We start from the raw sequence: 288,358 nt of genomic DNA, 5'->3' as shown, positions 1-288,358 counted from the left end.
GCCAGTTCCTTCCAGGAATCTCACCGCCATTCCGGAGTTCACAATGGAGATGTCGTCCTCCTTCCGATGAGATTGCTTGAAGCCTCTGAAATACTCGTTCTGAAGAGATACATTTTGACTTAATTACAAATACAAATTCCACTGCAATATCTATGATTCTGATTGGTTAAGCTAAAATCTTCTGAAGAACTCTAAAATAAATTGATATTACCTCACGGGTGTATGGTATCGTTACAGATAGCAGAACATCTCCCTCTTGGATTGCAGTCTTCCGGTAGCCCTTGAAGAAGTCTCCATCCATGACGACCTCTCGTGCGTTGCTGTCTGCAAAACAGGGACACTACTGTTCAAAGTAAACGCACCACTAACCCGACCTGGATGAGACAGATTCTTCTCGTGTTAATCTAAAGGCGGTTAAAGTAGTTTCTTTAAAACAAACGTCAGGACCACCGCATACATGGCAAGACATTCCTCATCCTTGGAACAGTAGTGTAAATGTAAACTACCGGGCAAAATAAAGTTATCACCGACGTCCACTTGACCCCAAAATGGAAACAAAGACGTACGTGAGATTTGTGATAATCAGTTTACAAACAGGAATCATTTTCCAACAATTTTTACAGAACATTCATTGTAATGCTGGTCTTGCAGTTGCCGCAATTCATTAAGAAAGAGTCAAGGGGTCAAAATTAAAAATGACACAAATCAGAGTTCAGTCCAAAAGGGCATAAAGAGTCATATCATGAGACATGAGTCGGGGGACACGTCATCAACAGCGAGTGTGACCACCCTGGGCATCCATACACGCCAACACACGTCTCCTCATTGACGTCGTCATTCGGCGGATGACATCAGCAGGAATCCTGTTCCATCAGTCAAAGAGAGTCTGTTCAAGTTCCTGTCCGTTCGCTGGAGGTGGTACACACTGTCAAGTTGCGTTTTGGCGAATGTGTTCTGCTTGGGTTCAAACCTGTACTAGCGTTTGCTTTTTTATACAATTACATTAAAAGTGATAACTTTCTTTTGCCAGGTAGTGTATTGCCAATAGATCAACCTTTCGAAAACGGCTCTTTTCAAATATGCTCTCTCGTTACCTAATTTTTACTATTTTTCTTCTGATACTGATTATACGAAATTCACACGGGTTACTGTAAATCATGAAATTAATGCGTCACGAATTTAATGCGAGTGCGAGGGTCTAGTCAAGTATATTTACAACGATTTTTAGTGTATTCTATATTTATCTTAATATGAATGGCGAAGTTACAGGTAATGTGTCTCCAATATGTACACACTCATACTTTATGTACATGAAAGAATACAAAACACTTGCAGTAAATAAACAGTTCTTACTTTTCCTTCCAACAATGAGGGTTGCTCTGGCTGCGACAAGCAAGGGATTCAGGTCAGATATGGGACTGGCTGTTGTGATGTTTCCACCGATGCTCTGGTGACAAACATATGTGACAAATGCACGCCTCGGCATCTGAGAGGGATGTTCCTATTTCTTACTGATTTGTGTCACGTAAATTGTATGAACTTTGTATTTGCATTCTCTTCAAAACGTGAGAACTTACACAGAAGTGAGTCAATAAGGTTTATCGCCGCAGATAGGAATCTTGCAGCAGCACCTTGACAGAAGATATCAAAAGAGTGTACCACACATTTTACTGATACAGGAAATTGAACCAGGTACGTCGGAGTCAAGAGGGTTCCCATCCAACGGTTTTCAAATAATGCCACATGACAAATACATAGAACGTAATATATTCATCAACTCGAGTCTGTATTGAAAGTCGAAGTTGTTTTAATATGAAGAACTGAGTATTTATAGGGAAATATTACGCATAAAAACTAATACATCTGCTGTCACACAATGTGTAACAGTTAATGTCCTCACCGCCACATTTCTAATCTGATGACCACCAAACCACTGCAGCATCTCTGTAAAGGCTCTGAAGCTTCTTGTCTTGTATTCTAAAACAGACAACAATATTTTAGAAGACCTAGTCCAACATCGGGCGTATGTTTGGAGCTTGCAAATGCATCTCTGTAAAGGCTCTGAAGCTTCTTGTCTTGTATTCTAAAACAGACAACAATATGTTAGAAGACCTAGTCCAACATGGGGCATATGTTTGGAGCTTGCAAATGCATCTCTGTAAAGGCTCTGAAGCTTCTTGTCTTGTATTCTAAAACAGACAACAATATTGTAGAAGATGTGAATCAGCATTGGATTTGGAGCTTGCAGAGTAACTGTACAGGATGTACAAATACTTACCTGGCATATCCGTAACGGCTTTCCTCAGCACCTCGTCCATGGTTGCTAGGGAAACTGATGATCCAAACGTGATGCCATTGGTTGAAATCTCAACTTGATGTAACTTTGGAATGTGAGTGGCAGCTATCACTATGGGGTAATCCATGTTTTTAACCCTGGTTTCTATTCCTATGGACATAAAGAACAAACGAATTACATGAGACAGTGTTCAATCATCACGATATCACACATGAACTGAACTCGGCACAGGGGGACTGACGTAGGATTTTAGTATCGATGAGAAGGTCCCGCTATAACATTGCTAGTTGTTTAAATATCTAACATCAATTGTTACTAACCTATTTCGGTGTTGCCTACCACTATCTTAGCAGTGGGAAAGTTGTTCTTCAAGTCAAATAGTTCATCGAGAGTAACAGGGCGATACCATGTGACGTCTTCAGAAGAGAACCTCAGTGAAGTGTCGTACATCTGATACTTGGTCTGAAATCAGTACAAAGCAAATTATTTGATATCAGATAAATGTATTTGAAAATGGTTGTTGTTTAAAGTAACTTTGGGGAAATGTGGCAAATATGTCGCAATATGACAATTAACACAAAGCCATACACTATGATGCTGCAGGACAAGTGGAGAGGGGACATATTTGTGTAAGGGGAGCTTTTATGGAGGTCTTTGCCTTTTGTGTGCCACTTGTAAACTTCATTTAAAAATTTTCTGGTTAATTTCACCTTTAGTTCCGGGGGAAAGATCGGCTCCTGTGAGGGGTCATACTTTATGGCACTATCAGACCCACTGTTTGAGACATCATTGGAACCACAGTCGACTTGCCCTTTGGTGGCTCCACTTGATGAATCCTGGAATAAAGATGGTTTTTATTAGCAAATGTGCTGTTATAAGACACGTATCTATAAACGTGATATTCAAAGAACGCATCAGAGTGATTGAGTGAGCCTTCCAAATATTTCATTTTCATGACAACATGCCAGATTCGTGAGTGAGTTTGGTTTTTGTATATTCATTCATTCATTCATTCATTCATTCATTCATTCATTCATTCATTCATTCATTCATTCATTCATTCATTCATTCATTCATTCATTCATTCATTCATTCATTCATTCATTCATTCATTCATTGTTTAACAAAGCAATCAGCAATATTCCATCTATATCAAGGCAATCTGTAAATAATCGAGTCTGGACCAGAAAATCTAGTGAATGACACCATGATCTAAGCAACTGAGATCGGTGACATGTGTCAACCAAGTCAGCGAGCCTGACCACCACATCCCGTAAGTCGCCTCCTACGACAAATATGGGTTGCTGAAGATCAATATTCTAACCCGGATCTTCACGGACTCGCGTAGGAGGAAAGCTCAAAGGGATATAGACGTTTGCCACTTTGGGAAAGCCTTCGCTAGCGTGGCAAACAGTGCATCGTATGGATCAGTACCGAACATTTATTCGATACCATGAAGATTATTTATTCCACGAAGATAATTATTATTGACACAGGAAATCTCATGTGACATCTGTTGTTATGATTTTTGGAAGAAAACTGCTCACTGGGGTGCTTACACGGCAACACTGGTTTCCCATACTGCAAGCGCCCTGCAAAAAGACATATCACGATTCTTGACTGTTAAGACTGATGAATAATAAATTCGTTTCAGCAACATGTATGAATTCTTTATTTTTTTGTCCGACGCAAGTCATTTCATGAACACTTTACAAAAGTATTTGGTCATTCTCAATAAAGAAAAGAAAAACAAACTAACACCAAAATGCAGCGGCATTCTTTATCGCTTTAGTCATATTTATATATTGGGTACTTACATGCAGAAACACTAAGATGGGCAAAATATATTTCATGCAGAAACATGTGAAATTTAAATACAGATGTCCACAAAGACATTCAGCGTAGTGCCCCCGAATATCAGAGAAATAACAGTTCAGATCTTGTTAAACAACTGCTGACCTGAAGAGCTACCTTTGCAAATGATGACATCCCCTGGAGTATGGGTCTGTAGCCGGTACAGCGACAAAGGTTACCTGTCAAATGAATATGATTACTTGCTCCGTTGTGACTAAAATAAATACAATATATATATAATATTGCGATGTAAACTAATGAAACATCATAACGTTCCCCTCTCTGCGCTGGTAGCCATGGTTACTCTGAGGGTTTAATTCATTCAGAGACATACCTATCTACCCAACATGTACCCATCTTATACCGTTCTTATGAACCTCCACTGCAATATGGAATTCCATTGGCACAGAATCCCTTCAAGTCCAATTGTTCCAAACGCAACAAAGCGCTGAACTGTGTTCTTCAACTGACAGTGAGTGAGTTTGGTTTTACGCCGCTTTTAGCAATATTCCAGCAACATCACGGCGGGGGACACCAGAAATTGGCTTCACACATTGTACCCATGTGGGGATTCGAACCGAGTCTTCGGCGTGACGAGCCAACACTTTAACCATAAGGCTACCCCACCGCCCCGTAAAAACGGTAAGAGAAAGCGGCATCTTCGATGAGTCTTAAGAGAATATGTTCCGATATAATTATGACTGCCGTATATTTCGGGCAGCCATATAGCTGGAATATTGCTTAGAGCAGCGTTAAACAACAAACAAACTAACAAAATGTATCATTGGTCAGACTAGCTGATTGTATGTCATCGTAGCCCAGTTGTGTGTATTTGTGTTCGTAATATCAGTCACTGAACTGTCTGGCTGGATTAAGTACGGACCAATAGCCCACGGATCTCTGAAGCGCTAAACAACAAACAAGCAAAGAAACAGATAGCAGCCAGTTAAATGAGACCAACGGATGCCACAAGAGTACTACAGCGACGATGTGGTCATTTGTCATGATACCAATCACTGGATTGTCTGGTCCAGAGTCACGTCCAATGGAATCTGATAATTGATTCGTTCTCTATTTAGAATTGCTGTGATGCATAGTTATAATTTATATTTAATAAGTTGTTCACATTGCAGACATATTAAAACAATTTAATGAAACAGTTGTTCTGTTAATCTGTGTATTTATTACGTTTATGGCCATGTTCTCCTCACATGTTAGTTATTGGTTTAAAAACGGTAAAACACTTGTACCGAATGTTATTGAAGAAACAAACTACATCGTCTAGAATGCTACTTGAATTATTGGACATATTCAGAGTGAATGAGCATGGATCTTATGCCATTTTAGCAATATCTCGACAGGGAACACCAAAAACGTTTTTAAACATTTTACACGTGTACATGTTGGGAATTCAATTCGATTTGATGAGCGAGAGCTTTCCCTCAATTTAAATACATTAAAAACGTACCACTGAAGTTTTCTTCCATCTGTTGTTGTGTGGGTTGTGGGTTGTTTCTGAGCAGAGTGTACATGGACATGACGATGCCTGGTGTGCAGAACCCACATTGAGAGCCATGGGCTTTAGCTAGGCGTTCCTGGAAACAAATGGCACTCATTGGTATGTCATGGGAACTTGGTAATATGTGAAAGTAGCAATACCACTGTGACCTCCAGTAATAAACAACCGGGCAAAGTTATCACCGACTTCACTTGACCAGAAAATAGAAACAGTGAGATTTATGAACATGATTTTACAACAGAAATCATTTTCCAATAATTGGACCGATCTTGCATGTGGCGATACACGCCAATACACGTCTCCTCATTGACGTCGTCAGTCGGAGGATGGAGTCGGCAGGAATCCTGTTTCATAAGTTCAAGAGAGTCTGTTCAAGTTCCTTTCGGTTCGCTAGAGGTGGTACATGCTCTCTGACCTGCCGATCAAGATGATCATAATCCTAGTAGTAATCCTACCACAAATAACTACTTCGTGTTACCTTACTGGGTGTAGCCTGGTCTTGGTGCTGCCTATACCCTCTACTGTTGTGACAGCAAGACCATGGAGAGAACAGACTTACCTGTACTGGGTGTAGCCTGGTCTTGGTGCTGCCTATACCATCTATTGTAGTGACAGCCAGACCATGGAGAGAACAGACTTACCTGTACTGGGTGTAGCCTGGTCTTGATGCTGCCTATACCCTCTACTGTAGTGACAGCCACACCATGGAGAGAACAGACTTACCTGTACTGGGTGTAGCCTGGTCTTGGTGCTGCCTCTACCCTCTACTGTAGTGACAGCCAAACCATGGAGAGAACAGCCTTACCTGTACTGGGTGTAGCCTGGTCTTGGTGCTACCTATACCCTCTACTGTAGTGACAGCCAAACCATGGAGAGAACAGACTTACCTGTACTGGGTGTAGCCTGGTCTTGGTGCTGCCTCTACCCTCTACTGTAGTTACAGCCACACCATGGAGAGAACAGCCTTACCTGTACTGGGTGTAGCCTGGTCTTGGTGCTGCCTCTACCCTCTACTGTAGTGACAGCCAAACCATGGAGAGAATAGACTTACCTGTACTGGGTGTAGCCTGGTCTTGGTGCTGCCTATACCCTCTACTGTAGTGACAGCCAAACCATGGAGAGAACAGCCTTACCTGTACTGGGTGTAGCCTGCTCTTGGTGCTGCCTATACCCTCTACTGTAGTGACAGCTAAACCAAGGAGAGAACAGACGTACCTGTACTGGGTGTAGCCTGGTCTTGGTGCTGCCTATACCCTCTACTGTTGTGACAGCAAGACCATGGAGAGAACAGACGTACCTGTACTGGGTGTAGCCTGGTCTTGGTGCTGCCTATACCCTCTACTGTAGTGACAGCCAGGCCATGGAGAGAACAGACGGGAGCCAGGCACGCATTCACTGAGTAGTGGCCAAGTTGTTAAAGCAAAAATATCAACGTGTATGTTTACCTACCAGTTACAAACGCCTAATTGTAGCTTTTTCAATAATTTTAACCGAATATTCTCCGTTATCACAATAATTAGTTTAAATTTTTCAATAACTCGATTAACGTTTCATAATTTCGATATTTATAGTTGCTTCGATTATTTTCTCGTTATTTCAATCTTTTCTCGAGTGCTCAAGTATTTCCTCGTTTTTCCAAATATTTTCTCGAAATTTCGAGCGTTTTCTTGTTGCTTCGACTACTTACTCCTTAATTTATGTTTCTTTCGGAAACTTGAAATTTCGATTATTTTATGGTTTCGTATTATTCTGTTATTATTTTCGCGTAATTTCAAGATTTTGTAGACATCTACAAGAATGGACAGTGAAGAAGCACACTAAGGATACGATATAGTGTCGGTGTGACTGTTGTATCGGGACACCATGACAGTACATGCCCCACATCCGCCCTCGCCACATCCTAGTTTGCTGCCCGTCAGACGTACTGAAAAGGAAAGTTGTCATCAACCAGTCATGTTGGCTAATTTCTTCAAGTGATGCAAGACATATGTCCATCTATCGATATATTTTCGAGTGAGACAAATTTACTCCGCTTTTAGCAATATTCCAGCAATATCACGGCTAGGGCACCAGATATGGGCTTTACACATTGTACCCATGTGGGGAATCGAACCCGGGCCTTCGGCGTGACGAGCGAACGCTTTAACCATTAGGCTACCCCACCCCCCGGATAAATATTTTAGTGCAATATCCAGCTTTTTGCCAGACATGACATGACCATGGGCATATAATGATTAGTTTGCTGTTGGTTTGTTGTTTAATTGTAGCAATATTCCAGCTATATTGCAGCGGTCTGTAAATAATCGAGTCTGGACCAGACAATTCAGTGATCAACAGCAGACCTACACGGATAGCATATCATGAAGGCAAACTAGTTACTGATAGCATGAACAATGCAACTACCACCAACGTCACATACTTTGATGATTTGTTCGGCCGATGTTCAGTCAAGGGTCGGTTTATTTCACAGAATCCCAAAACGGTGCACATATTTGGAACTACAAATAACATCTTGTAACATCAATAGTATCTTGTACAAATCTCAATAATTACAGGTCTACTTACTAAAACAGAGAATTGATTAAGTCACTTCTAAAAAACTTTTACCGGTGAGATGTTTCATATTGAGATGTAAATGTTGGGAGTTAAGAGTCTTACACTTAGTCCTCAGGTAGCGAAGTAGCGTCACTGCTGGATCCGGGTTCGACTCCACGACCTGGTACAGTTAACATCAATAGCTTTATAGTTGGATGCTATTATTCCGGTTTATGATACAAATTATATTTGCGCAAATATCATATTTAAGCAGCTCTTAAATTTGATTACCCATTTTTTTTAGATGTTGGTCATAAACATAACAAATTTAAAGCTCTAGATGTCTTCAGAAAAAAATGAAATATGCGAAACCCGAGAAAAATAATGATGTTCAGATCCAAAAGTGTTTCAAATATATTCTCTGAATCATATTTCCGTCATAAACCAAGTATTGACCTGATATTTATGATAACTATGTACGACCATTACATCAATTCTTGTCGTATTAAAGTAATATGATTTATACCTCAGGGCCACCCAGGTAGCGATAATGGTTGTTGCTAAATACGCAGTTCAAGCTCTCTTCTTTATTGCATATATAATTTAAGAAAAGCTATGCATGCCAAGATACACAGAGAAACCCAGTTGTAAGAAATTATGGCTGAGATTTGTTCCAATTATGGATGAGGTTTGCCAGTCACCAGTTGTGGGCGTGGGTTCGAATCTGAGTATAATTCTAGGTATGTCAGCATCCGGAGTATTTGTAAAACATATTGCTTCACCGTGTACTATTTCGGGCTTTTGTCCAGGTTAGGCTGACATGCCGAGTTACAACAGAATTACTGTCCAAAACGACGTTAAACTCAAGGAACTCACTCCTACGTTTCTACGAGTCGTTGGCATCAGTACTTGTCACTGTTAGAGCAGAGTGGAGATTGTAATTTTTTCCAAAATGGTCATTAATCTTCTTAAAAACTTTTCAAACCACCCTTTAGCACATCCTCGATAATCTCCAGGATATATGTTCCGATAAATCTGCACTATACCCTGGATGCATCTACGGCTCGGTCCGATAATTTTATTCCCTCCCTTGGCTGGATCTGCATTCTCACAGTAATCAGGCAAATAAGCCGTTACAACTGAACGTGTCAGTGTCAACAAAGATATCGGTCGCAGCCGCGGAAGTTTGCTCGCTGTGCGATTCAGATGTAGTAGGGAAATCATACAGACAAATTGACAAGTCTGAAACCTTAAAAAATATACACAGGAACTCCTTCTACATCTTTCAGAGTACCTCTGCAATAATTGTGTTGCCAGGTTTAATCGGTTAGATAAAACAAGCGAAAGGGAGTTATGATAGAAACCTTGTGATTGGTACCCTCAACTTCCCGGCGTAAACACCTGATTGGATAAAAAGCCAGCCAAGGGAGGTAATAAAATCATCGGGCCGAGCCGTAGATGCATCCAGGGTATAGTGGAGGTTTATCAGAACAGTCAGTATTAACTAGTTGAACTTTTGATTGTATAGACATATCTTCCAAACCACACAATCAGCTTCTTCAGAATTGAAGACCTAAGTCTTACCTTGTTTCCATTGACAAAGAACACCAGCTTGTCGTCCATAGTCTTATCGGTAACAAGCAGCTCACCACAGACCTTCGTTGTGCCACAGCTAGACAGAACTAAATTGTTCAAAAATAAAACATTTACACAAACTTTATATAGTGTTACAATATCAATAGGTGACATCATGAAAAGAGAGAGGGTGCTTTGTTTAGAGGCAATTGAAATGTAGGTATTAGCATTAGTAATCCAGCATTTCTCAGAACAAAAACATTGGGATTAGTCGTAATTAATTTGCCCTGCATTCGTTCAGCTGATGCCTGGTTGTTTAGTTGACTTAATAAATCTAACCATTGACTTGCTATTTCAATTAAAAATATGATCCGTTTGATTAATGGAAGAGCTTAAGCTGAATTCAAATTCCATGAACCTTAACCGAAAATCATAATCAACATGATTAAATGATTTTTATTCAATTATCAACAAGCATCATATTACAAGCATAATACGAGATGGCATTTGCATGCTAGTTGTTCCTAACAAAGAGCTGTTAAAGTGTGAGGTCAGGTCAAAATGTTGATGTCCAATCTGGGATAGTTTGTTTGTTTGTTTGTTGGTTGTTTACCGCCGCACTCAGCAATATTTGAATCTGGACCAGACAATCCAGTGATCAAACTGTAATACGCAATTGTAATACGATGACATTTGTCATGAGCCTGACCACCCGATCCCGTTAGTCGCCTCTTACGACCAATCTTGGTTAGGCAAACAATAGTCGATATCATTGTTCGCTTTGTCAAAGACCAAACTCAGTCAGTCAGTCAGTCATTGTTCGCTTTGTCAGAGACGGAGGGCTGCTTTTATCAGTCATTGTCAGTTATAGTCGGTGTTTAACGTCTACATCTAAATCAACTACATCTTCATCAACGACTCCCTCTGTTCGAAATTCGGTGAAAAACTGTTTATTGTTTGTCAAGTTTTGTACAATGTAAATAATTGTTTCATATCTGTAAGAATTACAGAACTTAAAAGGTTTGCAGACTTATGTGTATGTTTGAGCCCTGAACATTGGAAGTGTGAGCGTTTTGCTCCAGAATGCCTTGCAAAGACGTTTCAGAATGCGGGGCTGTGGGGTAGCCTAGTGGTTAAAGCGTTGGCTCGTCACGCCGAAGGCCCGGGTTCGATTCCCCACATGGGTACAATGTGTGAAGCCCATATCTGATGTCCTCCGCCGTGATATTGCTGGAATATTGCTAACAGCAGTGTAACACTAAACTCCCTCACTTTTAAAAATTGGAGACGACTTATTCTTCAGTGATTATACCAAAGGCCAGTCACGTGTCAAAACCTACCCGTGAATATCTGGGTTAGGACGGGTCCTCAGAAACCCGTGCTTTTTTCGTAAGAGGCGACTAATAGGATCGTGTGGTGACACTGGCTGATTGGTTGATGCATGTCCTCGTATCCAAAGGTGTAGAGCAATGCTCATGATATTGATCACTGGTTATGATGTCAGACAATAGCCCGTGACACCTCATGCACTCTCAAGTAACATCAACTACAACAGAGTCACCCTTTGCAAGTCGTTTGTTACATGCGTTCAGCCAATCTACAAATTCACCTCGGCACTCTCTCTACTATGGAATCCTAGAAGGGACATTGTCGCTATGTCGCATTGTCGCGTTGTCAAGAACAAGTAAAGTGAGGCAAAATAAACCAAAACGCGACACGCGACATCGCGACAACGCGACATTTCGCCCATTTGTCGCATTGTCGAGATGTCGCGTGTCGCGTTTTGACTAATATTTTTCTATTCCTCCAAAGGGCGACACGCGACATAGCGACAATTTTCAAGGTCAAAATATGTTGCGTTGTCGCGCGTCGCCTTTTAGTCATATGTTATAATACATACTATACTCAATATTTTAACAAAGCGCGACGCGCGACAATGCGACAACGCGACATTTCATCAAAATGTCGCGTTGTCGCATTGTCGCATGTCGCGTTTTTAGTAAATTTTAGGCTGTTTTACATCTTACATAGGGCGACGCGCGACAACGCGACACATTTTGACCTTGAAAATTGTCGCTATGTTGCATGTCGCCCTTTGGAGGAATGAAAAAATATATTATTCAAAACGCGACACGCGACAATGCGACAAATGGGCGAAATGTCGCGTTGTCGCGATGTCGCGTGTCGCGTTTTGTTTAATTTTGCTTGTATTTGAGAGGGCGACAACGCGACAACGCGACAATGCGACAACGCGACAATGTCCCTTCCAGGATTCCATACTCTACACAGATAAATATGTAGGCCACTGGTCCATGTGGACATTATCGAACAGAATTTACAAACGCAGCATTAAAAAATGAAAAAGGAACATACCTGTGTGTAGTTGCTTGACAGCAATACTGCACTGTTTGCAGGGGCGGATACAGTTTTGGAAAGGGGGGGTGCACACTATTGAGAAATGGAGGAGTGTACACTTCATTTTTACTCGAGTTTCAATGGTCATTTAACAAACTTTCAGCACAAGGGGTATATGCGCACCCAACCCCCCAACCCCAACCAACCCCAACCCCAACCCCCCAACCCCTCTGGATCCGCCTATGGTTTGTCAGCTTGTTTACTATTGCAACCCTGATACGCGCAGTTATTGAGTTCAGTTAAACGACCCTTGGACAGTATTGCAGGGCCTATCAGATGATACGGGACGACAGTGATGCAAGTGTTATAAGTAATAATGAATAGTGGTACACAGGGATATCTGAGAATTATACCCCATAAACTGAAGGTATTGCCAACCTTAACAAGCATATGGTTAAGATTCAACAAAGTAGAGGATATTAAAGTGTCTTACCTGCGTAAGTAAATGACGAGTGTAGAGCCCCGGAGTGATTTGTGACTGACTGTTGCCCGTATACATACTCTAGATTACCCTACTATGTAACTACAATGACGATGGTTGCTACAGTGAACTTTAGTCGCCCTGTCTCGACCCTGTTATGTGCTTAGAATGGCGATGAGGCTGTTAACACGAACTTTAGTTACTTTGGACAGAAACAGGTAAGAGTTTTGAACGAAGGAATTGATGACAACGGTGTTCAAGGCGAAATTCACAATGAATTAGATTAGCTGTTCAGCCTGTATGCTACCGTTTGTTATCATGGTACATTATGGTAATCATGATAATTTGATTCGATGATAAGCATGGCTGTAAATACAGATAAATGCTTTGAGCCTTAATGATACGTGTTAAGTTTGGAGTTTAACTCATCTGTTCAGCACGATAAGAGATACAGGTCCTGCAATATCTGGATTATGTCTGATTCTCGTTATCATTGTGACCCAGGAGAGGATTAAGATTGTGGGACGTGGTGATCCTGTATTATCTCTGATGCGCGTTATCTTGTGACCCAGGAGAGGATTAAGATTGTGGGACGTGGTGGTCCTGATTATGTCTGATGCGCGTTATCTTGTGACCCAGGAGAGGATTAAGATTGTGGGACGTGGTGATCCTGTATTATCTCTGATGCTCGTTATCTTGTGACCCAGGAGAGGATTAAGATTGTGGGACGTGTTGGTCCTGGATTATGTCTGATGCGCGTTATCTTGTGACCCAGGAGAGGATTAAGATTGTGGGACGTGTTGGTCCTGGATTATGTCTGATGCGCGTTATCTTGTGACCCAGGAGAGGATTAAGATTGTGGGACGTGGTGGTCCTGGATTATGGTCTGATTATGCGCGTTATCTTGTGACCCAGGAGAGGATTAAGATTGTGGGACGTGATTGGTCCTGGATTATGTCTGATGCTCGTTATCATTGTGACCCAGGAGAGGATTAAGATGGTGTGATTATGTCTGATGGACATGATTAAGATTGTGATCCTGGATTCTCTCTGATGCGCGTTATCTTGTGACCCAGGAGAGGATTAAGATTGTGGGACGTGTTGGTCCTGGATTATGTCTGATGCGCGTTATCATTGTGACCCAGGAGAGGATTAAGATTGTGGGACATGGTGATCCTGTATTATCTCTGATGCTCGTTATCATTGTGAACCAGGAGATGATGAAGATTGTGGGACGTGGTGATCCTGTATTATCTCTGATGCTCGTTATCATTGTGAACCAGGAGATGATGAAGATTGTGGGACGAGGTGGTCCTGAATTATGTCTGATGCTCGTTATCATTGTGACCCAGGGAAAGATTAAGATTGTGGAACATGGTGATCCTGGATTATGTCTGATGCTCGTTATCATTGTGACCCAGGGCAGGATTAAGATTGTGGAACATGGTGATCCTGGATTATATATGATGCTCGTTATCATTGCGACCCAGGGAAGGATTACGATTGTGGGACACGGTGATCCTTGATTATGTCTGATGCTCGTTATCTTTTTGACCAAGGGAAGGATTACGATTAAGGAACATGGTGGTCCTGTTTTATTTCTGATGCTCGTTATCATTGTGACCCAGGGAAGGATTAAGATTGTGGGACATGGTGGTCCTGGATTATGTCTGATGCTCGTTATCATTGTGACCCAGGGAAGGATAAAGACTGTGAGACATGGTTATTTTTCCTGTATTATTCGCTATTTCCAATCGCACATAACGTGATAGAATTTATGTAAAACTTTGTCCAGCCTCTTCACGTCAATGCGTACGTTGTCAACACTTGTATAGGTTGAACAGTCGTCGAAACTGCAAACATAATGCCCAGAACACAACCATGATTCCGTATGAAATAGATCACCATTGGTACTTTTTTTTTCTTGTTTTTCATTTATACAACCATCAGACATCTGTGTACAGTTTCTTTAGGACTGAATTTATTTTATGAATGATAGTGTTACCAATATCCTAAACATATTGACTCAGTTGTACGCAGTACATGTTTTCACACTTCGGAACCCTAAATCTGTTGTTTAGTTTGCTTGTTGTTTAACGTCACACTCCGCAATATTCCAGCTTTATGGCGGAAGCCTGTAAACAATCCGGTCTGGACCAGACAATCCAGTGATCAACATCATGAGCATTGACTCAACCAAGTCAGCGAGCCTGAACGCCCGATCCCGTTTTTCGCCTCTTGCGACAAACATAGGTCACTGAAGATGATTTCTTACCGGGAGGCTTCACGGGTTTGGACACATTGTGAAAAAAACGCACATGTGTGTTTGAATGCCTCACCGTTCATGGCACTATTCTTATTAAAACGTCGAACCAGACTACACAGTTCTGTTAGCTATGTTCTTTGTAATGTAACATGACGGTATATATTGTTCATGATGTTTTAAACATTCACCTAATGCCATAACCGACTAAAGTATTCGTGATTATTTTTATTATCTGTTTTATTAATTGTTCAACACAACACTGCCACGAACACGGCGCTATCACTACACAGCACAGGTTGATGTCCCTATATTGTCAATAAAGTATCCCCATCACGTATACATTTACATTTTTATATTGCCATGAAATCATTAACTTCATCACTGACCATACACATATTTCACCCAAATCAGTCACTACTTACTGTAAGGCGACACACCTTGAAATACTACATATACACAGGGGCGGTGGGGTAGTCTAGTGGTTAAAGCGTTCGCTCGTCACGCCGAAGACCCAGGTTCGATTCCCAACATGGGTACAATGTGTGAAGCCCATTTCTTGTGTCCCCGCTACGATATTGCTTTAATATTGCTAAAAGCAGCGTAAAACTAAACTCTCTCACTCAATCCTACATATAAAGACTTCAATGCCATAAGTAACGTAAAAATTATCTCTCAGAACATTTTCATATTTCATGTTTCACTTAAAGTACCAACAAATGGTAGCTCCTGGTAGGTAACTGTATTCTCTATCTCTATCCTCACACCAGCATACTATATTTTTGTTTCAGTCACGTACATGACGTATGCCGAGGATCGTGACCAGCATTCGTGACAGAAATCTGTCAACTCAAAAATAACTTCGTCAACGCTTTTGTGTACGGCATTTTTACTGTATCTTCAAAACATACACTAATTATATTTCAAATACTGTTACTTAGCTTCACTCACAGCAATTTTACTCTATCTTCAAAGCTTACACTAATTATATTTCAACTGCTGTTTGCTTCACTCACAGCAATTTTACTTTATCTTCAAAACATACACTTAATATATTTCAACGGTGCCCCCTCAATCTTCGGTATGTAAAGCAAACAATACATTTCAACTTATAAGTTTATTCCTTGACAAAATAATTTTATAAATAAATCGCATCTGTTAAAAGGTATTTTTTGTCATTTACAGTGTATATATTTTTCTAATTGTAACAATATCTATAAAAATGTGTATAAATATTAAAATTGATTGTTGATTTGCTAAAAATATAAAATTATTAAATATTATAGCAATAGCTTAGCAATACAAATGCTAAACATAACATGTGAAAATGCTAAAATGCCTAAATTACAACATACAAACTCAAATCAGAAATCAAAGCTAAATATGCTCATTGTCTATATAAAGCCCCTATATTTTTAGAAATGAGTCAAGCCCGTTTGTTAATTGGATGAGTCCACTTGTGAGTAAGGTAAAACCAAAGCAAAATGTAGGGGTACTGAGATAACATGCATTGAGTAAGTGTAGGTGAACTGGGGTGTAGGTGAAATAAGAGTGTAGGGGTTATGGGTGTGAACCATTTCAACTGCTGTTAACTTCACTCGTAGTAATTTTACTCTATCTTCAAAACATACACTAATTATATTTCAACTGCTGTTAGCTTCACTCACGGCAATTTTACTCTATCTTCAAAACATACACTAATTATATTTCAACTGCTGTTAGCTTCACTCACGGCAATTTTACTCTATCTTCAAAACATACCACTAATTATGTTTCAACTGCTGTTAGTTAGCTCGTTAACTTAGTTGACATATGTCATCGTATCCCAATTGCGTAAATCAACGCTCATGCTGAAAATAGCTGTAATCTTGTATTCTTGTTATAATTTTGCCGTGATGTTGCTGTGATATTGCTGATAACGATACGAACTGATTGGTAACGGCGTTAGTACCTGCGCCGAAACGTCGCATTCGTTTCAATAAAGAAGTTGGTTATCCATAGAATTTGGTTTTCCTTGACACGAACTAAGGTTCAAATACTCGCTAGCTTTGACTTTCTGCTTTCATTCATATTAACCTTGGCTGGAAACTGGAAAGAAAATAATATCGTCAGTTCTGGAGATCGGGTTAGTTCTGTTCAAATCACTGCTCACACATTAAACTGCAATCACATCACGTATGCGACCATGAGCTGTTCAGTCAGCCATCGTGACGGTAGTACACAATCTAGTATTGTGGCAACACTTTGACAGTCGGTCAGTACAAAGGCAGCTCTGTGATGGGAGATACCGACGCTTTGGTGTTCTTCGTGAACGGTATAAAGGTGAATTTTCTTACTGTTTTATATCATTATGATGATATATGATACATATGATACATAAATGATACAGTTAAACGATGCACTTATATGGTTCACTCCGTTGAACCGGAAGCTGTCAGGAGTAATGGAGGCAAAGAACTATTTCATATACCACGAGTCGCGCTTAAAATGTTGAATGTAATATATATTGAGTGAGTAATTATTAAATATGAGGTTGGAAATCTGAGAGCACAACCTTTGATGGTGGCGATATTTTATTTTGACATTAAAAATATTTTTCGAACCGAAACGAGGGAAGTACGTTGCCAGCCTTTGCTCGTTTGGCTTGCATATAGAAAGACTGATCATTTTCTCTTTGTTGCGCAACCCTTTTTGCGCTACAGTTTGCCTGTGCTTGGCCATGGCGGTGCTTACGTCCAGATTAATGAGGTTTTGCTGTTTGTGGGCCATGCACTATGGTTGATACGCTGTACAAGTTCACGATGGCTTCAGAGTTTGAATATTTAATCACAATCACAAATATAGACACAAAATGTGTATGTTATGAAATATGTACGAATACAATATTTTCACTTGTATTGTAAACATTATCAAAGAAAACATGCACAAAACACTCAATTTGGATTTTATGCAAAGGAAATAGGTGTTTGTTGAATGAATACTTGCCTTCGTTTCAAATATTGAAAAACTAAATAGAACCATTAACTATTGTTTTCGAAGGTATAGGAATAAATGAATGACAATAATGTTTGTCGCTGTACGTGAATACCATTTCAATGCAGTTTGTTTATTCAGCATGTTCGGCCTCCGGCCCATATACAGATGACACCAGCAGCAGGTTGAAACTTGCAATTTACAAAATTTGACGTCTCAGACTTAGTGCATGATGACGATAAAGTTGTAGCTTAATAATAACGTTTGTATCGTTAGATGCCATTAAGTTGATGAAACTATGTGTTTATTATAGCATGTTCAGACAAACAGTAGGTATTTAGATCTTAGGATTTCATGAGCTGGACATATCATAACAAAACGAAATTCATCCTCAATCATGTCTAACTTACACCCTTTACACTGTCGCAGTGTTCTTATTACGTTTTAATGTCGCCCGGGTTCAACTTGTAATCTGGCCACGCCAATATGCAGTTTCGTCAAGTCGCGACGATATAAGGAACAGTCACCATGCGTTAAATACAATTCCGGTTGTAAATTCAATGTAAATGAAGAATAAGAGTCCTATTTCATACTACATTACAAGCTAGTTTTCCATTCCTAAATTAACGGAAATACTGCAACACTGCCAACACCTTAACGTAACCAAACCCGTAGCTAAATAGAACTTGCTTAATTCCTTTGATCCTCTATGTTTTATGTGGACCAGACAACATACAGCAGCTCTGACCTTCTGTGTTTCATACACCTGTTGATCCTATACCTTCAGAAAGAACGAAGCTGTAACCGGTCAATTGTTTGATCCAACTGTACATGTTATAGTTTGTGACTTCCTGTCTGTTACACATCTGTCTGATCCTACTTTACATGCTATAGTTTGTGTCCTCCTGTCTGTTACACATCTGTCTGATCCTACTTTACATGCTATAGTGTGTGACTTCCTGTCTGTTATACATCTGTCTGATCCTACTTTACATGCTATAGTTTGTGATCTCCTGTCTGTTACACATCTGTCTGATCCTACTTTACATGCTGTAGTTCGTGACCTACTGTCTGTTACATATCTGTCTGATCCTACTTTGAATGCTAAAGTGTGTGACTTCCTGTCTGTTATACATCTGTCTGATCCTACTTTACATGCTATAGTTAGTGACCTACTGTCTGTTACATACATGCTTTAGTTTGTGATCTCATGTCTGTTACACATCTGTTTGATCCTACTTTATATGCTGTAGTTCGTGACCTACTGTCTGTTACACATCTGTCTGATCCTACTTTACATGCTATAGTGTGTGACTTCCTGTCTGTTATACATCTGTCTGATCCTACTTTACATGCTATAGTTAGTGACCTACTGTCTGTTACATACATGCTTTAGTTTGTGATCTCATGTCTGTTACACATCTGTTTGATCCTACTTTATATGCTGTAGTTCGTGACCTACTGTCTGTTACACATCTGTCTGATCCTACTTTACATGCTATAGTGTGTGACCTCCTGTCTGTTATACATCTGTCTGATCCTACTTTACATGCTATAGTTTGTGACCTCCTGTCTGTTACATACATGCTATAGTTTGTGATCTCCTGTCTGTTACATATCTGTTTGATCCTATTTTATATGCTGTAGTTCCTGAACTACTGTCTGTTACACATATGTCTGATCCTACTTTGCATGCTATAGTGTAAGACTTCCTGTCTGTTATACATCTGTTTGATCCTACTTTACATGCTATAGTTAGTGACCTACTGTCTGTTACACATATGTCTGATCCTACTTTACATGCTATGGTTTGTGATCATCCTGTCTGTTACACATCTGTCTGATCCTACTTTACATGCTATAGTGTGTGACTTCCTGTCTGTTATAAATCTGTCTGATCCTACTTTACATGCTATAGTTCGTGACCTACTGTCTGTTATACATCTGTCTGATCCTACTTTACATGCTATAGTTTGTGATCACCCTGTCTGTTACACATCTGTCTGATCCTACTTTACATGCTATAGTTAGTGACCTACTCTCTGTTACACATATGTCTGATCCTACTTTACATGCTATAGTTTGTGATCTCCTGTCTGATACACATCTGTTTGACCCTACTTTACATGCTATAGTGTGTGACCTCCTGTCTGTTACACATATGTTTGATCCTACTTTATATGCTATAGTGTATGACCTCCTGTCTGTTCAACGTGTGGTTGATCCTTCTTTACATCGTTTAGTTTGTGACCTCCTGTCTATTTCACATATGTTTGATCCTACTTTGCAAACTATAGTGTATGACCTCCTGTCTGTTCAACGTGTGGTTGATCCTTCTTTACATCGTATAGTTTGTGACCTTCTGTCTTTAACACATATGTTTGATCCTACTTTGCATGCTATAGTTTGTGACCTACTGTCTGTTACACATCTGTTTGATCCTACTTTACATGCTATAGGGTGTGACCTACTGTCTGTTACACATATGTCTGATCCTACTTTACATGCTATGGTTTGTGATCATCCTGTCTGTTATGCATCTGTCTGATCCTACTTTACATGCTGTAGTTCGTGACCTACTGTCTGTTACACATCTGTTAGATCCTACTTTACATGCTGTAGTTCGTGACCTACTGTCTGTTACACACATGTCTGATCCTACTTTTACATGCTATAGTGTGTGACTTCCTGTCTGTTACACATCTGTCTCATCCTACTTTATATGCTATAGTGTGTGACCTCCTGTCTGTTACACATCTGGTTCATCCTACTTTGCATGCTATAGTGTGTGACCTACTCTCTGTTACGCCTCTGTTTGATCCTACTTTTGCATGCTATAAAGTGCGACCTCCTGTCTGTTACACATCTGTTTGATCCTACTTTACACGCTATAGAGTGTGACCTTCTGTCTGTTACACATATGTTTGATCCTACTTTTTACATGCTATAGTGTGTGACCTCCTGTCTGTTACTACACATATGTTTGATCCTTCTTTTTGCATGCCATAGTTTGTGACCTCCTGATCTATGACACATATGTTTGATCCTGTCTTTTCACATGTTCAGATCCTATGGAGCTGTAGCGACCTCCTGTCTATTACACATATGTTTGATCCTAGTTTGCATGCTATAGTGTGTGACCTCCTGTCTATTACACATATGTCTGATCCTACTTTACATGCTATAGTTTGTGACCTCCTGTCTGTTACACATATGTCTGATCCTACTTTACATGCTATAGTGTGTGACTTCCTGTCTGTTATACATCTGTCTGATCCTACCTTACATGCTGTAGTTCGTGACCTACTGTCTGTTACACATATGTCTGATCCTACTTTACATGCTATAGTGTGTGACTTCCTGTCTGTTATACATCTGTCTGATCCTACTTTACATGCTATAGTTTGTGATCTCCTGTCTGTTACACATCTGTCTGATCCTACTTTACATGCTGTAGTTCGTGACCTACTGTCTGTTACATATCTGTCTGATCCTACTTTGAATGCTATAGTGTGTGACTTCCTGTCTGTTATACATCTGTCTGATCCTACTTTACATGCTATAGTGTGTGACTTCCTGTCTGTTATACATCTGTCTGATCCTACTTTACATGCTATAGTTAGTGACCTTCTGTCTGTTCATATGTTACATACATGCTTTAGTTTACACATATGTGATCCTTCTTTTCTCATGTCTGTTACACATCTGTTTGATCCTATTTTACATGCTATAGTGTGTGACTTCCTGTCTGTTATACATATGTCTGATCCTACTTTACATGCTATAGTTTACACATCTGTCTGACTTTTATATGCCGTCCTGTCTGTTACATACATGCTATAGTTTGTGATCTCCTGTCTGTTACATATCTGTTTGATCCTATTTTATATGCTGTAGTTCGTGAACTACTGTCTGTTACACATATGTCTGATCCTACTTTGCATGCTATAGTGTAAGACTTCCTGTCTGTTATACATCTGTTTGATCCTACTTTACATGCTATAGTTAGTGACCTACTGTCTGTTACACATATGTTTGATCCTACTTTACATGCTATGGTTTGTGATCATCCTGTCTGTTACACAACTGTCTGATCCTACTTTACATGCTATAGTGTGTGACTTCCTGTCTGTTATAAATCTGTCTGATCCTACTTTACATGTTATAGTTCGTGACCTACTGTCTGTTACACATCTGTCTGATCCTACTTTACATGCTATAGTTTGTGATCTCCTGTCTGTTACACATCTGTTTGATCCTACTTTACATGCTGTAGTTCGTGACCTACTGTCTGTTACACATATGTCCGCTCCTACGTTACATGCTATAGTGTGTGACTTCCTGTCTGTTATACATCTGTCTGATCCTACTTTACATGCTATAGTTAGTGACCTACTCTCTGTTACACATATGTCTGATCCTACTTTACATGCTATAGTGTGTGACTTCCTGTCTGTTATGCATCTGTCTGATCCTACTTTACATGCTATAGTTAGTGACCTACTCTCTGTTACACATATGTCTGATCCTACTTTACATGCTATAGTTTGTGATCTCCTGTCTGTTACACATCTGTTTGACCCTACTTTACATGCTATAGTGTGTGACCTCCTGTCTGTTACACATATGTTTGATCCTACTTTATATGCTATAGTGTATGACCTCCTGTCTGTTCAACGTGTGGTTGATCCTTCTTTACATCGTTATAGTTTGTGACCTCCTGTCTATTTCACATATGTTTGATCCTACTTTGCATGCTATAGTGTATGACCTCCTGTCTGTTCAACGTGTGGTTGATCCTTCTTTACATCGTATAGTTTGTGACCTTCTGTCTTTTACACATATGTTTGATCCTACTTTGCATGCTATAGTTTGTGACCTACTGTCTGTTACACATCTGTTTGATCCTACTTTACATGCTATAGGGTGTGACCTACTGTCTGTTACACATATGTCTGATCCTACTTTACATGCTATGGTTTGTGATCATCCTGTCTGTTATGCATCTGTCTGATCCTACTTTACATGCTGTAGTTCGTGACCTACTGTCTGTTACACATCTGTTTGATCCTACTTTACATGCTGTAGTTCGTGACCTACTGTCTGTTACACATGTCTGATCCTACTTTACATGCTATAGTGTGTGACTTCCTGTCTGTTACACATCTGTCTCATCCTACTTTATATGCTATAGTGTGTGACCTCCTGTCTGTTACACATCTGGTTCATCCTACTTTGCATGCTATAGTGTGTGACCTACTCTCTGTTACACCTCTGTTTGATCCTACTTTGCATGCTATAAAGTGCGACCTCCTGTCTGTTACACATCTGTTTGATCCTACTTTACATGCTATAGAGTGCGACCTTCTGTCTGTTACACATATGTTTGATCCTACTTTGCATGCTATAGTGTGTGACCTCCTGTCTATGACACATATGTTTGATCCTACTTTGCATGCTATGGAGTGTGACCTCCCTGTCTATTACACATATGTTTGATCCTACTTTGCATGCTATAGTGTGTGACCTCCTGTCTATTACACATATGTCTGATCCTACTTTATATGCTGTAGTTCGTGACCTACTGTCTGTTACACATATGTCTGATCCTACTTTACATGCTATAGTGTAGTGACCTCCCCTGTCTGTTATCCATCTGTCTGATCCTACCTTACATGCTGTAGTTCGTGACCTCCTGTCTGTTACACATCTGTTTGATCCTACTGTTGTTCGTGACCTACTGTCTGTTACACATGTCTGATCCTACTTTACATGCTATAGTGTGTGACTTCCTGTCTGTTTACACATCTGTCTGATCCTACTTTATATGCTATAGTGTGTGACCTCCTGTCTGTTACACATCTGGTTCATCCTACTTTGCATGCTATAGCAGGTGTGACCTACTCTCTGTTACACCTCTGTTTCGATCCTACTTTGCATGCTATAAAGTGCGACCTCCTGTCTGTTACACATCTGTTTGATCCTACTTTACATGCTATAGAGTGCGACCTTCTGTCTGTTACACATATGTTTGATCCTACTTTACATGCTATAGTGTGTGACCTCCTGTCTGTTACACATATGTTTGATCCTTCTTTGCATGCCATAGTTTGTGACCTCCTGTCTATGACACATATGTTTGATCCTACTTTGCATGCTATGGAGTGCGACCTCCTGTCTATTACACATATGTTTGATCCTACTTTACATGCTATAGTTGTGACCTCCTGTCTATTACACATCTGTCTGATCCTACTTTATATGCTGTAGTTCGTTACCTACTGTCTGTTACACATATGTCTGATCCTACTTTACATGCTATAGTGTGTGACCTCCTGTCTGTTATACATCTGTTTGATCCTACTTTACATGCTGTAGTTCGTGACCTACTGTCTGTTACACATATGTCTGATCCTACTTTCCATGCTATAGTGTGTGACTTCCTGTCTGTTATACATCTGTCTGATCCTACCTTACATGCTGTAGTTCGTGACCTACTCTCTGTTACAGATATGTCTGATCCTACTTTACATGCTATAGTTTGTTATCTCCTGTCTGTTACACATTTGGTTGATTCTTGTTTATATGCTATAGTGTGTGACCTCCTGTCTGTTACTCATCTGTTTGATCCTACTTTGCATGCTATAGTGTGTGACCTCCTGTCTGTTACACATCTGTTTGATCCTACTTTACATGCTATGGTTTGTGATCATCCTGTCTGTTACACATCTGTCTGATCCTACTTTACATGCTATAGTGTGTGACTTCCTGTCTGTTATAAATCTGTCTGATCCTACTTTACATGCTATAGTTCGTGACCTACTCTCTGTTACACATATGTCTGATCCTACTTTACATGCTATAGTTTGTGATCTCCTGTCTGTTACACATCTGTTTGATCCTACTTTACATGCTATAGTGTGTGACCTCCTGTCTGTTACACATATGTTTGATCCTACTTTATATGCTATAGTGTATGACCTCCTGTCTGTTCCACATGTGGTTGATCCTACTTTACATCGCTATAGTTTGTGACCTCCTGTCTATTTCACATATGTTTGATCCTACTTTGCATGCTATAGTGTATGACCTCCTGTCTGTTCAACGTGTGGTTGATCCTTCTTTACATCGTATAGTTTGTGACCTTCTGTCTGTTACACATATGTTTGATCCTACTTTGCATGCTATAGTTTGTGACCTACTGTCTGTTACACATCTGTTTGATCCTACTTTTACATGCTATAGGGTGTGACCTACTGTCTGTTACACATATGTCTGATCCTACTTTACATGCTATGGTTTGTGATCATCCTGTCTGTTATGCATCTGTCTGATCCTACTTTACATGCTGTAGTTCGTGACCTACTGTCTGTTACACATCTGTTTGATCCTACTTTACATGCTGTAGTTCGTGACCTACTGTCTGTTACACATGTCTGATCTTACTTTACATGCTATAGTGTGTGACTTCCTGTCTGTTACACATCTGTCTCATCCTACTTTATATGCTATAGTGTGTGACCTCCTGTCTGTTACACATCTGGTTCATCCTACTTTGCATGCTATAGTGTGTGACCTACTCTCTGTTACACCTCTGTTTGATCCTACTTTGCATGCTATAAAGTGCGACCTCCTGTCTGTTACACATCTGTTTGATCCTACTTTACATGCTATAGAGTGCGACCTTCTGTCTGTTACACATATGTTTGATCCTACTTTACATGCTATAGTGTGTGACCTCCTGTCTGTTACACATATGTTTGATCCTACTTTGCATGCTATAGTTTGTGACCTCCTGTCTATGACACATATGTTTGATCCTACTTTGCATGCTATGGAGTGCGACCTCCTGTCTATTACACATATGTTTGATCCTACTTTGCATGCTATAGTGTGTGACCTCCTGTCTATTACACATATGTCTGATCCTACTTTATATGCTGTAGTTCGTGACCTACTGTCTGTTACACATATGTCTGATCCTACTTTACATGCTATAGTGTGTGACCTCCTGTCTGTTATACATCTGTCTGATCCTACTTTACATGCTGTAGTTCGTGACCTACTGTCTGTTACACATATGTCTGATCCTACTTTATATGCTATAGTGTGTGACTTCCTGTCTGTTACACATCTGTTTGATCCTACTTTACATGCTATAGTGTGTGACCTCCTGTCTGTTACACATACTGATCTACTTTACATGCTATTTGACTTCCTGTCTGTTATACATCTGTCTGATCCTACTTTGCATGCTGTAGTTGTGACCTACTGTCTGTTACACATCTGTTTGATCCTACACATGCTGTGTTCGTGACCTCCTGTCTGTTACACATTTCTGATCCTACTTTACATGCTATAGTGTGTGACCTCCTGTCTATTACACATATGTCTGATCCTACTTTACATGCTATAGTTTGTGACCTCCTGTCTATTACACATCTGTCTGATCCTACTTTATATGCTGTAGTTCGTGACCTACTGTCTGTTACACATATGTCTGATCCTACTTTACATGCTATAGTGTGTGACCTCCTGTCTGTTATACATCTGTTTGATCCTACTTTACATGCTATAGTGTGTGACCTCATGTCTGTTTCACATCTGTCTGATCCTACTTTACATGCTATAGTTTGTGACCTCCTGTCTGTTACACATCTGTCTGATCCTACTTTACATGCTATAGTGTGTGACCTCCTGCCTGTTACACATCTGTCTGATCCTACTTTACATGCTATAGTGTGTGACCTCCTGTCTGTTACATGTTTGGTTGATCCTTCCTTACATGCTATAGTTTGTGACCTCCTGTCTGTTACACATCTGTTTACATGCTATAGTTTGTGACCTCCTGTCTGTTACACATCTGTTTACATGCTATAGTTTGTGACCTCCTGTCTGCTACACATCTGGTTGATCCTTCTTTGGATGTTATAGTTTGTGAGCAGTATTTCAGTTCTTTCACAGCCTGTCAGTTTCATGTGGGAGCAAAACCCGAAGTAATGCATGTTTCAGACGTTTACCACTTCGAGCAGCAAACCAGTTAAATCACAGTGTTGCATTTTCATGTGGGAGCAAAACCCGAAGCAATGCACTTTCACACGTTTACCACTTTAATGGAAGCAACCATGGTTCTGACAAACCTAGAAACATAATCAGAGCGAACGGGGATTCAAACCCACAATCTTAGGTTTCCGACGTCTCCAAGGGTCTTAACTAAGTCAACTGTGGTGCCTCAGACGTCTTGGCCACCCTTGCCCAGGCGTGAAGGGTAATGTAGTGAAACAAATTATACGAACTCCTACTCTTACCCGTGGTGTTTGACCTCTGTGTAATGTGTTACATTCCAGATAGAGGAGAGGAATCCTGATCCATGTCTGTCATTGCTGGACTACCTGCGTCACAAACGTATCCTTGAAACTGGTCGCCAGTCCACTCGCCAGTCCACTGTAATGTCAGATAAACATGACCTTACTATGCCCAAAGCAAGATGTCGACAATTATAGAATCCAAAGAGGCACAATGTCGCCTTTTGCTTTGTCGTCCCTAAATAAACAAGCATAAACGTGTCAAAATTAAACCAACACGACAATGCGACAATGTTCCTTTCCAGGATTCCATAGAAAATCGTCATTCTACAGTGATTTACGTAGTTAGTGATATACTCAGATAGTAGAAGAACATAACTTCTGCTAAATGCGGCGTAAAACCAAACTCAGTCAGTCAGTCTACTCAGATAAATCATTATGCCGGTCCTCAAAGCAGGGCGTGAAGTCTAGATGGGATCCTGATCCCACAAGTGACCATATGGCATGTGTGTTTGGTCCCATTTTGCCTACATTCCATGTTGCCTACATCGCAGTTTGCCTATGAGTACAGTGAAAGTTTAGGGAATGTGGAACATAAATGAGTATGCCCCAAGTCTAATCACCTGTGCCGATACACTGCTCTGCTCCAAGTTCTACGTGACTGACAAAGTGACTGTTTGATCTTGATCTTACCATACTCACGTACTTTGATCATGAGAGAACAGGCTTCTCCATAAGTGAAATAAATTAGCCATGGAACCTTACCATACATACTGTTTCTGTACATTGTTGTTAATAGTAAAAGGATTACGTGAGTACACACAAGAAGATTATCTCCCAAAACACTTTGACCATGAGAGAACAGGCTTCTCCAAGGTTTAATGAGTAGAGGTTTGTTGTTCCAACATTTGTTGTTCAAGGATGTAAGGGCCGCTGTAGTACCACTGGCGATCATGTCACTTCCACCAGAGATCACACTCATCGCCCTGTTGAAAACGCAGAGCATGTTCGTCTCCTTAGTCGACTCCGCCAACGTGTTCAAGAAGTCATCTCCCCAGTCCAAAAGGTGTACAACGAAGAGCTCGGGCATCAAGATGACAATGATGCTGCCTGCTACCATGGCATCATTTCCAAGTGTGAAATCAGCCCTCTACCGACATTGCATCAAGTCACTTCCTCCCCTACCACAAAGCCGTTCAGTTGCAGACCTGCAGGAATCATGGACGAGGACACAAGATGGAAGAGACTTTTGTCTGTGTGGATGATTGTGATGATGACAAGCTGCCTGTGTTTGCAAGCACTGAGATGGTTATGAACCAAGGCCCCAAAAGCGAGAGATCGCAACCTTCAATGACTATGCCCGCTTCTCTCTTCAGTTGTGGGACCAGGGCCCCGTTTTACAAAGCTCTCGTAGCGCTACGATTATCGTAAGTCAATGGTACATTATAGAAAGTGCGAATGCTATGAGAAAAGTTACGAGATCCGTGGCTTACGAGAGCTTTGTGAAACGGGGCCCTGGATGATAACCTAGGACCAAGATCCAACAATCACCTGAAGGTATGCCATAGTGGACTGAAGAATTGAAGAAGCAGACCAAGAAGGCCCACCCTAGCCTGTATGAATCCATAAAAGCAATTAAGAGGAAAGCAACGACAGACGGAAGACACCGTCTACAGCTGAACCATGGTGCAACTTCCCGACCAAGACCACGTGTATATAGAGACTGACTAGGACTAGTCCATTGTATATAGTAGGTAGTTAAATGTTTAACCTTGCATGAAGCATAGCCACAGGAGTGTAAATTTGTTTTGATAAGAGTGTAGGCAAAATGGGATGTAGGCAAAATGGGAACATGCGGGCAGGTGTCCTCCCATTACACAGACAGCCAGTTCGCAGACACTTTAAAACAACAAGATTATCTACTACCTGTTACCTACACGTTATAATGGAATACTAGTAGTCCAAATAAAAACACAGGAACAAACTGAGCTATATTATTTATTTTGAAAGATAGGCGAAAAGACAGTAACTTGAATTTTTATTGCTGCAATAAAAAAGAACAGTTTATTTTCATAAACATTTCGGTTTAACCTTCTAGTCTAACGTAAGTCGGCATCATCATATTGAAAACATTAGCTTAGCTTTTAGAAATTGCAACACTGTTGTATCATATAAATCAAATAAAGACAAATGTAAACCTAAATATTATTCATGTGGAATAAAGAAGTTATATGTCTTGCACACAATATTAAGATATATGACGACTGCACTTAATTACGATTTATTTAGAATAAATATTTAAAATATTACCCATCATGTCAATTTGGCCATGGATGTGAGAATGTTTTTTATTAATTCCTCAAATGTCCATTGTATACTACTCAAAGACATAAACTGTTACAATCTTTAGAAAGTATTGTTAAAATTAGAACACTGATTGGTATTAATCGTATCTTACATGGCAATGCAGGTGTCTCATTTACCTCAAATCAGAATGTTTTCAAATATGTACATATCTATATATCTCCAACAAAACGTTTTCTCAGTTAACTTCTGCTGTACATATGCTATTATTGGGAGGGGTCTTTTATATCGATTAACACAATCAATTTTATATTCTATAGTAATTAATAGTAAATCAATTTTGAGAAGAGAAATCATTTATCATTTAATCGCAACAAAGTTCTATTTACGCACAATCAAACTTCTCAGTAACGAACCTGTTTCAGGCTCACCCTGCCCCACTCGCTAGACAGTGGACTGTTCCATTATACCCGTAGGTGTTACCCTAGTTAACCTTTTAGTTCAGTGTCTGTCAAGTGGGTGTCTGTCAATTGGGAGATAACCTGCAGGCATGTGGATTTTATTAGGTGTGTTTGTATCGTTCAAGAAATGATAACTTAACTTTACTCGAAGTGCGCCAGACCGGAAGTAAGGCTGCCTGTGCAGAAGGAGGATGTGGTGCCTGTACCGTCATGCTGTCAGAGTATGACGAAAAAACAGAGAAGGTCAGGTGTGTCGGTTTATCTTTCCTACTGAGACCTGGTATATACATATGAGCATTAATTGAGCACCTCCCACCTTTTACATAAAGGTGTTGTACAATTGTTGAATACCCAATTCCGCTTGAAACTGTAACTGTAACACATTTTACTCAGATGAAAACAAAAACTGAAATTAAAACAATTTAATTGTAATCTGACAGGAATAAAGAAAAAAACGTGAATATCAACAATGTTGGAAGGTATGGCAACCATGACTACACCACCCATTTGATTGTCACACCGCTCTCAAACAATGATTAATGTCATAAACCATCATTGGCGACTATAAGTATCTGGTGTAACCACTCCTCCTCCTCCTCCTCCTCCTCCTCCTCTCATCATCATCATCATCATCATCATCATCATCATCATCATCATCATCATCCTAACAACTGCTAGTCTCCCTTTCATACTGACAATGAAGAGTCGGAGTCTCAACATGGAACCTACGCCAATCCTCATGGCGTGCCTGCGTCAATTCCTGCAGATCTGGTTCATGAAGGTGCTCCTTGCGGGCCATAGTAATGCAAACACAAATGGGCGATGAGCACTCTGAGGTCTAGTGTTTTCATCCATGAATATTGGACGACAGGCAAGGGTATGGTTATCAAAATGTGGCATGATGGTGGTGTCTTGTACTTTCTGTTGATGACGCTGACTATTGAGTGTCCCAGGTGCTTCAAAGAGATCCGACTTGCAGTGACTGAGACACCACCAATGTGTTCCGCTGCATGGATCCTGGTAACATGCCTCGTTGTAAAGCCTCCATACGCGATAATGTCCACCAGTAAGGTGTAGAAGAGAGACACTTTCATCAGATCAATGAACCCTACCCAGTGTCCTCAAGTTTCTCGGAGACTGCACCAGGCCAGACGTTCCTGCCTGTGCCTATCTGTGAGGAAGAGACGGACGACGTTTTTTTCAGACTAGCATCCCACAGGCTTCTTCTGATGGCACTAGTTGAGAGGCAGACTTCAAATCTCAAGTGACGGAACCGTTCTTCGGCATGGTTCTTCCGCGGACTTCCAGGTCTTGGGCGATCTTTTACTTTAATGGTGGCCAGGGGCTTTTCCACAAGTCGACTAATAACTGTGTAGTTAATGTTAATGTTATGTTGCGACAGGACATCTGCATCATACGTGGATTGAGGTGGTGCTTTTTAATGCTCATGTGTATATGTTCTCAAATAGAATGTTGATATATGCTTAATATTTCCTGATATTTTTGTAATATTAATTTGTGCCACCATTCCAAGATAAATAAATAAATAACTCAGTAGATCGTTCTTATAGCCATTTTGCAGTTTTGGCTTGCATCCTGCCTGTGTGCTGCGTACATGGTTTGGCTGTCACTACAGTAGAGGGTATAGGCAGCACCAAGACCAGGCTACACCCAGTACAGGTAAGTCTGTTCTCTCCATGGTCTGGCTGTCACTACAGTAGAGGGTATAGGCAGCACCAAGACCAGGCTACACCCAGTACAGGTAAGTAACTGTTCTCTCATGGTCTGGCTTAAACATTCTCGTTGAAGATGTTTTTATTATGAGTGATTCATTTACTCTTCTGAAAGTATATTCTTAATAATTCAGAAACGGTTAGCTGAGGCCTCCGGCACCCAGTGTGGATTCTGTGCTCCTGGGATGGTCATGTCTATGTATGCACTTCTTCGGAACAACCCTGAACCATCTGAAGACCAAATTCGTAGATTTCTGGATGGTAGGTTCTTACATAGTATCGCCTACTTTAAGATAAAGCCTGTCATTGTTAGCATGTTCATTTTGATCTTAGTATCATCTCGTTACCCTCTTTGCAGGAAACGTGTGTCGCTGTACTGGTTACAGAACTATACTCGATGGATTTCGGACATTCGCAAAGGTATTGCAATATTGTCTGATACTGACATTTTCAACGATATTCTTGATAATCTTTGTAGTCATTAAACTGTCAGTGTAGCACTTTCCTCTTACCTAAATATACTGTAGCTTAAATATTGCATAGTTTGAAATAATTACCAAAAATAGAATATTGTTAAAATGGAACTCTCTGTTCAATTACAGGGTAATTGTGGTCTGGGAGTGGATTGTTGCCGAAGCAACGGACGTCTCAAGGATGAGGTACAGTCACAGATTGACTAACAACTAGTCTCTGAAATGAACATATTTTACAGCAGAAACATTTCATAATAAATAAATAAAATATAATGAAAAGGAGCCCTGAGACTTTCTTCATTTTCAGAGACTAAACAAATCTGTAGAGGGATTATTTCTTGGAATGTGAAAACAAAGATTCTTATCACCCCTTACTACTTGAAGTGTGAGTGACAGGAATATTTATTGCCCCCAACACCTCTCCCTCCTACTGTCAGTGGTATGGGCAGATTTGGGGGCAATGAGTATCGAATGTCTCCAAATTTATTTTGAAACTGTGGAAATCTAGACTTGCCACATATTCTAGACTTGCATGGGCCTTCTTGGATACATTTACTCCAGGGTCTGTGTGACAGACTAAGTCGCATACATTGTCCTTGGCATAAACACATGCTAAAACATTAAAGTATGTGCGACTTGATAAGATAAGTGCATCTGAGATTCCTTTTTTTTGTACGTAATACCGTGATAATGATTATGTATTTTATATAGACGTTGTGATAACATTTCAGCCAAATGTCACCGGCACGAAGCATCATTCGTCCTACGACCCGACACAAGAATCCATCTTTCCTCCGGAACTTAAGGTGAGGAAATCGACCAAAAATGAGTTTCTGTTCAATTTCTTCTGATCGTGTTTGTTGTATCCAAGGGTTGAGAGAGAGAGTACCAGTATGTACTCTTAAGTGTGTTTTTCCAATCTTGGCACACATTGGGTACTGTCAGAGCGAAGGACATAGGTAATGGGCTACATCGAGCACAGCTTCAACTCACCATCACCATGTTTTAAAATGTAAAATTTATATCAAAGCCTTTGCTTTTTGTACCAGAACAAGTGGAATTTCTACCAGGGCAAATCACTCGTGTTCAAAAGTGACAGCTCTACGTGGTACAGACCAACAACATTGACAGAGTTACTTGACCTGAAGTCCCGTCATCCCGATGCCAAGATTGCTGCAGGGAATACAGAGATATGTAAGTGGAGTTCACCTTCGTGCAAATACTTTACATGCATAAATACATGTACAAATAGAAGCGACAAAACCCTTTCCACATTCATAAGAAATCTCTGCTAAAAGCAGACTCGATTGTACAATTGTGACTATATCATGAGCAGATATTTGTTTAAGCTATATTACAGCTATATGATGTTATTTGTAAACAAATCGGGTCTGAACCAGACAATCCAGTGATTGGCACTATGCGATAAGATGACAGAGCATGTTTTTATGAATCACTATGAAATAGTGATGATAACAGGTGTTCTCGAAAAGCTGAGTGTATCCTGCCCCACCGGTGGCACCCGTTATAAAAATATGCTACATCTAGTCAGTTGTTCACCTGAAATAATTCGGGAACGTATGGTGTAAGTCAAAATAGGGAATTGCATCGGGCATCATTTTTGTCACTGATGCATCAAATTTGGAACTCTCCTCCACATGTCTACCATAAAATACAATATCAACAGGAACCATGACTGTACTGATCTTGCTTGAGCTTCATTACAAATATTTAACTTTCATCAAAAACTGATACTGACAAAATCAACCCTCTAGTTTTCAATGTCACCATAGTTACATTTTGGCCTTTCAAGGGGCCAAACACACAGAGGTCGGCATAAGCATCCAAGCCAAAAATATATAGATTTGGATTCAAAACAAACACAAAACTAATAACACGATCACAGCATCGTGAATATTCTAACCACATAGTCGAATGTAATCATCTCGCACGTTTATTGCGAATCGCGCGCCGTTTTGCCTACGTTAACAAAATACTTCGCCATACGTGCATTGAATCCATGTCAGCTGCCAAACATAATTCAAATACTGCTTTATATTAAGTTTGCTATAAAAGCCCCTGTGGTTGTTATACATGTATGTCTATAAAATGTTATATATATGAGCTTAGCAAAGGTGTATGCAAGATCCAGCATGCTATTATCTTGGGATCATACTTGTAAATCTTGAAAACTGAAAATTTAAGCTATGTATCCCATTTCCGAGGATATTTTTGTTTCTAAAAGCTCGTGTCCACTAGCGTCATTTAACTCAAGTGTACTTATTGGTGGCGTGTGGTCCTGAACATAGCGCTTTTAGGTCACAATCAGTTGAAGTTAAGCAACGTTGGGCGTGGAGAGTCCTTGGATGTATGACCGTGTTTGGCAGCTTGACTCCTGAGAGTTTTAGGACTTCAGACCTGCCCCACAACGAAGCACATGCGATACATTTGGTCTCTCCTTAGGCAAGTGAGTTTCTTCAAAATTGCCTCTGTTCGCCCAGCAGAAAATTGGTACACGGTGAAATATGTCGTGAGACTATTAACCTTCTAGCACCTAACAGGCAGCTTGGGTTATCCGGGGTAATAAAACTCAGATTGTGCGCTTTGAGCAGGATATCTAGCTTGGAAAAGGCGCGTTATATTCTCATTATTATTATTATTATTTTATTGAGTTTATATGAAAGGAACTGGTCGTAATAAACACAATGGACTCTATTACAGCGGTTGAGACTCATTGCAAGGGTTTAAATTACCATGTGTTCATCGAGGTCTGCAATGTCCCGGAACTGAGGCAGGTTTCAAGGTCACCGTCAGGAATCACGTTCGGCTCTGCCGTCACTATCAGCAACGTTATAGAAGCTCTACAGACCGTTGTCAGTGATATGCCAGGTGAGCAGTTAAGGTAACGTGAATTATAAACTGAAAGTGTTCTACGACATGATAGTGATTCGTTGCAGTGGGGTAGCCTAGTGGTTAAAGTGTTCGTTCGTTAAGCCGAATACCCGGTTTCGATCCCCCACATGGGTACAATGTGTGAAGTCAATTTCTGGTATCCCCGATGTGATAGTGCTGGAATATTTGCTAAAAGAGCTAAACTCAACTCATTCTCTCATTATGGTGATTCTACAGCTGGAATATTGCTGAGTGTGCCGTAAAACTATACTCACTTATTATGGTGATTCGTTATTGATACCGATTTTTCTTCAGAGGATAAGACACGAGTGTTCCGAGGTTTTCTGGACGTTCTCAAGTGGTTCGGCAACACACAGATCAGGAATGTTTCAGTAAGTAGGAAGAAACACACCAGCATTCACAATACGATAGTAGTTATACAGAAGACCCGGGTTCGAATCACCACATGGGTTATACAGGAGATTGCTGGAATATTGCTGCGTAAAACCAAACTCAGTCAGTCAGTTATACAGGAGACGGTTGGAACACAGATGGCAAAGTTGTAAAAGGTGACACAATTGTGCAGAGTTGTGTCCTATAGATGAGACAGGATCCGCTTATCGTGAGCTGAAAATCTAGAATACCGTCATCAGCTTATACATCAGCAAATATAAATACATACAACCAATAGTATTGTGCTTTACCCTACTTTAATCCAATATACCGCGGTATAATTACGAATTAAATTAAATTAAACAAAGACTTTCGATTATATAGAACGCATTGATATTTAAAGGTTGAATAAAAATTCTAACAAATCAATGATTGAATATCAGATATTTCAACCGGAAAATATTTCACTATAAAACGCGGCATGCATTGATCTCTGCAAGATTATTAATCCAATTAGCATATTAATGCATGTAGTATTACCTCGCAGAGTATCGGTGGCAACATCGTAACAGCCAGTCCTTTGTCTGACCTCGTACCGATGTTGATGTCAGCCGGAGCCACCGTCCACGTCGCGAGGAAAGGTAGTGTGTGCGTAGGATAAACATGTGTTTATGAGTACAGATGTATTATGTTCGGAAATATTAGGCAACGTATATGAAGTGTCTGTGTTGGGTAATGTACGAAAAGTACGAAAATGTAAAATATATTGAAAGATGGTCGTTGTTTCTTGCCATCATTTGAAATAAGACCCCTTGATCTCTTGCGCCTAGACAGTCAATAAGAAATGAATGACAAATAACAACAAAATTATAATAAGAAATATAAGTGAAAATAATAGTTCAAACTCGTAATTTGAATATGTTATGACGATGTTTACTCTCTCTCTCTCTCTCTCTCTCTCTCTCTCTCTCTCTCTCTCTCTCTCTCTCTCTCTCTCTCTCTCTCTCTCTCTCTCTCTCTCTCTCTCTCTCTCTCTCTCTCTCTCTCTCTCTCTCTCTCTCTCTCTCTCTCTCTCTCTCTCTCTCTCTCTCGGGTACGCGGGTGTGTTGCCAATACATGTGACTGGGTACTTCAATTTGTCTGCCCTACAACGTTCCATGCCTGTCCTAAACAGACCGTGTGTTTATTGTATGATGCAGATGTTCTTCAATCGGTTAACCTCAACAATTGTAGGATCCGCTATTAGGGAGATGGCGATTGACCCCAGCTTCTACGTCAAGTACAGGACAACATGTCTGGACCCTGATGATGTCCTGCTGTCTCTAACCATACCAACATCAGGCAAGGTTGGTGAGATCTAGTTTCACGAAACATTCGCCTATATGTTCACAACATAATGGGATCGTTCTTATAGTTGCGTTAATAAAATTATGCACTATTCATGCCAACAAACGCAAACAGGGCTACCTATTACTAGTCTGTCATAGAGGCCCAGAAACAAATATATCCAAGAAAGCCCATGCAAGTCTAGATTATGCGGCAAGTCTAGATTTCCGCAGTTTCAGGAAATGAAGAAAGCCTCTGGATTCATTTTTATAATATTTTAAGATCATAATTTAGGAACTGTTCTTTTCTGTCAAATATGTTCATTTCAGAGACTAGATGTTATTCTAACCTATTACAACAGACTGACAGTTCAGAACAGTTATTGTGAGGGCTTATTATTAGGCATTTTGTCATAATTGCACATCTTTGACCAAACGTTTTTTCCCCAAGAAAGCACAAAAACAGCACAGAAATGTGTACAATATCATCGTGGGTCACGGCTCTTGAAATTGGTATACGCAGCCCTTTGGCACTCAACTTAACAATGTTGGTGTACTTGAAACTGTGCCAGAAAGTATGGAACATAAATTCCATCATTAATTCAAGGTTTATATTACGGTTATTGTTAAGTAAGCAGCATGGACCGGTATCCAGCTTTGTCCTTGGGTCAGCTATGGAGGCAACATGGACTAACGGAGTGTCGAAATATGACCTTGATGTCCACAGTTTCTGCCATTTCCGTAAGATCATACCCGTAGTTACCTGAGTTGGACTTCACGAGATGCAGTTTACCCTGAATGATTGTCACCTTGGTTCAGCGGTAACCAATCAACATAAAAAGAAAAGAAAGATTACACTTTAAAACTTTATTTGACCATAACATTAACGAAGGTTATCAATAGCCCTACAAGACAGAAATCTGTCTCGGGATCATTGCAAAGTGAAGGCCAAAAAGACAGCAAAGATACCTGAATCAAATAAATCGACGTCGAATAACCATTTCTTCATTTGTTCATTTTTTCCCTGCATTACACAGGGGTGTACTCTTTCCTTTTCCTGATAGTGTATATTGTCTCAACTGGTACCTTCCTGGCATTCCTAAAGACTCACAGAATGCAATGCCTTCATACGTGTACGACACATGGTTAATCCTTTTCAGAACGAGTTCTTCCATGGCTACAAACAGGCAAGCAGGAAGGAAAGCTGCGTTGCAACATGCAATGCAGGAATGAGGGTTGTATTTGAGGACAACTCCGACGTCGTAAAAGACATTTATCTTGCCTTCGGGTCTATGGCACCGACCACCATCATGGCCACTCACACAATGAACGGGCTTATTGGCAGGTAAACGTTCAAACTGCAATTGTTACATGTACAGTAACCCGTGAAGATCCGGGTTAGAATTGGTCTTCAGTAACTCATGCTTGTCGTAAGAGGCGACTAACAGGATCGGGTGGTCAGGCTATCTGACTTGGTTGACACATGTCATCGTATCCCAGTTGAGTAGATTGATGCCCATGCTGTTGATCACTGGATTATCTGGTCCAATCAGGGGTGAGATTGTCTGGTCCAGACTCCATCATTTACAGACCGCCGCCATATAGCTGAAATATTCCCGAGTGCGGCGAAGAACAAAACTCATCCACTCATTCACTCACAGTGTCACTCACATATACAGTAAATCATTGATTACTCTTCATAACCAAAGGACTTTGGAATGTTTAAACCAACATAAATTGTTAATATTAATGTTCGTAATGTTGTTTGTTTTTTTCCAGTCGTTGGCAAAACGATCTGGTAACCAAGGCAACCTCCCTGCTGGCCGAGGAACTGCAATTGGCTCCGGGGCACCCGTGGGGATGTGTGAATACAGACAATCTCTCACCACCAGCTTCTTCTATAAGTTCTATCTGTCTGTTCAACACGCTTTATGTCATCAGGTATATAACACGGAATACCATGTGCATGTAATTCAATCTATAACTGATATATAAGTTTAGGACGGAGGATTAAAATACTATAATACTAAATAATGTTGTTGTTAATTATCTATTGCAGTTAAAGGCTACATTTGTCAAGGTTATTGAATAGTTTGTAGATTTAACACTAAACAAAATCCATTTCACATAATTTCAGTTGAATTAGAACTAAACTTTGCCATACCTTTGCAGACAATCTTCCAGCAAACTGTAATTATTTGTATATTTTTCTATAGGGCACAAGTCACCTAGTCGTCTTAAACGACGTGTTACATTGTGCAGAGTTGCGACCCTTTGATGTGCAAAAACACAATCATCGAGTCGAAACTGAGATGAACTGAACTGCTTTTATAATCTTGACTGTGCAGATGGGTTTCATTAAAGTAATAAACATACTGGTAAAATGTGCATCACATCAGGCTAATTTCCATTTAAGTTAAGACTGTATGATATAACTGATGATGAACTAATTCCAATTGGTTCATAAAGGTGTTTACATCTTTCCAGAATGGGATTGCATCAGATATACCCAGACATTTGCGAAGTGCTCTACTGGACATTGACTACACATTGCCAAGTCCCAGTCACGTTTATGATGACGTCACTTCCTGTCATCCAGCAGACGACACTGGGAAAATGTACGGGATACAGCACGCTACAGGCGAGACAATGTTTCTGGACGACATGGCGCCAAGTGAAGGTGAGATTCTCCATGTGGACGACATGGCACCAAGTGAGGGTTAGGTCATGTATGTTGTGGTGTTCCGAATAATTGAAATAATCGAAGACGGGTCGCAGTGACCAAACGACCAAGCAATCGATCACATTTTCCACAATCGAACACAAACAATTTTGGAACAACTGTTTTAGTGTTTGAAACACTTGACAATGAAACGTATCTTAGAAGTCGTCAAAGATTGAAAACGCGTTTAATTCTTAGAAAACCCACTTCACTCACTGAAAAGTCATTACTGAATATTTCTTAAAGACTCAAGGAAGTTTATGTTCATGATATAATTGTCATCACTTTAAAGTAGCAAGTGCATCATTTTACACTGGATGTGAAATTTGCAAATGCAATTTGTGCAGTTTCTAAATAAAACAAAAAAACAACAGAGAACCACGTTAAATTATCTGCAACAACAACCTGAATAGGGAAATCTGAAAAATGACGCTAACCAATTTTTTCGATGGTTGCTCGCTGGTAATGAACCAATTACCATTGTTATTGTGAAATTCCAACCAATTCCCAACACTACCTGTATGTGGAGCACCTAGGGTCAAGGGAACGTGAGATTCTTCATGTGGACGACATGGCAACAAGTGAAGATGAGACCCTCCATGAGTACGAGTCATGTGAAGGTGAGATTCTCCTTATGGGCGACGTGACGGCAAGTGTAGGTGAGATTCTCCTTATGGACGACGTGACGGCAAGTGTAGGTGAGGTTCTACATGTGGAGACAAATATAAATGTCACATAGCCTAGTAGGTGTTTCAAATGAATGAATGAAGGTTTGTCCAGTTATGTTTCATTACTGCTCTATTGGCTGGAAAGACTTGACCACAGTGGGCCCAACACCGCAGCACTAAAAGTGAAATTTTGGATACACGAACACACAGTCGTCCAAACCGTAGCAATGTGGTCATACGTTATATCTTGCAGGAGAACTATTCATGGCCCTGGTGCTCAGTAAGAGACCACACGGTCGTCTTGTTAGTGTTGACGCAACAGAGGCGCTCACTCTGCCGGGAGTGGTGGACTTCATCACACACAAGGACATCCCAGGGGCGAAAACCTGGGGACAACCAGGACCAGGAGAAGAGGTTTTCGCCTCGGATGTGGTACATACTATGTTATGTTATTAATAGTATCATTCATAGTTTCAAGGGATCGGGTGGTCAGGCTCGCTGAGTTGGTTGACACATGTCATTGTATCCCAATTGAATATATACCAAAAAAAGCTTTCTGTCTGTCTGTCTGTCTGTATCCCAAATGCGTAGATTGATGCTCATGCTGCTGATCACTGGATTGTCTGGTTTGACTCGATTATTTGCAGACCACCGCCATATAGCTGGAATATTGCTGATTGCGGCGTAAAACTTAACTCATTCACTCACTATTAAAAGTATTACTTTTTAAGTTGACTAAAGGTGCGTTGATAAATTCCGTATTTTTATGAAAAAATACAGTGGAAACCTGATATTACTAATTTAGTTATACGATCTCTTTTGTTAAGTAATTTACTTCCAGGGACCGTGAGAAGACGTTTAGTTAAGCGGTATTGTTTACTTATCCGAGTTTAGTTAACCGGACTCTAATAGTGATAATTAATGAAGAAATTTGCCGAGACCAAAGAATAGTGTTTACTTATCCGGTCTATTTAGTTCAGCGGTCTTTACTTAGGCGGTTTCCACTGTATATGCATTTGGAAAAATAGCAAACGTTGATCCCATAACTGTATATAAGTCTGAAATCAAATCGTCACGCACATATATATATATATACTAAGCAGCGAAAGAAACGTCAGTTTGGAATTTTCCTTCGCAGAAACGGATAACTGTAAACTCATTTTATGTTTTGATTGTATATTTTTGACGAGATCTCCAACTTTACCTGAGCAAAGACATCCCTTCCCAAACTCAGAATTTGAACCCAGGAAATGGTGTAAAAACCGGAACCTGATCTCGGAGATGGTACGGTGTTCTCCGTGTTTTTCATGCAACTCATGCTGCACGTGCTGTTCACAAAGACCCCCTAGCCCTATGAAACATTCACCCCCAACGTCACCTGGATTGCAAACATTCACATTAGGAACGTCAGCAGGATGCCGCAACTCACGACAGCCTCAGAGGTCAACGACTGGCTGCAGCAACGCTGGGCCACCAACAAGACTTGAAGCTGGCCACACTGCACAACCCGTTGTGCCACACTTCCAGGTCAACGTTCAGACCATCTACAGGCTGCAGCAACATTTCCGGAGCACCAACACCACCGTGGGAACCTCCATTGCCGTAGAAACCCCTCGATCGCGTGAACCCCGTACAACACCAAAACTGGCAGACCAAGGAGAACTGTTCTGTTCACAGATGAGAGTCGGAACTGCGTATCAACTACAGATGGCAGAACGAGAATATGGCGACGACGTGGCCAGCGTTACTCAGACCAATGTGTTATGGAAAGAGACTCATGTGGAGGTGCAAGCATCATGGTATGGGGTGGAATAGGCCTGAACCAGAGAGTGGGTCCTGTGGTGTTCCAGAACCTTGGTCCAGGGAGAGGAGGCGGCATTACAGCAGTGCGCTACATCGACCAAGCTCTCAGACCCCACGTCATACCACATTTCGCACATCACCGGAACAACATTTTCCAGCTTGATAACGCCCGGGCCCATACTGCCAGAGCTTCACGGGACTTCCTACAGCAGAACGGTGTCAACATTATACAGTGGTCAGCCCTTAGTCCTGATTTAAACCCAATTGAACTTCTTTGGGATGGAATTCAGAGGAGACTGAATAATGTCATACAAAGGCCGAACACAGCCGATTTATTGCGCCAGGCCTTTCTCAGAGTGTGGTTCCAGGTGCCAATGGCCTTCATCAATCGATTGGAGCACTCCATGCATAGACGCTGTGCTGCAGTTATTGCCGCTAGTGGTGGTCACACTAGATACTGAAGTCAAGAGTCTGAATGGACTGCAAACGTTAACGTAATGTCTTGAAATTGAGATGAGTTATTCATTGATGTGTCAAGATATTGTACACAAAAATGTTTATGATCCGCTGATTTTGTCCATTTCTGTAATGATTTGATTACAGTGCCTATCTCATTTTGAATTCGTACTAACGTTTTTTTGGCTGCTGAGTATATATACATATGAAGTACCGGCTGACATTTTGGGGATAAATCTAGTCATTTTCGCTTTGGTTTCTTTGAATGAAATCCTCGATATTATACGACTAATACACTGGCCAAAAAGAGAAACGCATTACCAAAATATCAGTTTACCTTTACGTGTTTTATAAAATCGGATTAAACAATAAATAAAGAATGTACAACAACCAAATTTTACACAGGGTTAGGCACATTTTCCTCCACTACATACAGTCATTAACTGCTGTTAGGGACATCTGTGTCTGTGACGGCACTGTGACAAAGTCAGTACCTGGTGTGACCACCACGAGCATCGATCACTGCTCTGCACCGCCTGGGCATGGACTGAATGAGTCGTCGAATCTGGCGTTGTGGAATCCTTCTCCACTCATCCTGCAATGCATGGCTCAGCTGTTGTAGGGTCTGTGGTTGAGGCTGTCGGCGTCGTACACGTCTGTCTAGCAGATCCCACAAATGTTCAATGGGGTTGAGATCCGACGATTTGGATGGCCATGGCAGCACATTAACATTGTTGTTGGCAAGATAATCCATGGTAACACGTGCAGTATGCGCTCTGGCGTTGTCTTGCTGGAAAATCTCTCTTCTGACGTCAATGGCGGGAATAAGGTGACGTTGGAGGATTTCATCACGGTAGCGTACAGCAGTTAAATTTCCTGCACGTGCACCAGATCTGTCCTACCATTCAAGGCTATGTCTGCCCACATCATGACACTTCCACCGCCGTATCTATCGACTTCACGAATACAGTGTCGAGTGTAGCGTTCATTTCTCCGTCGGTAGACACGCATCCTACCATCATGGCGATACAGCAAGAACCGCGACTCATCACTAAACCAGATCCTCCTCCAGTGCTCTAGGGTCCATGGTCGAACGTTTTGCTCCATTGCAGACGTGCACGACGATGATGATGCCGCAGAACAGGTGCTGTATATGGTCGCATTGGTCGTATCCCATGCTGTCGTAGGCGATTTCTGATGGTTTGCGCTGATACTCTACGAAATCCAGGAACATTGTTGGCTGTGTATGCTCCACTGATTGTCCGGTTGCGCAGATGCAACACCCGGATGAAGCGTCGGAGTTGTGACCCTTGGTCTACCAGATCTTGGTCGATCTTTTGTAGAGTTGTGGAGTCTGTAGCGCTGCCACAGACGGGAGATGGTACTCTGCCTCACGTTGAAGTGCCTGGCTACTGATGACTGACTTTCTCCAGCTTCCAGACGTCCAATGGCTCTGTTTCTACAGTCTTCATTCAGTCTTGGCATCTTGAGGGTCGCTTATACGGAACAGCTTAGAGTGATTCGCAACGGGACTGTCACATTTTTATACCCATCGGTATGAAGCTATAGTACCCGTATTTGCACGTGCAACATGCTTAAAGCTTTTCCTCCATGCGATTTCTCGCAGTTTTAATTCAAGGTGCTGTATTTTGGCGACAGTTCACCAAATGTTGCGTTCGTGTGCAATGAATTAGTGTAAGGGCTGTATTCACAGTTAGCAATGACATTTATATTGATTTCAAGTATTCATATTAAAACACATTCTACTTTGAAAAACAGATTTTAGCTATGCGTTTCTTTTTTTGCCCAGTATATTAATACATGGCTACATTTACATAAATTCATTGAAAACACTTGAAACTGGTCGATGTTTGACGATACTGCAAGGTTAACGCATGAAGTTTCATTTACAAGGTGTCGTGTCGCGGTCAGACTATAGGCGCCATTGTTGCGGAGAGCGCACACGCCGCCGACCATGCTGCGTCAATGGTGAACATCGTCTACGAAGACCTTCAGTACTTCCTTACAATTAAGGTAACCCATTGACAATGATTCAGTGAGTAAGGGAATGTCAAAACTATATATCCTGAAACAGGCAAGCCTTGGGTAAAAGTAAGACCAAAAACCCATGTCTTTGAGGCTGAAGAACTATTATAAGAATTCAGAGGCGGTGGGGTAGCTTAGTGGTTTAAAGCGTTCGTTCGTCACGCCGAAGACCCGGGTTCGATCCTCCACATGGGTAGAGTGAGTGAAGCCCATTTCTGGTGTCCCCTGCCGTGATATTGCTGGAATATTGCTAAAAGCGTCGTAAACTCACACACATACACATTTTAAGAATACTATGACTGTCGCTTTAAGCTTCATTTTCCAATGATGTGTTAGCCTTGACTGGATTCATTCCTTCACAGGAAGCTATAGAGTACGAATCCTTCCACGGAGCACCCCAGACTCTGACCAATGGCGACCCCGATTCTGCTTTCAAGACCTGCGATCACGTCTTGGAGGGAGAGGCTCGGACAGCACCCCAGGAGCACTTCTACCTGGAGACAATGGGCACCCTGGTCATTCCGGGAGGCGGGGATGGGAAGATGGAAGTTTATACCAACACAGAGTCTTCATCGTCAATACAGGTACAAGTAGGAGTTGCAATGACTTTCAAAAAATAAAATTTTCAAGGAGCACTTCAAACTGAGGTTATTATAGAATGAATTCAAGATGTATTTAATGTTTGTTCCAGGAAACTATCTGCAAAGTTTTGGGGGTAACTTCCAGCAAGGTCGAGGTCAAAGTCAAGAACCCAGGTAAGTTAATAGAAGTTGAACTTCTGATTACCATTCAATACGTATTGTGAATATAGCATGTAAGGGAACTCCATGAATTATCGGGAACGAAATACACCCTGGGCATTACTGAAGAATGATGAAGGGATTTCTTTTTGTTAGGAGGAACTTTCTGCGGCAAACAAACCCGGATCCTGCTCACTTGCCTACCGGCAGCTGTGGCAGCTCAGAAGTAAGTAATAATAACTTGTATAAAATATACAGAATTATTACGCCCGGTTAGGGTGCACTTAGCACTTCCTTCTTAGATCCAGGAAAATATACAATCCCAACCTGCTTGTTAGATGTAAACGGTTGACAGTCAAATTTCATTCTCGTCCTCCCGGGTACCCATTCACTGCTCGGTCAGCCGAGGCATTTTACGAACAAAGTCACTTGTCTAAAGTGACATATGCTACGTGTGTTTCAGGACATGAACACTGACGTATTTAGTTCATTGAACATAATTCCTGTATGCACTGTTTGAAACGGAAATGAAGATGACACTTAGTACAGTTAAATGCCTGATTCCAGCTATATACGTCTTGAACCTTGAAACGGTATGGTATCACCGAAGGTGCAAATCCTCTATGAACCCTCAGTCCTTAAGGCCATCACTTGACATGTAGTAAGCAGTCCTTTGTTTGGTTGCGAGACGTGTGGAAGTGCTTGAAGCTATTGAACAATTATGAACAAAAGTAACGGTTGTTTTTCACTTTATATTGAATTAATCTTCGCTGAGATCAAAGTGTTAATGTCATAGGTGCATGCAAACTCGTATCCATCTCTGCCATCTGAAACAAATATCCAAGCAGCATCTGAATCCATATAATGGGATGCAGGCTTCCTTCACCAGGTTTCCCGATGCCAGATAGTCAAAAAGACATTTCTCTTGTGATTTGATGGTGCAAGGGTCCGGATCGACAATCAAAATTTGTTGAGGCTGTTATGATATAGGAACAGGTATTTACGTATTTCTCAAATACTTTGTCCTATGTCAACTGCAAATGTACTTGTCCCCACAGACTGGGGAGACCTGTACGATGTGTTCTGGACAGACATGTGGACATGACAGTCACTGGAACTCGCTGCCCCACCTGGGCACATTACAAGGTACAGTTACCTTCTGTACAAGTAAAAGATCCCGTAAACGGATGCTCAATTAAAACAAATTACATTTAATGAATTCAATAAAATAAATATTTAAAAAATTTAAAAAAATTATTTTAAAAACCCACCAAATTACATTTAATTATATAATTCTTTCGGCTGTCACACAAAGAACCTTGAATCTTCAAGAGGCTGTAGGGTAGCCTTGTGGTTAAAGCGTTGGCTCGTCACGCCGAAGACCCGGATTCGTTTCCCCACATGGGTACAACGTGTGAAGCCCATTTCTGGTGTCCCCCGCCGTGATGTTGCTGGAATATTGCTAAAAGCGGCGTAAATCCAAACTCAGTCAGTCAGTCGTCACGCCGAAGACCCGGGTTCGTTTCCCCACATGGGTACAATGTGTGGAGCCCATTTCTAGTGTCCCGGAAAACCATACTTGCTCACTTACTCACTCACTCAACTGAATTTTTTGGACTCGATCCCACCTTCATAGGATCATAGTAGTACAAGGAGCCCGATTGAAATACGTGTTTGCTCAAATAAAAATACTATTTACTTTTCACAGGTTGGATTCGACAGTGACGGCAATATCATCGCCTACAGTGTCAACGTCTATGTAAATGCTGGGATGTCGGTGGATCAGTCACGAGCGGTGTGTAATGTGTCATATCACTGTGCATTATTCATGGCGTTATACGTTGATAACTACGTCTTATATACAGATAGAACATGTTTTTCAATGAGGTGGCAAGTTTGTTTATTATGATTGTTTCTTGTCTAACGCCTCAGTCAGCAATATTCCAGCTATATGGCGGCGATCTGTAAAAGATCGAGTCTGGACCAGACAATTCAGTGATGAACGTTATCAGCATCGATCAACCTCACTGGGATGGGATACGATAACATGTGTCAGCGAGTCTGACCACCCGATCCACGCCTCTGACGACAAGCATGGGTTGCTGATTATCCTGGCACGCCCAAGGAATGCAACACTGCATAGCCTATGACGACAGGGCCATAAGTTACAATGCATTTTAAAGAGGTCTAATCCGAATTGACGAATGTAATAACTTTCCTTACATTGGTTTCCGCACTTGAGCAGCTTCATTCCAGATTTGATCTACTGTGTGATGACTTTGTTTAACCATTCTCAACATTGACCTGAAGGTGGTACATCAGATGATGATGAACGTCGACGCCAGCTACAACATTCCCAACTTGGCATTCAGAGGACACTCTTGCAAAACGAACCTTCCCTGTAATACAAGGCTTCAAGGTTTTGGCGTTCCACAAGTTACCATGGTTACAGAGCAGATGATTCAACAAGTAGCTGACAAAGTTCGGAAAACCCCAGAACAGGTACTATGTACATAGTTTTAATGTATGTCCACACTGATCACACACTAGTGATAACCCCATATGCGATATTTACCAAAGTGCACCCCCACCCCAAGCACTAGGTTATCTAACCGCCCATAAATACCAGGCGTTAAGAGTGTATAGTATTTAAAGGAACAGAGACTAAACAAATGAAGACACAATATAATAAACAACAGTTATGGAATCATTACGGTTATGCGACCGGGTGTTTACAAAGTGCGTGGGTAAGCCATTACCTGTCGTGCAATTGCATGATCAGGTGGTAAAATTGTATATTCTGTATACTACATAATCACGATGAATGTGATATTTCATTTCTTACGATGTTTTCACACTAAAGCTGAGTGTGTTACCTAAAATATCGAGGTTAGCGGTTTCTTGATGTTTATTCCAGATTCGCCTTACCAACATGTACAAGACTGGTGACGTTGCACATTGTTTGGAGTTGTCTCTCTTCAATGCCAGGCGTTGCTGGGAGGAATGTATGATAGATTCCCAGTTTGAAAGACGTCGAAAGGAGGTTGATAAATTCAACAGGTAAAACTGAGACAGAACATAATGTACTGACGCCCTAATTCTTTATAACGTGTGAGATATAACCAGCATTCAATTACCTCAATCAAAATACTTGAAAGATATTTACGGCATGCTTCCAATGTTCATCTCAATCGTCTAGGACCCTGTAATGCCACAAGCCCATGATTATGGGTTCGAATCCCAGTTTGCCCTGCCTATGTTTCTCGGTTTGCCATCCCCAAGCTCTGCAATTTTCCCAAGAGGGTAAAATATACGATCGGAATCAAATGTTGTTTAAAGTTGGCTTAACACCCATTTCACTCACTCACAGACGAAGACGAAACTGTGTATTATTATTATTAGGGTATATATGGTAATCTAGTTCTAGATTATCTCACACTGTCTTCGAGTCCGGTGTCTGTCATGGTGTTTCTCTGTTCCATCTGTAGTGAGAACAGATGGAGGAAGCGTGGACTATCTATGGTACCAGTCAGACTCGCCATCTCGTCTCCAGAAGACAGTAATCAGGTCAGTACATCACCATACGAATCTTCGTTAGGTTGCAACAGCGTTCCGTTCACTTTACCCATTTTAATATACACTTAGATTATAGAAAATATACTAGTGAACCGCCAAAGGTATACCTCTCCTTCAATTTAATGTGTTGTAATGTGTTGTTATATGTTACTGGATAATTGTGGCACGTTATTAGGTATTGCTAGTATAATATTTTCTAACTTGAGATGATTTTGATTTCCCCATCAGTTTAATCTTCCGATTTGTAGCAAACATTTACACCTAACGTTGACACCTGATTTTTACACTTTTACACACCTACCATTTGAACTTATACTCTTCTATTAACATTCACATCTGACGTTCATAAGTGACATTTACACCTAACGTGAAAAACCCCTAACATTCAAGCCTTTTACACTTGATATATACACCTGACAATCACACCTGTATATTCTATATGTCCAGGTGGGTGTCATTGTGCAGATCTACCTTGATGGATCCGTCGTCATCTCACCTGTCGGCGGTATACCTGGGCATGATGCCAACGTCAAGATGGTGCAGGTAAGTGTAACTATTGACGTGTCGACGAAGATGGTTCTGGTGTCTTCGAAAATCAATACATTTCTCCGGAACATCTAAACCTCTAAGGCGGTGTCTAAATCTTAATGAATCACTTTTCTGTCCAAAACGAATCATCCAATCGGCATCCATGACAAGGGGTGGTACTGACTACTGTCAGAGTATTGTAACAGTATCATGTGATGCCCATTTACGAGCCTACACAAACGTCTGGTTCCCCACAGATCGTCAGTGAGAAGCTGAATGTGCCCACATCCTTCATCCGAACTGATGAGGCCAGGGAAACTGGCACCCGGTCATTTGATGCAGGGATGACCACGGCTGACCAATGGGGCCTCGCGGTGCTGGTCAGTTGTTGTTGTCTTTTATTTGGCTGCTTGTGATCTTTGGTGTTTTTTTAAGTTTTGTTCCATCTTTTTTTTTTTTTTTTTGTTGTTGTTGTTGTTGTTGTTGTGCATTTGTTATGGTTGTGTTGGGGTTAATGTGGTCGTTTTGTGGGGTTGTTGAGGGATGTTTGCTTTTGGGATTTTGTGGTTTGTTTGTGGTTTGTTTTTGTAAGTTTTGTTTTGGGTTTGCTTTTGCAATTTCGTCTCGCTTTTGATTTTGTTATTTTTCAATAGGTCGGAACGTTCGGTTTCATTTTGTTCAAATAAACTGTTCTATTACATATTAGGCACCTCGTTAAAATCTTTGTTTCTGTTCTCATATATTTTATCAAGGAAAATTCTTATTATTTGCGATCAGCAGATTCAAAGCAACTCCATCATAGATTGACATTTAGCCCCAGAAAAATATCTTATCTTAAAATATATATAACCAAAATAAAAGTGGATCTCAGAACAATGCTAAAGTTTCACAAACCAAGTTTGTAGACTTGCCTGCTTATTCTGTACTTGGGTTGGACACCCTCTTTAATTGATTCTCTGGGGCCTTGGAGACAACGACAGGTTCTGTTTGGGTCAGGCAATTTAGCACAAATCTTTGTTCACCATATTGTCATCACCAGGATGCTTGTGATATACTCCACCGACGCTTGCAGCCTTACATCAGTGTCGACTCTAGTGGAACGTGGGAGGATCTGGTAGGTCATCACCATCCCTTCCTGAGCAATGCAATCAAATACCAAAATAGTACCACTGCCTTGTTGCTTCAAGGGACGGTGTGGTAGCCTAGTGGTTAAAGCGTTCGCTCGTCACGCCGAAGGCCCGGGTTCGATTCGCCACATGGATGCAATGTCTAAAGCCCATTTCTGGTGTACCCCGCCGTGTTATTGCTGGAATATTGCTGAAAGCGGTATTTAACTAAATTCACACACTCACTTGTTGCTTCAATGATTTAAGCTGTGTAATGACCGTGAAGAAGTATTGAAGTATGGCACAGGTTAACGAATGGTTGTTACCATCGTCGTAATACTTTTCTTACTTAACCCAGTGGACAGATGTCTGCTTTTAGCGGATATAACCAACCATTAGTACAAGCGTGAATGGTTGTCTCAGACTCTGTTCACAGGTTCTTGTTGCAGTCAACAACAGAGTTGACCTGACGGCCTCTGGTGTCTGCAGGTAATGTAAAATAACATATTTTCAATAAAAACGTATGTAGGATTTTTGTAACGACAAAAATATGCATTTTAAGCAGTACTTTGTGTCACTGATTTAATATAAAACTACATTGACCTTAAGGAGATGCTCTATTAACGATTAAGTGATTAAACTATTTTCAAATAAAACTATCAACATGGAGAAAATAGTAACGTTTTAACATATATTTTGTCATGTTATATGCGATTGGAAAGAGTGAAAGTTACAAACTAACCCACTGTGTTCCAATGTCGTAAACCTTAAGCATAGGCGGATCCAGAGGGGGGTGCAGGGGTGCGCACCCCCCCCCCCCCCTTTTGTCCTGAAACTTTATTAAATGACCTTTGAAACACGGGTGAAAATGAAGTGTGCACCCTCTTTTCCTCAATTTTGCACCCCACCCCCACCCCTTTCTCAAAAGCTGTATCCGCCCCTGTTAAGGGACCCGTTCCTGAAAGCGATCGTAGCTACAATCAGTTGTAAGCCCTACGATCAACTTTACAATTGTCGTAACTAACAATTTATTGTCGTTCTTCAAAGCTACCGTAAGGAATTGTAAGTCTCGCGATTGTAAATCTTTCGATCGTAAATTACAATCGTGATCTTCTGCGCTAAAGCTAGAAATTATGCGCTTATATCACTTCCGGTTTGTGTGAGTTGCTTCCCCTTTCAAGCAGACGACGTAATTAAGGGTGCGATCATGTCCGAGGAAAAGAAGAGTAGGGGGTCTAACTTTCAAGCAACTGAGCATCGGATATTACTCGGGACCAGTACCTGTTATGACGCTGGTCAGCCTCAGTTAAAGATAACACATCAAATGTGCAAACCATTTATCTGCATTAACGGTTGTGTTTAGTTTCCACGTTGATCAGATAGCACGTACCGCGTGAACACTCTTGTGTAATAGCCCACTTATTAAAACGAACATGGGTGCTCAGCATTTTTGGCTTGGGTACAAACCATTTATAGACAATCACTCTGTCATGTTTATAATCAGACAACGCTAGTTTCAATGATATATTCATAATTTACATTATCTTACTTCACACATGAATATCGTTTTCTGGTTGGCCGATAATCTTCTATTATTGCCAGTGTACTCCGCTTACAAGCGAGTAACATTTTCTATATTACCCACTGGGAATGCCGAACTGTGGGAATTCATTTGGTACTTCGTGTTAGTAATTCTTTATCTCGAATAATTGAGTTACTTATGATGTCCGGAAATTTTCGATGTTAACCGAATGCAAATTCAATCGAAGGTAAATAGCTCTAAACTTGTTTTCTTATTGTCTGATGGGCACAAATAGGCCTTTTATTGGCCCACGTCGCTCTAAAACTCTAAAACCAACCAACCAACCATCTTATTGTCTGCTACATTTTATGTCATCTGAAAATCTAGTATTGGCTAATTGCCTAACTCCGGCACTTCTTATTATGATCCGATACCCGTGTTTCAAACAGTTCATTGAGGTGTTCGGTGAGATAAATACGTTGTTCACTGGCCCCTCGGGGTCCATGGGTTGATGTACCCTCTATGTTTGTTTATGTTCCCTGAGCATGTACCCCTCGTGACCAGTGAATAGCAGATAGTGAAATGAAATATTTGTAAAACTTTGTTCATTTTCTCCGTGTAAATGTAACCAGTCTTTTATAGTGATTTCAAATACAGATCGTGATATTTAGCATTTTCTAACATGATTGCTATCCATTGCGACGTCACTAACGACAGCACCTCAGACCGGAAGTACTTCGTGTGTGGTGCCAGCTGTTCTGAGGTCGAGGTCGACTGTTTGAGCGGGGAGTGTCACGTGACCAGGACTGATCTTGTCATAGACGTCGGTCGCAATCCAAATCAGGCAGTGGACATTGGTCACATCGAAGGTGCTTTTATGCTGGTAGGTTGTTAGTTGACAGCTGGGATATCCGCTGCCGTGAATGACAGTGAGTGACTGAAAACTGACCATGATCAATGACCCTCGCTTTCGGAATACAGTCAGCCTAGCCTCGCGATCGTAGCGATAAGATGATCGTAACCTTCATACTTTAACATAAACTTACGACAGTCGTAATAATAGTAATTGATTTATAGAGCACCTATTTCCAAACGATATTGCTCAAAGGCACTATAAAGAGAAAGATGGTAGACAATGTCTATAGAAAAGAAAGTTTGAAAAGATGAGTTTTGAGGGCAGTTTTGAAAGCGTCATCAGATTCTATTTCTTTTAGGGTGGGTGGTAGAATGTTCCATACTTTAACATAGACTTACGACTGTCGTAGCGCTATGAACGCTTTGAGGAATGGGACCCATATCTCCAGTATTGTGATTTAATTGGGAACCCACTCTATCCAGGAATTCTACATTGATGTTATGCAGTCTTAGGGGGGACAACGTACGAACTAGTAATGAAGTACGTATTAACATTCTGTATATTGAATAGCATTATCAGTAACGATTTGCAACTGTATCTCATGATAACCCTGTGAAAAGACCAGGTCCCTGTTCCACAAAGCGATCGTAGCGCTCTACGACTATGTTAAAGTATGGGACTAACGACTGTCATAGCGGTACGATCGCGCTGAGGAGCGGGACCCAGAAACATTGGTTTTGTTTCATTTTTTTTTTACAAAGCACTTCCGTGTCTTTAAAGGTCAATTGTGGCTGTAACACCGTTTACCTCCTGTGTTTATTGCAGACTGGCTCCCTTTGCAAGGACCTGATTTTTCCATTAGATCTTCTGCAGTGTACACTTAGCAGGCTTCCCTGCTCTATTGTAAAAATCTCGCACTTCACTTGCTAGATAACGGTGTTTGAATCGATAATTAAACGTCACTTTTCATTGTAAAAAAGGAGTTGTTCACCCATACATCATATCCTTATTTAATGTCCAATACAATTACCTACATTTGTAACGAACACGTTTATAATGAACTGACGAATGTAACGAATTGTTTTTGGTCACGACCAGTGGCTGTATTCGTTAGTCGGAGTGAATATAATGAACTACTGTTGTGAGTTCATTTGCGATGTTGTCAACGGTTTAATACAACGAAACTCCTTTCACTTGCCACGTTCATATACAATACCATTACCCAGTGTATTGATTCCGTACACGTAATTTTATAACACCATTGGGTGTTCCATATAGAAACACATGACCCTTGCTTGCCACCTTTGTGGCGGTGTGTGGTCCTCTGCGTAGAGCTCAGGTCACAATCAGTTGAAGTTAAGCAACGTTGGTCGCGGACAGTCCTCGGATGGGTGACCGTGTTTGGCAGCTTGACTCCTGAAAACCCCACAACGAAGCACATGTGACGCATGTGGTCTCACCTTAAGCAAGTGAGTTTGTTCAAAATTGCCTCTGTCCACCCAGCAGTAAAATTGGGTACCTAGTATGATACGATGGTAGTCTGAATTTGAACCTTGAGCGCCTGAAAGGCGACCGGTTGTATTCTCCACATGGAGTGTTCTGTACTCGTTGCTTTGAGCATGCAATGTGCATGGATAAACGCGCAATATAAATGGACTATTATTATTACCTTCTAACGGTTCTCCCTCTGTACAGGGCTATGGTCTATACGTTTTGGAAGACTACCAGGTCCGCCCGGATGGGGTGCTGCTCACCCTGGGGCCAGGCACATACAAGATACCTTCCATCGGGAACATACCCCTCCAAGATGAACGTACACCTGCTGAATGATATCAACAAAGAAGGAACAACCAACGAGTCGGAGGTTGGTAGAACATTTTGGATTTTTAGAAAGGTGTTTAAAACTGCCAGGGCAGGTCATTCACTTTTTAAGGTATTTTGCTGCTAACAGTTTTAATCATCACATGAGACCAACGTTTTCCAAATACACGCCATAGTGAAATATAACTAAGTCACGACGGATACCTTGCGTAGATTGTCTAACATTTTGGGGACACAGGTGACCCAGATGACTGAGGCAACACAATAGCCAATGTTGAGTCGCGTTTATATTTCTAGGTTTGTCGGTCCCATATTCGTGGATTTTATCACAGGGGTAAACGTCAGCGGCCTGTATCTTGTCAAATCACCCCCTCTCCCCCACCCCACTCCCAACACATACACACACACACACATACACACACACACACACACACAGACACACACAGAGACAGAGACAGACACACACACACACACACACACACACACACATCAAGCTGACACGCAGATACCACGAATGGCATTGATGTATATATAGAAGTATTTGTCATCTGTTTTGTTACAACGAACGACAACAAACTCAGAATGGTAATTTCAAAGCTCGTCTATCACATTGCAGGGTGTTGCCGACCTGTCGGTGGTCCTGTCCCTCTCCGTGTTTTTCGCCATCACTGACGCCGTCAAATCAGCCAGGGCAGATGCAGGCAGCACAGGCCGGTTCCAGCTGGATTGTCCCGCTACTCCAGAAACAGTCCGAATGGCTTGTCAGGACCAGTTTACGAAACAGGTTATACTTGTCATAAGATTCAAAACTACATATGAAATATATAATTATTATGTCCTTTATCACGTATCATCTTACCCTGACCCTTTGTACTTGTACCTCGTGTACCTCGGACTGAAGGAGGTCTTCAGCCATCTATGATTGTCGTAAGAGGCAATTAGGAAGTGATTTGATGGATCGGTTGGTCATACTCTGTGAATTGCTTGATAGCGTAGGTCGTTGCACATGATATCAACCGTGGTTTGACTTGTCCAATATTTACAGCCGCAGTCATACATGTAGTTGGAATATAGCTGTGTATGCATTAAACAACAAACAAGTCATATACGCAATTCTATGACATGCGACACTTTCTGCATATAATGCAAATCTGTCTTTACTTTTTGTTTTATATTTAGTTTTTCAATTCGAATATAACAAGCTACCACGGCCAGAGGGTATCATGTTATGATTTATATGGCTGTAATCTTTCCGTAAGTGCCTAATGACATCACTAATTTCTTCTTTTTTTTTCTTTTTCTTTTTTTTATTAATCTTTTTTTAGGTACAAAACCATGACATCAAGTAGCAGTCAAATATAACCATGCGTGTGTATACAGAGTTTGGCAAGCATATTATAACAAATGACATTGTAGGGAAATGGGTCGGTTGTACGTTAGTATTAATCAAACAATTGGTGACAATCAGACCAAAATCCAACAAATTTGGTAAAATTACAAGAAGAGATGGCATCTGTTCTCTCGATATTGTAAACTTTACTTATTTCATTTCTGATCGTATCGAAACTTGGTGTACAAGTATATATTCGTATTTTAAAAAGAGTAAATTTGACAACTGTTATCAGGAGATTAAGGACATCGTTCCTTTTATCAGAGAATTCAAATATAATTTTCTTCTTATCGATATTCAATTATCCATTCTTATAATTCCTGTCGTTAGTTTGTCGTGTACGTCTATTTAAATATTGTTACGATGGGTAATTGGGACTGGTTATTTAGCGTTGACATTTTATAGGTTATAAATGTGTCATTAGCACATCTCGATTTTACTACCCGAAGAATACACATATTATGAATCTCGCATTAGGCTGCATGTTAATTTATCAATTTCAGTGAAATATTTGTGTGGAAAAACGTAAATGCTGTTTTCAGACTCGCAGTATGATCAACTGTGACGTTGAAAAATATTTAAGTATTGTACATGAAAGTATTATACATGAAATTACATGTCGTAATATTCTTATGAAATTCCGAGCAGGCATATTATGATTAAAGATAAATGAAGGAAGATGGTTAAATATTGATGTATCTCTACGCACATGTCCTGTTTGTAAATGTGGTATAGAGGATGAATTCCATTTTCTTTTAGTATGCAAATGTTATTCCTGAGAAAAATTACGTTATTTTCTACATGTTTACAACCAAATTCCAAATATATTTATATTCAGCCTGTTAACTTCCGCTTCAAATGAAGCATTATTAAAATTATGCAAATTCATATATACTGCTTATAAAAAGAATCAGACTTTTTTAAACTCTTAATTGTTTTACTTCATAGTTTCAATATATTCTGATTGTATATATGCTATATGTATATGGGCCGGTGGCCTTCATGCATAATAAAGATCTTTGTATTGTATTGTAAGCAAGTGACATCACCTCAAACATTATGACGTAATTACATCCTTACAGACCGAACATTGACTTCAGTCCTTGGCTTTATAAATACAAGGGACAAAACCTTTTTCTGATATCAGAAAGAATAGTTGGTAGCTTGAGTTATTTGAGAATTCAGTCATTGTATATACATGCTTTTATGAATCAAGAAAAAAAGTGATGATACTAAGTGTAAGGGAAAGGATGAGCGCACACTGCCACACTTGTGCAACCAGCACAAACACGTGCAACTGTAAATGTGTTGACACTGTCCGACCGCCATTTGTCAATCAGACGCCAATGTTCTTAAGCAAGTAATAATAAAGTTTTATTCCACAGATCCACCCTTCATCAGAAGACTCGTGTACCGCTTGGGTGATACATCTCTCTTAGTGCATCCCATTTGATTCGGCGTGATGAGTGACTGCGATATCTCACGGGGAGATTTCAACTGTCATGCATCCAGATTAAAATTTGCGTGGTGTACTGCAAGGATATTGAACCGAGGGAACATTATTTACTGAAAGCTGCTGAGATAGTTTATTCCAAATTGAAACCTCTACGTCGGATTATCGAATGGATGATGTACGGCGATGCGGTGAATGAATGGTGTTCGGCGATACGGTGAATGAAAGGTATACAGCGATACGGTGAATGCAAGGTATTCAGCGATGCGGTGAATTTATTATATAGAGTGATAGGGTGAAGAAAATATGTTTAGTGATACGGCAAATGAATGATGTACAATGACACGGCGAAAGAATTATATACAGTGACATGATGAATGAATGACGATACAGTGAAACGGTGAATGAATGACGTACATAGATGCGGTGAATGAATGAAATAAATAGATGCGGTGAATGAATGACGTACATAGATGCGGTGAATGAATGACGTACATAGATGCGGTGAATGAATGACGTACATAGATGCGGTGAATGAATGACGTACATAGATGCGGTGAATGAATGACGTACATAGATGCGGTGAATGAATGACGTACATAGATGCGGTGAATGAATGACGTACATAGATGCGGTGAATGAATGACGTACATAGATGCGGTGAATGAATGACGTACATAGATGCGGTGAATGAATGACGATACAGTGAAACGGTGAATGAATGACGTACATAGATGCGGTGAATGAATGACGATACAGTGAAACGGTGAATGAATGACGTACATAGATGCGGTGAATGAATGACGTACATAGATGCGGTGAATGAATGAAGTCGAGAATGATACCATGAAAGAATTAAAAGTAGCGATGCGGTGAATGAATGACGTAAATAGATGCGTTGAATGAATGACGTAAATAGATGCGGTGAATGAATGACGTACATAGATGCGGTGAATGAATGACGTACAATGATACTGTAAACGAATGATGTACAGTTGATGTCAGTGAATGACGGTGAATGAATGACGATACAGTGAAACGGTGAATGAATGACAGTTGATGTCAGTGAATGTCGGTGAATGAATGACGATACAGTGAAACGGTGAATGAATGACGTACATAGATGCGGTGAATGAATGACGTCGAGTGATACCGTGAAAGAATTAAAAGTAGCGATGCGGTGAATGAATGACGTAAATAGATGCGTTGAATGAATGACGTAAATAGATGCGGTGAATGAATGACGTACATAGATGCGGTGAATGAATGACGTACAATGATACTGTAAACGAATGATGTACAGTTGATGTCAGTGAATGACGGTGAATGAATGACGATACAGTGAAACGGTGAATGAATGACAGTTGATGTCAGTGAATGTCGGTGAATGAATGACGATACAGTGAAACGGTGAATGAATGACGTACATAGATGCGGTGAATGAATGACGTCGAGTGATACCGTGAAAGAATTAAAAGTAGCGATGCGGTGAATGAATGACGTAAATAGATGCGGTGAATGAATGACGTACAATGATACTGTAAACGAATTATATCCGCTGCCGTGAATGACAGTGAGTGACTGAAAACTGACCATGATCAATGGCCCTCGCTTTCGGAATACAGTCAGCCTAGTCTTACATTGTGTACAGTTGATGTCTGTGAATGACGTACATAGATACGGTGAATGAATGAAATTCAGCAATACAGTGAATAAATGACGTACAATGATACTGTAAATGAATGACGTACAATGATATTGTAAATGAATGACATACAGTAATGATGTCAGTGAATGACGTACATAGATACGGTGAATGAATGGAATTCAGCAATACGGTGAATGAATGACATACAGTGATACTGTAAACGAATGATGTACAGTGATACTGTAAACGAATGATGTACAGTGATACTGTAAACGAATGATGTGCAGTGATACTGTAAACGAATGATGTACAGTGATACTGTAAACGAATGACATACAGTGATACTGTAAACGAATGATGTACAGTGATACTGTAAACGAATGACATACAGCGATACTGTAAATGAATGATGTACAGCGATATTGTAAATGAATGATGAACAGCGATACAGAAAATAAATGACGTACAATGATATTGTAAATGAATGACGTACAGTGATATTGTAAATGAATGACGTGCAGTGATATTGTAAATGAATGAAGTACAATGTTATTGTAAATGAATGACGTACAGTGATACTGTAATTATGCAAACTTTCACTCTTGAGTAACATGCTATTCCAAGTTACATGGAGGTTATTCTATACTAGGCGTCATTAATAAAGGCCCAAATGATATATAGCACATGTAAAGAAAAGTTTCTCAGAAATAAAAGAACTAAGAGTGTCATAATGTTTAATGTGTTGACAAACGTGACACATCGTGACATACAGACAAAAGTACACACAGCACTAGCAAACATCAGTTTTATAGACCAACCCCCCAAAATGAAAATGATAAACATGAACATTCGGTCATTCAATATCTTGTGTACCCTCCTTGCGCGTCCAAGACACAGGTGCACCTTGTTCTCATGCCCCTTATCAAGTTCATAAAGAAAGCTAGAGTAATCGCATTCCATTCCTCTACTAGAGCTCTGCGGAGTTCTGGGAGATTCACTGGTGCTGGGTGACGTGTGTACACATGTCGACCGAGTTCATCCCAGGCATGGGTTGAGGTCTGGCGAGCATGCTGTCCATTCCATCCGCTCTACATCCTGCTGACTAAGGAATTCTGTGACAACCCTGGCCCTATGAGGGCTAGCGTTGTCGTCTTGCAGTAAAGAGGGTCGACCATAAAAGCCATGCATAGCTTGCAGGAATGGTACTGCTATAGGCGCCAGAATCTGAGCCCGCTATCGCTGTGCGGTAAGATTACCGTCGACCACGTCCATCAGGAGTTATCCCTACCCAAACCATGACCGACCCCCAGCCAAAAAGGTTATGCGTGGCCACAGTTGCATCTGTGGTTCACTCTCCATTGCGAGTCTGCTTTCATCTGTGAAGAGCACACGAGACCATTGACGTTGACTCCTGCGGCCATAATGTCTACTCCATCTCAAACGCGCCTGCCTGTGACGTGGTGTTAGTTGTGGACGAACTGCAGGTCGCCTACACGGAGTCCGGCTGCCCTTAAACGTCGACGACCGGTGCTCCTGGATATTCTTACATTGTTAACATTGAAGAGTTCTGTCTGAAGATCTGCTGCGTTATGGAATATGTTACGTAACGCAGTGTTAATCATGTGCCTCTCACCTCAATATGTTGTGACTCTGGGGCGACCTGGTCGACGTGCATATTCCACGGACCCATTGGCTTGAAATCTCTGCCACAGTCTACCAATAGCACTTACAATAAAGTGGACAGCAATCTGCCGCTGTGTTTGACCAGATTCCCAAAACCTATAGCCTGACCCCATTCAACAAGTGTCAAATACGTCTTAATTTAAGCTGCGATTTCAAACAGGTACCTGAACAGTGAACGACAGTGAAAAAGCATCAATGAATGTTTATTGTCCTCCACTTCCCATGGATTAAGTGGCATGGGGATTTCCATATTGACAATTTGAATAAAAAATATGTCATTTGTAACAGAATGTATCGGACGTCAAAGAACGTAATATTGGCATTTCAACGGCTTGATGTGTTTTTCCATACTGATAAGAAAGTTTGTAAAACATTCAGTTGAATATATTTCAAACAAAAACGAAGATTTTACAACGTTTAAGAAATACTGTTCATTAATGACGCCGAGTATATAAAAGAATTTTAAGAAAGAAAACGAAAAACACCTGAACACATGAAATATACACCTACAAAATACCTTCACAAATGTAATGTCTTTAATAATGGATGATGTCGTTTTCACAACAATGAAGTTTCGTGACAAAATAAGCATTATCACACCCTACAATACCCATGTGAATTCTACCCTTATGGGTAATATGCAATTTTATTCACCTGCTCCACATTAACGGCATATCTTCTTTTAGAATCCACAATATGGATAAGGGTGATATGTCCATGTTCATACTCAAATCTTCTTCCTCTTTTATATTTAACTTATTGTGACTGGCACATTTCAAGCACGCAGTAAACAATGTGTCTGGGTACGCTAATTATATGTATTTTTAATACTTACAGTAGATAGCTATAATTATAGTTAGAAATCGCGTTATTAAATCTGATATGAATTTGAAAAGGCAATAAACTGTATTACTCTATCATTGAATGACTGCGGTGTTTGTGTTGTTTTGTATATATATATTATACTGCTCTACTTGATAATGTCCAAGTGTTCGTTCTTGTTTTCGTGAAAGAAACATGTGCTGTAGGTCAAACATGGCCTCCATCGTGCCTTGCCCTTGCATCTTATTTCTGGAAGCCGGAACACACTATCGCCGGTTACCTTCCAGCCACATCGGTTTCAGAAGATATAAGCATCGATTGTAACTGCTGCCAGTTTTATTAGTGCAGATCAACATGCAAGAAAATTTAACTCTGTGAAAATGTACCATTGTCAGTAAGCAAATTAACTCTTTGCAGCATGAGAGAACATGTGTTTCAAGATTCAACACATTCAACATGACACAACTCGCCAGAAGACTACACCTTGAAGAACCCGTGAAGATCTGGGTTTGAATTGATTTTCAGTAACCCATGCTTGTCGTAAGAGGCGACTAGCGGGATCGGGTGGTCAGGCTGGCTGACTTGGTTGACACGAGTCATCGTATCCCAACTGCGTAGATCGATGCCCATGCTGTTGATCACTGGATTGTCTGGTCCAGACTCGATTATTTACAGACAGATGGAATATTGCTGAGTTCGGCGTTAAACAACAAACAAACAAACATAAAATACCGTGTTATCTCCTGCTGAAAATGACCTCCTTTATACCTCGCGTCAATGGGTTACAAATGTAGTTTACATATTAGCAATTGCGTCACGTGTGTATATGTTGTACGAAAATAACTAGGACACACTGACTTTGTGCAAGGTTAGATAACACACCTTGAACGTTGTTTCTCATGATTGAAAAAATATATCTTTTCACTGCATTGACCGCCCAAACTGAGCAAGGTTACAACGACGCATAGGCTGTTATTGTAAGGCGGTTCAGTGCAGCACGGACCATGGCGGGGACGGACACCTTGACGTTCTTTGTTAATGGTAGAAAGGTAAGGTTTAAATAACATTTTCAATAATATTTCCACGGTACTGAGTTGGTTTTACGTCATATTGCTGACTTGCTTGCAGTGCCAGGCATTAAACACTTAGTTCTTATGGTACTTGCCTGAGTGAAAGGTGCTACAGCGAGGTCATACTGTATAAGACCTTTTTCGCATTTCGGTATACTTATTTTGCTTCATATTATTATTTATTTGTTTATATTTGTATAGCTTTACATGAAATGTGACTTCATTCACTTTCAATCACTTTCGTTAACTTTCATTCGCTTTCATTACAAGTGTAATGGTTCGTTACCTACAGAAGCATCGCGATATGGGTGCAATATTCCCGATGCGATGTAAAATTTAAACTCATTCACTCAAATATAGAAGCTCGAAGTGAGCATATTCTGACTGGCTATTATAAAGGATTCCACGTCAATAACATGTTGAACATATCCATTCTAAGTCTGTTTTACTTTTTACTGTGTGTTGGGTGATTGGGTAGCCTAGTGGTCAATGCATTTTCTCATCACGCTGAAGACCTGGTTCGATTCGACACATGAGCACTACATGTGATGCCCTTCTTCATAGCGATGGGATATTGCTCAAGGCGGCGTAAAGAAATACCCTTTCCCTTAAATGAGTTTTCGAATGGCAAAAACAAAGAGACTGAATGGTGTTACGCCCAAACAGTGATATTTTGTATCACGTATATTTGCTTGCAAAATAGAATCTGGGATAGATTAACAAATGATTGATAGCATGAGCAATGAACCAAGAAGGCGGAGTTTGACATACCAGTGAGCCTAGTCACACTCTGTGACCACCCGCGGGTACAATGCGCACATAGACAATATATGTGTGTAGGACAGTGTCATATATCATCTCGCTTATAACCGATAGTGTTAACCTAAGTGCAAATATTGTGTGAATCATATTACACTTAGTTTATGCACATGGGGTAAGTAACAGGCGACTAACGGGATCGGGTGATCAGCCTCGCTGACTTGGTTGACACATGTCATCGGTTCCCAATAGCGCATCGATGCTCATGCTGTTGGTCACTGGATTGTCTGGTCCAGACTCGATTATTTACAGACCGCCGCCATATAGCTGGAATATTACTGAGTGCAGCGTAAAACTAAAGCCACTCACTCAAAAGGGATAATAAGGGAAAACAAAAACATGCCATATTACAATCATTAAAATGCATGATTTACAACATACAGAAAATACGCAAACAAGGGACAAATAAAAACAAACACGTTAACTTAGACAATTAAAATTTTATCTGTTTCAAATGTTCGTACAGTTACAGCAGTATTTCATTAACTCACTGTCAGCTCAATCAGGGGGTAGATACCGTTATGGAAAAAGGGCCAGGCTTGCACATGATTGTTGCTAAAAAGGTTGGACAAGCCCCCGATACTATCTAAATATAAAGCCAAGCAACCTATCTGGCTCACACGAAAAAATGACTTGCTTCGCGCCTGTCAGTGTGGTCACGTGACACATAGCATTTGCACAATCACGATGACTTCAGATCTTAGCATAGCTTCGTTTCTGAGTACTTTTGGTCGTCTATGCATTGCTGGTCACGTCCCAGTAAGTGCACTGTAGTTACGTCACGTTGCAACAGGACATGTGATTGTTGCATGGAAAGTTTCGTTCCTGCGATCAAAATATATTTGCCATTCATTTCTAATATTTGAATTTTTTCATCAAGTATTTTGGTTTGGGGGTTTTTTGTCATACAAATGCAACTCAACGAGCCCCTCTCCAACCATGCAACCCGTGAAGGTCCGGGTTAGAGTATTGATCTTCAGCAACCCATGCTTGTCGTAAGAGGCGACTAAGGGGGTCGGGTGGTCAGGCTCGCTGACTTGGTTGATACATGTCATCGGTTTCCAATTGCGTAGATCGATGCTCATGTTGTTGATCACTTGTTTGTTTGGTCCAGACTGGATTATTTGCAGACCGCCGTCATATAGCTTGAATATTGCTGAGTGCGGCGTAAAACTAAACTCACTCACTCACTCTATCCAACCATGCTCCTCTTTTTGAGGCGGCGTAAAGTCGTATTCTTTGACTTAAATGGTAAACAGTTGAATGACCAAAACAAAGAGACTGAATGTTTTTAAGCCTCAAACAGTGACTTATTTGTATTACATATATTTCCATGAAAAATTAGATTCTGGGAAAGACCAACAAATGATTGATAGCTTGAGCAATGAACCAAGAAGCCTAGTTACACAGTGTGACCACCCGGCCCCTTAGCCGACCTTGATATCGGGTATATCGGACATATTTGTACGACGCTGTTCGTAAATCAGGTCATATTCTGTCCACGTTATCGGACGTGGTATTCTCGGATTTATAAGTGTAACTTGATGACGCGATCTACGCCCTACTCGGGCACAATGCACACATACACACTATATGTATGTAGGACAGTGTGTGAGACATAATTTTGACTGCAGCCTTTCAAGATATAGTAAATAGTGTGCCTTTTATGTCTTTTCTATTTATCAAATTATTGACGCTACAGCATTTGAAGATATAGTAAATAAGTGTATTGCTCTGGGTATTCATTTTTCGTTGTTTTGTTCACTTTTAGTTGATAATGTCCAAGCTATAATTTTTAAAGCGTTGCTTTAACACGCGTAATAAAATCTAATATGTGTGAAGCCCATTTCTGATGTCCCCTGAGTGATCTTTGACATGCCTTCCCTTGCATATAATGCCAAATAAGCCGGAATACACTATCGTCCGTTACCTTCCAGCCACATCTGTTTAACAAAACAAACTTTACGTGCGTCAAATGTCGATGCTGCAAGTCAGAATGAACCAATTTCTTGGGCGCGTTTAAATATAGAAGAAAATATAATATAAAAGCATATAAAATCTGCTATTTTCTGTAAGGAAATTAACTCTGCGCAGCATGAGAGAGAAAAGGTCGTTTCAGGATTCATCATGTTATTAACATGACACAAACGTCAGGAGACTCTACTTTGACAGGGACGGCGGGGTAGTCTAGTGGTTAAAGCGTTCGCTCGTTACGGCGATGACCCGGGTCGATTCACCACATGGGTACATTGTGTGAAGCCCATTTCTGGTGTCCCCAGCCGTGATATTGCTGGAATATTGCTAAAAGCGGCGTAAAACCATACTCACTCTCTCTACTTTGATGGTGATTAGATAAAGCCTGCTGACGACGACCCCCTTTAAGCCTCGTGACACGAGGTTACAGAAGTAGATTACATATGAGCAATGTTTGCGTCACGAGTGTATATCTTGTACGAAAATAAACCGCCACTCTGATGAGTGTGCAAGGTTAGATAACACTCCTTGAACATTGCATCTCATGATTGAAAAGAAATATCTTGTCACTGCACGTCAAAGCCCAAACTAAACTGGGTGACAACGAGTCGTTAACTGTTATTGTGAGGCAGTTCAGTACAGCGGAGACCATGGCAGGGACGGACACCTTGACGTTCTTTGTTAATGGTAGAAAGGTAAGGTTTAAAAACACTAACAACAATCTTTCAAGGGCATTGGCGTGGTTTTCCGACGTTTGGCTAGACTATTATTTATACACCTAGTTCTTATGGCAGTTGGCATACGGTACGGTATTTTTATGTTTCGCGTATTTAGTATACTTATTCCGCTAAACCACATGAAATATAACTTTCAACCACTTTAATTCGCTTTAACGCTCCGATCAGTGTCGGAGCGTAGCGCAGGCGCAACAGACCCAGAGAACCAGGCTGTCACTTTCATTACAAGATTAATGGGTCATTACATGCAGAATCTCTAAGTGACTCATTGAAATTATGGGTCTGTTATATGGGATTTAACGTCAATACCATGTTAAGCAATCCCATTATTACTCTGTGTTGGGCGTATTGTAGCCTAGTAGTAAGTGCGTTTGTTTGTGACGCCGAAGACCGGGTTCGATTCCCCACATGGTCACGATATGTGATTTCCCCACATGGTCACGATATGTGATAGACGTCTTGATAGCACTGGAATATTGCTCAAGGCAGCGTAAAGAAATACCCTTTTACTGAAATAGTATACCGTTGAGCTTACAACAAAGAGGCTGAATCGTTTTTACACCACATACGACAATATTTGCATTACATGTGTCATTACATAAAGCCTGGGACAGACGAACAAATGATTGACAGTATGAGGACTGAACCATGATGGCGGAGTTCGACACACCAACTACCCTAGTCGCACACCTGACCACCCGACTTAGCCGGCCTCTACGACAATCGTACGATACTGATCGTGCATCAGTTCATATTTTGTCCTAGATATAGGACGTGGTTCATTAGGTTTGTTAAGTGTAACTCGATAACCCGATCCACGCGGGCACAATACACATGTATACACAATATATGTATGTAGGGCAGTGTGAATTATAATCTTGCTTAGAAGCGATAGCGTTAAACCTAAGTGCAAATATTGTGTGAATCATATTACACTTATTTTTCGCACATGGAATAACAAAGCTAAAACAAACATGCCAGATTACATATTTTAAAATGCATGGCCTACATAAATATAGGACTTAATGAACTTAGGGAAATGAAATTTTATCTGTTTCAAATGTTCGTACAGTTACAGCAATATTTCAATAACTCACTATCAGCTCAATGTGGTCACGTGACACATAGCACCGGACGGTCACGATGACCTCTGATGTTAGCATAGCTTCGTTTCTGAGTACATATGGTCGTCTATGCATTACTGGTCACGTCCCAGTAAGCGCACTGTAGTTAAATCACGTTGCAGTAGGACATGTGGTTGTTGCAAGGAAAGATTCGTTCCTGCGATCAAAATATTTTCCATTCATTTGTAATTATTCAGCTTTTCTTCATCAAGTATTTACGTTTTTGTCATACAAATGCAACTTAATGAGCCCCTCCCAACCATGTTCGTCTTTCCTGTCCTCCTTTTTCATTTGAAAGAAAGGAATAAACAATGCAAATATGCCGTTCAATCATAATTGTACTGACAGTGAAAAATTGCTACTCCGACTGAGGTTTCAAATCTCTGTAACGACCTCTGTTTAACGCACTACAGTGATGTGCACTGCAGCACTACAAACACTGCGCGCACGCGCGCGCACACACGCAGGCGCACACACACCAACGTCAGTCATTAAAACGTACTTATAGTATGACCAGAAATTATTGAGAATTTTAGGAATATGTTTAATTGGATTTCTAGTATAAACAACCTTGACCAGCTATCAAGTGCTTGGATTCATTCAAGAGAGACAACTCCGTTAACCCTTTTTCATTAGTTTGTGAAGAGTTATCCCCCTTTGTTTACTTGCTAGCAGACGACATTTTCAGTGATCCTCAGTATGGATGATTTAGAGAAGAGGAAGTTGATTTTAGAGTATTATAACAAGGACATCAGATCAGCTAAAGTGATTTCAAGTAGAACAGGCATCCCTTTGTCCACTGTTTATCGTGTTTTGCAAAAATATTGCAAATGGATATGGCATTGAGCACCAGGGAGGCGCAGGTAGGCCCAGAAAATTCTCAATAATTTCTGGTTGTACTGTAAAAGCCAATATATTGTACAGCATGAGTTTCAGAGTGTATTTTTCTATCCAGATAGAAGAGAAGGATCCGGATCCCTACACCAGTCTCTTGGATTATCTACGCTATACACGTATCCTTATCTACAGATGTGTTGACAAATGCAGGGATTAAGACAAAGATTTTCTTCTTGTTATTGTGGTACCAAACCATCACCATCTCTTATAACACCAGGACCGCCTCCGTGGTGTAGTGGTTAGAGCGTCCGCCCGGAGAGCGGAAGGTCGCGGAGTTCGATCCCGACCGCGTTATACCAAAAGACGTTTAAATATGGTACTTGTTGGCCTGGCGTTCGGCATTAATGGGTACAACAAAGGACTGGTCGGCTCGGAGTCAGTATAATGTGTCTGAGTGGGGTATTCATGCTGCACTGCGGCGTGGTATCTCAGTGGGCTAGCACTATAAAACCAGCTTAAGTCTGGGCTAGTACAAGCAGCCGCACCATACACATACACATGCATGCACGTCGTCATATGGGCGAAATATTCTCAAGCACGACGTTAAACCCAATTTCACCTCACCTCACCTTATAACATCGGTTCTTCTTACGAAGAATATGGGGGCATCAAATGTGTGATGCACTCTTCATGCTCTTCAAGAAAAGGAACGCATCAGCCATTTTAGATGAGTTTATTGCGTTAGTTTAAGAACAATTATTTCATGTAATGTCAATGATAAAAGGTGAAAATTCACGTCTACAGCAACACAACAGCATCCTATATCGTTATGTTTCTGGTTACTGGAGTCCACATGATGGCGTCAAAGTCAGTACTTTGTATAGCCACATTTGTCAGCAATTACTGCTCGGCACCGTCTCGGTACAGGCTGGATAAGTCGACTTATCCGCTCTTGCGGAATTCTTCACCACTCTTCCTGCAATATGATGGTGAGTTGTGGAAGTGTCCGAGGCGTGTTTTGACATTGACGCACACGTCTATCGAGTTCATCCCATAGGTGTTCTATCGAGTTTAGATTTGGTGATCGGGAAGGCCATGGCAAGACATTGACGTTAGAATTGGCAAGGTAGCGGACCGTACGTGAAGTAGCGTTGTCATGCTGGAACAACTCTATGAGTCCAATATTCTCAAAATCACCTATGCCTTTCTTTTTGTGAAGAGTGTAATGCCAAGGATATGGGGCCATAAAATATGTGATATTTTGAATACAGATATTATGAATCAAAATTACATTTATGAGAGAATGATTAAGAAAAGTGTTCATTTGGTCTGTCCCCCTCGTTTTGAGAATGAGTTAACATTATCGTCCTGTTGGTGATCATCCATAGAACAACGCATTGTCATCATTTTAAGTGCCTTAACTTGCGACGTGCGCCTGACCGGAAGTAAGGCTGGGTGTAAGGAAGGAGGATGCGGTGCCTGTACAGTTATGGTGTCGGAGTTCGACAATCCTTCTAAAAAGATCAGGTATGCAAAAGTATGCTTTTGTAATCTTCTCTTAAACAGACTGACCTTTGGTATTTATAGAGCAAACATCTGAACAATGAGTTAAAGAAGTACAATTGGCAAAGTCTTCTGATGAACTACTCTCTGTAGGAAATGGTCGGTGAGATGGCCTAATGGTTAATGCGTCCGTTCGTCACGCTGAAGACCCGGGTTCGATTCCCAACATGGGTACAATGTGTGAAGCCCATTTCTATTGTGCCCTGACTTGATATTGCTGGATATTGCTGAAAAGGGTGTTAAACCAAACTCACTCACGCAGGAAAACAGTGCAACAGATTATGTAATATATATAACGAAAATATTTTGTTGAAGACATTATTCCGCCAACGCCTGCATTCTACCTCTATGCGCCCTACATGGTCTGGCTGTCACTACAGTAGAGGGTATAGGCAGCAAAGAGACCAGGCTACACCCAGTACAGGTAAGTCTGTTCTCTCCATGGTCTGGCTGTCACTACAGTAGAGGGTATAGGCAGCACCAAGACAAGGCTACACCCAGTACAGGTAAGTCTGTTCTCTCCATGGTCTGGCTGTCACTACAGTAGAGGGTATAGGCAGCACCAAGACCAGGCTACACCCAGTACAGGTAAGTCTGTTCTCTCCATGGTCTGGCTGTCACTACAGTAGAGGGTATAGGCAGCACCAAGACCAGGCTACACCCAGTACAGGTAAGTCTGTTCTCTCCATGGTCTGGCTGTCACTACAGTAGAGGGTATAGACAGCATCAAGACCAGGCTACACCCAGTACAGGTAAGACTGTTCTCTCCGTGGTCTGGCTGTCACTACAGTAGAGGGTATAGGCAGCACCAAGACCAGGCTACACCCAGTACAGGTAAGTCTGTTCTCTCCATGGTTTGGCTGTCACTACAGTAGAGGGTATAGGCAGCACCAAGACCAGGCTACACCCAGTACAGGTAAGTCTGTTCTCTCCATGGTCTGACACTGAGGTAGAGGCAGCACCAAGACCAGGCTACACCCAGTACAGGTAAGTCTGTTCTCTCCATGGTCTGACACTGAGGGGTATAGGCATCACCAAGACCAGGCTACACCCAGTACGGGTAAGTCTGTTCACTCCATGGTCTGGCTGTCACTACAGTAGAGGGTATAGGCAGCACCAAGACCAGGCTACACCCAGTACAGGTAAGTCTGTTCTCTCCATGGTCTGGCTGTCACTACAGTAGAGGGTATAGGCAGCACCAAGACCAGGCTACACCCAGTACGGGTAAGTCTGTTCACTCTATGGTCTGGCTGTCACTACAGTAGAGGGTATAGGCAGCACCAAGACCAGGCTACACCCAGTACGGGTAAGTCTGTTCACTCTATGGTCTGGCTGTCACTACAGTAGAGGGTATAGGCAGCACCAAGACCAGGCTACACCCAGTACAGGTAAGTCTGTTCTCTCCATGGTCTGGCTGTCACTACAGTAGAGGGTATAGGCAGCACCAAGACCAGGCTACACCCAGTACAGGTAAGTCTGTTCTCTCCATGGTCTGACACTGAGGTAGAGGCTGTGGGCAGTGTTGAGCAGGTTGATCTTAGTACCAGGTTGCAAAGTAAGTTTAACGATAGTATTATGAATACACCGTCTTCTTGTTTTCAAGTCTAAGATTAACAGACATTTGTTTCAAACTCTAGGAAAGGATAGCTGAGGCCCATGGCTCCCAGTGTGGATTCTGCACCCCTGGTATGGTCATGTCTATGTACACCCTCCTCAGGAACAACCCTGAACCAACTGAAGACGAGATTCGAAGTTTTCTTGACGGTGGGTTTTCATAGTCCGTTAAGTCTTTAATGTATTTATTTCAACCCATTTGATGTTTTCACGTCAATGTTTGCTCTGTGTGTGCATGCATGTGGGGAAAAAGGAGAAAGAATAAATAGATAACTGTGACCATCTTCACCAGATTTGAAATGTTATTTCAAAAGGCACAGTTGTACTCTAGCTAATTGAAGAACCGTAAACACTTACACCTATCCTCAGTACATTAGATTCATTATGAATACAATATCAAAGTTTTCACTTGTTTCCTGAGTGGAAACTGTTTGAATTTTTGGTTGCTTTTTTCTGATTGTGAAGTTCTTGTAAATTGCCTCAGGGAATGAAGAACTTACACGAAGGAGTAAATTAAAGGTGTCGCTAATTTCTGGAACGATAATAAGATACCCGGAAGAGTGTTGGTGTTTACTAAATGAATAAGAACAGTTATTGATCCATTCTATCTGAATGCACATGTTCATCTTCTGCATGTCGGTTATTTTACAGGTAATTTGTGTCGTTGCACTGGCTACAGACCAATACTGGATGGTTTCAATACCTTTTCAAAGGTGAGAGCCTCTACTTTATGTAGTGTACATACCTTGTTTCGATGAATTCATATCAATTTAATCAATTTATACATCGGATGAAGAAGCATGTCAGTAAATACGATATGTTCCTTACGAGTTGAAAGAGAGCAAGTGTTAAGTTGTCTTTCGCATGGAAAAATATTCAATGACCTCCAGAAGATCCGGCTAGGACTGGTCTTCACTAGTCCATGCTTGTCGTAAGACGGATGGGATGAGGTCGGCAGGCTCACTGACTTCACTGTCATCGTATCCCAAATACGTAGATCGATGCGCATGATGTTCATCACGGGATTGTCTGGTCCAGACTCGATTATTTACTTACCGCTGATCTATAGCTGGAATATTGCTGAGTGCCAGACATGGGTTCAATTACTTTGAAATGTAATTAATTAAATTACAATTACTTTGATTTTCCTCAATTACAATTACAAATACAATTACACCTTAAATTAAAATGTAATTAATTAAATTACAATTACATTACCAATGTAATTAATTACAATTACAAATTGCTTTGTTAAAAATACAAAACAAAAACAAAACAAATATATTTCTGAATTCCTTTAATCAACAAGATATTGATGTTGGTAAACAGTGGTCACTAAATCCAATTCATATTTTTGTCATCAAAAAGTGAAATGCAAAGTTAGATTATCTCTACAATGTACACTATTTGATCAAATTTGTATTTTGCATATTTCTTTGGGCTTATCAAATACACACCTCTATCATCTCTTGTTGCAAAAACACTTTGTCCACCACTGTTACCTTAGGTGTACTGTATCATGACATTATTACAGGCCTACATTACAATATATAATCAGCCGGTCTCTCTATCTGACATAATCCACATTAACATACGAAAGGATTTGTCAACTTGGATTTATGGCTTATTACCTTTCATGATTATAAAAATAGGACTACAGTTCAATAAGATTTTGAATATCATATCCTATGAGAAATAAACAGAGAGGCCATTTTGATAGGAACTTGACTAATAGTACTGTTAATCCCCATTTCCTCAAATACCAACCTACATTTAGTCATGCGTTACTGATTCCCTTTGTTTCACAAATGTGCAGATGGTGATAGTTACAAAAGCTTAGACATTCAAATCTCTTTCAAAACTTAACACCTGCTAGAGTATATACCGACAACAAGCATCTTATTGAAAAACACTCCTTTGTCCTCCTTATTGTACAGAATATAATTGCAAGGGTTGCCTGATGACCACCAAAATAAAAAGTGAGATGTAATTTGATGTAATTGAAAAAAGTAATTGAAAAATTCAATTACATTGAGATTTTAATTAATTAAATTACAATTACAAATTACATTTTAAACATTCAATTACAAATTACATGCAATTACATAGATTTTTGTAATTAATTACTTTCAATTACAATTACAAATTTCAATTACCCCATGTCTGCTGAGTGCGGCGATAAACAACAAACAAACTACAGAAATGCGTCGGGACAGAAACTAGGGCTGCGCAATATAACCGGTTTACCGGTATTTACCAGTTCAGACATGAAAACGATACGTATTGCGATACGCTGATCGAAAACCGGTATTTTGATATGCCTACCGAAAACTTCGTAACACTCGGAAATCTTCGGATATTTCCGTTTTTGAGTTATTCTTTTCCCTGTTTCATTAGCGCCAAATGTTACTTACATTTTTATTTTGTCATGATTAAAAGTTTGTATTAAAGGTAAATCAATAATAGTGATTTGGTTGTGTTTTGCTTTATAATCAAGCATTAACTCGATTATAAATAGTTTTTGTTAAAGAAATAATTCTTGCAATATATTGCAATACATATCGCAATATATGCTTCCGCATCGCAATATATCGCAATATGAAAATTCTCTGCAATACCCACCCCTAATAGAAACCCTTTAGCGTGGGTTCGAATCTCAGACTTATTCTAATAAAGGTTCTAGGGTTGTCAGCGCTTGCCTAGTGCTCGTTTAACCAAACTGGCGTTAAACTCACCCACTCTGTGCCGTATGCTATGGTTATGCTTCACGTTCTACAGGGTGTCTGCGGCAAGGGAGATCAATGCTGTCGGAACACAATCTACAACAATGTCACCAATGGGGTAAGATATTCTTTCTTTTTCACGCACACTCAAAGACGATGCAAAACAAAAGTAAATAACCCATTTCGAAGGATTATGAATTTCAAACACTTTGTTCATGTTTAAACGTATAATTATGAAATGTTTATAACTTCGTATATTTCCAGTCGGTGTCCACAGAAAGCGACGCTGTAGCAAATGGAACATCTTCTCCATCCTATGACCCAACACAAGAGCCTATCTTCCCACCAGAGTTGAAGGTAAATGGTTTACGGTTTTCGCTGTGTTCAACAGTATGTTGACAATACTAAGTAATCTTTGCCACAACACGTTCTGGAACATTTGCAATGTCCACGCGTCAGAAGAACTGTGACATGCCTTGAATGCCAGTGGTCATGATTGGTTGACACACGTCATCGTATCTCCATTGGATAGATCGATGCTGATGCTGTTGATCTCTGGATTATCCAGATTTTCCAGATTCGATTATTTATTTATAAGTGCGACGATAAACAACTAAGAAGCAAAGTCAATGGTTATTGTAACGTCAACATGAAGACTTAGATGAATATGATATTAATAACATCTCAATTCTGTTCTCGGTTTTCGAGTAGCATTGAAAATTAATATTCGTTTGCGTGGTTTCGACGAAGACATGAAACGTTTAAGGAAAACGCGTTTGATTTGTTTGTACCGAATTGTCAGTTCGTCCAATGAGAAACGCCGTTACAAACGTGGACTACCGCTTAGTCTCTGAATACATATAATTTTGATAGACACAAACAATTCCTCTTAAATTTAAAAGTAGCCCCAGTGAGATGGGGTATTCAGAACCTGAGAAATCTAGACTGGCTTCATTTGGGACTTAATAATAATAATATAATAATAATAATTGATTTATAGAGCATTTCCAAAAGATATTGCTCAATGGGCTATTAAGAGAAAGATTGTAGACAATGTCTAAGGAAAAGAGAGTTTGAACAGATGAGTTTTGAGGGCAGTTTTGAAAGGTTCATGGGACTTGATCCCATGGCTGTTTTGTGTAAGCAGTAGGGAGATCGGCTTGGAACATGGAGATGAATGAGGCTTTTAAGATATTGAGAAAACATGTTTTCATAGATGCAGATGCACTTAAGCATTGCAGATATGAACAGATTATTACAATGGATAAGTTTTTCTTGCCTCCTCGTCAGTGTTAGTGACTACCATGTTTGATTGCCAGAGAACTTTAGATATTCTTTTATTACTAAAGAGAAAACTCCTGTGTGTCTGTTACAGAATAATTGGAGCCAGTACCAGAAGGCGCTTGTGTTCAAGAACGAGCGGATAACGTGGTACAGACCAACAACCTTGACCGAGTTGCTTGACTTAAAAACAAAGCATCCAGATTCAAAGCTGGTGCGAGGGAACACTGAAATAGGTAAACCGTCATCATCATCATCATCAGCAGCAGCAGCAGCAGCAGCAGTAACTCTAGTACCTGCATCACAACTAACTGACTGAGTTTAGTTTTACGCCGCTTTTAGCAATATTCCAGCAATATAACGGCGGGGGACACCAGAAATGGGCTTAACACATTGTGCCCATGTGGGGAATCGCACCCGGGTCTTCGGCGTGACGAGCCAACGCTTTAACCACCGCCCCCATCACAACTGCCATTAATGTATATTATATCCTTTTTGTAAGTAATAGGAAATGATCGCGTTCTCTGCGAGAAGGGGCGGTGGGGTAGCCTAGTGGTTAAAGCGTCCGTTCGTCACGCCGAAGGCCGGGGATCGATTCCCGACATAGGTACAATGTGTGAAGCCCATTTCTTGGGACCCTACCTTGATACATTGCTGAAATATTGCTAAAAGAGGCCTAAAACCATACTCATTCACCATGCGAGATTGTATTGGCATACTGTTATAACTTTCAATGTGATGAGGGGATATAAGGCAGTTCCCGTTGTTTTTCTATTTCAGCAATTGAAACTCGCTTCAAAGGTCAGACTTATGCTGTTCAGATAGATGTCACCAAGGTACCGGAACTCAACCAGACAGCAAAGGCACCATCTGGCATCACGTTTGGTTCCGCCGTCACCTTGACCGACATTAAATATACGTTAGAGGCCGCAGTCAAAGATATGCCTGGTATTATATTTGTTTTAAATGTCACCAAAATATACAGTATATGTATACATATGTACACCATTAACGATACTTGTTGTTATCAAGATGAGGTACTCGTGAAGATCCGGGTTAGAACTGGTCTTCAGCAACCCATGCTTGTCGTAAAAGGCGTGATCGGGTGGCTAGGCTTGCTGACTTGGTTGACACATGTCATCGTATTCTAATTGCGTAGATCGATGCTCATGCTGTTGATCACTGGGTTGTCTGGTCCAGACTCGATTATTTACAGACCGCCGCCATATAGCTGGAATATTGCTGAGTGCGGCGTAAAGCTAAACTCAATCACTCACTCAAGATTAGGTACAGTTTTATATCTATGTGTCTCATAAATATTTCCCTCTTTAAATTATCATTACATGTATGCAAATGCGACTATATCATCTACAAAATAATAAGATATTGTACGATTTCTACAACATGACCGTGTGTCAATGAATCAGTTTAAAATAGTGATGGCACTTTAAAATAGTGATGGCACTTTAAAATAGTGATGGCAAACTTGTCCAGTCACAACCATCACAAACACATGCCAAGGAACGTAATGTGTTCATCTGAACGAACGCACAAGTCAAAACATTGATTACACAACAGTCTCGTTTCCTGTTGACTGGGTTCCGTCCTATTGCGCAGCTTAGTACAATAACCAGTCCAGAATTTTGAGACCAATTCATTTAACTGGATACATAAATATTAATCAGTATCATTTGATACATCTAAGCACTTGTATATTGCAACACTACGCTCCTTATAATCCTTGCAAACATGTCGTGCGGCGTGCTCTGTCGTACAGCGAGCACTGACACACAGAAACCTGGAAATCGTGGAAATCTCAAAACGAGGCTCTGCCGCTAGAAAAGTTTGGCGGTCTGGTACGGACTTGATATTATATCAATCACATTGTGCGTTACAGAACTACACTGAATAAGCGCAAATAACAGGTGTAACCAGTGAGCCAGATGCATTGTGAATCATTTTACGACCTCATCAAACTGGGGCAGTCTGTGACGTCTTAGTTAAGGTCATGCTGCCTGCACCTCGCCATAAAATATAGAAATACGATGTTATTAAAGTTTAAAATCAAAACTCGGTTTGGTTCAAAACTTGGGATAGATAATTTTGTCTCTGATGCATCAAGAGAAAACTCAAGAGATTCAATGCCTTCCACCCACATAAAAACACATATGTTACAAATATCATTCTACTGTTTCTGTTCGCTCTTGACATGAACGTCTTCATTCCGTAGAGGCGGAAACTCGGGTGTTCCGGGGGTTTCTGGACGTTATCCGATGGTTCGCCAGTACACAGATCAGGAACGTGGCAGTGGGTTTATACATATCGTATTTTCATGACTAGATGAGGCACAACTTATCATAACTTATTTCCCTTCTATAAATTTACAAGATTATTTAAAATACATGTACATTAAAAGAAGACATAGAAAGAAGACATTTGCCATCTAAAACATATCATTACATTGAAATTGTACAAGTGTCTATATAAAAACGTGATTTAATTGGCATGCTGTTGCAAAGATGCATTGCTTCTTATATCAACTAAATATGCATGATTATCGTGACCATATATTTCCAAATTGACAATAGTGTGTAAACCAGTACATTTCTGGTTAAGATGGACAAACATTGAATTCGAAGAATCATCTGAGGTTTCTCTTGAAATTGCCACATCGACATTTTGTAACCTTTTTCTAAATTTACCGTTATTTGTGGAACCATCGTCTTGTCCTTACTTTGTGTGCACAATATGCACGAAAATATGTCCTTAAATGGATATATCTATCTGAACATGAATATCTTAAATAGCGCCTGTATAATGTTGTTTGAAACAAATCCAAGGCTGGGATAAAGAATGGCCGATTCTTTACTGTTACTGCACAGAGATTATTTCTGTTTCATGTGAAGTCTATTGCTGGTAACATCATGACAGCAAGTCCCGTGTCAGACCTCAACCCCCTTCTTATGGCTGCAGGCGCAACTCTCCGCGTTACCAGGAAAGGTAGATATGTTTGTTGTTTGTTTGCTTGTTTGTTTGTTTGTTTGTTTGTTTGTTTGTTGTTTGTTGTTTAACACCGCACTCAGCAATATTCCAGCTATATGACCGCGGTCTGTAAATAATCATGTCTGGACCAGACAATCCAGTGATCAACATCATGAGCATCGATTTACAATTGGGATACGATGACATATGTCAACCAAGTCACCGAGCCTGACCACCCGATCCTGTTAGTCGCCTCTTTGGTAAATAACAGCAACAAAGATAACAAAGTGTCTTTCGTCATATTTCGGCTCTCATCTTGGGGTCATGATATGTAAAATCATATATCAGTTATTCACAAACACCACTTTACCATAATCCAGTTAAAAAACTACGCACAGCTTGCATGAATGTCTCTGGAAAATATAGGTTTTTTAACGATTTTTTAAATTTTTGGTACACTGAGTTGGTGAAAGGTCTGCAATGTCTCTCACTAGGTGGTGCTGTGCGCGAGGTGAAGGTTGACAGCAACTTCTTCACCAAGTACAGAACCACGTGTCTGGCATCAGAGGACGTCCTCCTGTCTGTTGAAATCCCTGCTACAAAGAAGGTTAGTGTTTCCAGCTAAAACTACAGTATTATACTCATGCCAATAATGGTTGTCACCCCCCTCCCCACCCCAAACCCACACACACGCCACACACACACCCCACACACCCTCTCCAATAAAAAATTGAAGGGGTGACAACCATTATTGGCATGAGTATACTTCCAGCTAAAACTACAGTATTACTGAGTTAAATAGCCACACAGACGTACATGCTTAACCATTTCATGCCTAATCTTCCTGGAAAACAAATTATTTCACAAGTCAATAGATTTCTCGATATTTTCCTTTCTTTGTGCCATAGGGTTTAGATTATACAATAACATATCACCAGGCGTGCTGTCGTCTGTATTAACACCCAATTAATGCCACAGGTATGTTGGGATAGACTGTCAGTGGTTACTCTAAAATACGAATCCTGTCAAAATGTATGTAATTTCTCAGAAACCTGATATGTATTTTAGGCATAACAGGACTTATCTCTGTCGACAATGGACAATCTTGTTTGTCATTTTAAAATGTGAATAATATTTTCAGAATGAATTTTTCCAAAGTTTCAAACAAGGGCCACGAAAAGAAGACAGCATTTCCATTGTGAACGCTGGTATGAGGGTCGTGTTTAAGGAAGACTCGGATATAATCAAAGAATTATACCTGGCCTATGGCGGCATGGCACCTATGACCATCATGGCGACCAAAACTATGAAGGCATTAGTTGGAAGGTAAAATCTATTACCATTAATTTACCAAACTAGAGAATGTTCCGCTCAGTATGACATAGCTATTGTATTGCTGGAAATTGTTCCAGTCGGTGGCAGAACGATCTGGTAACCAATGCAACCTCCCTGCTGGCTGAAGAACTGCAGTTGGATCCGGGGGCACCAGGGGGGATGTGTGAATACAGACAATCTCTCACCACCAGCTTCTTCTTTAAGTTCTATCTGTCTGTACAACTTGCCTTGTGTCATCAGGTAGGTCCATGTTGTGTGTGTGTTACTTTGTGATGTGAACACTATGTGCCGTGGCACTTCACTCTTGCATGACAACGGGAATGATCTATACGGATCGGAACGTCACATCATAATATATTTAAAAACTTGTCATCCATAAAATATCTTATCTTTCTTGTCAGCCACCAACTTCTCAAATACCAATCACAAAGATTTGTGCCATATCTTGACTGGACTGGCCAAACAGCCAGGCACTCTGTGCCCATACAATAGTCGCTTAAACCCCCGACTCACCACACTTTACCAACACACATGCTTTTTTAAAGATCGGAGTGTCCAAGCCAAATATCCCCATGTCTTACCGAAGTGCTGTGTCTGACATCGACTTCCCACTTCCAACAACTAGTTACGTGTATGAAGACCTCAGTTCCGGTCAAGCCACCAGAGGACACCGTTGGGAGGTCGCTGCTGCATGAGTCGGGGCTACAACACGCTACAGGCGAGGCTGTGTATGTGGACGACATGCCTTCAAGAGAAGGTGAGATACTCTCAGAGAGACGTGGCATGACATTCCTGAAGTGAAAGTGAAGATGTATTTAGATAAGCTGTGTTTAAAAACAGTTTCTGACGTTGGACGGTAGGGCTTCCCGGAAGTGGCAGGACTTATGTGGAGGAAACAGTGTGCGAGACGATGTTGTCTACGTATGCGTTGTTGAAGAGTGAGTGACTTTGTTTTACGCCGCTTTTAGCAATATTCCAGCAATATCAGGACAGCAGACGCCATAATATGTGCTTCACACATTGTACCCATGTGGAGAATCGAACCCAGACCTTCGTCGTGACGAGCGAACGCTTTAACCTCTGGGCTATCCCACCACGCCCGTTGTGGAGAATCTTCTTAAGTCAAACAAGCATGTTCAAGCGCATACTAATTTTAAAAACACGAATAACTTCCTCACGATCAATCAGTTGGTTATCGTAATTCCAATACGCATGCAAGAAGATGTTACTAAACTGGAAAGCATAACTCGCCGATACATTGTATGCAGGAGAACTATTCATGGCCCTGGTGCTCAGTGAGAGACCACACGCTCGTCTTGTCAGTGTTGACGCAACAGAGGCGCTCACTCTGCCTGGAGTGGTGGACTTCATCACACACAAGGACATCCCAGGGGCGAAAACCTGGGGACAGCCAGGACCAGGAGAGGAGGTGCTAGCTTCCGACAAGGTACGACATTAATTTCAATTCAAAATTTCGAAGTAAACTTTCAACGCCAAATATGGCAAACGAACTTTCAACGCTAAATATGGCACAGGTAGGTGACAGTGAACTCCTACAGATGTCCCTAAAACAAACGTGTTATTATAATCTTTTACTGAGTTATCGGACAAATGTACTACTTTTCAACAATAATTGTTGTCAATTCATTGTTTGTAACAGTTTCATGCCCATTAACAGGTGCTGTGTCGAGGCCAAGCCATAGGCGCCATTGTTGCGGAGAGCAGAGAGGTCGCAACAAATGCTGCTACCAAGGTCAAGGTCGTTTATGAAGATCTGAAGCCTATTTTGACGATACAGGTTTGTTGGACTGGTAAAGTCATACATTAGAGTCCTTTGTAGTTGCAGAATGTGTACAGTCGACTCTGGTGATAATAAGCAGGACAGACGGTATTTAATTGCGAAGAACCATCTCGTATCACGTGACCGATAATGGTGAACTATGACGTCTGCGTCATTTGCGACAACGGTGTACAACAGCAGCAACTGTAACATTGCGAAGGATACATTATCAGTGTCAATCCGTCCTCGCGAAACTACCAGTCTGGGGTAAAGCCTAACCAATCATGGAGAACTGTTTGATTCAGCAACAAATTAGGATGTAAGCTGCATCCAGGTGAAAGGATGCAGGCGATGCAGTTACTTACCCGAATCGGAATCGAGTACCCGGAAATTTAAGGAATACAGCGCTTCTGTCAACTGTCTGAATATTCAATCACAAGTTGACAGAGATTATTATAGAAAACTCGAAAGGATGGCAATAAGACATTAAAACAGATCTTAGGCTATTTAATTTACATCTGCTTAACCAATATGTAGAGCAACACCACTACTTACATTCATCCTTAAAACACAGAACTTTCCGTTCCTTTCCGAACTTTCACTACTCACTGCTCATGCGCAGATATAGTACAGTCGTTAATAATAACCTTCATTAATCGGACAATACCAATGATGTAAATGAGTGTTGCGTCAATTATGAAAAAGACAAGTTATTATCTGCCCTTGTCATTACAGAGTTCTCTACCTTTCCGGGTACTCGATTCCAATATGTAGGACTCGATTCCATCTGTACCCGACCCGGATTCGAGTACCCGAGTACCCGTCCCAGCCCTAGAGTCAACTTTGTGTGCAGACTCTTTCAGTGTTGCCACAACCCCTAGTGTACAATACACAACCCTGTGCACTTAAAAGAACCCACAAATCCGTTGGTAAATGACCAGATGGTGGCCACATGAATACGTGCAAACATCTAGTTGCGGGTGCAGCAACGTGCAGTAAAATTTGAACATGGACAAAGTATTGTGACCATGTGTCCTAGACCACCCAGCTGTGAATGGGTACCTCGTAAGGATGGGAAACCACATTAACTTGGTGCGCCTAGTGGCTGCACGAGTTGTATGATCCCTAGGGAGTTGAGATTGAAAATACGATGTGCCGTTGAGATTGACATCCAGTGATCTAGGGAAAAAACAAAGCGGTTTGAGCACGCATGTTCATGGAATGGACTATAGCGCTATATAAATACCCATGTAATAATGTATATAATGATCATTTCTGAACCCGACAGAACACCAGTCATACCTAGTACAACGCAGTTTCAAGATTTGCAATAATCGTGTATTAGTTCTCAAACCAAAGCTCTGGTCATTAAACATTACTTATGGATGACAGGAAGCCATCGAAAACGAATCCTTCCACGGACGTCCCCAGAGTCTGACCAATGGCGACCCCGAATCTGCTTTCAAGACCTGCGATCACGTGGTGGAGGGAGAGGCTCGGACCGCACCCCAGGAGCACTTCTACCTGGAGACAATGGGCACCCTGGTCATTCCAGGATGCGGGGATGGGACGATGGAGGTTTATACCGGCACCCAGAATCCAACATTTACACAGGTAAATGGCTCTTTTGACACGATACACTGATATTTCTGTTTGGAACCAACACTGATTTTTAAAAGCCAAAATGCAATTAAAAAATCAAAGTTTAGTTTACAATTCTCAGTTACCTAACATTGCACAACTTACGAAAAGATGCTGTTTCATCTGAGATATGAATTCTTCCAAGGACATAATCTCCAAGACTTTGGGTCTGACCTCAAATAAAGTCGTCGTCAAGGTCAAGCGAATGGGTAAGTCGATAACCAATCAGCAATTATTATCTATTCACAGTCGCGATTGAATATGCGTTTACTATTTCACTTTAAAGTGAGCGAGTGAGTGAGTGAGTTTAGTTTTACGCCGCACTCAGCAATATTCCAGCTATATGGCGGCGGTCTGTAAATAATCGAATCTGGACCAGACAATCCAGTGATCAACAGCATGAACATCGATCTACGCTATTGGGATGCGATGACATGTGTCAACCAAGTGAGCGAGCCTGACCATCCGATCCTGTTAGTCGCCTCTTACGACAAGCATGGGTTACTGTAGATGAATTCTAACCCGAATCTCCACGCTTTTAAAGAAAAAAAACCTATATGACAATTCTAATTTACTATATTTTGATGATGCTCCTCGGAAACAACAGCTGCGCTATTTCTTCAGGTGGAGCCTTTGGCGGTAAACAGTCCCGACACCTGGTGGGTGCTCTTCCAGCAGCCGTAGCCGCTCACAAGTAAGGTCCGGGTTCGATTCCCCAGATGGGTACAATGTGTGAAGCCCATTTCTGCTGTTCCCCGACGTGATTTTGATGGATTATTGCTAAAAGCGTAAAGCCATACTCACTCACTTTTAATCCATATCCTTATGTGTACGACCGCCTCCGTGGTGTAGTGGTTAGAGCGTCCGCCCGGAGAGCGGAAGGTCGCGGGTTCGATCCCCGATCGCGTCATACCAAAAGACGTTTAAATATGGTACTTGTTGGTCCCTGCCTGGCGCTCGGCATTAATGGGTACAACAAGGACTGGTCGGCTCGGAGTCAGTATAATGTGTCTGAGTGGGGTATTCATGCTTCACTGCGGCATGGTATCTCAGTGGGCTAGCACTATAAAACCAGCTTAAGTCTGGGCTAGTACAAGCAGCCGCACATACACATACACACGCATGCACGTCGTCATATGAGCGAAATATTCTCAAGCACGACGTTAAACCCAATTTCACCTCACCTCAACTTATGTGTACATATTCTATTCTGGTGCATGCATAGTTTACTTTTTAACACGATGATTCTCTTCAATATAGCGGATACTATTCTGTTATGTTGCATTGTAATTTTCCCTGCAGACTGGGGAGACCTGTACGGTGTGTTCTGGAAAGACAGGTGGATATGGCCACTACTGGCACCAGGAGCGCAATCTGGGCACGTTACAAGGTAATGATAATAATAATGCGTCCATTTATATAGCGCCAAACTCCACGATACAAGATACAAGAATCTGTGTCGAAACGTCGCATCACCTGAATAAAGAAATTGTTCAGCCATAAAGTTTGTCCATAACTAAACACTACAAGCTAAAAACATATCGGTGATACTTCAGTGCAGTTTTACAAACTACAATTTTCCAGAAGTGATTTGAAATAATGTTTCGTTATGAGAGTTAAACTATATAGGATAGTTCTCACCTTAAATACATTGCAAATGACCTGATCATGTACATATCATGGACTGGGGCAGTGGGGTAGTCTAGTGGTTAAAGCGTTGGCTCGTCACGACGAAGACCCGGGTTCGAATCCCCACATGGGTACAATGAGTGAAGCCCATTTCTGGTGTCCCCCGCCGTGATATTGCTGGAATATTGCTAAAAGCGGCGTAAAACCAAACTCAGTCAGTCAGTCATATCATGGACTGAGTATAACGATAGATAAAGTGAGTGAGTGACTTTAGTTTTACGCCGCTTTTAAATATATTCCACCAATACGGCTGGGGACTTCAGAATGGGCGTCATACATGGTGCCTATGTGGGGAATCGAACCCGGGTCTTTGGCGTGACGAGCGAACGCTTTAACCACAAGACTACCCCACTGCCCCAGTCCATGACAATTTTATTTTTTAGTCTTAACATCCAATGTCAATAATACGGTATTACGTATGTGGCCGTGTTTTAGGTTGGCTTCAACGAGGACGGCAGGATCATCGCCTACAGTGTAAACGCCTACATTAACGGCGGGATGTCGGTCAGCCAGTCACTAGCGGTGTGCATTATTGTTTTAGTATTTTAGACGGAAATGTGACAATGGCAATTGAAGATTACCGAGATTAGAATTGGTCTTCAGTAAACCATGCTTGTCGTAAGAGGCGACTAACGGGATCGGGTGGTCAGTATCGCTGACTTGGTTGACACATGTCATCGCATCCCAATTGCGTAGGTCGATGCTCACACTGTTGAACACTGGGTTGTCTGGTCCGGACTCGATTATATATGTACATACCGCCGTCATATAGCTGGGATATTGCTGAGTGCGGCGTAAAACAACAAACCAACCAACAATCTGTTACAAATCAAGTTTCAAAATTATGTTTGGGGATCGATGTTTACTGAAGGTGGTGTTGTGACCGATGAGTAAAGCATTCACAGTTTACACCACAGATGTAGGTTTGATCAGACAAGTAAAACTAACAGTTAGTGAATGTAGGTTTACGCCGCTTTTAGCAATATTCCAGCAATATCATAGTGGGTGACACCAGGAAGGGGCTTCACACATTGTACCCATGTGGGGAATCGAGCACGGGTCTTCGGTGTGACGGGCGAACGCATTAACGACTAGACTACCCCACCGCCCTCATTGGAACTGGGGTGAGTGAGTGAGTATGGTTTTACGCCACTGTTAGCAATATCCCAGCAATATCACGGCGGGGGACACCAGAAAGTCCGGACAGTCCAGTGGACCCAATGGTCAGGTTGCATGGACATACCTATTTGCTAATTAAGAGAGGGTCGCCATCATCAACTTCATCGGTAGAGATAACAAGACTTCGTAGGTACTATACTGAACAGCAAAAGAAACGCAACTCTGGCTTTTTGTCAAGTTTTTAAATAGAAGACATAAACATGAACGCTTACTTTTATGAGATTTCATCTTTTCGAAACGTGCGTTTCTTTTGCTGTTCAGTATATTTTGAAAATTGTGGAAATATGCAGTACGGCAACGGAATAACCCGTATGAAGGCCCTGCGGCAAAGCATGCTTTTCTACGGTATTCTAGAAAGGAGATACACTGACAACGCGACATGTCCCTTCTGGGATTCCATAATTTGCAGAGATTTGTTTTGGCGTATTCTTCAACGCATTGTCCTATTTACACAAACACAGAAATTACACTCTGGACTCAGGACTTACGTAATTTGTTTTTCTCTTTTCCTTTGTACCACAGGTTGTACAAAAAGTCGTGTTCCAAATCGACGCCATGTACAGCATTCCCAACCTGACCTGCATTGGTAACGCATGCAAGACCAACCTGCCCGCAAACACGGCATTCCGGGGGTTCGGGGTGCCACAAGCCACTCTGGTCACAGAGCAGATGATACAACGTGTAGCCGACCACCTGCAGAGGCCCCCTGAGCAGGTGCGAGTCAGTCCTTACCGTTTTTCACTAAAGGGAGATGGCCAGTCCGGAAAGTATGTTTGTTAGTGTGTTTGTTGTATAACGCCGCACTCAGCAATATTACAGCTGTTTGGCGGCGGTCTGTAAATAATCGAGTCTATCCAGTGATCAACAGCATGAGCATCGATCTACGCAATTGGGATACGATGGTCACATGTGTCAAGTCAGCGAGTCTGACCACCCGATCCCGAAGGGAGCCCTGAAGACCGCCTCACTTTCTTTGCATGGTTTACCGAAATTGGTTCCATGGTGAATGGTCATAACAATTTAAATATACTCATGCCAATAATGGTTGTCACCCCCTTCAATTTTTTAATTGGAGAGGGTGTGGGGTGGGGGTGAGGGTTTGGGGTGGGAGGGGGCTGACAACCATTATTGACATGAGTATATTTGATTTTATAAGCATTTATAAGCATCAAAACAGGTCCAAGGCGCGTTTCCGTTTTATCACCTACCGTTCCAGATCGAACTGTAAGATAGATTAAAATGCATTATGCTCAGAAATCTGGTCTTGCGAGGATTATTTTTCTGTCCAACAAAGGTGGTTCATGGGTCTCTTAGAAAACCAATTACATGAAGAGGATTTAACATTTTGTCAAACATTACACATATGTAGCAATAATATATGATTTAAGTAAGAATCAAGCAATAAGTATGACAATATCAAGAAATCAGAAAAGTTTGGTTTTACAGTAAGAATCAAGCATTCGCGTATATGTATAGATTTTTATCGTTAAGGCTTTATTAGAAGAGTACCAATGATTAGTGTGTAGTGATTAGTGAGTGAGTTTCAGTTTGACAAGTGTACAAATCGCTTTTAGCGAATGCAGGTTAGTGAGTGGGGAGTGAGTTTAGTTCTACGCCGCTTTTAGCAATATTTCAGAAATATCACGGGATACCAGAAGACAAATTGGGCTTCACATATTGATATATTGTACCTATGTGGGGAATCGAACTCAGGTCTTCGGCGTGACGAGCGAACGCTTTAACCATTAGTGAGTGAGTTTAGTTTTACGCCGCTTCTAGCAATATTCCAGCAATATCACGGCAGGGGAAACCAGAAATTGACTTCAGACATTGTACCCATGTGGGGAATCGGACCCCGGTCTTTGGTGTGACGAGCGAACGCTTTAACCACTAGGCTACCCCACCGTCCCCGCTTTAACCTTTTAACCACTAGGCTAGCCCACCGCTAAATGGAGTTCACGGTTTTGCTTCCAGATTCGCATTCTCAACATGTTTAGCCCTGGTGATGTCACGCATTACAAGCAAGAGCTTTCCCCATGTAGCGGTCGGAGATGCTGGGACGAATGCCTGACCAGTTCTCAGTTTGAAAAGCGTCGTCGAGAGGTGGATGTCTTCAACAGGTAACCATAGAAACAAAAATATAAACATCACTGAAAATATTTTGATTCTGGCTTTACTTTAAACGTATTGGGGACGGTTGGGTAGTCTAGTGGTTAAAGCGTTCGCTCGTCCCGGGTTCGATTCCCCCCATGGGTACAATGTATGAAGCCTATTTCCGGTGTCCCCCGCCGTGACATTGCTTGAATATTTCTTAAAAGCGGCTTAAAACTAATCTCACTCACTCACTAGAACATTGATTGTTGAATTGTTTAGCAAAGTAACGTAATGAAAGGCGTGAATTAATGGAAGTCAGCTTCTTTATTATAAGGAATACGGCGTATTGTTACTCATTCATCTTCATAATAAAGAACCGCCTCCGTGGTGTAGTGGTTAGAGCGTCCGCCCGGAGAGCGGAAGGTCGCGGGTTCGATCCCCGACCGCGTCATACCAAAAGACGTTAAAATATGGTACTTGTTGGTCCCTGCCTGGCGCTCGGCATTAATGAGTACAACAAGGACTGGTCGGCTCGGAGTCAGTATAATGTGTCTGAGTGGGGTATTCATGCTTCACTGCGGCATGGTATCTCAGTGGGCTAGCACTATAAAACCAGCTTAAGTCTGGGCTAGTACAAGCAGCCGCACATACACATACACACGCATGCACGTCGTCATATGAGCAAAATATTCTCAAGCACGACGTAAAACCCAATTTCACCTCACCTCACCTCATAATGAAGAGGAGCGGATGGGTGGGTTCGATTCCCCACTTGGGTACAGTGCCCATTTCTGCTGTCCCCCGCCGTGACATTGCAGGAATATTCCTAAAAGCGGCGTGAAACTAAACTCACTCACTCACTCACAATAAAGAAATTGACATCCATATATTGACTTCTCACTTTTCATGTGTATAAGTTCTAAATGCCATTCAAAGACTTAAATGTAACGTAATATTTCAGAGACCCACCAACGGACGTGTTTAGTGTTACTGTTTTCACAAAATGAACACGACCAGTCAACAACGCGATTTGTAGTGTGTTGGATGGTACGGATACTATAAAATATAGGTCACTTGTAACTGACGTATCCTTTGATCCATTTCTATATCAAGTTTTTCCCACCTTAGATGTGTGCAATGGTTGGGGGAAATTACCTCATGTAGACAGTTTTAGCTTCATGGGGGGTAAATTAAAAAAACACAAAGATTAAATAGATATATAAAACATATTTGTTATTTCATTTGTATTTCACCAACATACTCGTATTGTACGATCGAGCATACGCTGTCTACGAAACTTTCAACTATGTCAATTAAGAATGATACTTGTTATTTCTAACAACGTATATATTTCAGGGCTTGCCAGCCTTCGTTCGTATATTATTGAGTGCAAAACAAATATCCCGTCCCGCAAACACCATTTGTGGTCAGTTACAGTTGTATTTTAACTGTACTGTTCCATCCGCTTTTAGCGAGAACCGGTGGAAGAAAAGAGGACTTGCAATGGTACCTGCCAAGTTCAGTGCTTGCTTCCCTGCAACTGCTCCAATGTTAGGCCAGGTACGTGTCGAACATAAAGAATTTTCTGGATTACATCTTCTTTTTTTCTTAGTTTTATTCAAGTGGATATAATCTAAGCAACGAGAGAATGCTCAGAACTAATGAGAAAATATCGAAATGAAACAAAATTCAAAACATCGAGTATTTAAAATACACTTAAAGAGCGGAACCCCAATCGGTACTGATAGGATAAATCGAACAATCGAAAAAAATACCCATTCCTTTGAAATATCAAAGAAATATCAGTATATACTTATAAAGTTAAGTATTTGTTTTATGTTGCCATTAAAGACTGCCATCGAAGTACCAAGCTTTATTACATTGTAATGCGCCGCGTTTCTGCGTCTAGGCCAGTGCTCTGGTTCACATATACCTTGACGGCTCTGTCCTCGTCGCACATGGAGGCGTTGAGATGGGGCAAGGCATCCACACCAAGATGATACAGGTTGGTGTCCACTCTATATATTGGGGATGTGTCAGTGAGTTTAGTTTTGCGCCGCACTCAGCAATATTCCAGCTATATGGCTGCGGTCTGTAAATAATTGAGTCTGGACCAAACAATTCAGTGATCAGCAACGCAATTGGGATACGATGACATGTGTCAACCAAACCAGCGAGCCTGACAACCCGATCCCTTTAGTCGCCTCTTACGACAAGCATTGGTTACTGCATCCTCGATAATCTCCAGGGTATAGTGGAGAGTTATCGTAACGTATACCCTGGACGCATCTACGTCTTGGCCCGATGATTTTATTACCTCCCTTGGCTGGCTCCGCATTCTCACAGTAGCCAATCAGCTAAGCCGCCGTTACAACCGATTTGTTCGCAGTGCGACTCAGATTTTTGGGAAATCATACAGGACAGATCTTGAAACACGGGTATGCAAGAACTCCTTCAACCTCTTTCCAGAGTACCTCTGCATCAAGATAATTGACAAGTAAAGTGAGATAATTAGATAATTTAAGAAGCGAAATTGATTAGACACCTGATTGGATAAGAAGCCAGCCAAGGGAGGTAATAAAATTATCCGGCGGAACTGTAGATGCGTCCAGGGTATAGTGGAGAGTTATCGTAACGTATACCCTGGAGATTATCGAGGATGGGGTTACTGAAGACCCATTATAACCCAGATCTTCACGGGTCACCTTATTTAGAAGTGACATTAGCGCATTGATTCTGTACCACAGGTCGCTAGTCGAGCTAGGTGTATCCCCATCCATTATCCATGTTGAGACCTACAGCACAGACACAGTCCACAACGTCTCACAGAGTGCGGGGTCTGGAACCGCAGACATCAATGGAGTCGCGGTGCAGGTACGTGAGAGGGCACCTTGCGCGGGCATTATAGTCTATTTGCAGTGAAAACGTACCGAGGAATTTCACTTTAAACAAAAAGGGGGTAAGCGCAGTAGTTGGAACCGCGGAACAAATGCACCTGCGGTACGTGATGAGCGTTAACTTAGATCAACCCTACTTGTTCTCGGTGTTTCATTTAATGTGGATACCCCCTTGTAATACAAACCAATAACAGCGATTCGAAACTATGATCATTTGTTAAACAACTTTTATCCTAAGTTGAATAAAATTCTGAGATTTAATTGTTCAATTGGCAAGGTAAAATTATGAGGATTCGCAATCTTAATTTCACTTTATTCGATTTACTTTTTTGTTTAAAGTGAAATTCATCGGTACGTTTTCACCGCAAACAGAGTATAGTGGTGTGACGATTCATCGATACGCATCGATGCATCGACCAATGGGCCGCCGATACAGTGAATCGATGGAAAGTTTTACTTTGTCGTATATCCCGATACGATGCTTCAAATGAACCACGATCTGTCAAGAAAACAGACTTACTTTTGTTTGAGGATTAAAATATATGCTTACTTATTTTCCCTTCATAAGTAAACGTTTTCTCGGAAATTCTTGTGTCAAGAACTGTGTCAGCGCTGGCATGTTATCAACATTCACAAAGTCCGTGTATAAACTTGATTATCTCGTTTCCGAATGAACAGTTAACAACGCTGGCGGAATTTGACGAAATACTTTAAAATTGATTTTGTTTTGATCTTAAAGTGTTTTATAGTTGGTGTTAGAATTAAAGATTTTAGTATCGTGATACCTATCGTATCGCCACCCTTATATCGGGATTCGTATCGTATTGCCGCTTTAGAGCACAATACTTTGGCAATATATCGTGACTAAAATTTTAGTATCGTGATATATCGTATCGCAGGTTGTATGCCAATACCAGCACTATCAGGCATTCAGTGATCAATACCATCCATGTTTAATGTCAGGAGGATATGGGAGACATATGAACATGCATGTTTCAAGTGAAGGTAACTTTTTATGATATACGACAAGGTAATATAAGTTTTTATTAGGATGATAATGACACGCACGTTTACGTAATGAAAATAATGTATATTTTCATAATTTAGATAAGGATATGAACCCTTTCATGAAAACGATAACGACATACATTTACATAACGAATATAAAGACAAGCACGTTTATATAATGAAGATAACATTTACATTTACATAACGAATATAAAGACAAACACGTTTATATAATGAAGATAACATTTACATTAACATAATGAATATAAAGACAAGCACGTTTATATAATGAAGATAACATTTACATTTAACATAACGAATATAAAGACAAACACGTTTATATAATGAAGATAACATTTACATTAACATAACGAATATAAAGACAAGCACGTTTATATAATGAAGATAACATTTACATTTACATAACGAATATAAAGACAAACGAATATAAAGACAAACACGTTTATATATAATGAAGATAACATTTACATTTTACATAACGAATATACAGACAAACACGTTTATATAATGAAGATAACATTTACATTTACATAACGAATATAAAGACAAACACGTTTATATAATGAAGATAACATTTACATTTACATAATGAATATAAAGACAAACACGTTTATATAATGAAGATAACATTTACATTTACATAATGAATATAAAGACAAACACGTTTATATAATGAAGATAACATTTACATTTACATAATGAATATAACATTTACATTTACATAACGAATATAAAGACAAACACGTTTATATAATGAAGGTAAGTAACATTTATAATGAACATAAGAAATATATAGTGACAATGAAAACACGTTTATATAATGAAGATAAGGTTTTCAACATTTACATAGACGTGCGTTTTTCACGATTATATAAGAACATAGACCCACGTTTATATGTATGTGTGTTTTCAAAGTAGATGTTTCTATGATTATAATCAATATGCACGTGTCTTTATCTATTCTAGAACGCTTGTCAACAGCTTTTCCAGCGGCTCAAACCTTATATGACGCCCAAAGGAACATGGAAGGATTGGGTATGTCATACTGGCATGAATATAGTAAACTGGATAGCTCTAAATTAGGTTTTACTGTGTTTATGGCGAACTGTTAACGCACTATCCAACAAGAAATTATTTTTAACACTGATGTGTCGAAATTACGCTTGTTTCGAAGTCAAAGCTTCGTCAATGCGCATTCCTTGTTTAGTCATCATTTTACAGTTGTGTCAAACCTCGGATAACTCGAACTATTTACAAGGTCACTTCAACTTCGACATAACGGAGTTTGTTTGTATTTAGATACAAAACATCCCTCGCAAGTGCCGAACTGTAGCTAGAAATGAATCAAATACACCATCAGAAGTAATTAACAATAGCTTATTGTTATTGTTCCACTTGTTCGTGGACGTAACGATTCAGAGCATTCTACCTGTTCGTTTTAATCACCGTCATTATTTATCCTGTTTCCAATGGGGTCTCTCGTCAATAGACCGCCTCCGTGGTGTAGTGGTTAGAGCGTCCGCCCGGAGAGCGGAAGGTCGCGGGTTCGATCCCCGACCGCGTCATACCAAAAGACGTTAAAATATGGTACTTGTTGGTCCCTGCCTGGCGCTCGGCATTACTGGGTACAACCAGGACTGGTCGGCTCGGAGTCAGTATAATGTGTCTGAGTGGGGTATTCATGCTTCACTGCGGCATGGTATCTCAGTGAGCTAGCACTATAAAACCAGCTTAAGTCTGGGCTAGTACAAGCAGCCGCACATACACATACACACGCATGCACGTCGTCATATTCTCAAGCACGACGTTAAACCCAATTTCACCTCACCTCTCGTCAATAGGTTAAAGCGGCTTATATGGATCGGGTCCAACTGATGGCGACAGGATTCTTCAAGTAAGGCATGCTTTTATCTTACTGGGTTGAATAGTTTTTAAGAATGTCTATTGAAAACAGACGCGTCATCCAATAACATATTTTTATTTTCATTAAAGCTGGTATCCTATTGTCTATACCATCCTTGCGAGGTGCCATACACCCTTCTAATAGTGCTCTATAGTATATATGTTCTGCGAATGGACTCAGCTAACTGGGAATTAAGTGAGTGAATGAGTGAGTGAGTTTAGTTTTACACCGCACTCAGCAATATTCCAGCTATATGGCGGCGGCCTGTAAATAATCGAGTCTGGGCCAAACAATCCAGTTATCAACAGCATGAGCACGATCTACACAAATTGGGAACTGATCCGGTTAGTCGCCTCTTACGACAAGCATGGGTTACTGAAGACCAATTCTAACCCAGATCTTCACGGGTGGTCAGCTATGGCCATATACTCAAAGATAGCTTATCATTAAGAGTAGTGTAAATCTATGTTAAAGTATGGATGTATGGTCTTAGAACTGTTGAAGCTTTGTGCGTGCGGTCTCAAATCGAGATCAGCAACTGTCATTTTGTCATTTGGTGTTTGTGTCTGGTGAATTTAGTTTTGACATAGTTACAATGCAACACAAACAGTTTTGTAAGTTACAACATATGTTACGATAAAAGGATGGAAGGTCTCCACTACAACCCCGCAAGCGACAACAACGTCATGTATAACTACTTCGTGTACGGCGCCGCCTGCACCGAGGTGGAGATTGACTGTTTGACGGGCGAGCATCACATGATCAGGTCTGATATTGTCATGGATGCCGGTAACAGCATGAATCCCACTGTGGACATCGGTCAGATTGAGGGTGCATTTATTCAGGTTGGTACCTAATTTGTATATTCAATATTGGAAAGATATTCATGTAACATCAATCCCAGAATAATTATTTGTTTGTTTGCTATTTGTTGTTTAACGCCGCACTCAGAAATATTCCAGCTCTATGGTGGCGGTCTGTAAATAATCGAGTCTGGACCAGACAATCCAGTCATCAACAACATGTGCATCGAACTACGCAATTGGGATGGCATGTGTCAATCACGTCAGCGAGCTTGACCACCCGATCCTGTTAGTCGTCTCTAACGACAAACATGGGTTGCTGAAGACCAATTCTTACTCGGATCTTCATGGGTTCTCAGAATAATACATGCGACTGCTTGTCTGGAACAACATAACGTACTATATCCTAAGCGTTCGTAGCTCCAAGTCATTCATAATCCTGTGATAAAATATATAGTTACGACAGCTTGTAATGCCACGGAAGCTAATGGATCAGGGACCCTATCCACAAAGCATTCATAGGACTGCGTCATTATTGTTATAAAGTATATTGTTTATCATACGATTATGACTTACGACACTTCGTAACTCTACGAACGTTTAGTGGGTCGGGACCGGGGATCGTTTCCACAAAGACTGACTGACTGAGTTTGGTTTTACGCCACTTTTAGCAATATTCCAGCAACATCACGGCGGGGGACACCAGAAATGGGCTCACACATTGTGCCCATGTGGGGATTCGAACCCGGGTCTTCGGCGTGACGAGCCAACGCTTTAACCATTAGGCTACCCCACCGCCCCCTTTTCACAAAGAAGAAGAATGCCCTGGCAATCTTTACCATCCACAATTACGTATGGTATTGTGTAAAGTACCCTGTACAAATGAGATTATTGTGGCTTTGTTTTGGGAGCCACGTCACCTTCTACATCTCTCTGGTCACATATAACCCAGAACTAATTTAGCTCATGTGACAACACTTCCTGGGTCAACATAAAGCTATACTATCGATTTGGTCGATGGTATTTATCCCATATTTCTCGAAACAAACTTAAGTTTTTACTCAAATTTCAAATTGAGTTTGACAATTTGAAACAGCTGAATTTTAAACTCAACTGCATTTTTTAAATAAAAGAGCCCAAACATCTTAAGCAATCTATCCACCAAACTCAAATTGTCCACTATGTTTGAGTTTATTATCGATTTTAGTTCATTCTGGGAAATGCATTTTCTCAAATTTGAGTAAAAACTCTAACTTAAGTCAAAACTCAGACTTAAGTTTGTTTCGAGAAATCGGAGCCAGGATACACACAACTGTCAATATAAGGAAGAATGACAATATAAGGATGTATAAGGAAGGATGAATATAAGGATGGATGACAATATAAGGAAGGATGACAATATAAGGAAGGATGACAATATAAGGATGGATGACAATATAAGGAAGGATGACAATATAAGGATGGATGACAATATAAGGAAGGATGACAATATAAGGAAGGGTGACAATATAAGGATGGATGACAATATAAGGATGGATGACAATATAAGGAAGGATGACAATATAAGGAAGGACAATATAAGGATGACAATATAAGGAAGGGACAATATAAGGAAGGATGACAATATAAGGAAGGATGACAATATAAGGATGGATGACAATATAAGGATGGATGACAATATAAGGATGGATGACAATATAAGGATGGATGACAATATAAGGAAGGGTGACAATATAAGGATGGATGACAATATAAGGAAGGATGACAATATAAGGATGGGTGACAATATAAGGATGGATGACAATATAAGGAAGGATGACAATATAAGGAAGGATGACAATATAAGGAAGGGATGACAATATAAGGATGGATGACAATATAAGGAAGGATGACAATATAAGGAAGGGTGACAATATAAGGATGAACAACTTCTTTATCTTATTTATAACGGTGTTAGTACCTACACCGAGACGTCGCACTCATTGCAACAAAGGAGTTGACTATCCATAGAACTTGGTTTTCCTTCAACTTCTTTATTACAGTGATAGCGACGTTTCTGTGTAGGTTCTAACATCGTTATCAAACAAGTGATGCTTGATAACGGTGTTGGAACCTCCACAGAAACGTCGCTCTCACTACATGTATTAAAGGAGTTCTTATGTTGCCATCCTCCTTATTGATCCAACTTCTAAATGCCTCTCAAAGACGTTAACTGTCAATAAGATCGTTTGTTTACTATAATATAATATACCATTCGAAAGAAGTAGGGGATATTGGATTTACAAGATTGATAAAATGTAAATGATGAAGCCAAGGAGCAAAGAGAGGATGGAGAGAAATGTGACAATGTATTCCATTCTTTTAGAAATGTTTCATCTGTATGGATATATATTACTTTTTCTCATATGCATTGGCATGGGCTAGTGGTATGCTCGCAAAATGGAATATCCCCTACTTTTTTAATGGTATATTAATGAGACGAGGATATTGTCCCACAATTTTAAATATAAAAGTAACAGCGTTTTCATATCTTCAATCGGTCATCAACTTCACACCATCTTTAAGTATGTGTTACATTATGTCTTTAGTATTTGTTAACCTTGAAGCAGACAAGCGCAATCCGTGAAGCTCTGTGAGCTTATGGTTCTGGGCCCACTTGCACAAAGCGATCTTAGCGCCACGACTATCTTAAGCCTATGTTGGAGAATGGGAGTTACAATCATTGTAGCGCTAAGATCGCTTTGTGCAAGGGACCCCTGGATACAGACAACTTGCTGCAGACACTATTTTACCTATATCCAACAGGGCTATGGTCTATACGTACTGGAGGACTACCAGGTCAGCCCCGACGGCCTGCTGCTCACCCAGGGGCCAGGCACATACAAGATACCCTCCATCGGGAACATACCCTCCCAGCTGAACGTACACCTGCTCCGAAACAGCGAGAATAAACAGGCAATATATGGATCCAAGGTTGGTAGAAGAGTCCCATTCCCTTCCTTACATGCATATGCGGCGTAAATCAATATTCATTCATTCCTAACATGTATACGAACAATTATACATTCACAACAGGTCAAACAGCGACAGTAAACAGGCAATATATGGATCCAAGGTTGGTAGAACAGCCCCATTCCCTTCCTTACGTATATGTGCGGCGTAAAACAATATTCATTCCTAACATGTACGTGAACAATTATATTTCACAACAGGCCAAAGGATTTATGTTGTAAATGTGACTTTATATGTGACTTTTTTCATCTAAGTTATCAAACATTGCTTCCCAACCAAAGCCATTTTATGTGCATCGTAAATTATGTCAAAGACTATTGCCAGATGATCTAAATTTGAAAATTATGTAAAAAATGTTACATAATTTGTGAAAACCTTGCTTTTCTGCCGCCAGCTCTCTTGCTGGTTGCGTTTGGAGATGTGAAACTCATATAAAAGTACGGATAATTTTTGAAGGATCATCTCAAATTCTGCAACATTTCAAACGATACAGTTCGATGGGGTAGCCTAGTGGTTAAAGCTTTCGCTCGTCACGCTGAAAGCCCAGGTTCGATTCCCCACATGGGTACAATGTGTGAAGTCCATTTTTGTAAATTGGCCGTCATATTCATGAATAGAACTGATCAATTTATGTATGAGCTTTCAGGAACATTGCAGACTTTTTTTTAACAAAAAAGCCGCTTGCCCACTATCCCATGGCTAGTAAAAACCCAATAGGGCCAGTAAATATCACTGGTCCGCCTGGCTAGTGAAGTGTCATAGGGGGTATTATGTAAATACATGTATATCACTCTCTCCGACTTGTTCATTTAATACACTTTTAAATCATGCAAGATTATGGCTTGATATAAATGTTCATCATATTAGAACCTTAATGATGAAACCGCGTCTACATTCAAATTTCGGGCTAGTGAATTATTTTGTGAGCTAGTAACTTTCAGGTATAGCTAGCCCGACTGGCTAGCAAAATTTGGAAACATTTCGCACACTGCCTGGATCATTTGTTTGCCATACCACAGGGTGTTGGTGAAGCGTCCTATGGACTCGGCATCTCTGTGTTTTCTGCCATCGCTGACGCCGTCAAATCAGCCAGGGCAGATGCGGGCAGCTCAGACCGGTTCCAGCTGGATTGTCCCGCCACCCCAGAAACAGTCAGAATGGCTTGTCAGGACCAGTTTACCAGAAAGGTTGGTTATACAATACATGTAATGTCAAATGATTCAACATATCTTCTGGTTTAATGATGGGGGATGAGAAGTAGCCTAGTGGTTAATGCGTTCGCTCGTCACGCCGAAGGCCCGGGTTCGATTCTACACATGGGTAAAAATGTATAAACCCCATTTCTGGTCTTCCCCGCTGTGATATTGCTGGAATATTGCTAAAAGTGGCGTAAAACCTAACTCACACATGATAAACGTTGGTTCTAAGGTCATGTTCGTCAGTTAATGACTTTAACGTATTATTGTTGTATATTTTCGTAAACAAACTCATAATGTGACCAGTAATTGATGAAATATTTTGTGACCGAATTTATGTGAAGATTTACAGCTAGTTTACACACCAGCCAACCTTATTCATAATGCCCATGTTTTTCATTATGCTTGCAGGTTAAACCCATTCCCGAGGGAGGGTTCAAGCCATGGACCATTCGACTCTCTTAGCCAGTCTGCACTTTGATGAAAGCTGCTAAGAAGGGATTCATCCTGTTCAGTTCATAGAAGCATTGTCTGCAATGATATATTACATCAATACTGACACGAAGTAGAGAAATAGTATCGTTTGTGGTGCTATGTTATCCGGATGCTACAATTTGATAGTCTTTGCAAAGGAGTTCATAGTAATTTACACTAGTATACCCTGGTATATATAATACCACCGTTTGTCGAGGAGAAATATAGCATTATATCCAGGGTGGCATTATAACCAGGTAGGACAGTTAGAGGCCCTTATGCAATCAACAAGATGATTGAGCTGATGTCTCCTGTAATGAACCATGAATGACTGGATAATCTCAGCGTCTAGGGGCTGCAGCTGACTTCTTTTTGTAGGTGGCAGGAAGTGTATTGTCACATGTGTTATCCTATCTGGGATTACAAGACTACTTACTTAAAGCATTAATCAGTTTGGTCAATTAATTTGAGTCATGTCAGTTAACCAATTAAGGTATTATATTACATGCAGCCAGTGTAATTGGTATTATACCCACGGGAAAATTACTTTTGCTCCAAAAACCGTTGGCAAATGGCATCATATCCAGTTTGGCATTATGACCAGGGTATTATATATCCGGTAGGCAGGAAACTAAGAATATCTAATAATCAAATGACTTATAGATTGATAAGATGTTTCTTGTATGAAAATGGTTTTGATCTACAATCAGTTTTATATCGAAATTATGCATTTTGTGATGAAATTAATCAAAATATTGTCAACTATGTTAAAAACACGCTTCTTTAGCTAATTTCTTTATATATCAAGTATTGTTAATTTACTATTACTAATTACTATAACTTTAAAGTGTGTTTTCCAGTGTTGATAAATGAACCTTGTATTATTTATTACTGTTGTATCAGAGAGGTATCAGATAGGCGTAATGTCTGTTTACCGATCCATTCATTTATTGAATAGAATATTGTTTAAATCACACGCTTTAAAAAGCACAAAGGAAACTTGTTTTCATTTCAAGCACGCGTATATGTTAAACAGGGCTGACAGGGTAATGAGGTTCGACACATTGATGTTATAGGCGATATATCCATGCTGACAGTGTATATATATATATATATACAATTTGTTGTATTTAGCGACCAGTGTGATAAATGAATTGCTTTTACAAGAATGTAATTTTCTGAATAAAATTGATATTTTATACTTATCCTGACTCATGCTCTTTTGCTTGTCTTCTTCTTCTTGCGAACATAGTGGAACACTTGTATCTCCTATTGAAGCTCCCTTCAATAAAGAATAGACGTAAAATCACTCCTACCAAGAGTTATCTCTCCAGCCGTTTAGGCGGGTAACTGTGGCGCCACCGTGCCCACATGCCTCACTCTCTCCTGATTATGAGCCCGACACTTGAATTTGCAGGGAAATCCAAAGTGTCTAGTGGGGAGGCTGGGTGGGCTTACCTCATGAGTCAGGATAAGTATAAAATATCAATTTTATTCAGAAAATTACATATTTTTCCTTATCCTGACTCATGCTCTTTTGCTTGTAGAATCCGACGGAAAAGGTGGTGGGAAAAGCACTTTAGGATTTCTTTAGTGAATTTTACGTCATTATATACCCCCCTACGGGAACTTCGTAATGGCACTGTATTTACTGGTAAACTCTGCTGCTGTTGCGACCCTGACCTTCCAGCTGCCTTTAAATGGGGGGACCACAATAGTTAACTTTTGGTCCTTTCTGTTAACATTTTATGTGGATTTTGCGACTCTATCTCTTGATGCAAGCACCAAGTGGAGAAGCGACCCATTCCGGTACAAGTATCCTTACAAGTACTGGGTCATATCACTTATGCTAGTTGTTAGACGTGCATTGTGACTTAAGCAGAACTCCGCTGAGTGTAAGCTTAGTAAGTCATGCGATAAAAAGGGCGAGACTTCGTCTCAGCGCCTTAGTGGGACTGTCAATTGTTGTGTTACAATAAGTGGGCCGAAATGGTGAATGTAAGAGCCGTCCTCAGTGGCGATGTCCCTCAAGTGGTGGTTGGCAAACACCATGTCCCATTTCCAGAAGCAGCCCTCCATTATCGTCCTGATAGAGCGATTCCCAAGTATAGAGAGCGTTGCGTCAGAGCTCTCACTTCATGTGGGTTGGAGGCTCTTGGGTGATCCAGTCCTGCTGCTTTGTAGGCCCGTAGGATGACAGTTCTGATCCAGCTTGATATCTTAGTGCAGAAGACCTTCGTCTGTGCCGCTGTTGATATCGAGACGGAAAGACACTTGAATTTCCGTCTCATGGACCTGGAACGTTGTAGGTAGACTTTCCATGCTCGTACTGGGCACAAGGATAAGACCTGCGTATCCTGTGGTCCAAGGGCTGATGATAGTGTTGGGACGTGGAGCTGTCTGTCTGGATGACCTGGCACTTGATTCTTTGCTATGAAGTCCCATCTCAGTCCCATATGCACGATATTTGATTTGTATCAAATCCTGTTCTCTCAAATCCAGAGCATGTATTTCCGACATCCTTGCTGCTGTTACTAAGGTTATCAGGAACAGCGCCTTCTGCGTCAAGAACTCTAATGATGTTCTCTGTAATGGTTCGTAGATGTCACTAGTGAGATGTCGTAGAACAACGCTGAGGTCCCATACCGGAGCTTTAAATCTCTGATGTTGGTCCTCCAATTAAAAGGGCATAGTTAGGCCAGTCGAGATGATTGTTCGTCCTTGGGCCGCTGGTGTCGTGGTGATTCCATAGTCCGGCTCGGAACCGTGCATGGTCGTCTACCCAGGTGCTGGTGATGTAGTCCTGGAACTCATCCTTCTGTCCAATGGCAGGGGCGTCGTCCATGACCTCTATCCAGGCATTTTGTACCATGGCCACTGGGAGGAGGGGGGAGTGCTGCTGCTCGTCGGACCCATCTGTGGACCTCAGGATCCTGCTGGTAGGCTTCGCTGAAGCCGAGGTTCTGTACTTTCCTCCAGAGAGCCTGGCTGTAGTGGAAATAGCATCCACGGACGTCGCAGTTGGGGAAGACGGTCTCAACAGCGTTGATGGCAGCAATTTCGAAATCCGTCTGGATGACATCAGGCTGAAGGGGCGATCCCGTTGTCTGCTGGATCTTGTCGTTCAGGAGACGTAGCAGGCGTTCATAGGTGCGGCGTTGACGATTCGGCAGTAGACAGAAGACCAACTGGGTCATCTTCCCTCCGACTAGGCCATGGATGACGTACAGCTGATCCCAGAGAGGACAGGAGTAGAAGGTGCCGTCCATGTAGAGGGTGTCCACTTCTTGCAGGAGGGTCAGGCGGTCACTTGTGGCGAAGCAGAGAATCTTGTCATCATCACCGTCATCAATGCAGAGGAAGGGCAGTCCATCTGTAGTCTCCTTGAAGAAGTCGGGTAGATTCACCTCGCTGAGCGTCTGGGGAAGTGGCGGCATCATCTTCCGTCTCTGCTTGTAGAGTCCACTCTTCATAGAATGGAACGACTTGACTGTTGCTGCTTCACCTCGGTCAAGTCGGGAAATCTCCTCATCGTAGATCACCTGAACTGGCGTCGTCTCAGTCTGTACCCGCTGCCTCAGGGAACTGGCAATCTTCAGGGCTACCTGGTCTTCTTGTGGGTGGTTGTGTGGGGTCTGATTCCGAACAAACTGTCCGACTGTCGTACACTTGCCAAAGCAGCCACCTTGAACACACTTCCAGTGTACACACGTCTGTCGCCTGTTGTTGAGTCTGTAGCGGTATCCCTCCAAGAGTACCTGCTGTCCTCCTTTCTGTGATGTGAAGTATTCGACTTTCTTGGGATTTGCCATGATTTGCAATGAAGATTTGTATCACAAGCATTTTAAAGCAATACATTTCCTTCTCCCTTTAATAATCTCTCAATTAATTACTCTATTCTTCAATTTTAAAGCAATACATTTCCTTCTCCCTTTAATAATCTCTCTATTAATTACTTTACTCTTCAATTTCCTTCTCGTGTGAGGGACCCGTGAAGATCCGGGGTAGAATAGGTCTTCAGCAACCCATGTGCTTGCCATAACAAGGCGACTATCTTGTCGTAAGAGGCGACTAACGGGATCGGGTGGTCAGTTTCGCTGACTTGGTTGACAAATGTCATCGGTTCCCAATTGCGCAGATCGATGCTCATGCTGTTGATCACTGGATTGTCTGGTCCAGACTCGATTATTTACAGACCGCCGCCATATAGCTGGAATATTGCTGAGTGCGGCGTAAAACTAAACTCACTCACTCACTCACTCTCGTGTGAGAACTAAATGCGTTTGGAATTATCAAAACATAAGCTAGCTAACGATTTAATACTCTTGATCTTACTCTTTACTCTCCTTGCTGGCCTCCCCTAATCCCTTTGTAGGCAATAGTGCAATGAAGATTTGTATCACAAGCATTTTAAAGCAATACATTTCCTTCTCCCTTTAATAATCTCTCAATTAATTACTCTATTCTTCAATTTTAAAGCAATACATTTCCTTCTCCCTTTAATAATCTCTCTATTAATTACTTTACTCTTCAATTTCCTTCTCGTGTGAGGGACCCGTGAAGATCCGGGGTAGAATAGGTCTTCAGCAACCCATGTGCTTGCCATAACAAGGCGACTATCTTGTCGTAAGAGGCGACTAACGGGATCGGGTGGTCAGTTTCGCTGACTTGGTTGACAAATGTCATCGGTTCCCAATTGCGCAGATCGATGCTCATGCTGTTGATCACTGGATTGTCTGGTCCAGACTCGATTATTTACAGACCGCCGCCATATAGCTGGAATATTGCTGAGTGCGGCGTAAAACTAAACTCACTCACTCACTCACTCTCGTGTGAGAACTAAATGCGTATGGAATTATCAAAACATAAGCTAGCTAACGATTTAATACTCTTGATCTTACTCTTTACTCTCCTTGCTGGCCTCCCCTAATCCCTTTGTAGGCAATAGTGCACACTAAGTGGAACAATCTACTTGTGTGCAGGTAAGCGTATCGCTGTCACTGCAAACGTTGTAGCTATTATTCCCTGTAGGCATTATTCACTGTAGGCATTAGTAGACCTAACCCTCTCGCCTGACTGATTTCTGTAATACCCTAGGTATTAGAGGTGGGGGAGAAACACGTAAGTGTTTAGTCCTAGGCAGGAGATGCTTCGCATGTCCGTTGCCCCTGTCCGTGGATCTGGTTGAAGATCTCTGAATGTAGCATCCAGTCTGTTGAGAATGGCTGCGCTGGACAGGATAGTGTATCTGCTAACACATTCTTGGTTCTTGGAATGTGGTATACTCTGCTATGGACAGTCAGGTTGACTGTTATGCTGATCAACTGAAAGCAGAGGTCCAGAAGGTTCGCCAACTTTGTTGATCCTTCTGTGGATGTAGACCGTCACTGTGGAGGTGACAGTGTGTACCGTTAGATGAGCATTTTATAAAAAAGCTGATCCGGTGGAGTATGGCGTTTATCGCTGCTTTCATTTCCAGCATATGGAAGTGCAGATCGTCTCTGCTATGGTCCATATCCCAGCTGACACATTGTTGACAAGGTGTGCTCCCACTCTAGGAGAGATGCGTCCCCATAGAGATGCGTCTTGTACTGCGACCCCGCTAATTAGGTGCGTCTGCAACCCTCCTCGCACGGAGTTCACCATATATAGATATGGGTTATAACCTGTCCGGCCGTACATTCATGAAGACCAGTAGTGGGCGTAGTTGTAATTCTCTCTGCATGTCATGTCTTGTGCTGACGTGCGAAAAACCAACAGATTCCGCTACTTCGTAGTAAAAACGGAGAGAGTAGTGCTTGAGATACAAGAACTTGTATCTATATCCTACGATCTTGACACCCTTACCGTGTCTGTAAGGAAATGAAGCGATGGCCGACTCTGTGACTGCCATCGTTGCGAACTCTATGTAAAAATCGCCTGGCTGCCTCGCCCTCGTCTTCAATGATGACAGGGGAGGTCTCTAACCCCATGAAGGCAGCCAAATCACGAAGGTCCAGTCTAACTGGACTGTAATGGAGGCGTTGCTCGCTCGCTGACATGTTGTTGTCACTTGTAACCCATTTCTTGATCTGTGAACTACGTCCGACCTCTGCGCAGGGCGTTGTCCCTCGTGGTCCAATCAAAACAAAGCATTTTGATTCTTTAGGCTAGCCGCGCTGTGATGTCACCGGTGTAGCAGGAAAAAGATCCTTGTAGAATCTAGTGCCGTCGTTGATATCTGATCAATCGTCGGTCTTGTCTGTAGCTTTCCGAAGTTACACGAGTGACCACGTGTGTCGAGGGTTAAATGGTAAACGCGCGAATATTTCGGCGCGTAATATCGATGCTGGGTAGGCTGTTTTCCTGGCTGCTGTGACTCTTACTTCAGTTTTGAAGATAATGCCGTCGTCCTTATACATAGGCTCAATTGAACTTTCACGTTGTCAGCTTGTAGACTGCATACATCAATGAAGCGTCGTAATTGTAGAATTAATGCTGAACTTGTTGTAAATTTTACTCAGGGAATCGGTGACGAGTATGTAATTTCCTAGCTGTAGCAAGGCTGCTGTTGAACTCCGCCAGTGAGAATGTCTGCAGATCTGTACGAAGGTGAAGATCTCTATAAGGCCATGAATCTTCTAATGTAGATAAATCAATCTATGTGAATCCCGTCCTGGATTCCATCTGAAGATCCGAGCTAGTGATGAATTCTGACAAGAGTACCTCTCTTGTACTGTATGACCTATCTTCAGTGACGAAGATCTTTTCCCTTCTAGGATGACGCTACTTCGTGTCCTAGTTGAATAACCTCGACGATCTGCGTAGTGATCTGCGTGGTGGTCGGCTTGGTGTGACTGTATGGCGCCTTGCATGTAGATAATCGTCTCGTAGTCCGGGATTGCCTACCTGGCAATATATACGGAAATGGTGATTCCCGTGATGATCTGCGAAGCGTCGTTGATGCCCTTGATGTAGGTAGTCGGCCTGAAGATCCTTTATTAGGCTCTTCATCTGTTGACCGTCTCTGAAGATAGCGCCGTCCTTCGCGCAAGTTATAGACTATATGTAGCGTTCTGTTAAGAAGTTAAGTACTGCGACATCTCTGCCTTGTGGATGGCCTGTGCGAATGCCTTCGCGCAGGCTCGGTGATGACATGTAGCGTTCTGTTGAGAAAGTAAGGACTGTGGCGTTTCTGCGTTGTAGATGGCCTGTGGCGTACAGTAGAGAGACGAAGTACTGCGATGTCTCTGCTTCGCTGGAGACCTGTATGGGGATCTGCGTGGAAATCGGCGAGGAGATCGACGTGGTAAATAGCCCGACGAACTGTGCCTGTAGGGTGACCTGTAGGTACGCGAAGGTCCTGGTGAATCCCTCGACGATCTATAGGACGAAGACGCTTGTATACTGTAGCTGACATCCTTCGCGAAGGCCTTTCGCGAAGGCTCATCTGAGTCCGCACTTGGGGCGTGGCGACTGGTGCTTCGCGAACGCCTTCGCGAACGCTGGTCGTCCGATTCTGTATCCGGGGATGGAAGAATTTTCCTTCGCGAATGCCTTCGCGAACGCTGATTCCGCATCTGGGGGATGGCGACTGGTCCTTCGCGAACGCCTTCGCGAACGCTTCTGTATCCAGGGATGGCGATTCCTCCTTCGCGAACGCCTTCGCGAATGCTGATCGTCCGTGTCCGCCGCAGGGGATGGTTGAGTCGACCTTCGCGAAGGCTGGCCTGTAGTGTAGATCTGCTGCCAGATGTCACGTTGATGAAGGGTCCCTCAGAGACGACGTCTGCGTTGGAACCTTCGCGAAGGCTCGGGACCTCGTTGTGGGCTGTGACTTCTTCTCCAGGCCGTAACGCTGTTCATCTCCTGCATAAGGTCCCCCCGGTTTGAAGGTCTGCGGTGGTAGTAGCGCTGCCCTTTCTGCGTTGATAGCGACGTGGCCCACAGGACGCTCATCTGTTGTCATCGTAGATACCTCGGGTACCGTGGAGATCTGCGCTGAAGTCACCGTAGCTGACTGGTCGTTACTTGTGATGAACCTCTGGGAAGATGATCGGTTGATCATCGGAGAGTCCCTGTACCGTCAACGGAACAATCTCGGCAGAGAAAGTCCTTGTAGTCTCGCGCAGACGTCCCCGTAGAGTTGTCGTCATCTAAGGGGTGTGTAGCCTTCTCTGGGTAGAGGATGGCGTCTATACATCGTCTGCGATGATTGTAGAGCTGCCCTCTCTGCGTTGATAGCGATATGGTCCGGAGATCGCTCATCTGTCGCCCTCGGACTGCGTGCTGTATCTCTGGGATGATCAGCAGTGGCTTATCATGAAGCCCTCTCACTGGCATCAGGATGAGGCTTCATTCTGCGTAGAGGATGGCGTCTTCTACGTCTGCGTTGAGGGGTTGTCCGATGTAGAAGCCAACGTCTTCGAAGTAAGGCGGACAACATCCCACGCCCATCCTCCGAGGACATCTCCGGCAGGTCACTTGATGGTAGTAAGTCGTCTAACAGCAGTAGACAGCTCATGAGGGACTCAGCCAGTTACCCATGACTTGGAAGTCACCTGGATAGTTGATAGTACGTCTAAGTACGGAGAAAAATTATATATTAATTTGAATTTCAATTAAAAGCTGATAAAGATTACAGCTATAGCTGGAAGTACATATTGTTGTGCAGCTAGGGCACAATCAACGCGGGTCTGCAGCAGCGAATCTAAACCAACAACGAAAATAGGTTATCATGAAATGTAAACAACTGAACAAATACGGACAATACCGTGAATAAACAGTGCTAAATACGATTAAATATCCAACCATATTGTTGTAGGATACTAACTAAACCTCTATAAAAGTAGAATAGAGGAGAATAACTAATTAATTAAAGGATATAGTGCCGAATAGGAGACACAGGTGCTCTCACAACCTGCCAACAGGGTGAAGAAGGAGAGAGTGAGGCATGTGGGCACGGTGGCGCCACAGTTTCCCGCCTAAACGGCTGGAGAGATAACTCTTGGTAGGAGTGATTTTACGTCTATTCTTTATTGAAGGGAGCTTCAATAGGAGATACAAGTGTTCCACTATGTTCGCAAGAAGAAGAAGACAAGCAAAAGAGCACGAGTCAGGATAAGGAAAAATAATAAAAACTCTTTCATAACGTTCCTGTTTTATGTATTCTGTGACGTCGTGGGACCATACACATCACTCAGGCAGTGCTCACAAATGTGCATGGCATCAGGGTAACCACAGCTTTCACCACGAACAATCTATGAAGAATTGGAGCAAATAAGTCTGAAAGAATCCACCAAGTCACACTCAATGTCCAATATGTCGTAAAATGCGAGGGTAAGACGTGACAATGGTTCTGGAATGTTCAGAACAATCTTATGATCCAATGGCTGTTAACTGTGCATAATTGCATGATCTAGATTCACAATCAGTACCTCAAATTCAATCCAAGTTGTGACACCCCGCAGTAATGAGTGCTTATGTACATTTGCTGGTATGTGCTTCAAGTGGGTTTACGTGTTCACAAGATATTTATAAACAGTGTATGATAATTTTGCTTTTGTTGAAAGAAATGTTTTCCTCTGATGAAGATTTGTAACATCAAGTATTTAGCTGGATCTGACATTTATGCAGACTTGTGCCATGAGGGATTTACCTGGATCTCACTTCTGATGCAGATGTGTCATCAAGAATTTTCCAGGATCTGACTTCTGATGCAGATGTTTTGTCAATGATTTACCTGGATCTGACATTTATGCAGACTTGTGTCAAGGATTTACCTGGATCTGACTTCTGATGCAGATTTCTGTCATCATGGATTTACCTGGATCTGACTTTTGATGCAGAATTCTGCCAGTAAGGATTTACCTGGATCTGACCTCTGATGCAAATTTGTGTTATCAAGGATTTAGCTGGATCTGACATCAGATGCAGATTTCTGTCATCAAGGATTAAACTGGACCAGGCTTTTGATCCAGAATTTGTGTCATCAAGGACTGGGCCTGGTTTCAGCAATCCCAGAGCCTGGTTTCAGCAATCCCGGAGCCTGGTTTCAGCAATCCTGAAGCCAGGTTTCAGCAATACTGGATCATTTAATGACACAACAAGCAATCAAATGTTTTGTGAATGTTTTTAATGGATGTTGAGAATGTGAAAGTGGCACCCCTGATGCAGTGAATACTGACAAGATATTTACATCATGTGTCACAACTTTGTGTGGTCAAACAGGGGATTCCTCAACCTCCATCACAGCAATAAATAACTGTATAGTTAACATCAAGTGTATAGTCATTATGCAGTCAATACAATGAAATACTGTAGCTAGGTGTTAAGACTAGGATTCTTGTATGTCCTGCTTAGACAGCTCTGCTTCATCCTGTTTCACTGGATAAGGCTTGTTGTCACATACATATACCCCAGGCATCTTTCTGTGTTTCGATAAGAACTCTAACCAGAACTGGAATACATAGGTGAGACCTGTGAAGGTCTAGGTTAGAATTGGTCTTCAGCAACCCATGCTTGTCGAAAGAAGCCACTTATGATCGGTTGCTCAGACTTGCTGACTTGGTTGACACATGTCATCATATCACAGTTGCGGAGATTGATATGCATGATGTTGATCACTGGATTGTCTGGTCCAGACTTGATGATATACAGACCACCGCCATATAGCTGGAATATTGCTGTGTGCGGCGTTAATCAACAAACAAAAATAAATGTACCCTAGTTTGGTAGCATATGGAACTGGAAGTAGAATTGATTCCTTTGTGAACCTTCATCATAATTGAATGTACATATCCAGTTGTACACCGTTTTCGAAAGTTCCCTGAGGTATACACATAAACTACTTGCCTTGTACAACAAAAATCCATCCAGTATAAACAAGGCCCTGCAGTTCACCTGGAAGCAAAATCATAACAGTGTAATTCCCTGTAGCCGCACTGTTAAATTTTATACAGATCATTGTTACAGCCAGGTAAATAAAGTGTGAAAGAAAGACCTGAGTCATTCATAAACATACATAACAATTCAATGACCTACAGCATGCATATCGTGAGGCTTGCACTACAAGTTATTGGAAGCTATAGCTAGATGACATTAGATGTAGCACACATATTGACATCATCCACTCCAAACAGTATGAAGACATGCCAATTAAATTTGCGATGACCAGGTGGTTTTACTTATAATGGCTTAAGATAAGGCAGTGTGAACAGAACACAGCAAGGATGAAATGAAATGCTTCTGATTGACTTATGAATTGATTTCTTTAGATGATAAATGATACTCAATCAGTTGAAATGGTAACCAATCTCTTTCACGACAAACACTAAACAGAAACCGTTTTGAACACTATTGCAAATTATCTTTTTGTTTCAAAAATACCTCATGACTAGGTGATATTGGTCTGAGCCATTCTAGGTGATATTGGTCTAAGCAATTAACTACCGGTATGTAGAGTTACATCCCTTCGGAATGTCAGGATCCAGTGATCAAAGATGCAATTGGGAGATTCCAATGAACAGCAGATCCTGTCATAGTTAAGGGACATAACCATGATTTCCATTTCACAATTACATCTTAATCTCATGGGAATAAACTTCTTATCAGCCTAGATTCAAAACAGCTGGACTGACTGAATTTTGGTTTTACGCCGCAATTAGCAATATTCCGGCAATATCACGGTGGGGGACACCAGAAATGGGCTTCATACAATGTACCCATGTGGGGAATCGACCCGGGTCTTCAGCGTGTCGAGCCAACGCTTTAACCACTAGGCTACCCCACCGCCAAAAAACAGCTGGAATGGTAATGAACAAGAAAACAGTTAAACATTCATTCAGTTGACTTCGCATGATTACCACACACATTTTCTACCATGCACATTACAGTTCTAAAGTCCTTCACATATTAACCAACACTTAAGTACAATGCTAAACCTATTGCTGCAATATATTGGTACCATTCAGTCACAGGGGCAGTTGTACGTACACATACCATTTTCATATCTGTCAAATTCATAATATACAAATATGGGTTATTCCAAACTCCCAAACCCACAACATATAAACACACCCAAAACATCTTCAAAAATAATTGTCAATGTTCTCCACACTGAGTACCATCTTACTTATAACAGAAGCAGAGGTAGCTGTTACCATTGAGTCTGTGAGTAGAGCATTCAGTTAATATAATCATACCACAAACAAACGAAAATACCAGACAAATATCAGCTGATAAAACAAATACTTAAATGTTGTTACCATCGTTATGGAGGCAACTGCAAGTCTGGAAGACTGAAGCTGGTTTCAGGACAAGAACACAGTGACACTGACACAAGCACTCATAAAATCATCATGAAATGTTTGTATACTATGAAATACCATAAGGCCAGCCCAATTTTATTTCTTGTTTTACGGATCCGCCAGGCATATTTTTTCAAGAATAAGAAAAAACATAAAACTTAATTTTCCCCACTCAAAAAATAAAATCTTTATGTTCTTATTGGCCAAAAATGTAAACTTAAAAGAAAATTATTTTTTTCATTGTTTTTTGCCCCACATACACTTCATAAATTGCCAAAAGTAAAATACTTTTAATATTTCGCAGGAATATTACTTTGACTGATGATCATATTTATTTTTTTTTCCTCCTGCCTTTAGGTTTTCTGACAAAACCGTAGAGCAAGAAATAAAATTGATCTGGCCTAAAAAGAGTATAGAAAACCTGATTTCTTTTTTCATTTAACAGCAGCTTATCTAAACGTTTGTGAAAATAGTTGACCACACAAATAATACATCCAGAACATAATCTTTTACACCATCTTGACAACACTAACAACAAAAGCAAACAATTATACCAGATACAGCATTCACACATGTTCTGTATGTGACAAACATATTTCAAGACTGTAATAGAGGGTAATGGAATCACTGTGTCTATAGGTCTACCCACTGGCCTGGAGTCTGTTTTGGGAGGTCTCCAGTTTGTAACAATTTGGAATACATCAGACATACTGATGGAACTTTCACTGTATGGAAAACCTAAGTTTCAGCTGTCCTGTGCTATAAGTTTCTGAAAGAGCGTTACATTTGTGTTACTGTTTCCTAACACTGCTCAATTACTGTGACATTTGTGACATCAAGTGAAAGCGAGGCTTAGTCTTAAATGTTTCATCATACATACATATATTTTCACTTCAATTTCACTCTTTCCACTAGCATGAAGCAGCCTTTCCTAAAATGGAAATTCTTCATCAAGCTGTCAATTAAAGTGACAAAATGACTTTGAGTGAGTGGGTTTAGTTTTATGCCGCTTTTAGCAATATTCCAGTAACATCATAGAATGGGACACCAGACACCTTCATGGAAGAACAACTTCTTTATTCAGGTGATGCAATGTTTCGATACAGATGCTTGACAAAGATACAAGAATCTATATCCAAACAAAGCATCACCTGAATAAAGAAGTTGTTCATCCATAAATGTTGTCCTTATCTTATCAACATCAGTGTGCTTGTGTCAAATGTCTCACGAGCTCTAGGTAAGATGTGTATTTGCCTAAAAAAATATGCAAAATTAGTCTTTTGATTGCTTGAAAACTTTTGAAAAAACCAATAGCATCACAACACTCTGTTTAGGATTCAGAGCTCCAGGTAAGACATGTATATGCAAAATAAGTCATTCAATTGCTTGAAAACTTCAACAACCCAATAGCATCACAACACTCTGTTTAGTTCCCCAATCATCCTTCACCTGTACTTCTTCACAAATCTTTACTTAGGCCAGATCAATTCTATTTCTTGTTTTACGGATCCCCTGGTGATATTTTTTCAAGAATTAGAAAAAAATTAAAATTAATTTTCCCTGCTCAAAAAATAAAATTTTAATATTTTTATTGGCCAAAAATGTAAATGTGCAAGAAAATGCATTTAGATTGTTTTTGTCCCATATACACTTCATAAATTGCCAAAAGTAAAACACTTTTAGTATTTAAAAGGAATATTACTTTGACTGGTGATTTTTATTATTTAATTTTTTCCCTCCTGCCTTTAGGTATTTTGAGGACAGAAATCCTTAAAACAAGAAATAAAATTGGTCTGGCCTTACTGGCCAAAGTCAACCAGGACACGCACTTGAACTCAACTGCAGATAATGTCGCACAAGAAAGCAGCTACGTCTAGCTCATAGTTAAGACGATTTACATAATTACTACACAAACAGATACAAATTAGAAATCATCAGACAGAGAATTTGTAGCAGAATAATGTGCAAAAACATGTACTCATTGGTGTAAAATTATGCAACAGAGATGACCCAAAAGAGTAAAAATATATTTAATGCTCAAAGTAAACAAACAGATAATACCCAATGTGACTGTTAAGTTGGAGTAGATACTCAATGCTTAAACTATAATCTGAATCCCTGGGATATGAAGGGGAATATGTTCCACAGTCTAGTGTCTATTTCTAGTCTTCGGTCTAGATCTATAAGTTTCAAGTGTGTAATTTGATTAAGGATGAACTCCAGCACTCAGAATCACACATCATAAACTTCAGCTACCAGTGATGACTTGAGATTTTACGTGTGGTTTCCATCATAATGCATATTTTGCTACCTGAAAAAGTGGTTGTTAATGACCTTGATCAATTTTACAAGACCTGCCATTGGCTGTAGCCTAGCAACCTTAAAAGCATCCTCAAGGAACATGGAGATAGATGGGTTTATTATAATGACTACTTGGTTACATCCTTGATAATCTCCAGGGTATACGTTACGATCACTCTCCACCCTGGATGCATCCACGGCTTGGCCCGATAATTATATTACCTCCCTTTGCTGGCTCTGCATTCTCACTGTAGCCAATCAGCTAAGCCGCCGTTACATCCGAGCTTGCCAGTGTCAACAAAGATAGCGGTCGGAGTCGCGAAAGTTTGTTCGCAGCGCCACTCAATTTTGGGGGGAAATCATAATTACATTACCTCCCTTTGCTGACTTTTTATCCAATCAGATGTCTACGCTGGGAAGTTGAGCGAACCAATCACAACTCACTTTGGGTTCTTAAATTATCTAATCGTTAAACTTGGCAACATAACTGATGCAGAGGTGCTCTGGAAGAGGTAGAAGGAGTTCTTTCACAGATTTTCTTAAAGTTTCAGATCTGTCAATTTGTCTGTATGATTTCCCCAAAAATTTGAGAGGAGCTGTGAACAAACCTTCGCGACTGCAACCGCTATCTTTGTTGACACTGGCAAGCTCGGATGTAACAGCGGCTTAGCTGATTGGCTACTGTGAGAATGCAGAGCCAGCAAAGGGAGGTAATATAATTATCGGGCCAAGCCGTGGATGCATCAAGGGTATAGTGAGTGGAGAGTGATCGTAACGTATACCCTGGAGATTATCGAGGATGACTGGGTTACCAATATACACATATTCATGGAACTATTCCCATGTCTCTCCAAGGCTGTTGTTTGGAGGTAGCAAATATGAGCAAACTGGGGTCACAAATGCTGCCAATCAAAGGCATCACCCGTGATTGGTTAGATTATATACAACACTGCAATAAATAACACAATCATGTTTCCTATACTATCACAGTAACTAGATTATGAATCATTATATTGGAAAAAGACTGTCTTAAATATCCAGGCATTAAATTTGCTGTCTCATTGAACGAAAGTTGGTGGTTCAGCTTATGTGCGTGATATACCATTTGATACTGATTTTAAGGGTCAAGTTAGGATTAGCTTATCTACGGTCATATACAGTAGTATGCACATAATGAAAGTCTTGTCATATATGAAAACCTCTTAAATTTCTAGCTGTTTTTCTGAAAAATAAATCTAAATACAAAATCATTATTTTTTTTTTTAGAATTTCAGTTAAGAAGGTAAGTCAACTGGAAACAAACATGACACTGGAAAAAAAACCATGACAATTTGGTAATATGGTGCCAATTACATTCCATTAAATTAAAACTTTCAGATATGAAAATGTTCATGATCAATATGTGCAAATCCTAAACTCAGTTTATGACAACAATAAACTTTATGAGAAACAAGACACTCTGCTGCACCAACTTATAAATAGTTACTAACCATGTTAGAGAAAAAATGTGGTAGAAAATATTTACATTTGTTAATAAATATATTTGTACAGATGTACATGTTGCAGTTGTGCCTGCCCTTTGATCATTAAGATCTCACAAAATGCTGCATATGAAGTCGCCTTACTCTCATAAACAAGGCATAAATTGTGAAGATTTAGATGGCAAAACCATTTTCAATGATGTGCAAACCTGAACCTATTCTAGTCAGAATCCTTGTGGATTCTAAATATCCTTCAGCATCATTAAGAACAGCTTGAATAGCACTGCAATTATGCTTAGTATAAAACACTCAACCACACATGAAGTCAGACTACAGGTGACTTCATCATGAAGGCATATCACATAGTGACAGAACAGTTCGTATCAGATCTCTGTCTCCGTAGAATTGTGTCTGGGTCTGCCACTACCATTGCTACTTGTACTTCCTGTCCGATGCACCCTCATCGGCAAACTGTTCCGTTCAAGGTCACGCAGGCCCGTGGCCTGGACCTGTTTGTCTATCAACACAACGTCTCGCTTGCACTTCAGACAGATGTAAGTTCTCTGAGGCTTCCGCCTGGGCTCGGGCTGGGTTAGCACTTTGGCTATGAGGGACATTGGCACTGTTTCTGTGGGGGACACGTTCCCCATGTTGGTTTCAGCGTCGGTGTTGTTGACGGAGTAGACCATGGCACATGGGGGGAATGTCTGCATCGGCACTCGGATCAACTTGGACTCCTTCACGCTGTTCTCCATGTTCAGAATCTGTTCTCGGGTCATGTGTTTCTTCACCCGGTCTTGTAAGTCCATTGGAAGCTGCAGCAGATAGTGGCAATAAAAATATTGAAGTGGATGTGGTCTAAATCACATGGGCTTGTAACACAATGGCATCATTGTAAAGGGCACTTTTATATAGAGCTAAATATGTTTGTTCGCTGTGAAACAAACACAATGGCATCATGTAAAGGGCTTGTAAAACAAACACAATGGCATCATTGTAAAGGGCACTTTGATATAGAGCTAAATATGTTTGTTCGCTGTGAAACAAACACAATGGCATCATTGTAAAGGGCACTTTGATATAGAGCTAAATACACAATGGCATGTAAAGGGCACTTTGATATTGTAAAGGGCACTTTGATATAGAGCTAAATATGTTTGTGTTGTGAAACAAACACAATGGCATCATTAAAGGGCACTTTGGGCACTTTGATATAGAGCTAAATATGTTTGTTCGCTGTGAAACCAACACAATGGCATCATTGTAAAGGGCACTTTGATATAGAGCTAAATATGTTTGTTCTGCATGAAACAAACAACATCATTGTAATCATTGATAAAGGGCACTTTGATATAGAGAGCTAAATATGTTTGTTCGCTGTGAAACAAACACAATGGCATCATTGTAAAGGGCACTTTGATATAGAGCTAAATATGTTTGTTCGCTGTGAAACAAACACAATGGCATCATTGTAAAGGGCACTTTGATATAGAGCTAAATATGTTTGTTCGCTGAGAAACAAACACAATGGCATCATTGTAAAGGGCACTTTGATATAGAGCTAAATATGTTTGTTCGCTGTTAAACACAACACTCAGCAATATTCCAGATATATGGTGGCAGTCTGTAAACAATCAAGTCTGGACCAGACAAGCTAGTGATTAACATCATAAGCATCAATCTACGCAATTGGGATGACATGCGTCAACCAAGTCAGCAGTTCGGTTGCTGAAGACCAATTCTATAGAGATACAACAATAATCAAAGAACTGGCTCAAACTTACCGAATTAAGTTTATGTGCGACAAAGTTGGAAGGTCTACAGTGAAGCAGCTGCACTGCCAGATTACAGTCATTGCGGTACCGTTCCTGGGAGGCAATCAAACATGAACAACCTTCAGAAATATTGTTACAATAGAACAAGACTAATACTGCCTTCACTAATATGCCTAGGAAATCCACTTCATAATCATGAGTGAGTGAGTTTAGTTTTACGACGCACTCAGCAATATTCCAGCTATATAGCAGCAGTCTGTAAATAATCGAGCCTGGACTAGACAATCCAGTGATCAACAGCATGAGCATCGATCTACACAGTTGTGATACTATGACATGTGTCACCCAAGTCAGCGAGTCTGACCACCTGACCCTATTAGTCATCTTTTACAACAAGCATGGGTTACTGAAGATCAATCCTATCCTGGATCTTCACGGGTCCACTTCGTAATCAACTGCAGAACGTAACAGTAAAAGTTCATTATCATGCAAACTATTCAAGATTTTCCATTTTCTTCATGTAAAAGGCTTTAAGAATAAAAATGAAATGCATGTCTCAAAAACACAACCCTGACAGCTGATTGTTCTGGCTGTGAGGCTTCCACTGAATAAGTAATTGTCTTGACTGACTGACTGAGTTTGGTTTTACGCCGCTTTTAGCAATATTCCAGCAACATCACAGCCGGGGACACCAGAAATGGGCTTCACACTAATTGTCTTGAAGTCCATAAGCACTGACATTGTTGGAACAAGAAGTGAATGAAGCTTTCTTTGTAATTCAATGCTTACATTTTCCTCCTCTAATTCACATATAGTGACCTTGCCATCAACAAGTTTAGAGGTCAAGGCTGCGACCTCCCGCTGCAGGGACACCTTCTCTCCCTCAAATTTGTTAACCTTGAACAAAACATAAAACATTATTTAAAACATTTCAGACACTAGTTCTAGTGCAACAGGAAACATATTTTTGTCTAATGGACATTCTGAATGAGACAATTCCACTGAAGTAAAACCAAGTTTGCCAATTCTTTTGCCATATTAATGAACTACATGACACTGAAGCTTGAACTTTTCTACAACGTTGGTAATCCAAGTGAGACAAGTGAGTGAGTGAGTATGGTTTTATGTCACTTTTAGCAATATTCCAGCAATATCACGAAAGAGGACACCAAAAATGGACTTCGCACATTGCACCCATGTGGGGCCTAGTGAGACGAACTACAAGCTGAATAATGAAGGCTGCCTATACTGACCACTTTAAGTAACTTGTCCTCCAGGTCGTGGTTGACCTTCTGCATCCTCTTGTGACTCTCCAGCAGCCTGTAAACAACACATGGTACTTGAAAACCTGCCACTTATCAAGGCATCACACAAGGATCTACTCATCACGATCCAGATGTGCACGACTTGTAATTACACAGGGCATGGAAATAACTTTAAAATTGGTAGTGTACTCCAGTACAGTGGCACATGTAAAATCACTTGCCCTGATAATTTTTCCACTATACCGGCTGTTTTCTTGTTGATTTTTTAATTAAACAACATAATTAACATTGGAATATCAACTGGACACCGGTACAGTGTGATATACAAATTTGCTTGCCCGACAGAAAAAAACACTGGACTCAGGCATCGGGCAATGGGTTATTTCCACCCCTGTTACAGGGTGTTAACATAATGTACTTGACACCAGGACAATACAAGGTATCACTAGGCATCTGAATAATTCGTATTTTTACAGATAATCTGTAATTCTCTGAATCATTATCTTAATATATTCAGTTCCAAAAGTAATGCAAATCATGTATAACTGTGACACAGCGGTGAACAAAGAGATTGATGCTTGCTAATGAAAACATGCAAAGAAAACAATATCAATCCTCAAAGTAAACACATAAATTATCTAAATTCATAACCGACATGTTTGGGATAATGTCAACAAGATGTAATTAGATAGGAAATGACATTTCAGTTTTGAGAATGGCCACCATTAGCAGCCACTTTGGTACCATTAGACCACACAACTGATGAGAATGACTATCTGAGCATCAAACACACACCACTCTGCCCTGATTTACATCTTATGATTTACATGTAATTTCAAAACGTTGTAATATTCCTAGCCAAAAGGCATCAGTATTGGAATAATATTTTTTGGTGTACAACTTTAGAAACTCTGCTTACTGAAGATATATCTTCAACAATGAAAAACAAAGGTAGTTTGTTTATTAATCTAAACTGATGAAGGTCCATGCAGCAACAATTTGCCAATATACAATAGTAATCCCACTCTTTAACAAATTCTAGCTAAAAAATCTGTTATAACATTTGTAAAAATTGTAAAATGCTTGGTTATTTCCCACAGCTTTATCATATATGCCGTGTTCATAAGAACTGTCATTTTCTAATATGAAGTCATTTACCTGTCATATCTGTCCCTGAGTCGAGCAAACTCCTCCCGCAGTTTCAGCACTTCATATTCCGCGAGCTGCTTACTATCAATCAGCTCATGCTCTATGAGAGAGATGTGTGAGTTGCTCCTGATCAGCTGACACTGCAGCTCCTCTATCTGCTGGTGGAGGTCCAGGCTGTAACATTCAGGAGTATGAGGTCATATACCGGTACTGTACTGTAGTGGATATAGGGTTATATACAGAGGAGGTTGACAGATGTACTGCAACACTTTGAGCACCCACTTAGTGGGTGGATTTAGCCCTATATCAATTTTCAGTACTTTTATCATTATTGTAGTGATGATGAGGTCATACTGTACAGAGGAGGTAAACAGCTGTACTGTAGTGGATATGAGGTCATATTGTATAGAGGAGGTAAACAGCTGTACTGTAGTGGATATGAGGTCATACTGTATAGAGGAGGTAAACAGCTGTACTGTAGTGGATATGAGGTCATATTGTACAGAGGAGGTAAACAGCTGTACTGTAGTGGATATGCGGTCATATTGTACAGAGGAGGTACATGGATGTGCTGTAGTGGATACGAGTTCATAATGTACAAGTATACAGCTATACTGTATTTGGTATGAGGTCATACTGTACAGAGGAGGTAAACAGCTGTACTGTATTTGGTATGAGGTCATATTGTACAGAGGAGGTACATGGATGTGCTGTACTGAGTTCATTTGTACATGAGGTCATACTGTACAGAGGAGGTAAACAGCTGTACTGTAGTTGGTATGAGGTCATATTGTACAGAGGAGGTAAACAGCTGTGCTGTAGTGGATATGAGGTCATATTGTACAGAGGAGGTAAACAGCTATACTGTAGTTGGTATGAGGTCATATTGTACAGAGGAGGTAAACAGCTGTACTGTAGTTGGTATGAGGTCATATTGTACAGAGGAGGTACACAGCTATACTGGTATACTGTATTTGGTATGAGGTCATACTGTACAGAGGAGGTAAACAGCTGTACTGTAGTTGGTATGAGGTCATATTGTACAGAGGAGGTAAACAGCTATACTGAAGTTGGTATGAGGTCATATTGTACAGAGGAGGTAAACAGCTGTGCTGAAGTTGGTATGAGGTCATATTGTACAGAGGCGGTAAACAGCTACACTGAAGTTGGTATGAGGTCATATTGTACAGAGGCGGTATACAGCTGTACTGTAGTGGGTATGAGGTCATATTGTACAGAGGCGGTAAACAGCTATACTGTAGTGGGTATAAGGTCATATTGTACAGAGGCGGTATACAGCTGTACTGTAGTGGGTATGAGGTCATATTGTACAGAGGCGGTAAACAGCTATACTGTAGTGGGTATAAGGTCATATTGTACAGAGGCGGTATACAGCTGTACTGTAGTGGGTATGAGGTCATATTGTATAGAGGAGGTACATGGATGTGCTGTAGTGGATACGAGTTCATAATGTACAGGTATACAGCTATACTGTAGTTGGTATGAGGTCATATTGTACAGAGGACGTAAACAGCTGTACTGTAGTTGGTATGAGGTCATATTGTACAGAGGAGGTACATGGATGTGCTGTAGTGGGTATGAGTTCATAATGTACAGGTATACAGCTATACTGTAGTTGGTATGAGGTCATATTGTACAGAGGAGGTAAACAGCTATACTGTAGTTGGTATGAGGTCATATTGTACAGAGGAGGTACATGGATGTGCTGTAGTGGATACGAGTTCATAATGTACAAGTATACAGCTATACTGTAGTTGGTATGAGGTCATATTGTACAGAGGTAGCTATAATTGTAGTTGGTATGAGTCATATTGTACAGAGGAGGTAAACAGCTGTACTGTAGTTGGTATGAGGTCATATTGTACAGAGGAGGTACATGGATGTGCTGTAGTGGATACGAGTTCATAATGTACAGGTATACAGCTATACTGTAGTTGGTATGAGGTCATACTGTACAGAGGAGGTAAACAGCTGTACTGTAGTTGGTATGAGGTCATATTGTACAGAGGAGGTACATGGATGTGCTGTAGTGGATACGAGTTCATAATGTACAGGTATACAGTTATACTGTAGTTGGTATGAGGTCATATTGTACAGAGGCGGTATACAGCTGTACTGTAGTGGATATGAGGTTATACTGTACAGAGGCGGTATACAGCTGTACTGCAGTTGATATGAGTTCATACTGTACAGAAGAGGTATCGGATGCTTTAGTTGATCTGAGATTACATTGACTGGAGGAAGCACAACTCTGATAATGGTGAAGAAGCGAGGAAAACTTGTATGTCAGCCCGCAGTAATGTAAGTGACATGAGTGAGTGAGTGAGTTTAGTTTTACGCCGCACTCAGCAATATTCCAGCTATATGGCGGCGGTCTGTAAATAATCGAGTCTGGACCAGACAATCCAGTGATCAACAGCATGAGCATCGATCTGCGTAATTGGGAACCGATGACATGTGTCAACCAAGTCAGCGAAACTGACCACCCAATCCCGTTAGTCGCCTCTTACGACAAGATAGTCGCCTTTTTATGGCAAGCACATGGGTTGCTGAAGACCTATTCTACCCCGGATCTTCACGGGTCGTAAGTGACATGAGGAATCAGCAGAATATTCTAGCTAAGCATCAGTCTAATGTAGTCTGGAATATGGGAATCAAGCAGGGTCAGAGAACTCCATTAACCTGTAGGATCTTGAGGCAACAACGCCACTACAGATCAAGTTGCCTATGGCACTATCAACATGACAACACTACTTGCCTACTCCTCATTATAACACTATATGGTCAAGATAAAATAAGAGAATGCTCACTAAAGTATACTTGTCCATCTAGACTCTTACAGAGCTATTGGACTAACACTGTCATGTCACTCTAAAAACTGATACACTTGTCATGTACAATTCAAAGTTACTGTTTCGGGCAGCTTTAACCATTTACTGTGACATACAAGCTACCACATTCCACACACAACTTGCCTCCAGAAATCCATACAAATCTACAATGTCTGGTCAATATGTGCCACTCATGCTAGTGTTGTTCTGTATTGAATTCAACCTGCATGCATGGCAGGGGCAATGCTACTTCATCAATTACTATGGTGCCTATTGATTTTTTGGCGCCTTGAAATACACCGAGCTTTCCCTTTAATTGTGTCATCTTTATACAGACAATACTGCGTGCACTTACAAATGAAATGTCAAAGAAATTACTCTCCAGCACTGTAGCTCACCAAGATACACAGTCAACAGTTCAAAATGTCTACAGCTGAGAAAACATGGATAGCGAAATGTGTTCTAATAGTTTCTGCATAATTTACCACTACCAAACATTAAAATAGAACAAATTAAATAAATGATGATTTCATCTGGAGAAACATGATCCTTAATCTTAATTTCCTTAATCTGGCAATTTCAGAGACATTCACGAAGCCAATATGCTTTATGAGATATTTGTTAAATGTCTGCGCGCTCTTTACATGGGTTCTACATTTGTTAGCAGTGACAGTTTGCACTGTCTACATCCCTCTCATGTTCTACAGCAGTGAAAGTCTCAACTGTCGCAGAGGCTACATTTTCTACAGCAGTGAAAGTGTGAACTCTCTAAATGGATTATATGTTCTACAGCAGTGAAAGTCTGAACTGTATTAATGGTTAAATGTTCTACAGCAGTGAAAGTCTAAACTCTCTAAATGGATTCTGTGTTCCGCAGCAGTGAAAGTCTGTGCTGTTTACATGGATTCTACACTTGTCAGCAGTGAAAGTCTGAACTGTCTACATGAACTCTACATTTGTTAGCAGAGAAAGTTTGAACTGTCTACATCATTTTTACATTCTGCAGCAGCGAAAGTCTGAACTGTTTATATCAATTTTATGTTCTACAGCAGTGAAAGTCGGGACTCTGTACATAAATTCTTTGTTCTGCAGAGGTGAATTTAGTCACTGTAATGTATACATGGTTTAATGTTCTACAGCAGTGAAAGTTAGACTAAGGCTTAGTCTCTGAATATATATAATTTTGATAGTAACAAACAAGCCAATTTATATTGAAAAGGGAGACCAGAGATTCAGAACCTGAGGAAATCTAGACTTGCTTTATTTAGGGCTTTAGCACCCCAGAGAGGGCCAGGCAGTAGGGAAATTTATGTGGTTCAGGGACTGTGAGACAGACTACACTGTCTGCACTGTCTGCATGGGTTCAATGTCTGCTGCAGTGAAAGTCTGACCTGTCTACATAGTTGAATGTTCTGCATCAGCAATGATCAGTGAATAAGACATGTCTCAATTTCTTACTTTGTGAATTACAATATCAGATTGATTATTTGATAGGACATTCAGAAATGACAGAAGCAAATACTCCAATTCCGGAAATTATAAACCATTAAGTACCGGTAGTCCTATTGCCTCTACCAAAGAGGAAGTTGTGGATGAATCAGGCAATCTCCCTTGGCTACCCTAATGAGTCACCTGACATGCAGAACATGTATGACGATAGCAACGTGTCGCCTCGTACAACCACGCCGTACAACCACGCCGACATCATGCATGCAATTCCTCAGTCGTCACATTAAAAGCACACACTGGCACACACTGGCACACACTGGCACACACTGGTGTTTCACATTACAGGAGCTTCTCCCATGTTGTGTCTGTAACGACCATACCACGAAGTCCTGCTGGGACTACTTAATCCTCACTGTCTCAAAGTACGTTACATATATATAGAAGGCTGTTTTAGTTTTAAAGTATCACCCACATACTGGTGCAATTACAACCTCACACAGCTTGAAAAAGTCAAAGGTCACACCTAAATCAATAAACTGGTCCCAGCTTTCAATATGTTTCATTGCTAATGTAATATATTTGTGGTAGTTGCACAGATTATCATGTTCAGTTAATATTAACTCACTTTTAACAGAAGAAGCCCTGAAATCGCTCCACGTTTTCAAATTTAGCTTTCAAAAAGCATGAATTCCGTTTCAATTCCACTTATTATCATGTTTTGCACACTTTTAACTGAAGACCTGAAATCTCTTCAGACCCTCCAATAGTTAAATATAATCAATTCAGTTTTTCAAATTTCGCTTTCAAAAGGCATGAATTCTTGTGTCAAAACTGATGAGAAATATTGGCTTCGAAATCACTGAAGCGTTAGATTGGCATGAATATGCTATAAAGAAAAGACTCATAGCTGCACAAGAAATGCATACAAATCAACAACCATGACAAACCAAATAAGTTTTGAATTTCTTGCATGTGAATAGCTTTCTAAAACTATCAGCATCCAAATCCATCATTAAATCACTGTAAACACATATAGATAAAGGGCACAATGGGCGACAGGCATATTCCTCCAGACCAACATATGGTCATTTTAAGACTGATTTAGTTAAATGTCCTTTCAAATGTACAGAGTGTATCGTGTTTGACATTTTCTCCATACTGAGCTGAGGACGTCTGACATTTAACAGTTGGTAAAGACCTTAGCTTCAAATGTACATAGACATGTAGGTGGTGTTTGACGCCTGACATTCCAGTAGACTGTTACAGACCTCAGCTGGGAAGGGACATGACATTTAACAGACTCATTGGTAGAGACCTTAGCTGGGAAAAGACATAGATTCATGTAGACCTCAGCTGGGAAGGGACATAGACATGAAGGTGCTACACTGATGACGTCTGACATTCAGTAGACTGTTACAGACCTCAGCTGGGAAGGGACATAGACATGAAGGTGCTACACTGATGACGCCTGACATTCAGTGAGACTGTTACAGACCTCAGCTGGGAAGTTACAGACCTCAGCTGACATTCAGTAGACTGTTACAGACCTCAGCTGGGAAGGGACATAGACATGAAGGTGCTACACTGATGACGTCTGACATTCAGTAGACTGTTACAGACCTCAGCTGGGAAGGGACATAGACATGAAGGTGCGATAACACTGATGACGTCTGACATTCAGTAGACTGTTACAGACCTCAGCTGGGAAGGGACATAGACATGAAGGTGCTACACTGATGACGTCTGACATTCAGTAGACTGTTACAGACCTCAGCTGGGAAGGGACATAGACATGAAGGTGCTACACTGATGACGTCTGACATTCAGTAGACTGTTACAGACCTTAGATGGGAAGGGACATAGACATGAAGGTGAAGGTGACACTGATGACGTCAGCTGACATTCAGTAGACTGTTACAGACCTCAGCTGGGAAGGGACATAGACATGAAGGTGCTACACTGATGACGTCTGACATTCAGTAGACTGTTACAGACCTCAGCTGGGAAGGGACATAGACATGAAGGTGCTACACTGATGACGTCTGACATTCAGTAGACTGTTACAGACCTCAGATGGGAAGGGACATAGACATGAAGGTGCTACACTGATGACGTCTGATGTCAGTAGACTCCATAGACCTCAGCTGACATAGCATGAAGGTGCTACAGTGATGACGTCTGACAATCAGTAGACTGTTACAGACCTCAGCTGGGAAGGGACAAGGTGTACACTGATGACGTCTGACATTCAGTACTGTTACAGACCCCATTTGGGAGGACAGATTACAAGGATTATCTAGTAGATCCATAATGCATTGCAAGGGGGAATTACTTTGACCACAAGTTTATGATGTTTACCCAGGAGAAAATCTATGAAGCACAAGGGGAAGTTCTGTCCACATCTGAAACGGACAGGCCTTTCTTAATTCCTATACACAATACATGATTCAATTTAGATTTAATAATATCAGAATATTTGTTAGTCTACATACATACACCAATAAGCCATTTGTCTGGATCACTGACTTTACTGTAATATATTTGTTAACTTGGCAATGTCTAGACGTGAAAAATGGATGTATAGAGATGACAGCCCACTTTCACTGGCATGCCTATGTTTTTCTCATTTATAAATGATATCTAGCTCAAATTAATTATGCACTAACATGAATTATGCACTACTTGAAAGGTAAAAGCATGTATGCTGTAGAGCTAGCTTTCCAACGACAAACATTTATTTAGATCAGATTCAAGGGTTGGCACACCCAGGATGGGCTGAATATGTGCAACTTTTGTTGTTAAATGATGAACTCGGCATACGTTTTGCATGTACCCTCCAGATAACATTTGCCATGATTCACATTTGAAAATAAGTAGATGAAATCATTGTCTGGGTGTTCACTGTTATAGACAGACAGTGGGGATAATAACATCACAGATCTCATCTTGCACAGAATATCTTGGCGTAGATATATTTACATTTAAAAGAATGCTTTTGATTGTTTCCTAAGAATGGAACACAATTTCAGATTTCACCGTGAAAGAAGACTCACAAAAACATGCGATGTTCCAAGTGATTATTAATTTTAACAAATCAAAATCGAATGAAGCCACTACTGCTGATGCAGAACTGCTTAGCAACAAGAATTACTCCATTACATAGTAGCACCATAATGCTTTGCAAGGGTGAATTACTTCAACCACAAATTTACGATGTTTACACAAAAGCTAACTGCATGTATAGCATATGGGGAAGTTCTGTCCAAATTTAACATTCTCGCATACAGGCCTATACATAATACATTATTAAATTCAAAATCTCCAAATTTGTTAGCCTGGTACACAGACCTATATGCTACTTGTCTGGATCACTGACTTTACTGGTCTATATTTTTTAACTTGGAGATGTGAGGTGAGGTGAAATTGGGTTTAACGTCGTGCTTGAGAATATTTCGCTCATATGACGACGTACATGCGTGTGTATGTGTATGTGTGGCTGCTTGTACTAGCCCAGACTGAAGCTGGTTTTATAGTGCTAGCCCACTGAGATACCATGCCACAGTGAAGCAGGAATACCCCACTTAGACACATTATACTGACTCCGAGCCGACCAGTCCTTGTTGTACCCATTAATGCCGAACACCAGGTAGGGACCAACAAGCACCATATTTTAACGTCTTTTGGCATGACGCGGTTGAGGATCGAACCCGCGACCTTCCACTCTCCGGGCGGACGCTCTAACCATTTTAACTTGGTAATGTCAAGACTTGAAATATGGATGCATAGAGATTATGGCCCACTTTTAAAGCATGTGTACGTTTATCTCAATCATAAATAATATCTAGCTCAAATTAAAGGTCACAATGTAAAACATGAATTATGCACTGTTTGAAAGGTGAAAGCATGTATGCTATAGAGCTAACATTCCAGCAATGAACATTTATATAGGTCAGATTTAAGGCTCAGCACACCTTGGATGGGTGAAAGTCATGCAGTCTGTATATGTCTGTTACGTTGTTTTTAACGTTTGTTACGTTTGTTGATGAACTCCGCATAATTTCTTCATGTACCCCGAATATAAAATTTGTCATGATTCATGTTCGACAATAAGTGGATAAGTAGACTTTTATAGTAGAACAGTGGGATAACATTCCACCCAATCATGTAACAGCTCATCCTGCTCATACTCTCACACTAGTGTTGGGAATTGGTTAAAATCTCATAATTGATGATTGGTTCATTACCACCGATCAATCATCGAAAATAATTGGTTAGCGTCATTTATGAAATTTGTTAATGCACAAAAATATAAGGAAAAAATAATGTAATTTTTAGAGTAAAATTGATATTTTATACTTATCCTGACTCATGCTCTTTTTGCTTGTCTTCTTCTTCTTGCGAACATAGTGGAACACTTGTATCTCCCTAATTGAAGCTCCCTTCAATGTAAAATCACTAATTAGTACACCACGAGTTACCTCCCTTCCACAAGCTGAACGAGGGCGCCACCTCTACCCATGTGCCTCACTCTCTCCTCATATACTGAGCCCAACATTTGAATTTACAGGGAAATCCAAAGTGTTATGTGGGGAGGATGGGAGGGCTTACCTCATGAGTCAGGATAAGTATAAAATATCAATTTTACTCTAAAAATTACATATTTTTCCTTATCCTGACTCATGCTCTTTTTGCTTGTAGAATCCTCTGAGAAAAGGAGGTGGGAATATATAATACTTTGGATTTTAATAATTAGTGATTTGAACTGTGATGATTGTAATAACCCTATGGGAACTTCATAAAGGCACTGAACTGATGAATTCCTGCTGCTAACTTATCAGCTGCCATATAAAGGTTATTACAATGTACTTATTACAATGTACTTATTATGATCAAGTATATATAACATTAATACAATGCTTAAGACTAATAGACCTAAGCTTGTTAAATTGCTAGTATAAACTCCTTAGAGTTTGTTAGCTAAATTACTTTAAGATATAAACATAGTACTAAGCTTAAGATATGCTTAAACTTAAGCTAATTATATAATAGCAAAACTCTTTAGAGTTTGTTAGCTAATATACTTATATGATATAAACCTAGTGCTGAGCTTAAGATATGAATAAGCTTTAGCTACATATATAATAGCAAACTCTGTAGAGTTTGTTAGCTAATATATTTTTACAATATGAGTATAGTACTGTGCTTAAGATATAATTAACTTAAGCTACATATACAATAGCCAAAAAACCTCTGTAGAGTTTATTAGCTAATAGACTTATATTGTAACCATAGTATTAAGCTTAAGATATGATTAGACTTAAGCTAAATGTATATAGCAAAACTCCTTAGAGTTTTTAACTAATATACTTTTATGTTAAAAACATAGTACTGAGCTTAAGATATGATTAACTTAAGCTATATATATAAAAGCAAAACTCCGTAGAGAGTTTGTTAGCTAATACATTTTATAATGTAACCATACTGCTTAAGATATGATGAACTTAAGCTAAATATATAATAACAAAAACCCTTTTAGAGTTTTGTTAGCTAATATACTTATATGATAGAAATATAGTATTGAGCTTAAGATATGAAGGAAAACCTTAAGCTACATATATAATAGCAAAAACTCCGTAGAGTTTGTTAGCTAATACATGTTATAATGTAACCATAAAGCTTAAAATATGATGAAACTTAAACCAAATATATAATAGCAAAACTCTTTTAGAGTTTGATAGCTAATATACCTATATGATATAAACATAGTACTGCTTAAGATATGAATAAGCTTAAGTTACATATAATAGCAAAAACTCTGTAGAGTTTGTTAGCTAATACATGTTATAATGTAACCATAATGCTTAAGATATGATGAAACTTAAGCCAATTAGCAAAAAACTCTTTAGAGTTTGTTAGCTAATATACTTATATGATATAAACATAGTACTGAGCTTAAGATATGAATAAGCTTAAGCTACCTATATAATAGCAAAAACTCGTAGAGTTTGTAAGCTAATATATTTTTACAATATGTGTATAGTACTATGCTTAAGATATAATTAACTTAAGCTACATTATATAATAGCCAAAACTCTCTTAGGAGTTTATTAGCTAATGCATTTATAATGCACCCATAGTACTAAGCTTAAGATATGATTAACTTAAGGTAAATATATAATAACAAACTCTGTAGAGTTGTTAACTTATATATTGTATGATGTAATAATCATAGTACTGTGATGATAAAAAGAACTTAAGCAAATTATATATAGCATGTAGCTATTTAGTACTGTTATAAGATAAGTAGAAATCTGTAAGATTGACTTATCTTCTCGAGGAACTGTCAACTGTTGTGCGAGGACCCTGGAACCCGAATTGGTGGATACCTGAGACGTCCTTGGCGGTGATATCTCTCAGATAATGGTTGGCAACCACCATATCGGATCTCCAGAAATAACCCTCCATAATTTCAAATAACATTTGTGTAGATCAATTGTAGAAGTTAGCGACTCTAATATCATGAGTATTAGAAGCTCATGGAGAGTCGGATCGGGTCCATCAGTCTTGTAGGCACATAGTATGACAGTTCTGATCCAAGGAGATGGTAGTACATGAGACTTCAGTCTGCGTAACTTGAATATAGAGGAAATAATCTGATGCATTTTTCCTCCTGTTTGGTTCGGTGGAGATAAATTTACAGTGCTCTTTGCTGGCCATCGTGATAGAATCATCGTATCATGAAGTCCAAGTATGTCATCAGGCGTGTTCATAAACCTCACTTGTGAGGTGTTGGAGCACCTATATACAGATCGAAGTTGGAGCGTGAAATTTCCGTTTAATCCTCCAATCAGAAAGCTTAGAAAGTAGGTTTACTAACCATCTAGTTGTGTTAGTAGTTTGATGATGAAATTCAGTTGTAGACTGAGACGCTGTGGATTTAGATCCACTTGTATTCGTCGTCTCAGGTAAATTCGCTCAAGAAGTCCTTGACGATGTAGGTACACAACCAGGTGTGTCTGTCCTCGTTGAACTTTATGTAAAAATCGCCTGACTGCCGTGCCTCGCCCTAACTTGACAGGAGGTCTCTAACCTGAAGAAAAGCAGCCCAATCATGAAGGTTCAGATTAACTGGACTGTAAGGAGGCTTGCTCGTTCACTGATATATAGTTGTCACTTGTAGCGTGAGTCTTGAACTGTGAACTAAGACCGACCTCTCGTGGAGTGCGTTGTCCATCATGGTCCAATCAGAACAAGGCATTTTGATTCTGTAGAATACCAGCTGTGATGTCACCCGGTGTAGCAGGAAAAAACCTTGTATAAAATCTTGCCGTCATTTATATTAGCATAATCGTCCAGTCTTCACCGTAGCTTTCGAAGTTACCGAAAGTGACCACGTGTTTTTGAGGGTTAATGGTAAACACTGTGAAACCTCCGGTAGCGAAATACCTCGCTCTGTAATATTAATGCTGGGTAGGTTATTTTCCTGGCTGTCGTGAAAGTAACTTCAGTTTTGAATATAATTCGACTTCCTTATATAAAGGTACAATAAACTTGCAAGTTGTCAGCTTGTAGACTGTATACATGAATGTATCGTCATAATTGTAGAATTAAAGCTGAACTTGTTGTACATATTACTTCTCAGAAACGTTGACGATTATGAGTTATACTTTCGCTGTAACAGGTTGCTGTTCAATTTCGATATTGAATTGTCTGCAGATCTGCGTAATGGTCGCGCATGTAGATAATCGTATCGTGAGTGTGGGATAGCATATTCTAGCAATCTATAACGGAAAGTTGATTTCTGTGAATATCTATGAAACGTCGTTGACTAATTAATATAGCGACGTTCTTGTGTTGTAAATAGCCTGTGCAATTGTCTTCGTAGGGCTTATAGACGGCATATGGCATACAGTTGATAGACACTTTATGCGATGTCTTGAACGGACTGACAGTAGCTATATATGACGAAAGTGGCTAGTATATGGAGACCTTGGAGATACTTCCTCGGTGAGCGCCGAGACTTCACGAAGCTCTCGAAGTATCCCTTCTAGATCTTCTGGGTGAAGCAGACTTGAGTGCCACTTAGCCTTAGCGACCTTCGCGAAGGATGTCGAATCAGAGCCCGATCAGTTTATATATATGTAATTTTAGAGTAAAATTGATATTTTATACTTATCCTGACTCATGCTTGCTTCGTGAACGACCTCTGTGTTCAACAGGATGTGGGTCGGCTGGCGCTACTCCTCCGGACGCGTCCTTGTAACTGGTGAGGCTCTAGTTCCTTCGCGAGGCTGCCTGGGACTTCCTTATCGAAGTGTCTAGAGTCCGATCAATATATGAGCGTTAGCTTCATACAGGGGTGTGGTTCTTGCTGGTTCTGCATAAGTAGAGCCGAGTAGATCATCCTATCATCTTCAGAAGTCGTGGTCACGAAATCTGGTGATAAGAATCTCATTGATCGTTCTAGATCTATTAAGGCCAAAGAACATACTGCCTCTGGCGTTTGAACTTACATGCCTTTATGGTAGGCTGTGTCCACATTCTGTGGCACCGCAGCAATCGGGTCGATCGGAGGTAGGGTGGCGGCGTTCTACATCGTCTTCCTTCATCAGGTATGTCGCGCTGAGTTGCCACTCTTGGGACGGTGAAGATAAATCTAGGTTGTTTACCATCCAATATCTTATCTCAGCGCCTGAGAAGATGATGTCTCCATCATCTTCTGTACCAGCATCGGTGATGAGAGGTTGATGCTCTTCTGATGGTGACCTGTGTGCTGCTATCTCTATGTCGGGTGACGCTGCCGATTATTGTGGTGACCTGGCGCAGGTGATCGACGTGGTGATATGCGTGGAGATCGTCGTGGTGAACGGCGTGGAGATCGATCTAGGTGATCTGCGTCTATGGGATGACCTTGAGTCCGCATCTGAGGATGAGGCCGAGGACGGTGACTATCTCTCCCGTCTTCGCGAAAGCCTTCGCGAAGACTGTACATCTGGGTCCTTCGTCGAGGTGGTCTGTGACTTCCTTCTCGAAGGCTGCTACGCTGACTGGGGGTGCCTCTGGGGTGTTGTCTGCGTTGCTCAGGCCCTGGGCTGGCTGCTTCTCCGTCTGTAGTGGCCCTCCATCATGGTCATGATCTGCCGCGAACAGCTTCGTCTGGGATGGTCTCGCGACGGAAGTGGTGGTGCCCTCTCTCTGCGATGACAGCTGCTGAGCCCTCAGGAAGTCGTCTGACATCAGTGTAGAGACATCAGGCTGCATGGCGATCTCTGCTGATGTCACTGGTCGCTTCTTGTGGCGTACGCCGGGGATGATGATCGGTTGATCATCGTAGAGGCCCAGTTCAGCGGCTGGAACAATCTCGGTTGAGAAAGTCCTAGTAGACTTCGTTGATTTCCCCTCAGAGGTCGACGCTGCCCTGGGGGTGTGAAGTCTGCGTTGAGATGCAGTAGAAGCCCTCTAGTCTTCGGCTGCGACGATGGGATGTCTGGGGAAGCAGGACGCTTCTTGGAGGCGGCGGACTACGCCCCACGCCTCTCCACCACTCTAGCGGAATACCAGGCGGGAGGGGGTCGACCAACAGCAGTAGACTGGCGAGGGTTCAGGTGTATCAGTCATGGCTAGACTCTGCATACTGTGACCTATCTGCTGCGGCGTCTCAAACATAAAGTATTTATTTATTAAAGGCAGAATTGGATAAATTAGTACCGCAACTGCCATTGAATAAAATGAACATGCGCCAGTACAACTAGGGCATATTAAATGCGGATCAGCAGCAGAATAAAAACGTAATCTGCAACAGTACAGAATTTTCATCAACGTAATCCACAGAACAAACATGGCGCCCCGTGAATAAAAACAGTAGAAACACCGACTAAATATCAATATATAATTGTTGAAGGATACTAGCTAAACCTCTATAGATGTCTATACATAAGGAAAAATTGTACTTATTTTGGGGGTTTTCTTGGCAAAATTTCACATCTTTTTTAAAGGATGACTAGTATGTTAGGAACATAAATTTCTTGGTGTCTTTAAGATAAATTCATTGATGACTTGGAACAAGCTTGTAGTGCTTATGAAATGTAACAGACAAAACCAACCTTGTGAAAAACATTGTTGATGAAAACAAGTGTTCCAGAATTGTTTGTGTTCGATTATGAGAAAACATGATCGATTGCTTGGTCGTTTAGTCACTGCGACCAATCTTCGATTATTTCAATTAATCGGACCACCACTATCTCACACCTCATCTTTTTCCAACTGGACAGTCACGGGCATCATTATTTGCACATGTAATTCTGATGTGAGTTATAGCAATTGACAATGATCACAGTGTTTGTTTTTCCACAAGTTCTAAACATTATCACAATTATTTCAAAGCTATTTTTGCTTCAATGCAATTTCAAAACTGAACAGCTAACACACAATTTAACTTCATTGAGCCACTAACTTCTGCTTAAATCTCTGACAAAACATTTAATTCTTGTAAGCACCACTTTCTCTATATACTATTCAGGACCTTGTCACATAATAAGTGTAATGACACAGCAATTCTAACTGCATAACTTTAACTGTTGTAGACAGTTCCAGTGAGAGTAGGGGCAGTGGGGTAGCCAGGTGGTTAAAGTGTTCGCTCGTCACGCCGAAGACCTGGGTTTGATTCCCTACATGGGTATAATGTGTGAAGCCCATTTCTGGTGTCCCCTGCCGTGATATTGCTGGAATATTGCTAAAAGTGGTGTAAAACCAAAACTAACTCACTCACTCCAGTGAGAGTATCACTACCAGGTAATGGGGTAATGTTATGAGTGAGTTCTGTGCATTATTCCAGGGGGACACCATGTGGGGAATAAAACTAGTTCTTTCTGTGACAGCAAACACTATAACCACTAGGCTACCCTGGCACCCACACAGGAAAAGGAGTGATTAAAACTTTACATCACATCGGCAATATTTCAGCCATATCGTGACGACCACAGAAAGAGGGAGGTAACAAGCTGTGAGTAAGTGCTTGTCATATACCACTCTACTATCCAGGCAGGACTTCACATAGTTTAATCATGCAAGGGTTTGAACTTGGATCATGAAGAGCCAACACCTTGACAAGGAAACACTTTTACCACTAGGCAACCCCACACTGAAGCCCATTTCTGGTGTCCCCGTGATATTGCTGGAATGTTGCTAAAAGTGGTGGAAAACCATACTCATTTACTCACTGCCCCACAGTGGTAGTGGACCGCCTCCGTGGTGTAGTAGTTAGAGCTTCCGCCCGGAGAGTGGAAGGTCGCGGGTTCGATCCCCGACCGCATCATACCAAAAGATGTTAAAATATGGTACTTGTTGGTCCCTGCCTGGTGCTCGGCATTAATGGGTACAAGGAGGACTGGTCGGCTCGGAGTCAGTATAATGTGTCTGAGTGGGGTATTCATGCTTCACTGCGGCATGGTATCTCAGTGGGCTAGCACTATAAAACCAGCTTAAGTCTGGGCTAGTACAAGCAGCCGCACATACACATACACACGCATGCACGTCGTCATATGAGCGAAATATTCTCAAGCACGACGTTAAACCCAATTTCACCTCACCTCACCTCACAGTGGTAGTGGAGTGTCAGTGAGTATGGGTTTACGCCACTTTTAGCAATATTCCAGCAATATCAAGGTGGAGGGGACACCAGAAATGGGCTTCACACATTGTACCCATGTGGGGGATAGAACCTGGATCCAAGCCATGACAAGTAAATGCTTTAACCACTCGGCCTTTCAACACCCAACACTGGTAATGCACACATCCAGTTGAGTAATTGACTACGTCACCTTGGCAAAGAATGCAACAACATGTGAGTCAGCTAATTGCAACTGTACTGCGTATTGCTGAAGGCAAACAAAGAGTCGTTACACGATGACATTCCTGAACAAAAACACCTCTGCACCACAGTCTCCACCCTGTGGGACATTATCAGATCACAGTGACATAGAAACTATCACCATGACAACTTCACATTGAAACTAGCTGTCTTTGCATTTACTTGCAACATAAAAACATCATTTTCTCAATAAAAATAAGGCATTAGTGTACCATCGTGTACTACCAATCAAGACACATTTCTTTGAGAGCATGACCCAAGTTAAGCCAACAAATCATGATGCAAGTTTCAGGATTGTGCAGCTAACTGTGCACCAGTATTTGGACACAAATAATACAACCATAAATCTGCAGGAAGTAGCTAAATTCGAATTACGTGTTTTCACATTTGCTCAAAACAATTCTATCTGTCATGGAAGTATATTTTACACGGATCCTTGTTCATCCATATTTGACACAGTCCTTACTATAATAACAATTAGCAGCATTGGAGAAGCCTAGTGGTTAAAGCGTTCGCTAGTCACACCGCAGACCTGGGTTCAATTTGCTATGTGGGTACAATGTATGAAGTCCATTTCTGGTGTTCCCTGCCGTGATATTGCTGGAATATTGCTAAAAGTGGTGTAAAACCATAACTAACTCACTCACTCCAGTGAGAGTATCACTACCAGGTAATGGGGTAATGTTATGAGTGAGTTCTGTGCATTATTCTAGGGGGACACCATGTTGGGAATCAAACTCTTTGCTACAAGAGTTGTAAAACCATATCCACATACTCACTCACTCACTCCTTCACTATTATAACAATTAACATGAGACCAGTATTTATAAAAATTATGTTTCAAATGTGTCTGGAAAACAGAAAAATGTCCTTTTAGACTAAATTTTGATGTGATATGTGATTTCTTTCTGTGCTTATAAATCATGGCATGATTAACAGCCCTCCTTCACAAGCACCTGTGTAACAGTCTAATTGATATTAAGAAAATAAATTCAGCACACAGAATGGCATACAACTAGACTAACAACTAGTCTCTGAAATGAACATATTTTACTGAAAACAGTTCATAGTAAAAAATATATATATATAATGAAAAGGAGCCCTGAAGCTGAGGAAATCTAGACTTGCCACATTTTCTAGACTTGTGTGGGCTTTCTTGGATATATTTGCTTCAGGGTCTGTACGAGAGACTAGGCATACAACATGACACTTCATGTACTGCCTTTCACAGAAAGATTACAAAGATGTTGTAAAAAGAACCACAATTTGAGATTGCTTTGCTTCTTCTTTCAAACAAATAGTCAATGGATCCAACAAGGCTGGTAAGCTATTATATTCTATGTAGTTTTCACAGATATTAACTTTTAATATGTACCTTCAACGGACAGTTGTAAAAACTAAAATCATGCATGCATTGGTATTCACGAAACAGTCAATACGGATTATGCATTAAGGATTACGCATTACAACCACAAATTACGTCGAGACTACCAAACATGGAATCCTAGCTTTCCATACAATCAGTTTCCAGTAATATCGGAGCAATGGACCAAACAACTTGACAGTCAGTTAAATCCGCTATTAACTCAGGTTGAAGAAATCATTGACAAAACATTTATTCATGATAAAATCATGCCAAAAATTATCTAATTTCACAGACTGTCTTTTGGGATGAGATGTGGGACAGTGTTTAGAGATAACGTAACGTTCCAATCTGCCTCATCCCTAGTTAATACCTTCATCAGTGAAGGAGCTGGATGTTACGGAGGGGAGAGCATTATACTTTCAAACAAGGTGATGAAGATGGCCATCATGGCAATTGCTCAGCAACAGGACTCCCCCATGAGGAATAGCTGATGTGATCAGCAAGTTTGCAATCGGTGCAATATAAAAAATGGAGCCTTTCAGAACTTTTTCCATTTTCATTACATTGAGGTTAATGGAATCATAAGCACCAGATTCTTTAGTAAAAAGAGGTAAATTTTCAGAGGATGGTTAAATTCTTTGAGGTAAGGGACCGTTCATAATTTATGGCCAGGGGGGTGATGATGATTTTTATGGAGAAGCATGTACAATGTGAATGACCCCCCCTAAAATTTATGTACAAAGTAAGTGACCCCCCCTGCATGTCATGTACAAAATCAATGACCCCCTCCCCCTTCCAATATTTTTTAAGCTTAATTTTTAAATATTTTTATGTACAAAACTGATGACCCCCTAGAAACGTGTACAAAATTGATGACCCCCTAATTGATGAATTCTTTCTCCCACCAGCCATAAATTATGAACGGTCCCTAATTGGTGTTGTATTTGAATCACAGACCCTTAACTGTTAACATAGAACCTTGCTTACAGTCCAATTTTCAACACTGAGGAGGTCTAGCAATATGACATTACCACATTTTGAGTGAACTGGGTTTAAACTACTGAGTAGGTGAGTGAGTTTTGTCTTATGTCGTTTCCCGCAATATCATGGTCTGGGACACCTGAAATTTGGCTTCGCACATTGTACCCATGTGAGGAATTGAAGCTGTCTTGGGCGTGACGATCGAACGCTTTAACCACTAGGCTACCCCACCACCCCGGGTTTAAACTAAGGCTGCACAAAGCCACAGTGTGGTGAATATGATATAAATCACGAATATTGTGTTATGAATACAAATATTGGGTAAAGAATACAATAACAACTCAGCAGTTGATGTATTGTTCAACCTACTTAGTGGAACAATTACAAAATAATTAATTGGCATATTTTTACCATATTGACCGTGTTACTTTATCATGAAAATGACAAATGACCACATTACCTTCAAATTTGATATATAAGACTGTTGACTTATGCTGCCTGTCTTGCAAATTGTCAACATTTTATCTACCTTGCTTTCATAAATAGCTCCTAAATTCAAGTAAAAACACTTCACTTAAAATAATTCATGAATATTCGATGCAATCACAAGCAATGAATTGAATTTATGAAGGGAGTGAGTGAGATTGGTTTTATCCTGCTTTTAGCAATATTCCATCAATATCACAGCAGGGGGACACGAGAAATGGGCTTCGCACATTGTATCCCGGTCTTCGGCGTGACAAGCAAATGCTTTAACCACTAGTTTAACCAAGAGTTTGAGTGAGTGAGTTAATTTTACACTGCACTCAGCAATATTCCATCGATATGGTGGCGGTCTGTAAGCAAATGAGTCTGGACCAGACATTCCAGTGATTAACAGCATGAGCATCGATTTACGCAACTGGTATATGACGACATGTGTCAACCAAGCCAGCAAGCCTGACCACCAGATCCCGTTAGTCGCCTCTTACGTCCAGCATGGGTTGCTGAAGATCAATTCTATCTTCACAGGGCCACAATGATAAGTGTTTGGCACGCTTAGACCACTCCAAAACTCGGTTTTAAAAGCATACTTAATGCGCTCTATCATGATGCATATTCTATTGACTGAACGTACTGCATCTCACGTCATCGTCTCTAACACAGACATCTCCATGAGATACTCTACAAATAGCTAGTTCCAACTATAGTCTGTTTGCAGTGAAAACGTACCCATGCATTTCACTTTAAACAAAAAAGTAAATCAAATAAAGTGAAATTAAGATTGCGAATTCTCATAATTTTACCTTGCCAATTGAACATTTGAATCTCAGAATTTTATTCATCTTAGGATAAAACTTGTTTAACAAACGATCATAGATTCAAATCACTATTATTGGTTTGTATTACAAGGGGGTAAGCGCAGTAGTTGGAACACTGAAACAAAATGCACATGCGGTACGTGATGAGCGTTAACTTAGACCAACCCTGCTTGTTCTAGGTGTTTCATTTAATGTGTGAACACCCTTGTAATACAAACCAATAATAGTGATTTGAATCTATGATCGTTTGTTAAACAACTTTTATCCTAAGTTTAATAAAATTCTGATATTTAAATGTTCAGTTGGCAAGGCAAAATTATGAGGATTCGCAATCTTAATTTCACTTTATTCGATTTACTTTCTTGTATAAAGTGAAATTCATCAGTACGTTTTCACTGCAAACAGACTATAGGTCTGTTAGTTTGAGATCAATTGTTTGAGAAAATGCCGTAATTGGACTAAATAACCCTTGGCTGGTGTCAAATTGAATGACATCAATTTGCTGGCTGTCAAATATCGGTTGCCATGTTGCTTGAAGCTAGAGAATACCTTGCAATAATCAAGTTACGTGGATTTAGTTATCAACTAATCACTAATAATCATGCTATATGGAGTTCTCATGAAAATGACTCACAGTTCCCGATATTTCCATGTCCATACAATATTACATAAACCATTTATAGTGAATAGTCTTTGACCGTCATTATATCCCACAGCGTTCTTTAATTGGAACATGCTTGTAGAGTGGCATGGCAACCGAAAACACAAGAAGAGTTCTCTCTGGGAGAAATAGCAGATGATGTTTTTAATGTATTGCCAGCTGATAGCCTTTCTGTGATCACCATCCATCAGTTACATAGAATGGTCATAAAATACCACTATCAAAAGAGTTATTGTGCCATTATGGTACGGTAGCCTATGATATGAGGCGTTAATCGCATAGTTCTCTTGATATCACATCATCAATCATGTCAAATAAATTTGCTTCATTTTTTTTATCTTCTACGATGATATGTACATAAAGGGCAGAGGTGGCTTAATAAACAAATACTACAAACTGAAATATCATTAACTGACAATGCATTACCATCTGATCATATTTGTTTATATTTATCAAGTTAATAAATACACGTATTGGCATGGATGCTTGTCATGTTTTTAATATATGTGTTTCTATTATGAGATTTTCATAAATCAATATTACTCATTTATGAATGTGTTTTTATTCTTGTCTCTAACATTGTCAGTGTATTACAGAGTCGGAGTGTGAGCCTTCAGAATCAGCCTGGTCACATACCCGGTATATAGAGAATCTCACCCTCGTGTCTTTTGATATCAAATATATCACCACGAGTTGATAAAGGTACAATGTTTTTACTTTTATCAAAGAGTTTTGATATATTTCAAAGTATATATCAAAAGACACGAGGGTGAGAAATCATAAAAAATCACTCTTCATTAGTTTTCAATGAAAAATGTACATCTCTTAACACTGAATTGCCATTAGATTTGCAGTGCAGCGATGTCATAGCATTGTGACGTCATCAAGTTCATGATGTCATAGCATTGTTAAGGTATTGTACAAAATCTACTGTCAAAATGATATCTCCTAGGAGATATCGTCTGATCTCACAGAAGCGATATGTCCTGTGGAACACAATTTTGGATGATATATTGTAGGTGTGATTGAGGTTGGGTACTACAGATTGTATAATGGGTAATATAACATGTAGAAACTAAATCAATTTGGAATTGTATGGTAAAGATGAGCCAGAACGAATCTCTACAATGCACAAAACTGTTTTTCACTTCAGGGGTGGAAAGTAACCCATTGCTCGACGCCTGAGTCCAGTGGTTTTTTCTGTCGGGCAAGCAAATTTGTATATCACACTGTACCGGTGTCCAGTTGATATTCCAATGTTAATTATGTTGTTTATTTAAAAATCAACAAGAAAACGCCGGTATAGTGGAAAAATTATCAGGGCAAGTGATTTTACATGTGCCACTGTACCGGAGTACACTAGCAATTTTAAAGTTATTTCCACCCCTGCACTTTACAGATTTTCTTGTGAATGTTACACATAAAAATGATCTCTTAAATCAGAATACACTGCTGGCCCGATGCTGGAAATGTATGGCAATGGAACCAGGACAAATCCACTCCATAATGCACAAACCTGTTTTCTTTCATATCACTTTTACATATTTTCTTGTGAACATTACAGAAAAAGCAACTATCATCGAAAATTTGAAAATTTTAGCAGTGTTCGAACAGAATTCATTCACTCATGCTCAATTTTGTGATTATCTCTATGGTCTAAGCTATATATACACAGACTTTCACCCACAACTGATTCTTCCTTCGTTATTAATTCGTTATTAATTAACAAAATGACATACTTACATCATGTAAATTATATAATTATGCTTCACCATATAAGTCATCATCACACCCCTTAGCCATAAATAATGAATGGTCCCTTATGGCCACAGTATGTAGGAAATAGTATCTGCATGGCCTAATATATTGCAATGCATATAGCCATAGGGATACCTGAATCAGAAAATATTCCAATACAGATTATTTGACAGCCCTAGTTTACGTGTTACCCTACCAAGTTTTCTGTCTTCACCATGTTCAAGATAAGTCCTGTCTGTTCATTAGTCAAAAAAGATATTGGTTCTGCATTAATGTGATACAGCACTGTAATTTCGTAACGTCATGATGTTGTTTTATGTTGTTTAACAATATGCCAGAAACAATTCCTTACATTGACTCTTTTTGAAACGGACATTTTCAACATTGACGCAAATATTGAGCCCAATGGCTAAATCGGCAATGAGATATAATGTAAATATAATACTCAATATTTTACTGATTCTATATCTAGCTTTAACACGGAAAGATTCATGTCAACAGTCTTGTGACGAGTCACACAACAGGAAACATAGACATATGCTTACAAACTGCAACCAAGATAAACTCTCCAATGGACCTCATACACTGCAGTGACAGAATAAAATGCTCAAGTACGTTATATCTGGAATGATATAATGGTATTATCAAGAAATACATCTTACCAAACAGGTCCACAATGTCTCTTACTCATCTTGCGATCTTGATGACAATACAATCAATACTTTCAAAGTGGCTCAGTAAAAATCTAATTAGGTCGGGCTGACCTCTCCATCGTTTAAGGAAATCCCAATTTCTACTTCAGCTGAAAAAACGCCATGTTCTTCATCCATGGTATCCAAAAAGATCAACTCTGGCTTCAGTTGATGTTAAAGCACTTGGAGTTATTGAGTTAGGCACATGAACGTTAGGTAGCGTAAGGCATCTGCGGAACATGGATGAGGCAACAAAGCAGGCTGAATCGGCTTCAGTGCAGTTTCAAGACAACATGGTGTTGTTATGACAGTGCTGTAGAAAATCCCTCGTGATTCCAGCTTGGTAACAGCGCAGGACGATGAAATAATGAGGCTGGCGACGTGATGCCACGATCACATGTCCACCGGAACAACACACATGCACTTACTGCACCTGGAACGACGGCTATTGTCTGCCATCATGCTAATGCACCTCCATCTTTATGAAGCATGGGAATAAAACAGTTCCGTCAGAAGGGTCTGAAGAGGTCATATCAATCACACAAAACCATCACTCCATAACCTCTATGATTCACGGTTCAGGCCATCAACACGGGAACTAGCACACAAGTCCTCGACCCTACATTCAGTGTAGATGAATCATTAATAGCAGACGGAACACAAATGCTGCCTAATAATTTTGTTTCAAGGGAACTCTGGAGTAGATGAAATTGATTATTTCTGTGAGGCGAGCTCAGTTGGCTGTTTGAGTGAGATGATGACAAACTACAGCACCGTTCAATGAAGGGATTCAGGGATTCGCAGGCTCATCAGCAAAACAAGCTATGGTCTGCCGCTAAGATACCAGCTGAGTGACTGACGCGAGGCTAAGATCCCAAACTCTTCACCTTAAACATAGATACCAGTCTTCCTTCAGCCCATTTCATACTGCTAGACAGCCTCAGCCATTGTGATATTTATACAGAGTAACATGAAAATGGCTTTCAGCTATATTCAATGCTGAATAGCTTCTATCACCCTGTCTCATCAAATTACCTCCCTGTCAAATCATCCGGTATTGGGAATTCCATCCACATCAATAACAAAATTACCCTGTGTTTCATTGTACAAACATTTTGAGGGAATACCAAAAGTTTAATCCCTCCTTTGAATTCGTAGGTCAATATTCAAAGCTAATTCGAAAATAGCACAAATTTCCCATACTAAAATACATTTTTCAGTTTGACCAAATATAGGCATCAGGTACTCAATAAATGCGGAAAAATCTTCTATAGCCCCAGAAACTCCTTTCTCATAATTAAACTATGTGTGTCTGAATATAATCCTTGAAAACAAATAACAGGATCCAGGCTCCATGCTGGTCTAAGCCAGTTCCCCAGAACTTCACTTACAAGACATAAATCAATTATTGGTGGGGGAGGGGGGACGTTTCGTTAATGACACTACAGACAGGGGGGAATCAATACACGGGGGAGAGGAGTTATCAGGACCGACAGCTGGGTGAAGATCAATCACACAGAGAGGAGTCTCATCATACACTCTGTTGTCATCAGCCAACTTCAGTGAGAGGGAGGAGGTATCGTGCTATAGTCACCAAAAACTTGGGCCTTCCTTTTTTATTTGTTGGCTTACGAGAAAAAATAAACACGAACCAATCTCCGTATATTTTTTAGTTTTTTAATGACACTGAGAGAAATTAGAGAATTGGGGTCTGAAGAATCAGGGAAAAACTGTACTATTTTCTTTTAGACATGTTAGACATTTTGTGAAATGAGAAAATGTAGTTTTCTTAAAACAGAATGAAGCCATATTGTGCAAACAAATGCAGGTCACTGAGAACACACCATGTGTCTCAATCCATCAAATATGAAAAGGTCATTGTGTTTTTACAAGTGTGATTATCAGGCTTGGCATTTATCATGTTAATCACATCAAAAACTAAGAAAGGGATTATTCATTTTTGTCACAATCATGACTTTTTTTTAGATGTAAGGATCCATATAAATATTATGATTTAAAAAGGTTCCTGCTGTATCACTGTAGTGAAGCAGACGCACATGTAATGGGAGCACTGAAAAGGGAGTCACTTACTGGTTTTCACAGCTTTCAGCAATAACAATGTTCGCGGAAGAAAAATAAACTTTGCGTTCCCAAAACACATAGCCCCAAGAATTTTGTGTGTGCATGCACTGCAGGTGCATGCCCGAGCCAGAAAGTGGCGAGGTTTCTAGGGGGGTGCGGGGTCCCATGTAAAATTTTGAAATTTAGATGCCATTTCCTTGCATTTTAGAGCATGTTGTCATCATTCGCAAGTCAAATTAGCTAAGAGAAACTTTATTGTATTTTGTTGTTTCCTTGGGCAAAATACATTTTTCGGTTACTTGTTCCCAGAACACAAATTGTGTTGCATGCAGAACACGGCAGGTAGAAAATATCGTGCATGAAATGTTGATTTATTTGCGTGAAACACGCAGTTTTTTGCGTTCATAAACGTGAACACTGAATAATCAAGCAACATCATGGTAAGGGACACCTGAAATGGGTACACATATTGTACCCATGTGAGGAATCAAACTGCAATGTTTTTCTTTCTGTGATATCAAACACTGTAACCACTAGGCTACCCCACCGCCCACAGAAAAAGGGAGGTAACTAGCTCTGAATAAGTATTTGCCATGCACCACTTTCCTATCAAGGCAAGAATCATGAAAGGACTTCACACATTTTAACCATGCAAGGTTTTGAACTTGGATCTTGAAGAATCAACGACTTAACTTCTGACCTACACCACATTTCCTTCAGTGAAGCTCATTGTCATCACTGTCATCACGGTCATCATATGACATTGCTGTGTATCATTTTTGTTGTTTAACGCCACACTCAGCAATATTTATTCAAGTGGTCTGTAAATAATTGTGTCTGCACCAGACAATCCAGTGATCAACAGATACATGGCATGTGTCCACCAAGTCAGCGAGTCTGACCAACTGATCGCCTCTTACGACAAGCATGGGTTGCTGAAGACCAATTCTAACCCGGATCTTCACGGGTCTCAATTTTACCGAATATATGATAAATAAAGGTATCTTGAGAAAGAGTCATGTCAATTACAATAATGAATGTGTAAAACAAAAAAATAGAATAAATTTGATTCAATTTACATTTTTAAACATTGTAAACTAGCAACAGTTCAAGAACACTTGAATATATCATTTGACAGAAGTATTGAACAGATCATTTTCACAACACACAACTCTGGATATTAGATATTGAAGCTGTAAAGCTAAATAACATGATACGTTGATGAATCAATACAGCCTTAGCACTGACAGAATGTTCTAATGGACATATTTTAACAAATACATGTATAGGCCTGAACACATATAAGCATTTGTATAGCAATTCTGTTGGTACACCAAACATCATTTCAGTGTATACACACGCCCAGTGGAATACAACATACGCACAGGAAGTCCTTTACCTCTGTCTGCCATAATGAGATAGCAATGTGCAGGTTTTATGGCCTAAACAAGGCAATCCCATGGGAAATCATAGTGCGACTACAAATTTGTCTCCCAACTGACAACCATCTTCTGTTTGTTTCGTTTGTATGTTGATTAACGGCCCACTCAGCAATATTCCAGCTATATGGAGGTGGTCCGTAAATATCTCAGTCTGGACCAGACAATCCGGTGATCATCTGCATGAGCATAGATCTGCGCAACTGGGATACGATGACATGTGTCAACCAAGTCCGCAAGCCTGAATGACCGATCCTGTTAGTTGCCTTACACACTATCCTCTGTACCTTCGGGACTTGCATTTACATCCTTCTCTAATCCATTTCCCTGGTTCTGGCAATCAGGCATTACCTACCCTTGATTTGAATTTGCATATTTTACCAACCAAACAAACATCATGATGAGGAAAATGGAACCGGGGAAAGTTTGACTTAAGACCACCATTTTTAACAGACATGAAGGAATCCTTTCCATTAAAAAGTGTTGCTGAAGGCTGCCTTTGTGTGTCAGTTTTTAAAGTTGAATTTCTCACTGATGCTATCAAAAATCAATGGGACTGGTTGCTGTATTAATGAGGATACCGAATGCCTCATATTATGATCGGTCCGTTAGACTGAGTAGCGTAGCTAATCAAACTTGCTGATGAAAATCAAGAGCAGGTAATTTGAGGTTGCTGGGATCACTAGAACAGATCCAGGAGTTAGTTTAGGTTTACCGAAATGAAAGCCATGAGGATGACTGGCAATGCCTTCAGATTTCTATAAGTCATTTCATGAGCATTTTGACAGAATGACCTTCAAATGACCTTGACATCGGACACAATCACACATGGACAAGCCTTTTTATTATTAAATACACATTGTGTGACCTTGACTTTCTGAGTCTTTGCCAGTCACCATAAACACTTGTGACAACATCATGGGTTGCAAACATAGGCATGGTTGGGGTGTCTCAAATATGAAATCTCCTAACTGTCAAGCTTTAGAAACACATGTCAGAAAAAATCCCAAAAGATAGTGAGTGGCAGCTGTATTAAATCATAACCATGTGGATAGAAAACCTGTTGTGACTTGTGATAAATTCAGTCACGCACATTCAGCTGTCCCTTTAACAGTGAGTGACAGCACTGAGCAAAAATCAATGCTTTGAATTGTGCTGATGTTACTTCCTGGAGCATCATCTCTATAAAGAAGGATGGCTAAGTCAGTGATGCAGACAGTTCACATTCACCACATCTGTTACATCAACAAGCACAGGTACAGTTTTAACAGGGATAACACAATTCCACTTTTTGTTCAATATTTGTACAGCAGGACAAACTCATAGCAATGCAGTGTACTCAATAACTTACTTCGGGAACTTTTAAAGTGATAGGGGTTATAGTGGGTGAGTGAGTGAGTGAGTTTTACGCCGGACTTCGCACATAGCAATAATCCAGCTATATGGCGGCGGTCTGTAAATAATCGAATCTGGACCAGACAATCCAGTGATCAACAGCATGAGCATCGATTTGCACAATTGGGAACCGATGACATGTGTCAACCAAGTCAGCGAGTCTAACCACCAGATCCCGTTAGTCGCCTCTTACAACAAGCATGGGTTACTGAAGATCAATATTCTAACCTGGACCTTCACGGGTGGCATGGTGGGCGAGCTGTCTAAGGTGCCACGCTAGTAGTAGTAAGCGAAAGGTGCCTGGATCGATCCCCACTTGTGACCGGGTGTAAAAACCTTGGAGCAGGCTCTTTCAGTGTTGTCACAACCCCTAGTGTGTAGTACACAACCCTGTGCACTTGAAAGAACCCACTCCTACGACGGTATGTGACCAGATGGTGGACACACAAACATGTGCAGTATCACTGGACAAAATAATGTGACTGTGTGTCCCAGTTCACCCAGCTGCAAATGGGAACCTTGTGAGGGTGAGGCTGTGTGATAACTCGCTGCGCCTAACAGGCTGCATGAGTTGAATATTCCCCAGGAAGTTGAGTCGGTTAAACAAATGCCAGAAAAATAAGACATCCGTTGATCAAGGGAACACTTAAGCGCCTTGAGCATGTACTAGTTGCATGGATATGAGCGCATTATAAACATCCTATAATATCATATCCCAGCTAATGGCTGGTTAGGACATATATCTTGATAATATACCTCATACGATTTGCAGTGTTTTTGTTAAAGGGCAAGTTTAAGGGGAATAAGCTGGAAAAAATGAATGCTAACATTCTCTTCTTTCATGATGCTATTTCATAAAAAGGAAGAAATAATATACAAAATCTTGTTTTGAATGTTTCGGGATGAGAGGCAAGATTCGCTGGCTGGAATATGTAGAAAGATAATATAATGATGATAGGTTTATCTGTATTATAAATGTGTGTTTGTCATTGTCAATACAATTCAATCATACTGACAACGATAGGCGAGCATCAGAACTGAAAAGTCAAAGAGATCTTTGACCATGACTAAGCTACGCAAAGCCAATCACTTTACAATAGCAATACCTGCATACATGAACATAACTAATGTATTGCATACTACCAATACATATGACCACAAACACATTAAGGGGCGGTGGGGTAGCCTACAGTGTTTGCCCTGGGCATAAAAATTTAGGAGTCATCATGACTCCCTGATGTCATGAGAGGTGAGGTGAGGTGAAATTGGGTTTAACGTCGTGCTTGAGAATATTTCGCTCATATGACGACGTGCATGTGTGTGTATGTGTATGTGCTGCAGCTTGTACTAGCCCAGACTGAAGCTGGTTTTATAGTGCTAGCCCACTGAGATACCATGCCGCAGTGAAGCATGAATACCCCACTCAGACACATTATACTGACTCCGAGCTGACCAGTCCTTGTTGTACCCATTAATGCCGAGCACCAGGCAGGGACCAACAAGTACCATATTTAAACGTCTTTTGGTTTGACGCGGTAGGGGATCGAAACCGCGACCTTCCTGTCTCCGGGCGGACGCTCTAACCACTACACCACGGAGGCGGTGATGTCATGAGAGGGAGTCATGGACATGTTTTTGGGAGTCATCAAGACATCAACTGTCATTGTTTCACAACTACAAAAACAAGGTAAGGCAGGTCAGGTATTTAATCAGCACTGTGCAGTTAACTGGCAAACATTTAGTTTTGGAAGCTTAGATTATCTGAACTAAGGGCCCAGTAGCATTGCATCAACAATGACGCAAGCTTCGAAATTCTCTCCGTATTTGAGATAATTTGTGTGTCAAATATCCAGGTATTCTGCATCATGGCAAACACTGTAGCCTAGTGGTGAAAGCATTCACTTGTCATGCTGAATACCTATGTTTAACTCCCCATACGGGTACAATGTGTTAAGTCCATTCCTACTGTCCTCTTGTTGTCGGGGGGCTGTGGGGTAGCCTGGTGGTGAAAGCGTTCACTTGTCATGCTGAATACCTATGGTACAATGTGTTAAGTCCATTCCTAATGTCCTCTTGTTGTCGGGGGGCAGTGGGGTAGCCTAGTGGTTAAAGCGTTGGCTAGTCACGCCGAAGACCCGGGTTCGAATCCCGACATGGGTACAATGAGTGAAGCCCATTTCTGGTGTTCCCTGCCGTGATATTGCTGGAATATTGCTACAAGAGTTGTAAAACCATACTCACATACTCACTCACTCACTATTATAACAATTAACATGACACCAGTATTTTTAAAAATTATGTTTCAAATGTGTCTGGAAAACAGAAAAATGTCCTCTTAGACTAAATTTTGATGTGATATGTGATTTCTTTCTGTGCTTATAAATCACAGCATGATTACAAACCCTCCTTCTCAAGCACCATTCTGTGTAACAGTCTAATTCTGTGTAGTCAGTCAGTCTTGTTGTTGGAATATTGCAAAAAGCAGCAGTAAACCATCTTCACTCACATGAACATCAAACATGTCAAAAAGTTCTCCAAATTTGTTTGATCATGTCGAGCTGTAAATGATGATCATGGGTGACAAGTAAATAAGTCATGACGTAAGTCGCAATGAGGTTGCATCATGGACACAGCAGGTACTATTTTCTTGTACCTTCCATCATTAGAGCAATCCTTTGTGTACCTTGCTGACGCTCGTCTCATTACAGTTCTTGCTGAAGGCATGGAGCAAGTGAACAAAATGGATTTAATGCTGCTTTGAACAATGTTCCAATTAAGTCACAGCTCGTCAGCTTTAAGTTGCACTAAAGCTTGTGGTGATGCAAGTCTCAAATGTTTGATTTCTAGGATGAAAGGAACCAGGATGTTTACCATTTTGATGGTGGTCACAAGTCCAGGTGTAGTGCTGACAAACCACATGCTTTCTTGAGTGAGTGAGTGAATTCAGTTTTATGCCACTTTTAGCAATATTCCAGCAATATCACGGCGGGGGACACCAGAAATGAGCTTCACACATTGTACCCTCGTGGGGAATCAAATGCGGGTCTTCGGCGTGATGAGCAAACGCATGAACATGATTAACCACAAGGCTACCTCATCGCCCCAAACTTTTTTGACAAGGGCAAATCGGGACTTTAACAGACAACAGGCTTCTGGCACACAAAAGAGATTTTGCTTGTTTTGTTTCTTCACTGGTTTGTTGTCAGGTTTGTTGTTGAACGATTTACAGGGATTTACAAATTCCCTGCGTCCTATACTCATAAAAATTGACAATGGATGCAACAAAATTTATTAGAGCGTCCACGGGGACTCAGAAAATATCCAAATACAGTTTTGTAAAAATTCCAATCAAGTGACAATAAGTTATCACAATATCACTACTTCTAGCTGGGTTATAGTATTATTTGCAATTTAATTACTGTAACAATGTGATGATCATGATACACAATTCACTAACAGTATTAATGATAATATTTAAGTGTCTGGGACCCCTATATTGTTGTCCAGGACCTCTGAAAATTAAGAGTATGAGTCCCAGGGATACATACAGTCCTCACATACAGGACTCCATGTAAATCCCTGCTCAGCAATATGCCAGTTATATGGTTGCAGTCTGTAAATAATCGAGTCTAGACTAGACAGTCCAGAGATCAACATCACGAGCATCGGTCTACATTATTGGGATACGCTGACACGTGTCAACCAAGTCAGCAAGTCTGACCACCTGATCTCGTTAGTTGCCTCTTATGACAAGTAGGGTTGGGTATTGCCAAAATTTTCATATTGCGATATATTGTGACATGTGTTGGCCTACTGCAATATGTATTGGAATATATTGTGAAAGTGTAACACATGGATTAAGGTATTGAAATTACTGTTTCCTTTCTTTTGAAACGATGCCACTGGCCACTGTCAGGACTCAGATGTGATTGTACAAGAGATCAATTGAAAATGTTTCCAAATTAAAGACTTTGCTCTAAAGTTTGGAACTCGAGAAAAAGCGTCAGTCACTCTGCAACGGCGTCCGCCATTCTGGTTTGTTTATCCTTACACCGATGCCGGTACCACTACCAATCTACTTTTTTATTTAAATGGTTTAGAAATCACACAAATGCAATTATATGACCAATAAATATTCTCAAAACTATTAATGTATAATAATATCAAGGAAATATAAATGGCATTAGTAGTTTTGACTACATGACGAAAATTACTGATCGTATCAGGAGAACCGGTTCGTGAAAAGTGTACCGCAATATATCGTATTGTGATGTTCGAATTGCAATATACCGGTTAACCGGTATTATCGCCCAACCCTAATGACAAGCATTGGTTGCGGAAGACCCGTTCTAACTCGAATATTCATGGGTGACATAACAGGGCAGTAAATGAGGCACCTTAAAAGACAACAGGTTTACCTGTACAGTCCGTTTGGGTTCAAATGAGAACAATGAATGATTAAATAACTTGAAATAGGGATAAGTGCACGAAACATAAATAAGACACAGCTGTTTGCCACCCCTCGATGTGAAGCGTGAAAATAGAACAATATTCCATGATAGTTTCTCAAACAACTTTTTCTATGATTGATCATAAAATATCACATTTCAGATCATGTTGAATACAGAGGTTTCAGGACCATGTGTCTTATTTATGTTTTGTGCACTTATCCCTATTTCGAGATATTTAATCATTCATCGTTCTCATTAAACCGAAACCGACTGTAGATGCTGTACAATCATAATGTTTCTTACCTTGAACCATTGCTGAAACAGGTCTGACAAGCACATCCACAATCCTGAAAACACAAACATGATCTTTTGACCAATACCGAAAAGAGGGGAAAGATGACTTTGATTTGTGTCCTCCTCAGAGTGACATCGTGTTGGAGACACGACTTATACAAAATGTCAAAATCTGACTTGTCCATATGGAGAAAATTCTTCAATGACCTTGGATCCCCCTGTTCACACTCTCGAAAAAAGAAAATTATATGCTCCAGCCGTGTTCCGCCTAAGAGTCCAGTTGCGGACACAATTTAAAAAACATGACTACCTTACTTCTGTAGCTGATAAGAAATCTAAAAATATATATCTGAGCTGCTGGTCTTAAATTTTATCAAAAAACATATATTTGTTTATATTTATTTTTCTACCTGCAAAGAATTATTTTCAAGGAAATTTTTTTTTTTTAAATAAATAAAAAAGAACTACCGAAACAACAACCATTACCTTGCAAACATTAGCCATCCTCGGTACAATAACTTCCGAGCTGGTCCGCCGATGCATGGTGAGCTTGTCCTTCTGTACTCTCCCTGTGAATATATAAGCATTACAAACATTAAATGGCTTCTTAAAGGTCACATGCAGCCAAAAAATCAAACATAATTAAAACACAATTATCACTTATTCATGACATATAATATACATTGCTGGTTATGAAAAAACATAAAAACAAAATTATAAGCGTACAATCGCAAATCAAAAGTGCAATATTTTGTACTTGGGTTTACTTCCCAAGAAACGAAGCAGTCGGGATATCTGAACCCAGTCAGAGCGGGTGGGTGTGCACTCAAGTGTAACGGCTGGTTCATTTGCAGATGCCCTCACGGCTCATTGTGTGTGTATATATAGAGATGTTGGGTTTTGTAAATACATGCTCATTTTTTGTGTATAACATTTTGCAATCAACAGACATCATAACATGTCATGTGTACAAGTATCACACCTGCCTGTCTGTGTAATTACATAATGTGACAGAGACCGAACTCGGGCCATAAATCAATGCGTTTTGTTTATGGTGTATAGCCACATAGGTGTTAAGTTCAAATTGCATGTGGTCAGTGATTTAAATTGTGTATTGAATATTGTCATTAGCAGACGGGCAGGCAGACACATAGGTGCCAATAAAACAGACATTGAGTTTTGTCTGTGACAACGACATATCTATGTCACAGTTAGAAATTCTGTTGACGCTAAATAATGACATTGCTTTTAAGTATCGAACTGAGAAAGTGACTCGGTAAGAAGAACGTGTGGTGAAATAGACAAATGAAATTATATAGACAGTTAAATCAGTAATCTACTGTAATAACATATGAAAAGCTCGCGCCTGTGAAATATCAACAAAACACACCAAAGCCTTCACCGAATATTCACCGGACAACCCGCTTCCAAGCTCTCGCGAACCTATTTCACTGCGCATGTGCTATGAGCACAGCCCAGCTGTTGAAACCACTTCAATTCCCCCAAGCGCTTGGGGAAAGTTAGTGAATCGTTTGAACTACGATTTCGCTCGGGTTTTTTCATCGCGTTATTTTTCAACTTTATAAGTTGAATTTGCATTTTTGATGATTTGTTTCGGTAAGTCCATACCGAAAGGTATCAGAATCTGCAAAGTTGTGTTTTACGTTGCATGTGACCTTTAAAGTATACTCATTAATCAGCTCTTACCATTCTTTTCTTGAATATCAATTTTTGTATGTGTCCAACCAGACATTTTTTGCTTACCATGCTCACTGGACTAAAGTATGCAGGTTTGCGCATTTTCAGTTAGCATGAGCATGTTTTTTTACTTTTAGCAACATTCTGGCAATATCACAGCGGGGCACACCTAGAAATGGGCTTCACACATTGTACCAGTGTCAGGAATCAAGCCCAGGTCTTTGGAGTGACAGGCTATGATGGTTTTACAACCAGGCTACCCTACTGACCTATGTTCACTTGGAATAAAATTTTGAACTCTAAGGATAGGCAAATATACTTGACCTGGATAAATGACATTAACATATAAAATGTCATTTTAGAAATGTTGTATCATGTATCAGAAAGCAGTTGACCTGTGGATTTCAACTTCTTCAAAATTAAACCGAAAAAAAGAGCAATTTATGAAATGGACTGAATGTTCTTTGAACCATAGTCTACCATTTCAGTTCAATCTAAAAGACACTCTGCAATATAGGCCAGACCAATTTTATTTTGGTCTGGCCTAAGAATGATTTGCAATATACCGTATATTACCGTAGATAAGCCGAATTTTGCGGACCAAAAAAAGTAATCATGATAATCTGTTTGGTCTGTTAGTAGTAACTAGCTAGTTATTATTTGTTATACTTCGAACACACTGTTATGATTTTTATAAGTCTGTGTTGAGATAAACAGTGATTTCTACAGTCCCAGTTGTCTTGGTGATACAGTGAAACCCTTGTTATCTGAACCCTAGATATGAAGAAACCTTGCATAAAGGACACCATTTATATGACTGTTTTGAAAATATTCATCACCCCAACATCAAAGGGGGCCGGTATCATGTGATCTGAGTCATATACTCATGTCATTATACATACTGGTTTAAAAAAACCCGTCATATATCCTGTCTCATGAGTGAGTATGGTTTCATACTTTACAATATTCCAGCAATATCACGGCAGGGGACACCAGTAATGGGCTTCATACATTGTACCTTTGTGGGGTATCGACTGACTGACTGACTGAGTTTGGTTTTACGCTGCTTTTAGCAATATTCCAGCAACATCAATGCTGGGGACACCAGAAATGGGCTTAAAGGACACCATGTGACTGTTTTGCATATTCATCACCCCAACATCAAAAGCGGGTATCATGTGATCGGAGTCATATACTCATGTCATTATACATACTGGTTTAAAAAAAATGTCATATTTCTTGTCTCATGAGTGAGTATGGTTTCATACTTTACAATATTCTAGCAATATCACCACAGGGGACACCAGTAATGGGCTTCACACATTGTACCCATGTGGGGTATCGAACTAGGGTGTTTGGTGTGACAAGCGAACACTTTAACCACTAGGCTACCCAACCGCCCCTCTCGTCTATGTTTACAATCAATATGATTAATTTCATTCAAAATTGTATTCAATATTGCTTTCATATATTTGCCAAACCACGATCGTTCTACATCTATTTAGCCTCAAATCAGTGAGTTTAGTTTTACGCTGCACTCAGCAATATTTCAGCTGTATGGTGGCGGTATGTGAATAAATTATTTACATACCGCCACCAATTATAATCATTTAGCCTTGAAACTAATATTAGTTGATAATGGATCACTAAACACTAGAAATGTAATTCGTTGACACATTAAAAATAATATTAGTTAAGCATGACAATTATATTCCAACATACTGTTTTTGCCATAAGGACAGCAGGTCAGAGGAATATCCCCAAACTGACTGATCAGCTTTGCTATATGTCAAAGTGTATCCGGCAACAGCTTACAATTGTACCAAAATGGTACACTTATAGTTATTAATATTTCATATTTACATAAATATAGTAAACAGTGTAACTAATATGACACAATATTGGAATATATTATTCCTGAAATGAAAATAGTTTCAAACACAATCTATTCCAGCTATTGTGTCTGACGTCTTTGTGTTTATTATCATTTCCAACTGAATCACTGGTAGATTGGACAAAAACATTTATCTTACCTTCATATAAAATACTTTAATTTCATTGGTCAATGACGTTTTAATAAATTTCCCTCCCAGGAGGGTGACAACTGGAAAAAATATTACCCGCTGTCAAGGTAACCGCCAAACTCTATGCCGAGAAGCTGCATCGCTAACAATCATGACGTCATAATATGATGCATCTTGTGCACATAAAACCATACTAGATGGGGTATAGTGGTTAAAGCATCTTGTGCTGAAGGAGTTTCTAAAACCATTGCTGGAATATTGCTAAAAGCTATTGCTGTTTTGAGTTCACCATGTACACATTTATTTCACTGCATTTGGATCGTTTGCACACTCAACTTAAACACACTTAACCATTTTTGTTGCAGTTTTAAGCTTGTCAGAATATGTTTTACTGATTTTAAAAATCCAGTCGAAAGACAGACGCCATTTTGTTTACATGTCATCTAGTTGGTAGCGATCTTCAAAAATAAACTAAAATTATACTTTGTACAGTTAACATGGCAGTAAGATAAATACGTTGTATGCTTCTCCCTTGAGTAATCTGATTTACGCCTTTTTGTAGCAATGTCATCCCTCGCCTTTCAGCTGGGGTAACACTGCTACAAAGAGGTGTACATCAGACCATATTACCATCGAGAGAAGCATACAACTTATAGTGTTTGTTTTGTTTCCAGTTTTGTTATCCTTGTTTTTTCAGATGAAGAAATCTGTGAAGGGATAAGATTTTCTTTTACTGAGAAAAATTCATGTATAATCATATGCATTATAAAAAAGGCTTCTGTTCTTTGTACATCCACAGAATTTTAGAATTGTTTTGTTTGTTTGTTCTTTGTTTAATGCCGCACACATCAATATTTCAAGCTGCGTGATGGTGGACCGTAAAAATCGAGTCTGGACCAGACAATCCAGTGACTGACATCATGAGCATCACTCCATGCATTTGGGAAACAATATGCATCAACAGAGTCAACAAGGCTGACCTCCCGATCCTGTTAGTCGACTCATGTTTACCATGTTTACTACTACAGTATGATGTTAGACTAATTCAGTAATTGTTAGGAAGTAAATTATATCCTTTACTAATGCATTTCTAAGGCTATCATTATTGAAGAGACAATCACTTGAATCAGCTACAGTTTAGGCATCCCCAATTACTGTGTAATGTATTTCTAACCAATCGTGACAACACCGACCCTGCACCAATTTGCCATCAAAGCCGAGTGATGTCACCATCTCTATTTCTCACTTATCACTACCTAAGTACAGAATGTATTCAATTCATGAGCTTGAAATCAACAACCAATCAAAATGCCTCTTTTTAATGTGTGTTACTAATAGATCTACATTCAAATCGCAGCATCATTTAAGCAAACCGACAATTTGTGGGATAATGAATACATTGACAAGCATCTTAAGAGAAAAAGCCCAAGGAACTGCAGCTTCAAGATGAAAAGAGACCATTGATACTCATTGAAGGTCATGGCTATAATCACAGGGGTTTCAATACTGTTGCTGGGGCGGTGGGGTAGCCTAGTGGTTAAAGCGTTGGCTCGTCACGCCGAAGAGTGAGTGAGTGAGTTTAGTTTTACGCCGCACTCAGCAATATCCCAGCTATATGGCGGCGGTCTGTAAATAATCGAGTCTGGACCAGACAATCCAGTGATCAACAGTATGAGCATCGATCTGCGCAATGGGGAACCGATGACATGTGTCAACCAAGTCAGCGAAACTGACCACCCGATGCCGTTAGTCGCCTCTTACGACACGCATAGTCGCCTTTTATGGCAAGCACATGGGTTGCTGAAGACCTATTCTACCCCGGATCTTCACAGGTCGTAATGCCGAATACCCGGGTTCTAATCCCCACATGGGTACAATGTGTGAAGCCCATTTCTGGTGTCCCCGGCCATGATGTTGCTGGAATATTGCTAAAAGCGGCGCAAAACCAAACTCAGTCAGTCAGTACTGTTGCTGATATGAAGCAGTTAGCAGACCAGGACATAACATATATGCAAGACAGCCTACAATACACCTGACAGCCTATCACTCCAATTAATTCAGTCACCATGAAGCCAACTCAGGTGTGAACCTACCATTTATTACTAAGGCACCATGGAAAACCCACCAAGCACGACGATTATTGCCAGTCTATAAACATGTATAATCAGATTTCTCAATCACGGTTTGAGTTTCCTCATTTTCTATAGACCTATGAAAGATGTATGTCTTGACTGTACTCCCGCATTGTGGCTAACAGACACCCAGGCTTCCATACAAAAAGATGACTGTTTGCCTCACTAATGTCCCTGCATTTGTACTCAGGAAAATAGCCTTACAATTCAATGTCATTGTCAACATAAAATTATCATTTACCAGTTACAGTGTCAAAACAGACTCGAAGGTGTGTTTGGAAACTGATCAGTTCACCCTGAACACTGTAGACTACCGTAGTCTTTGAATATATATCATTTTGACAGTAACACATAAACCCACTTAAATTGAAAAGGTGACCCAGTAAGATGGAACCCGAGGAAATCTAGACTTGCTTCATTTGGGGCTTTAGCAGTGCATGAAGGGCTACGCAGTTGGGAAAATAATGTGGTTCAGGGGCTGTGAGACAAACTAAGATCTACAGGTGTGGAGTATGTTTGAAGTAGAGGAAATCTAGACTTGCTTCACTTGGGGTTTTCAGCATTGCATGAAGGGCTAGGCAGTTGGGAAAATAATGTGGTTCAGGGACTGTGAGAGAGACTAAGAATACTGTTGTAGGCAAACTTTCAAACCAAGCCATCTGTGAGATAGATACTTCATCAATGAACAATTGCACTGGATGTTATTATCGAAACATTCTCATATGTTTTACCGGTACAAACTTTCTGAAAGGCATTATGTCTTCTTAGCTTTCGGCCATGGGAGCCACTTGTCACTAGTCAGCAGGGAACACATAGTACATGATATAGACAACCAGTTATTCAACTTCCATTTTTGTGGAAGCTATTTTGGCTGAGTGGGTTAGCTCTCTGACTTGGTGAGCTGGCGATTAGCTGCCTAGCACTGAGAGTGTGGGTTTGAATCCCGGATGGGACTCAACCTAAGAGAAGTACTAGAATCTGTACTTTATTGAGAATATAATCCCAAATATAACCATGATTACATATGTTATCAGGGCAACAGATAAGGGGCGTACAGGCGTAATGTATGCCTCAAAATCAATTAAGTATGACATAATATAAGATTTCAAGCGTATCGTGTACGCACATAAATACCTTTGTACGTCTAACATTTAATTTCCGTGCGTATCATGCAAATGGAAATCTATTTCGGATAAATACTTGTCAAGTTTCTTTTGCGAAACACGATTTGACACATGAGGAAACCCCGACAGTAGGAATCACTTGCGTTGCCATGCAACGATATCCGTCACTATTTTTCGATTGGCTAAAACTACACTGTTCCTATTTATATCCAGTCGGACCTGACATTTCGAGCATCACACGGTCGCTCAGTTATTTCTCACGCGCCTTCAAATACAAATACATGGTTGGAAATAGTGATCGATGAATCATCCAGACAAACCACATCACCAACTCGCTCACACAAAAACATGTCAGTACTCCTTCAAAATTCTCAGTACACCTCCACTTGCAATATGATGTGTTAGTACACTCGCACCCCCAAAAGTTATCTGGAGCCCTGGTTATATCTGACCACTTTCAAAATATCATTGTGCATTGATGTATAACCGAGGGTCCATATTGTTTACATCATTTAACCTAAATTCTACACAGAATGTTTCACTTCCACCCTGATAAACAAAACTGTGAAAAAAAAGATTGAGAAGGGGTTCTTCTCTCATTGTTGGAACAACACTGATGTTGTCATCGTAACAAAGGATAATCATTTCATTGATGTTCATCTACCATGTCATGTCTGAGTGCCCTGATATCCACACCATCTTGTTGGCAGTAACCCTCCCAACCATTCCTATTGATACCGATGCTTTGATCTTACTACGGGTAATTACGAATTGGGTTGTCACATACCTGAATTATCTCTGTAGGGGATAATATTTTTGGTAAAAAAACAGATACCACAAGCTGGATAGATAAATAGTTCTGAAGCATCCTCACATAAATACTCATATATGAGGGTGTTTCATTAATATCAGGGTGGTGGGGTAGCCTAGTGGTTAAAGCGTTCCCTTGTCACGCCTAAGACCCGGGTTCGTTTCCCCACAGGGGTACATTGTGTGAACCCATTTCTGGTGTCCTTCGCAGTGATCTTGCTGGAATATTGCCAAAGTGGCGTAAAACAAAACTCACTCACTCACTTCATTAATATCATTATCCTGCTTCAGGGGCCTACGGCCTGAAGTGATGTGCCAATTATAAAACAGATGTCCAGTGTGTCCGGAGTTGTGGGGTACAGGAAATTGTAGAATAAATGTCAGCATTTTGGACACAACGAACAGAAATTCAGGACATACATTTGCTTCAGATAGATGCCAGGTGAGCTCACAAAAGAACTACAAGCAAGACACTTATTGTTCTCCATATATTTATCATGTTTATCATGTTTATCCTTATATCTCCGAAGATTTATGGTTTATTCCGTAGGCTGCTTTGAAATCGAAACTGCATGACAAGTGTATACAAACACCCAGTAATTGATCAAAACTGTTTAGCATGATGTCAATGTAATAACAAATAATTAACATGTCATAACATAAAAAGCTTTGAATATCTGATTTATGTTATAGGGGCAGTACGGTAGCGCCTAGTAGTTAGAGAGTTTACATCACACAGAAGACCAATTTTCGATTCCCCATATGTGTAAATACTGTGAATCCCATCACTGGTGTCCCCTGCCATGATATGGATGGAATATTGCTATAACCTAAGCGGTACAAAACCATACTCACTCTCACTCACTCCATTATGTCCTCTGATCTAAAATTATCACATCAAAGACATACCACAATGGGCAAAAAACAATCAATTAAACGAGACGACATGACATCGTCTGTAGTGTTGTGAATTGGTTGAAATCTCACAATTGATGATTGGTTCAATACCAACAACCAATCATCGAAAAAAATAGGTTAGCTTTATTTTTTAGATTTTCCGATTCAGGATGCAGTTGCAGATAAGTATAAAGAAAAAAAACATTTGGTTCTCTGTTGTTTTTTGTTTTATTTAGAAACTGCACAAATTACATTTGCAAATTTCACATCCAGTGTAAAATGATTCAGTTCCAGTGTAACATAAAGATCCCAGATTCTTCAAGAAATATTCAGTCATGACTTTTCAGAAAGTGAAGTGAGGTTTCTAAGAATTAAACACGTTTTCTGGCCCTGACAACATCCTAGATATGTTCCATCATCAAGTATTTCAAACTCTATTACAGCGGTACCATACCAAACCCTTTTGGAGGAATCATACCCAAATGTTGGACACCCCACACCCACTCATACCTAAACAGCTGGATGCCTCCTACCCAAAAAAACGATTCTGTAATCAGTAAACATATATATCATTTGAAGCGATTGATTGTATTCTAAACTGCATCAGTGAAATTATAATACTATATGCAATTACTCAAAATAATGTTTGAGACAAGGGCTGTTGTGGTGACCCAATCTAATCCCCAAATGGGGACATGACCAACTTCCAAGCCTGTTTAGTTTAGGTACTAAAACAACAACAGGGCACCTTGGACAGTTGAGTTAACTCAATCTATTTAATTCTAATAATACAAGAATATGAAGAGGGAATGACTGTTCAGTTGTCAAAACATTGTGACACCATCAAAAACATTGAAAGATTGAAATGTTCAATGAATGAATGTTGGAAAAGTAAAAGGGTTATGAACACATTGCTATCAAAGTACAGGAATAAGTGTTGCATAAATTATAAGAATCATATATCATTTATAGTTAAATACAGTCTACACCAGTGAAAACAATCCAGTTTTGGCCATGAAGTAACTGGGTATGGTTCTTCCAAATTTGGGTACAGGTCATCCTAATTGGGTATGAGTCATCCAAATTTGGGTATGGGTCGACAAAAAAAAGGTATGAATGCTCCAAAACAGAAGACGACTTTAGGTATGAGTTACTTATTTTCATCGTGTACGAATCTCTGTGAGTACGGATCGTCTAGTATCCGTCTGATTGGATTTGTGTAATATCAAAGTAGTTTAAGGTACTATATGCCAGCAAATATAGGAACAGGAGGGATTCGGCACCCTATGTTCACGCTCAAGGTTTTCCTGCAGAGTGGACGCAGAAATTTGATGAAGTGCCCCCAAACTAAAATCCTGTGCGTCCTTGTGGATGCAATATAATTTTTATCTGGGAAAGAACTTTCTGAGTTAGTAATGATATCCCATATTAAAATATAACCTTGCGTAATCAATATTCGCGCACCTAACACGTTTCGGCGCGGTATGCGGAATTAACAAGACACGTGAAAATCACCAATTATACAAACCTTTATCAATAATTTTTTTTATAAAAACATAAGTTTCAGCCTTTGACACTTCGCTATCATAGCGGGACGAAGCCAACATGCCCACTGCGGTATCAAGGTCAGTTGTGCACTACGTCATCAATATTCGTGATAGCTAAATTCCAGACAAACAGTGTGGCGAATAATTAACGCCAACAGCTGATAACGATGTAACATTGAAGTTCATGTCTCACAATGCTTATTAGAAAGTTATCGTCAAGAAATGTTCAGAATTTGTCTACTTTTGTCTATCTTAATAAACAAAACACTTTGAAACAAGTAAAAGTTCCTGAATGAAAGTAAAAAAAACATTCTTCATCACTTTGGAGACATTTATTAAACAAACACAAGCATAGTTTCGTAAGTCATTAATTATAACTATTTGATTTCATCTTACAAAGTCGTCATAAATGCTTTTACTTGGTAACTTTTCATGAAGATTTGTTGTAAAGTTATAAGGATTGTGTCTGAAATGGGCTTCCATAGTTAATTTTCCCGGGCCACACCCCACCTACTGGGGTCATGACTTTTGACGTTACCAGTTACCAATGCAGACGACCGGTAGATGGGTGCTGTCATGAACGAAAACTATTTTTGTGGGCTCATTTTCGTCTCGATGTTTTTGCATTAGTGCAGAAGCATTAAACTACGTTTGCTAGAAAACTTTGATAAAAGAACTCTCATTTGAAGCTTGTGATTTCCAAATTGTGACAGCAGGAATACAAAGACGACTTCATGTTTACAAACACAAACTCTGACATCATGACTTTATGTGTAGCGACCGCATGAACCGGGAAATGATAGGTGCGTGAAAATAGATGTCTGCGAATTTACATTACATCAGAATACACATTCTGTTTACAATTATTATTCTAATGACATTGAAAGTAACACATTATATAACATAATCATTATCAAATGAGAAGCATCCATGATCATTGATTTCATGCAAATTACTGGACTCCCAATTTTGGAAATGGACTCTCAGAATACATATTCCCTGAGTCCCCAGGGCTCCCACTTTCGAAGAGCAATGTAAAACCCTGCACACTGATATAAGAATGAGGTTCGTTAGAGCAAAACTGTGTGTCAGATTCTAGTCCAGCATGTAACTAGACGACTTTGCACTACACCAAGGTGTGCTCGATGTAGACCTTGGCTGGAAAACTAGTTTATTCATATGAACTAGTTCAGATTCAATCCAGGATCATTCATACCAACCTTAGTGTTTGGTGCGTTTCAGCTCTTTCCAGTAAGAAGCCATCATTTTCAGTGTAAACTCCAACTCGCTCCTACAAAATTGACAACTGTGGAAAAATTCAACTCGCCGACAGTGATGTGACACGAATGAAGTGTTACAGATATTGAAGTCGTCAGTGTGCACGAAAACTGGGACGTTGGACAGGTGTTGGGTCACCTTCGGTGACAAAACAAGAATGTGACTCGATGTATAATTCACACTGTGAGGCTGAAAACAGGACGTGGGAGCCCCGTGGTGATGATCTTGTGGTGTCGTGTTGAGAGGATTACTTTGGTGGTAAATCACTAATTTTGACAAGTTGACGTGTACACATTTTTCCAAACAAACATTCTAACTTCCGCTACGTATGCGCATGATCGGAAACATTACACAGAACTCCCCACAGAGAATGATAACTCAGTGTGCTGTTGCGAAGTCGTTGTTTCAGATTTTGACTTTTCGTGATCGTGTTTTAACCAAATTGTATCATTTTAGTTGATAGATTATATGCATGGTATAGATGCCACTCAAGCTTAACCCGTCCAAATAATAATGAATTATTTTCTTGATTTACATTTATTTTCTTGTATTTGCGTCAAAAGTAGTAATGTGTAACAGAGACCATATCGGTATATGGTCTCTGTGTGTAATCATAAAAAGGTTCTTCAAAGCAGAATAGTTCGATCAGTCATAGAAATAAATTATGTTTTTAGTGAAGCTGTGAAAAGATTTTTAAAGTACGACTGAAAACACATGCAATATTATAACCACCGCTGAGCGTTTTCTGGATCTTGGAGAACCCACCAAGCTCCGTTATTCTTTACCTTACATATGTGATCAACATATGCTTAGATATTAACAATGCTATTCCATCATGTCTTAACTGGACAGGGGCGACGGAGTAGCCTAGGGGCAAAAGTGTCCGCTCGTCACGCCGAAAACCCGGGTTTAATTCCGCACATAAGGGAAAGGAAAGTGTGAAGCTCATTTCTGGTGTACGCCGCCGTGATATTGCTGAAAGTTTTGCTTAAAGCGGCTAATTGATGGTTATTAAAACATGAACATTAAAGGAGTTGTGTATTGGGTCAGGCTAGGTTTCAAGTGTTGATGGTTTACAGACTGTTATTAAAACTTGAACATACCAATTATACAAAGTGTTATTGACTGACGAGTAGGTCTCTTTTCAAGTATTTATAGATTGAGAACACTTATTGAAGCTTGAGCATTCAAATAAAAGGAGTTGTTTATTGAAGGCAAGCCAGTATTGAATATATTGGTTTACCTCAAAGTCTCAGGTTGATACAAAAGTTAATACCATAACACCATATAGTTACTCGGTCGTCACCATTCGGAAAGTAATCGATAAACATCGACTTGAGAGTCGGAAGGTGTCAAGCGACTGTTTAAACGGTCGATATAGCACGGGATTTTGCCGGAACTTCACATCCATCATGTTATGTATATGACGTGATATTGATTAGAAATTGGCCTTGCCAAATATTCAGTTTAGCTCTTCTTGGCGTCTTCAACATGTTTTATTTAGCTAATCAAGAAAATAATGGTAATTCGACCTTGAAAAGGAAACATATTTCCTGAAAATATTTCGATTCAGTTTAATTGTACAAAACATTAATACAATATGCAAGACCTTGTACGTAATGCCTTGTTATTGCGAAAATATCATGTGGAACCGTATACGTGTTTCGCCGGGAGACGGTGATTTCGTAGACTGAACCATTTTGTAGACGCGGTGGATTCGTAGCCCAGACTGGTTCGTAGACGGTGATTTCGTAGACGTGTATTAATAATTGAATAACAGTATATACTAAGTTTGATTTTACTTAGATTGTGTGTAACGAAGTTGTTATGCTTTGTTTTCAGTGATACGAAACTAAGGGCAGCTAAGGACAAGAAAAGTGTGATTGAAGAGTGAACGAATATTTTCCCGTATCTTGTCTAGACTTGTTTACATGTATTTGTATTTGTATATGTAGGGTTTGTTTTCAGTGATACGAAAATATTGTTACTGTGTGACTTTGTGTGTAATAAAGATGAAGCGTCGTAAAATGTTACACCGCATCTTGCAATCTAATTAAAATCAATATAAGATGTACCGTTTTATTTCTTTTTCAAATACACATGCAGGAACCACCGCCTCCAGGAATTGAGAGTGCGTTTGCGAATATGGTTTTATGCCGCTTTTAGCAATATTCAAGCAATATCACGGCGCGGACACCAGAAATTGGCTTCACACATTGTATCCATGTGGGAAATCAAACACCCGGGTCTTCGGAGTGACAAGCAGCCGCTTTAACCACTAGGCTACCCTACCGCCCCCAAGGCAGGAGAATAAGTGTCGTACTTATTCATCGGGAGTTTATCCGAGGGAGTGATTTTTCTCAAATGAACCTTCTTGATTTATGTTCGTTGTGTTGGAAAACCTGACGTTTATTCTAGGATTAACATCCGTACATCCTTTATTCCAAGTACCATATCCAAGTACAAATGTGAAGATATCTAAATCAAGAATTTATGTAAATATGTTTGGTATCTCTCTAATGTGTCAGTAGCTCTGCTGATGTAACACAAATTCCTGAAAAGGCATTAAAGTATTATTCTATTCTATTCTATTCTATTAACTGTACTTTAATGAAAATGCAGAGTTCCCGTTGGGCCAGTAACGTGAAACTTTGTACACTAACAAATATATTCTGTGGAATCGTGTGGAAATATGGCATTGCTAATTTCTGGGAAATAATTTTTTAGCTGTTCAGTGTTAATCGTGAAACGTTGTACACTCATACAAGACAAGAACCGTGCTTTGTTATACAGGAACCTAGAACTAAATTACAGAGTGCAGCTCAACACGGTCGGACATACGGTCTTAATGAGAAGAGGTTTCCGGTGCTTATATTACAAGCTGGTCAATATTGCCCCTGAGGCAACAAATCGAGGCACTGAACAGTTCTGTTCCTTTAATTACACAGAAACGTATCAGACTGTTCGTTCCCTCAATTACTTTCATGGAACTTTGCATATACATCGAACAACTACTGAAATATAGTGCCTTTAGTTCTGTTGACATTTTAAACTTTGAGGGTTTGTCCGCTTCACAGGCAGAAATTTCAAGTGAAGGTATAGTTGGGGTCAGGTTTAAATATATGTATTACAAACCTTTTCAGTATTTTCCCAGCACGTTAGAGATAAAATATTTCCGGGTTTAGTTTAAACACTTCAGTTGGTTTCGTTTCAGGAGCAGCGATCTGAAATCTTTCTGTGTTGCTTACAAAGGATTTATAGAAATATCATTCTATGGTGCCTTTTAATTTTTGCATCAAACAAGTAGGGTGCCAATATTGGTCTTTGGAAAGTTCACTTCGGAATTCATCTTCACTTGCCGCCTCTGCTGTGTTACTGAACGAGTGAGTGAGTGAGTGAAGTTTTACGACGCTTATCACGACGGGAGTCACCTGAAATGGGCTTTACACATTGTACCAATGGGGGTAATCCAACCCGGGTTTTCGGCGTGACGAGCGAACGCTTCAACCACAAAGCTAACACCCAAACCCCCACCCCACCCCCCGTTATTAACCTACTGAAGAGTATAGTGCAGTCCGAATGAAGTTTCAATTTGTGTGTTACAACCAATATTCAGCATTACAATAATACTGAACCCTCGAGTCCGTTTGGCTCAAAAACGGACGGATGAATTGCAATCGAACTCGAAAACTACTAAACATATAATACTCAATGAAACACTGATCATAATCAAATCATCAGACCAACTCTGGGATTTTTTTGCAAAATTTATCTCCTAAAAATAAAAAAGTTGTTTAACAAACTATCATTAAATTTTTGACACAGTTCACTATTTGTTACGAGGGAGGGGTGCAAAGAGAGGAACAGCCAGGTGTGCGAGAAATGATGGCGACAGCACAGCACAGGAAAATGATTCAACAACTTTGTCGGCACTTGTGCACGTGCTCTACGTACACCTGGCTGTTCCTCTCTTTGCAGTCCTCCCTCGTAGCAAACAGTGAACTGTGTCAACATTTTAATGATAGTTTGTTAAACAACTTTTTTTATTTTTAGGACATAAATTCTGCAAAGAAATCACAGAGTTGGTCTGGTGATTTGATTATGATCAGTGAGTATGTTAGTTTAGTAGTTTTCGAGTTAGATTACAATTCATCCGTCCGTTTTTGAGCCAAACGGAGCTATACTTGAAAAAGTATAGATGGGCCAAGATTTTGATCCTCTGCGCAACTGCTTTCTTCTCGCATGCTGTGATCACTGAAGAGTTATCTGCCCTTGTCGTCTGTATGGCAAAGACGGTAGGAATTTACGTCCGCACCTTTCAATATGAACACTACACGCTGAACAGCGTCCAGCAAATCAGAGACTGTCTACAGATAAAATATTATGGTGTCTGAACAAATACAGGTTTTCGCTAAACTGTGAACAAACACCAATATTTTCAAACTTTATTTTATTTTGATAACAATGCTTGCATATATTGTATATTCTTTAAAAAATAAATATAATCATAAAAAAACATCATTTTTACAAACATTTTCTCTATACATCTGAATTAGATTCACAAAAAAAAACATAACGAAATTGTCCACATATACAAATAAATGTAAAGTTTGAATTGACTTTTGCATTCAAGGTTCCAAACTTAACTGGCCCGGTGTGAAATGACTTTCAAACAAACCTCACACATAAATCAAATGGAAGAATTTTGCACCCTCTCTGAATATCTATCCAATCAAGTAGCTTATTTACAAATCAAACACACACTTCCTAATGGCAGAAACACAAAAATTAAAACCAAATAAGAATGGTCTTTGTGGGCGTGGTGGGCGAACTGGCTAAAGCGCCAGGCTAGTGATCCAGCGAGCTTGAGGTGATTTGATCGAGCCCACCTGTGACCGGGTGTAAAAACCTTGGAGTCAACTTTGTGTGCAGAATCTTTCAGTGTTGTCACAACCCCTAGTGTACAGTACATAACCCTGTGCACTTAAAAGAACCCACGAATCCATTGGTATATGACCAGATGGTGGCCACATGAATACCTGCAAACACCTAGTTGCGGGTACAGCAACGTGCAGTAAACTTGGACAAAGTACTGTGACTATGTGTCCCAGTCCACCCAGTTGATGCTTGAGACTGAGTAAGTCAACTTGTCTCCAATTATATAACAATTCAAATACAGTGAAATTGCTTAAAAAAGACAATATGGCGAACACTTCAATATATCTCAACACATCACAAAGTACCAGCTAGCTTAGTGTGTTGTTGACATTGGATAAAAATATCAAAATCTTTCTAACAAATCTCTCATTGGTGAATCTCTAAACACTTTCTTGATACACTGAAATTCAAAACAAACACTTCCTAATTGAATTTGCAAGGCACATCTGCAGGCAAAGTCATCCATTTCTTCACTATATATATATTTAGCGAAACTTCATTAATCCAGACCCTGCAACTATGGAAACCATGATTTCTGAGTGGGAAACCATAGCAATACAAATGGACATTATTCTAGAATTTTGAAATTTGATAATCAAAATGGTTTCACTTGGAATGGTACTGTCTGGATAAACAAGTTTTTCACTGTTAGCTATGACCAATTGTTTGTACACTGGGCATAATTGTATTTAAGCTCTTTACACTACCTGAAAGGGAACATATACTGATCCCACTTTCTAAGGAATCTAAGAGTGTATACATTTTTTAAAGTGCACACTTACAGGCAGAACATATAAGGTGAAACCTTTTTAAAAAGTGGTTTAGGGACCATATGACCTTATAATATTGATCATTGGAAAGGATTTTTTCTGACCTGCACTTCATATTTTTATTCCACCAACCAACATTCTTCACACATGGTGTTAAACTGCAAGACCAACACGACCACTTCAACATCAACACAGCACACATGGCAGAATGCTCAGGTGTTTCGACGAACACAAAAATTTCAAGTCTTTGTTGTATTTTCCTGAACAACTGACCATGACTTTTTCCAAGAAATCTTTAATCCAAGCAACAAAGTAAACAAAGTCTTTTCTGAAATTTTGTGATCTAGGCATGAACGGAAATCCTACCTTAAACCCTTTGATACCAGTTTTTCATATTGCTGGGCCTAGATCAATTGAAGGCGATCTATTGAGAAGTGTGGTACAGTCTGAATGGCAGCACAGGGAATGGCCATACCAGGAACTTGAAACTTGGAAAGTAGCATGCCATACATTCATCACTGTTTAAAGGCAACTATATTTTATCTGATAAGAGACTATTTTTGTGGCAAACATGCCTTGGTTTTTAAGATAATATTATTTTCCCAAATGTTTTTCAGTTCATGTTGACAATTCTTTATAAAAAACCATGTGTTACAAAAATAATATTTTGATGATGGATGATCATGAAAAGAAAAAGTAAAAAGGATTAAATAGTTTCTCTTGTTTGAGCATCAGCAAAACAATGACATACTGTATCCTTTTGTTCAGCTTCTGATACAGATGTATTCACTCAAAACAAACATCAGTTCAGAGCTTGTTAAACCTATGAAGTTTTCAGTTTTCATTCAGACTTAAATCCACATCCAAACCAAAATCGATTTATTCAGCACCCGTTTCCTCACAATAGCCATGACTCTGAAGCATCACTCTGAGTAGCACACTTTAAACAATGGCCAGGTTTTATGAAATGTTTAGGTACTGATTATATAGATTATGGCAAAGTGGTTGCAAAACAACATATAAAACACAAAGAACAAGATTGACGAACATGTCACATACAACAATAATTATTAGATCTTATTTATGACAAAGAGTTATTCACAGTGGTCAGTGTTCAGCATGTCACTAAGAATATTTCCCACAATCCATTCCACAATATCACTGTGACTTAAGGCCAACCTTTTCTTACCACTGGATACAACTTTAACATAAGATTCAGCAGATTGGAAATGAATGAAAACATATGGACACCTAATACAACCAGCACATTGAATACCTGTTATCTAACACAAACTCAAGATGTATTTATTAGAATATTACCATAGCAGTCTAGTCTTAATTGCCCAAAGGCAACCTTATACTGCAACATCTGATGAGTCTAATAAAGGTTAAATGATCATTTGTCTTCTTTGTTTCTCATTTTTAAAATAAAACAAAGGAGCTGGTTGAATTGTGATTGAAGTGACAAGAATAAGTTGGTCTCAGCTGAACATATTGCAGAATTGAGAATTTTTAAACATACAGTACTTTCATAAAGTAAAGCATATCAGTACACCAATTAACAATAAAAATTCTACATGTACTATTTACCAGGTTATTGCAAAACTACTTTGAATCAAACAACCATCTGTTGAAGAAACTTGGACACTTTGGTGCTGCCACTACAACTGGCAATAGACAACGGTTGTTGTCAGACTTTCCCTAGCAAATCTGCTTTCTGGTCAAATCGTCATAGTACACATTGTCAAGACAACTTAGTAATCAGCACCAAAATATTCCTTTTCTTGAGGTCATTTCTGGATTTATGTTAACTAAATCTACATAAAACATAATATGGTCACAAGTCTTTTAATCTCAACTTGCCCCATAAAAATGCAATACAATCAGATCGTTTTTCATGGTTTTAAGCTATGGCTACACCTACTTCTACGACAATGGTATTTCCCATCCTCACCATCAGACAGGCACATGCTGAATATAATGAAAGAAGCACAATATTACCGGTATACAGTCAATCCACAGATTTAAACATACTCTCCACATTCACTGTTGGTTTGATTTGTTTTGAATATTCTCTTAACTGTTTGCATACTTCAAGATATGTGCACATAGAAATATATTTTGAAACGATATGTGCCAACTGACAGAGGTCTTGAAAGTCAAACTATTGGATATACATCTTATGTAAGTATATTGTCATACTTCTTTTGATATCTTATGCATAAACACAAATAAAACATTGATGTATCTGTATGTTATGAGTAAATAGTTTTAGTCCAAACATATTTGTAGTAATTTCAGTGGCATCAAAACTTCTAAAAATTAATGGAAAATGGCAAAATACCCAATTGAGTTTGAGTGAGGTGAGTACAATTTATTTGGTTACTCAAAGGAAAATTAGGATACCCAACTGAGATGAAGACAAGTGAGTACATAACTCAATGACCCGAAAAGTTATTTGTAGCTCTGCAGTTTCTATAGGGCTTGAAAGGTAACATCCAATACTTTTGAATATTTATACATTTATCTGTCAATACTGTCATCTGAGATTCACTATATTGTTGGATATGTTGTCATGAAAGCAGGATATGGAAGCTTTATGCGGCAGAAGCTGCTTTCTGTATGCCTTCTTTTAGAAACTTGACATAGTTGTAGCTGGATGGTTCAGAAAATCTGCAAGCACAAATACAAGATAATAAATGACATGAATAACAAACAGGGACGGTAATGATAAAGCATCATTCATGTGTTTCACACAGTCTCATACAGAAAACTGGTGTTGAAGCACTGGAGTCATTAGATGGAAAATTGGTGCAGAAGCACTGCAGTCTTTTCAGGGGTGAAAATAACCCATTGCCCAACGTCCGAGTCCAGTGTTTTTTTCTGTCGGGCAAGCAAATTCGTATATCACACTGTACCGGCGTCCAGTTGACTTTCCAATCTTAATTATGTCGTTTATTTAAAAAATCAACAAAAACACGGCCGGTATAGTGGAAAAATTATCAGGGCAAGTGATTTCACATGTGCCAATGTACCGATGACACTAGCAATTTTAAAGTTATTTCCATCCCTGCCTTTTATGGAAAAATAATGCTAAAGCAACAATGAAAGAATGCTACAAATGAAATATTTGAAACATCACAGTTTTTGAATGCCTACTCACCCTGACTCAAGAATGGAAGTGTCCATGTCCAGGAAATCATTGGCATTTAACTTGTTAATGATGGTGCCATTTGGCAGAATCACCATCATCATGACAGGGAAGTTATAGTTAGTGATAATCTCCTCTGCCTTCTTTGCAAGCTCAGGCTCACTGGAGTCCTTCTTCATTTCCTGCAAGGGAGGTAACTCACGTTTTTAATCTGCCATAGAAGCTGTTTATCTGCTGCTGTGAGTCATTACCATTAAATACAGTAAATACAATAAACTATGATTATAAGGTACACCCTTATAATGAACTGACAGACATGACAAACTGCCTTTTTCGCCATGGACACCTACTGTATATTTTAGTTAAAACACATATAATGAAATACATTTATTACAAACTAAAATTAATGGACTTATTTGAGTTGGTAATAACATAGTACACTTTACATAGTTTTTTATGTTTTATTTTTGGTTTGTTCATTCAAACAATAGTTTTTGAGCTGGTAACTTTCAAATGGACAATGCTGTGTAACCCAGTATTTAGTGATCTGCGCCCAGATGACTTGTGTCAAATTTGACGAAATAAAGAACCATTATTGGTTACCAGGGACCACCTACCCTGAACCCATCCTCACCCTAACACTAAACCCTCACCCAGTCAAACCCTCACCCTGACACTAAACCCCATTCCCACCCTGGCCCGAACACTAAACCCCAATCTTACCCACAACCTTACGTTAAAACCCAATCGCACCCTCCCCCTAACACTAAACCCAAATCTCACCACACCTTCACACTATATCCCAGTCCTAACCTCATCTTAACACTAAACCCCCTTCCCACCCTCCCCCTAACATTAAACCCCAATCTCATCAATCCTCACCGTAAACCTCAATCTCGCCCTCACCCTAAGCCCAGACCCACCCTCACACTAAACCCCAACCCCACCCTAACATCAATCCTCAATCCCACCATATGAGCTCACCTCTAGTTCCGCTAACAGGGACCAGGAACTAATGAAGTTCTCAGACAGGAGCTGAGTGACGGGCGGGCTCTCCAGGGTGGTTTCCCTGAGAGTCCGCCCCCGAACCTCAGCAGCTCTGGTCATCTAGGGCACCCCATAATATGATCGAGTGCACTAGCTTCTTCTCTGTCTTTGCTCTTTTAAAAGCTTCTGTAAAATTGTAATATGGAACCTGAAATCACAGAAAACTGAATCTAATCACATGAAATAACCAATTAAAGTAGTAAATATATATCTTGGGAGGAGAAATACATTAACAGTTGTCTGATTTTGGAATCAGGTTAAAAAAATGTTTTGAACAGCTTGACAAAAGTGAAAAGATCAGTTCCACAATGAGCAAATTTGGTCTGGAATTCCGGACAATGCAAGTAAAAAAAGTGACCAGTTTTCTACATTCGTTGAATAGATTCATTGTGGCTGCAGGTGAAATGGTGTGGTGTATTAAAAAAAATGAAACCATGGCAAAGTGATTGGACGTGGGATACAGATTACCTCAAATGTAATCTGAGACAAAAGGATCACTGATATGAGGTGAGGTGAGTTGAAATTGGGTTTTACGTCATACTTGAGAATATTTCGCTCATATGACGACGTGCATGCGTGTGTATGTGTATGTGCGGCTGCTTGTACTAGCCCAGACTGAAGCTGGTTTTATAGTGCTAGTCCACTGAGATACCATGCTGCAGTGAAGCATGAATACCCCACTCAGACACATTATACTGACTCCGAGCCGACCAGTCCTTGTTGTACCCATTAATGCCAAGAGCCAGGCAGGGACCTACAAGTACCATGTTTTAACGTCTTTTGGTATGACGCGGTCGGGATCGAACCCGCGACCTTCCGCTCTCGGGCAGGATGCTCTAACCACTACACCACGGAGGCGGTCTCACTGATATGAGAACATGTTGATTAGGAGCTTATAGAGACCAGTGAAGATACGGGTTAGAATTGGTCTTCAGGAACCAATTCTTGTCACAAGAGGCAACAAGAAGACAAAGTCATCAATATCCCCAGCAATGGCAAAATACTCTTCAAGATTATGTCTACAAGTTATGATTATGTCAAATATTTAGGTGTGTATATAGAAAAGTGGAAGGAGAGTATTGAAAGGTTTTTAAAGTTCTGCTCCAGAAAGGAGCACTATCACCAATATCAGTGTATGTCAAACTTGTTGCCATGGAAATGCCCAAAATATTTTATTCAGAAATCCAAAACTACCAAAAGGCACCAGTACACCACCAGATCTATGTATGTGCCAAGTTTGGTGAAGAAACATTGAACGGTTTTAGAGTTCTGCTCCGGAAAAGTGCACTACCACTAATTTCTGTTTTAGTCAAACTTGTTGCCATGGAAACGCCAAAAATATTTTATTCAGAATTCCAAAACTACCAAAAAGGAACCAGTACACCACCAGACCAATCTATGTGCCAAGTTTGGTGAAGAAATAGTGAACGGTTTTAGAGTTCTGCACCGGAAAAGAGCACTACCACTAATTTCAAACTAAGTCGAACTTGTTGCCACGGAAATGCCAAAAATATTTTATTCAGAATTCCAAAACTACCAAAAGGCACCAGTACACCACCAGACCAATCTATGTGCCAAGTTTGGTGAAGAAATAGTGAACAGTTTTAGAGTTCAGCTCCGGAAAAGTGTACTACCACCAATTTCAGGCTAAGTCAAAACTTGTTGCCACGGAAACGCCAAAAATATTTTATTCAGAATTCCAAAACTACCAAAAGGCACCAGTACACCACCAGATCTATCTATGTGCCAAGTTTGGTGAAGAAATAGTGAACGGTTTTAGAGTTCTGCTCCGGAAAAGAGCACTACCACTAATTTCAGTCTAAGTCGAACTTGTTGCCATGGAAATGACAAAAATATTTTATTCAGAATTCCAAAACTACCAAAAGGCACCAGTACTCCACCAGATCTATCTATGTGGTCAAGTTTGGTGAAAAAAAATTGAACGGTTTTAGAGTTCTGCTTTGGAAAAGACAAATGTGCACGGAAGGACGGACGGACGCACGGACAGAGTCCATTTTAATACCCCCCGAAAAAAGTGTTGCGGGGGTTAACTAACAGGATTGGGCGGTCATTCTCCCTGACTTGGTTGACAAATGTTCATAGACACCTTAAATGAAATTGTCCTAAACCACATTTAAGTAAACTTAGGCTCAATATTATTTGTTACACTGCTATACTGAGTCTAACAAACCCTAGTAGAAGGTCGCATCAGCTAACCTTTGAGCGACCTATGACCGTCAAATCAAACGCGAGACGGCCGAACGGATTTAACCAATCAGACAACAGCTACTATTTTAGGGTTCGGCGGGACTTACAAAACGTTTTTTTATATTTTCTCTTCCCTGGTCGCTGACACTGATCGCAAGATGACATCCTGGAATATTGATAAAACGCTTTGTTCAGCGTGCTCCATGTGTAACACTCGGAAGTGATCGTGCGGAAAATAGCATTCGGAATCATTTGAGTTTTCGAGGTAAAAGTTCAAACGGTATGTGCGAATGTTAACTTTCGCGATTTGGTAAGCTGTGTTCTGATTGGTCAATTCAAAAGGTTAGCTGACACTTACTTAGACTGTCCTAAACCATACTCCCATAATGTCCAGTGAAGTCTCCAGCACTTCACGTATGTGTCGAAATCTTTACAAACATGGTTCAAAAGAAAAGAATGATGTGACGTAGACAATGTTGTGTACCTTCTTAAATGGGTACAATTTGACTTCAAGCACTCTTATAGCATCTTCAAGTGAAATTTCAGACATCCACTCCACCTCGGACGCAAGTTCGGGCAGATTAGGGTTCTCTGCCTTCATGGAGTCATTCAGAAGTAGGTCGCCATGAAGTGCCTTCTCGGACGGTGCTGTGTTGTTCAGTTTCATCAGCGGCATGAAGCCAATGTCCACCTCCATGTTCTCGTTCTCCTTGGGCCCATTCAGCCACTCCATGTCTGCAAACATACCAATCAAACTAACACATAGACTAAACTCCCAGAGACTTGGAACAATGGTGGGACAGAAGACTGAGGTAGAAGTTAAGACTGAGATCCATGGATATAAGAGGGTCCAAGGTAGGACTCAAATCTATGGTATGACACAGAGCTGGGTTACACCTCTGATTAATTATAGGACTCAGATCTATGGTAGAGCTTGGATCATGGGTAAGATTTGGATCTAAGTTAAATCTCAGATTGAAGAAGCAGATATGGGATAGGTATGGGGATGGTGCTAAGTTTGAGTTCACTTGGATATGAACCTTCAAAGTGTAAGGAAAAAAGAGTGAGTGAGTATGGTTTTAGCCGCTTTTAGCAACATTCCAGCAACATCACGGCGGGGGACATCAGAAATGGGCTTCACACATTGGTGTGGGAAATCGAACCTGGGTCTTCGGCATGACGAGCGAACGCTTAAACCACTAGGCTACCCCACTGCCCCAAGGAAAAAAGAAATGAGCATAAGTTTTGATGTTCGTACAGTTGCCCCTCACTCCTTATCTCCCCTACATGTGAACAGCATGGATAGTCAGATTTACCTAAGCTCACAGAAAAGAACCCCATTAATTTACACCTAAAACAAGGGCCAGGAACGACTACATATAACCTTAATGTCAGAGGATATTTGTATCTTGATGGCGAGTGGTCTTACTTACCAACATTAAGTTTCTTGTCCGTGGGGCAGTACAGGTTGAAGTAGAGGATATGTGAGCTGTCCCGTGCCATGATGACATTGCCCATGAACTGGGCCGGTGTATACCAGTAAGGATGATATGGAGGTTCGTTCAGCTGAAACTCGGCATGAATCCTGAAATGTAAGGACATCTATTGGTGTTTAGTCTGACAGCAGAAATATATATGAAACATCTACTGGAATAGTGATAACATGGTGTAAACGTCCACCTCATAAAAAGCATGTATTTGTTGTAACCTTCAGGATACAATAATATCACACACACTGCTTGTACCTGAGGGCTTGTGGGTTCTCTGCCTGTACAGGTGTCTCAGTGTTGCAATACTTGACAAATGATACAAAATAACTCACCAAACAAGTAAATAATGCTATGCACAGAGGAATAATAATACATAGAGGGATAATTCCATGTATGTGTACGAGAAACAACAATTCTCCTACACATGCTTCAGAATTGTCAAAGAGCAAAACAAAGATGTCTCTAACAAATCTGTTTTATGAGTTTAAAAAATTAAATATAATACAATCAAAAATGCCACAAGTTGACTGCAATATGCTCCTCTGTCTTCCTGCATGTTTCATCAAAGTCAGGAGCAAGGGCGGCCCTGTTGTCTAAGGTTCCGCAGTTCACTGTGCAGAGTTACCTCCCTTGGGTACGCCAGAAACCTATGATTGTGACTGGTAACCCTTGTTCACCCCAATTATATTTCTAGGCTGAACAGCACATAACCACACTCATTACAGACCTGCATCACTTCAAGATTTCCCGTTAAGTGGACTTGCAGTAATATTACTGGAATACTGTCAAAAGCTGCACCAAATCACCCTCACTCATCTTATTTAACAAAATACATGAGACCTGTATTTGAGGGTCCCTGGGACTCATACTCTTAATTTTCAGGGGTCATGGACCCCAGACACTTAAATAATACTATTAATACTGTTATTGTATTGTGTATCATGATCTTCACATTGTTACAGTAATTAATTTGCAAATGATACCATAACCCACTTAGTAGCAAACTCAATGATAAATTCCTGATACTTGATTAGAATTTTTACAAAAAGTATTTGGACTTTTTCTGCATCCCTGTGGATGTGCTAATAAATTTTGTTGCGTCCATTGTCCATTTTAATGTGTACAGGACGCAGGAATTTGTGTCCTGTAAATCCCTGAAAATATGTTTTATCATTTACATATGGGTGTGGATTTTGGAATAATATTATACCTGCAGCAGGAAATATTTTCTGCATTCATCTAAAACTGGGCAATGTAAAATCTGTATTTCAGGATTTTGAATAGCATTTTTACCCAAAAACATTTCCCCATAACAAAACAAGAATATAAAAGAAAACAGTATATCTTAAAGAGTCTCAGCGTGTGTGTTTACCTGAACTGTATATCAAAGTACTTGTCGTTCATGGCCCTGACAGTTGCCACGCTACCAGTCGGGGCGAAGCGTGATATGATAAATGGTCGTGAATGGAACATGGTGAGGAGTCTGTGAATCATCACATTAGAGTCCACCACCTTGGGTGGGTAGTACCGATTGCTGGACAGACTGGAACCGATTATGGAGCCAAACATTGATGACTGGGTGTTCACAATTTGGTACACGTCTCCCAGGTCTGCTGTCTCTATATTTGGTGGTAGGAACACAGAAAAATGGCGTGCACCAAAGTTCATCCATTCTATGGCAGGCTTACGCCAATTCTTCAAGCCAGCAAATGCGTCCAGCCCACCATACTGGAACATGAAAAGAGATATCTCAGGTATACTTCTGCACATAAGCTTCTCCATTATCACTGACTAACAACATTTGTAACTGTAACATTCAAAGAAATATGGAACAATTACGTTGATAACTATTACATATTCTGTCTGTTTAAGACACATAATTTTTACCAAGGTATGCTTACATGATTTCTGTCTGTGAAGAAAAACTATTGTACATTGTACGCAGTTCACTTTATTACGTAGGGGATGCGTGAACACTTGCACTGTCTCCAGTTAGGAATTTGAGTGAGTTTAGTTTTATGCTGCTGTTAGCAATATTCCAGCAATATCACGGTGGGGAACACCAGAAATGAGCTGCACACATTGTACCCATGTGGGGAATTGAACCCGGTCTTCAGGGCGTCAAGCGGACGCTTTAACCATTAGGCTACCCTAATTTGAATTTGAATATCTTCTCATCCTCGATTATCCATAATATGTCTGTCAGATAAAAATGACATCAGAAACACTGAGTATAGGAAGATACATTTTATCAATTCACTGTTGTTTTATCCAATCACTGACCTCTTTGTGCGTTTGTGCTGTTGTCATAGTTACCTGCTCATTAAAGTCTTTGGTCATTGTCTCCTGTCTAAGAGGATCAATGTAGGCCTTGATGGTGACAACTTCATCCTCCTCCTCGATAGGGACATCATACACCAAGCCTGTCACCTGTACAACAAATGCAAAGTTTTGGATTTACTGGCATAAGCTGTTAAGGACTCAATCTGCACCTGGATTACAAAGCTTGATATTCTCATATCCTCTGCCAACTGTATGTTCTGTGCAGTGCACAGATTCAACTCTATGACCACATGAGCTGCCCAGGATGTCTTGCAAAGAGTCTGAAAAAAAACCCTGATAAATGTTTTGCAAGTGTCAAAGAGTATATGTTCCTGAAGTAATCATAGTGAAAATGTTCCTTTTTACTATATCCTGGGTTAAAACCCTAATGGATCTGTTTTAGCGGGGATCTGTTTTAGCGGGGATCTGTTTTAGCGGGGATATGTTTTCAATGGCTAGGGATTTTGTTCCACAACATTTCTCGAAGTATTTCAAGTCTGGTATAAATTTCCAAGTGAAAATGTTTCATTACCCTAACCATAACCTTGAACTTGAGATATTAATGTAATTATCTGGACCTTGAATATATATACATGTTGATTTCTTTGCCTCACTGAAAATTTGTTCCACTGGAGAGTTGCCAAATTTACTGGGCAAGACATATTTACGCTGGTAATATTTGTTCAGGAAGGAACCAAATCAACAGTCAGAGAGGCCTCTAAGAAATGTAGACTTTCAACTTCAACTACAAAACCTGACATTTCATGAAAGTAGCAAATTCACAGAAGTGTGAGTAAAATGGTTTTGAATCTCCTGTGTGCTGGTTGTCACCACTTTGGTAGTACCGGTACACATCCCTGGACTCATTCCTGGCCTTCAATACACTGACTGACCGACTGAGTTTGGTTTTACGCCGCTTTTAAGCAATATTCCAGCAACATCACGGCGGGGGACACCAGAAATGGGCTCAACACATTGTACCCATGTGGGGATTCGAACCCGGTCTTCGGCTTGACGAGCCAAAGCTTTAACCACTAGGTTTAACCCACCGCCCCCCCTTCAATACAGCGAGGCGACTCGTTTGGATGACCTGTGCAGTTGGCGACTGAGCTGATACATGAGTAGACTATGCTTCTGTGTGATTGAATATGTGTCATACAAAACTGGCATGTTTCACTGCCATGATTGTTTTGAGTTTGTTTGAAAACTATCACATATCAAGTTAAAGGGTTCATATATTATTAATAGCACATTGGGAATTTTTTTTTTTTTTATCATTTGTATAGTGTTTTATTGATCAAATACATCATAATTGGGAAATATCTACCATTTGACACAAAAGTCAGTAGACAGGAAGGTCGCTCAATGTGGACCTGGTCAGCATTTACAGTTGACTGGTAAGAAGGTCCCCAAGACCATGGGTATACACTATTGGTCATACCGATCTAGTCTCCAGTTTATCTGGCGCTGGTGTTCATTATTATGCTTACGTTAAATTATTAAACATTTGTGACCTGTGAAGGTCCGGGTTAGAATTGATCTTGAGCAACCCATGCTTGTTGTAAGAGGTAACTACTGGTCAGATCACGTGGTCTGAGGATAACTGACACATGTCATTGTATCGCAATTGCATAGATCGATGCTCATGCTGTTGATCACTAGATTGTCTATCACTATAATCTTCATGATAAGGTAACACATAATTACATGAGGAAGCAGTCTTCATGTCTACCCAACCACATTCATTCAACTCCTATTACTTCAAGCCTATATTAAATTCCGTAGTCATGAAAGTTATACATTAAGGCCAGACTAAATTGTTCTTGTATTACCAACTTATCATAAATGTACTTACAAACAACAATTTGTATTGATTAACTTAATATTTCTTTCTTTAAACTAGTTTTCAAATTAACTTTATTTCAAAACTGTTTAAAGCAAATAAAGTAAGAATGACTTCACCTGTGAAAACCAACAATGTCCACTAGAGCGGGACAGTTCGTACCTGTGTTGTCAAGACTTATCTCTGTACAGGTGTGTTTCACTATCAAGATGGTATCACAGCCTGGGGCCCCTACAGATATCACTGACTGGCTCTACCCATTAACATGGGCCATATAAGACAGGCACTAGACTACACATATAAACTGTGCAGTGAATATTAACTACAATTAGGGGTGAAACGATATACTGAGGTATTACTGACTGACTGAGTATGGTTTTACGCCGCTTTTAGCAATATTCCAGCAACATCACGGCGGGGGACACCAGAAATGGGCTTAACACATTGTACCCATGTGGGGATTCGAACCCGGGTCTTCGGCGTGACGAGCCAACGCTTTAACCACTAGGCTACCCCACTGCCCCTACTGAGGAATTAGTAGAACTGCAGCATTTTGCCTTCAGTTCGTTATACCGTAATGCAATCCAAAATACAATTTGTATTCCTTATATGATATTAATGATACGGAAACACACTCGGTTAATAATCTCTATATATACCAAACCGAAGGCCTTATATCGCTATAAGTTCAATACCATGGTAAGAACGTACTGTTTCACCCCTAGCAACAGTCACCTGGCTTTAAGAATAGGACTGAAACCTTGTAATGTGCTGAGATAATTCAATATAACTAAATGTTTACTATCTTACACACACAATCCAGAAATACATTAAGAAGATGCATAATGTATAAAAAACACAGACAAATTCGCTGAGAGCCAGCTTTGATCTACACATCATCCTGTTTCAAATTTGTGTTTGTGCATCATGAAGTACACTTCAATATGTTTCAGGAACGGTTGCAAACATAATCGCTTTTTGATAAGTTGCCAAAAAGGTAAAAAGTTCACCTCAGTAATAAGCCCCAAAGCATAAACTTACACAAGCCAAATACTTGTTGCACTACATTATCACTTCATTATGTCATACTGAAGACAGTTTGGTTAAGAAAACCCCAGAAGTTAATTAACTGAAACATTGCCAACAGAGTGGCATGTCGTTAGGAAGTACAACCTGCACTCTCTACATGACTGGGACGGTGTGGTAGCCTAGTGGTTAAAGCGTTCCGCTCGTCACGTCGAAACCCAGGTTCGATTCCTCACATGGGTACAATGTGTTAGCCCATTTCTGGTGTCCCCCGCCATGATATTGCTGGAATATTGCTAAAAAGGGCGTAAAACCAAACTCACTCACTCACTCACTCTACATGACTACCGGTACATGGGCCCTTTCCCTGTACTGCACACACATTTCTTGTTTTACTCTGCTCTCGGCAATATGACAGAAGGCTGTAAATAATCTAATCTGTACCAGACAATCCAGTGATTGATATAATAAGCAACAATGTAACCTTCAGGTTAAGATGACACGCTATAAAAAAGTCACGCTGGGCCACCCAATCCATTAAGTTACCCCTTACAACCAGCACAGGGGCCCAATCCACAAAGCATTTGTAGAACATCATTCGTAAGTCTATCATAAACTACATAGTGGTGATAGCTTGTAACACTATGAACGCTTTGTGGATTATGACCCAGGTTCCTGGGATCTGTTCTAACACAGAATCTCCACAGAGGACTACACTGATGAATTCCGAACACTCACAGTACAGTATTATCAAGGCATCTTGTCTTGGCAGTCTATGAAGAACTTACTGAGCTTATAAACATATTAACTAACTTAACTAACATATCAAGCATGTGTTGTATAATGAATGCTGTCAAATTTGAAAAATAATTGGAAATTATGAAGCACCAAGGCTCTACTTCTCATAAGTTTTTCTTTATGGATCAGATTTTTCACCAGATCCCAAAATATCTATTTCAAAATTGCACCAGAGGCTGACATTTTTCTACTGATAGGATCTGATTTTATTCTCCATTAGAGTGAGTGAGTGAGTTTAGTTTAATGACGCACTCGGCAATATTCCAACTATATGGCGGCGGTCTGTAAATAATCAAGTCTGGACCAGACAATCCAGTGAGCATGAGCATCGATCTGCGTAATTGGGAACCGTTGACATGTGTCAACCAAGTCAGCGAGCCTGACCACCCGATCCTGTTAGTCGCCTCTTACAACAAGCATGGGTTACTGAAGGCACATTCTAACCCAGACCTTCACGGGTTCTCCATTAGAAGTTTTAGTGATGATACCTATGCCTGTAGTTTTGGAACTTTCAGAAATCATTTAAAAAGCACACTTGCAAAACGGAATCTTCAAATATTTTGTTTGTTGCAAAGAATAATCGAGCCTTGACCAGACAATCCATTGAACATCACTGCCACAAATCCATGCAATTTGGATAAGATGACATGCATCGACAAATCAAATGAGTCAGATCACCTGGTCCACTTAGTTGCCTCTCACATTTATTTCTGTCATACATTAGTACACAGTGTCCATGAGAATCTAATCACTAGCTGACACTTGCAAACACAAAAGAGTAATGAGCCAAACAGCATTTCCAATATGGCTGCCGCTGGTCAGTCATGATGGCTGCAATATGTCATGTTCAATTCTAGGAGACATTTTAAACTGCTTAATTTCAGAATAATAAAAGAAGTCTTTGAACTTAGCTGTGAGTAAATATTTATCGAAAAACTCAATAAAATACATGAAGATCAATGGCTAAGCGAGAACCATCCTCGATAATCTCGAGGGTATATGTTACGATCACTCTCCACTATAATATCGAGGGTATACATTACGATCACTCTCCATTATAATCTCCAGGGTATACGTTACAATCACTCTCCACTATAATCTCCTATAGGGCATCCACGTTGGCCTGATGATCACTTTTTATCCAATCAGGTGTCTACACTGGGAAGTTGAGCGAACCAATCACAACTCACTTTCGCTTCTTAAATTATCTAACCGTTTAAACAACACAACTGATGCAGAGGTACTCTGAAAGAGGTAGAAGGAGTTCTTACATATATTTTTTGAAACTTTCAGATCTGTCAATTTGTCTGTATTATTTCCTCAAAAATCTGAGTGGCACTGTGGACAAACCTTCGCGACTTGCGACCGCTATCTTTGTTGACACTGGCATGCTCGGATGTAACAGTGGCTTAGCTGATTGGCTACAGTGAGAATGCGGAGCCAGCAAAGGGAGGTAATATATTTATCGGGCCAAGCCGTGGATGCATCCAGGGTATAGTGGAGAGGGATCGTAACGTATACCCTGGAGATTATCGAGGATGAGCGAGAACCAGTAATAGGAATATAAAACAAGCACCGAGAGAAAACATTTACTGGTCCTTACTGGTTCTAACTAGTATCAGCACTAAAAGACTTGTCAGCTTATCTTATCCTCAACAAATATTCTCACATACCCCTTTCATGATATACTAACTGGATATGAAACAAGCAGTTGTCACTAAGGTGACATAATCCCCCGCCGCATATTATCAAATCAAACTTAAAGAGTAATGAAAGTGAAGGTCGTAGTTTAAGATGAAGTTAAATGTCAACAAAAACATGACCAGTCAACCTCTCTTGATATTTTGCTCTGCTCTGTAGCTGTTCAAACACACAAATATTTTCAAGACTCACTTTGACCTTGACATGAATGTCATGGTGTATGAAATATGCCAAAAATAGTAATAGAGAAATTGCTTATCAAAAAACATTCAAGAGAAGTCTTGAAAATCTATGAAGAAAATCCAGTGAACCCTTCTTGAGATATCTTGCTGACAATCTTAACATACTGAAATCTTCAAAGTGTCGCTGTGACCTTGAAAATTATGTGAAGGTCACCAAACTCGACTGGGCCCTGCACCTTCCCTATATGAAGCTTGGTGTCAAATATGAAGAAAATCCAGTGAACAGTTCTTGAGGTATCTCGCTGACAAGCTTAACATGCAGGCTAACATGCTGAATTCTTCAAAGTGTCGTCGTGACCTTGAAAATTATGGGAAGGTCACCAAACTCAACTGGCCCTGCGCCTTCCCTATATGAAGCTTGGTGTCAAACATACAGAAAATCCAGTGGACGGTTCTTGGGAAATCTCGCTGACAAGGGTAAAACGTCCCCTGGTGACCTTGAAATGAAGGTCAAGGTCACCAAACCTGACTCGGACCTTTCTTATACTGTGATGAACCTAGGTACCAAGTATGAAAAGAATCCAGTCAATGGTTCTTAAGATATTCCAATTTGTACGTACGGACGGACGGAGCCTAATACTATATCCCCCGCTTCACGCTAAACGTGTGGCGGGGGATAATTACACATATGTGTTGAGCTGTCAGCCAAATTACATTTTCAATATGGCTGCCAAGTAGTTGTTTGCGGTAATTATTTCCTCTCATGGAAAACAATGATAGCCAGTTCTTAAATTCAGTAATGGAACATAATACCTTCACGATACACATATCATGAGGTTACTGCACTACCTAGCTGCTTCACAATAATCCTGTGTTTTTTTAGAATAATTGATTCTCAAAACACCACTCTACAAAATCTGTTAGTGATCAGTTCTCATGGAAAACGATAGCCAACTTTTACATTAAGTCATAAATTGAAAATAATAGGTCCATAATATGCACATTATGCCCCTATTGCACAAAATGGCTATCACCATAAGCCAGGCTGTCACAATAAGCCCGCCTTTTTCTACAATAATCAATCTTCGGCACGCCACTCTATAAAATTTCTAAACCGATGCAAATCAGTCATGCAAGCCTATTGGACAGTTATCCTGAACAAAACCAATAAAGGAAAATGGAAAGCATGACAGCTCTCTGAGTGTAAATATTGTCTTAGTCCCAATGATCTGCACAGCAAATAGAATATACCTGTAAACTGATCACAACACACATCACTGATGGCAGGTTAATCCTATTTGAGACCTGGCAGGTGAAGATTGGTACCAGTGCACCAAACAGCACCACAGATATTGAATTTTAAGCCCTTCAATAAACCAACCACGATCATGAAACTGAAATATACACAATTCCACATGCATCATTAAACGTCTAGTGGTATAACTTCCTCCTCTCAATTAATGCAAAATACCATCGTTACCTTGGAAAACCATCATGGTATTAAATATTATAAATATATCTATATATCAGTAGCTTAATCATTATTAATAAGCGCCATATCCCTCAAAGGTTTAACCACATGGGTACAATGTGTGAAGCCCATTTCTGGTGTCCCCCGCCGTGATATTGCTGGAATATTGCTACACTGATGTTACTATTGTTAGACATATGCATCATTCTTGTGAAAATGTTTTAGCTGATATTTGCACCTGATGTGGTCAGCTAACTTGCCTCTGAAAATTGAATTGCTTTGCAGACAAAAACAGTTCCAATTTCTACAATACATGATGAAAAGGAGCCTAGATACTTTCTTCATTTTTAATGTAGAAATATAGACTTGCCACATATTCTAGACTTGCATGGGCTGTATTGGATATATTTGTTTCAGGGTCAGTTTGAATACTAATGGGCATAAAGAATGTTTAATGTGAATGAATTTCTATGTTTTAAATACACATTACATTAAAAGGCAGATATCTCTGAAAAGATATTTTGAAGGTTAAAGCTGTTTATATGGATTTCAATATTAAACAAGAGTTGTCTTATTATTGTTTTGGGGGTAGAAACAAAGAAATAGTGTTTCATATGGCAAATGTTAACTAAACACATCATCATTAATAATGAGATCTTAGGTAAAACTAAGAATATATTTTACTTGACACATGTACAATTTTGAAAGACAATTTTAATGAAGGTAGATAAGCATGATTACAAAGTAGCATATGTTAGTTTTTTAGCTGGAACTGTGGAAGATGGAGCTGGAGTGAGTGAGGGAGTATTGTTTTTGCCACTTTTAGCAATATTACAGCAACGTCACAGCGGGAACACCAGAAATGGACTTCACACATTGTATCCATGTGGGGCATCAAATCAAGGTCTTTGGAGTGACGTGCATAGAAGGGGCAAGAGAAAGCCCAGAAACCAGCTGTAAAATGGGTACCCGTGAGGATGTGCTGGCAATGTGAATGTTAAGTTCATTCGCCTAACAGGCAGCATGGCTGTATGCTCCCCATGGAGTTGAAAAAGTATCGGAAAGTACGATAGTGTCCTATGACCGGGGATAGTAATGTACGTAGCGCCGTGAGCAGGCAATGTGCCTGGATATGAGCGCCATATAAGCGGACGATTACTATTACTATTATTATTACGTGCGATTGTGTTTACCGCTAGGCTACTCCACGGTCCCAGTTGAAGCTTGAAATGTCAAGGACATGTGTATAGACAAGGAAGTGGTCGTTATTACAAAATCTGTCTAATTATAAGACAATCTTGAAGATCTTGGTTAGAATTGGTCTTTCACAACCCGAGCTTATCCTAAGAGTTGACAACCGGGATTGGGTGTCAGACTCACTGACTTGGTATTTGCATGTTGTCTTATCCCTGTTGTGTAGATCTATGCATATAATGCCACTCAAATATTTACACACCTCCATCCTATTACAGGAATATTGCTGGTTACCATGTTAACCAACAAACAAACACATTTACAGGTTCTGGGACAGACAAAAGGAACACACCAACATTATTGTTTTAACCTTCAGAGAAAGACAAGCAATCCTACATAAATGACACATTTATGTGTATCATGTGTATTGAGCTGTAAATGTTGGGTGGGTGGGTTGGTAAATGAGGAGCAGTAAAGTGAGTGAGTGAGTGAGTGAGTGAGTGAGTGAGTGAGTGAGTTTATGTGTATCAGTATTGAGCAGTAAATGGGTGGGTGGGTGGGTTGGTGAGTGAGTGAGTGAGTGAGTGAGTGGGTGGGTGAATGTTGGTGGGTGGGTGGAGTGAGTGAGTGAGTGAGGAGGTTTAGTGCCACTTTTGGCAATGGTAACATCACAGTGGGCTCCAGAACACCAGAACTGGGCTCCACACATTGTACCCATGTGGGGATTTAAACCCTTATTACCAGTGCCACAACTACCTAACTTCAAAAGGAGCCCTTTCTGTATACATATACTTACATACACACAACAATAACCATGATTTCAGAATTGATGAATTATGAAAGAGGTATTCTTATACCTGTTTACAAGGTGCTGCCATTTTAATAAAAATGTTGAAATTTTTAAAACCATGAATACAAATGAAACTCAGATCTATGCCATTGAAAGAAAACTTAAACTGAAAACAACACGTGTCCACGCTACCCTGTACTCATGTTAAACATCTACCAAGCAGCCACCAATGTGACCCGTTAATCTTACTCCTTGCCCATGGGTAAACAGGGGTTTATATTGCGAACTGACCCAGTCGCATTGATCTCAGCCATGCCAACAGCATAAGTAGAAGATGGACAACAGCCATGTATTATAATTACTGTATAAGAAATGAGGGCAGCAGGGTAGCCTAGTGGTTCAGGTGTTCACTCGTCACGCTGAAGACCCGGGTTCAATTCCTCACATAGGCAAAATGTGTGAAGCCCATTTCTGGTGTCCCCAGCCAGGATATTGCTGAAATATTGCTAAAAGCGGTACAAAACTAAATCCACTCACTGTAAGACCTTGAAGTACATGTACTATGTTTTTCTATCAAAACCGGTCAATGGCTGGTAAAATCAAAAACCTTTATATCTGAATACATAAGAGAGATGGTCACATTTATTTGTTTTTTTCCAACACGCTCATATCAAATCAGACCATTGTGTTACTTGATTTACAGGAGACAACACCAAATTCATAAAAATATATAACAGAATATGCTTTTGACTGAAAAGATGCTATTGTGTGCAATCCTAATTAACCTCAAATCAATCTTGAGTGAGTGAGTTTAGTTTTACGCCACTTTTAGCAATATTTCAGCAATACACAGATACAGCCTGCCTTTATGAAGCTGAAGGTCCTTGGGGACTGACTTAGTCTAAACTTATTGGAAACTTTATCACAGAGGAATATTTGATGAAGATCTATTACGACAAAAACGTATTGCTTTAAATACAAAACATTAAGTGCCCACTTTTATGGACAACTCGAAGATAATCCAAGATAATATTTATATAAACATTTTGCTTCTACCATAACGTTCATAAAACTATGCAGGCCTCAGTTTTAGCAATATCTAATGATATACACAAAGAGTTACACACAGCATGGTCATGACACTATGAGCATCACTGACTGACTGAGTTTGGTTTTACGCCGCTTTTAGCAATATTCCAGCAATATCACGGCGGGGGACACCAGAAATGGGCTTCACTCATTGTACCCATGTGGGGATTCGAACCCGGGTCTTCGGCGTGACAAGCCAACGCTTTAACCACTAGACTACCCCACCGCCCCACTATGAGCATCAATGTTCACAAGTGGGAACCGATGGCATGCATCAAATAAGTAAGTGAGTAACGACCACCCGATCACATTAGTTCCCTCTTACGACACCATGGGTTGCTGAAGATCAAGTTTGACCAGGATTATTTTACGGATCCAACATATTTGTGAACCTGTGAGAATGGTTAAGGCCAGACCAATTTTATTTCTTGTTTTACGGATCCGCCGGTCGTATTTTTTCAAGAATAAGAAAAAAAAATTAATTAATTTTCCCCGCTCAAAAAATAAAATGCTCATATTTGCAAAAAATGTAAAATTACAAACAAAATTTTTTTGATTGTTTTTTTGCCCCATATACACTTTATAACTGGCCAAAAATAAAATACTTTTAGTATGCAAAAGGAATATTACTTTGACTGGTGATTTTTATGTTTTATTTTTTCCCTCCTGCCTTTAGGTTTACTGAGGACAAAAATCTGTAAAACAAGAAATACAATTGGTCTGGCCTAATGAACATATGCATAGTCAGTCTCATGATATAGATTGTAAGTCATTCCAAATGCTATTACAGACAACACAATGATGCTTTAGAATTAGATTTTGCGTGGACAACCTTGAAATCGTATATACATATTGACAGTAGTGTGTGACCTCGTCTAGATGGATGCTAAAAGACCAACAGTTGTTCATTTCCCGATTTCAGTATGTCGCATGACTATGTTGTCCTTCAAGCAGAGAGTTAATGAATTGACAATAGTTATCGCATCATGGAATTGGCTCAAGTGAATCACTATCTTCATCAGCTGATGAACGGCAACAATACAACATCAATCGTAAAATATTGACAGATGTCACCCAGATGAACACTACCAAGTCAACTGCATTGTTCTACCAGCTGTGATCAGGAGAGTGTGTTTTAAACGAAGGAGATCTATATATATGTATTTTCCAAAATGTGAATACTAATATTACTAAGAGAATAGGTTTGTAACAAAGTGTTTCCCTCCTTGTACGAATCACATTCACTCTGTGCAATGCAATAGTCCAAAATGAAACCAGTCTAGACTCCCACTGGTTCTGAATCTCCGAGCTCACTGGGGCTAATTCAGAATAACCAGTTATCTATTTCTATAGTTTCAGAGACTTATGCTTTGTATAACATGCCAGGATCCTGTAATTATTGATCAAAACAATCTCCAATCATCAGTTACAAAAACATTCCTGTTGCAAATGTGTTCAAAATACCTTCATACAAAAATGATTTGATTGATAATACAGCACAAACACTGAGACGCATTTTCTTACAACATTCCATACCAGTTATTCGTATTAGCAAAAGAGGCTTCAACAATAGCTACATATTTATATTTCAAAATTTTACTTAAGGCTGGCATTGAGTGAGTTAGTTTAGTTTCCCGCACTCAGCAATACTCCAGCTATATGACAATGGTCTGTAAATAATCGAGTCTGGATCAGACAATCCAGTGATCAACAACAATCTACACAATTGGGACACGATGACACGTGTCAATCAAGTTGGCGAGTCTGACCACCCGATCCCGTTAGTCGCCTCTTACGACAAGCATGGGTTACTGAAGATCAATTCTAACCCAGATTTTCACGGGTCAGGCTAGCAATGACATGATATCACATGTTATTCTAATTAATCTATGTTAATTGATGTTTAAAAGCAACAGTATGTTCAAGTTATTTGATATTTTAGAGTTGTCAAAACCAATGAAAAACTAACTTTTTAAAGGTCGAAGTGCCCTAGATGTACTAAGCCACTATTAAGAAATGATTAAAGTTTGGTTAAAAAACAATCAACAACTTGAAAATCAATATATACATGAGACAGGGTTTTTCTTGTTCTGAACTAAATTAACCTTTCCTTAAAAAGTTTATAAAATATTTGACACCCACTTGGCAACTGCAGAAAATGAACTTAGAAAGTCTGCCAAAGTCGATGACTCAAACACATCAGAATTCTTGTTTAAACTAAAAAATATACCCATAAACACATAAACCACGAAAGTTATCTAAGAATCTCCCAAATTAGAAAGTACAGAAGTCAGCCATGAAATACAGAACTTATATCATCTAATGGAGGAATAAGCCATGCAAGGGAATGAAACTCTTTGTACCATGACTAAAGTAGCAACCATCTCACTTGATATAGTTTTCAAGAACACCATCTCAGGCACCAGCGCCAAGGAGTTGTAAACAAGTTGAGAACACCCAGAGCGTTCCATGACTAACAGTCTTTGATTAAAGCGTAGTTAACATACTTTACCAATCATATTGTATGAGATCTGTGGAGACCATGTTAGAATTGGTCTTCAGCAACCCATGCTTGTCGTAAGATTCAACTAATGAGATTGGGTGGTCAGGCTCGCTGACTTGGTTGACACATGTCATGTCTTTTCCTAATGGTATATATGTGAGCACATATATGCCTAATGGTATATATATGTCATTTTTTCCTAATGGTGTGTGTGTGTGTGTGTGTGTGTGTGTGTGTGTGTGTGTGAAATATGAGTCGAGATGTTTCTTCTTGTCAAATCTCCTTTATAATCTGCACAAGATCTTTCGCTGTTCAACGGCTCTTCAGGTGTACAATGAAAGCTGAGTGTCGTGATAGGCGACACATAACGGTAACGGTATATAAAACACATATGAGTCCAGATATTTCTTCTTGCCAAATCTCCTTTATATCTGCACAAGATCTTTCGCTGTTCAACGGCTCTTCAGGTGTACAATGAAAGCTGAGTGTTGTCATAGGCGACACATAACGGTTTTAGCTATGTCGTAATCATGCGTATGACGTTACAGTTAGTGACAATAGCGGGAGACGTAAAACGTAGTCATGGGTGACAGTAAGGTTACGTTTGTGACGTCATCATGTTTGACGTCATAGTTAGAAACAATAGTGTTGGACGTGTATGCATTATGGTTTCAGTGCGCAAATACATACTGAGTTACATTGAGAAAGTTACAAAATTATACTTTGGAATTAAGCTTAGGTTTAAACAGCCTTATGAACATTTGTTCTTTTTCCATCCGTAATTGTTTATCATTGTTTAACAATTGATAAAACGGAAAGATAGTAAACTGGCCATTCCTGCATTCATCAATGTGTTTGCTTACATTTATACATAGCACATTAAGATCTCGAATTTGTTGTCTGTGTACAGTGACTCGGTCCTTTAGTTGCATTCCAGTTTCTCCATTATAATGCTCACCACATCCCGCACAAGTTAAAACATATATAACATTTTTGCTGCGGCAGTTCATGTTGGTTTTGATAGTAAACAGTTTGTCTTCACAAAATGTAAATTTACAGTCTTCAGTTATGATTGAACAAGTTCCACATCGAGGTGTGTGACATTTTGTTACACTGACAGCGTTTGTATCTTGTGAATATTTAGATAGAGAAAGGATTTGTTTTAGATGTTTAGGCTGTCTAGTATATATATATATCTATATGCTCATGCTGTTGATCATTGGATTGTCTGGTCTGGACTTGATTAATTACAGATGCTGCCATAAAGGTAGAAATTTGCTGAGTCAGGTGTAGTGTTGAACAACAAACAAAAACAAAACAATCTTATTGTATAAACATTTATTTAGAAGAGCTGTGGTATCAATGAATAATGATGAAAACTTGGCTGACTTTTGGATTTCAATTGCTATTTTCTTTCAATGCAATGAAAATATTAATAGGCTGTAATTTCATATCAATAGGGCGATTATTATTATTATCGGAATTAACAATGATGTGCAGGTTACAGAATATGCTGTGATTTGGCACCTGGATCTCATTTCTTCAGCAAATCAACTGAAGAAAAACGTCTGATAAACACGTCCAACATGCACAGCAGATTAGTACAATCACACATCAAGGAAAAAGTCTGGGAACTACCAAGTTCATAATTATAAACAACTGTCTTATCAAAGAACAAGCAAACGGCAGCACATCAAGGAAAAAGTCTTATCACCAACAAGTTCATAATTATAAACAACTGTCTTAACAAAAAAACAAGCAACACGGCAGCACATCAAGGAAAAAGTCTTATCACCAACAAGTTCATTATTATAAACAACTGTCTTATCAAAGAACAAGCAAGGTGAAGGTCAAGCTGCAAGAACATCTGACAACTGTTAGAAGTAATTGTTCCGCAGCCCTGTTGCCAACACTTCGCCCTGAAGACGACAAAAACCACTTCCTTGTGTGAAGCTTAGCATGATGAAGTTCTACGGTCATTACCGAAATAGCTACACTGAGAAGTGGTTGTTTCCCAAGCCAAGCTAAACCAGGCTCACGCTCTCAAAATACCCAGCTCCTTCCAAGAACGTAAAAACCACTTGTTTGTTGCGCTAGAAATCAGCTTCAATATTTTTACGTTCAGGAAAAAATCAGAAAGAGAGAGTTCTTGTAGGTTCTGTTTCTATGAACCCTGAGTACACAAAGAACAGGAAATTGTTTGAAAGTTTTCTGTCTTTTTTGGCAAAATGCCCAAAGCAATTAAACCAGTGATGCTTAAATTACCATCTGAACAAAGTTTTTCTCGGCAAAGAGACAAGCTGTAAAATGTTATTTGGAATTCTCCCCACTTCAAAGTGTCACATAAATCAAAACAGAATACCATAAAATAATGATCCCTTAAGTATTATTTATATGCCAATTAAGTAGTGGTGGTCCAATTAATTGAAATAATCGAAGATTGGTCGCAGTGACTAAACGACCAAGCAATCGATCATGTTTTCTCATAATCGAACACAAACAATTCTGGAACACTTGTTGCATTAACAATGTCTTTCACACGGTTGGTTTTGTCTGTTACATTTCATGAGCACTACAAGCTCGTCCAAGTCATGATTGAAATTATCTTAAAGACCCCCAAGAAATTTATGTTCCCTAACATACTAGTCATCCTTTAAAGATGAGCAATTTGCAAAAAAAACACCCAAAAAACAAAGAACTACATGTTTTTCTCTATGTTTTTGTGCAAACAAACATAACCAGGAAATCTGATAAATGATGCTAACCAATTATTTTCAATGATTGATCGGTTGTAATGAACCAATCATCAATTAAGAGATTTTAACCAATTCCCAACACTACAGTTGAGATGTTTCGTTTATTCAACCAAAAAAGGACAATGCTGATTTCAGGAAACAGATGTTTTTCTCTATATTATCTACAAATAGATGTTAAAGCTGTAATTGTTGAGGTAACACTTGGGCATGACAAGCATACATATATCAAGATATAATTACAGACCACGGTCGTCATATTTCAGTGAAGTGTTATATTCTGGAATTGAAAATAAGTAATATGACCCAGCCAATCACAGCTGTATGTATGTTACTGACGTGTGTGATTAATTTGGTAACAGTATTAATGGTAACGTCTGTTTATCGTGGTTTTCCATCACAAGCATCTCAAATCAACATGCTTTATACTAAGTGTGTGAAATAGTTTCCAAATTTTGCTAGCCAATCTGGCTAGCTATGCCTGAAAGTTACTAGCCCACAGAATAACTCACTAGCCTGAAATTTGAATGTAGAAACTAAGCAAAAATTACAAAAGGGTACATGTCTTTGAGAATAAGGTATAGTCGGCATGACACGGGTTTCATCATTAAGCTGCCAATATGATGAATTACTTATCAGGCCATACTCTTGCATGATTCACGAAGTCAAAACACGAAGTGTAACTTGCTGAGTCAGTGAGTTGTGATTTATGTTCTTTCAGCAAAACTGGTCAATGGCTGGTAAAAATCAAAAACTTTAATACGTATAAGAGATGGTCGACTACACGTTTAATCCCAACATGCTCTTTTTACATAAGACCATTCCGTTACTTGTTTTATAGATGTGAAAACTCCAAATTCATAAAAACATATAAAATAGATTATGATTTGGATTGAAAAGTCGCTATTGTGTGTGTTCATTATTAACCTCAAATCAATCCTGATGACCTTGAATTTTTGCCTATTGAATGAATTCATTTTTGTTTAAGTAGACATCAGTTAGACACAAGAAGCCTTAAAGCATGGGCAAATTGAGTGAGTGAGTGAATGAGTGAGGTCACCTTACAATTAAACAAAAAAGGAAATAAATGGATAATGCTTGCCCAAAAACCTTTTCCTTCAGCATTTGTCATTAACCATATAAAGCATTGTGCATTCACAAATAGAAGTTTTACCACTGTTGACAAATTTGCAAAGTCAAACATTAAACGGGCCTCAACAAAAGAGTCGATATGATGTATATTGGAGCCGATATACCATAGTATAAGCACATACTTCTGAACACATATGCATCAAGACTGAAGGTAATTAGAGTAGCATACACAGTGTAAAAAAAGAACAGTTTCAATGGGGGGGGAAATGCTTCCTGGGAACACCCTCTGACATCATGACTTGATGAGAAACTGATGAAAATGTTTACAGGAACAGCTAGGCCTTCATCAAAACCACTTTCCGGTGAATAACGATGAAGTTCTGTGAAGTATTTTCAAATCCACCATCTGTTATGTGTATGCTATTTGGAATCTTAAGACGCCTGGTGTTATGGTAAAAAACATCTCTGATTCTCATACGTGAAATCTAATACAATCTGAAGGTGTCAATGAATGTAAACTGAGTCCATTGAGACAGTAAACATGGTTGTCTTGTCAAGTAAATGTCACGCTAATGTTATGAGGTGATAAATCATTATACTGTACATGCCAGAGCATATGTTAATGGTTCATTCAAAGCTAACGGGACAATAAACACCACCATAATTATTGCAGGGTCCCATACAAAAAGGTATGAGGTTAAGAATACTTAAAACATGAAAGGCAATTAAGCTACCATTATTCATGTTTTTACAGGTCATCATGGTCAGTCAGTTTGTTGTAATCATAAGTATCCCTACCAGTTTCTTGACAAATGTATACATCATTTCATAACATGATTTTTTAAAGAAAATTAACATGACTCTCTGTATCCTATGGTGTCTATTGAGGATTTGTTACAGAAAATACAATTGATATACAATAATGCCTAGCAGCTTTTTTGAAAAAGGCTTTGCTTTTTTATCTTTAGGCTAGACCAATTTTGTTTCTTTTTTACGGATCCGCTGGTCGTCTTTTTCAAGAATAAGAAAATAAATAAAAATTAATTTTCCCCGCTCATAAAATAAAATCGTAATGTTTTTATTGACAAAAAATGCAAACGTACAAGAAAATTTGTTTTTGAATGTTTTTTGCCCCATATACACTTCACAAATTTCCAAAAGTAAAATACTTTGAGTATTTAGAAGGAATATTACTTTGACTGGTGATTTTAGGTTTTCTGAGGACAAAAATCCGTAAAACAAGAAATAAAATTGGTCTGGCCTTATCATTGATGGAATACATTACATTTCGTTCACTCCCTCTTGAGACCCATGAAGATCCAGGTTAGAATGTACCTTCAGTAACTCATGTTTGTCGTAAGAGGCGATTGACGGGATCGGGTGGTCAGGCTCGCTGACTTGGTTGACACATGTCATCGGTTCCCAACTGCACAGATCGATGCTCATGCTGTTGATCACTGGATTGTCTGGTCCAGACTCGATTATTTACAGACCGCCGCCATATAGCTGGAATATTGCTGAGTGCGGCACAAAACTAAACTCACTCCTTCACTCCTTCTTGATCCCAAACAACAAACGTAACTTGATGTTTAGGACTTTAAGTTTAACATGCACCCCAATTTGTCAATGGTATGAGTGCCCCAGGTGCTTATTATAGTGAATACAGTTTTGACGGTATTACTAATATCATGGCACGCTAGTTTAATGAAACAGGAGACACTAGATGATCCAACTGCCAGTGTTTAGCAACAATCAGCAGAAGGTGTAATCCCGAATATAACATATGTTGCATCAGCAGGTTATTGTAGAGATTATGGGGCAGGACAGGTTGTAGTAGTTGTTGGGTCTGTTGAAACAGACCCAACAGGATCAAATGGTCTGTCTTGCTGGCTTAGTGTTTGCATGAAATTACATATATACCACTTGCAAAGATATATGCTCATGATGTGAAAAATTGGAATGTCTGGTCCAGACTTGATTATTTACAGACCACTGTCATATAGCTGTCATATTGCTGAGTGCAGCATTAAACAAAGAGGAAATCTTATTGAATAGGACAGGCCCTACACTAACGCTTAGTCCCTGAATATACAGAGCTCCAGATAAGATTTAGCTCATGTGGGTACTGTTACAAAGTAACCCACTGTATTTTTTTGGAGTGGGTATTATAAATGTTGAGTGGGTATTTCATTTTCCATTACCCACTGCTTTCAAATATGTGCGTATTTCAGTCATTTTACTCACCTAAGTATATGTCATTGAGTAAGTTTACTAAGCAGGTATGTTCTGCCTTATGTCATACCTAATCAAAACCAACTTTAATATAATGGAAATGATTTCATAAAAAATCACTCATCCTGTACTGACAATACAACACTTGTCCTATACTAACAGTACAACTTGATAGCAATCGATGTCTTTTTCATTACGCAAGCGATTTTTATAAATATATTCCGTACGCATTTGTTTTAAACTTTTTGCGTATCTAACATTTGAAATGCGTAATTGGTACGCAACAATTATTTTTCAATGCGTAATTCTATGCGTATTTTACCCGGATACGTAGCTTATCTGGCCCTCTGTGTTAGTCTATTTCTACTACTATAGTACTGTCGGAAATAGAAAAAACTGTATTTTCCCATTTATCTCTACAATTTATGTAGTTGATATGTGAAAGTGTGAAATATCTGTTAAACTAAGTTCAGCCTAACTACAGTCTCAGTGGTAGAGATATAGGAAACGGAGAAAAAGGACTTTACGAAGGGGAAATTAGTGCAGAAATGAGCAATGCAGGTTTTTTCTAAGTCCAAAAAGACTTATTTGGAACAGACCATGGCTTTATGCAAATTAGTGTGCGACAATATTGTATTACAAAGGACACTTTTTAAATGCCCAATTTGAAATTAGACGTAGATTCATTGTAAATGATAGCTGACGTAAAAAATAATAACTTTTATGCCGAAACTATTAAGGATGTAGCTACCATGCAGTCTCACTGTCACTATAAAAAGAAACAAATAGGAGGGGTCGCCTCAAAAGCAAAACCTGGGGTCGGGCTTGGGGATAGAGATATCAGCTAAGATAAGATAATCCTTTAGGGCAATTATACTGGGGAGGAACACGGCACGTCATAACAATTTACAAGTAATATTCAGTCCTGTCGATCTTCGGGTGGTCATGCCACCTATATACTACTATGTGTTTCTATGGTTTTCGGGTATCATACTCTCTTACATATCTCAACATAAACTTTACGAAAGAAAGACACGTAAGATGTTAATCAGTAGATGAAACATAGTCAACACACATGAAAAAGCACAAAATATCTTTGAGATGACCCCTTGTGCCTGTAGGCAGCACGTGCATTTCATGCCAGGTGAGTCGACGGTCCGTCGTCATACCTAGCTGAGCGACCTAATTGCCATCTATAGTCTGATCTATTGTTTTCAACAGCTATTCGTATTTTTTCTAAGTTTTGCCCGATTTTACAAGTAAACATGCTTTTCTGGATATCTTATTACGCATCCCACTGAACGCCCAGTTAGGCCAAAGTGGGTTATTTCGACATATGCTATTTGCAATTGTGTCAATTTTAGGGATACAGAGTAACAGCCTAAAAACAGTTTTTTTTCTATTTCCGACAGTACTATAGTATTAGAAATCCTACAGGTTGTTGTGAAAGTGTTGAAATACTGCTGACTGAGACATTCAATATCAACCAACCATGCACTAACTTAAAGGCTGTGGACACAAAACAATCTCTTCCATACAGTATCCTGTTGAGATATATGCTAGGCTGTCTGGAAACACAAACATTCCTGGATAATTTGGGTCAGAATTCACGAGAAAACCAGTCATAACATGAACTACTTTTGTCCCTGGCAAGATACTAGGACTTGCAATAGGTTATCAATAAACTGTCATGTCTACAAAAACAATGTGAAAAGTTTCAGGTCAAGTGACTTTAGAGTTGGCTTGATTGTATTTGATGAACATCAAGCGTCAATAAAACATATCGAAGTAGTCTAAGCATTCATGACTGTCAGTTCTGAAGACATAATTAATATGGGTAATGTGATTCACAATGAAAATACAAATGTATGTCTAATAGAAAAGTCTGTAACGTGTGTGGTATAGCAGAGCAAAAGAAACAAGCAAATGAGACCAAAGAATACAGACAAAACTCATAATTTTCTGAATCTCTATGAAATGCAGACCCATTTCACATATTTGGCTCAAGAAAAAAGACTCACTGCTCCTGAAAGGAGAGGTTGATAAGAAAACAAAACAAAACCTACTCCAAGAGGTAAGCAATATGAAAACAAGAAGCGTCACAAAAATGACATGTTTATCAACAGCTAATTCAGTTTGTTTTCTTAGCAAATAGACATACTGACACAAGGAATTGCAGACATTACACTAAAAATGATAAACAATGTTAATTACCCCCAAAGGGGGAAAATGCCTGCAGCTGAACTTTTCCAGTCCAAGGTAATACATAGTCACCTGTTGTAGTAATTTCATGTCTGAATGCGTAAGCTAGACTGACAAACAAGTAGAATTTGCACTTTTTATTGAATGCCAAGTCTCATGAAACAGAAAGAAATTGACAAGCTGTATTAAGTGGACTGACCAACCTGTGGCAACTAAAGATCAACAATGATTAACACCTCCAAACTTTGGGGAAATGAATCAGATCGGTACTTTCATTTGAACTTCAAATGTTCACAACAAGCTATTTTCCTGAAAAGCTAAGTGTTTGTGACAATAGTATGACAAATATGAGCTGAAGGTCACAATATCATTGTTATTCATTTGGGAATGTGTTCCCTTGTACGCAGGTGTGCTTATGTCAATAAAAATCACTGCCACATGTTGAAGGTGAACTGATGAACTGCTCGGTAGGGACAAGTAAACAAATTGCTAATTATTGTACCTTCATTCAAGAGTTTTGTTGATATTTGCACAGATTCTGATGAAAGATATATTTTATTTGGAATTTTTCTTTGCATACAGGTGAGTGTTTTTGGAACTCGAGGTTTTAACATGTGAACTATACTCTGAGAAAGTCTACATATGCATGTGAAATCACAGCATCAGGATTTGTTGTCACACATGCACAGAGATACAATCAGACAATGCATGCAGAAAAACAATTTGCAGAGCAGGTGTATGAGCAGTATATGATTGGGAAGGTTCTCTTCATCATGATATGGCCATAATATTGCAGATGACATGAAATGTTCTCGACTATCTTATATTACTATCAGCTATATATATATACCATGTAATATTAGTTGCTGTTTATAATTCTGCGATTTTTTTTATTCACCCATATGATGCCATAAGTTTGCATGGAATGATTGCTCCACGGTTACATGATACCAATTAGCCAGAGCCCATATGGTCGGTATTCTGTTACTATCATTAAAATTAAAAGAACCATGACAAAATAAATTCCTATTTATACTTACATTTGACTCTAGAAGCCTGTATATGAATGGTTCAAATTCTTCAATTGACAAATAACCATCTCCATCTCTGTCGTGCTGTTCGAACAGCTGCACACCTTCAATGCCAACATTATAGAGAATGTCCATGTTTGGCGTTTTTGGAATCAGCTTGACATAAGCCAGGTAGCTGCCTATCATGACAGAAACAAAGCCAATAAAGACTGATGTACTGAAAAACAGCCATCTTGGAATCTCTATTTTCACTGTTGGTTTTTGAGGCTCCAGTTTTTTACTTGATGCATCTTTTGACTTTGTTGTCTCTGTCCCACCTTTGTCAGGTGGTTTTGATGTCATCTTGTCTGAAAGTAAAACAAGACAAATATACGACAAGCATAGATTTATACAATTGTTATGGTGCTTTATTGAAATATGGGCATGTTTCTGTAATCAGAGACCATATAATCTATTATATGATATCTGCTGTAATTTAGCAAAATGTTTTAGGCACACCCGAAAACAGTTTTAAACATGTGGCTGGTGATACAGACGTGGTTTTAGCATCTAATGTCAACATGCCCTCCCTGGATGTGACAAAGGTGTTGTGTGGTGGCTAAACAAACACATGACTTTTCGTGTTACACTTAACTGTTATGGCCGTACCTTCTATAACACCGAACTACTGCTGTTTGATGACAGACGCGCGGGTTCCTGATGAGACGTGCAGGTCTGCATTCACCCTTACACTATGGAACATTCGCTGGAACATTACATCCGCATTCCCTATAGGCAAGCCACCCAGCCAATCACAGGTGCCGGGTTTGCTTGGCCTAGCGATCACGGTGGGTGATTTAGCTTGACAGACAGCTGGGTCCCGCTAAACAACACGGGTCAAGTGTCAAGGTGAAGGCCGTATGGGAAACTACTTATTTCTTGTTTATGTTTACGATACCAAAACCTAAGAGTAGACACAACATATTTGCAATATAATTACAATATATTAAAGTAGTAATTACATATTTTATTGCGTCTGGGTTTTGATACGATCATCAGCCATACAATATACGAAACCATACTGCTGGCTCAGCAAATATTTTAAACACTTCCGGGTCGTGGTCATTTCCGGATTTTCAGTCATGTGTTCGAAACATATATATTTGTTGACAGTCTCATAAACATCCGAATCCCCATGAGTATACGAGCGTTATGGGTAGTTAAACTACCCTCCACCAATAATAAATCCCCAAAGAATTTATTCTTCAGGTATCTGAAAATTTAGGGAACTGCAATTTCGCAGAAGATTTTTTGACGCTTCCGATTTAACAATATATTGTGTTATGATCTGTGATGATAATGTGTTGAATGCATGGAATCCACGGACCACTTTTCAACTCTTCGCGACAGTAAAAAATGATAAACATTGATTCACCTTTACAGTAACTCGCAGGTGTCTTTCGATCTGAGCCTTTTTAAATGACAGTTTTAAATGTTTTGGTGCTTATTCGTATTATTTTTGCAAGTTTGTTTAAATGTGAATTAATTAATGTTTCAGAAAATTTCCAACTGTTGAGAAAAAGACGAAACAAGTAGAAGGTTCAAACTATATTGCCATTCCCAACTCCCCACAGTTTTTGCAACAGCTGCTTGTTGAGACAGGACTGTCGCATACATCAAGCGAGGTATTGGACAATAATTAGTGTTCAAATTGAGTCTCTAGTGGCTGTTTCAGCACTCACTGGAATTGCCATCTTAGATTAATAGTTCTAATTAACCAGTTCTGTAAATCAATAAGACTCTATAATAATTGCATAGATTGATGCTCATGCTGTTGATCACTTGGCTGTCTGGTCCAGACTTGATTATTTACAGACCGCTGCCATATAGCTGGAATATTGCTGAGTGCGGCATTAAACAAACTACTGTCATCATGCATGACATGAAAGGTGTTGATCATCAAGAAATTTATAATCCTTTGCTTATTTTACGTACGCATGAACACACACACACACACACACACACACACACACACATATACATATATACATGTAAAATACTTATTCATATCAATGTAATCAGGTTGTATATAAGTTTGGTATTTTGTTTTATTCAAGTTAGGAAAAGCAAATCAATGAGCTGATGAGGATCAAGCAATTTTCATATTTTCCTATAGTTTGTTGGCAGCAGAGATCAATGCTCAAAGCAGGATGAGAAACCAGTGTTTGAAGTGGACACCAGTAGCGGTAAAATCTGGCCCTTTATCGTCATTGAACAGGTTTGTGATAACATAATCATTTCTCCAAGAAGATGTTTGTTCAAAAGTAAAACTTTGATGTTTTTGTTGTTCTGAATTGAATAGAACTAAATAAGAAAGATTTTAGATGGTCTTTATTTGTAGTATGGAAACCTTTTGTGTCCAGTTTGAGCAGAGACCATATATTATATGGTCTCTGGTTTAAGAAGAAACACTTTTGTCAAAACATTGTATTGCATAAGAGCATTTGTTAAACGCACACTTCTCTGAAAATCAGTATTGTATTTTCTCATTAATACTAACTATCAGCCCCCCAGGGAAGCTACCATGTAATTTACTCAGAAAAAAATTACATATTAAGACTACAATATGAAATTAAAAAGTTCGAATGAATTAATGTAACATTGCATTAAATCAACTCTCGCACCCTCTACCGACCAAACTTTATTTCAAGCGAACCTCATAGAGTTATGTCCCTAGGAATGCTCTTTACGAATATCCTATAACACAACTTGTGATTGAGGCCATTTTGGCAAACACCAACAACACCGCATGTGACAGTTTTCAATGTACAGAGTAATCGTTTTCATTCCATATATCTGTTTGGAAACTGTTCGCCTCAAAGTTTCAATTATCAATTTCAGGCAAGTTGTAAGGGATAATAAGTCTTTTATTGTATCAATTGGAAGCTAAAGTGAGTGCATATGCCCCAATATATATATTATAGACCAAAGTATTGTCGAAAAAGCGTGACATTGTGTCTTTAAATGTGTATTTGATAGTGTTGGGAATTGGTTAAAATCTCATAATTGATGATTGGTTCATTACCACCGATCAATCATCGAAAATAATTGGTGTGCGCCATTTATGAAATTTGTTAATACACAAAAAAATACGGGAAAAAACATGTAGTTCTTTAAAGGATGACTATCATGTTAGGAACATGAATATCTTAGAGTCTTTAAGATAAATTCAATCATGACTTGGAATGAGCTTGTAGTGCTTATGAAATGTAACAGACAAAACCAACCTAGTGAAAAATACTGTTAATGAAAACAAGTGTTCCAGAATTGTTTGTGTTTGATTATGAGAAAACATGATCGATTGCTTGGTCGTTTAGTCACTACGACCAATCTTCGATTATTTCAATTAATCGGACCACCACTAGTATTTGAAAGTAAGTTTGTGCTTTGCAGCAAGGTTTGTTGTACTGCTGCCTGGTGCACGTACCACAGGGAGCCCATCTCAGACCAAACATCATAGAAATGTAAGTGATTCAAAGAGGACACTTGTTTCCCAATGTGATGCTTACATGTACCAGGATCTGCTGATCTTGAGTTTGAATTCCAGATTTACCTCTAACATGATTCTTGGTCTGCAGGCACCAATACTCAAACCTATAGTTTTGATGAACATGGTAGATGTGTTGACCTGCTTTCTGGATCCTAATAGGTTCCCCATGCCTCATTTAAATTGGTTGAATGCTCTGAGTAACATATTGCCCAAAGGTGTGTATAATATAACACTCAAACATATCTGTACAGCAAAGTACATTAATAACATGTATGACAGTCCACTGATTAGCTATGGGAACCCTAGAGAGAAGATATAAAAAAGATGGGATAGTGGAAGATTTGTAGGATTGTGGTGTTAAAACTCCTTCCCTACTATTTCAGCCCATCTGTGTCGCTCGGCTTCTCCCTGATGTGTGGTGTAGCAGAGTACATTCGGTCGGTCACCAGTCAGGAGGTAGGTCAGGCTTACAGAAACAACACAGCAGTTTGCTGGTTGACTGTAAGGCCGCAACAGTTCGTTGGTTGACTGAAAGGCCACAATGTTTGGTTGGTTGATTGAAAGGCCACAACATTTGGTTGGTGGATTGAAAGGCCACAACATTTGGTTGGTGGATTGAAAGGCTGCAACAGTTCATTGGTTGACTGAAAGGCCACAACATTTGGTTGGTTGATTGAAAGGCCGCAACATTTGGCTAGTTGACTGAAAGTGAGTGAGTGAGTGAGTTTGGTTTGGCTTTTGCAATATTCCAGCAATATCACGGGCGGGGCCAGAAATGGGCAACATTTGGTTGGCATATAACCACTGGACCGCCCGTTGACTGAAAGGCTGCAACAGTTCGTTGGTTGACTGAAAGACCACAACATTTGGTTGGTTGATTGAAAGGCCGCAACATTTGGCTAGTTGACTGAAAGTGAGTGAGTGAGTGAGTTTGGTTTTACGCCGCTTTTAGCAATATTCCAGCAATATCACGGCGGGGGACACCAGAAATGGGCTTAACACATTGTACCGGGTCATTAACCACTAGGCTACCCCACCGCCCGTTGACTGAAAGGCTGCAACAGTTCGTTGGTTGACTGAAAGACCACAACATTTGGTTGGTTGATTGAAAGGCCGCAACATTTGGCTAGTTGACTGAAAGTGAGTGAGTGAGTGAGTTTGGTTTTACGCCGCTTTTAGCAATATTCCAGCAATATCACGGCGGGGGACACCAGAAATGGGCTTAACACATTGTACCCGGGTCTTCGGCGTGATGAGCGAACGACTTAACCACTAGGCTACCCCACCGCCCGTTGACTGAAAGGCTGCAACAGTTCGTTGGTTGACTGAAAGACCACAACATTTGGTTGGTTGATTGAAAGGCCGCAACATTTGGCTAGTTGACTGAAAGTGAGTGAGTGAGTGAGTTTGGAAAGCAATATCACGGGGCGGGGACATTTGGTTGGTTGACTGAAAGGCCACAACATTTGGTTGGTTGACTGAAAGGCTGCAACAGTTCGTTGGTTGACTGAAAGGCCACAACATTTGGTTGGTTGATTGAAAGGCCACAACATTTGGTTGGTTGACTGAAAGGCCACAACATTTGGTTGATTGACTAAAAGGCCACAACATTTGGTCGATTGACTGAAACGCCACAACATTTGGTTGGTTGACTAAAAGGCCACAACATGTGGTTGGTTGACTGAAAGGCCACAACATTTGGTTGGTTGACTGACAGGCCACAACATTTGGTCGGTTGACTGAAAGGCCACAACATTTGGTTGGTTTACTGAAAGGCCACAACATTTGGTTAATTGACTTAAATGCCACAACATTTGGCACAACTTGGATACAAGTGACAAATGTCTTCAACAGGGCTCATTTTGGGGTCGTCTCCCACATTTATTTGATAGACTGCAGTATCTGAAATAGTGTTTAAAGCTGTGTTGAACCCATCTCACTCACGCATCTCTCCTCCAGCTTCCTGCCCGGCTGACGGAACTCCACAACTTCCTGAATGAAGCAGCGCCCTTCGGAGCACCGAGAGACACATGCTGTGAATCTATAGTGGCCAAGTTAGCAGGGAGACCCATTACCCTGCCCAAGTCACAGAAGGTACATTCCTATTATGGGAGGGTGCATCAGGTGAACTTTTAAATCAGTATATATTATTAGGATATTTATAAAGTGCACATATCTACGAAACTAGTACATGCTCAAGGCGATGTTATGTTTTTTCCTCGATCATTGGATGTCAATCTCAACGGCACATCATATTATCAATCTCAACTCCCCGGGGAGCATACAGCTCTTGCAGTCACAAGTTGCACCAAGTTATTGTAGCTTTCTCATCCTGACAAGGTACCCATTCACAGCTGGGTGGACTGGGACACATAGTCACAGTACCTTGTCCAAGTTTACTGCATGTTGCAGTACCCACAACTAGGTGTTTGCACGTATTCATGTGGCCACCATCTGGTCATATACCAATGGAATCGTGGGTCCTTTTAAGTGCACATGATTGTGTACTGTACACTAGGGGTTGTGACAACACTGAAAGAGTCTGCACACAAAGTTGACTCCAAGGATTTTACACCTGGTCACAGATGGGCTCGATCCCGACACCTGAACCTCCCTTGATCACTAGCCTGGCGCCTTAGCCAGCTCGCCCACTGCGCCCCTCCAGTATGAGTGCGTGAAGCTTTCAAAAAGCTGATTTCTGCATCTACCCCCCTCCCCCCCAAAAAAACAGACAAAAAAAAAAACATCTAGTTTTAAAAGTAGACAGTATAGAGGTGCTATTTATTTATGTGCATATTTTATACAGCTTGTCATTAACAGAACATTGCATCTAATACCCCAAAGGGGGTATCATCAAACTAATATGTCTAACAGGGTTCATTGCTTCGAATCAAAATTGGATGCCGCACTCAGCAATATTCCAGCTATATGGTGGCGGTCTGTAAATAATTGAATCTGGACCAGACAATCTAGTGATCAACAGCATGAGCGTTGATTTACACAATTTGGGAAACATTGACATGTGTTCCCTTGCTGTGATAAGGTGCTATTGCTTCTTCATGTTACCCAACTCACTTTGGTTAGAGCGTCCGCCCGGAGAGCGGAAGGTCGTGGGTTCAATCCCCGACCGCGTCATACCAAAAGACGTTAAAATATGGTACTTGTTGGTCCCTGCTTGGTGCACGGCATTAATGGGTACAACAAGGACTGGTCGGCTCGGAGTCAGTATAATGTGTCTGAGTGGGGTATTCATGCTTCACTGCAGCATGGTATCTCAGTGGGCTAGCACTATAAAACCAGCTTCAGTAAAACCCAATTTCACCTCACCTCACCTCACCCAACTCACTCTCTTTGTTCAGCAACCAGCTTGGAAACCTCTTCTCAACAAGGGAAAAGGAATTATCTACCTTTCAGTATCAGAATGCATTAAGGCATCTCAGGTAAGTCTTGCTCCATGTTATTTCCCTGGACAAGAAAGGTTATCTGTCCTACTGAGGAATGAATAGTGTTTTATTCTGAATCTCTTACTTAGTGTTTGTTCTTCATGTTGAAAGCCCAGGTTCATGTTTTCAAATTTGAGTGTGCCACCGAAAATTGATACAATGATAGTGCTGGAAAATTGTTAAAATTGGAAAAAAAACCACTCAGTCTCTTACTCATTGTTTTGAGTAGGTATGTGTTTGCCCTTGCTGTATGTTTTTGTCGAAATGTGTACAACAAACTATGGTTTAAAATGAATTTGTGGTCAATTTACTGTATTTATATTTCAGTGTGAGCAAGGGGAAACAAATGACTCATGGGATGTGTACGGCTCCATATCATGTCGCGCTGACCTAGAGGGTGCTCTGTCGGACATAACACTGAACGTGTCGCACCAGAGTGATGGGGACAGTGTTGCCCTTGATCACTTGCTTATACACCCATGTGTCCAGAGTGCTGACTCGGGGATTGTTGATTCAGGTCAGTGTAGAGTCTAGTTAGAATTAGTCGTCAGTAACCCATGCTTGTCATAAGAGGCGATTAACGGGATTGGGTGGTCAGGTTCACTGATTTGGTTGACACATATCCCAATTGCATAGATCGATGCTCATGATGTTGGTCACTGGATTGTCTTTTTCAGACTAGATTGTTTACAGACCGCCACCATATAGCTGGAATATTGCTGAGTGGAGAGTCTGAAACAGTCACCATGCTGTTTGTTACAGCCTTGTTTCAAATATTTAAACACAACATGCTTCTCAGTTTAAAATTATTCATCCATAGCAGTTAGTCTGAAATTCATCTGTAAATATGGCATGACAGTTTGTGAGGAAGGACCAAAATGTTTTCTGATGTCTTGTTCCAGCGAGCATGACCCAGTCCCATCCTCTCCCTCGCCGCCTCCGCTTCATGCCCCCAACGGAGATGTTCACCCTGTGTCAGTACTCTGTGTCCGGACTACAGGAGCTGCCCATATTTGGTGTCTACCAGATGAAAGTGAGGCTGGTCATGTTGTACCTAATCTAACCACGCTTTGTTGACTCAGTTGATCTTGTGACATAATAGAGAAGTTAAATTCTTGCCTTTGTTGACTCAGGTTCATGATCCTTTCAAAGCGAGACCACATTCAGCTATGATTTTGAGTAATGCCTTGAATATGGAAATTGTTTTTGTTTTAAGTTATGACTAAAATGGGGACCAGGCGGTAACCTACCTGAGTGTGTCATTGTACCCCAGCAGTTAGAAAGAGTGTGTGAGTGAGTTCGGTTTTACGCAATTTTTAGCAGTATTCAGTAATATCGTGGCAGAGTGAGTGAGTGAGTGAGTTTAGTTTCACGCCTCACTCAGCAATATTCCAGCTATATGGCAGCGGTCATCGTGGCAGAGGACACCAGAAATCAGAGTCACACATTGTATCCATCTTGGGAAACGAACCTGGCCTCGGTGTAACAAATGAACGCTATAACCACCAGGCTACCCCAACGCCCCAGTATTTTGAATAGAATGCAGTAAACAAATGGTGTGACTGGTCCAGCTCTGTACAGACTACTATGCTATTGTTATTTTGGTGACTGAGATGTGTGTAAACAACATTCACTCATGATGAGTAAACATTTGCAAATTGTTAAACATCTCCCAAATTGTAAGTTGTTACAGTTATTTTTAAGAATAGGATAATCACTGTTCAGACAATTTATTATTGTTATCATTATTATGTGAACTATACTGCTCTGTACATTTGACCGCCTCTGTGGTGTAGTGGTTAGAGCGTCCGCCCGGAGAGCGGAAGGTCTCGGGTTCGATCTCCGACCGCGTCATACCAAAAGACATTAAAACATGGTACTTGTTGGTCTCTGTCTGGCGGCATTAATGGGTACAACAAGGACTGGTCGGCTCGGAGTCAGTATAATGTGTCTGAGTGGGGTATTCATGCTTCACTGCTGCATAGTATCTCAGTGAGCTAGCACTATAAAACCAGATTAAGTCTGGGCTAGTACAAGCAGCCGCACATACACATACACACGCATGCACGTCGTCATATGAGCGAAATATTCTCAGGTACGACATCAAACCCAATTTCACCTCACCTCACCTCTGTACATTTCAATGTGTGTTTACTGTTGACAGTGTGACGCTAAGATTGCCAACCTCACTGTCAAACTGAAACTCAGCAACCAAGTGAAGAACATGTTTGAGTACTGTGAGGTGCAGATTTCTTTCTTTAACAGGTGAGATACAGCTTAGTACTACATTCAGGATAATAATCACCCATGTATGTATAAATCTAGCTGATCTCTGTGGAGCAATATCTACATCAAACTTTTGAATACCTGAGTGAGTGAGTATGGTTTTATGCCTCTTGGCAATATTCCAGCAATTTCACAGCAGAGAACACTAGAATTGGGCTTCATTCATTGTACCCATGTGGGGAATCAAACCCCGGTCTTCAGCGTGACGAGCAGACACTTTACAGTTAGGCTACTCCACACAGCGGAAAACCTTGGAATTTGAGGTGAACATTGTCACTGCTTAGTAGGCTATTGATATAGATCACAGAGATCGATAATCGTTAACTAAATATCAATCAGTTATTGATAAAAATCACAGAGGTAACTTAGGGCAAAAAATTTAAAAAGTCTGAAAGAAATCATCATATTATCATCACTGGTGAGTGGTGACATGTTAATGCTTGGATTTCTAACAAAACAGCGTCCTGAACGTCATTTAGAAGCAACCCTTAAATATAGACATAGGTTTGTGTAATTGTGTGGGCGCACTATTTTTCATCACAATAGTTTATGTACTATATTGTCGATGACAATTTTCATATAAAATAATCTTCAATAATTCTTCCCATCAACGATACTTTCGATTATTGATTTTTTTAACCAGCCCTGTTGCTTAGTATTATGAACCATCATGTAGGATATGTCATTCTGAAAACAGTGTTGATGAAGAGTCTCTCTTGTTACAGAGGGAGTATATCGATGCATGACTCCTCGCCTTCTCAGGGCAGCGTGTCGCTGTCACCTAGTAAAACGATCCTGGTGTGGAATGTTGGTAAGAGTTGAACTGTTACAGCTTCATTATGTTACAGCAGACAGCCGCAGTGTGAGTGTAGGGTAAAGTAGGTTCATAATCCACCACGCTTGTTTAACAACTGCGTTTACAATCTCAGTGTTTAATAGGTTCACAGTCAGTCATGCTTGTTTAACACCTGAGTTTACAACCTCAGTGTGGATGCAAGCCGAATAGGTTCACAGTCAGTCATGCTTGTTTAACACCTGAGTTTACAACCTCAGTGTGGATGCAGGGCACACACCCTTGTCTCACTGCCTCAGCATGATAGCAATGCAGAATAAGTTCACAGTCTGTGGTGCTGATTTTAAGACTCGAGTCTTACAGTACCATGGAGATGCAGCAGCCTTAATTGCTACAAGTGTCACATTCTAATCCCCCAATTCTTCTTCATAGAGATCGTCCTTGGGGTACATATTATGCATTTTCCACACTGAAAATGTCCTGTGACAGTTGTATCAATGTTTTTGAATAAAAAGATTGTACAATAAATAAACTTTTTTATTTATTATACGGCCCCCACCTCGTGGAGTTACCTCCCGTTGTGCATGCACACCAACTGGGTAATCACCTAGGCCCGTATCATCATTCCTTCTGCTGTCACCACGTGTGTAGACGGTAATGTAGAGCAGCTGTACTCTTCAAATAGAGAACTCAAGAGAACTATGTCTGAGACGACACCACCTGTATGTATGGTCTTTATTTGTCCTTGAAAGGAACTGTAAAGCTTCGCGGTCGGTTGTTTCATAATTGTGACTTTGTATTAATTATTTTACGCTCACTTTCCTGTGGTTTACGCACATGTTGCTCTGCCATGGCGGGAAGTTTAGCGTGCCACGTGGTTGTAATATTGCGTATTGAACCAACTATTTCTTCCTGTGGTAGCCTTCACGTATTTTTCAATGTTTTCTACGTGTATCTTAGCTGCTGGTCCGCTGTTAGCTACATGCTTGCGTGTTTGCTTTCAGGCGTTTTCCTCCTGTTCGGTCTGTGGGCAAAGCATACCCAGGGCCGACCGCCATGATAAATGCATCTGACCATATCTCAGAAACCTGTGAGATTTGCATGGGTTTTTCCCCCCGGGCCCAGAAGAGAAGGGCGGCGGATTTTCTCTTCTATAGAGAGATGCGTGAGGCGGGAGGGGAATTGACCCAGGTCCCCCCGTCCAAAGCGAAAAAGCCTCGCAGTAAAGGCAAAAAGTCGCGAAGCCAGTCGCCTTCTCCCGCTCCTAGTAGTGGTTTTGATATGTCTATCATTACTCAGTTATTCCAGCAGCACAGGGACTCCGTGAAGTCCCTTGTTCACGGGTCGGTTGGAGGTCTCCGCCAGGAGTTCCTCGCCCACCTGGAGCAAGGGGCGGAGAGTCTGGGGGTTGGATCGCCGAGCCCGGCTCGATCCCTCCGCCTGGAGGCGTCTGTCGATCCGTTGCCTCTGGCTTCGGGTCCGGACGCCTCGGCTGCCCCTCCCTCTCTTCTGTGCCTGGTGCTAGGCCGCCCACCAGGTCGGGGTTCGGGTCCTCTTCGCGAGGAGACCCAGCCTCGGACTCGGGCTCGGGCGCCTAGTCCATGGATACTGGGGAGGTTGAGAAGAGGGGGGGTGCCTTCCAATTTTCGTCGGCTTTGCGGGAGGTCCGGCAACGCCGACGCCTGCCAGCCGCTCGGACTCGTCTGAGTTCCGCCTGCCAGGCGAGGCGTTTGCCCCTTGGCAGCCTACGCAGACGCAGCTCCGTATTCTGCCGTCGTTGGTCCAGGACGTGGTCGATCCCCTCCTGTCTGGGTCTCGCCTCCATTTCGACTTGCCTGAGCTTGTCCGGAGGTACCAGCTGGGGGAGGATTCCCTGTTCGCTGTTCCAATGGCGGATGAGTGCGTGTTTACTTGGGTCGCCTTGTGGGGAGGCTCGGCTTCCTCCGGAGCAGCTCCGGCTGCTCGGCAAGGGCATTTAACACCACCGTTTGCCCTCGCTGGCGCCCCCTGCGGCATGCGTAGCGGACCTACGAGGAGGTCTACCGAAACGCAATGCAGCAGGTGCGGGTTGTGGTCCATGAGGCCTACCTCTCCTCGATCCAGAGGTCGGCCCTGAGGGCGGAGGGCATGCTGGAGACGCTCCGCATGTCGCTACTCGGCCAGTTATCCGGGTCCAGGCACACCCTCGACTCCTTCACGGTACGGTCAGCTGTGTCGACGGTGATGTGCGCGCAGTCATGGCGATGCATGAAGCTGTGGCTGTCGGCGTCCTCGGTACTCGGCAGCTACACAGCAGACCTTGCTGGCCCTTCCCTACCATCTGGGAGCGGCGCTGTTTCCTGGGGCCCAGCAGGTCATACTGGAGGCTGCCGCTGCAGCTACCTCCTTCAAGGTTCTAAGGCCTTGTTGGAGCACCAGCGCTGGCTTCACCAAGCCCAGCGCCCGTTCCACCTTCCTCCGCCGGGTGCAGCCTACACCGAGTCCGCTGGCTGGCTTCGCCGCTTGGCAGAGGTAGGCGGAGGAACCGGTCCGCCAAGGGTAAGGGCAAAGAGCAGTCCTCTTCGACAAGCTCCCAGCCTTTTCGCGGGCGCGGGAGGTCTGCCCCGACCTCTCGTTAACCCACCAGGCTGTAGACCCAACCGTGTGTCCTTCCCAGTCAGCTCCGCTACTTTCGGGGACCACGACGCGCTCTACCCAACGCCCCAGTGGGAGGCCGCTCTCTCTATTCCTGCCGGAGTGGGAGAAGGCTACAAACAACACTTGGTGCTGTCCACCGTCAGTGTCGGCCATTTACCACTGTGGAAGCGAGGTCCGCCCGACTTCACCGGCATATGCTGCACTCGGTGCCAGCCATGTCAGGCAAGGGCAGACATATTGCATGACGAAGTTCAGGCTTTGCTGGACAAGTCCATGTCGGCGCATACCACCGGCGCAGGAACAGGCGGGGATTTTACTCCAGGTACTTCCTCGCGAAGAAGAAAGATGGCGGGTTCCGCCCCATTCTCAACCTCAAGGGGTTGAATCGCGCATGCTTTCAGTTCCGTCCTTCAAGATGGAGACACTGCGCTCAGTGATCTCCTCTGTTCAGCCCGGGCGATTGGCTCACGTCGATCGACCTCAAGGATCGCGATATCTGCATGTGCCCATACATCCATCGTTCAAGCAGTACCTTCCGGTTCTCTTACGACGGGATGTGTTACCAATTCGCGGTGCTCCCCTTTGGCATATCCACTGCCCCAAGGGTGTTCACCAAGCTCATGTTAGTCCGGCTACCCTCGCCGCCGCATAAGGAAGGCGTTGTTACCCTTACCTCGACGACTGGTTGCTCGGCACACTAACACAGCCAGCGACCTTGATGCTACTCACACGGTGATAGACATTCTAGTTCAACTGGGGTGGATCATCAACCTCAAGAAATCCGACCTGGTACCCACCCAGGACTTGGTTTTTCTCGGGGCGAGGTTCCAAACACACAAGGGTCTCGTTTCCTTGTCACCTGACCGGGTCACCAGAGTACGGGAGATGGTGTCTTCGTTCTTCTCCCAGCCCCAGGCACCAGCACGGACTTGGCTCCGTCTACTGGCCATATGATCTCTGTATTGTGGCGGGCACGGTTGAGGATGCGCCCTATACAGCAAGCTTTGGCGAGTCTGTGGGCTCACTCGGAGGACCTGGAGCGGAGTCTCACAGTCCCCGGGTGGTTGACACCTCACCTTCAGTTGTGGACCAATGTCGGGAATCTCACCAGGGGGATGCCCTTGGAAATCCCGACGCCAGCTCTTACAGTTCAGACCGATGCGTCCCTCACGGGCTGGGGGGGTGTTCTGGGCAGTCTGTCGGTGTCCGGACTCTGGTCCGAAGCCGAAGCCCACCTTCACATCAACGTGTTGGAACTGAGAGCTGCAATGCGGTTTTCGGCCCTTCGAGCATGTCCAGGGCCAGGTGGTTCGTCTTCAGTTGGACAACCAGGACGGCCATGTCGTCCATCCTGAAGCAAGGCGGCACGCGGTGTCCCGAGCACTCCTCCGGGAGACATGGGACTTTCTCCTCTGGTCGCGACCAGTGCGCGATTGTCAGGTACTCCCTGTTTATCTCCGGGCTGGAGAGCGTCGCGAGCAGACGCTCTCTCTCGCGGATCCTGACCCCGCGACAGTGGATGCTCGACCGGCAGATATTCGGAGTTATCTCCCAGTTGTACGGGTCGTTCCAGGTGGATCTGTTTGCGTCCGGCAGGACAAATCAGACACCCGTGTTCTGCTCTCGAATACCGGACCCGAGAGCGTTGGCTGCCGACGCCTTCCTGCTGGATTGGACGGGCAAAGTGCTCTGGGCGTTCCTGCCGTTACCACTCATTCCCCGTGTCCTTTCACAGCTGTCCACCCAGCCAGCTCGGCTGCTTGTGCTACTGGCACTGCTTTGGCTGTCACAGAGCTGGTTTCGGGTAATTCTCAGGTTTCTGGCTCAGCCTCCTGTTCTCTTACCTTTACGACCGGACATTCTCACTCAGAACGGAGCGCCCCACCCCAATCCAAGGATTCAGTGGGTGGCTTGGCCTCTGTCAGGTCTATCCTCGAGGCATGCGGAATTCCTGCGGCAGTTGCAGACACAATTCTGGCTTTGAGGGGGGATTCGACAAACGTTCAGTATGAGGATAGGTGGTCCCGCTATGCGCGCTGGTGTTCAGATAGGGGGATTGCAGATCCCTTTTCTGCGGATTTAGTCCGAGTATTGGAGTTTTGCAAGCCCGTTTGGAAGAAGGCCTGGCGGCCGACCATTCGTGGCTACTCCACCGCTATTTCCACTTTTCACACCCCCTGTCGATGGTGCTCTTCTGGGGCAGCACCCTCTTGTACAGCTTTTAGCTGGCGCGCGATCGGGTTCGACCTGCTGTCAGGCGAACCAGCCCACCTTTGGGATTTGTCAATTGTGCTCGATTGGCTGTCGGTCCCACTTTCTCACACCTATCGGCTATTTCCATTCAGTTGTTAACTTGGAAGGCTGTTTTTCTGGTGGCGGTAACATCTGGGCGTAGGGTCGGCGATTTACATGCTATGTCGTCCGACCCGGGCGCTGACTGTGTTTCACACTGATCGTGTCAGTATTCGGCCTCGGATACGTGCATCAGCCGAAGGTCGATCCGCTTTCCATGTGACAGCTCCTATCGAACTTCCACTCTTACCCAGCCTTCCACATCGGTGACCTCTGCAACGAGCACTCACCCTTTGGATGTCCGTAAGACACTCAAGGTCTATCTCAAAGCGAACGCAGGGAATCGTCACGGTACCCAGCTGTTCTGTTGTTACGGTGGCGAAGGAAGGCTGGTGTGGGCGAGCAAGCAGACTTTGTCTCGCTGGCTAGTTTCGTGTATTTGTGCTGCTTATCAGGCTAAGGGCAAGCCTCCCCCTGAGGGGTTGAAGGCTCACTCGGTCAGGGCAGTAGCCGCATCAAAAGCTTTTGCATCTGCTCTGCCGCTATTTGGAGCCGGCCTAGCACGTTTATTCGGCATTATCAGCTCGATACGCATTCCCGTAATCGTGCGAGTTTTGGCCGTTCTGTTCTCTCCAGTGGACAGTGTCCTGCCACCCTGACCGAGTGAGTCTTGGTTCATTGGTTTGGTTGACGCTGCTGTTCAATACTGAGTTTTATTGACATATTCGCTTCTGGGAGCTAAATAACCTCATTTCGATCCTCTACGGAGTATTTAGGTTGGTTGTGAGCGTTTTGACATTCCCCCCTACGGTGCTCACTAATCAACACAAGGTGGGTGGGGCTTTGTTTGCCTTTCGCACCATGTGCGAATTTCTTTGCGAACCTCTGAGGTCGTCTTTGAGTACAATCCTCCCTGTCAGTTCCCCTCCCATAATGTCTCTGGCGGAAGCGAAATCTAGGACATGTGACAGGTGAGTGTTATGGCGTCTGTTACATTATTCAATTAACGATAGCTATTTGTATGTGCTTGGACAGAATTCCTCCTCCCTGGCCTCCGGTCTTTGGGAGTCTGTGTTTATGCATAATATGTACCCCAAGGATGATCTCTATGAAGAAGAATTAACCAAACCTGAAGAGGTTTTCAATTCTTGAAGAGAGTCGATCCTTGGGTAGGGCCTCCCAGCCTCGCAATTCTGTTCACTGATTTATTAAGCAGAAGGAATGATGATACGGGCCTAGGTGATTACCCAGTTGAGTGCGCATGCTAACGGGGTAACTCCAACTCAGGTGGGGGCCGTATAATAAATAAAAAAGTTTATTTATTGTACAATCTTTTTATTCAAAAACATTGATACAACTGTCACAGGACATTTTCAGCGTGGAAAATGCATAATATGTACCCCAAGGACGACTCTCTTCGAAGAATTGAAAACCTCTTCAGGTTTGGTTAAATTACATCACAGTCTGTAATTTTGTTTGTATTTCAGATCTTTTATAAAAACTGAAGATGTGAAGAAGGAGCATATACCTGCCTAGTAACTAATTGAAATAGTAGTTTCATATGTTTGATGTCTGTTTCTACAACCCAACCTCAGACAACAAAACTAACCTGTGTATGATGTTAACTATTTACTCCCTTTGTTAATTTTCTAATTTCCTGGGCCATATATTACTGCAAAGTAGTAAAGTTTTGTGAATTGGTTCACTTGTATTACACTTGTTCTTGAGCCCAATGTAATCCTACCCATGCTGTGCCCCAGGTCAGAAGTTCCCCAGCAAGACCCTGGAGGTGACAATGTCTGCAAACCTCCAGTTCTCTGGACCCGTCATCTCTCCATCTGCACCAGAAGACAAGTTCTGTTCTGGGCAAACCTCTTATGCACAGGTAAGTTCCATCTATAGATCTTGTCAATAAACTCTCCACAATGTTATTCTCACACAGGAGACATAGACTTTTATGTACAAGTAAGTGCCATCTAGAGATTTCATTCAACCTCCTTGCCACCATGTTATTTGGGCAGATGACATACAGTAAAATACCTTTATAACAAACTCCAAGGGACCACTAAAATTAGTTCATTACATCCGTAGTTTGCTATTCACTTTTTTATATGATAATATAAGGTTTATTCGGGACTTTTAAAACAGTTCCCTATAGCCGTCAGTTCGTTATATCCGTGTTTGTTATAAAAGTATTCTACTGTAGTCTCTTTTGGACAGGTATGTCACATTTATATACCATGTCTAACCTCTCCTCATGCTCATCCTCACAAAACATAGAGAATGTCATTTATGAATTGCATTGCTATTTTCTGGGAAACAAATGTGGACTATCATAATAAGTTGGGCTTTTTGTAGGGCCTACTTATAAAGATTTCTTGCAGAATAGTGTAGATATTGGTCAGGGTGTGTGTTGGAGCGATGAGCTTAACATTGCCACAATAAATCTAGAAAATCACTACCTAAGGGCAACACTGTCTTACATTACTGCTACCAAGGCACATCCTGTTGGGAAGACTATGAATTCTCAGTATTGTTTCTTGACAGCTTTACTTCAAGATCCCTGACTTCACTCAGTCGGGTGCTGCATTGATCCCCGGTCCATACAGGTATCTCCAAGTGCCAAGTTCAAGCTCACCACAGGTAGGCAGTACTAATGTCTCATTCCATACATACCTCAACAACTCATCTATTCATGTTTTATATCTAGGTGTGCAGAGTAAAACAGAAACATATGCATGTGATGTGTTAGGTATCAAAGCATACTTCTTGCTTTAATGTACCTCTTACTGTAACAAGATTGAACCATGAGAGTGAAATGCGAAGCACTCCGGAGGAATATGGAACACAATCAAGTTCGCAGAGGCAACAGTTGTGTCGAAAAGCTTGAGCCATGTCATCTTGTATCACAATATTCAATGGGTACTGTGTATTGCAATAGTCACTGTGGATCACAGTACAGTCAATGTGGATCTGTGTATCACAATATTCAATGGGTACTGTGTATTGCAATAGTCACTGTGTATCACAGTACAGTCAATGTGGATCTGTGTATCACAATATTCAATGGTTATTGTGTATTTCAATAGTCTCTGTGTATCACAATGTATCGCTACAGTCACTGTGTATCTGTATCACAAAAGTCACTGGGTATCAATGTACTGAAATACAATTTGAAGTGCCAAAAGTTATACTATATGTTTTTTTGTTTCCAGTGAGAGAATATTTGTCTACAGACTACAAGATTTGGAACTCTTATGGTGATGTCCTCTCCACATCCGGTAGTAGAGAGGTGGACCTGGAAAACCAAACCTAGACTGTGATATCCATGTTTGGGGCCTAGTAAATGTGTGATGACACTGCAAATGCATTATTAAATCATTTGTAAGCCAGTTAATTACATAGGCCCTCATTGCGGGTCAGAAAATCGATAAACTAAGCCCCAGTGTACTATCCAGCACCCCTGCTATATAATATGGGGGGGAGGGGTGTGGAGCTGGAAAGCTGGATAGTAGCAGGGCTTAGTTATCGATTTTCTGACCCTCTGTGCCTCAGATGAGACCCTATGGTTAAATCTATCTAACACAGGTATTAAATCATCTATCAAACCAGGGATACTCTACTCCTATCAGTCTCCGTCAAACTCATCAATCAAATTTGGAAGAAGAATGGATTTTGCACAACGCCTCGTTACAGCTTGTTTCACTCTATATTTCTCTCCTTGTTGCTATATATGTGTTTTACTACAGTATGTACTAATAACATTGTTAGTTATTACCATGTTTGGTGTACAAATCTTGAAAAGTTCAGAATATATATAAAATATACATGTATTTATATATCTGACGATGTTTGTTCATTATTTCTGTGTCAGCCTTTTTTATGAATTATAACAGAAACTATGTTCATGTAATATGTTTGGTTATAACTAATTTTTGATAGTTAGGGTCTAATTGTCATTGATGTATTTCATTTGTATAGGAGATGTGCAATATTGTATTCAAAGGAATAAATGAATGAAGTTTATTTTGTTTGTGATCAACACCACCAGGATTGAAGACAAGACATAGCTACTTGTTATCATTGTTCTGACACAAGTGTAATGTTGGAGGAACTATTTGTTTTCTTCTCAAATCTAGTTACATTACATTCTAGCTAGCTTTGGGAAATAACTGATTGTGATTAGTCAGCCAGGGATTAAAATAATGATAACAGCACATGTAGATTACAAAATGCTGAGTTGTTATACTTTGTGAATTTTCAAAGAGTTTAGCAGTAAATTGTTAAGAACAAATACTATGAACATTGACCTGGAGAGTACACCACAAGTTATGTATAAAAATACCAGAGAACTTCATCTTCATTGCGTTATACATATTTTGTCATGTTACAATGGTGATAACATTCTTTTAATATACTAATGGGGCCCTTAAACCTTATCATAGAATTTAGTCAGTGACAGTATATAAGTTAATACTATTTAATTTTTTTATTTCATTTCATTTCATTTTATTTGCGTTTTTAGCCCCTGTGGTATAGTACTTACATATGTTAGTACCCGAAATGTTTTGTCTTTCATTTTTCATAAAACTGACAAAAATGTATAAGACGTGAATTTTGCTTGGGACATTGTAGTTATAATTAGGAAAGAATATAAGTAGATTTAATATGGCTTCTACATTTATCACTGCATTAGAACCTACTGTGACACTATTGACATATCAAACACGTCTGATCTGTGAACTGTCACCAGTTCGATCTGAGAGTTACCTCCCATCGGGCACCTGTCGAGGAAAGACTTGGTTCATTCTCACGCAAATTTACATTCTGAGTACACAAGAGCGTAAGCGCGACACAACAAATGGAACTCCTTGCAGTGTTCCCAGCGCTTCCTCCAAATAAGACCGCACTGAGCATCACTGTGGCGTAGAGTCGTGAGCTAAATATTAACACGCGCAAGATGTTTTGGTTATATAAGTCTGACTTGAAGAGAGAAACACACATATAGTGTCCGCCACAGGAGTAACTCATGAATAGGAAAATGGCTTCAGTAACAGGAACCATTATATGCCTGTTTAGGAATGACCTGAGAGTGCACGACAATGAGGTGAGAAATTAAAATTACCAACCTTGAACCCGATTGATCCGCTTACTGTTATTGCTAGGGTTTTATAATGTAATATCCTTTAATTGCTACATCACGACAAATTAATTAGTGCCGTTGATGTAATTACTTTCATAAATGTAATTTCAGAACTATTTCTTTTGTTTGTTGTCTAACACTGTACTCAGAAATATTCCAGCTATATGGTAGCGGTCTGTAAATAATCATGAAAATCAATCTACGCAATTGGAATATATTTTTATAATGACATGTGTACACCAAATCAGCGAGCCTGGCCACCTGATCCCATTTGCCATCTTTTACGACAAGCATGGGTTGCTGAAGACCAATTCTAACTAGAACTATTTCTGATGTGGCAGTAGGGTTATTAAATCTTAGCAAATGTTTGGCATGAAAACGTTTAAAATAGCATGTAAGTTGAACATAATCACGTGAATGGTCACTGCATGATTGAGCCTGATCCGTGTATTTGTAATTATTTAGCTGTCACTATAAATATTGTCACCATAGTTTGACATCAGGCTCTTAATTTGGTCATGACTTAAAATACAAGTTATAAGCTATAATTGGAAATTTCACAAGCACACGTAGTGTGTAAAGTGAAATTATAATTTCATTAGTAAACATAGTAGATGTGATATTGGCAAATTACCCATAAACCCTTCTTCATAAGGGACGAAATTAGAAAAGAACACAGAGTAAAGGAAAAACATTTAATCAGATCATACAGATCTATTGAATTTGAACTTCAAACGGAAAACCCTAGATGGGGTCAGTGTACTAAGTCATCCAGTGGAGCGCCCTCCTCTTCCTGGCCAGCTCGGCTGTGGTCCAGACCCACAGCACTCAACTGCAAGTAAAGAGCATAGCATTATCAGCTATGACTTGGTTGAATCACTCAGATCAATCCAAAACTGTAAAATATTAAAATCCATTAAGATTGACATAAATTCAAAGCGTTTCCTGGAATGAAGTTAAATCTTAGCAATGCAATAACTCTGAGAAATGCCAACAATCTAGGCAATTCAGGGTGCAGGAGACAGGGTAGGGAATATATCACATCTACTATGTTTACTAATGAAATTATAATTTCACTTTACACTCTCGTGTGCTTGTGAAATTTCAATTTCATGTCAAGCAAACATAGTAGATGTGATATTGGTGGATTCAAAGCCGGTAGTGTCAAGTATCTTTGACAAGCAGTTGCCACTGCTGATAGTATTTCTCAGATAGAAGGTTCTGAAAGTAGAGGCCTTGGTCAGTTTCCCAACTTCAAAATGTCTGTGACAGAAGCACCTTTGGCAAATGCCTTTGAAGCACTAGCTCCTCTGACAGAATGAGCTTTGTAGTGTGAAGTGTCAATACCATACAAAGCTCATAAGATTTGTCACCCATCTTGCAATACTTGGGGATGAAACCGGTTTATCTTGGGTTTCACATAGCTCAAGAGGCCAGACCTACATTCATCTCTCCAAGGTTCTGTATAGTTCTAAGTACACTCTAAGGCATCCGAACTACACAGAGTGCAGGGTCCTTCTCATAGGCACTGAAACTCAAGGGATGAGGTTTTGTTCCTGTCTTAGTCACCTTGGTTGGTTTAATCAGGGTAAATTCTACTTCAGTGCCCCTGTCTACCATGTGTCTGATATCCAGGGAAGATAACTGTGAAGACCTGCTAGCAGAGGTTAGCATCAGAAGCATTGTCAACTTCCCGACAAATAGATATTATCTTTCAATTTTTTCAAATATTGCAGCACCAAATCTACATCCCAGGCCACTGAGTATCTGGGCTGAGGAGGATTCTGATTAAACATCCCTGACATTAATTTCCTGACCAGTGGGTGCTGACCCACATTATAGCCCTCGATAGTGGGGTGAAAAGCAGACAAAGCTGATCTAGCTGTATTTATGGTCCTGTACTGACTATTCTCATGGTACAAGTGAGTGAGAAAGTCTAAGATAGACTCCACAGAGGCTGAAAAGGGATCAAAACCCCGTTGATTGCACCAGCCAGTCCACCTATTCCAGGAAGCATTGTAAGCGCCTTGTGTGCCAGGTCGCCATTGGCAGGAGAGCAGCTGTGTAGTCGCCTCTGAAATTCCTCTGGTCTTGATGCTACGCCTGAAACCTTCCATACCAAGTGCCAGAGTGTTGTTTTCTATCAGTGGATGAGGCAGGTTTTGCGGGGAGTTTAACAGATCCCTCATCTGTGGGAGGAGGATTGGCTTTGTGACCGCCATCTCCAAGAGGAGTGGATACCAGGACTGACCTTGCCACACTGGAGTTATTAAGACCAGCTCCGCTTTGTCCTTTCGGATCTTCCACAGACACCTGCCTATCAGTGAGAGCGGGGAAAGGCATAAGGAATCCCCTGGTTCCAATTCACTAGAAAGCATCTGTTGATTGTGCAAGGGGTCTGGCCTCCAGCTGCAGAAGCGGCTTCATTTGGAAAGTCAGTCTCGATGCAAAAGGTCCATTGAGAAGGGACCCAGTATCTGGTTGCATTGAGCAAAGATGATTGGATTGAGCATCCAATGCGCCGAGTCGTTGAAGTGGCGAGACTCCCAGTCCGCATGAATGTTCTCTACCCCTGGCAGATAGACTGCTGTTAAGAACAGAGCGGTTCTGGAGACAGAAACCCCATATCTGCTTTGTGATCTGCAACAGACTGACTGATTTTGTCCCCAAATCGGTTCACATAAGCCATGGCTGTCTGATTGTCCACTTGGACCAAAATAGATTGATCTTTGATCCCCTTGCAAAAGGTCAAGAGTGCCAGATGAATTACCTTCAGCTCTAGAACATTTATGTGCATACTCTGCTCTATCTCTGACCAGCGGCCTCCTGTTGATCTCTGGCTGTGTGTTGCTCCCCATCCCTTTTTGATGCATCTGTCTGGAGAATTACATCTGGATGAGCTGCCATGATTGGCTTCCCCGTTGAAATTGGTGAGGTTGGTCATCCACCACTTCAGTTCCTCCAGACAAACCGAAGGCAGTGTAATCATTGACTTCGTAACTCTGAGAACGCCAAAGCTCCCTGCTCAATGCATCTGCAGGTAGCGACAATGCAGTTGAAGCGGGTAAGATTGCTCTCATTGAAGCTGACAGTTTTCCTATCAAACTTGCCAGTTGTCGAGAATCTTACCTGTTTCTTTCTCATCATGTGACGACAGAGTTGCTACAATGTTCTCTACCTTCTCCTCTGGTAAGATCAGAGTACGATCCACCGTGTTTATCTGAAACCCCAGGAAAGTGATCGACTGGGTTGGTGACAGAACTGATTTCTTCCAGTTTATGACAAAGCCTAGGGACTGGAGGAGAAGATGAGGGTGTCCCTGTGTTGACTCAGCAGAATTCGGCGATTCAGCTATACACAAGATATCGTCCAGGTATATAATCAGCGGATGCCTGCTCGCCCGTGCCAAACTTACCACTGGTTAAGAAGTTTTGTGAATGCTCTTGGAGCTGGGGCAAGTCCAAATGGCATGCATCGGAACTGATACAGAACACCCTTCCAAGAGAAGCGGAGTAGCTTTTTCATGTGAGGGTGCCATTGGGACGCTTGAAGTAAGCATCCTTCAGATCCAGCTTGCAAAGGTAGTCCCCTTCTATGGATCAAGTCCCCTTAGAAGGTGTAGTCCTTCCAACTTGAAGTGTTTGTAAGGAATGTGAGCATTGAGGGCCTTGAGATTTATGATTGGCCTCTGCTCTCCATCCTTCTTGGGAACCATGAACATAGGACTTAGAAACTGATCCGAGACCATCGAAGCAGACTGGGGAACAACCTCTATCACATGTTTGCAAAGCATTGATTGGATCTCCTGGCTCAAGGCTAACTGTCTTGTGAGCTTTAGTTTTGGTTGAAACACGCGATTCTGAATAGGTTTTGACAACAGAGGAATCTGAAACCGAAACTGTCTGAAGTATCCATGGATCTGAAGTGATCTTTGCCAGTTTTTTAAAAAGTGTACCAGACTGACTCCCCTATGAGGGATTTCTTGTAAAACAGAAGATCCAGGGTTAGCTCTAGAATTGCTGGGATAACCTGTAGATGTAGCATTGAGGAAGGAGGAGCATTGTTGGAACAGAAGCGTTGCTGACATTTGACCCACCTGATATAAGAGAGTCTGCGATTCGACCGGACTGACCGGCTCTTCCTCTGCCTCTGGAAGAGTTGCCTCTGAAACCTCTGTTGAAGGAGGGCTTGATGTGGAATGTGCCCCAGCAGATTGTCTTCCTCCTGAGGGCATCTCTGAAAGGAGCTGTCTATCAGGGTGACTGGGCCCTTGGTGTCTGAAAGTAGGTCTCTGAGCTGAGCGTCTCTCAGCATCAAATATCAATTTGGCTTTGGTCTTCGTTTTACCTCCTTCAGCATGGCGTCATAAAAGGCATCTCCGAAGAGTCTGCCCTTAGCCTCTGACAAAGCTGTGTCATGCTTGAGAATGAGGCGTTTAGCCTTCTTGACATCCTTAGAAAGTTTAGCCAGAATGTTTAGCCTTCTGTTGTAATTCATGGAGACATTAGCCTGACCGATAAGACAGGTGGTTTTCTCTACCAATTCCAACAGCTCAAAGATGTCTAAATCGGGATTCACCTCTCGCGGATCTTATCAAAAGGTTATGCCACAGGTGACATAGAGGCCCCATGGAATTCAGAATCCGGCTTTTGAATAAATTGAAGGATTGGTCAAACTTTTTTCTCGAGCGACTTTCCCTTAGCCTCAAAGAGGTCGGTCAGATATGGATGCAGAGAAGGTGTCTGAAAACATTCCTCTGAAGGGACAGGGAGATCCTCTAGAATATTTTCTTCTAGTTTGGAATCCTGGCAGAAGACAGAAAAATTTCTCTGAGTCTGTCGAGAGAGGTATGCGGGGAGACACCATTCTGATGGGTCTTTGGCATCAGCTAACGAGAAGGGGCGTAATCATCGAAAGTCTCTGTTGTTCCTGTTTTATTGATTACCCGGTTTTGGACGAACGACCCTTTATCCCCACGTTGATTTGTAGCAGACTCAGCGTAGATTCGCCCCGAGCTTACATCGCCGAGGGGGAAGATTCTGAACCTGAATCTGACTCAAAGTCAGAAGCAGAAGCCACCCGCAAGAAATTCGAGTACGTTTGTGCTGATTAGAGTGGCTATCAACCCCAAGTCTCAAGCTTGTTGCCCGACCCGATGGTTGGGGTTGATGGGACTTGCCCAAACCATCCACGTGGTTTTTCGACATATCATCGGTTGCAGATGTATGCGCCTCTACGGGCACATTTTTCTGCTTAGGTATACCATCTAGGTCCTGTATGGACCCTTTGATGGAAGAAAAGTTATTCATACCAATCTATGCAAGTGAAAACGATCAAAACTTTCGGAATGGCCGGCTCACGTGTCTATCTACATTGAGGCCATGATGAAGAAGGGTTTATGGGTAATTTGCCAATATCACATCTACTATGTTTATGACATGAAATTTAAGTTGAAGTGTAACAAATCCTAAGATCGTTCATATAGATATGACATTCAAATATTTAACTCTTGCTCAAAGCCCCAAATGGTGGGAGTAATCAGTTAATGTTTGAACACATTTTTTTATATCATTGTATACCACATGGGTATTGTGTGAAGACAATTTCTGGTGTCCCCGCCATGATATTGCTAAAAGCGGCATAAAACCAAACTCACTCACTATATAAAACATTTCAAATTAAATAATAAGCGACAAAGGCACCATTAATGATAGTTATATAACTGTTTGTTATATGCATTTCAAATTAAATAAACGACAAGTGGCTGAGACGCATAAAACAGTCCTTTAGTTTGTCATAAGCATGTTTGTTATAAACATGGTTTACTGTATGCAACAGGCACTGCACTGGGCTATCAAGAATGGTACACATGTTTTGCCTTTGTACTGCTTCGACCCACGTCACTACAAAGGAACCTACCACTTCAACTTCCCCAAGACCGGCGCCAATAGATTCAAGTTTCTCCTGGAGAGTGTTGCCGATCTCAGACAGTCCCTGCAGAGTAAGGGGAGGTAACCGCTTACTGCTTTTACATTTGACAGTCAGTGTTTGCAGTTTTCATCTGTGTATTGTATTTGGAGCCAATAAGTATCTTCCTGCTCCAAGTTTACCCTATTAGACATCCAGTTCTTCTTCTACTACATTTGGCTGTGATGTACCGCTATATGAGTGAAAAAACTTGTAAATGTCATAAATTCTATAATACAGTAATGCACATTGTATTTAATATTGATCAGGGTGAATTTTGCTATGGTTGAGAGAGGTTGATATTTTATAATTCCACATGTGTTGGGTTCCCTTAAAGTGAACACACATACAAAGTATGTTATTTTTTTGTCGATGATGGTATCTTCCATCTTGTCAAGTAGTCTCCCCAAGATATCTGAAGTAAACAAAAGCTTTCCAAAGCATTGTAGTTATAGTCTACTTGGGGCGGTGGGGTAGTTTAGTGGTTAAAGCTTTGGCTCGTCACGCCGAAGACCCAGGTTCGAATCCCCGCATGGGTACTATGAGTGAAGCCCATTTCTGGTGTCCCCCGCCGTGATACATTGTATTGCTGGAATATTGCTAAAAGCGGCGTAAAACCAAACTCAGTCAGTCAGTATAGTCTACTTCTAGGGGCGGTGGGGTAGCCTAGTGGTTAAAGCATTCACTCATCATGCTGGAGAACTGGGTTCAATTCCCCACATTGGTACATTGTGTGAAATCCATTTCTGGTGTCCTCTGCTGTGATATTGCTGGAATATTGCTGAAAGCGGCATAAAAGCAAACTCACTCACTGATAGTCTACTTCTGAGAATAATTTTTCAAATACCTAATATTCACATCCTATATATACTAGCCACATAAAGAAACTCTGCATTGTCAAAATATTATCCCAGTTGATAAGTATGATAACAATGTCAAAGGTACATATAAACTTTAATGGAGGGATCATGAGACCATAACAAGTCGGGAGAATTTCAATTGAAAAGTCAATCACAATGACGTCACGAGTCCACAAGCAGGACGGGTCAAACGACCATGTCACAAGCTCAATAACGCGTATGTCCACCATCGGCATTGAGAACAGCAGTGCATCGACGACGCATAGAGCCTATCAAACGTGCAAGGAAGGCTTGTGGGATATCACGCCAGATTCTCTCAAGTTCTGTTGCAAGGTCAAGGACGTTATCTGGCGTAGACGTCGATCCATCTCGTCCCAAAGATGCTCTATCGTGGAGAGATCCGGTGAATTTGCAGGCCAAGGCAGTAAGTCAACGTTGTGGTGCAACCCTTTGCAGTATGAGGGCCGGCATTGTCCTGTTGGAATGTTAACCCAGGGCCATGACGTTGCAGAAAAGGAATTGCCACAGGTCGAAGAATGTGATCCCTGTAGCCCACACCAGTTAAGTTGCCCTGAACAATCACCAAAGGAGTTCTTTGGCGTGGTGTTATTCCATCCCAAATCATCACGGAACCAACATCAAAGCGATTCCTCTCCAAGACACAGGCCTGTGCATAACGTTCTCCCACGCGCCTATAGGCACGTTGACGTCCATCACTATGAGAAATGTAAACCTGGACTCATCTGTAACAACAACATTTCTCCACCAAAACATGGATCTGCGGACATGATTTCGGCACCACATTCGGCGAGCTTGTCGATGACGTTGTGTCAGGATAGGCCATATGGTGGGACGTTGTGGTCTGATCCCTGATGACGTAAACGTAGTCGAACTGTGTTGGGGTGGATACGGCGAAATCCTGGGATGGTTCAGGCAGTCATCACTGCAGTCTGAAACCTGTGGCGAAGATGGGTCACCCTTATCCATATGTCCTGTCTTGGCGTTGTTACACGTGGACATCCAGAACCTGGCCGATCGATGACGTCATTTGTGTTCTGGTAGTGTCTCACCAGTGCAGAAATGGTGTTCCGGTGGCAGTGGAAATGTGCAACCACTTGTCGTTGAGACATTCCCCCACGGACCATCCCAATGGCCTCATGACGTTGTGCAGACGTGAGCCTTGGCATGCTATGCGTTTCAATAGCCGTTTAATTTTTTGAACGATCGTAAGGGCAGGGGTTGAGCTTTGCAAAGTGACAGTATTGTGTGGCATTCTGTTTCTCTTTCCCGGAATGCACGTCTCAAAGACGAACCCACTGACGTCACGGAACGTGGCACGTGCATGCATGTTGGATACATGTCACTAATCTCTGAGTTTAAATCCTTATGTGTCTACACAGGTTTGATAAATTTAGATTTTAAATTTTTGTATGCACAGTTTCTTTATGTGCCTAGTATATATGATTTATGCATGAATTATGATGTCAGAATTCAATACCAAAATCTCCTTCCAATTTCTTTTTCAGTAACCTGATAGTTCGAGTAGGCAAACCAGAGGAAGTAGTTCCACAGCTGATAGAATGTGTTGGTAAAAATATGGTGCAAGGACTAGTCTACCAAGGGGAGGTAATTCCAGTAGAACATATTCCATTGTACCTCCTTACCAGCCTACAGAAGAGACAAACTTTTAAGTGTCATGCTTTCATTGCTGAATAGTTTAAACTTAGATCAAACTAAGCATGACCCATGGGCAACTGTGAAATTTCATATTTCATATTTTATGTACAGTAACGAGCAGAAAAAATGCGACTTTTCACAGATGTAGTTTCAAAATTTATTTACTGATAAATTCAGTTATATTTTTCATACATCCACTCTGGATACTGAAATTTACATTTATGCAAGTCAATAGTCTGTTAGTCCACCGTTTTTCTTGATGCACTGCTGAATACGGTGTCAATCAAATTGTCTATGTAGTCCTGGGGTAGGCCCACCCATATTTGACTGATGAGATTAGACCACTCAACGACACACTTCGGTTCCAACTTTTCTAATTTGTCCTTCATAATCTGCTACACATTTTCAATTGGGTTCAGGTCTGATGATGCCGCTGGAAATATCTGTAAGGTCACGTGACTCGTTTCAAACCAGTTACAGGTGTGTCTTAACTTGTGTAGAGGTGCATTGTCCTGTAAAAGTTTGAAAGGTATTCCACTCTGTCCTATATGGGATTCCACTATGCCTTCTTGTATAAGTTGACAGTACTTGCGTGAATCTATCCTTCCTGTAATAGTTAGCAGTGGCGTTACCCCGAGTTTGCCTATACCACCCCAAACCATGACACTGGGTGAGAACTTCAGAACCATTTTGCAGCTACGTCCACCTCTTGACCACCTTTTTGTGTGGTCCTATAAAACTGAAACTTTGATTCGTCTGTAAAAATCACATTTGAAAAGTCTGTACCTTGCATTTCCCTGCACCACTCGAGCCTTTTCTCCATATGTGCTGTTGTGATCAATGGAACTTTCTTCGGCACTCGCTTGACATATCCAGATTGCTTTAAAGATCTTCTGATTGTCCATTCTGATACCTTAGGGGTTCCTTGACTTGACGCCTTTACGGCAAGCTGTTTTGCAGGCAAGTTTGGGTGCGCACGATGTGGGATGCGCTGCGATCGTCATCTGTCATTTGCCCCAAGAGAGTACGACGTCGATCCAGCCTTCAGCTTCTGTCCCTAACCCTGCGTCAAATTTAGGTAAACAGAGGCCCGATGCAGTCCCGTCAGTTTCACAAGTCTAGTTACGGATGTAATACCTGCTTCATAATATGCCAAGAGTCGATTTCTGTTGTTTTGTAACGTCATGGCAAAGCTTCGGTATCGTCTGCTAGCAACGAGGTCACGTGATCATGCCATCCCTGAACCCAAGGGAGATAATTCTATACCAACCAGCTAAGCTACTGGCAGCTAGAAACAATGTATTTCGGCTCTTTTGATAGTAGGATCGAGTCTACAGAATAAAGTTTTTTGGTCGCATTTTTTCTGCTTGTTTCTATATATTTGTCGGCATACATTGCCATTAAGTAAGCAGTGTGGAGTATTTTTGTCTGCTTGGTGTTTCAGATTAACTTATTGTTCATGCAGTTGTTTTGTAGTTATCATTATTAGTTGAAATGAAATACAAGTCCTTTCCAGATTAAATTTGTCTCCTTTTAGTTATTAAGGTAAACGATTTTGCAAAGCATCTTGTGTTTATTCATTGGAATTTGTCTTCAAATTATGATTAGGTGACTGAAGAAGAGTTGACAGTTGAACAAGGCTTGAATAAAAAGTGTGGGGTCAAAGTTCATACAGTTTGGGGCCACACATTACATCATAAAGAAGATTTACCATTCAACCCCAAGAAGTAAGAAATTAATGTTGCACACATATGTATATCATGTTTATTAATATATGGATTTCAACTTGTTTGTTTTCAATGCATTAAAATAATGAAGACCATGGAACCCATTTGTCAACCCTTTTTAGATGGACCAGACACTCCAGTGATTGATATCATGAGCAACAATCCGTGTAATTAGTGTACATTGACATGCCCATGTGCCTGACCACCTGATCTGGCCCTTGTTCCACATACATCCATACATACATACTAACATTTGTATAGCGCCGATATCCAGCTCAGCTGCTCAAAGGTGCTTTGTTTTCCCCTCGTTCTCTGGATGTCAATCTCAACGGCACATTGTATTGTCAATCTCAACTCCCTGGGGACCATACAACTCTTGCAGCCACTAGGCGCACCGAGTTATTGTGGCATTCCCATCCTTAGGAGGTACCCATTCACAGCTGGGTGGACTGGGACACATAGTCACAGTACTTTGTCCAAGTTTACTGCATGTTGCTGTACCCGCAACTGGGTGTTTGCACGTATTCATGTGGCCACCATCTGGTCATATACCAACGGATTCGTGGGTTCTTTTAAGTACACAAGGGGTTGTGACAACTCTGAAACTAGTATGCACACAAAGTTGACTCCAAGGGTTTTACACCCGGTCACAGGTGGGCTCGATCCCGTCACCTCAAGCTGGCTGAGGTTGGTACTACATTAATTTTAATTATATGTCAAGTAAGGGGGTTAAGGTTACCGTAGTGCGAAGATTGTTTCGTGGTATGGGGCCCTGGCAGTCAAAGTAAACTTGATATTATTACACTGCCATACTGAGTCTAACACAACCTGGCAGAAGGTCGCGTCAGCTAACATTTGAGCGACCTATGACCGTCCAATCAAACGAGAGACGGCCGAACAGATTTAACCAATCAGACAACGACTACTTGTTAGGGTTCAGTGGGACTTACAAAACGGTTTTTGGATTTTCTCTTCCTTGGTTGCTGACACTGATCTATCAACAAACGAAAATCCGCATAAAACACAGATATTTGACATGCAGTACATACGCTTAGGGGTTTCTAATGACATGGTTTTTTATTTGCTTATATTTTCGCATGATGACATCCTTGAATATTGACAACAATGCTATTTTAAGCGACTGTTTACTCATTGTTTGTATCACTCAGAAGTGATCGTGTGGAAAATAGCATTCGGAATCATTCGAGTTTTTGAGGTAAAGGTTCAAACGGTATGTGCTAATGTTAACTTTCGCGATTTGGTAAGCTGTGGTCTGATTGGTCAGTCCAAAACGTTAGCTGACGCGACCTTCTATTAGGTTTTGTTAGACGAATAATACTGAGCCTAAGTTTACTTAGACCGGGGCCCTGGGGCCTGTTTCACAAAGCAATCGTAGCGCTGTTACTGTCATAAGTCTATGTTAAAGTTTTGGAGTACGATCACCTTAGCGCTACGATCACTTTGTGGTAGCTCCCTGGTTGCTTACAACAATGATAGGTTGCAGGGGTCCCCACAGTGAAGAACATCATGTATCATGTGATACAGTGTTGGTTTAATATAAACACATGACACAATTCAGTGTTCCAGATGTATACACACAGTTCAGGAAAAGAGTTGAAGAGCAGGCTCCAGTCAGATCTGTCATCCCTACCCCAGACAGGCTGAAACCTCTACCCCCAGGGATTGAGGAGGGCACGATCCCCACCCCTCATGATCTTGGTGTTCAAGGTCAGTATTTGACGTTAGGCCAGTGGCGTTTCTTTGGATTAAAATGCACTGCAACACATTATGCCTCACGTATTCATACTGAGTGGAACAGGTTTACATGGAGCACAGGTAATTCGGTACAAGAATGGATTGTTTGGTGATGTTTTCTGATAATGTGCAGTTGTTCCCATGTTCATTGCGATTTGTTTCGGTCACTAGTCAATCCCACCGATGATGGATAGTGTTGGGAATTGGTTAAAATCTCATAATTGATGATTGGTTCATTACAACTGATCAGTCATCGAAAATAATTTGTTAGCGTCATTTATGAAATTTGTTAATGCACATAAAAATAAGGAAAAGAACATGTAGTTCTTTTGGGGCTTTTTGGCAAAATTTCACATCTTTAAAGGATGACTAGTATGTTAGGAACATAAATTTCTTGGAGCCTTTAAGATAAATTCAATCATGACTTGAAACGAGCTTGTAGTGCTTATAAAATGTAACAGCCAAAACCAACCATGTGAAAAATATTGTTAATGAAAACAAGTGTTCCAAAATTGGTTGTGTTCGATTATGAGAAATTATGATCGATTGCTTGGTCGTTTAGTATCTACAACCAATCTTCGATTATTTCAATTAATCGGACCACCACTAATGATGGACATTGTGTTTTTTGGCAGTGGTCGACACTTCAAGTCTCTCTTGTCCACACATTTCTCAGCTTCATGTCCTGTAGAAACCCATACTGCTTCTGTCAATAGTTCCCAACATGATGTGGATCGAATATTGCTGAAAACTAATTTACTTACTTAATCGATATCTTTGCTGACACCATGGGTCGACTTTCTTGTTGTCAGGATAGAGTATGTCATACTGTGTAAAGTTTACAGCTGACATACTGTTAAATTTATAATATGTAGCCTTACCATGGAAACTTTATGTTCAGAATCAACAACAGACCCTAGGACAGCATTTCCCTTTGCTGGAGGGGAGACAACTGGTGTTGCAAGGCTACAGAACTACCTGTGGGACACAGACCATGTCGCCCAGTACAAGGAGACAAGGAATGGTATGATTGGTGCCGATTTCTCCACAAAGTTCTCACCATGGTAGGTGTCCATTTATAAACTTATCTACCACATCAGATTTCACTTGTAGAGTTACATCCCTTGGAACTGCCAGGAACCTCTTCCTATTATCATATATTTGAAACCCTGACTTGCCCATCCTGTGTTTGTCAGCCAAATTGTGCTGCAGTTTTTCGCCAGAAGATCAGTGAAGATCCGGGATAGAATTGGTCTTCGGTAACCCATGCTTGTTGTAACAGATGACTTACGGGATAGGTGGGCAGGCTCACTGGAATTGTTGACAGGTGATCGATGCTCATGATGTTGATCACTGGATTCTCTGGCCCAGACTCGCTTATTTACAGACAGCTGCCATATAGCTGGAATATTGCTGAGTGCGACAGCAAACAAACAAGTGTTTACTGCAGCATTACTCCCTACTAACTCATTTATCAGTGATAAACAGATGAACGTGTTATAAAATAATATGTCATGTTATGAAGTAATCATGTTGTGAATAATCGATCACACTAATGGATCTGTGAACTGTACCAAGTTGTGTATAAGGCCAGACCAATTTTATTTCTTGTTTTACGGATCAGCTGGTCGTATTTTTTCAAGAATAAGCAAAAAAATACAAATTAATTTTCCCCACTCAAAAAACAAAATCCTAATGTTCTTCTTGGCAAAAAATGAAAAAATGTAAACTTAAAAGATTTTTTTTTTCATTGTTTTTTTGCCCCATATACACTTCATAAATTGCTAAAAGTAAAATACTTTTAATATTTCAAAGGAATATTACTTTGATGATTTTATTTTTATTTTGTTTTTCCTCCTGCCTTTAGGTTTTCTGAGGACACAAATCCGTAAAACAAGAAATAAAATTTGTCCGGCCTTGTATATATTTACAGTGTATTCAAGTAGATTTACAAATATAATCAAAGTATATTATGTTTTATTCATTAACAAAACTGCATTATTGTCATGTTAATATAGTTAATCCTGTTAAATGAGATATTTAAGTTAAAAGCTTTATTCCATCTTTGCTTACTAATGTATATCAGTGGAAATGACACTATGATTATGGATCAGTCGGGATTGGCTTCCTCCAACAGTGAGAATTGTCTTGTGAATGTTGCAGGCTGGCCCATGGATGTGTTTCCCCTCGCTTCATCTACTCCGAGATTAAAAAGTACGAGGCGAAGCGTACTGCCAACCAGTCAACATATTGGGTCATATTTGAGCTCCTCTGGAGGGACTACTTTCGGTTTGTGGCTCTCAAATATGGAAACAAGATCTTTTTCAGTGGAGGTGAGTTGCCAGTGCAGGATCCTGTTCGCTCAGAACTTTTATTCATTTGTAAGAATGTACAGACTGCTTTTCCTCTAAAATTGAATTAGCCATCATGGCTCCTGGCCATCCGCCATCAACCAGCTCGTCAGAAATGTTAGTAACTTCAAAGTGCAATCTTATGTTAGTTTCTAGTGCTGTAGTGTGACCACTCTATATATTGGTCTTCCAACAGGCATACTGGGGAAGGACATACCATGGAAGAAAGACATGAGGCAGTTTGAAGCTTGGAAAAGTAAGTGCATGTACATGTATTAACATGTATACACTGGCAGCATTAAAGGTACCGGTAGTTATGGAGAATGGAAGACCTAAGATAACATGTGACCTTGAATTCCCTGATACTTGATACACTGCAATGGAATTCTCTTCATCGATATCACCAGCATAGAATCCTACCGAAATTCACATTTATGGTGTTCACCCGCCCTAGTGATGTTGCTGGAATATTGCTAAAATAGGCGAAAAACCAAACTCAGTCAGTCAGTCAGTCTTTGATCATGATCATCACCAGCACAGAATCCTACCATGGAATTCAATAGAAAGAATTTAAACCTCGGGCTTAAATACGGAAAATCACTTGTTCTAGTGATGAAATATTTTAACCATAAATGCTATATTTTGATAAATATTAAAAGAATCTGGTTTTTAAAAACTCTTTTATCAGGAAACTGGTCTATAAATTCAAAATTGAATGACCACATGGTTCAATTAAATGCAACTGCATGTACATCATAGGGGTTAAGATGATCAATTTTTGTCACTAATAACTGCCCTGTAAGTGGTGTCCAAAATGTTCTGTAAAAGTGATAAGCTCTCAGAAGCACTACTATAGTTGAAAACGAGGTTGGCCATGTGTTTGGAAAGGGACAACACTCTAAACACCAAAGAAGTAAATCCAAATTTAAGCTCACAGGCTTAAATTAGGAAAACAAATCCCGTATTTTAGCCCATGGGCTAAATTTCAGGTGGGCCTAAATATGGTAATTCCCGGTAATTGTGTTGTTTTGGACATATCTTGCAAAACTAAACAACTGAGTGTACAACATTTACACTCAGGCTGACAGAGAAATGAACTCTCAGACGCTAGTTGATATATATTATCCTTTGTAATACCATGGATTATGCCACAAATTTCAACAGGCAGATTTCAAGTTAGCTTAGCTTATGTGCACTGCAAAAATTAAATTTGCTGGGAAACGATCAACAAATAAATCAATACTGATGAAGATATCTCACACAGTTTCAAACATTAATTCAGAGAATTTTCTCTGACATGATTATTGTGCTAGTGACATGATTTTCAAACCAACATTTATCTCTTCTGCAACGAAAATACCGCTACAGAACTGTCCCACATAATCTTGAAATTGTTTGATTCCTCCAGCACTGTTTTCTGTGACAGGTGGCACTACCGGTGTTCCATACATCGATGCCAACATGCGAGAGCTGCTGGCTACTGGCTTTATGTCCAACAGGGGCAGACAGGTAGGCACCATCTACTACTACAAGAGATAATTGTCAATCATTACTGAAAACCTATCAGTTGCTCAATTCGTTACCATGCTGACCAGCTTTTCCCATATCATCAACAGTAAATAACAGATTATGCTGAGCAATTTTATGCTGACTGTAAATTAACTGAGTTTGATGGGCAACTAAGTGTATCTTGGATACATTTCAAATAATGTCATCATTTTAAAAATGTTCACTACAGGAAATAAGAATGATCAGGCAGCAGTTATTATGGTCGTTGTAGTTGAACCAAAATGTCCCTGTCTTAAAATTATTTTGCATTTTGAATGAATTTCATTCTAATGAGGCCAAAGATGCAATGAATATTATTGATAGTTCAATTGCACAAGGAGGCTTTTTTCTCATTCTAATTACCAGTAAGCACTTTCATTATGCAGAATGTCGCAAGTTTCTTGACGAAGGATTTGAAACTAGACTGGAGACTGGGTGCCGAGTGGTTTGAATCCATGTTGGTAAGTTCTACGTGCAGCCTGCTAGTAAGGCATTGGTGTTAGTATCCATACAGACAGAATAGAGATATTGTTCCTGCAGATAAAGGTAGCCTGGTGGTCTTGAAGGACAAGTTAACTTATGTCAAGTTTGAATGCCATCATCAAGATTCATAGAAAGTATTTACATGTCAAAGCAATAGTAAGACTGACTCACTCACTCACTGACTCACTCAGGGGCTGTGGGGTAGCCTAGTGTTGGCTTGTCACGCCGAAGACCCGGGTTCAATTCCCCACATGGGTACAATGTTTGAAGCCCATTTCTGTTGTCCCCCACCATGATATTGCTGGAATATTGCTAAAAGCGGCGTAAAACCACACTCACTCACTCACTCAAGCACTCACGGGTGGTGGGGGTAGCCTAGTGGATAAAGCGTGCGCTCATCACGCTGAAGACCCGGGTTCGATTCCCCACATGGGTACAGTGTGTTAAGCCCATTTCTGGTGTCCCCAGCCGTGATGTTGCTGGAATGTTGCTAAAAGCGGCGTAAAACTAAACTCACTCACTCACCAACATACTTAATTAACATGTATAAATGATGCCATCATTGTAAGTGAAATATACTATTTTCACTGTTGATGGCGAAGATGAAAGGACGTAGCCAGCTTGCGCATGGGTGCTGACTTTTGGCCTACCACTTTTAGACGTGTCCCTTGACCAAGTTCCACTTGACACATTATGTTATTGGAATCTACTTTCTTCAATACTCATATATTATATGGTGTCAATGTAATTCATTGTATTTCAGATAGACCATGATGTATGCAGTAACTATGGCAACTGGTTGTACAGTGCAGGTATTGGTAATGACCCTCGTCAGGATCGCAAGTTCAACATCGTCAAGCAGGGCTTGGATTATGATGCTCAGGTGAGGAATAACAACACCAACCTTCAAGGATGAAGGATCCATCTAGCCATAGTTCAGACAATATTAACTGAGGTTAAGAATCCTGGGCGGTGGGTAGCCTAGTGGTTAAACCGTTTGCCCGTCACGCTGAAGACCCGGGTTCGATTCCCCACATGCGTACAATGTGTGAAGAACATTTTTGGTGTCCAAAGCGGTGATATTTTTTCGTATGTTGCTAAAGGCGACTAAAAACTACAATTTGAGTTCACAGCTATCTTTAGCATTGCCTGCTTTAAATAAATAAGAAACTATGACTGCAAATTGTTCCGTGGGAATATATCCTAGCAGAATGGGCATGTAATATGCCAATTTACACTTGTCAGAGGGGTACACAAAGTATGTGATTTAGACACAGTTGGTGGACATCCATAAGAGGGAAGCTGTGGTGGTTTAGTGGGTTAGATTGCTGAATTCGTGTGCTGGCAATTAGGTGGATTCAAATCACAGATGGCACTCAACCTGAAAACTACTCGATTCTGTAGTGCACTGGGAAAGTTTAATCTGGCCAAATAAAAAAAAATGTTGTGGTTCCGATTACACCTCTTTAAAAGTTAGGGTAGGTAGGTAGGAATTTATTTTTTTACATATTTTTTTAGAAGGAAAGTAAAACTAATAACACATGTATCAATGTGTAATTGTTTATTCAATCAAGTTTGCGGCCATCATGTTGACTTTCTCTATCAGAATGACCGATATCTGTCAGTGCCGGGAAAAACAATAGTATCTGAAAGCTTATTTTATTCAGTCCGCTTAAAAAAAAAATAAGGTCGGCACCAGAATTCAAGGGTCGGTCGGGTAATCGGAACCACAACATGTTTTTTAGGCCTCTCAAATATAACATGTTGCATTTGACCACTTTCTGAAAGGCATGGTGTATTCAGAGCATGTAGTACCCTTTATAATCAAGAGAGCATGTTTAATATGTTTTGAGTACAGAAAGATAGTGTTGTGTTTCAGGGTGACTATGTCCGCCTCTGGGTGCCGGAGCTGTCGAAGGTGACAGGGGGTGACGTACACACCGTCTGGGCCCTCAGTAATACAGTACTGTCTCACGCAGAGGTTTCACTGGGAGAAACATATCCGAAACCACTCTTGGTGGCACCAGAATGGGGCAGACATAGTGCCAAATCAGTAAGTTGTTGAATCAGCTGAATCCTAAGTCCAGGCAGGACATTATCAGTTCCCTGTGCATTACTTTCCCTGGTATAAATGGAAATGTTGTTGAAGTGTTACCATACTCATATGCCACTGACTGCCTCAGTGGTATAGTGGTTAGAGCGTCCGCCTGGAGGGCGGAAGGTCGCTGGTTCGATCCCCGACCGCGTCATACGAAAAGACGTTAAAATATGGTACTTGTTGGTCCCTGCCTGGCGCTCAGCGTTAATGGGTACATCAAGGACTGGTCGGCTCGGAGTCAGTATAATGTGTCAGTATAATGTGTCTGAGTGGGGTATTCATGCTTCACTGCGGCATGGTATCTCAGTGGGCTAGCACTATAAAACCAGCTTCAGTCTGGGCTAGTCCAAGCAGTCGCACATCACATACACAAGCATGCACGTCGTCATATGAGGGAAATAGTCTCAAGCATGACGTTAAACCCAATTCACCTCACCTCACCTCATATGCCACTCTACAGCTAATCCTCGTGGATACTTTGGGTCATACTTGGTTCCAGCAACGTGTGTTGGTTGAAAGAGGTAACCAAATGTATGAAGTGATCAGATCAAATGATTCATGGACAATGTCAGTCAATGGTGTGTCAGAACTGGTCATATCCAGTATCTTGTCGTGAAGATCCGGGTTACTAAACACAATGTCAGTCAATGGGATTGTCTCCTAAGATTGAAGATCCGGGTTGAAGATCCAGTAACCCATGGTTAGAACTGGTCGGTGTGAAGATCCGGGTTAGAACTGGTCTTCAGTAACCCATGCTTGTCTCTCGTGAAGATCTGGGTTAGAACTGGTCTTCAGTAACCCATGCTTGTCTCTCGTGAAGATCCGGGTTAGAACTGGTCTTCAGTAACCCATGCTTGTCTCTCGTGAAGATCTGGGTTAGAACTGGTCTTCAGTAACCCATGCTTGTCTCGTTAGAAGATTCGTGAAGGGTTAGAACTGGTCTTCAGTAACCCATGCTTGTCTAACCCATGCTTGTCTTCGTGAAGATGGGTTAGAAGTGGTCTTCAGGGTTAGAACTGGTCTTCAGTAACCCATGCTTGTCTCTCGTGAAGATCCGGGTTAGAACTGGTCTTCAGTAACCCATGCTTGTCTCGTGAAGATCCGGGTTAGAACTGGTCTTCAGTAACCCATGCTTGTCTCTCGTGAAGATCCGGGTTAGAACTGGTCTTCAGTAACCCATGCTTGTCTCTCTGGTTGAAGATCGTGTGGAGATCGGGTTAGAACTGGTCTTCAGTAACCCATGCTTGTCTCGTGAAGATCCGGGTTGGAACTGGTCTTCAGTAACCCATGCTTGTCTCGTGAAGATCCGGGTTAGAACTGGTCTTCAGTAACCCATGCTTGTCTCTCGTGAAGATCCGGGTTAGAACTGGTCTTCAGTAACCCATGCTTGTCATGAAGAAGAAGGCATGAAGATCAGGTTAGAACTGGTCTTCAGTAACCCATGCTTGTCTATCGTGAAGATCCGGGTTAGAACTGGTCTTCAGTAACCCATGCTAGTCATAAGAGGCGACTACCAGGATCGGGTGGTCAGGCTCGCTGACTTGGTTGACATATGCCATCGCATCCCAATTGTGTAGATCGATGTTTATGCTGTTGATCACTGGGTTGTCTGGTCCAGACTCGAGTATTCAGTGTTCCGCCATATAGCTGGAATATTGCTGAGAGCGGCATCAAATTTTTATTTGAAGCAATGAACTCCACCGCATCAGACATATTAGTTGATGATACTCCCTTTGGGGTTTTAGATGCAAGGTTCTCTCAGTCACAGGCTGTATAAAATATGCACATAAAAAAATAGCCTCTCTATAATGTCTACTTTTAAAACTTTGAATTTATTTGTTTTTTGAAATACAGAAATCAGCTTTTTGTAATACTGAAAATTTCGATGCCTGGTTAACCGATTTAAAAGTTCACCTGATGCCACCTCCCAGGGAGACCTGGGACCTTTGTGTAGAGTGCAGCGTTAAACAACCAACCAAACAATGGATTGTTTTGTCCATGTTCCCTGTTTAAATGCTGCTGTCATATTGTAGTAGTGTATTAAACAATATACAAATAAAACAAACACTTCAGCTATCTATGGTCATGTGAAGGTCACAAACCTTGGTTGTTTCAGCGTGGCCGGCCTCAGGGGAAAGGAGACAAGCCACAACGGAATCGAGGGATTGACTTCTATTTTAAGAGCAGCTGAAGCAAGTGAACAAAAGCACTACATTTTCTGCATTTATTTCACTCAGGGAAGATTGGCTGTTTCGTGAAGATGCAACAGATATTTGCAACATCATTCACAGACCAGGAACACTTGGGCAAGCCTGGCTATGTACTATGTATGATGTTAAAATACAGTTTTGTTATTCTTGGTAGCTGACATACACAGGGCATCCTCATTTGGTGAATTGTCATTGTATTTCATGTTATTATCCCCGGCATGTAATGCGGGGGGATATAGTCGACGCCTCGTCCGTCCGTCCGTAATCATTTTGTTTCAGGAGCATAACTCAAGAACTGTTTAATATTTTTCAACAAAACTTGGTAGATACATCAAACAGAACCTAAAGTGGTGCCTTTTGCTATTCACAGATTTTTGGCATTTTTATTTTTTTTGGTTTCCATGGAAACGATTTGAACTTAGTCTCAAAAGGAGGAGTGACCTTCGTTTCCGGGGCACAACTCGAAAACCATTCAGTATCTTTCTTCAAGACTTGGTAGATATATCAAACATAAGCCAAAGTGCCTTTTGCTATTTGCAGATTTTTGGCATTTTTATTTTTCTTGGTTTCCATGGAAACGTTTCGGACTTAGTCTCAAAAAGGAGGGATTGGTTTTGTTTCTGGAGCACAACTCAAAAACCGTTCAATATTTTTCAACAAAACTTGGTAGATATATCAAACAGAACCTAAAGTGGTGCCTTTTGCTATTTACAGATTTTTGGCATTTATATCTTTCTTGGTTTCCATGGAAACGTTTTGGACTTAGTCTCAAAAGGGAGGGGTGGACTTCGTTTCCGGAGCATGACTCGAAAACTTCTTAATATCTCTAAGCAAAACTTGGCAGATATGTGAGGCAGATCCCAAAATGGTGCCTTTTGCTATTTGCAGATTTTTGGCATTTGTATTTTTCCCGATTTCCATGGAAACTATTCGGACTCAAAAGGGAGAGATGGCCTTCGATTCCCTAGCACAACTCGAAAACTGATCAAATTCTTTCAGCAAAAATTAGTAGTTATATCAAACAGAACCTAAAGTGTAACCTTTTGCTATTTACAGATTTTTTGCATTTATATTTCTCATGATTTCCATGCAAACGATTTGGACTTAGTTTAAAATAAGTCAAGCTGGACTTTCAGTAACTGTCAGATGATTCGTTCTTTCAAATATGTGGGGGCCGGGGATATGTCATCTTCTGATGACTTTTGTTGAATTAAAGTGTAAATACCTTCACCTGTCTGTTCCTACAGTCTTTTGTGGTCACACTGGGCGAGACAAACACTGTTTTTTGTCTCATCGATTGCAAGTGTTATTGGTCACAAATGTCATTAATTGTCCGTACCATGGGTTGTTCATCTCTTGAAGTGAATACTTCTGAAAAGGATCCCCACACAAGCTCTTAAAGAATATGCCTCAGTATTTGAATAGTTTTTTTATTGCTAGACCACTGAGACTTACATCTCTGGATGACCCAATAGGGTGTATATTGCTATGTAGGCACTTACATCACTATGCCAACTGTCATAGTATATATGAATTCATTTAGTATTAAAAGAAGCTGTAGACATGTGTACTTACAGTGAATGGGTAGAGATGTAAGATCAGGAGCAACATTTGTAGTAGGTCCAAATATAAGTCCGCCCGGAGAGCGGAAGGTCGCAGGTTCGATCCCCGACCGCCTCATACCAAAAGACGTTAAAATATGGTACTTGTTGGTCCCTGCCTGGCGTTCGGCATTAATGGGTACAACAAGGACTGGTCGGCTTGGAGTCAGTATACTGTGTCTGAGTGGGGTATTCATGCTTCACTGCGGCATAGTATCTCATTGAGCTAGCACTATAAAACCAGCCTAAGTCTGGGCTAGTACAAGCAGCCGCACATACACATACACACACATGCAGGTCGTCATATCAGCGAAATATTCTCAAGCAGGACGTTAAACCCAATTTTACCTCACCTCACCTCCAAATATAAATTACCTGTCATCTGATACATCAATAAGTCGGAAGATAATAATAATAAAAATAATGAGAATATTTATAACACGCTTTTTCCAGGCTAGATATCCTGCCCAAAGTGCATTATCTGATCATTATTACCCCGGATAACCCAAGCTGCCGGTTAGGCACTAGAATGTTAAAGATCTGTAAATAATCATGCCAGGCAGAAACAAGCTGCAGCGTCAGTTCATAATAAGAATAATAATTGATATTAATTGATTTCTTAAAGGTCACATGCAACGTAAAACACAACTTTGCAGATTCTGATACCTTTCGGTATGGACTTACCGAAACAAAGCGTCAAAAATGCAAATTCAACTTATAAAGTTGAAAAATAACGCGATGAAACAAAACGCGCGAAATCGGAGTTCAAACGTTTCACTACTTTTCTGGGGAATACGGGTTTCAACAGCTGGGCTGCGCTCATAGCACGTGCGCAGTGAAATAGGTTCGCGCAACTTGGAAGCGGGCTGTCTTGTGAATACTCGGTGAAGGCTTTGGTGTGAGCTATTTTCCTAATGTTTTGTTGATATCTCACAAGCGCGAGCTTTTGTATGTTATGACAGTAAATAAACTGTTTATATAATTTCATTTGTCTATTTCACCACACGTTCTTCTTACCGAGTCACTTTCTCAGTTCGATACTTAAAAGCAATGTCATTATTTAGAGTTGACACAATTTCTAACTGTGATATAGACATGACAGACAAAACACAATGTCTTGCTTTATTGACACCTGTGTGTCTGCCTGCCTGTCTGCTAATGACAATATTCAATACACAACTGCGATCACTGACCACATGCAATTTGAACTTAACACCAATCAGACTATACACCATAAACAAAACGCATTGATTTATAGCCCGAGTTCGGTCTCTGTCACATTATGTAATTAAACAGACAGGCAGGTGTGATACTTGAACACATAACATGTTATGATGTCTGTTGATTGCAAAATGTTATACACAAAAAATGAGCATGTATTTACAAAACCCAACTTTCTATATATACACACACAATCAGCCGTCAAGGCGGCATCTGCTAATGAAGCAGCCGTTACACTTGAGTGCACACCCACCCGCTCTGACTGGGTTCGGTATCCCGGCTGCTTCGTTTCTTGGGAAGTAAACCCAAGTACAAAATATTGCACTTTTGATTTGCGATTATACGCTTATAATTTTGTTTATTTGTTTTTTCATAATCAGCAATGCATATTATATGTCATGAAGAAGTGATAATTGTGTTTTAATTATGTTTGATTTTTTGGTTGCATGTGACCTTTTTAAGTGACTAGTGGTTAAAGCATTTGCTCACCACGCTGAAGACCCGAGTTCGTTTCCCCACATGGGTACAATGCGTGAAGCCCTTTTCTGGTGTCCACCCCCATGATATTGCTGGAATATTGCTAAAAGTGGCATAAACAATACTCACTCACTGGCTAAGGGCCAAGTATCCATCAACAGGTGTTCACTGTCGCTATGACCGCACTCATAATAAAATCAAGTCCATGCAGACATAAACACACAATCCAGTCTAGTGAAATGCTGACCGGAAGAGGTGGGTGTCAAGGAGAGATTTGAAAGATCTTTGGATTTGTTGTTTCTTAGTTCAGAACATTGGGGGGTTCAGGGGACCCCCACCCCCACCCTTTGAAAATGACTTAAGACCACATTGAAGATGTTTTTTGCGTTAGCAGAGCCAATGGGGGATCCAGAGGGGGGGTCAAAACCACACCCTTCCCCCTCTTCCTTCCTTTCTTCTCTTCCCCCCCCCCAATGAAAATAAAAAAAATAAAATAAAATAAATAAATATTCCTGGATCCGCCCATGCAGAAGGCAGAGAATTCCATAACTGGTGACTGCAAACTGAGAAAGCACAGTCAGACATCGCAAAAGTAGATGGCTGGTTAAGTAGAGCCCACTGGGGGATCTAAGTGGACGTTTAGGAGTCCTTAAGGTGTGAAGGATAGTTAACATATTGTTGAGGCAGTCGTGGGTGTTAATACAGATCTTGAAGATAATTCGAAGGGAGACGTAGCCAGTGCAAGGTTTTGAGAGCATCAGTACTGTCTTCAGTTCTAGGAATGTGTGTCTTGCTGGATTTGCTGTAACTTGGCCAATACAGCCTATTGTAATAATGAAGCCTGGAAGACAAGGCACTGCATCAACAATTTTGTTGTTGGTGTATCCAGGAGATGGCGAACTTAGCTGATGTTGTAAATGCAATAAAAACATGCTCAACTAATGAGTGAGGTGTGAGTAGACAAATCCAGTGCCATGTGTCATCACTTATCAATGTACTGCTCCAGTTGGAGAATAGAACTCTGAGGAACCCCATACTATCGTATCGTGACAGAAAGCTCAGCTTGAACTTCAAGGGACAGATAGGAAGGATAATATTTGGATGAACATCTTCTTTATTATACCGAGAGCGACATTTCATCGTAGGTTCTAACACCGTTATCAAGCAAGTGTTAGAACCTTCATCGCAACTCGCTCTCACAGCAATAAAGAAGTTGTTCATCCATACATATATATCGTTATCCTTCCTTACTGCTCCAACTTCTAAATGCCTCTGAAAGAGATTTTAACGGGCAGATATTTAGGTTGTCTTGATCAAACCCCGTTTTTATCCCCCGCAACGCGTTTTGCGGGGGGTATTAAAATGGACTCCGTGCGTGCGTGCGTGCGTGCGTCCGTCCGTCCGTCCTTCCGTGCACATTTGTCTTTTCCGGAGCTGAACTCTAAAACCGTTCAATATTTCTTCAACAAACTTGGCACATAGATGGATCTGGTGGTTTCTGGTGCCTTTTGGTAGTTTTGGAATTCTGAATAAAATATTTTTGGCATTTCCATGGCAACAAGTTTGACATAGACTGAAATTGGTGATAGTGCTCCTTTCTGGAGCAGAACTTTAAAAACCTTTCAATACTCTGCTTCCACTTTTCTATATACACACCTAAATATTTGACATAATCATAACTCGTAGACATAATCATGAAGAGTATTTTGCCATTGCGGGGGATATTGATGACTTTGTCTTCTTGTTTAGCAATGGAGTGACAATGTTTAAGTTTACTTGGAAACTTGCTAGATGAGGTAGAAGCATTGATGATGTCCCAAAGAGCAGGTGTTATGTGATCCACAGTGGCCTTGAATAACACAGTAGGAATTGGGTCAAAGAGACATCTTTGAGCATTCATGGCAGTGCTCGTGATATTGCTGGAATATTGCTAAAAGCGGCGTAAAACTAAACTCACTGACTCCAGCTATATGACAGCAGTCTGTAAATAATCGAGTCTGGACCAGACAATCCAGTGATCAACAGCATGAGCATCGATCTGCGCAACTGGGAACCGACGACATATCGCCCAAGTCAGCGAGCCTGACCACCGGATCCCGTTAGTCGCCTCTTACGACAAGCATGGGTTACTGAAGATCAATTCTAACCCGGATCTTCACGGGTCCCCAACAGTGTGTGTTGGTCGTTGCTGAAACACTGGTGGTTTAACGGGTGTCCTGAATCACACACAGGATGTACCTGCTTAAGAGACAGGCAGGTTTGCTCTTTCCCCGTGTGTAGTGTAACAAAGTATAGTTTTGCCCTGAGCTATTATAGTCATGATTTAACTTCATGTAACACATGGTATATATGGCATTACATTTTCTCAGTAAAGTACAGATTCTAGTACTTTTTTTGGTTGAGTCCAATCCGAGATTCGAACCCTGGCTCAAAATATTTGACTATTATTACAGTAGTCCTTACTGTTACTTTTTTATATGGTAAAGAAGGGAAGTAGAAGTTCGAAGCTATTAAGTGGCTTTACTGTCTGACCTTTAAATGTTTTTTCCTTCTTGTAACAGTAAGGACATTTTTTCGTGGGACAAACATAAATGGGGAGAAAATCTCAAGAATAAATTTCAAAGTTTTTGATTTCAGTATAAATTCACTTTATGTTTATTTAAAAACAGTTACTGTTAATTCATATCTAAGAAATGATGAGAAACATTGAAAACTCACCTTAGGATAAGCAATTTTCAGCCATAAAACATGAAACAAAATTGTTATTTTGCAATTCTTACATCTACTTTCAATGGTGTTTTTTTATTATCTAAACTTAAAATAGTTAGAAAAATAACAACATGTATAATTTCTTTTATGATGGACAGAAAATTACACTCTTCGTGAAAATGACTCGTATAATTTAAACTGCAGGTTGAATAACCACTTTGAATCATTTGAATTGAACACACGTAGTAATTATTTGAAAATACATTCATTGTATATATATAGAATATATTTTAACCTTAAATCAGAAAAATAATGTCAACATAATATGATTCATAAATATGTACCACATAAAGAAATAACTGTTCGACCACACGATTGTATTTGGATGAACGGGTACTTGCGGAAACTTATGCGAAAACGCACTCGATTGCACAAAATTTCTAAAATCGGAACCGTCCTGACGATTGGAAGGAATTTAGAAAATTTTGAAATAGGGTAATCTCAGAAGTTAGGAAAGCAAAACGAGTATACGATGATAAATTAGATAATAGTGTAAATACGGAGATCGGCTCTAAATCATGGTGGCGTCTAGTCAAAAAGTATATAAATCAAAACAGTCCTAATAATCAGTTTCCTACTGTCATCTATAAAGATAATATATTCGGCAGCGACCAATGAATTGCTACAGCTTTAAACGACTTCTTCTCAGAACAAGCTACTGTAGACGAACCCGACAGAGCCGTACCGGACCTTCCTAATAGTCAGAATATGCTGGAGGGAATTGAACTGACAGAAAATGAGGTGAGTGATTTACTTTCTTCTTTACAAGTAAATAAAGCAAATGGCCCCGATAACATAAGTAACAAAATCCTTCGAAAAGTTTCAGCTACTCTATCCAAACCTCTAACCAAACTATTCAGTCTTTCTCCCCAACTTTCCCTATTTCCAGATTTATGGAAACTGGCATCCGTCGTACCTATACATAAGAAGGGTAGTATCCACGAATGTTCAAACTAGAGACCAGTTGCTTTCACAAGCCGTTTATCCAAAGTCTTTGTGAAGTGCATTTTCAAACACACTTACAATTTCTAACAACTAAATCATACGATTATCAGTGCTCAATCCGGATTTAGACCTGGCGATTCTACGTCGTATCAACTAACTGATTTGTATCAGACTTTATCTAAAGCACGTGAAAAGAGATTACAGCCGAGTTCTGTGATATCAGCAAGGCTTTTGACCGTGTTTGGCAAGAAGGCCTCCTGGCCAAACTTTGGTCCTCGGGAATAACTGGAAAATTATATAACTGGTTCAAAAGTTACCTACAAAATAGGAAACAATTTGTCGTTATAAACGGTCATAAATCTACCCAGCGACCAGTCTTAGCCGGTGTCCCTCAAGGATCAGTGCTTGGACCGCTTCTTTTCCTTATCTATATCAATGATCTTGCTGATGGTATTCTTAGTAACATCAAGCTTTTTGCTGATGATACATCACTCTACGTAATAATTGAAGACCCAGAACAATCTTCAATGTTACTGAATAACGATTTATCTCTCATTTCAGATTGGTCAAAACGGTGGCAGGTGAAATTTAGCCCAGGGAAAACCGAAGCCATGCTATTTACTAACAGTCATTTTTCCAGTCCCAAATGCCCCCTAAATATGAATGGTGTTAGAATATCAGAAGTGAACAGCCATAAACACTTAGGTATAACTTTTCAAAATGACGGCAATTAGCATGATCATATCGCTAACATCGTTAAAAAAGTCAGCCCTCTCATAAATTGTTTACGGAGTCTAAAATATCGTCTCAAGCGCGAAACACTCTTCATCCTGTATAAATCATTCATACTTTCTATATTTGATTACTGCGATCACATATGGGATAACTGCACAAACGAACAATCTAAACTACTGGAAACTTTACATCTGGACACTCCGAACTATCTGTGGCGCGGTAAGAGGCACAAACCACGAACGTATATACAGAGAAACTGGACTCAGTTCATTGACCGAAAGAAGATACTTACATAAACTGTGTATATTTGATAAAATGGTCAATGGACTGGCTCCACAATACATATCCCTCTGTGTTCCTCCAAACATCTCAGATTTGACTACTTATGGATTACGTAATTCTAGTAACATACGGAAAATAATGGGTAGATCCACATCTTACAATACGTCCTTTCTACCTAGTGTGATCCATGGGGCGGTGGGGTAGCCTAGTGGTTAAAGCGTTCGCTCGTCACGCCGAAGGCCCGGGTTCGATTCCCCACATGGGTACAATTTGTGAAGCCCATTTCTGGTGTCCCCCGCCGTGATATTGCTGGAATATTGCTAAAAACGGCGTAAAACCATACTCAGTCAGTCAGTCTGTTATCCAAATTTGGACCTCCCTCGCTAGTGCTACCAGAGACACCCCAACACTTGCGCAGTTCAAACGTATTATTAACAAGGATAGACCTCTGAGTCCAAATTCAAAAGTATGCTAACTTCGGATCACGCCATTGTCAGATAATACTATGCAAACTCCGTCCTGGTTGTAGCGATTTGAATTCTCACCTTGTTGATAGGCATTTAGCTGAAAACCCCTCCTGTCCTTGTGGCCATTCCACAGAGGATCCATTACATTATGTTTTGGTGTGTCCTCGTTTTAATCATTTGAGACAAAACAAATACTTCTACGCCAAAGGATTTGATATCAAAACTACCCTGTACAGTGATAGCCGATTTAAAGATATTGAAGGTAATAATCTAGCAACATTAGTCCACAATTATATCCAAGAAAGAAATCGATTCACTAAAATATAAAATCTAACAACGATACTCGACAACTCTATTAAGACAGTATCATTATCACCAGTTTAAGTCCAAGAAACTTCACTTGGTACCCATCATCAACAATGTGGATTTGTTTTGTTTTCCTTAATTAACGTGTGACGTCAGAGTGTGTATGTTCCATATTATGTGGGAAGAGGCATTAACATAGGCAGTTTTGCCTGTTTGCCAATCCCCCAAAAGTCTGTCCTATGTAAAATGTCATCAGAGGAAAATAAATATTGTTTAAAGGTCACATGCAACGTAAAACACAACTTTGGAGATTCTGATACCTTTCGGTATGGACTTACCGAAACAAATCATCAAAAATGATAGAAAAGACAAGATAACCCGACTTTGTAACATGTTCCTCGATAAGAATGAATGAATAATTAAATAAATAAATTCGACTTTTCGATAGTATTATCGAGAAATACGGTGAAAACATACTCATGGTGAATTTAACCCTTCAGCGGGAGACATCTGGGTCGATTCTTTTCTGTTTGAAAGATAACAAAACTCCGAGTCCTCCTTAAACGTTATGGTTCAACTCCGAGCCGACCAGTCCTTGTTGTACCCATTAATGCCGAGCGCCAGGCAGGGACCAACAAGTACCATATTTTAACGTCTTTTGGTATGACGCGGTCGGGGCTCGAACCCGCGACCTTCCGTTCTCCGGGCGGACGCTCTAACCACTACACCACGGAGGCGGTTTATTTTCACAAGGTCTCGATAGACATTTATATATGCAAGAGTCGTGAGGGACCAGACTGGTGTTTACACCCAAGTATTCGAGAACTATGGGTGAACCTCTTATATTGGAGTCACATATTGGAGTCCTCATTAAACGTTATCATTCAATATATAAATCTATATTCAAAGTGACCAATACTTACCTCAACCTCATATCTCGAAGCACAGGGTATATGTGTCGTTTTCAACGACTGGTTTATTATAAAATGGAGAATTCTACTTATTATCAATAACTAGCTATTAATTTCCATTGTTTTGGATAAAATGGATAACAGTAAAATAAACAGATAAGTAAAGGCAACAGGCGTTTCATTGGAGTACGTGACACGGCTTTCCTCTTGGTTTGTTTACGTTGACTTGTATCTATACTGAGAGAAACAAATAAAGGAACACATGAAAATTCAAGTTTTACGCTGCTTTTAGTAATATTCCAGCAATGTCACGGACGGGGACACCAGAAATTGGGTTCACACATTGTACCCATGCGGGGAATCGAACCCGGGTCTTCAGCGTGACAAGCGAGCACTATAACCACCGCCCCTCCTTGCTTATCACATATTCGCGATTTGTAGGCTAAATACAATTAATATTTTGGAAATCAATTTCTCAAATGACTTTATTAACTTTCAATTAACTGGCCTTTACGTGGCCTTTCACGCTTCGTGATCTTACGAAATTCACAGTGTAATACAATTTTAGATTATTCATGAATTGGTACCATAAGTACTCGTGAAGATCGGGTCAGAATTGGTCTTCAGCAACCTATGCTTGTCGTAAGAGGCGATTAACGGGATTGGGTGGTCAGGCTCACTGACTTGGTTGACACATGTCACCGGTTCCCAATTGCGCAGATCGATGCTCGTGCTGTTGATATCACTGGATTGTCTGGTCCACACTCGATTATTTATAGACCGCCGCCATATAGCTGAAATATTGCTGAGTACGTCGTAAAACTAAACTCACTCACTCACTCACTCATATCACGCTGATGACGTTATCATGCGGGGCAAGCTACTCTGTAAACACTGTCATTCGTGTGTTGCAGTTGTCTCAGTCTGTTATCATTAGTGGTAGAAACGAAGGTGAAACTTACACGACAGAAAACATCATCAACTCACAATAACTAGTGACTCAGTACATTTTGTTGTACATGTGTTCGCGGTGTTCCACAATGCACTTGTGGAAGGTTTCGAGTCGCCTGATTCCTCCGAAGCAATCAAAACATAAATGCTAAGAATGTAAATCCATTTTATTTATGCATGGGCTTATTGCACAAGACAGCCTATCCCGTTCACATGCGTCTCAATACATGTGTGTATATTTGCTTAAATGTATACTCTACATAGGTTGGTATACTTGTCATGTGAACGAGTTTGGTAACCGGGTGCCCCGTTCACATGCATATCAATACATGTGTGTATATTGCTTAATTGTATACTATACAGACTCGTAGCTTGGTATACTTCTCATGTGAACGAGTTTACTCGTGTATATATTCATACCAGGTGTAAATTTGCACCTTGTCTTGAGCAGGAGCAAATGTAAATTTACCCACTTGCAAATTTTCACTCTATGTGCATGTTATCTTGTTGGCGTTTATGCCCATATCAGATGATCATCCATTTGAATATCTATTGATTTTCCAAGACCAAACAAGCATGCAACAGCTCTGTATTCTGAAGTTGACGCTGTTCAGTACACAGCTACTGCAACTTTTGTTTGCAACATTTAGAGCTGAGCGGAGAGTAGGGTTTTTTTTCTTTTTTTAGAGAGTATTTGTTTACAGATGAAACGCATACTGGAAACAAATTTTGCATCATGGAAAGATGTCTGTACAGTTATTCAGTTACTCTTTTCAATCGACTTTGACAAAAAGACATTTTCATGTTGAAGGTCGTAAACAAAGAGATTGATATATGTGCCTTACACCATTTACATACCTTAGTTACACACCTTCACTTTCAAGTTTAATTAACTAAGCTTAACTTAGCCCTAGGGTCCCATTCACATGCACAAAGTTTACTCATGTAAGTAAATTTGCACATGTGTAAATATATACATACGTGTGTAATAGTAAATTTGCTTTGCGTTCACATTTAATTTATGTAGAGCGAGTAAACTTCAACAGAGAAAGATGTTCTCTTATAACTTAAGAAGACACACGCAGTATCAGATATGTACTGCTCCTGCAATAGGTCTGTCATTAGATAGACCTCTCTGGAAGAATGAAGGACAGTCTGTTTGGTAGAACGACATGAATAAACTAATGACGACAAATAGTGGTACGATCATTTTCGAATGAACAAAGGGGTTTTCGATCTTATCTGCACACAACTGCAGGATAACTTAAAAGCTAGTGACCAAATTGTTCGCCAACCTTTGGATGTGGGAATGAAAGTTGCATTCGCATTATAGTTTATGGCTTCAACTTCAGAATATAGAACTGGGGGGAATTTGTTTGGTGTTGTTAAGTTCTCCGTTTGAAAATGCATTCATGAAGTTTGTCAGACCATATGTGATGTTTTGCTTCCGGAATATGTAACTTTTACCCCTCAATGAAGATGACATGACACAATTTACTCAAAGTGCAAATTTGCACATGTGTAAATATACTTTTGCACCTGGTCCTGAACACATGTAAATTTGCTTCTAGTGTATATTTACATACACGAGTAAATGCGTTCACATGACACATTTACACACGTATGTAAAGCTTGCTCATGTTTGTATTTATACATAAGTGTGCAAACAGGTGCAAGTGAACGCATTTTGTACATATACGTATTATACACATATATTTATGAGTACACATGCAAAATGATTTACGCGAGGATATGTTGTACAAGTGAACAGGGCATGTGTGTGTGAGCGAGTGGGTGAGTGAGTGCGTGAGTGAGTGGGTGGGTGAGTGAGTGTGTGCGTGAGCCGAGTCCAAGAGTCCACTGAATATACCAGAAGTCTGAGGTCTTTAATAAAGTCACGGCAGGAAGATAAAATACCAGTGACTCTAGTTCCGTTTCATATTTTGTGGTAAAGTGATATGGACTGAGCCATGCCAGAGGTAAAACAATACAAAGATACTGGGAACCTATTCTGACCGGTAAACCCTACGTTGTGCACATATAGAGAAGGCGATTTGTAACAGTTTAGAATGGTGGTGGGAAAGGCTTGGGACAATCCTTGTAGCAATACTCGGGTACTCTGAATATGTCATCTTCAGGTTCAGCCTTCGTGTAAGTAGCCATGTCAAATGTGAGAGTGTGATCCACATGGCCGACAACTTCATGATACAGACATGGTACATTGTCTTCAGTAGCGAACCACGTATCGTTGGCAACAGCCCCTGGTTTGGTCCAACCGTAGCAGACAGTGCCAGATATCATCTCGCTGCCAATGGGAGATGCACCCTTCTGCCAATCAGATCTGAGAACAGTACATCCCTCTTTCGCTCCGCACAGCCGGCAACAGGTGCCCGCTTCTGGGTAGTGGACATACAGGGACATGTTCCTAGAGAAGATCAGATGACAAGGGCTCTGTGGGTCGTCATCACTTAGTCCCTGGCGACGACAGAAACTATTTTTCTGGCCTTGAAGATGATCGAATCTCGCTTGCTTTCTGGTATAGTCGTAGTGCCAAGCCCCTGTATTCTGTGAGTATAGATTGCCGTTTCTTATTTGGAGTTCTGCAAACTGGACAGAGAACATATTCGGCCAGTGGGGTGGTTTTCTTGTGATCTGGGGTTCATTTGGTTGGCGTGACGTCTTGAGAAGCAGGGCTTGCATGAAGAGTTATGCGCCCCTAGAGACGAGTCACGGAAAAAGAGCAGTCAGGGAAAACATCGGGTAAATAATAATCCACACATCACCAGAATCTAAAACTATATCGTATACATCCATAAGGGACCAGTGAAGAGTTTCATGTGAAAAATGATAGATATAGTGCTCTACAGAGCAAGGATTGGGACTTTTTCACACCCTAGTGGTACCCGACACATCAGCCATGTTGACAGGTATACACCGTTCACGGCTGGCTCTGACATGCCGCTCCGACTCAACGCATGTTTTGTGTTTTTGTCTGTGCATCTCATCTTATCATTCTCCCTGATTCGATATATTGAACAGTGTGCGAGCTACATAGACTACCCGAGTGAGTTTTGCCACCCAGAAACTGTTTGTTTACATTTGTGTCCAAGCAGTGACGTCACGGATAGCACACCCCTGCTCAGTATCGATCGTACTCGTCCGTTCCTACCCCCACCCCTCCCTGCGAATAGTGTCAGATCACCCATTATTCTTCTCTCTGGAGATGTCGAGACAAACCCGGGACCTACCACCGATTTAGACGAGGTACAGAGGGTAATTCTCCGGCAGATAAAGGACTCGGAAAATAGACTTTCTAAAGATATTTGTTCGGTTAAAGAGGACATAAAATCTATAAAATTAGACATCAATGAACTAAGAGAAGAAATCTACACCAATAAACAAGAACAAGATGTCATTAGAATGGATATTGACACTTTAAATGATAAAACAACAGATATAGAGACACAATTAGACAATCTAGACACACGTCTAGAGGATCAGGAACAGCGTAGCAGGAGGAATAACATGGTGTTATATAATGTCCAGGAAACTGGTGATAATGAGACCTACACAGAAAGCAAGAACAAAGTAATCGATATTCTCAATAAAGCGAGAGTGACTAAAGATCTCCCACCCCTCACACCTAGAGACATTGAGAGAGCCCATAGGATCGGCAAAAAGAGCGAAAAGACAAGACCGATTATCGTCCGTATGAACCACTGGGAGGATAAGTGGCATTCTGTCAAATTGAGGAGTGTACTTAAAGAGCAGGGTGTTGGTATAGCCAATGATCTCACCACCTATCAGCGAAAAGAACTCAACCGCCTGAGAGATGCACACCCCGACACCCGCTTCTACTATAAGGGGGGCAAGATAATGCAGGACCCTAAGGAAGACCAAAGTAGATCTGGGGACACTCGGAGTAAACCGAGGTCGGACAATCGCGGAGACCGAGACTGCGGGGGCACGAGACAGGGTCTGAGATCGTCATCGCGACCCACTGACAGAGACCGTGGCCAGGGCCAGGATCATGTGAGACTTTCTTTGACGCATCAAAGTGTTATGAATGAGACTGACGATTGTGAAAATGCTTGTGAAACGGTTAATTTTATTTTCTGGAACATTTCCGGTATCGTGCAAAAACTTACAGACGCTTGTTTCGTAGATTATATCAAATCACTTGATATAATTGGTATTACTGAAACTTGGTCGCTTGACTTAGACCTAGAAAATATTTTCAGTGATTTTAAGTTGATTGAAAAAAATGCACAAAAAATATCTAATAAGGGGAGACCTTCCGGGGGTATCGTTGTACTGATAAAGAAAGAGTTTTATGATTACATGAAATGGTCTAAAGTAACAGAAAACGCTATATTTATCATGTTTGACCATACACTGTTTCACCTCGACAAAGATATTTTGTACTCTTGTGTATATGTACAGCCTGAAGCATCCACTTGGTATGATAAATACTCACCACTATGTAATAATGGTGTAAATTTATTTCAGGATAACCTATTATCAATTGTCTCTTCTGTACCAGACTGCTATATCTTGTGTGGTGGAGATTTCAATGCGCGTACCGGAATAGACCCCGATTTTATCGAGGATGATCTGCTGGAATACACTGAAACTCAAAACCATTCGTACTGGGACTTTCTTATAGACTATTTCCATCTTAAACGGTTCTCCGCCGACAAGGTTATAAACAGGTTTGGTAAAACACTTCTTGACATGTGCTCCGTTTTTAATATTCATATTATGAATGGTCGTTGTGGCAGTGATGCACAACTCGGAGATTTTACTTACATAGGTCTGAATGGTACCAGTGTTATTGATTATGTTATTTCGTCAGCAGCATTATTTGACTATGTAAATGATTTCAGTATACAATCACGCATAGAATCAGACCATCTTCCCATTATATTACGAATAAAATCAAATCATAATAGAAAAGCTGATACACATGATAAAAGATCTGAAATTACGTACAGGTTTACTTGGGATAATGATAAGTCAGGACAGTTCAGGGAAAATTTGCTATCTGAAAACGTTCAGGAATTGCTAGATAAATCTGTTGATTGTGCTTTCACTAGTATAGATGAAAGTATACGATATATGACAGATGCGATCTGTTCAGCGGCTTCTTGTATGAGAAAAAAAGTTGGTCGATCAAAAGCATACTTGAAAAGTTGGTTTGACTCAGATTGCGAAAAACTAAAAACCGAAAGATGCAAATTTCTCAATAAGTTCCGGAAATGTAAAGACAAGCATTCATTTGATCAATATTGCATCGTAAGAAACCAATATAATGCACTTTGCAAGAAAAAACGTATTGACTATTTTAGAGAAAAACGAATAACAATAGAAAATAGCATATCTAATTCCAAACATTTCTGGTCTGAACTTAAACGTTTAAATAACCATCAAGTAAGGCAAAACAATATTCAGATACACGATTGGTTGGCACACTTTGGGCAACTCTTTTGTGGTGTTCATACAGTAGATAATAAAAATGACCATAATTATCATGACAATATAGAGCAGACCAACCTGAGCCGGCAAAATTCAGAACTTACGGCAGATATACTTGATTCACCAATCACTAGAGAAGAGATTTTTGAAAGTATTGACAATCTTAAATCAAACAAATCACCAGGATTTGATGGAATGATATCAGAATTATTTAAACACTCGTCCGACCTTATCGCTCCATACCTAGAACTACTATTTAATATCATATTGGAAAATGGTACTTTCCCAAAATGTTGGACGATTGGTATCATTGTTCCGATCCATAAACATGGTGATGCAAATAACCCAAATAACTATAGAGGAATAACATTACTTAGTATATTTAGTAAAATTTTCACTTTTATAGTTAATAAGAGACTTGTAAGCTGGGGAGATACAATGGATAAGATAAATGAATCGCAAGCTGGATTTAGACATGGATATACCACTGTTGATAACATGTTTATTTTACAAAGTATAATACAGAGATATTTGAATTTAAAAGGAGGAAAAGTATATGCCCTATTTGTAGATTTTGCGAAAGCCTTTGACTCTGTCCAACGCAACAAGCTTTGGTCTCTATTTCAATATCATGGTCTCAGTAACAAAATGAGTAAACTTTTGACTAATATGTATGAGAACGTGAAGGCATGTGTTAAAAATAATCAAGAATTTTCGGAAACGTTCGAATTAAAACTTGGTGTAAGGCAAGGATGTATACTTAGTCCTTTCCTGTTTTCATTTTTCATCAATGAGCTTGCTGTTCAAATCGAAACTAATTGTTCAAGTGGCATACAACTTCACCCAGAAATATTTAAAATCTTCCTTCTGTTGTTTGCAGACGATATTGTGTTGTTTTCAAGCACCGTTAGTGGCCTCCAAAATCAAATAAATGAACTCGAACATTACTGCGATAAATGGAAATTAACAGTAAACAGAGAGAAAACAAAATCATAGTCTTTAAAAGGGAGGTAAACTTTCTAAAAAGAAAAGTGGTTGTTTAATGGTATACATCTAGACTGTGTTAGCTATTATAAATATTTGGGATTGTATTTTACCAATGGTTTGTCTTGGAACATGCATGTCAAATATGCCTCGCTCCAAGCGCAAAAGGCACTTATTGGTATTATGAAGACAGTAAGTACACTTGGAGATATTAGTTACAAAACCTTTTTTAAGATTTTTGATGCAAAGATAAACCCAATTTTGACGTACGGAGCAGAAATCTGGGGATTAGCAGACTTTCATCAAATAGAAAGAATACACTTGTATGCATGCAAGAAATATCTTGGTGTTAAATTGAATACAGTTAATGCAGTAGTTTACGGTGAATGTGGCAGATATCCAATGCACTTGTTTACAAGCATAAAAGTTGTCAAATATTGGTTAAAACTGTTAAATATGCCTTCATATCGGTTACCGAAAAAATGTTATAATATGATGTTATTGTATGATGAAAATGGACAAAGAAATTGGACATCTCATGTTAAGAACTTCTTATTCTCTATTGGCTTCGGAAACGTTTGGAATGCACAATATGTAGAATCACATACGTCATTCATTCAGTCGTTAACCATAAGACTTAAAGACATATATCTTCAAACATGGTGTGAGAAAATATCTTTGTCAAGTAAATGTTTTTACTATTCAAAATTTAAAAAAGATTTATTCAATGAAGTATACTTATCATGTGTTAATATAAAGAAATTTAGGCGATCACTAGCAAGATTCCGATGTTCATCTCACGATTTGTTGATTGAAAGCGGCAGATATAAAAATGTTAAAAGAGAAGAGAGAATATGTACACTTTGTCGTTTAAATGAAATTGAAGATGAATATCACTTTCTCCTCATCTGTCCATCATATAATTCAATACGATGTAAATACATTAAAAGATATTACTATATCCATCCAAGCATCATAAAATTCTCTACCCTTATAAGCAGTAAAAATCAAAATATATTACAAAATCTTGCCATGTTCATCCACATTGCAATGTTGTATAGAACAAAAGTTTTATCACTGTAATGTAAATATATTTATTTATGTAATTCCCCATTATATATGTATATGTACTAAAGGCCTGTGGCCTCTTCAGTACGAAATAAAGATTGACTCACTACTTCAAGTTTACGAGTGTCACTGTGGACAGAATACGAACAAAACAGGAAAAGACATTATGTACATTGCTCTTGTATATTTCTGTGTGTATCATTGGTCTACATACATCATCAGCTGCATCAACACTCTCCTACCCAGAGTTCCATGCGGCAAGCCAGCATAGTACCTCTGCCACAGGCCAGAAAAATGTGACGATTCGTCACCTCTTGCAATGTCCATTCAATATAATGTACAGCTTTCTTTTACTCTTTTATTTTTGACGAGTCTACACATCTAACTAAACATATTTAATAGAATGGTTTAGTTTCACTGAGAAAATATCCAAAAACATGTAACACTATTTCGATTTGCGTAGCGATTCTTTGTTTACATAGGTTGCACGGCTCCACGTGCTGTTATCGAAGCTGATTGAGCGCAAACGATGCAGCCAGTTTGATATCTAAATATGTACTGTCATAGACTTTACTGTCGCAGTTGTGGAAGAATATATATTATAACAATGTAAAACAATATGAAGAGAGCGCCGAAAAGCTTTCGTGAGTCCAGTCTCTTCTTATTATGAGGGGGCGGTGGGGTAGTCTAGTGGTTAAAGCGTTGGCTCGTCACGCCGAAGACCCGGGTTCGAATCCCCACATGGGTACAATGAGTGAAGCCCATTTCTGGTGTCCCCCGCCGTGATATTGCTGGAATATTGCTAAAAGCGGCGTAAAACCAAACTCAGTCAGTCAGTCAGTCTTATTATGAATATGCGCGTTTGTTTACAAACAAGAGAAAAGTCCGGTCACGTGATATGCAAATTAGCCTGTGGCAGTGATGTTATGTTAAATCATCGCTGTGCCGGAGTGTGCCGCATCAACATAATGGCGAAACCTGTTTGACAGGTTCACAGTTTCTATGTACACTAGTTTAAGATCACGAGTCATTTACAGTACCCATCACCTTTTCACAAGGTCTCGATAGACATTTATATATCAAGAGTCGTAAGGGACCAGACTGGTGTTTACACCCAAGTATTCGAGAACCATGGGTGAACCTCTTATATTGGAGTCACATATTGGAGTCACCATTCAACGTTATCATTCAATATATAAATCTATATTCAAAGTGACCAATACTTATCTCAACCTCATATCTCGAAGCACACGGTATGTGTGAGTTTTAACGACCGGTTTATTATAATATGGAGATTTCTACTTATTATTGATAACTTGCTATTAATTTCCATTGGTCTTGATAAAATGAATAATGGTGACATAAACAGATAGGTAAAGGCAAAAGGCGTTTCCTTTGAGTACGTGACACGGCTTTCATCTCGGTTTGTTTACGAGGTCTGTCTAGAAGTCTCCTCTTACGACAAGCATGGGTTGGTGAAGACCATTTCTAACCCGGATCTTCACGGGTCCACAAATTACATCGAACAAGGTGAGTTTAATGAATTTCAGTTAGTAATGATGTTAACACCCCACTCACCTTTTAAAGCGGACGCCGGTATCGTCACTATTTGGTAATGATGTATAAACAGATGCTCGTGATACAGCCAGACTAGTACAGTCGACTGTACGGTAGCAGAGTCTTTTAATGGACGTGGAAATGGATTGGTCACTTTTATTTCCACTTGTCATCTGAAATGTTCGATCACAAAAGAGTGTTCACTTCACTGAATGCCTTTCAGAACACCAAGCGTTCATATGAAGCACTGTTCTGGCTGTTCAAAGGCTGGATTTTCATAAAATTAGCCTTTTCATTTCGCAAATTAATCAAGAGGTTTTGCTGAATGTGGTGATGTTGATGACATATGAGATTTGTTTCATTCGAATATTGATTGTCTGCCCGGACGATAATAAAACTACAACTGTCGGACCAGCTGATAAGCCCTGCTTTGATAACGATTATTGGTTGCTTTGGGTGTATTCTCTAAGCGTGTACGTCTCACACAATGGAGGTAGAGACGATGTCAATACAAGTTTTTTAGACGTGATGTTTCCCTCGATGTTTGCCGATCTACATTTGGAGCCGTTGTCCAAGGAAGATACACCATTTACGTGTAAATAAATAAAAGTCAAAGATGTAATGTCAGTTCGGTACATTGTGAGGTGAAATGGGATTGAGGTCTTGTTTAAGATTATTGCATTCACATTGCGATGTGTGCGTGCGTGCGTGCGTGTGTGTGTAGGTCTTCTTGTACCAGTCCGGACTACTTCTGGTTTTAGTGCCAGCCTATTGAGACACCATCTTGTAGCTTAAAATGGATACTCCACTCCATATATTATACTCCGTGCTGGAGTTCTGGCAGCAAACGGCGAAAACTATGCAGGGCATCATCAAGTACCATATTTCAACATAATTTGGTGTGGCTCGTCTGTGCGATCATCTTCTCGAGACCCTTAAAGTCGAGTTTCCATCCTTGCCGAACAATGTCGTTGCTCCATTATAGCACCGCCAGTGGATGTTTTGACTTATGTTCCTTGTATGCCCTTCCAATTGACTAATCAGATTTTACCTTTCATATCACCAGGGAGACTATATATATATGTTGTAGAGTATCCCTGATATCACATACATTTGCTTCAGATATAATTGGATTGCCACGGAGGGCTGACAATCAAGATCGTTAAAGAATAAAACCAGTCTTATCTCGGGAAGTGTCTTAAATCATTGGAGTACTTTGACTTAAAACATAAAAAGATTTTTAAAATATCTGTAGACGCCACACATGTTTTGTGAATCCTACAATCGACCCATATTTCAACAGCAATCGTCATTTTTTAATAAACAAGATGTCGATTTGGACTGCATAGACCCGTTAGTCCAGCCAAAACATGACTCCATAACTCCACTCCAGGTTGGCAAAGATGGAAACTGGAAGATGCCATGGGATCAAACAACTGACCTTCTTCTTTCCAGGTTAACGTTCAAGGCACCACAAAACAGAGGCGGCCAGTGGTGAGGCATATGCTGGTAAATGTAATGTTATTTCATGTGTCGGACAGAGAACAAATTGGTGTCCTAGAAATTACAGGTGTCTCTGGACAACAATCCTCAAAGAGTTTCACTACATATACACCAGCTGTATGACATTTAGCATTGTACTGCAATCACACAAGGCGAACGCCAGCTGCCGAATCAAAGGGGACAGCATAGATGTCCCCGTCCTATCACGCTGACTAAAACTCATTTGTATTTAAAATGTTTATGAATGCAGACTTGATCTCGTCAATATATGGCTGGAATAATGCCCATGTGACGCAAAGCCGAACTCAAACTCAACCCCCCTATCACGTTGATGACGTTTTCATGCGGGGCAAGCTACTCTGTAAACACTGTAATTCGTGTCTTGCAGTTGTCTCAGTCTGTTATCATTACTGGAAGAACCAAAGGTGAAACGTTTACGTCAGAAACATCATCAACTCACAATAACCAGTGACACTTCACGTCGGCGGTGTTCGTATGTGTTCGCTCTGCCCTACAATGCACTTGTGAAAGATTTCGAGTCGCCTAATTCAACTGAAGCAAATCAACATGAAAACTAAACATGTAAATCCTTTCTATTTAAGCATGGGCTTATTGCACAAGGCTCAAGTACCCCGTTCACATGCATATCATGTGTGTATATTTGCATAAATGTATACTATACAAAGGTTGGTATACGTATCATGTGAACGAGTTTACTCGTGTGTATATTCACACCGAGTGCAAATTTGCACCTTGTCTTGAGCAGGTGTAAATGTAAATTTACACACTTGCACATTTTCGCTCTATGTATATGTTATCTTGACGATTATCCAATGTTAGAGGATGAGTGAGTGAGTTTAGTTATAGGCCGCACTCAGCAATATTCCAGCTATATGGAGGCGGTGTCAATGATCCAATTGAACAGAACAGAACAGAACAGAATTTTATTTCAGTAATAGGCCTCCGGCCCAAAACACATATACATAAATTGATGGATAATTAAAGACCATATAATATAATTCATTCATTCATCATGATTTTGTGTGAGTGAGTGAGTGAGTTAAGATTTAAAGTCACATCGGCAATATTTCAGCCATATCGTGACTATAACAGACATACATCCTTGATGATAACATTTTTACTCTGTAAAATAGATATAAAATTAATAATTGATGGACATTTACTAAAATATTCTGATATGTACTTATTTCTGATATGAGAATATGCATCACAGATATAATACACATACCATTCATCTTCATCAATGCAGATACCATTTAATTTACAAAACAGGCAACGCCTTTCATTATATGCAAGTTTGAACATTAATGTATCTACCAGTTTCAACTGCTAGTTTAAAATTACAACACCGAAATCGGGCATATATAATTTTTAAATATTGAGGGATATCATTATTTACCAAGTAGCTCTCTACATTTAAGACAGATTTGAACTGCTTTTAATAAAAAACCCATATATGGCTGCTATCCAAAGATGATTGCCAAGATTGGAATAAATTATCATGTAATCTATGTTTAAATGATTCAATAAATATTTTGTGATCACCAATTTCCTGACTTATCCAGACAAATATAAAACCAAATATCTTTAATTTTACTTGCCCATGAATTTCGTCCTACCCTGTCTTAAGATAATAACATAAAATAACATTGTTTTGGTAATCTATAGTCAGTCTTGTTTAGAAGTCTACACCAGTATTTCACAGCATTGGTTGTATAAGTAAACTGTAAAGGCATCTTCCACATTCACCCAAGGCCATATTGTTACAGGTGGATTTTCCAAGTTTCGAAACATATTTACAAAATTTAATATGGACAGATTCAATAGTATTACAGTAGGATGTGCCCCATATGTCAGACCCATAACATAGGATAGGCGATATCATACAATCAAAAATCTTAAATAGAATTGATATAACAAATGGTCCTCCATGACCAACCATGCAACAGCTGTTCAGTACACGGCTACGGCAACTTTTATACGGACATCGAGAGCTGGGTGGACTGTAGGTTTTTTTTCTCTTTTCTAAAGTTAAAAGTATTTGTTTACAGATGTACTGCCCGTGGTAAACACATTTTGCTTCATGCAAAGATATCTGTACAGTTATTCTTTTCAATCGACTTTGATTTGAAAAGACGTGTTCATGTTGAAAGTCGTAATCAAACCGATGTTTATGACCCGTTAACCCCACGTGGTGCTTGTTGGAATATTGCTAAAAGCGGCGAAAACCCAGTTCACTCACTCACCCACTTGGTGCACATATAGAGAAGGCGATTTGTAACAGTTTAGAATGGTGGTGGGAAAGGCTTGGGACAATCCTTGTAGCAATACTCGGGTACTCTGAATATGTCATCTTCAGGTTCAGCCTTCGTGTAAGTAGCCATGTCAAATGTGAGAGTATGATCCACAGGGCCGACAACTTCATGATACAGACATGGTACATTGTCTTCAGTAGCGAACCACGTATCGTTGGCAACAGCCCCTGGTTTGGTCCAACCGTAGCAGACAGTGCCAGATATCATCTCGCTGCCAATGGGAGATGCACCCTTCAGCCAATCAGGTCTGAGAACAGTACATCCCTCTTTCGCTCCGCACAGCCGGCAACAGGTGCCCGCTTCTGGGTAGTGGACATACAGGGACATGTTCCTAGAGAAGATCAGATGGCACGAGCCCTGTGGGTCGTCATCACTTAGTCCCTGGCCACGACAGAAACTATTTTTCTGGCCTTGAAGATGATCGAATCTCGCTTGCTTTCTGGTATAGTCGTAGTGCCAAGCCCCTGTATTCTGTGAGTATAGATTGCCGTTTTTTATTTGGAGTTCTGCAAACTGGACAGAGAACGTATTCGGCCAGTGGGGTGGTTTTCTTGTGATCTGGGGGTCATTTGGTTGGCGTGACGTCTTGAGAAGCAGGGCTTGCATGAAGACCGTCATTCCTGGTAAATGCATCTGTAACAAAGTGACAGATTAATAACATTGTTAATGAATGAAAACATTGAATATTACGTGGAAATTTACAGAGGCTAAGCAACCCATGTTATTGTTAACATATTTTTTCCAGTGAAAGGTGAGGTGAGGTGAAATTGGGTTTTACGTCGTGCTTGAGAATATTTCGCTCATATGACGACGTGCATACGTGTGTATGTGTACGTGCGGCTGCTTGTACTAGCCCAGACTTAAGCTGGTTTTATAGTGCTAGCCCACTGAGATACCATGCCGCAGTGCAGCATGAATACCCCACTCAGACACATTATACTGACTCCGAGCCGACCAGTCCTTGTTGTACCCATTAATGCCGAGCGCCAGGCAGGGACCAACAAGTACCATATTTTAACGTCTTTTGGTATGACGCGGTCGGGGCTCGAACCCGCGACCTTCCGCTCTCCGGGCGGACGCTCTAACCACTATACCACGGAGGCGGTCTCCAGTGAAAGTATAAATAATATATTGAGTATAAATAAAACACAAAAAAGAACTATTCAAGTTGTTGGTTGTCTTAACAAAGGGAGGTAACTCATTGTGGCAGTATCTACGGTAACGGGCAAAGTGGTCCAATCCGGACTGCTTTACAATCCGGACAAATGAGTCGGTCCCAGTCCATTCCGTAATAGACTGATTCCACTGTATATAATGAATCATGACAGGTAACTAAATTATCAGTACTGCCTCCGAATTCACAAAGATAATTTTGTGGATATGCGATGGGACCAGTGAACCTCGTCACGCGGAAGAACCCGGTTCGATTCCCCACATGGGTACAATGTGTGAAGCCCATTTCTGGTGTCACCCATTGCTAGAATATTGCTAAAAGCGGCGTAAAACTAAACTCACTCACTACTTCAAGTTTACGAGTGTCACTGTGGAGAGAATACGAACAAAAATAAGAAAAGACAATATGTACATTGCTCTTGTATATTTATGTGTGTATCATTGGTCTACATACATCATCAGCTGCATCAACACTCTCCAAACCAGAGTTCCATGCGGCAAGCCAGCATTGTACCTCTGCCACAGGCCAGAAAAATGTGACAGCTTTCTTTTACTCTTTTATTTTTGACGAGTCTACACATCTAACTAAACATCTAAACATCAGAATGGTTTAGTTTCACTGAGAAAATATCCAAAAACATGTAACACTATTTCGATTTGCGTAGCGATTCTTTGTTTACATAGGTTGTACGGCTCCACGTGCTGTCATCGAAGCTGATGGAGCGCAAACGATGCAGCCAGTTTGATATCTAAATATGTACTGTCATAGACCTTACTGTCGCAGTTGTGGAAGAATATATATGTAACAATGTAAAACAATATGAAGAGAGCGCCGAAAAGCTTTCGTGAGTCCAGTCTCTTCTTATTATGAGGGGGCGGTGGGGTAGTCTAGTGGTTAAAGCGTTGGCTCGTCACGCCGAAGACCCGGGTTCGAATCCCCACATGGGTACAATGAGCGAAGCCCATTTCTGGTGTCCCCCGCCGTGATATTGCTGGAATATTGCTAAAAGCGGCGTAAAACCAAACTCAGTCAGTCAGTCTTATTATGAATATGCGTTACAAACATGAGAAAAGTCCGGTCACGTGATATGCAAATTAGCCTGTGGCAGTGATGTTATGTTAAGTCATCGCCTGAGTGTGCTGCATCAACACAATGGTGAAACCCGTTTGACAGGTTCACAGTTTCTATGGTGAGGTGAGGTGAAATTGGGTTTAACGTCGTGCTTGAGAATATTTCGCTCATATGACGACGCATGCGTGTATGTGTACGTGCGGCTGCTTGTACTAGCCCAGACTTAAGCTGGTTTTATAGTGCTAGCTCACTGAGATACCATGCCGCAGTGAAGCATGAATACCCCACTCAGACACAGTATACTGACTCCGAGACGACCAGTCCTTGTTGTACCCATTAATGCCGAGCGCCAGGCAGGGACCAACAAGTACCATATTTTAACGTCTTTTGGTATGACGCGGTCGGGGCTCGAACCCGCGACCTTCCGCTCTCCGGGCGGACGCTCTAACCACTATACCACGGAGGCGGTCTCCAGTGAAAGTATAAATAATATATTGAGTATAAATAAAACACAAAAAAGAACTATTCAAGTTGTTGGTTGTCTTAACAAAGGGAGGTAACTCATTGTGGCAGTATCTACGGTAACGGGCAAAGTGGTCCAATCCGGACTGCTTTACAATCCGGACAAATGAGTCGGTCCCAGTCCATTCCGTAATAGACTGATTCCACTGTATATAATGAATCATGACAGGTAACTAAATTATCAGTACTGCCTCCGAATTCACAAAGATAATTTTGTGGATATGCGATGGGACCAGTGAACCTCGTCACGCGGAAGAACCCGGTTCGATTCCCCACATGGGTACAATGTGTGAAGCCCATTTCTGGTGTCACCCATTGCTAGAATATTGCTAAAAGCGGCGTAAAACTAAACTCACTCACTACTTCAAGTTTACGAGTGTCACTGTGGAGAGAATACGAACAAAAATAAGAAAAGACAATATGTACATTGCTCTTGTATATTTCTGTGTGTATCATTGGTCTACATACATCATCAGCTGCATCAACACTCTCCAAACCAGAGTTTCATGCGGCAAGCCAGCATAGTACCTCTGCCACAGGCCAGAAAAATGTGACAGCTTTCTTTTACTCTTTTATTTTTGACGAGTCTACACATCTAACTAAACATCTAAACATCAGAATGGTTTAGTTTCACTGAGAAAATATCCAAAAACATGTAACACTATCTCGATTTGCGTAGCGATTCTTTGTTTACATAGGTTGTACGGCTCCACGTGCTGTCATCGAAGCTGATGGAGCGCAAACGATGCAGCCAGTTTGATATCTAAATATGTACTGTCATAGACCTTACTGTCGCAGTTGTGGAAGAATATATATGTAACAATGTAAAACAATATGAAGAGAGCGCCGAAAAGCTTTCGTGAGTCCAGTCTCTTCTTATTATGAGGGGGCGGTGGGGTAGTCTAGTGGTTAAAGCGTTGGCTCGTCACGCCGAAGACCCGGGTTCGAATCCCCACATGGGTACAATGAGCGAAGCCCATTTCTGGTGTCCCCCGCCGTGATATTGCTGGAATATTGCTAAAAGCGGCGTAAAACCAAACTCAGTCAGTCAGTCTTATTATGAATATGCGCGTTTGTTTACAAACATGAGAAAAGTCCGGTCACGTGATATGCAAATTAGCCTGTGGCAGTGATGTTATGTTAAGTCATCGCTGTGCATGAGTGTGCTGCATCAACACAATGGTGAAACCCGTTTGACAGGTTCACAGTTTCTATGGTGAGGTGAGGTGAAATTGGGTTTAACGTCGTGCTTGAGAATATTTCGCTCATATGACGACGTGCATGCGTGTGTACGTGTATGTGCGGCTGCTTGTACTAGCCCAGACTTAAGCTGGTTTTATAGTGCTAGCTCACTGAGATACCATGCCACAGTGAAGCATGAATACCCCACTCAGACACAGTATACTGACTCCGAGACGACCAGTCCTTGTTGCACCCATTAATGCCGAGCGCCAGGCAGGGACCAACAAGTACCATATTTTAACGTCTTTTGGTATGACGCGGTCGGGGCTCGAACCCGCGACCTTCCGCTCTCCGGGCGGACGCTCTAACCACTACACCACGGAGGCGGTTCCTTTCCACAAGGTCTCGATAGACATTTATATATCCAAGAGTCGTGAGGGACCAGACTGGTGTTTACACCCAAGTATTCGAGAACTATGGGTGAACCTCTTATATTGGAGTCACATATTGGAGTCACCATTCAACGTTATCATTCAATATATAAATCTATATTCAAAGTGACCAAAACTTATCTCAACCTCATATCTCGAACGGGGCGGTGGGGTAGCCTAATGGTTAAAGCGTTGGCTCGTCACGACGAAGACCCGGGTTCGAATCCCCACATGGGCACAATGTGTGAAGCCCATTTCTGGTATCCCGCGCCGTGATGTTGCTGGAATATTGCTAAAAGCGGCGTAAAACCAAACTCAGTCAGTCATATCTCGAAGCACACGGTATGTGTAACTTTTAACGACCGGTTTATTATAATATGGAGATTTCTACGTATTATCGTCAACTTGCTATTAATTTCCATTGGTCTTGATAAAATGAATAATGGTGAAATAAACAGATAGGTAAAGGCAACAGGCGCTTCATTGGAGTACGTGACACGGCTTTCCTCTCGGTTTGTTTACGTTGACTTGTATCTATACATTCTCTTCCCACAGAGGTTACGTGTCATATCTTCCTCCGAACCTCTGTTCTAATACGGCCATATTTCCCGGTTCTCGTAAAATCCCCTAGCGGCAAAAAATCGCAACACGAATTATCTCTCTTTTTTCTATCCAATCAGAACACGTGTTACATCGACTTAGATCCAACTTGACTAATACAAGCAAATGCGGGGCCATAAATATCCCTCCTCTGCCGGGGACTTGTGTTGATGTAACACACAAGACATTTAAGGCTAGCTTGTCCGTTGTCATAGAGGGCGATGGAGACGCCATTGATCCGTCATTACATGACTGAGGTCTGTCTAGAAGAAACGTTTGCGCATCGCGCAGGGGAAGAAGTTCTAGTTATCCCGAAGCATACGGAAATTACCGAGGCAACCAATTACGAATCCTGAACACTCGCACAATGAAAGGACCGTATTAGTACAGAGGTTCGTAAGCAGATAAGTAACCTCTGTGGGAAGAGAATGGTATATATACTGAGAGAAACAAATAATGGAACACAGGAAACTTTGTTTTATATTTTCCAGTTTTCATCACCAGCTTTGAATAGTGCTGTGGGAGGAAATTTGAAAATAAATAAAGGAACACTGCCATGAGGTGGTGTTCCCTTAACTGTTTCCTTAAGCATCGAATCGATAACAAGATATCAGTTTCTATTCCTCGGATACAATAATGACTATAAGTTAAATAAACAGATAACTTTAGTGAACAGGGGTGTTCTTTGATTGCATGACAAATGGCTTACCTCTAGGTGTGATGAAGGTTTGAGCGGCCACGGACACTGCAAAGATGATGTTGAACCAGACTGACGAATGACTGGGGTATTCAGTGAGCTGCCACCGACGCTGCACGGACGATGTCGGACCAGGCTGACGGGTGACTCGGGTATTCAGTGACAGCTTGGTGTGACAATAGAATCACTCATGCAAATGGAGTAAATGGCAAGAAATATCCTAGTCAAGCAGTGACCCCTCAAGCAACATATCCCGTGTGTGAGTGCATTGTATTTCCTTGAAAGAACAATGGGACTTGGATGTTCAATATTTATCTGGATTATCGCCTTGTGAAAACACTGGATTATTTCTTTGTCTTTTCTAACCCCTGTTAATTGGTATATGGTCAAATGGACAGGACGTCGACCTTTTTCTCAACTGAACCGTGACATTTCACCCAAGGGTCGACGTCCTGTGCAGACACCGTTCAATATATACCCTAGGGGTAACGGTCAAGAAAAGAAAAGAATTTGTTTCGGTACAGTAGACAAGTCACAACAGAAGACAAGTCACAACAAAATGTTATACGTCTTAAATGTCCCGAGTCACAATTAGCCTTTATTAGAAGTGAAATAGCTTAAACAGTCCTGCGAAAACACGTTTACACTTGAACATTAAATCTAAACATGTTCAGAGAATATGTATAGACTGTGACGAACTTACATCGCAACCTGTTTATCTTACAAAGTGATCTATAGTTCCAATATATATCGCCGCGTTTTATTCATAGTAAAGCCTCCTTGTTTCAGTATAGTTTTACGCCGCTTTTAGCAATATTCCAGCAACATCACGTCGGGGGACACCAGAAATGGGCATCATACATTGTACCCTAGTGGGGAATCGAATCCGGGTCTTTAGCATGACGAGCGAACGCTTTAACCACTGGGCTACCCCACCGCCCCACTGTGTTTAAACAAATTCTCGAATTGAAGGGTTTGTACTTGAAATACAATACGATACATATTTTGGAAATCCATTTCTCAAATGATTTTCAATTCATTTGCCTTTACGTGGACTTTAAGTCTTTGTTGATCTTACGAAATTCACGGTGTAATACGAGGAGGGATTAAACTTCATAGAACTCACTACTCAAAGTTGCAAGGCAGTTGTGTTGACAATGGCTTTGCACACTTGGATTATTCATGAATTGGTAACAAATGTACCGGTGAAGATCCGGGTTAGAATTGGTCTTCAGTAACCCATGCTTGTCGTAAGAGGCGACTAACGGGATCGGGTGGTCAGGTTCGCAGACTTGGTTGACACATGTCATCGTATTGCAATTGCATAGATCGATGCTCATGCTGTTGATCACTGGATTGTCCGGTCCAGACTCGATTCTTTACAAACCACCGCCATATAGCTGGACTATTGCTGAGTGCGGCGTAAAACTAAACTCACTCACTCAATGAAGTGTGACCTAGAATCTAGGTGGAGACGCTCTGTGACGAGCGATCAATGGAATCTATACCCAATGAGATCCACTCCATGAAGCCTTCTCTCAACTCATCGAGACTTACAGTTAGCGAGGCAAACACTTAATGACACCTTTACTTAAAGACGCCCACACCCACCACCACAATTGTAACATTTTCTTTTTTCATATTACTGTAATACCTATTATTGGCAACATAATTACAACAGTGGCATAAAACATGGACAATACCCTGGTGTATGGTGAGTAAAACTAACACAAGAAAAAGGAGAGAAAATAGTTTAGGTTGAATGGCACCAGACTAGGAAACGCAGGAATCCAGAAAAAACAGACTTAAAGCCACAAGCAAATAACAATACCATTGGTTGAGAGACGAATATCACCCTTACCACAATAACATATTTTCTAAATGCTATTGAGTTCTTCAAGCAACACGACATATGTAATGACAAATACATTCAACTTCGTTGGGCAGGGCTCAAGATAAGGGCCGTATCGGGGTATGTACGGATATAAAATAAGCACGATACGGTAGGAAACAATTTTAAAAACGTAGCAGATACGGACCACAGCAATGGTGTACGGTTTCAGAATCATTTACAGACGTATTTATCTGAAAAAGTATTGTTTTATTGTTTACTGACCTGTTTAGAATAGAATAGAATAGAATAGAATAATACTTTAATGCCTTTTCAGGAATTTGTGTTACATCAGCAGAGCTACTGACACATTAGAGAGATACCAAACATAGTTACATAAATTCTTTGATATAGGTATCTTCACATTTGTTTTAAGAGAGATATGGTACTTGGAATAAAGGATGTACGGGCTCTCTTAGTTTTCACAATTACACAAGAGTAGCAATGTTGTGGTGCATATATGAAACGAAACACAAGATTACTGATACACCATTAAATCCCATTCAGTACTCTAAAAATACTCTTATTGTTTTCCAGTACTCCTATACTGAAAAAATAAGGAGTACGTACTCCTGATCATGAAAAATTATCTGGAGCCCTGCCCAAGTTGGGTATTGTGGTTTCTTTAAAAAAACACATACGCAAAGCAAAAGGTACTCGTCAGGTTGCATGTGATGTCCAGACTGAGTGAGTGACTTGAGTTTTACAGCGCTTTCAGAAATCTTCCAGCTGTATCTACCTAAGTTGGCTTTACACATGGTACCCATATGGGGAAATGAATATGGTCCTTCCTCATCTCCATACTGACCTGTAAAAAATTGTAGAAGAAATATCAACACAAAGTTGGTATAACTATCCCATGTTTCATGTATTTGATCCCAACTTAAATAGAGAACACACTAGACCTGCAGGCCTACGGGTGTACAGATAACAACATGGTGTGATTGCAAAGTTGGTCTTTGTATTAGGCAGTCTGCATCAGTTCAACAGCTCAATGTATGTATGTGCGTGCGTGCGTGCGTGCGTGCGTGCGTGCGTGCGTGGGTGCGTGTATATGGAAGGATAGATGGATGAATGGATGCACGCATCTATTCCATTTTTAAATATTTTAGGGTGGTTTGTGTATATACTTAAACTTAAAGAATTCATGTTCTTTTGAACTGGTAAGTAAGAGACCGTTCATATTTTATGGCTGGGTGGGGTGGTTGGGTGATTTGATGATGATTATAAGGTATTGTGTGTGTGTGTGTGTGGAGTGGGGTGGGAGCATACTGGAGAGGTAGAAATTATGATCGGTACCTAATTTCCCAATTTTTGTATAAAACAAAATCTCCCAAACAAATGGTTTTGTTGTGTTTTTAAATGCAGCGAATAGAGGCGAGGTTGAATTGAGAAAAATGAGGGCGCGGAGCGTGTTATGAATGTAAATATCGTCCTGGGACCCCTTCCACAAATTTAAGCGTTCGAAACGGACGGATCGTAATTTACCGTAAGGGTTATCTCCCTTTGCCTGAACCAACGTTTGTGTAAAATGCATACACGCCTCTCAAATTAAATATTAGCTTCTGTGTACAGTTTGACATAGAAAGCACTCAGCGGAGATACCGGTAAAGCCTTTATCCCAGTTAACCGTATAGATCAAATACGACTAGCCTTCCACGCGTAAAAGATCGATGATGATGTCCGCAACACAGACTGTGCGCGTCATCGTAGTTCAAAATAATATTCACCTGATTGTCTGGTCTAGATTTCATTTACAGACCAAAGTCACATTACTGGAATATTGGTGAACAGCTGCTTAGTGTCTATTTTATGCATTGCAAACCTTTTATGAAATAGATAGGCTTTCACGAGCAAGGGAGGTAACTGCAACATCATGTAGCGCCGATAAAAAAATGTGTAAAAGATTTTAATCCATGTAGAACGAGCACGGTTGACAATTGGAATGGTTCATCCTTGTGGTTGTAAGTGTAATTTTAAAGAGATGGAATGTATCACGCTCGTCGATAGTAGGCGTTTAAAATGCATTGTTTACCTAAGTAAACCGACACTAGAAAGAACGACCCGGCGTTGTGAGTTCCAGCGTGCTTTTACAAAGACGCGTGCACACCAACTGATGACGTAATCATGTGACGTAATGCGCAGTGCTCACATATAATACTAGTAGTTGTAAGACTACTTGTTACAGTAGGCATGCAACGATTCGGCCCAAATTGAGCAAAATATGTATTTGCATGTGTCATTTCGCAACAACACAAAGAATAGTAAAGACGCATAAGACATATGCACATATGTGAGATGATACAGAGAAAATGAGATGTACTGTAACGCTCTGTCTAAGAGAGTAAGGCACAGGGTCAAATAGTTTCAGGACTAACTTCGAGTTTAGATTTTGCGGCCGATTATGCTGTAATCTGCACAGGCCAATACGGTAGAATATGGTACACACATCCTACTCGTTCATGCACTACCCTTCATGATTTGTAAACAATGGTGAAATACAGAAACTACACAACCTACTGTGTGTTGTTGCCTCGTCTCAATATGGCGTGCTTGGTATTAGAAATATGACGATGCCTAATATGGTCATATATTTCATGTAGTCTCTGTTCGCTAGTAGTAGTAGTATTTGTTAGCCTCCAGGGGCGGAAAGGCTGTCTTTGTAACTGCTAGTAGCAGTTAACAGTTGCTAACAAAGACCTGCTAGTAGTAGGTAATATTTCCTGGATCGGGTGGGAATACTGCGTAAAAGTCACTCTCTCACGTTAGACGGGTTGCCAGGTTCGGTGACTTCGTTCATGCATGTCATAGTTATCTACAGACATAAATCCAAGTGCGGCATTAAACAACAAAACAAAGCATTGTCCACGGGAAGATGCTGCTCAGAAGTTGGTAGATCAGACCACTATCCTGCTGTTCAAAAATTGTCACTTCACCCGAGCGCAAAACATATTATCCAGGTTCTGTTTATCCCTATTAATATATACTGAGTCAAAAAAGAAACTTCACAAAATGTAATTTGAAAAATAATGAATAATTTTTCTCTGATGATACAGCTATGTATCCGAAATGGGATCCCTATCTTTCGACTCTAGAAAAACGTTAGCAAAACCCACTCAAACCCATCCATTCGTCGTGCAAATGACGTTAGTGCCAAATCAGGTTTTGCACGTGCAGTCGATCACGTGATCTTCGCATCGAAGTTTTCTTCATATGCACGTGTTTGCATTGGCCTCAAGAATTGAAAAAACACTTTTAAACCACAGTTCTAACGGTACTTGAAATGCCACGATTGTCAAATGTGCAACGTGAACGTGCCGATGGCATGTTGCAAGCGGGAAGATCAGTTATTGACGTCGCAAGAGCAATGGGATGCAGCCGTCGTACTGTGTATGACTTGCGACGTCGTCTACAACAAACTGGCACCACTTCTGATCGCCCAAGGTCGGGTCGTCCACGTGTGACGTCACGAGCAGAAGACCGTCAAATCGTCCTACGTCACCTACGTGACTGATTTCTGCCGGCTACACGAACCAGGGCTGAGATGTTTAGAGGTCGATTGTCCTCACAGACCATTCGAAATCGGTTGCGGGCTGCCAATCTCCATTCTCGACGTCCATATCGTGGGCCAATATTGACGCCGTGTCATCAACGTCAACGTCTGCTGTGGGCCCAACGTCAACTCCGATGGACCCAGAGAGACTGGAATCGAGTCGTCTTTAGCGATGAAACCAGGTTTACTCTCAGATTCGCGGACGGCAGGCACAAAGTCTGGAGACGACGTCGTGAACGGTATGCCCAATGTTGTGTACAGGAAGTCGACAGATTCGGGGGCGGAAGTTGCATGGTGTGGGGTGCTTTCTGTGGGAACAACTGTTCCCGACTTCTGGTCATCCGTGGAAACCTCACAGCTGCTGCTTACCGCGACCAGGTGCTCACCCCTGAACTCGTTCCTTTCATGGCGGCTAATGGCCCAGGTCTACAGTTCCAGCATGATAATGCTCGGCCGCATACCGCGATGTTGACACGAAATTTCCTTCAAAACGCTGGAATCAACGTCATGGACTGGCCATCGAGGTCCCCTCACCTTAATCCAATAGAGCACGTTTGGGATGCACTTGGTTGAAGGCTTCGTGGTCTTAGGAACCAACCTCAGAATTTGCAGGAACTTGGCGCTGCCTTGCAAGAGCAATGGCGCAGAATCCACAACCACGTGTTCACAAGCATCAGGCAGTCGATGAGGAGACGGTGTTTGGCAGTGGTGAATGCACGGGGCGGCCATACACGATATTGAACTGAGAAAATTCGCATTTTTATTCTTGTGACTTGACATTCTGTATACCCATGTTTTGGAACGGCGGTGTAGCCTAATGGAACTGATTATGGCACTGTCAGTGTATCGAGTACATCACACAGATCTCAGCAATGAAATAATACCAATTTAACCATCTTACCATCTCTTGTTCTTTTATAGTGCCCTGAAGAAAGAATGTGAAGTTTCTTTTTTGACTCAGTATATATCGTGAACTAAATTTAACTTATAACATGTGTATTTCTTAGTGCTTCTTTATCATCGAGATTTTGCATGCAATGTTTTGGATCGTTCATTGTTCATTATCAAGGGGTGAATATTTAATACACTTCAATCATTCAGTCAGCTTTATGCCGAGTTTAACAGTGTTTTTCACCGCGCGTGTTAATGAGTGAATTTTAGTTTTTCGTTTATTTTAACAATATTCCAGCAATATCACGACGGGGACACCAGAAATGGGCTTCACACATTGTATCCATGTGGGGAATTGAACAAGGGTCTTCGGCGTGACGAGCGAACGCTTTATCCACTAGGCTACCCCACTGCCCCTCGTGTGGGAGGATAGCCAGAAGTTATGCAGTTATCAGATGTTGTATCATTTCGATGAAATCCACGTTCACTTGTTGGGTGCTGTCAAACAGGAACACAACTGGCAAAAAGGTTTTCGAGTGAGTGAGTGAGTGAGTGAGTGAGTGAGTTTAGTTTTACGCCGCACTCAGCAATATTCCAGCTATATGGCGGCGGTCTGTAAATAATCGAGTCTGGACCAGACAATCCGGTGATCAACAGCATGAGCATCGATCTGCGCAATTGGGAACCGATGACATGTGTCAACCAAGTCAGCGAAACTGACCACCCGATCCCGTTAGTCGCCTCTTACGACAAGATAGTCGCCTTTTTTATGGCAAGCACATGGGTTGCTGAAGACCTATTCTACCCCGGATCTTCACGGGTCAAAGGTTTTCGAATCCAACAGGTGGCATACAAAGGGAAGCAACTTTGTTTCTGACGTACCAAGGGACGCAACTCTTTTTCTGTTTCTTACCAAGGGACGCAACTCTGTTTCTGCCAAGGATCGCATAAAATGCCATTCGTCACCACTCGCCCCTTTCCGTAACCTCCAAGAAGATCCGGCTTGTCCCGGAATAACACGAGTTGGTCACGAATGGAATGAACGAGCATCGACTGACTGACTGACTGACTGGCTGACTGAGTTTGGTTTTACGCCGCTTTTAGGATTATTCCAGCAACATCGCGGCTGGGGACACCAGAAATGGGCTTCACACATTGTACCCCGGTGGGAATTCGAACCCGGGTTTTCCGCGTGACAAGCCAACGCTTTAATCTTCAAACTTGTTTAGTTTGTTGACAGAAAACCTTTTCTAGATGAATTCGTGGGATGGTTGTCTTTTAGATTTCCAAACTTTTAACCGTTGACTTTCCCCAAAACTGACAGGTTTTTGCCAAAGTGTGTTTCAACACTACACTATCACCCTGTCACTAGACACACGTCAGTCGTGAATGAACGATGTTTCGGCGCACTGACTTGATCAAATAACGTTTTAGCTGTTATTACGTTCAATGATGTTGCATTTAAAAGATCAATTTTATCATATTTTTAATGTTAATAAATTATTCCATAAAAAATATATTGTTGTATTTTAAAGCGATTTTACGTGGTACTATTTTCCATAGCGTAGTTATGTTATTACCGCTGGAATTTAATACGCGCAGGAATACGGATCAGCTGTTTGAGGTCACAAGTCTGTCTCCGGGTGTTTTTTAATTTGGTTGTTCTTCTTTTTAAATTACATTATGGATAATAAATAGAATCACCTCGCCAATGCTCGCAACTGTGAACATTATTTCAACTCGGGCATATTTCCCGTAATCACTCGTACCTCGTTGGTTATTCTCTAAGTGTGCAGTATATCATCACAGTTGTACTTCCCTTCAGTTGATGAATAATTTGTTTTCATACAACAAAAGTAGTAATGAATAATTTTTTTTTATTAAAGTAAAACATAACAAATTACGACTTCTAAAAATGAAATGTGATTTGTTTTCATGCAACAAATGAAGTAAAGAATAATTTTTATTAAAATAAAACATAAACTTACAAATTTTAAATATGAAATGTAATTTGTTTTCATACAATTGAAGTAAAGAATCATTTTTTGTCAAGTAAAAAATAACAAAATCACGACTTTTAAAAATGAAATGTAATTTGTTTTCATACAATTGAAGTAATGAATTATTTTTTTTGTCAAGTAAATAATAACAAAATTACGACTTCTAAAAATGAAATGATTTGTTTTCATGCAACAAATGAAGTAAAGAATAATTTTTATTAAAATAAAACATAACAAAATTACGACTTTGTAAAATGAAATGTAATTTGTTTTCATACAATTGAAGTAATGAATCACTTTTTTGTCAAGTAAAAAATAACAAAATTACGACTTGTAAAAATGAAATGTAATTTGTTTTCATACAATTGAAGTAATGAATTATTTTTTTGTCAAGTAAGAAATAACAAAATTACGACTTCTGAAAATGAAATTTGTTTTCATGCAACAAATGAAGTAAAGAATAATTTTTATTAAAATAAAACATAACAAAATTACGACTTGTAAAAATGAAATGTAATTTGTTTTCATACAATTGAAGTAATGAATTATTTTTTTCAAGTAAAAAATAACAAAATTACGACTTGTAAAAATGAAATGTAATTTGTTTTCATGCAACAAATGAAGTAAAGAATAATTTTATTAAAATAAAAACATAACAAAATTACGACTTGTAAAAATGAAATGTAATTTGTTTTCATACAATTGAAGTAATGAATTATTTTTTTGTCAAGTAAAAAATAACAAAATTACGACTTGTAAAAATGAAATGTAATTTGTTTTCATACAATTGAAGTAATGAATTATTTTTTTTGTCAAGTAAAACTAACAAAATACGACTTGTAAAATGAAATGTAATTTGTTTTCATGCAACAAATGAAGTAAAGAATAATTTTTATTAAAATAAAAATAACAAAATTACGACTTGTAAAAATGAAATGTAATTTGTTTTCATACAATTGAAGTAATGAATTATTTTTTGTCAAGCAAAAAATAACAAAATTACGACTTGTAAAAAATGAAATGTAATTTGTTTTCATACAATTGAAGTAATGAATTATTTTTTGTCAAGTAAGAAATAACAAAATTACGACTTTAAAAATGAAAAATTTGTTTTCATGCAACAAATGAAAGTAAAGAATAATTTGTATTAAAATAAAACATAACAAAATTACGACTTGTAAAAATGAAATGTAATTTGTTTTCATACAATTGAAGTAATGAATCATTTTTTGTCAAGTAAAACATAACAAAATTACGACTTTTAAAAATGAAATGTAATTTGTTTTCATACAATTGAAGTAATGAATTATTTTTTTGTCAAGTAAGAAATAACAAAATTACGACTTGTAAAAATGAAATGTAATTTGTTTTCATACAATTGAAGTAATGAATCATTTATTTTTTCAAGTAAAAAATAACAAAATTACGACTTGTAAAAATGAAATGTAATTTGTTTTCATACAATTGAAGTAATGAATCATTTTTTTTGTCAAGTAAGAAATAACAAAATTACGACTTGTAAAAATGAAATGTAATTTGTTTTCATACAATTGAAGTAATGAATCATTTTTTTTGTCAAGTAAGAAATAACAAAATTACGACTTGTAAAAATGAAATGTAATTTGTTTTCATACAATTGAAGTAATGAATCATTTTTTTGTCAAGTAAGAAATAACAAAATTACGAATTTCAAAAATGAAATGTAAGGACATCGTGTTAAAGAGCGCTTATAGCGTTGTATATAGTGTTTTTGAAATCGATGCAGGTAATTTTTACTTTTTCAATTGTATGCGAGTATATTTCAAGATGAACAAATCTTTGAAGTATGCCGAATGTCTAAAATAAAAATGGCGCATGTGTATTTTACAAACTGACCATCGTATGTGACAGTCTTTTAAAGTCAAGTTACAAGCCTATGAATTGCCGTTTCTTTATCCCCGATATGACGAAATTAAGCGATTTCAATGTGTAACACGCGGTACGTGTTGTAAAAATGTTAATTTACGTTCGGTAGACTTCGAGAATAAGATTTTTAATGGTGCTGACGGACGAATGAATTATCAACCTGACGAGGACACCTGACAAACTCTTCTCGAGATCTGATACAACCCAGGGACTATTTGTGTGAAAGTATAAACAGTATTAACGAAGGTGAGGTGACGCTTGTGCGTGTGCGTGTGCGTGTGCGTGAGCGTGTGCATCTAGGCCTCTTCAGGTATAGGCCTCATTGGGTGTAGGCGCCATTGGATGAAGGTCTCTTATCGAGTGTATGCTTCATTGACTGAATGTATAGGAAAGGATAGGTTACACTGAACGAAGGCCTCAAAGTGCATGGATCGTATTTGGTGTAGCAAGCTTTCTTGATACAGGGGTATGGACAAAAGCAGGAAGACCGAAGTAACACAAAAATACTGGGGACCTATTAGGACTCGGAATCCCCTTGTGGCTCAAATATAGTGCAGTGGTGACGACAGGTTATACTGGGGGAGTGTAAGGATTTGGACACTCTCTGTAACAGTAACTGGGTACTTTGAATATATAGTCTTTGGGTTGAGCCTTCGTATAAGTATCCTGGTCAAACGTGAGAGTATGCACTAGAGAGCTTACAACTTCATGATACAGACACGGTACATTGTCTTCAGTAACGAACCACGTATCGTTGGCAACAGCCCCTGGAGTGGTCCAACCGTAGCAGACAGTGCCAGATATCACCTTGGTGCCAATGGGAGTTGCACCCTTTAACCAATCAGGTCTGAGAACAGTACACCCCTCTTTCGCTCCGCACAGCCGGCAACAGGTGCCCGCTTCTGGGTAGTGGACATACAGGGACATGTTCCTAGAGAAGATCAGATGACAAGGGCCCTGTGGGTCGTCATCACTTAGTCCCTGGCCATAACAGAAATTATTTTTCTGGCCTTGAAGATGATCGAATCTTGCTTGCTTTCTGATAAAGTCGTAGTGCCACGCCCCTGTATTCTTGGCGTAAACAGTGTTATCGACTTCTTGGAGTTCTGTAAACTGGACAGAGAATGTTTTGGGCCAGTATGGTGGTTTAACCATGGCTTTGGGGCCATTTGGTTGGCGCGACATCGGGAGAAGAATGGTTTGCATGAAGACCGTTATTCCCGGTAAATGCATCTGAAAAGAAGTACTGTGTAATAGCATAATGGCACTGTAACCAATCATATATGAAGGTAAAATAAAACCAGTAGGGGAACTTCATTCTGAATTTACGATGGAAAAAATTGGGAGATCTATCGGAGTCAATCAAAGTTAATATGATAATAATGAATGTTTTGAGAGTGCATCACCACTTGTACTTCCTTATGACCATAATTGTTTTGTACAGTAATCGCTCTTGAAAGATGATTGGTATACGATTTTCATTTTCAAACAAAAATACACAGCAAGAAACAAACACTAACTATAGTCTGTTTGCAGTGAAAACGTACTGATGAATTTCACTTTAAACAAAAAAGTAAATCAAATAAAGTGAAAGTAAGATTGCGAATCCTCATAATTTTACCTTGCCAAATGAACATTTAAATCTCAGAATTTTATTCAACTTAGGATCAAAGTTGTTTAACAAACGATCACAGATTCAAATCGCTATTATTGGTTTGTATTACTCTAGTACTTTTTTGGGTCGAGTCCCATCCGGGATTCGAACCCACACCCTCAGGCATTGTGTAATCATGTACTAACAAAGACGGCGAGTTTAATATATAGAGTGAAAGGTCTTACCTTCAGGTGTTTTTGTTAAAGAAGAGCTGCCCCGACACTACAAGGACTGTATATGTCACGTGACTGACGGCAGATAGGGATTTCTCCAGTAACGTTCTGAATCTAGCAACAAAAGAATCTTCAAGTAGAAACACAAGCAGATAACAACCGTACATTAATGACCCGTCAATCTTCTTATGACCCATATTACTGATGTTCACACTGTTTATAACTTGGGCGAAAGCTCCGTTAGAAATACTGGACAGGGCCAGCACAGACATTATGCTATTGGTTTGTATTACAAGGGAGTAAACGCAGTAATTGGAACAGTGATACAAATGCACGTGCAGTTCGTGATGAGCGTTAACTTACCAACCCTACTTGTTCTCGGTGTTTCATTTAATGTGCATACCCCCTTGTAATACAAACCAACAATAGCGATTTGAAACTATGATCGTTTGTTAAACAACTTTTATCCTAAGTTGAATAAAATTCTGAGATTTAAATGTTCAATTGGCAAGGTAAAATCATGAGGATTCGTACTTCTAATTTCACTTTATTTGATTTACGTTTTTGTTTAAAGTGAAATTCATCGGTACGTTTTCACTGCAAACAGACTATAGTATGGCATGTTGTCTTTCATACTGTAGGACTGACTGACCGACTGAGTTTGGTTTTACGCCGCTTTTAGCAATATTCCAGCAACATCACGGCGGGGGACACCAGAAATGGGCTTCACACGTTGTACCCCTGTGGGGATTCGAACCCGGGTCTTCGGCGTGACGAGCCAACGCTTTAACCACTAGACTACCCCACCGCCCCTCATACCGTAGGAGGGGCAATTGGGTAGCCTAGTAGTTAACAATCAGCCATGAACCGTGAACAGGGAACATGTCTCCCTTGTGGTGGGAACTTATGTGCTATTGTGTGTACCGCCGTCCATCAAGTGGGCAACAATCAGTGCTATTTATCCCTTTTCCCTTCTCTTATCCATTACCATCTAGCGCCAATAAAGTACTGGCGTCCCTGTCCACCTTTGTAATGTTATCGCTTTTGACGTTCTCAAATTGTACATATACAATCATCTCCTTCTTTGCCATCATTAACCTAACAGACCCGTGAAGGTCTGGGTTAGAATGTGCCTTCAGTAACCCATGCTTGTCGTAAGAGGCGACTAACGGGATCGGGTGGTCAGGCTCGCTGACTTGGTTGACACGTGTCATCGGTTCCCAATTGTGCAGGTCGATGCTCATGCTGTTGATCACTGGTTGTTTGAACCAGACTCGATTATTTACAGACCGCCGCCATTAGCTGGAATATTGCTGAGTGTGGCGTAAAACTAAACTCACTCACTCATTCACCTAACATACCCCGAAACGTTGTGTTACTTCTAATACAAACATCCATCACCACCTCCACCCAACCCTATTACTGACAAGGTTATGGTCAGGACATCTGTCTCCCAGGACCACGACACCACGCAGACTGAAAATATTTAGAGAGAGATTAAAGTTCACTTACCAGGTTGTTTCAGGATGTCAGGTAATCCAGACAGATTTGTGGCACCTGTGAACCGTTTCGCAATCGTATTATATGTGATGGTAATTACTCGGTGATGGTAATTCGTCGGTGATGGTAAGACCTCAGTGATGGTAATTCCTCGATGATTATAAGACCTTAGTGATGATAAGACCTCGGTGATGCTAAGACCTCGGTGATGACAAGACCTCAGTTTGATCCGACCTCGGTGATGATAAGACCTCGGTGATGGTAAGTCCTCGGTGATGATAAGACCTTAGTGATGACAAGACCTGATCCGACCTCAGTGATGACAAGACCTCAGTATGATCCGACCTCGGTGATAAGATCTCAGTATGATCCGACCTCAGTGATGATAAGACCTCAGTGATGACAAGTTCCCAGCATGATCCGACCTCAGTGATGATAGGACCTCTGCGATAACGCCTGTTCAGTTTTAGTTGCAGAAGACAGATTTGAAATACATCCAAAATATAATCTGTCACTGCCAATAATGATAACGAAATAAATAGCCCAGGCAATACGGTAGGCCAGAATAAACTTATAACAGCAGTTTATGCTGAGCCCACCAAGTTCGTGTTGACGAATACGACTGGACCCTTAGAGTGAAGGCCTGACAGTCAGTCGTTTCCATATTTGTGAGGCAGCTCTATTCAAGAAATGTGATAGTACAATCCGTCACGCGCGAAGAACAGTTATATCAGATATAACAAAAGCTATGTTGCCCATGGCTGAATATTTTTCAGAGGTCAGTGTGTTTAAACTTACATTCTGAATTGTTCGCAGAGAGAAAGAAATGCGCTCATAAACGTAGTGAATGCGTTTAGTTTTACGCCGCTTTTAGCAATAATCCAGCAATATCACGGCAGGGGACACCAGAAATTGGCTTCACACATTGTACCATGTGGGGATTCGAACCCGGGTGTTTTGCGTGACGAGCGAACGCTTTAACCACTAGGTCTCCCGTTTTAAACATAAACCTTATGGCTTGGCTCAAGAAACTGAAAAATATTGATGACTGTTCAAGTGAATAAACTGATTAAAATGCTTTAGAAATCAGGTGAAATAGAAATGGTAAAAACAAAATGCAACTGGAAATACCTGCAGTGTCATGAGATTGATGCTGTCAATGGTCGTTGGCATATGGTTGTGTCTGAAGACTGAAGACAAATATTGACTATGGCCAAAAAATACCGTGGTAGGTCTTTTTCGTACCTGGGTTCCAGATGGTTTTTCTTCAAACCGACGGCGAAGTTCCCCTCTCCAGAGAAGAAAATCTGATACACAGACAGAGCAGGCAGTGGAACACTACAGCAAATCGCCTCCAGCCATTCGACTGAGATACCCGTTGGACAGGCCGACTCAACAATAGGCGCGAAGTCAATGAAGTCATTGAAACCAAGTCTGGTAGAAATTAAAATACCTCACCTTCAGTGAAGGGTGTTTATATTAATTGTGATGGTTGACATCGTCCCACCTGACCTTGGAAAGCGACCAACCATGACCCTTGCGAAAAGACACGACTAGTGTTCCGTGAACTGAACTTTGGTTGCCGCGGTTATGGGTCGTGTCTTACGACCAGCATGGGTCGGATCTTCACGGGGTGTATTGACACTGGATACAGGCATGTTATCACCTGTGTCACACTCGGTGGTTTTCCATGAGTGAGTGAGTTTTGGTTTTACGCCGCTTATAGCAATATTCCAGCAACATCAAGGCGGGGGACACCAGAAATGGGCTTCACACATTGTACCCCTGTGGGGGATCGAACCCGAGTCTTCGACGTGACGAGCGAACGCTTTTAACCACTAGGCTACCCCACCGCCCCGGTTTTCCATGAGCGTTATATTGGACATTGGACATAAAATCAACGTAAACAATATTCATAATTGTGAGCACCAATATGTACTGTTTGTGGAGCGCAATACTGCAGTGGTAATGCGTCTGCCTATCACGCTGAAGGCCCGGGTTCGATCCCCGGTGGAGGCACCTAGGTTCGGGTCCCGAGGTGGGCACATTTGCGTAGTATCCTTGGACAAGATACTTAGATCCACATTGTTTCTCCAACTCCTATATTCACATACAACAAACACTTACATAACATGGCATGCTGTACCATAGGCGGATCCAGAGGGGTGGATGGGGTGTGGGTGTGGGGGGTGTGTGTGTGTGTGTGTGTGCAGGGGTGCGCACCCTCCCTTTGTCCTGAAATTTTATTAAATGACCCTTGAAACTCTCGTGAAAATGAAGTGTGCACCCCTCCTTTCTCAAAAAGCTGTATCCGCCCCTGTGTACGGTGCACCAACTGCACGCTGAAGGCCCGGGATCGATCCCCGATGGAGGCACCTAGCTTCGGGTCCCGAGGTGGGCACATTTGCGTAGTATCCTTGGACAAGATACTTAAATCCACATTGTCTTTGTTCACCCAGCTGTAAGATGGGTACCCGTGAGGATGTGCTGGCAATGTGCGTGATTAGTTCATTGCGCCTAACAGGCAGCATGGCTGTATGATCCCCAGGGACTTGAAAAAGTATCGGATAATACGATGGTGTCCTATGACCGGGGATAGTAATGTACGTAGCGCCGTGAGCTTGTAATGTGCCTGGATATGAGCGCCATATAAGCGGTCTATTACTAGTTCCCATACACATTCTTCAGAAGAAATATTCATGCACTGTACATCAGTATGCCTTCATGCACGACATGTATATACATTACTTAGACTACCAGCTGTGTCTTAGGTAAACTTAGTTAGCACCCCCTGACATATCCCACGATTGAATGAGACCTGATCTTAACCCTTTGGAGTGAGTGAGTGAGTTCAGTTTTACGCCGCACTCAGCAATATTCCAGCTATATGGCGGTGGTCTGTAAATAATCGAGTCTGGACCAGACAATCCAGTAATCAACAGCATGAGCATCGATCTGCGCAATTGGGAACCGATGACATTACCCCTTTGTAGCATATCTGGACATGATTGGTTGTCGTGTGCAACAAAGGGATCCTCCTGTACAGAACCTGGCCCAGTTGGAAGCTCCTTTACACGAGGAATGGCGTAGACTGCCCCTTCAGAGGATCAGGAGGCTAACAGGGGGTATGAGGAGGAGAGTGCTGGCTGTCATACAGTCACATGGAGGTTACACTCGGTATTGACCTTGAATCCTGTAAGACA

General features: G+C 40.4%; 5 protein-coding genes, 1 long non-coding RNA gene and 2 pseudogenes across 7 annotated transcripts; 5 read left to right on the top strand and 3 right to left on the bottom strand.

The window, feature by feature from the left end:
- LOC124283195 overlaps positions 1-12,686 on the bottom strand; it is a 40,602-nt pseudogene extending 27,916 nt beyond the window's left edge.
- A 97-nt stretch (positions 12,687-12,783) lies between these two features.
- Positions 12,784-55,930, top strand: LOC124283229 (xanthine dehydrogenase/oxidase-like). Its single transcript, XM_046719258.1, is given in 37 exon segments — positions 12,784-12,833; positions 13,188-13,269; positions 13,692-13,913; positions 27,199-27,256; positions 30,073-30,169; positions 31,493-31,601; positions 31,789-31,915; positions 32,013-32,074; positions 32,859-32,933; positions 33,177-33,321; positions 34,849-35,016; positions 35,335-35,411; positions 35,960-36,064; positions 36,612-36,758; positions 37,898-37,999; positions 38,517-38,678; positions 39,225-39,417; positions 39,996-40,079; positions 40,381-40,559; positions 41,655-41,729; positions 44,301-44,420; positions 44,795-45,016; positions 45,124-45,187; positions 45,329-45,398; positions 46,231-46,318; positions 46,881-46,967; positions 48,090-48,232; positions 48,661-48,739; positions 49,196-49,291; positions 49,534-49,656; positions 50,316-50,390; positions 50,819-50,871; positions 52,622-52,787; positions 54,456-54,557; positions 54,559-54,624; positions 55,198-55,365; positions 55,907-55,930. Coding segments are annotated over 37 exon segments (4,065 nt in total).
- Positions 55,931-65,992: 10,062 nt separating this feature from the next.
- On the top strand, positions 65,993-100,101 carry LOC124283228 (annotated as a pseudogene).
- Positions 100,102-114,623: 14,522 nt separating this feature from the next.
- On the bottom strand, positions 114,624-152,746 carry LOC124283193 (tight junction-associated protein 1-like). 2 transcript variants are annotated; one of them, XM_046719225.1, is made up of 7 exons: positions 152,668-152,746; positions 152,191-152,234; positions 119,601-119,765; positions 118,431-118,497; positions 117,967-118,074; positions 117,187-117,270; positions 114,624-116,217 (listed from the first exon to the last, which is right to left on the bottom strand). In XM_046719225.1, exons 1-7 carry the CDS (start codon positions 152,722-152,724, stop codon positions 115,786-115,788), a joined length of 957 nt encoding a protein of 318 aa, XP_046575181.1. In that variant the 5' UTR covers positions 152,725-152,746; the 3' UTR covers positions 114,624-115,785. The 2 variants fall into 2 exon arrangements, with proteins under 2 accessions (XP_046575181.1, XP_046575182.1); XM_046719226.1 differs by lacking the exons at positions 152,191-152,234; positions 152,668-152,746 and adding an exon at positions 142,491-143,214.
- On the top strand, positions 152,667-163,721 carry LOC124283194. The gene is made up of 3 exons (XR_006900312.1): positions 152,667-152,752; positions 158,547-158,549; positions 163,639-163,721. It is a non-coding gene; the product is annotated as an uncharacterized LOC124283194 (long non-coding RNA).
- Positions 163,722-171,178: 7,457 nt separating this feature from the next.
- LOC124283192 (selenoprotein N-like) lies at positions 171,179-202,381 on the bottom strand. The gene is given in 10 exon segments (XM_046719224.1): positions 171,179-172,072; positions 172,563-172,732; positions 173,535-173,633; positions 173,635-173,745; positions 176,290-176,540; positions 177,239-177,390; positions 178,668-179,023; positions 179,612-179,725; positions 201,534-201,871; positions 202,173-202,381. Coding segments are annotated over 9 exon segments (1,662 nt in total). The 5' UTR covers positions 201,867-201,871; positions 202,173-202,381; the 3' UTR covers positions 171,179-171,996.
- Positions 202,382-202,617: 236 nt separating this feature from the next.
- Positions 202,618-220,046, top strand: LOC124283191 (AP-5 complex subunit mu-1-like). The gene is given in 15 exon segments (XM_046719223.1): positions 202,618-202,772; positions 203,062-203,188; positions 203,680-203,781; positions 204,957-205,027; positions 205,437-205,509; positions 207,013-207,147; positions 208,413-208,493; positions 208,824-209,013; positions 209,399-209,529; positions 210,661-210,761; positions 211,508-211,593; positions 218,265-218,389; positions 219,052-219,079; positions 219,082-219,147; positions 219,720-220,046. Coding segments are annotated over 15 exon segments (1,491 nt in total). The 5' UTR covers positions 202,618-202,698; the 3' UTR covers positions 219,821-220,046.
- Positions 220,047-220,130: 84 nt separating this feature from the next.
- On the top strand, positions 220,131-242,616 carry LOC124283190 (cryptochrome DASH-like). The gene is made up of 13 exons (XM_046719222.1): positions 220,131-221,611; positions 227,486-227,658; positions 230,001-230,100; positions 231,760-231,878; positions 233,458-233,606; positions 234,535-234,697; positions 235,797-235,966; positions 236,181-236,240; positions 237,411-237,493; positions 237,919-237,993; positions 238,779-238,898; positions 239,895-240,068; positions 242,230-242,616. Exons 1-13 carry the CDS (start codon positions 221,534-221,536, stop codon positions 242,302-242,304), a joined length of 1,539 nt encoding a protein of 512 aa, XP_046575178.1. The 5' UTR covers positions 220,131-221,533; the 3' UTR covers positions 242,305-242,616.
- The last annotated feature ends 45,742 nt before the right edge of the window (positions 242,617-288,358 follow it).

Source organism: Haliotis rubra, unplaced genomic scaffold (assembly GCF_003918875.1).
Source record: "Haliotis rubra isolate DU_JTF1 unplaced genomic scaffold, ASM391887v1 Scf310, whole genome shotgun sequence".
Classification (NCBI taxonomy): domain Eukaryota; kingdom Metazoa; phylum Mollusca; class Gastropoda; order Lepetellida; family Haliotidae; genus Haliotis; species Haliotis rubra.
This window is presented reverse-complemented; position numbering and strand designations above follow the sequence as displayed.

What these genes read in the sequence shown, in the direction of transcription:
- LOC124283193 (XM_046719225.1), bottom strand. Translation starts at nt 152,724, where the DNA reads ATGCATCGGCGGACCAGCTCGGAAGTTATTGTACCGAGGATGGCTAAT. An exon ending in GGATGGCTAATGTTTGCAAG is followed by an intron (nt 152,235 to 152,667) that starts GTAATGGTTGTT and finishes TTGTGTTTTCAG; the next exon opens with GATTGTGGATGTGCTTGTCA. An exon ending in TCGCACATAAACTTAATTCG is followed by an intron (nt 116,218 to 117,186) that starts GTAAGTTTGAGC and finishes TATCTGCTGCAG; the next exon opens with CTTCCAATGGACTTACAAGA.
- LOC124283190 (XM_046719222.1), top strand. Translation starts at nt 221,534, where the DNA reads ATGAATAGGAAAATGGCTTCAGTAACAGGAACCATTATATGCCTGTTT. An exon ending in TCATGATCTTGGTGTTCAAG is followed by an intron (nt 233,607 to 234,534) that starts GTCAGTATTTGA and finishes CTTTATGTTCAG; the next exon opens with AATCAACAACAGACCCTAGG. An exon ending in TGTCCAACAGGGGCAGACAG is followed by an intron (nt 237,494 to 237,918) that starts GTAGGCACCATC and finishes TTCATTATGCAG; the next exon opens with AATGTCGCAAGTTTCTTGAC.